A 233927-nucleotide genomic window follows, 5' to 3' on the forward strand; every position below is an offset into this window, starting at 1 on the left:
ACCCATCTTAAAAATAACCAATTTACATTGCTAGTTACTTAGTTACATTCAGCAGCTGCCCACAAGTTATCCGCAGCTGCTAATGAAGTAACTGTAAAATGCAGTTGTATAAAGTAACCTTTACTGTGGCAACACTGTTGGCCAGAGAGATATTGTTTATGTTAGGAGAATGAATGGAGAGGCAAAGAACACGTGGGAATATTACGCTGTGGCGATGCTTCAGTGCATCTGGAACTGGGAAGCTTGTAAAGGTGGTAGGGATCATGGAAGAAGGATATGTGAATATTTTGAAAGAAAACCTCAAGCAGTGAGCAGCAAAACTGGATCTGAGGCATCGCTTTGTCTTCCAACACAAGGACCCAAAGCATATGTCGCTCCTGGTGAAGAACAATGTCCCGAAGACCAAAGTGAACATCATTGACTGTCCTGCACAAAGCCCTGACTTGAATCCCATTGAAGGTCCATGCCAGAAAACCATAAAATCTGGAGAAGCTTGAGAGATTTGCTAAAAAAAGAATGGGCTAGGATTCCTCAGGAGACATGTGAGACTTGATGAAAACTAACAAATAACTGCAGGTTGTTACCCATCAAAAAGGACACACAACTGATTATTAACATCAAGGGGACTAACAATTTTGACCCTGATAGTTTTTGGTTTCTGTAAAATAACTGTGCAAAGTAAAATAACATCAGCATCCAAAATAAAACCAGGATGTTTAGAAATTCTGTGTTGAAAATTCCTTGATCTGTTAAAAAAAAGAACTTGGGAAATTTTTGATGCCCCGGGGAAGACCCAGGACACCCTGGAGGGACTACGTCTCGCAGCTGGCTTGGGAACGCCTCGGGGTTCCCCCGGAGGAGATGGGCGAGGTGTGTGTGGATCGGGAGGTCTGAGCAGCTTTGCTTGAGCTGCTGCCCCCGCGACCTGACCTCGGATGAAGCGGAAGAACATGGATGGATGTTAAATTTCTTAGAAGGGCAAATAATTTTGTCCTCATTTGTCCTCACCACCCCACCCCGTCTGCCCAAAGTAGCAAAAGAATTAACATTGCGTGACAGAGTCTTCTGTCCAAGAATTTTGTGGCCTCCTGTTCCTTTGTGACAGCTAGAAATACCCAAGGTTGACCTCACATGACTTGAACTTAAGGCAGTGAATAATAATGGAGTCCTACTCAATGCATTTCATGAGCATGTAACAGAGAGGTACAAGTACATGTTTTACTTTTAGCTGATGGGTCAAAACATCCCAAAACAGGTGCAACTGGAGCAGCTTTTGTAGTCCAAGGATGGAATATTGAGTCATGCAAGAGAACATTAGATTTCCTGAATGTCTTCACAGTGGACTTATTTGCTATTCTAATTGAAGTCCAGTGGACAGCAGAGACATATGCTGAAGTGTTGCTGTGCAGTGACTCTGTATCAGCTAACAATAGTATTGGGAGAGGTTCATCCAGGCGTCAGCAAGACCTCATTTATGACATTGTTTTGGCAGTTAGGGATGTGGCAAGGAAAGGGGTTGAGATAACATTAATGTGGGTTCCAGTGCATATAGGTATCCCAACAACTGAGAAGGTGGATAGGTTGGACAAAAAAGCTGTGACAAATGAAAAATTATGCAAATTATTGTTTGGATTAATAGGGTTCTAAAAAGGAATAGTTTGCACATCTGTCATGCTTAGTTATCATGTTACAGGGTAACATACAGTGAGGAAAATACGTATTTGAACACCCTGCGATTTTGCAGGTTCTCCCACTTAGAAATTATGGAGGGGTCTGAAATTTTCATCTTAGGTGCATGTCCACTGTGAGAGACATAATCTAAAAAACAAATCTGGAAATCACAATGTATGATTTTTTTAATAATTTGTTTTCATGTTGCTGCTGCAAATAAGTATTTGAACACCTGTGAAAATCAATGTTAATATTTGGTACAGTAGCCTTTGTTTGCAATTACAGAGGTCAAACGTTTCCTGTAGTTTTTCACCAGGTTTGCACACACTGCAGCAGGGATTTTGGTCCACTCCTCCATACAGCTCTTGTCTAGATCTTTCAGGTTTGGAGTTTCAGCTCCCTCCAAAGATTTTCTATTGAGTTCAGGTCTGGAGACTGGCCAGACCACTCCAGGACCTTGAAATGCTTCTTACGGAGCCCCTCCTTAGTTGCCCTGGCTGTGTGTTTGGGGTCATTGTCATGCTGGAAGACCCAGCCATGACACATCTTCAATGCTCTTACTGAGCGAAGGAGGTTGCCAAAATCCCACAATACATGACCCCATCCATCCTCCCTTCAATACGGTGCAGTCGTCCTGTCCCCTTTGCAGAAGAGCACCCCCAGAGTATGATGTTTCCACCCCATACTTCACGGTTGGGATGGTTTTCTTGGGGTTGTTCTCATCCTCTAAACATGGTAAGTGGAGTTGATTCCAAAAAGCTCTATTCTGATCTCATCTGACCACATGACCCTCTCCCATGCCTCCTCTGGATCATCCAGATGGTCACTGGTGAACTTCAAACGGACCTGGACATGTGCTGGCTTGAGCAGGGGGACCTTGCTGCCCTGCAGGAGTTGAAAGCATGACAGCATCATGTGTTACTTGTTGTGTGGCCGCTGAAGAGGAGGTACTGCTGGCCCACCACCAGAGGGCGCCCTGCCTGAAGTGCGGGCTTCAGGCACGAGAGGGCGCATCCGCCCCACGGGAGCAACTGGGAGTAACAGCTGTCACTCATCATCAACGCCAGCTGTCACTCATCAACCACCACCACCATAAAAGCCGGGCAGCATCTCCACCTCGCTGCCGAGATATCGTCTACCAAATAGGTAATACTCTCAGCCATAGTTGTGCCTACACACGTACTGTGCATCTCTCATTTGTGTTCTGTTTGCAGGTGATTCAGCTCGCTACTTCCAGCTGTGGCTGGGGTTCGTGGATGGTTGAGTTGTGAACGGATTTCACTCCAAACTACGTTAAGTAGGAGATTGTATCCGCACTAACTGTGAACTGGGTTTAAAGGTGGAGGTGTTTTTCCCACCCGACTACAGAGAGAATGCTTTTTGCTGACTGTTTACTGAGTGTGTATACACACACCCACCATTAACTGTTTCTGCTACCTGCCAGCAGTACCAGGTCTGACAGCTGGAGACGGTGGCCACCTGGGGACTCGGGACTTGGCGGCTCCGGTGTGCTTCAGACCCGTTGGCAGTGGAAATCGTGTGGGGCCCGGCTCTTCTCTGGACAGACGTCTTCTAACCTCGAGCCTGCCCACACGTCACCTTTGTATATTGACTGCATGCAAATTCTGTGATTGTCTGTATTTCGTTGTGCACATTCACAACAGTAAATTGTTGTTTTTGGCTCATCCATTGTCCATTCATTTACGCCCCCTGTTGTGGGTCCGTGTCACTACACTTTCCCAACAGGATATCTCGGCCAGCGTCATGGATTCCGAGGGGCGTCAACCATCTGTTGAACAACCAATGGAAGAGCAGGGTGCACAGACGCCAGCGGGAGGCGTGGTAGGTGAGTTGCAGCAAATCCTCACCGCCTTGCCTGCTCGGTTGGATTTAATGACCAAGCAGAACGTCATTCTCAATCGCAGGATGGAGGCTCTCACCGCACAGATGGAAGCGCATGCACAGGGCGCTGCTGCAGCTCCTCCTCCTGCTGTCCTGGTGCCAAATATAGACGTTCCAATGGTCATTCAACGACCCCCCCTCCCACCATCCCCTGAAGCATACATAAGTCCCCCGGAGCCGTACGGAGGCTGTGTGGAGACGTGCGCAGACTTCTTGATGCAGTGTTCGCTCGTCTTTGCACAGCATCCCGTGATGTACGCGTCAGACTCCAGTCGGGTGGCCAGGCCTCATTGCCCCTGGTCCCACATCGGCCTGGACTTCGTCACGGGCCTCCCGCCGTCCCAGGGTATGACCACCGTCCTCATGATAGTGGACCGGTTCTCCAAGGCGGCCCACTTCGTGGCCCTCCCGAAGCTCCTGACAGCCCAGGAGACAGCAGACCTCCTGGTCCACCATGTCGTACGTCTGCATGGGATTCCATCTGACGTTGTCACCAACCGTGGTCCCCAGTTCTCCTTGCAAGTCTGGAGGAGTTTCTGTAGAGAACTTGGGGCCACTGCAAGCCTCTCATCCGGGTACCATCCCCAGACGAACGGACAGGCAGAGCGGACAAACCAGGATTTGGAGAAGGCTCTCCGCTGCGTGGCCTCCGCACACCCGATGGCCTGGAGCACCCATCTGGCCTGGATCGAGTACGCTCACAATAGCCAAATTTCATCTGCCACCGGCCTCTCCCCGTTTGAGGTATGTTTGGGGTACCAGCCCCCATTGTTTCCGCTCGTGGAGGGAGAGGTTGGGGTGCCCTCGGTCCAGGCCCACCTCAGGAGGTGCCGTCGGGTGTGGCGTACTGCCTGCTCTGCCCTGCTGAAAGCCTGGACGAGGGCCAAGGCCCATGCAGACCGCCGGCGTTCCCCGGCCCCGGCATACCAGCCTGGGCAGGAGGTTTGGCTATCCACCAAGGACATCCTCCTGCAAGTGGAATCCCAAAAGCTCAAGGACAGATTCATCGGACCTTTCACCATCCTCAAAGTCCTCAGTCCGGCCGCAGTGAAGCTGAAGCTACCAGCTTCACTGCGGATTCACCCTGTCTTCCACGTGTCCCTTATCAAGCCCTGCTATACCTCACCTCTCTGCACCCCCGGACCGGCGCCGCCTCCTGCCCGGATCATCGACGGAGAGCCAGCATGGACAGTACGCAGGCTCTTGGACGTCCATTGACAGGGCCGGGGGTTCCAGTATTTGGTGGACTTGGAGGGATATGGACCCGAAGAGCGTTCCTGGGTGAAGAGGAGCTTCATCCTGGACCCGGCCCTCCTGGCCGACTTCTACGACCATCACCCCGACAAGCCGGGTTGTGCGCCAGGAGGCGCCCGTTGAGGGGGGGTCCTGTTGTGTGGGCCGCTGAAGAGGAGGTACTGCTGGCCCACCACCAGAGGGCGCCCTGCCTGAAGTGCGGGCTTCAGGCACGAAAGGGCGCATCCGCTCCACGGGAGCAACTGGGAGTGACAGCTGTCACTCATCATCAACGCCAGCTGTCACTCATCAACCACCACCACCATAAAAGCCGGGCAGCATCTCCACCTCGCTGCCGAGATATCGTCTACCAAATAGGTAATACTCTCAGTCGTAGTTGTGCCTACACACGTACTGTGCATCTCTCGTTTGTGTTCTGTTTGCAGGTGATTCAGCTCGCTACTTCCAGCTGTGGCTGGGGTTCGTGGATGGTTGAGTTGTGAACGGATTTCACTCCTCACTCCGAACTACGTTAAGTAGGAGATTGTATCCGCACTAACTGTGAACTGGGTTTAAAGGTGGAGGTGTTTTTCCCACCCGACTACAGAAAGAACGCTTTTTGCTGACTGTTTACTGGGTGTGTACACACACACCCACCATTAACTGTTTCTGCTTCCTGCCAGCAGTACCAGGTCTGACAGCTGGAGACGGTGGCCACCTGGGGACTCGGGCGGCTCCGATGTGCTTCAGACCCGTTGGCAGTGGAAATCGTGTGGGGCTCGGCTCTTCTCTGGACAGACGTCTTCTATCCTCGAGCCTGCCCACACGTCACCTTTGTATATTGACTGCATGCAAATTCTGTGATTGTCTGTATACTGTCTGTATTGTCTGTTACTAATGTAATCTTTGTGGCTGTGGTCCCAGCTGTCTTCAGGTCATTGACCAGGTCCCCCTTACCAAAAAACAGTACTTATAAGTATATAAAAAGTAAACTAGAAGTATACTTAAAACATACTTGCATATACTACTTTTTGGTAAGGGCCTCCTGTGTAGTTCTGAGCTTTCTCAGAATCATCCTTACCCTACAAAGTGAGATCTTGCATGGAATCCCAGACCGAGGGAGATTGACAATCATCTTGTGTTTCTTCCACTTTCTAATAAAAATCATAACAGTTGTTGTCTTCTACCAAGCTGCTTGCCTGTTGTCCTGTAGTCCATCCCAGCCTTGTGCAGGTCTGCAGTTTTGTCCCTGGTGTCCTTAGACAGCTCTTTGGTCTTGGCTATGGTGGACAGATTGGAGTGTGATTGATTTTGTGAACAGGTGTCTTTTATACAGGTAACAAGTTCAAACAGGTGCAATTAATACAGGTAAAGAGTGCAGAATAAGAGGGCTTCTTAAAGAAAAATTAACATGTCTGTGTGAGCCAGAATTCTTACTGACTGGCAGGTGTTCAAATACTTATTTGCAGCAGTAACATACAAATAAATTATTTAAAAATCATACATTGTGATTTCTAGATTTTTTTGTGTGTGTGTAATTCGTCATCGACCCCTAGCTGGCTACAGCTGCCACCCTGGAATGGTTATCATACATTTTAGTGTGGTCCATGGTACACTGAGGCTGGATTCTAAGTGTCGTTTCATCAAGGATTAGGTCAACATTGATGGCTGGCTCATAGACTAAATAGCAAAAATGCGAGCAGGAGACTAGGGGTAGGCAATTTATTTTCAATAGCTAGTAGATTGATAGATTCATTAAATAATTGTAGAAGAAGATGGTGGAAAAGAAAGGATGAAGTCACTATTGCTAGACTGAGAACTGGTCATCCTTTCTTGAACAGTACTCTGTTCCTCCTAGGAAAGCATCAGGATGTACTATATTTGAAATGTCCACAACCAGAGATAGTGTAGCATGTTCTCATATATTGTAATAAATAATCCAGAGAAAGGTACGAGCTTCTCTCAAAATTTAGAAGAATAGGCGTGAAAGAAATTTCTGTAAGAAGTATTTTAGAGATAAGGTTGAGGGGGAGGGGGAAATGTGTTCGTTTTTTTTTGTTTTTTTTTTACCCGAGTCCAAGGGTTAGGGTTAGGGTTAGTGCTTCTTAAAATGCAAAGCCACTGAACTGCTTAGAGTGGACATTGTTTGTGTGACTTTATCTGTCAGTTAAACTATTGTTCAAGTGAACGTGACTCAAGTCGGAACAGAAAAAAGACCCAAAACACGAAATGCGTCAAAATGCGTCACGTTTTTTTTATACCGGAAACAGTGTAAACAGTCCATCTTGTGAAAGGCCCCTAAAATGAGTCACACAACACATTTTATACCTTGGATGTGGTTTAGTCTGTTACTGGCTCTCACCAACAAGGGGAGATCTCCCTATGTCTGAAACTTGGACAGATGATAGAGTAAAACTTAACATACGAGGGAAGGCTGAAAAGTTCTAAGGCTGACTATATTGCAGTTGTCGAACTGAACAAATTCAGCGTTATTTTTCTACATAGTCTCCCTGTAACTCCACACACCTCTTCCAGCGGTGCTTCAGTGCTTTGATTCCCTTGGCATAGAAGCTTTCATCTTGAGAGTCAAAATAGTCCTCAACGGCAGCCATCACCTCATCATTGCTCCAATAGTGCTTCCCAGCCAAGTTTTTTTTCAGGTTTGGGAACAAATGAAAGTCCAAGGGTGCCAAGTCAGGGGAGTATGGTGGGTGATCTACCAGTTCGAATCCACACTTGTGAATAGTGGCCATGGCCACTGTTGACTTGTGAGCTGGGGCATTGTCTTGATGGAACAGCACCCCTTTCGTCAGCTTTCCTGGTCGCTTCTTTTTGATAGCCTCACGTAACTGTCTCAGTAGGTTAGAATAGTACTGTTCATTTATGGTTTGCCCCTTTTCAAGACAGTCCACGAACACAATGCCCTTGGCATCCCAGAAAACTGAAACCATGACCTTCCCCGCAGACGAAACGACCTTGGCCTTCTTTGGAGGTGGTGACCTTGGGTGTTTCCACTGCATTGATTGTTTTTTTTGTCTCTGGTTCAAAGTGGTGAACCCAACACTCATCCTGAGTAAGAAAGCATTCCATGTAATTGGCTGGATCCTCTTCAAATTGCGCCAAGTTTGCCTTCGACACGACTAGCCTGGTGCATTTCTGATAAGGCGTCAGAAGACGTGGCACCCACCGAGCTGACACCTTTGACATTCCAAGTTCTTCATGCAGAATGTGTTCAGTTCTCTCACAGGATATTCCCACAGCATCTGCTAGCTGATAAATCGTTGATCGTCTGTCGTCCATCACCATTTCATGAACAAGGTCAATGTTTTTCTGGGTTGTGGCTGTTGCAGGCCACCCAGACCTTGGGTCGTCTTCAAGGCTGTCTCTGCCCCTCTTAAATTCAGCTGCCCACTTCTGCACTGTAGATATGGAGGGAGCTTCATCCCCTAATGTAGCAACCATATCCGCATGAATGTCCTTGGGCTTTAACCCCTTCTTATGCAGGTACTTAATCACACCACGATGCCAGAATTTGTCCATTTTTGTCGTTTCCTCTACCACAAACTTTCAAACTTGGCTATGAACCACAAACTACCTCACAACCTGGAAGAAAATAACACAGTCATCAGAAGAGTTGAACTTAATGCATGCCAAGTTTTATTGAAATGGCATTTTTCCTTCTTGGTGAGCCTTAGAACTTTTCAGCCTACCCTTGTATTTCTCAGAACTTCCAAACAAATAACACAAATACTTAACAGCTAACATAAAACAAAGAATTAGCACAGATATTATCTAACAGTGTTATCATTTTACCGATGAGAAATTCTATGCAGACTGTGGAACGCGTCTCTACCACTGCTATGCGCGCTCCCGACACTGGGGAAACAGATTCGTTCAGGGAAACTGGATTTTGTACAACACCAGGACTGTCCCACACGATGCGGGATGGTTGGCAGCTCTGTAAAATGTTGAAAATGCACTTCCAATAGACTAAAACGCATTGCCTTGTGAGTTTTTTTTTTAAAATAATTTCACCATCAGTCATAAAAAAACAAAGCGTGCAGGAACAGAACTATTCATTAAAACTGTTTTTAGCAATCTGGAGGCCATCTTTAAACAAAACGTTGCCACATCTCTTCAGAAGATCAATTATTTTCTATATACTATATTTATGCTACATGGATTCCAAATTTCATGATTTCTTCATAATCTGAACAATGCGTCACACCCTAACAGTTGGTGGCAGTAATGCACCCTGTCAGTTTGTAAACCGCCAAAAACTTGATAGAAGAAGAAGAAGGCGAAGAAGAAGAAGAAAGCACAGAAAATTCCTGAACGCTGTTAGGCGCGTGCCGCATGCTGCTCAACTTCATGGAAAAAGAACACAGAAGAACATCGTCAGCTCACTAAACCTGACTGCAGCTCATTTCTGTTTTGACACTCGTATTCATTATTGCGCTCACTTTTCATTCCTGCACTCTTTAACTGTTAGTCAAGATGTCAGTGGTCGGGTTTGACGTCGGCTTCCTGAACTGCTATGTAGCGGTAGCCAGAGCCGGGGGCATTGAAACTGTGGCCAATGAGTACAGCGATCGATGTACACCGTAAGTAGGATTTAGTTGGCTGATTTTGTACGACTTGTTTCATTTTGTGAGTGTGAATGGATTCACTTGAAGTTAGTATTCGCTGAATCTAAGATGCTAACTGATTTCACAACAGGAAGCGGAATGTGAGTCATTTAATGCTAATGCTAGCCAAAGCCAGCCTTTGTGACTTTAACCTCGTACCGCCTCGCACGATTATATGCGTGTTTCCCACAAGCTCCTATAACAGCAGCCTCTTTGACGTGCCGATACCTGACCTGCCAGACAGGGATGTTGTGTATTTTTATTTTTTTCATTGTATGAAGGAGTGAATGATAGGGGAAGGCCGGTACCACACTACATTTCGTGACCATCACCTGACGTCTGAACCGGTGTCACATACAATTCTCTCCGCCTCACTGAGAAAACAGCGCGGAATGTTACGCATGCGTAGATCTATTTATTCGTTGTCTGTATCTCTGTCAACTGGCACCGGGACAGAAGTAAACTCGATCTATTTTAGTCGTTAACACTGGTTAATCATGGATTCAACGAAAATGCAAGTGTTTAGTGAGCAGATGACTGCCCTCGCGAATATTTGCAGACAAATACCCACAGGGTATTTCAGAGTCATCCAGACACACACGATTAAATAACTGACAATAGCTGTAAATGAAGAAATTCATCAAAATATCGACATAAATTGCGAAGGTGTTTTGCTTCTTTCATCATCCATCCACCTCAAGTTCCAAGCGCTGTTTTCTAAGCGAGGCAGAAATTGTATGGCAGAAAGAATTGTACGTGACACCGGTGCCCACTGCACTTGTTCTACAAACTTAACACATTCCCAAATCTGCTTGCAAAAAATATTTTAAACGTACATGACTAAAGTGAGAACCATATTGATTGTCAAGTTTTGATTGTTTATTTGATTTGAAGGCTGGATAATAAAAATTCAGAAAAAAAAATGTAATTATAGAGGGTTTTCATGTGACGTATCGGTCACATCATTTTGTGCCCCGTGGCCATTCTGGATTATCACGCGGTGGCCGCTGTGATATGTGCATTTGGCGAACAATTGCAGAAGCTTCAACAATGGTCAACTTTTGTGCTGTCGGCGGTTGTTCAATCAAAGGTGATTAAAAACGAGGCAGGTTGCTCATTTTACAGGCTACCAGCAGTTATTGTGCATCAAGTAGTGGAGTGTTCCGAACTTTCTAAGCGACACAGAGACCTGGCTCAGCAGATCTGTTGGAAGCTTTAATATGGCCAGAACCAAGCAGATCGCCTGTAAATCCAAAGCCGCCTGGAAGAGCGGTCCGGCTACCGTCGGTGTGAAGAAGCCTCACTGTTACAGGCCTGGCACCATGGCGCTGGCAGAGATCTGCCGCTACCAGAAATCCACAGAGTTGTTGATCCACAAGCTGCCCTTCCAGCGCCTGGTGAGAGAAATCGCTCAGGACTTCAAGACGGACCTCCGCTTTCAGAGCTAAGCTATGATGCTCTGCAGGAGGCCGGCGAGGCCGACCTGGTGGGCAGCTTGCAGATCAGCAGCTCGGTGGATTTCTGGTAGCAGTGGATCTCTCTCAGCGCCATGGTGCCGCACCTGTAACGGTGAGGCTTCTTCACACCGTCGGTAGCCAGAGTGCTCTTCCGGGCGGCTTTGGTAGCAAGCTGCTTCCTCTGAGCTTTTTCTCTGGTGGATTTATGGGCAGTCTGCTTGATTCTGGCCATATTAAGCTTACACTGCGAAATTGCCAGCCACTTCATTAAATCGTCATTAAATTCACGATCAGGTACAAGATACAGATCCACTGAACCAACTGCTACACATCGATCACAATAAACAGCTTTATCTCGAGGGTTTAAAGCCTCGTAATAAGCTTTCATTCTCTCTATTTTCTTTCATGCGCCAGCAGCATAGCATTCCACGATAGAGAAGGGAGCAAAATCGGTCATGTGATTGAAAACCCTCTATAATACATTCTTTAATTAGGCTGCAAGATGCCGCTTTTTGCCACAAGATGAAATGCAAAATGAATAGTAGTATTTTTTTTAATTACTTTAAAATTGCATGTAAAAAGTATTTGACTTATGAAATAGAATATAACCTACTTATTTCATTGTTAAAATTTAAGTTATGCATAGAGGAAAGAAAGTACTAAAAAGTGTTATTTTCACCCAAGGAGCAATTTGTTTTGCAGTAAATAGCATCTACACAGAATGTGCATACATTGTGAAATCACCCAAAATCTGTGTAAAATTGTGAACAGGTACTACAAAAGGTAAATAAGTAAATCTCAATTCAACACAAATGAAAAAGTAGCTGGCCTAGAAATGGCTTGATGCAATTTGGTATTGGTCCGTCACCTTCCTACCTTTGTTTTTGTACACCACAGCCAGAAGATCTTCTGAACGCAATTGCTGCGGTGTACAGAAGATCCTCTGTTCAAATCCCTGTCAGACCTGAAAATCGTTAAAGACCCTTGGACAAAGTCCTTCATCGCCAAGAGGCGGTCGGTCGGTCAAATCCACAATACAAATGTCACTCATTTACCAGAATTCAAGGGGTTTAACAAAAATGTCACACAAATCATTCAGCCATTTGTATACACAATTCCTGCTTTTTCAGAGCCATAAGTAATTGGACTAACATTATTACCTCCGTCGTCGAGGTTATGTTTTCACCCCTGTTTGTTTGTCTGATTGTGAACAGCTTGAAACCCACAATTTTTCAAATACTATTATGAAATTTTTACAGAGGATTCCAGAGGTGGGACAAAGTCATTGTCAAGTCATTCCCAAGTCATCAATCTGCAAGTCTCAAGTCAGCTTGCAAACAATTGATGGCCATTATGACTTGGGACTTGACTTGAGACTTGCAGATTCATCAATCAATCAATCAATTTTTTTTTTATATAGCGCCAAATCACAACAAACAGTTGCCCCAAGGCGCTTTATATTGTAAGGCAAGGCCATACAATAATGATGTAAAACCCCAACGGTCAAAACGACCCCCTGTGAGCAAGCACTTGGCTACAGTGGGAAGGAAAAACTCCCTTTTAACAGGAAGAAACCTCCAGCAGAACCAGGCTCAGGGAGGGGCAGTCTTCTGCTGGGACTGGTTGGGGCTGAGGGAGAGAACCAGGAAAAAGACATGCTGTGGAGGGGAGCAGAGATCGATCACTAATGATTAAATGCAGAGTGGTGCATACAGAGCAAAAAGAGAAAGAAACAGTGCATCATGGGAACCCCCCAGCAGTCTACGTCTATAGCAGCATAACTAAGGGATGGTTCAGGGTCACCTGATCCAGCCCTAACTATAAGCTTTAGCAAAAAGGAAAGTTTTAAGCCTAATCTTAAAAGTAGAGAGGGTGTCTGTCTCCCTGATCTGAATTGGGAGCTGGTTCCACAGGAGAGGAGCCTGAAAGCTGAAGGCTCTGCCTCCCATTCTACTCTTACAAACCCTAGGAACTACAAGTAAGCCTGCAGTCTGAGAGCGAAGCGCTCTATTGGGGTGATATGGTACTACGAGGTCCCTAAGATAAGATGGGACCTGATTATTCAAAACCTTATAAGTAAGAAGAAGAATTTTAAATTCTATTCTAGAATTAACAGGAAGCCAATGAAGAGAGGCCAATATGGGTGAGATATGCTCTCTCCTTCTAGTCCCCGTCAGCACTCTAGCTGCAGCATTTTGAATTAACTGAAGGCTTTTTAGGGAACTTTTAGGACAACCTGATAATAATGAATTACAATAGTCCAGCCTAGAGGAAATAAATGCATGAATTAGTTTTTCAGCATCACTCTGAGACAAGACCTTTCTGATTTTAGAGATATTGCGTAAATGCAAAAAAGCAGTCCTACATATTTGTTTAATATGCGCTTTGAATGACATATCCTGATCAAAAATGACTCCAAGATTTCTCACAGTATTACTAGAGGTCAGGGTAATGCCATCCAGAGTAAGGATCTGGTTAGACACCATGTTTCTAAGATTTGTGGGGCCAAGTACAATAACTTCAGTTTTATCTGAGTTTAAAAGCAGGAAATTAGAGGTCATCCATGTCTTTATGTCTGTAAGACAATCCTGCAGTTTAGCTAATTGGTGTGTGTCGTCTGGCTTCATGGATAGATAAAGCTGGGTATCATCTGCGTAACAATGAAAATTTAAGCAATACCGTCTAATAATACTGCCTAAGGGAAGCATATGACTCATATGATTCATGACTTGAGTCACTTACTGGTGACTTCCTCCCACCTCTGGAGGATTCATATCCTGATAGGCAAGAACTGATTCAGTCTTCGAGGTCAAAGGCTAGGAAAAAAATCTTGGAAAATTGGAAACATCCCCATCTTATAACATTTAATTTTCAAAAATGTATAATTCTGTCAAGATGTAATGTCTTTCATATTTGATAGCGTTATGTAGGATGGTATACAAATAATGAATGTTTGACTTCAATGGTACGAATATTACATGAGGTGATATTTGTTACATTGAAGGAATGTAAGAACACTAATTATTTGTTTTATATAACGGCTAAAATAGATCCTTGTCATTTGATATTTTATTAATTTATAAACAACAGAAAAGGGACTTACATTTTGGTGTTTGGTGTTCTGTTCACTGTAACATGTTGTCCAGTGATGCTGTGCACTGACTTCGGACTTCCATAAAAAAAAGACTTTGTGTAGTTCCTCAGTCCAGTCAAAAATCACGTCAGCGTTTCATGTGAACAGGTCTTCATGCACCCAGATGGCTGACAGCGGAGTGTGTGTGTGTGTGTGTGTGTGAGAGAGAGAGAGTGACAGTGAATTACCGGCGTCAGTTAGCGCAATCAAATTATGTCTCAGGAGAGTCGTCCCCGCGCGCACACACGGAACCTGGTTGGCGCTTGTGCGTGCGTGTACTACCAAAAAAAAAGACTGTCATGTCCTCTTCAGCATAAGGCAACATGACCTCTTCAAGTATTTTGACATGTCCAAACTGATCCATGATACCTGGTATGCGATATATAGGCCCAACACCATAGTAGGAGAAACACGCCCATATCATGATGCTTGCACCACCATGCTTCACTGTGAACTGTGGCTTGAATTCAGAGTTTGGGGGTTGTCTCACAAACTGTCTGCGGCCCTTGGACCCAAAAAGAACAGTTTTACTCTCATCAGTCCACAAAATATTCCTCCATTTCTCTTTAGGCCAGTTGATGTGTTCTTTGGCAAATTGTAACCTCTTCTGCACGTCTTTTATTTAACAGAGGGACTTTGTGGGGGATTCTTGCAAATAAATTAGCTTCACACAGTCGTCTTCTAACTGTCACAGCACTTACAGGTAACTCCAGACTGTCTTTGATCATCCTGGAGCTGATCAATGAGTGAGCCTTTGCCATTCTGGTTATTCTTCTATCCATTTTGATGGTTTTTCATTTTCTTCCATGCGTCTCTGGTTTTTTTGTCCATTTTAAAGCACTGGAGATCATTGTAGATGAACTGCCTATAATTTTTTGCACCTGCGTATACGTTTTTCCCTCTCCAATCAACTTTTTAATCAAACTACGCTGTTCTTCTGAACAATGTCTTGAACGTCCCATTTTCCTCAGGCTTTCAAAGAGAAAAGCATGTTCAACAGGTGCTGGCTTCATCCTTAAATAGGGGACACCTGATTCACACCTGTTTGTTCCACAAAATTGATGAACTCACTGACTGAATGCCACACTACTATTACTATGAACACCCCATTTTCTACTTTTTTTTTTTTTTTTACTAATAGCCCAATTTCATAGCCTTAAGAGTGTGCATATCATGAATGCTTGGTCTTGTTGGATTTGTGAGAATCTACTGAATCTACTGGTACCTTGTTTCCTATGTAACAATAAGAAATATTCTCAAAACTTGGATTAATGTTTTTAGTCACATAGCACTACTACTATTCTGAACACTACTGTACGTGCGTTGTGTGTGTGTGTGTGTGTGTGTGTGTGCGTGCGCGCGCATATGTGGAGCGCACAGTCGCGTTTGCACGCACTTGTGTGCGTGCGCGATCACGTGTGCACATGCAGGGTGCAGTGGTATCAAATGTATGGAACAAAATTTGCACTGTAAATGCAATGCAACACAAATGGGATCAATTTATCCATGTCATGTGACATACAAAGCACCAATCAAATGACAACGATCCACTCAGCCGTTATATAATATCCTTTATTGAGTGACAAAGTTTTATCTGGATTACAGATTTTGAGGCCATTTAAATGATCATTCAGGGCTGTGAAAACTCCGCAGATCTGCAGGATTCCGCGGATTTCATCATGGGGAGGGGGTGGGTGGGGTGTTAGTGATGTACTGTTTAATCGTGAACATCACTGAGTTTTTAAAATGTTTATTGCATAGCGTTCTCTTTTTTTCCGACATCATGTAAGTTTTATAAGTCCGCGGACACTTATCTGTGTGTTACAGATACAAATTAGCTTCCTCGGATCCGATTTGTTCTTCAAGGAGATGCTGAAAAAGTATCATTAGATAAAAATTTAATTCTGGGGCCCCGCAGGGCCCTAGACCCCGGCTCCTGGGGAGCTGTACCCCCCCCCCCCCCCGCGCAAATTTTCCTCGGATTTCACAATTTTCATTTCACAGCCCTGATCATTGAAAGCCCCATTTAATGAACGTGTATATATTTAGATTATATCTTAATCACAAGTGTCCCAATCACTCTCACATTTGAAAGTGAAGTGCAGACTGGCACTGTCACCTGACAAAGTTTGATCTGGATCTGATCTGCATTGTGGATTTTTTTTTAGACATTTGAATTTAATATTGAAATGCCCACTTGTATATTTTGTTGTTCTGTTATGGATTTACCTGCACCACTAAAATTGGATGAAGGTTCCAATTTTATGCCTGTTTGTCTGTGTTCCAGTTATCAGTCAGAAACCAAGTTCCAAAAAGCAATGACAAATTGTGCATAGCAAAGATAACCAATGTTCTGTGAAAAATATCTGAAAAAGAATTCAGAAACTGACAAAGTTGGGGGGGAAAACCCCAACCTGATAACACCACAAAAAACTTTGATTTAAGTGCATGAATTAAATGCATACTCCTGGCATTGATCACATTTAATTTAGGTTATGCAAAGTCACTTCTAACAGTGCTTTGACCTTGAAATTTTTTTCCAAGGTAAAAATTTGTGGAATTGGAAACTAGTGTTGGCGGAGGTTTGCACTCTACGAGTGAGGTGCTGTAGTTCTGAATGTAGTGCATCTGGAAAGTATTAATTGCTTTACTTTTCCACATTTTGTTATGCTACAGCCTTATTCCAAAATGGAGGAAATTCTTTTTTTCTCTCAGAATTCTACACACAATACCCCATAATGACAATGAAAAAAATGTTTTTGTTTTTTGCTTATATAAATAATATGAAGGAATCACATGTACATAAGTATTCACAGCCTTTGCCATGAAGCTCAAAATTGAGCTCAGGTATATCCTGTTTCCACTGATCATCCTTGAGATGTTTCTACAGCTTAATTGGAGTCCACCTGCAGTAAATTCAGTTGATTGGGCATGATTTGGAAAGACACACACCTCTCCCTGAGTATAACCTCAGATACCTGATGGAGGAATCTAATTTCTGAAACATCCTAATCTTAGGCTGTGTATTCTATAATATAACAAATTTCATATGTATATTTCTGCAAAATGTTTTATTTTTTAAACCAATGATCAAGCTTCGAAGGACTGCAGTAGGATTACATAAATAATGAGCACATCACTTAACTGTTAATTTTAGCTGTTGCATTTCTGAATGCCTCACATTTTTCTATGCAATGCACCTCACAATTTAAGCCCCCAGCATGAATGCATTTCTTTGTTTCTGCAGCTTTCTCACTCTGTCAGTGTAGTAATTGAGGTCTGTCCCCCTTTGTTCTGTTCTTTCTTTAAAGGGCCTGTGTTTCTTTTGGTCCAAGAAACCGATCAATTGGTGCAGCTGCAAAAAGCCAGGTATGTTTTGGGAGGTGCTGGACATGGTGTATGTTATTTCAAAGTTAACAATATGCTATTTTCACACTGTTATATGCATCTACTATACAGTGCAAGATTGTTCAATCAACATTAAATGTCACAAAATTTCACACATCCACATTTAGGAAAGTTTGTTTTGTTTTTGAAACAGGTTGTCACAAACTGCAAGAACACAGTTCAGTTGTTCAAGCGATTTCATGGCAGAGTATTCTCAGATCCATATGTGCAGCGTCTCAAATCCAGCTTGGTTTACGATATTGCGCAGATGCCTACAGGGACAACTGGCATCAAGGTAAGAAATGCAGAAATGGCATTCACAGCAAAATCAAGGAATTTTAAATGTACGGTCATTTTCCATTGTCGTAGTTGCAGCCCAGCCTACACACGTTTGACATAAATGTCCTTGTGAAATTGAATCTTTTCTGTCACTCTGATCTATAATAATGATTTTTGCAGTAAGATTTGATGATGACCTGTACTTGTAATCACAGCCTACACATGTAGCTTTGATGGATGTTGGTACATAGAGAAGTCTGGATTTGCTAATGAGTAAATTGTGATTATTAAATGTAAATGTAGTCCTCCTAATAGGCTGTCTAAATGAATCCATTGGGACTGTATCTTGTCAAACATTTTGTTACTCAGCCAGATACATGGTTGCACTGCGAAATTAGCATTAATGTATGCAAATTGACTTCTTTTATTATTTTTATTCTCAAGTCTATTAATTTTGACTAGTTAAAGGGGAGGTGATGGTCTAGTGGTTAAGGTGTTGGGCTTGAGTCCAGAAGATCATGGGTTCAAATCTCCGCCTGACTGGAAAATCACTAAGGGCCCTTGGGCAAGGCCTTTAATCCCCTATTGCTCCCGGTGTGTAATGAGCGCCTTGTATGGCAGCACCCTGACATCGGGGTGAATGTGAGGCATAATTGTAAATTGCTTTGAGCGTCTGATACAGATGGAAAAGCACTATATAAATGCAGTCCATTTACCATTTAAAAAAAAAAAAAGAAAAAAAAAAAGCCAAACTTTCCAAAACTTTAACTTCTAGTTATAACTCTTAGTTATAACTCTGAAATGCTGCAGAACATTCTTTGTTCACAAAAATTCACACAAACTTGTTCATTGTAATGCAATCCAGCCAAACCATTGGGTAATAAATGATAAAGGACTCTTGATTTGTCATTTTAGACACTGTAGTGCAGTGGTCTCCAACCCTGTTTCTGGAGAGCACCTGTCCTGCGTGTTTTCTAACTCTCCCTGTTCCACTCCCAGGTCATTAACTCTATTAGGTGTTCTCAGCCAGTGAAAAGCTGGAAAACAACAATATAAGAAAAAAATCAGGTGTGACTTGAGCAGGTAGCTGTGGAAAACATGCAGGGCAGGTGCTCTCCAGGAGCAGATTTGGAGACCCCTGCTGTAGTGAGTGTTGAATAGTTATTGAACAGTTGTTTTTTTTTTTTTTCTTTTTCTGGGAATTCTTGGTTTGTCCTTTGACCCCAATGAAATGACCTGATGGTGTATTTCACTAGGAGATGAGCCACTCAGTATTTTTCCATGTATAATGGCTAAACATAAGTAAATGTATAATCACAGCTATAGCCATTTTGAAAATGATGGTAATATAAAATGGTTAGACCCATAGCAGGAGGGTCACCAAGACTTAAACCATTCAGAGAAACTGATAATGTGCCATGTGACCTGCTTCGGTGTGAATAGACATAGTAGAGCACATGTAAGCCAGTGTGCGATATTGTTGCTGAAGGTTATGTACATGGAGGAGGAGAAGGTGTTCAGCATTGAGCAGGTCACTGCTATGCTCCTGACCAAGCTGAAGGAAACAGCGGAGAATGCCTTGAAGAAGCCTGTGGCTGACTGTGTCGTGTCTGTAAGTTTTATATGTTTACCTTTGATCCTTCGTGATCATTCAGTTTAATAGGTGTCATGTAAAAGCTCAACTAACAAAGATGAGTTGATGCCAAGTGCTGTTCCTCTGTTACCAGGTCCCCTGCTACTACACCGATGCTGAGAGGAGGTCTGTAGTAGATGCAGCACAGATTGCTGGGCTAAACTGCCTGAGGCTTATGAATGAGACAACTGCAGGTATGATTAGCCAAGTTTGAACATGGTTCAGGCAAGGAAAAACCTGTTGTTGTTATTATTATTATTATTATTGTTGTTGTTGTAGTAATAACCATTGCTAGTCAGTAGATGGAATGGGTTTAGTCTTAAAATTCAAAAACCTTTTCACTGATTTCAGTGCTTGTAAGCTTTATTAATACTTTACAGTTTTTCCTTGCAGTGGCACTTGCATATGGGATCTATAAACAGGATCTTCCACCTCCTGAGGAAAAGGCCAGGAATGTGGTCTTTGTGGACATGGGCCATTCTGGATATCAGACATCAGTGTGTGCCTTTAATAAGGGCAAACTCAAGGTGTGTAACCAGTGGAGACATTTTAACTCTCAATTCTTCATCTTAGTTATATGCTGAGCAGCATTTCCCAAACCATCCCTTTCTTCTGTCAAACTCTCAGGTGCTCGCTACAGCGTGTGACCCAGAGATTGGAGGAAAGAACTTTGATGATGTTCTGGTCAATTATTTCTGTGAGGAATTTGGCAAGAAATACAAGCTTGATGTCAAGTCTAAGCCCAGGGCTCTTGTCAGGCTCTACCAGGAGTGCGAAAAACTGAAAAAGCTGTTGAGTGCCAACTCATCTGACCTGCCTCTTAACATTGACTGCTTCATGAATGACATTGATGTCACTGGAAAAATGAACAGGTAATACGACAGGTAGTCATTTTTGTATTTGTGTTGTGGCTGTGTAACATGTCGCATTTAGATGTTTCATTTCAAAGCTGAAGCGTGGTCCGTTTTTACTTTTACACACAGGGGGAAGTTTGAAGAGATGTGCGCTGACATTTTGGCCAGAGTGGAACCTCCACTGCAGCGCCTGTTGGAACATACCAGTGAGTTTAATTTAGCTGTTCATTATACTTTTAATTTACTTGGCTGTTTCTCCTCTTTAGTTCATATAAACAGTATGCGGCCTGAAGGTTAATTAACTTGGTTGCCACTGTGAAACTGTTTCTGTGCTTTCAAGAACTAAAGAAGGATGATATCTATGCAGTCGAGATAGTGGGTGGAGCCTCCAGGATCCCAGCAGTCAAAGAGAGAATTAGCAAATTCTTTGGCAAAGAGCTAAATACCACCCTGAATGCTGATGAGGCTGTGGCAAGAGGGTGTGCCCTCCAGGTATAACCTACCTTAATTTTAATGTCTCCTTGGAACGTATAATGTACTCAGGTTTTTATGTCCATGCATGAATTACACACCTACTTAATTAAAACTTAATGCCATAAAATGCAGTGAGTGAATAATATGAGTGCATTCCCACCAGTTTAACATAACTCAAAAACGGTAAATGCTACCATCTTGTAAGTCTCCACATGTAATAAAGATAAACTAAATAGACGTTTTAAACCCCAGTTTTGTCTTTTTTCCATGAGTGTGACTCTGAGCCCAGTGTGGCACTTCAGAGAAAGACGAGGTGAGAACTGGACAGCACTCAAGAAAATCTATTTCATGGCTCAGTTGTGTTCCAGCCATAAGAAGTCCAGTGAATGGTGTTAATTGTCCAGTGATGTCATTTTTCTGCAGATTTAGTTGTCGCTGCCTGCGTGAATGACATAGAAATGCATGCATATGTACACGAGCTAAATCCAAATTCACTAATGTCTGGGGGTATCTTTAAGATTTTTTTTTTTTAAGTACAATACCCATGTGTTGTATATCAAAATGTTCAGAAAAAATCTCAGCTTTCATAATGTCACATAATTGCCTTAGAATTCTGTACAAAAAAATAATATGAATTTATTCACACCACAACAGTAGTAAAGGAATTGAGTCGAGTACACTAATGCTTAACAGTCCAAGAAATGGTCATGCAGGTCTGGATTAGGATGTGGCTTTGTAGTAATGGATAGACTTGAGGTGAGTAACGTTAATGAAGTTGCCCTGTTCTAAGGGAGTGCTATAAATGTGTAATAATTTTAATTCCAACTACACTTCAGTTTCATGATTGTGGCATTCACCTTAAAATACTGCTTGTTTACTCAGTGTGCAATACTGTCACCTGCCTTCAAAGTGCGCGAGTTCTCCATCACAGACGTTGTTCCATATCCCATCTCTTTGAAGTGGCATTCCGCTGCAGAGGAAGGTCTCAGGTAAAGAACTTCACATGATTTATTTATCTTCTGCTCTTTATAATTGGTGGTGGTAATACATATTGATTATTCTTTTGTTGTAGTGATTGTGAGGTATTTCCGAAGAACCATGCAGCGCCTTTCTCCAAAGTGTTGACCTTCTACAGAAAAGAACCTTTCTCACTGGAGGCCTACTACAATTGCCCTAATGAGCTGCCCTACCCTGATCCCACTATTGGTAAGAAACCTGGCACAACTACAACTGATTTTTGACCTTTAGGAGGTGAAAAGATTTAAAGGGCATGTATTATACACTTCATACCAAGCTACTACAGGTCACCAGTTGTTGTCACCTTCCCTTTCAGATGGAAATGTGTCTGAGGGACAAATCCAGTGTGTGTGTAGTCTATCTGAAAGGAACAGTGTGAGTCATGTAGCCCATAATGACAATTCTCTCTGCCTGTGTCAGAGCTGGTTCTGTTCCTTGTAGAATTTTGCTTGAAACAGTTACATGGCCTGGATTTTGATAGCAGGATGTCATTGGGTTGTAGTTCTGTTTTGCACTCGTGCACATACAACCCCTGGCAATAATTATGGAATCACCGGCCTCGGAGGATGTTCATTCAGTTGTTTAATTTTGTAGAAAAAAAGCAGATCACAGACATGACACAAAACTAAAGTCATTTCAAATGGAAACTTTCTGGCTTTAAGAAACACTATAAGAAATCAAGAAAAAAAAATTGTGGCAGTCAGTAACGGTTACTTTTTTAGACAAAGCAGAGAGGGAAAAAAATATGGACTCACTCAATTCTGAGGAATAAATTATGGAATCACCCCGTAAATTTTCATCCCCAAAACTAACACCTGCATCAAATCAGATCTGCTCGTTAGTCTGCATCTAACAAGGAGTGATCACACCTTGGAGAGCTGTTGCACCAAGTGGACTGACATGAATCATGGCTCCAACACGAGAGATGTCAGTTGAAACAAAGGAGAGGATTATCAAACTTAAGAGGGTAAATCATCACGCAATGTTGCAGAAGATGTTGGTTGTTCACAGTCAGCTGTCTCTAAACTCTGGACCAAATACAAACAACATGGGAAGGTTGTTAAAGGCAAACATACTGGTAGACCAAGGAAGACATCAAAGCGTCAAGACAGAAAACTTAAAGCAATATGTCTCAAAAATCAAAAATGCCCAACAAAACAAATGAGGAACGAATGGGAGGAAACTGGAGTCAACGTCTGTGACCGAACTGTAAGAAACCGCCTAAAGGAAATGGGATTTACATACAGAAAAGCTAAACGAAAGCCATCATTAACACCTAAACAGAAAAAACAAGGTTACAATGGGCTAAGGAAAAGCAATCGTGGACTGTGGATGACTGGATGAAAGTCATATTCAGTGATGAATCTCGAATCTGCATTGGGCAAGGTGATGATGCTGGAACTTTTGTTTGGTGCCGTTCCAATGAGATTTATAAAGATGACTGCCTGAAGAGAACATGTAAATTTCCACAGTCATTGATGATATGGGGCTGCATGTCAGGTAAAGGCACTGGGGAGATGGCTGTCATTACATCATCAATAAATGCACAAGTTTACGTTGATATTTTGGACACTTTTCTTATCCCATCAATTGAAAGGATGTTTGGGGATGATGAAGCCATTTTTCAAGATGATAATGCATCTTGCCATAGAGCAAAAACTGTGAAAACATTCCTTGCAAAAAGACACATAGAGTCAATGTCATGGCCTGCAAATAGTCCGGATCTTAATCCAATTGAAAATCTTTGGTGGAAGTTGAAGAAAATGGTCCATGACAAGGCTCCAACCTGCAAAGCTGATCTGGCAACAGCAATCAGAGAAAGTTGGAGCCAGATTGATCAAGAGTACTTTTTGTCATTCATTAAGTCCATGCCTCAGAGACTGCAAGCTGTAATAAAAGCCAGAAGTGGTGCAACAAAATACTAGTGATGTGTTGGAGCGTTCTTTTGTTTTTCATGATTCCATAATTTTTTCCTCAGAATTGAGTGATTCCATATTTTTTTTCCCTCTGCTTGGTTTAAAAAAGTAACCGTTACTGACTGCCAATTTTTTTTCTTGATTTCTTATAGTGTTTCTTAAAGCCAGAAAGTTGCCATTTGAAATGACTTTAGTTTTGTGTCATGTCTGTGATCTGCTTTTTTTTCTACAAAATTAAACAACTGAATGAACATCCTCCGAGGCTGGTGATTCCATAATTTTTGCCAGGGGTTGTAGTTATGTTGGGATACAGTTAGGGCTGAAATTATTGAGTAACTCGTATAATTCGATGACACAAAATGTTCGAGGCTAATTCTTTGCCTCGAGGCTTCATTTAATGCTGTAGTACATACGCCAGGCCTGTATGTGGCGGTGTAACATTCCCACAAAATAAAGAGAAGACCATAGTGCATGCGCATAACTAATGTAGGAGCTAATCATGTAGCAAGTGACACTACAAGTTTACAAAGCCACACACTGAGTAAAATAAAGCCTTTTAAGAGAAAAGGTCTGAAACAGACTTATTGTGCATTAAAATGAAGCAGTGAGTTTGTATATTTTAAAAAACAGTTTGGTCCACTGGCTGCTCTCCAACTCCGCAGATGAAGCGAAAGGATGTGCACTTTGAGTGAATCATGTTTAACTAGTCAAAAAAAAAAAAGGCAAGCCTTTATTCAGATTTGATGAGTTTTTAATCAACAGGCTGTACAGTTAATTTATCAGTGCAGCTTTTGTGGAAACGCTGAACTCCACAGCCATTTTTTAAAGGTGGTTATTCACCAAGTATTCACAGAAAACAAGGAATTTGACAAACTGTTCCAGAGGAATTGAGGTTTTGAAGTCTGTAAGAATAGGTCTAGTAAGATCATATTTCTCACATCTCCAGTCCTGTATTCTACCACTTGGCAACAGACTTTCACCCTTGTTATGCAAGACCAAAATGACAGCAAATATTAAAATAAAAAAGCAGTGCTTGGACCTGAGATGGTCCTAAACACACAGGATCCAGTAGACCCCTTTCCATTCTGGGCGTGGTTACCTATGAGTCTTAGTGCGCCTCCATATTGTAGGGCAGTCAACCTAAACATGGACCAAGCACCGTTGAGCCGTGAAGCACCGTTATTGGTAAAGAGAGACTATGGATAAATCATGCGCGTTGTTTGAGTGTACAAACTGTGGAAATGCAGGCAAGAGATCCCTAAGATTTTTGGCATTCCGACAGTCATTACACATCAAGGATGAAAGGAGGAGCAGCTTTCATGCTAGTGACGCTGGTTGTGGTTAGCTTGGATCAGAGGAGCTAATTTCAACCCTGACCCAAGCAAATGGTATTACAAAGTGTGTTCTAATCATTTTATCTCAGGTGTGTTTTTGGTGGATAATTCTGGAATGTAGTAATAAAGTAATATAAGATGCAATAATATGCATTTGCAAGTTCTGAATATGGTGAAATTTGACCATTTGTCCCTGCATTTAACATTACACTTTGTGAACCATGAATTTTTTTTTCACCTATTTGTGATAATCAGAAACGTTTGTGCAAATAATTTAGTGTGTTTTGGGTTTTTGATTATTTTAATTTTTTTCCCTTAAAATGTGCGAAGGCTAAAGTCTTTCTAGAATATGATGCTGCATTAGAAAATGCCAGCAATGGTTAGTGAGTGAAATATAATCTTGTTCAGCAGGAGAAAAATTTGCTATTTTCTTAGCTGTCTCCACCTTGTTTTACGTACAACACTAGGATGTGACCGCAAAAGGTTTCTATAAAATGGTAGCTGGTGAACAGCTTATGATTTAGTTTGGAAAAAACTTTCAGATTTTTTTTTTCTTTAATCCCTTATAATTCAACATTCTCTACAAAATTAATCTATTTCAAAATGTTAAATATTTTTGTCATGACAAAAATATTTAACATTTCATAACAAACTCTGGTCACAAGCTTCTACATCGTAAGAATCGATGACATCAATCGCCTTTAGCTTCGTGTAGTGAGCAAATGTTGCCTCATCTAAAGAATCGATGTAGCATGAGTGGGCCATCGAAACGGAATTCCAGCATTTTCAAAAGACATCACAGTTCCATGGAAACAAAATGGAGGTCACATCTTAAGTTGTCATGACTCTGTATGTAGACACTAACAGCACAGACTGTCTCGGTGAACGTCTCACAGAAGTACCAGGAATGCAGAACATTAGCCTCAATAATATGTCACAACTAAAATGTACCATTTCTGGGCTAATGATTTGTTTATGGCATGTGAGTTTCAACATGCACACAGAAATGTCATTCTTGAGGATACTGAGTATGAAACTCTGTTTAACTTCTAAAAAGGTGGATATGTATGTAGCAAGATTACACAGTGTGACCACCTTCAGATGAATGCAACTGCTTATCAAGTGGTCGTGACACATGCTATCACAGTTGTCTGTGGCTGCCTGACAAATGCTTTTCCAATATGTACACCTTATTTAGGATGAGGAGGAACGTCATTTATCCTCATCAGTTACTTCTTTGTCATCGAGGCAAACTTTTAAGGTACAAGTGTTGTATCTGCCGTTGAAAAAGAACAAGAATACTAGTGTTAATTTCGTCAGACGAAACAAGACAAAATATGTTCGTCAACAACCCTTTTTCCCATGACTAAGACGAGATGATGACGAGGCGGCACCAATGTTCTAAAAACAGCCTAAAACTGTGTAAATGTGCTTTATTGTTGATGAATAAAAACGAGACGAAAATGTTTTGCAAGACTAAAAAAAATAAACAAAAACTTCCTCCTTGTTTTCGTCTACTACACAAGAAGAAATGCAACATCCAGTCCAGCTGTCATGTTTGTGCTACTGTACTGTCGGCTACGGTACGTATCCTCTCGCTGCGCCCACTGATAGTTTTAGTTTAATATATTATGGACCCGCGGGTTCTGATTAGAAGCATCGTGTCCACAATTAAAGATGTCAGTCGTGACTTACCTTTTCTGCTGATTAAAGCCTCTACATGGGACTTTTTTCTGCGAGAATCGTCCACTGCTTCACATGAACTGTTTTTATTCATTCCGCATCAGTAACTTCAAAGCGAATTTACATTTTATATCAAATGACACCTCTTTCCAAACGTAAAACAGACAGCATACTACAACCGACAAAAGTTGTTTTTCCCAAAATGAGATGTCCTCCGTTCTGTCGGGGAGAACTTATCCCGGAGTCAAAGTCTCAGCGCTCCAGGCGTGAGTATTGTAGGGGAGATCGGGGTCAAAGTAACATTTTACATTTATGTCCCTCTGAATCTCTTCGGCTGTAAGAGGCATATTATTTAACACCAGTTTTTATTTTATTTTGTTGGTGTTTCTAATAAAACGTCAGAACAAGTGCATCATTTGTAAATGTGTATTGAATCAACAAACAAGACACTTTTAGCAAAGTTGCATTGAAGATTGATTGATTGATTCATTCAAGATGTTTGTTATTCCAGACATTTAATCAGTATTTCAGCTGTGGAGCACAAGTCAACTGGAATGAATAAACAAAAATGATCTCTGAAATAAATAGACTAAAATGCTTTGACTAAAATTCAACTAAAATGTTGAGACTTTTAGTCAACTAAAACATGACTAACAAAAAAAAGATATGTGAATGACTAAATGTGACTAAGAATGAACTTTGACACAAGACTAAACTGAAAAATGGTCGACAAAATTAACAATACTAAAACAAAGATCAGCTAAATAGAACATCAATTAACCAAATGGTTAAAATAGACAAGCAGAATGCTAAACAGCAGTCTGATATATTTGTCTGGGAGGATAATGAAAGTAATCTGTGACATTAAAGTGCAAAATCGTATTACTATGCAATATGGACCGATAGAAAACAACTTGTGGATGTTCATGTCTTTGGGTCTTCTGCCTCCAGGCCAGTTTCTGATCCAGAAGGTTGTCCCACAGGCATCTGGGGAGAGCTCCAAGGTGAAAGTCAAGGTTAGAGTGAACATCCACGGAATCTTCAGTGTATCCAGTGCTTCCCTGGTCGAAGTGCAAAAGCCTGACGAGACGGAGGAACCCATGGAAACGGAACAAACTAATGAAAAAAATGGAGAGGTACATCAGAAAAAAGTGTGTGAGCCACCAAATCCCCTTTTGTTTCAGATTGCTCTGCAGTCAGCACACAATCCTGTTTTTGTAAAATACAGGGCTGACTCACCGTGCTGAGTGTGCATCGCTGAGTGGTTATGGTTCCTCTTCAAATGCTCTTACATACGTATTATTTGTGCTTTGTACTGTCTTGGACCAGTTCAGATGTGTATATTTTTTGTAATCCTGAGTATTTGTGATATTGCAGTCTGTATTTTAGCCTCACTGTTTATATTGTGACGTTTTGTGATTGCGAAATATTGTGTTGCATTGGCTATTTGCACCTCTTGGTATGACTGGATTAATACAGTATGTGTTCTTTTCTCTGTTTGCTAAACCTTTGCAGAACAAAATGCAAACTGATCAGGAAGAACAGCAGTCACAGGGAGATGGTCAGAAAGAAACCGAAGAGAAGCCAGCACATGAGAATGAAGACATGGAGGTTGGACACGCTATGTCTATCTTCTTGACGTTGGAGCCATATTTTTCAGCATGCAGTATAGTTTGTCAGCATAAGAACCCAAAGTCAGAATTCTTTTAACAAAAGCTGAAACTGATCTCTCAGAATATGATTTATTAGAGGTTCCTATCATTTGAAGTGTTTAATAGCAGGTGTCTCCATGTTATGTTTCTGTGCTTTGGTCTTGTTTTGCATCTAATGCCCATTTTCTTACTATAGACCACACCAGAGGAAAACAAAAGTGAGAAGAAGTCTGACCAGCCCCCACAAGCAAAAAAGCCAAAAGTCAAAACAAAAGTGCTGGAGCTCCCAATTGAGAACAGCCCACAATGGCAGCTAGCAGATGACATGCTTAATCTTTTTGTAGAAAATGAGGTATTAAAACAGTTCTTTGACAAATACATCCCGAAATCCACCTCTGTCAACTTTATTTGGCTTTTTTTTTTTTTTTTTTTTTTTTTGAAGTGGTCAACATTTATGTCTTCTGTTGAATTGTTTTCAGGGTAAGATGATCATGCAGGACAAGTTGGAGAAGGAGAGAAATGATGCCAAGAACAGTGTAGAAGAATATGTGTATGACATGAGGGACAAACTACACGGACTGCTGGAAAAGTTTGTCAGTGAACCTGTGAGTAAACTGACACAAATTAGTATTAAATGTAAATTAATTCAATTTATTTTATTTGTGTGGTGGCAAATCACGACAATGCTGCCTCAAGGCACTTCAAATGAGTAAGATCTCCCTTAACACCCACCCCCGATCAAACACACAGGCAACAGTGGTGGAGGGGGGAACTTCCTCCGATATTGAGGCAGAAACCTCAAGCAGACCAGACTGAGGGGTGACCTACTCCTTAGGCCATTCCAACAGTTACAAGGTTTTTACAAAGTTTTACAGAGCTGAAGAAACGAAAAACAGGAATGTAAAACATCTCCTGCATCAGCTTCAAGCAGTTTCAGCCTTTTCCACATTTTTTTGTTATAGCCTTTTTCCAAAATGGATGAAAGTCATTTTTCCCCCCCTCAAAATTCTGCACGCAATGCCATGAAGCTCAAAATTGAGCTCAGGTGCATCCTATTTCCACTGATCATCCTTAAAATGTTTTTACAGCACAACTGGAGTTCACCTGGGGTAAATTTAGTCGACTGGACATGATTTGGAAAGGCACACACCTGTCTACATATAAGGTTTTTACAGATTTTACAAGAATTGCGTAACAAATAGAAAAACAGAAAAGCAACAAAATGGAGTCCTTAATTGAACTAAAAAAATTAAAAACAAAAAACATCAACAATTCTGTTTGCATTTTCCTTGTATGAAAGTAATGTTGTATTTTTTAGGACCGAGAGGCTTTGTCACAAAAACTGGATGACACTGAAAACTGGCTGTATGAAGATGGAGAGGACCAACCCAAACAGGTGTACATTGATAAACTGGCAGAGTTAAAGGTAATTATTGCTCGGCTGATTGTGTTTGTTTTGTTAAACCCCTCCCTCCATTCTCTTCGATAGACTATTTTCTCATTTCTGGACAATGTCTGGTGAAGAGGTCCGGCCAGTGTCCAGAGTTGCCCTTTCACACATGAAGCACATGTCGGACACTTTCTTGCCCACTGGAAATACTGTAGCTTACAGAATTTTTAGTAGAAACTCACTCTGTGGATCCTTGGAAGATCTACATTATATTCACACACAGGCTTAACCAGACATTCCATGAACTTTGTACTAGAGCGCTGACAGGTTGAAGTGTGTGTCTGTCTGGTTCAGCTAACTCGGAAAATGTTCTTGCATGTCGATCCTTACGGTTAGTGTTGTAATCACTTCAGGGTTATAGTACATGTGTAAAACAGGCTTTATTTAGTCGATAGTTCAATATCATCATTTTAACTTGTGTGAATGTATGTACTTTCCAGAAACTAGGCCAGCCCATCCTGGAGAGGTTTGTAGAGGCAGAAGAGAGACCTAAAGCATTTGAAGATTTGGGAAAACAAATACAGCAGTACATGAAATTTATTGAAGCATGCAGAATGAAGGTAGCATATATTTTTTTTTTTTTTTTTTTTTTTCATCTGAAATGTTGCTCTTCTTCCTGCCTTCGCTGACGTGCATGAACACACTGCATTATCTTTGTTTTCCAGGAGGAACAGTATGACCATTTGGATGAGGCTGATGTCACCAAAGTGGACAAACTAGCCAGTGATGCAATGATGTGGATGAATAGTGCCATGAACCAGCAAAGCAAACAGAGTTTGACAGTGGATCCATCTGTCAAAGTAAAAGAGATTGAAGCAAAAACTAGGGTAAGGGATCTACATAAGAGAGGCTCATGTTACCAAAGCACTGAGGCAACTTACTGCATTTGCAGGAAGCTAAAGAATGTCGTACATACAAAAAAATGACAGCTACTTTCTCCAAGATATTTCAATGAAAATAAATCTTCCCAGATCATCGAGGTTAAAGCTCTAACCACAAGGCAACGAGCAGCCGAGCGTCCCTCGACTGGGAGAAACCAAGGCATTCGTGTATAACTCACTCGTAATACAGAAAAAGACAGACTCACGCACGCACAGATAGAGTGCAGTGCTATATGGGACAAAATTGTATAAGGTGGAGAAACCCAGAATAAATCAAAGTTTATAGATGGGCCAGTAATGAGATAATGGACAGAGTCCACAGTGTTTGAAGTGGCTCTGTATTAAAAGTCCTGAGTGATGGACGGTCAAACACTCATAGGGCATGGGTTAAAGTTCTCCGTCACCACGATGGATTTCCGTCATTTGGAAAATTTAACCACACATATGCATGCACATGTGGTGTAATGCGTGTTTTGGGGCCGAAATATACACTGACTGTCAAAGCAACATCCCATTCTACCCTAATCAAAGCAGCAGCAATATCAGCGTGGACTGCAGAGGAAGGGAATGTGTGAATTTTTTGACCAGGGGTCATCTACAGAGGAACAGATTCATATTTGTATTGCCCGCTTGATAAATGCTGTTTTTTTTTATATGGTGTGTAGGTTTATTTCATTTTAAATACGTCCGTCTCCTGGCTCATATCGGGCAGATTCTCACAGCTTTCACAGGACAGTGATCGTAGCTTAGTGGTAAAGTTTCTGACTGGCAATCAGAGCTTTTGGAAGGTGCGGGTTCGAGTCCGTGGGTGGCATGTCATTTTTATTTTTTATTTATTTTATTTTTTCTTCACAGCAGCTGCACGATGTGTAACCACATTGTGCAGCTGCTGGCAGTGTGTTCCTGCATGCACGACCTGTCGCACCGGCATCGTGCACGCCTGCCCGTCGGCGCAATGTTTTGTGGTTCGATCATTCGAGCTGTTTTGCCATGAGTCACCCTGGTTGTACTTTATTCGCACCTTGTGTGAAGGGGCCCTAACTTGTAGTGTTGAAAGAAAACTCTGACCTCTCCCTCACTGTTCAGTATTGGCCATAAAGCAGTACTGCACATGTATTTAAACATTATTTTTAAATTGGTGTAGTGTACAAAACAAAAACTGGGATCTTCAAGTTGCAGTATTTTGGGGTCAAAATTAAGACTTTTTTTTTTTTTACGTTTCAGACTTAAAATAGCATCACGTATCTTCAAGGGTTATTTATATACACATTTATAGTAAGTTAACATCTGTTGATACAGCTTTTACCTCTATACTTCACACGATATTCATACAATTTACAGGTAGAGATGAAGATTGTTGTATGGAACAGTGGTCAAAAACCAGTAGGCTTAATCATGTTCATACAGGTTTGATTTAATTTAATGAAATGCAGTACCAACAAAACCGCTTGTCCTCTTGGTGTAATTTTGCAGGAGCTGTTTTCTGCATGTAACCCCATTGTGACCAAGCCCAAGCCAAAAGTGGAGCTTCCAAAGGAGGACACGCCTGCAGAGCAGAACGGGCCTGTCGACGGACAAGAGAAACCCCAGGAAGACGCTGCAGACAAAGGAACGGCTGAGAACACAGGCAACCCCACCTCAGAAAGCACAGAAAACAAACCTGACATGGACCTTGATTAAAGCCGCCTCATGCTTCCTGAGCAGAGCTGAACAGGAGCTGATTTTTCAGATTGAGATGCCACTGGGTGAATATCAGAGCAGGTGGCATTTCAGAACCTACTCTCCAATCACTGTCAGGCGGAGTGAGCGTGCATAGCTCCTGCTGTCATCTTTGTCCGACATAGCATGCGCTCTCTTTCTGAATGACATAAATCAAAAGCCAGCTGCAATAAGCCTGTTTGAGCACTGTTCACATGATGGTATTTATTTCTGTTGTGTGCTCTGTAAGTGTTCAGTCTGTGTTACAGTATGGTTTAAATAAAGCTACTGAAAATCACCTCCATTGGCTTTATTTGTTAAGACCAAGCAAGTCATCTGAGAGATTAATTTCCCCTCTGTAGCCAGGTTAAACTAATACCTTTAATTTGAGTCATATCTGTTAAAATAAAATGCAATATTGTGTCTCCAATAGAGGCTGCCCAAGTGATGTGTGCTGCCACCTAGTGGGTAGTATGTGTGTAGTCCCAAAACTTTGCAAGTGGCAGTGCTGGGGTAGGGAGTTGCTCTTCAAGGGATGCATCCTTGCTAGAAATTAAATCCCTTTAAATTTATGGACAGGTCAGGTTTCAACATACATACAGACAATATTTGGCTCTGTGACCTTCAAGGCTAGTAGTGCAGCAGATAACTGAAAAGTGGTGATAGAAGCAGCAAATTCGGGACAAATACTCCTTAGATGTTACTCTTGACAAAACCGATTGGCCATTTGAATTTTCAACAGAAAACCAGGCAGGGGTCAATTGAAGAATTACACGGGTCAAAATTAAAAGATGCTCCAATCATAATGAAAACTGATAGCAAAAAGGTAGCGTTTATGGATTATCTGTGACTGAATGTTATAGGGTAAAAACAGCAAAAATGGTGACAAAGGTCAATTTCTGTTTGTATAGGGGTCGAAAGTTAATTTTGGTAAAACATGGTACAAATTACTGGTTGCGCTAATAGGATTAATAAATGGAATAGTTTAGACAATGTTGAATGTTTAGTCTGCAAAGTAAAGGTCAAACTGTCGACGACCATTGGATTCTATGAGGTGACATGTTAATCCATAACATGACAACTAATCCTGACCCATGGTGCAAACTGTTACTTTTTAAAACCCTAATAACTCGACCAATAATTTGCATCACTTTTTACCTAAATTAGAGCAACTTTAACTTTTGACTCCTGTACAAACTGAAATTGACCTTTGTCACCATTCTTGTTTTTTTGTTTTGTTGTGTTTTTTCTCATAACTCATAAGATTCAGTAACAGATGGTCCAAACTATACCTTTTAGGAATCTTTGTGATCAGACAAATGATACATTTTCGATATGATTGGAGCGTCTTTTAATTTTGACCCCTGTGTAATTCAATTGACCCCTACCTGGCTGCCTGCTGAAAATTCAAATGGCCAATCGTTATTTTCAAAAGAATAATGCCAAATGTGTATTTGTGCTGAATTTGGTGCTTCTGTCACCATTTGCACGACTCCTCTAAATATTCTGTTATCTGCTGCACTATAGGTGAAGGCCATTCATAATGAAAGATGACAGCATTCAAGAGATGTATGGTAAATGGACTGCATTTATATAGTGCTTTTTCCATCTGCATCAGATGCTCAAAGCACTTTACAAATAATGCCTCACATTCACCCTGATGTGAGGGTGCTGCTGTACATACATGGTACTCACTGCACATCGGGAGCAACTAGGGGATTAAGGAGCTTGTCCAAGGGTCCTTAGTGATTTTCTGGTCAGGCTGGGATTTGAACCAAGCCCAACGCTTTAACCACTAGACCATCACCTCCACTATGCAGAATATCATTTGTCATTGCAATAATACAACAAAATTTAAAATGTGATATTTGGTGCATAAGAAGAGTGAAATGTATGCTAAATATCAAACATACTGAACTGTAAAAGAAAAAACAAGATGGACCCACACAGATGGACATCTACATTAATCAGTTATTACACAGTCCCTTGAGGACTGCCCATGGCATGTGTACATTTAAACTTGCTCCTAATTTGGTAAATGTGTTCAAAATGTTCATGGGAATACAGTGTTGTGGATATTTTTGGCCCTATGGCCTTCAAAATTAGGTTAAAGTCATCACTGAACTTGGTCTAGACCTTGAAGCATTTTTGCTGCAAATTTGGTAAACCTGTCTCAAATCGAGAAGTTAAAGGGAGTACAGAGTTATGGACAGACAGCTTTTCTATGTTCTGGCAACAGGGGGCAATTACCTCATTTTGTGGAACATGTAGCAAACATTGAGGGTTTAACATCTGATGATAAAGTTGCTTTGAAATGGCCCATAAAACCTTAAAATTATGGGCATATTAAGATGTAAGCAGGTGGATGTACAGATTGGTGACAGGAAAAACCGGAATAAACTGGGTGGAGAAATGACATGCAGTCTTTTGCACAGGCATGATGAAGAAATTAACATCCCATTGTGCTCTGTGGCATGTATAAACATGCAGTTTTCTGATCGGAAACTAATTGCAAGGAGATTTGGACTGGCTGCCTGACGGCACTCTCCAACATTATCACCAAAATGCCAAATGAAGGGCATTGTTCCAGGTTTGACTTTCTTACTATGAAAGGTTTTCCTTTAGTTTGTCACACATCTTCTTCTAAAGGAATTGAGGAAATGTTCTTTTAAACTTTAAAGCATTACAGTATGCAAGACTGGCTTTTGTCTGCTTGCAGATGGTAAAATATCAGTGTCCATGTGTTATTTTTGTATACAAACAAGAAATATAAAAAAATGTGTATAACATGAGCCTTATGATAATATGATCCATCTGCAAATTTATTAAAATCCTCTAGTTTTTCTTTATAATAAAACCTACAGGGTTTTCATAGAAATGTTGAATCTGCAGTCCGCAGTCATCAAATATCTCCCAAAATGTTTACTTATTAGGAAATTGTTTTTCAGCAAAATGGTTCAACAAACCTGACAAATGGTTGAGGCTTTTATGGTTTATTTCGGGGAATGTTGGATTTTGCAATATATCCACAGGTTTAATGTTGGAATATATGTATAAATGCCCTTTTTAATGAATTTTGGTTTTCAAGTAGGAATGTACAGGACGCCCTGAAATGCTCACATCGCCCGCTAGATGGTGACGAAAACCACTTACATGTGCAGCCAGGTCTTGACTTTTGAGAAGTTAGCTGTTGTTGAAAATAAGATGACTAACAGTCAAACATCATGTCCCTTGCCCTCATAGGCAATTTACGTGTGTTTAAAATGTAATCATGTAGACTAATAATATAGTTGTACAATGAAATAGTTTTGATAATTGGCACAAACATAAGTTTAAAGCCTTTATTTTGAGTTATGATTACCTGACAAAAACATAAAAAAAAAATTAAGCCAATTTTATTTAAGATATTTTCATAGTGCTTCAAAAACCTTTATACTGCTTTGTGTTAGTAATCCTTTATAATAATCCAGGTGTAATCTACTTTCTCTCTGGATGATTCCAGGACCATAACACGCTGCGTCCACTAGAGGCGCTGTTTCAGATCCAAAAATCACATGACTCCTCCTCATCCTGTGGTTTCCGACTATAAACTGGTCGGACTTCTGTTTGCTTACCTGTAATATTCTATCTCTAATCGGGAAGTTAAGACAGTGCAAGTTTTTTGTCACACTGCTTAATATTAAGAGCCTTTTTTTTTTTAATAGGAGGACGTTGTGACAGTTTTGGTGTCATAACAGCGACCTTGTTGTCTTAGCTGGTTTGAATTGATGAGTCTAAAGTCTGGTTTAGGTGTGTTTGATCGTCCTGAGCTGGTTCGAGGCTGAGCTCCGTCACAAACAGAAACAGCTCTTTTTCCACCTTTTTTTTTACTTTTACTCCCTCCACAACCATGAAGCTGATTATCCTCAATGATTACGACCAGGCGAGTGAGTGGGCTGCCAAATACATTCGAAACAGGATTTTACTCTTCAGACCTGGACCGGGCAGATATTTCACCCTGGGACTCCCCACAGGTAATATTTGTGGGCCATAGTGTATTTTTACCCCCTACAACAAATGGAAAAAAAACTCAAATCCTTTATTCAAAAAGTAGTTAAGCAGTTAAAAGAAGTGTGGCAGTTTCATATCAAATTTTGGTATCATTCTGCACAATGTAAAGTTGGGCCTATTTTAACAAGCTTTACAGGGGCGTAGTCAGAATTTTCTGGAGGGGGGTGCGTTCTGACAAATCATCCTTCTTGAAACATCCGACATTACAATGAATTTGTTGACACATCTGTTAAGTGGCTTACAGTGCATCTGGAAAGTATTCACAGTGCATCACTTTTTCCACATTTTGTTATGTTGCCACCCTTTTCCAAAATATTAAGGTTTCAAATCCCGCAAACACTGAGTTTTAATCAGCGATAAGTGCAGTGCATTGAGAAATGCATTGAAACGCTCTCTTAAGGCTGCAATTTAACTGCTGCACATGGACAACAGCGTTAACATCGCAACATAACTCTCTGTATACGAGGTCTGTCCATAAAGTATAGGTCCTTTTTATTTTTTCAAAAACTATATGGATTTCATTCATATGTTTTTACGTCAGACATGCTTGAACCCTCGTGCGCATGCGTGAGTTTTTCCACGCCTGTCGGTGACGTCATTCGCCTGTGAGCACTCCTTGTGGGAGGAGTCATCCAGCCCCTCGTCGGAATTCCTTTGTCTGAGAAGTTGCTGAGAGACTGGCGCTTTGTTTGATCAAAATTTTTTCTAAACCTGTGAGACACATCGAAGTGGACATGGTTCGAAAAATTAAGCTGGTTTTCAGTGAAAATTTTAACGGCTGATGAGAGATTTTGAGGTGATTCTGTCGCTTTAAGGACTTCCCACGGTGCGAGACGTCGCGCAGCGCTCTCAGGCGGCGTCATCAGCCTGTTTCAAGCTTAAAACCTCCACATTTCAGGCTCTATTGATCCAGGACGTCGTGAGAGAACAGAGAAGTTTCAGAAGAAGTCGGTTTCAGCATTTTATCCGGATATTCCACTGTTAAAGGAGATTTTTTTTAATGAAAGACGTGCGGACGGGTCCGCGCGTCGGCTCACAGCCGCCGCGACGCTCCACCACAGGAAAAACACCTCTGTTGGAAGCCTTGAGGACAAGTTGGAACATGTCCAGCTGTTAAACAATTTTCTCATATACTCACTCCACTGAAAGCCATCAAAAGCCGCCTGGATTTTACAAATGGTTATCAACACGGAGGTGTTTTTCCTGTGCCGCCGCACCGCATCGGCTGCGTCCCGACACGCGGACCCGTCCGCACGTCTTTCATTAAAAAAATCTCCTTTAACAGTGGAATATCCGGATAAAATGCTGAAACCGACTTCTTCTGAAACTTCTCTGTTCTCTCACGACGTCCTGGATCAATAGAGCCTGAAATGTGGAGGTTTTCAGCTTGAACAGGCTGATGACGCCGCCTGAGAGCGCTGCGCGACGTCTCGCACTGTGGGAAGTCATTAAAGCGACAGTATCACCTCAAAATCTCTCATCAGCCGTTAAAATTTTCACTGAAAACCAGCTTAATTTTTCGAACCGTGTCCACTTCGATGTGTCTCACAGGTTTAGAAAAAATTTTGATCAAACAAAGCGCCAGTCTCTCAGCAACTTCTCAGACAAAGGAATTCCGACGAGGGGCTGGACGACTCCTCCCACAAGGAGTGCTCACAGGCGAATGACGTCACCGACAGGTGTGGAAAAACTCACGCATGCGCACGAGGGTTCATGCATGTCTGACGTAAAAACATATGAATGAAATCCATATAGTTTTTGAAAAAATTTAAAAGGACCTATACTTTATGGACAGCCCTCGTATTCTGCCTAAACCTCTTGTGAATATATTATCTGGGGTTATAGACATTGTCATTGTGTTTGTTTTATGTGAACATGTGAGAAGCTCAGGTTGTTTCTCAGTTATTTTCAATGGGAATTGCTGTGAGCTGTGATCGCTTCCTGCTCATGTCATTTTGGGGGGAAAGTGAAGTTTGCTCTTTAATTCCCTGCTTATTGTCCTTTACAACACTGTTTGTCCTGTTTTGTTCCATAGTAATGTATACAAGATGTCTGAAATTCGGTTTGCGTTTATCAAGATCTACGCAGGTTAAACGTAGCACACACGGAATATTTGTTTTAGCAAGTTTTCAGGGTCTCATGCATGCAGTCTCGTATTAATGTGATGAAAAGCATAAAAAAATTTGGTAGTACAATGTTCATTTGCAATTGTTATGTGGATTCTCTATATTGTTTAGACTGCAACAACTCTCTGGCACGCAAGGGATTATGGGATATCTCAATAGGGCGAATGGAGTAAATTAATTTTTTCCTCCTCAAAATTCTGCTCGCAACACCCCATAATGACAACATGAAAAGTTTTTTTTTTTTTTTTTTTTTTTTTGCTAACTTATTAAAAAAAAAGCAGCCAACTCTATGAAAAGTCCTGGTAAGTAAATGAACTGCATTTATATAGCGCTTTTCCATCGGCATTAGGCACTCAAAGCACTTTACAAATAATGCCTCACATTCACCCCGATGTCAGGGTGCTGCTATACAAGGTAGTCACTACACACCGGGAGCAACTAGGGGATTAAGGACCTTGCGTTGATTTGAACCGAGAATCCTCTGGTCTCAAGCCCAACACTTTAACCATAAGACCATCACAACTTAATAGAACCGAACTTCTATGCTCATTGGGACCTTCGAAGCAGCAAAAATGTTTCTGTACCCTTCATTAGATTTGTTCCTCCAGACAGTCCTGTTTCATAGGTCCACAGACAATTCCTTTGACTTCATGCTTGGTTTGTGCTCTGACATGCACTGTCAACTGTGGGACCTTATATGTAGGCAGGTGTGTGTCTCTCCAAATCATGTTCAGTCAACTGAATTTACCGCAGATGGACTCCAATTAAGCAGTAGAAACATCTCAAGGATGATCAGTGGAAACAGGATGCACCTGAGCTTAATTTTGAGCTTCATGGCAAATATACTTATGTACATGTGACTTAATTTTTTTAATAAATTTGCAAAAATCTAAAAAGAATCTAGTGAAAAAATTAATCAATTTTGGAATAAGACTGCAACATAAAAAATGTGCAAATGTAGAATATTATCTGGGCAGATATCTCAAGATGATTAACTTTTGGACAGGATTGCAAAAAGGTGATGGTCAACAAAACCGCGGTGTATAAAACATATTTTATGCTATATCTCTACAACCAGTATAGCTGGTGAGATGATCTCAAGTTTGTATTTGTCAGCAAAATATTTGTGATTGATTGATAACATGAACTATTGAACATGGATATGTCCCAGTGAGCAGGGTTTACATCAGCACTGTCATGCCTTTCATATTTATTTTTAAGATTCATGGTAACCAGTATTAGTTTGATTTAAAAAAAAACACCAAAAAAAAACGTGGCTAATATGACTTAAAGGCTCATGCCTCGGAGCTTTGGAGGTATTATTAAAGGAGATGGGATTTTTGTCAAAACTATATAGTAATAGATTAGCAGGTGAATTTTTTTTTTTTTATAAAGTATAACTTGTTTCAGTACAAGAAATATAGGTTGCTGTTATTTTCCACTTCTGTCCTTTGCTTTTTTTTTTCAGTCTTTTATTTTGCCTGTTTTCAGGCAGCACCCCTTTAGGATGTTATAAGAAATTGATTGAGTACAACAAGACAGGAGAACTCTCATTTGAGTACGTGAAGACATTCAACATGGATGAATACGTAGGTAAGTCTTAAAATGTCTTTCTGTCCACAAAAAATGATTAACTGCTGTGATTTTACTGAAAGAAGTTGTCATAAAATCCCACATAGGACTTCCCAGAGATCACCCAGAGAGCTACCACTCCTTCATGTGGAATAACTTCTTCAAGCACATAGATATAAGAGCGGAGAATACCCACATCCTCGACGGTAATGCTCCCGACCTGCAAGTAGAATGCAATGCCTTTGAGGACAAGATCAAAGCTGCTGGGGGAATCGAGCTGTTTGTTGGAGGTCAGGAGGTTATGGGGTATTTGCAAAATATACCACATTATGTACCTCAGATCATGCTCAGTCCTACTCCATGTGTCCTCTGTCAGGTATTGGGCCTGATGGTCACATTGCCTTCAATGAACCTGGTTCAAGTCTAGTTTCCAGGACCAGAGTGAAGACCCTGGCGAGGGACACGATTCTGGCAAATGCCAGATTCTTTGATGGGGATCTCTCTAAGGTGCCAACCATGGCTCTGACAGTCGGTGTGGGTACTGTCATGGATTCAAAGGAGGTCAGAACACAAACTGCTTTATTTGTACGTTAGAATCAATTTTCCATGTGTTGTTTCTGTGAAGGCTCTCAGTTGTCCAGGTGGTTTCCATAGTAGAGAAGCTCGAATCTTCGACTGGACTGGGTTGCTTGATGCGAGGACGTTTCGCTTCTAATCGCAGAAGCTTCTTCAGCTAAATTTCTTGCTCTGATAGTCTGACTTCTGTCTTGACTCTTGTAGAGAAGAACAAACAAGCCAGCAAAAGCTGGAGTTTTAAACTTAACAAGACCCCTCCTACTGAGAGGCAGACTGCTATTGGCAGTGACTAACAATTGCTCAAATTAGCATCTATTGTACTCTAGTTAGTACCCTCCTAATGACAGGGCAGCTGTCCCTCCTAACAATGGGACTGACACCTCTCCTGACGACTCTCCTGGCGATGTGAATGACTCATTACCATAAACAAAAGAGTGAAACTGCTTTGACCTGAGTACCCCATTGTAAACAGGGGACAAAGCGTGTCTCAGACCCCCTCCCCGGTTAAAGCCCCTTTCACATTGGCGTATTCATAGAGCTGCTCATTGCAGCGTATCGTCTACGCTGCAATGAGCAGCTCTCCGCCCACTTTACGTGGAGTTTTTTTTCTCAATACGCAGCAGTATGTTGAGGGCTACGGGCGTAGGACGGAAGAAATTAAACATGTTTAATTTTCTTCGGCGTTCAGCACAGCATGGAGCCTTCGCGCGAGTACAAGCAGCGCCGTGCTACTGTCTGCTACTGTGAGCCCACCCGCACTGCAACACCGTACTGTACGCCATTTCACACCTCCCGCCGGGCTCCATTGTTCTTCTGGAGCTATAAATACTGCAAGATCATTGCTTCACTTTATCATACTGGACTCATTATATGAGGACTGTTCACCGTGTCGCAAAGCTAACTGTTGTTGTTTCATAAAAGTGCTCTCTCGCGTGCGCGTGCTCTCTCTCTGTGTGTGTGTCTGATCATACCTGACTTGAAAATAAAAGTTCTCTCTCTCTCTCTGTGTGTGTCTGATCAGACTTGACTTTAAAATAAAAGTGCTCGCTGTGTGTGTGTGTCTGATCAGACCTGTGACTCTTTAAAATAAAAGCGCACTCGCTGCATGTCGGTGCGATCATCAGACGACCTGATCGATCAGGTCTGATCAAATCAGCAGACCTGATTGGAGCAGTCGGAGGTTTAAAAGTTTAACAAGTCACAGCGTTTCGTTCAGGGCAGCCTTTACCACAGCCAGACTCAGCAGCATCTGGACACAAAGAAAGAGATCCACCAAGACAAAAAAAAATAATAATAATAATGTTAAATGACTCTGTTTTTGAGCCGCACCACACCTTCAGTAGAGAATAGAGCGCACTTCCACAGAGGCAGAAAATAGCACTGAACTGGTTTAATAGCGGCAAGGTACACGCGACTGTGTGAGCGAACACATGCAGTTGCAAGTATGAAACGAACACTGAAAAAGGCTGAGTATGCACGTATTTCGGGCGTATTTAAATGAAACAACGCCGCAATGAGCAGCTCTACGAATATGCCAATGTGAAAGGGGGCTTCAACTGTTTCAACTAGAGTACAGTAGGTGCTAATTAGAGTATGACAGTGCGAGAACGACAGTGATTGTCTGCAGTCTGTTGTCGTGCCAAGAGTTTGAATGGCCACACATTTTCTAAGTCCCATGCGAGCGGTGTTAGATGTTCGTGCGTGTCAGCTGGAATTTGGCCGACACCTGCCGCAACAGGGATCGATGGGTTTGCACAGTGCACACTCTGTTTTTCAGCCGGTGGTGTGCGCAGATAGTTGTAGCAACAGGTGTACAAGGCGTTGGAAGCAGCTACGAAATTACACGGTTTGCATATGATTCCTGCTTCATGCACACTTAATGCACAATTCGACCATATTCGCACTATGTGTGAAGGGGCCCTTAATGTTAGCAGCTACATTCTATTCAAGCACGTGCTGGGACACTTCCTCAAAATGTCAATGCTGTCTGAAACACTTGGAAAAATGAGTACTCTGGAGTACTCCATTTCCGGCAGTCTCCCTAACTGATTGTTGCGAATGCCATATACTTTGAGACTGGTTACGGAAGTGCACAAAGTAATCCCGGTGTATCATCGTATGGTCACGAACAGCCTAAATCTAAGTTATGATTTCTGTGCAACATGTCCTTTAACAAACCTGCCTCAGCAGTCATTTAGGTGAGTGCTGTCGCTTACATCTCTGAGTCCAAAGTTTTTTTTTTTTTTTGTTATCATTTCTTCAGGTCATGATTCTTATCACTGGAGCACACAAGGCTTTTGCTCTGTACAAAGCTATAGAAGAAGGTGTGAATCACATGTGGACCGTGTCTGCATTCCAGCAGCACCCTCAGACAATCTTTGTGTGTGACGAGGACGCCACCTTAGAACTGAGGGTCAAAACTATTAAGTACTTCCAAGGTGAGATGGTGTAATACACTGACATATGCAGTCACACTTAATTCTTCTTTGACCTAAAAATATATATTTCTCATTCACTTTAGGGATGATGCACGTGCATAACAAGCTGGTGGAGACGCTTTGCCCCGATGTGAAGAAAAACTGAGTTTTCGTCTTAAATGTTTACATCTGTGAGGCATTTTGGTTGGAAAAAATAACTTCAATGATTCATTTACACTCCATTTGAGATGCACTGTTTCAGAAGTGCTTGAATTAGTGTTTGTAGAAATCACGTGTTGCAGTGCAAATTTTAAGGTAATTTTGTTTTCCCACAGCTTTGCTTTGTGTTGCTTCTTTTCAATAAAGTTTGTTTAATTTGTATATCAGTGTGTGTGTTTGTATTGAGAGTGCGCTCAGATATCCTGTCACGTGACTACATACAGTAACGCATAAACCATGTTGTGTTTAAGGACTGCTCGTAGCACTTAATTTGCCACGTTTCTGTTAGATCAGTCAGCAATGACAACATGGTCACAAAACAGATTTTACTTGAATTTTAAAATTTTATCTGCAGCTTTTTCCACAGTGTGCCAAATACATGTGTATGTGCAAATTTTTTTTTAATCTAATGCAGAAATGTGAAATAACAAATCACACCTAAGTGCAATTTAAAACAATTTGAGAACCTTTTTTAAAATTGATGCAGCGAAAATGATGTGGGCTAATTTCCATTTTGAGTTGTACTTTGATATAGTTTTATATTAAATTATGATATACAAGCTACACAGAAGTATTACAGTATATACGTTTTTAAGGTATTCGCAATCTATTCAAGAAACATTCTAGCATTTGGCAGTAGTGCAACAAGATAGTCATTAAAGTGCAGAAAGTTGGGGAGTGAGTGTTAAGGTGAGTGTTGACAGGTGAGAACAACGAGTGTATATGTGTGGAGTTCAGGGAGGCTCGGCTTGAATCGAGACTGAGGGTCTGCAAGTGTGTAGGTGAGTTCAGCAGGTAACCAGGCTGAGAAACTAACTGCTTGGGAGAGGAAGCCTTCTAAGCCCACTAGTACAGGCTCGACAGCACATCCCCTTGGCTGGATGGGATTTCTGCTTATGCTGAGACCTCTGTGCAGGAACTGTTCAACAGGAATCCTAACAGGGGCTCTGGTGAACTAGGTCCTCAAAGATGGATCAGGAGGAGGACGAGATGACTTTTCACCCAACAGCTGTGAAGGCAGATGAAGGCTGCAGCAGGTCTTCAGACCCAAGTCATCTGGGATTTCCCAATGATCGGATCAGACTAAGGATCTGTCAAAGTCCATGTGTTTGTCAGTGTGTATCAACATTTCCATGTTAAATAAACCCACACAGAGGCGTCTCTAGATGGATGTGACCAAGAGGTGGGGAGGTGATGGTATAGTAGTTTAGCTCAAGCGTCAGACCAGAGGATCCTTGGTTCAAAGTCCAGCCAGACTGGAAAATCACTGAGGGCCCTTGGGCAAGGTCCATAATCTAGTTGCTCCCAGTGTGTTGTGAGCGCCTTGAATGGCAGCACACTGTGAATGGGTGAATGTGAGGCATACTTGTAAAGTGCTTTGACCTTCTGATGCTGATGGAAAAGCACTATATAAATGCAGTCCATTTACCATTCCTCACCACCAAAGTATTTCCACGATTACATGGAAATAACATAATCTTGCTCCTGTAGGCTGTCTTATCATTGCAAATAATTCAGTCTACAACTGCAGTGATAATCCAAATTTCATTAAGTTTGAGTGGCAGCAGGCAGTTATGGGTAACAAGGAAATACAGGAAGGGGGCTCAGAACACAGCCTTGAGAGGCCACCAGTGCAGATTGAGGGTCAAACAAGCAGATGTAGATGTGGTTGCCAAATCTAACAGACCCAGGGGTCTGTTGGTCAGGAACTCTAAGGTCCAGAGAGGTTAATACCACAGAATCCTTTGTAAGAACTTCTTATATATGGTTCTATGGTTCATGCCAAGGGAGAGGACTTTGTGCTTTGCTTGTAGGGTATAATAGTGCTAAAGATAGGACTGTGCTCATTGGGCAGTATCTACATTGATGCTGTACCTGACTTTACTTAATTCTTGTAACGTAACAGTTTTCTCAGAAGTATTTTTGGTGTCAATATAGAAATATATCCGGTTATGTAAAATGAGAAGTCCACGTCGTTGCATTTTGAAGTCGGTACAATTTTCTGATTACACGTGAAGGCAGCATGGGGGGAGAGAGAGAGAGAGAGAGAGAGAGAGAGAGAGAGAGAGAGAGAGAGAGAGAGAGAGAGAAGATGGCCGACTAGGAAACTACGTTGTCTTTGCTGTTTTGTCGTTGAGAAACATTTTAAATAACACTCGTATTCACGGTTGAAGCGGGAAGAGGACGGATTAAAGATTTCGCTCCTCTTCCACAATGGCAGAGCAAAATAGCGGTGTCAGGTATCAAGAGGTAAGTATCGCGTAGCAAATGTAGCTAAGCTAACAAGCGAATGCTAAGTGAGTCAACATTAGCTTGTTATCGAGGACAAGAGGGAATCTTCGTATGGTGTTAAATGTCTAAACTGCGTTTGTTCTTAGAAATATTTAGATTTTTACCATGCCGATAATACCAATTATTCGCTAGTCATCCGAGTCGGCGTGATCACCTTTCCTTAGCAGTAGATAACTGGTTCAGCAGTGTTCACGTCCAGTTGCTGACACTAACATATTTTCACGTTTCAACTCAAAACTCTTAAGTGTCTTCAACTGCAGACAGCGTGATTGAACACTCACCTGAAATGTAATCTGTAGCAGATTACACATGTTTACTTGAGGTTAATCGGTCTGAATAGTTTATTAGATATTATAGTGTTATTAAATGTAGAAACGTCTTACTGGGAGGACTCATGCAGTTAACGGATCGGAAAAATATTTACTGTGACCACTTGTTGAACACTCTTGTAACCTAGTAAAAAAAATTGTATTTTAACTCGTACATTTATGTTAGTAACACTAGACATGGAAGTATGCTACTTGTTAAGTTTAATTTTTAAACTTTTGTGTTGTATTTTTATGAATAATTCTGCAGTTGGTGGATGAGGAGGAGTCACCGCAGCCGTCTGATGAGGCTTCTGCTCAGGATGCACCTCCACCCTACAGCAGCATTTCTGCAGCAAATCCAGGTTACGCTCATTTTAATTTCTTCTGTGTTTGATATGCAAAAATGTAATCTATATTATAATAGACAAGTGGCCTCTGTGTGTGTGCACATGCATGTATGTGTATGGCTTTGATTACACAAAAAGCAGGGAGAGCTGATGTTTGCCATTTGGCATGCTTAGAATGCCAAAATGAATTGCTGTAACCACTACTGGCCTCTACTGGTGGTTGGCTCTCACTGCGGTATTGTATCACTTCCTGTTCCGGAGCACAGCGGTGTTTTGCTGTATCTGTTAGCTGTTTAATCTGCGCAGTTAGATTGATCTAGTTATCTAGATTACGATTTGTTTCCCAGTGTAATCTTTACGTGCCTTAACTAAAGCACTCCTTCTGCTGAATCACCTCTAAATTATTTACACATTATTCACTTTGTGTGTTTTTAGGAATCCGCTAGCTTAGCGTAGCTACTAGCTCTTAGCCGATTTAGCATGGCAGCTTCTCCTGTCTCTCCCGCACTTTTCTGCTCTGGGTGTGAAATGTTTAGTTATTCCTCGGCCTCCTTTAGCAGTAACGGTACTTGTAATAAGTGTAGCTTATTCGTAGCTTTGGAGGCCAGGCTGGGCGAATTGGAGACTCGGCTCCGCACCGTGGAAAATTCTACAGCTAGCCAGGCCCCTGTAGTCGGTGCGGACCAAGGTAGCTTAGCCGCCGTTAGTTACCCCCTGGCAGATCCCGAGCAGCCGGGAAAGCAGGCCGACTGGGTGACTGTGAGGAGGAAGCGTAGTTCTAAACAGAAGCCCCGTGTACACCGCCAACCCGTTCACATCTCTAACCGTTTTTCCCCACTCGATGACACACCCGCCGAGGATCAAACTCTGGTTATTGGCGACTCTGTTTTGCGAAATGTGAAGTTAGCGACACCAGCAACCATAGTCAATTGTCTTCCGGGGGCCAGAGCAGGCGACATTGAAGGAAATTTGAAACTGCTGGCTAAGGCTAAGCGTAAATTTGGTAAGATTGTAATTCACGTCGGCAGTAATGACACCCGGTTACGCCAATCGGAGGTCACTAAAATTAACATTAAATCGGTGTGTAACTTTGCAAAAACAATGTCGGACTCTGTAGTTTTCTCTGGGCCCCTCCCCAATCAGACCGGGAGTGACATGTTTAGCCGCATGTTCTCCTTGAATTGCTGGCTGTCTGAGTGGTGTCCAAAAAATGAGGTGGGCTTCATAGATAATTGGCAAAGCTTCTGGGGAAAACCTGGTCTTGTTAGGAGAGACGGCATCCATCCCACTTTGGATGGAGCAGCTCTCATTTCTAGAAATCTGGCCAATTTTTTAAATCCTCCAAACCGTGACTATCCAGGAAGCAGAGTTGTAGTCTTACACACCTCTCTGCAGCTTCTCTCCCCCTGCCATCCCCTCATTACCCCATCCCCGTAGAGACGGTGCCTGCTCCCAGACTACCAATAACCAGCAAAAATCTATTTAAGCATAAAAATTCAAAAAGAAAAAATAATATAGCACCTTCAACTGCACCACAGACTAAAACAGTTAAATGTGGTCTATTAAACATTAGGTCTCTCTCTTCTAAGTCCCTGTTGGTAAATGATATAATAATTGATCAACATATTGATTTATTCTTCCTTACAGAAACCTGGTTACAGCAGGATGAATATGTTAGTTTAAATGAGTCAACACCCCCGAGTCACACTAACTGTCAGAATGCTCGTAGCACGGGCCGGGGCGGAGGATTAGCAGCAATCTTCCATTCCAGCTTATTAATTAATCAAAAACCCAGACAGAGCTTTAATTCATTTGAAAGCTTGACTCTTAGTCTTGTCCATCCAAATTGGAAGTCCCAAAAACCAGTTTTATTTGTTATTATCTATCGTCCACCTGGTCGTTACTGTGAGTTTCTCTGTGAATTTTCAGACCTTTTGTCTGACTTAGTGCTTAGCTCAGATAAGATAATTATAGTGGGCGATTTTAACATCCACACAGATGCTGAGAATGACAGCCTCAACACTGCATTTAATCTATTATTAGACTCTATTGGCTTTGCTCAAAAAGTAAATGAGTCCACCCACCACTTTAATCATATCTTAGATCTTGTTCTGACTTATGGTATGGAAATAGAAGACTTAACAGTATTCCCTGAAAACTCCCTTCTGTCTGATCATTTCTTAATAACATTTACATTTACTCTGATGGACTACCCAGCAGTGGGGAATAAGTTTCATTACACTAGAAGTCTTTCAGAAAGCGCTGTAACTAGGTTTAAGGATATGATTCCTTCTTTATGTTCTCTAATGCCATATACCAACACAGTGCAGAGTAGCTACCAAAACTCTGTAAGTGAGATAGAGTATCTCGTCAATAGTTTTACATCCTCATTGAAGACAACTTTGGATGCTGTAGCTCCTCTAAAAAAGAGAGCTTTAAATCAGAAGTGCCTGACTCCGTGGTATAACTCACAAACTCGTAGCTTAAAGCAGATAACCCGTAAGTTGGAGAGGAAATGGCGTCTCACTAACTTAGAAGATCTTCACTTAGCCTGGAAAAAGAGTCTGTTGCTCTATAAAAAAGCCCTCCGTAAAGCTAGGACATCTTTCTACTCATCACTAATTGAAGAAAATAAGAACAACCCCAGGTTTCTTTTCAGCACTGTAGCCAGGCTGACAAAGAGTCAGAGCTCTATTGAGCTGAGTATTCCATTAACTTTAACTAGTAATGACTTCATGACTTTCTTTGCTAACAAAATTTTAACTATTAGAGAAAAAATTACTCATAACCATCCCAAAGACGTATCGTTATCTTTGGCTGCTTTCAGTGATGCCGGTATTTGGTTAGACTCTTTCTCTCCGATTGTTCTGTCTGAGTTATTTTCATTAGTTACTTCATCCAAACCATCAACATGTTTATTAGACCCCATTCCTACCAGGCTGCTCAAGGAAGCCCTACCATTATTTAATGCTTCGATCTTAAATATGATCAATCTATCTTTGTTAGTTGGCTATGTACCACAGGCTTTTAAGGTGGCAGTAATTAAACCATTACTTAAAAAGCCATCACTTGACCCAGCTATCTTAGCTAATTATAGGCCAATCTCCAACCTTCCTTTTCTCTCAAAAATTCTTGAAAGGGTAGTTGTAAAACAGCTAACTGATCATCTGCAGAGGAATGGTCTATTTGAAGAGTTTCAGTCAGGTTTTAGAATTCATCATAGTACAGAAACAGCATTAGTGAAGGTTACAAATGATCTTCTTATGGCCTCGGACAGTGGACTCATCTCTGTGCTTGTTCTGTTAGACCTCAGTGCTGCTTTTGATACTGTTGACCATAAAATTTTATTACAGAGATTAGAGCATGCCATAGGTATTAAAGGCACTGCGCTGCGGTGGTTTGAATCATATTTGTCTAATAGATTACAATTTGTTCATGTAAATGGGGAATCTTCTTCACAGACTAAAGTTAATTATGGAGTTCCACAAGGTTCTGTGCTAGGACCAATTTTATTCACTTTATACATGCTTCCCTTAGGCAGTATTATTAGACGGTATTGCTTAAATTTTCATTGTTACGCAGATGATACCCAGCTTTATCTATCCATGAAGCCAGAGGACACACACCAATTAGCTAAACTGCAGGATTGTCTTACAGACATAAAGACATGGATGACCTCTAATTTCCTGCTTTTAAACTCAGATAAAACTGAAGTTATTGTACTTGGCCCCACAAATCTTAGAAACATGGTGTCTAACCAGATCCTTACTGTGGATGGCATTACCCTGACCTCTAGTAATACTGTGAGAAATCTTGGAGTCATTTTTGATCAGGATATGTCATTCAAAGCGCATATTAAACAAATATGTAGGACTGCTTTTTTGCATTTACGTAATATCTCTAAAATCAGAAAGGTCTTGTCTCAGAGTGATGCTGAAAAACTAATTCATGCATTTATTTCCTCTAGGCTGGACTATTGTAATTCATTATTATCAGGTTGTCCTAAAAGTTCCCTAAAAAGCCTTCAGTTAATTCAAAATGCTGCAGCTAGAGTACTGACAGGGACTAGAAGGAGAGAGCATATCTCACCCATATTGGCCTCTCTTCATTGGCTTCCTGTTAATTCTAGAATAGAATTTAAAATTCTTCTTCTTACTTATAAGGTTTTGAATAATCAGGTCCCCCCTTACCAAAAAGTAGTATATGCAAGTATGTTTCAAGTATAGTTCTAGTTTACTTTTTATATACTTATCAGTACTATTTTTTGGTAAGGGCCATCTTATCTTAGGGACCTCGTAGTACCATATCACCCCAATAGAGCGCTTCGCTCTCAGACTGCAGGCTTACTTGTAGTTCCTAGGGTTTGTAAGAGTAGAATGGGAGGCAGAGCCTTCAGCTTTCAGGCTCCTCTCCTGTGGAACCAGCTCCCAATTCAGATCAGGGAGACAGACACCCTCTCTACTTTTAAGATTAGGCTTAAAACTTTCCTTTTTGCTAAAGCTTATAGTTAGGGCTGGATCAGGTGACCCTGAACCATCCCTTAGTTATGCTGCTATAGACGTAGACTGCTGGGGGGTTCCCATGATGCACTGTTTCTTTCTCTTTTTGCTCTGTATGCACCACTCTGCATTTAATCATTAGTGATCGATCACTGCTCCCCTCCACAGCATGTCTTTTTCCTGGTTCTCTCCCTCAGCCCCAACCAGTCCCAGCAGAAGACTGCCCCTCCCTGAGCCTGGTTCTGCTGGAGGTTTCTTCCTGTTAAAAGGGAGTTTTTCCTTCCCACTGTAGCCAAGTGCTTGCTCACAGGGGGTCGTTTTGACCGTTGGGGTTTTACATAATTATTGTATGGCCTTGCCTTACAATATAAAGCGCCTTGGGGCAACTGTTTGTTGTGATTTGGCGCTATATAAAAAAATTGATTGATTGATTAATCTAAAGTGAAATCTGGATGTCTTTGGTACTAGGTTTGTCTCGTGCAGGGTAGGCACAGAGGGCCAAGACGGTGCAGTAGTTTCTACAACCTGTAGGTTGAGGGGAAGAGCTCATCAGTAAAGCCACCTGCTGAGGAAATCGATTGCAAGGAAATCCTGTCCCATCTTACTCACAGCCTGTTCTAGGGCATCCATGGTTACTAATGGAATGATATTGTGTCAAGTGAATGTTTATTGGGGAGACATATGAGGAAAAGTGTCAATGGGACACTCGCATGTCACCAGGTTGAGGCAAATACATGGCTGTTCTCCCAGACCTGACCTGACTCCTATGTTTAAAAAAAAATGAAAAATTGTGACATTAGCATTACTGTCTTGACTGATACATTAGGAAGAGCATAGCAGCACTAAAAGTTGAGAAGTGGTGTATTTGTGAGAAGATATTTGTCTGTGCTCAGACTAATATTCGGTGTACTCTGCCCCACAGCTTTCTTCCAGTATAAGGACGATGGAGGAAGACTTCCTAATCCTCCGTCCTACAATGTTGCCACCACATTGCCGTCCTATGATGAAGCAGAGCGAACCAAAGCCGAAGCTGCTATCCCACTGGTCACTGGAAGAGTTACGGTACCTCACCTTCATTCTCAGTCAACACTTTAAATTATTATATGGTATGGGATTTTGCCAACTTCTGAATGGCCCATTCGCCACTTTCTGAGCTGTACCACATACCGAGTTGACCGCTGGTGGAGCCGAGTAGACTGCGCGTGCGAAACCAGTACGCCTCGCGTGCAGCGTAGCGCTAGCTAATCGAGTGATGCCTTCTATCGATAGCGACCGATCAGATAACGCGATACAACGCCTACTTTGGCTGTCAGTTTGTTGACAAGATGGCAGTAGACAGGTTTGCGTCTGTTAGCGACGCTGACTTAAAACGAATTTTACACAAAAAAGATGCGAAGAACACCCGCAGAAATACTCAGCAGCCAACCTGTTTCGCAAGTACGTCACTGAAAAGGGACATGCGCCCAACTTTGAAACTTAGGACAGACGGATGCTTGACGGAGTACTCGGTCGATTTTACGCAGAAGCTAGACAGGCGAATGGCGAACTTTATAAGAAAACAAGCCTGATAACTCTTCGTCAAGGACTTAACTGGCATCTCCAGTCGATTGATGGGATGTCAGTTGGTGCAGTATGACAGTAATAATAGTTGAAACTTGAGATTGATTTTTCAGTTTTAGTATGTTTGACAAACTCCCAATTTTCTTGTTTACCATATAATAAAGCAGTTATAGACTTTGATTTCAGTGTACCCGTGATTATGCGGAGATAGTCAGGATGGGGTTCACCTCGGCCTTGTATAATGTGAACTGCTAAAGATCGTAGACTGTACAAATATTTTTTAATATAAGACATGTGGCTTTTTAGTTGAATATTAAACATCTGCATGTTTGGCTGCTTTTGTTTTGTGCTGCTGTTGCAGGAGGAAGACTTTGTGGCCAGGGATGACTTTGAAGATGCTGACCAGCTGCGAATCGGAAATGACGGCATCTTCATGCTGACGTTCTTCAGTAAGAGCTCTTTAAATGTTTTCAAAGCTGACTCATAGATGGTGTTTTCTCAAAGTAAACAGTGAGACGTTTCCATATCACACACACAAAGCTTCCAGTCTGACAGTCACTGTTTGTTCTGGAAACAGAGGAGGTCTCTCCCTTATTTAGTTCCTTTCGTTGATTTTGTGGGCTTCTATGTCCTACTGCCTATATCAAATTTGAGAATTTTTGAAAACCTGTAAAGTATTAGTTTACACGTAGAGTTAAAGCAAGAAAGCTAACTTGTAAATTCTGGAACAACAACAGTGGAGGCTCTGGCTGTGTTAGACAGGAAGATGATTTAAATGTGACTCGAGTTGTTTGGACGACAGCAACAAACTTGCAGCGACACATAATGCAACTGCCAGGTCCTATCAGGAGGCTGTGGTGTAGAAGAGTGTAAATTATGACTTTAAAAAATGAAAAACCATTAACTTCACATGAACTGTCTTTTGTCAGTGGCATTCCTCTTCAACTGGATTGGCTTCTTCTTGTCCTTCTGCTTGACCACATCAGCTGCTGGCAGATATGGGGCCATCTCTGGCTTTGGCCTGTCCCTGATTAAATGGGTTCTCATTGTCAGAGTAAGAGTGAATTGTTGAATATATGCAAAGGTTTAAGTGCTGTTAACTGATTATTTTTATGAATGCTGTTGTCTTCTGTTTCCTGCAGTTTTCTACCTACTTCCCAGGTTACTTTGACGGACAGTACTGGCTGTGGTGGGTGTTCTTGGCCCTCGGTAAGATGCACTGTAGGATTTTAAAAATGGCTTTTTTTAATTTATACACACACATATATCAAATTTATTTTTTGTGGTAATATTACTACTTTAAGCCAAACAAATGGCTGTGATTGACTGAGTTTGTGTGTTTTCCGTCTTTGTTTTGGTCTCCAGGTTTTATGTTGTTTATCAGAGGCTTTGTGAACTACTCCAGAGTGCGGAAACTGGCTGATCCTGCCTATGCCACCCTTCCCAGAACAAGAGTGCTGTTCATCTATTAGAGGTAATGCTAAATATGGGTTCTCATCTGAGGCATTTACGTGCACGCTGCCAGTTCATGTAAATGATGAAAAACTAAAGTCAGTTTATGCTTTACTTCGACTACATGACTTGCGTGCATTGTTTACCTGAAAAATTAAGAATTAAGAAGCCCCCTGGTACCAGAAAGTTGGGGGGGGGGGGGGGGGGGTCACACCAATTATTGTGACAAACATTCATCTCCTGTGCAGCAGCACAGAGACTACTAGAGCACCACGCTCGTAGAGTTCAAACTGCCACCAACACCAGTTTACAATTCTACAAATTTTTCCCTTGGAAAAAAAATTTCAAGGTCAAAGTCCTGTTAGAAGTCACTTTCATTAAGGTAAAATATAATACAAAATATAGTCAAAAGGGCTTTTCAGTGTTAAAATCAAATCTGCCAAATCCACAATACAGATCGGATGTGGATCAAACTTATCTTTTCATTGAGAGTGTCAGTTTGCACCTCATTGTCACAAATGAGAGTGATGGACGCACTTTTGATTGAGATATAATGCAACATGTGCACCATATGGGCTTTTCAATATTAAATACAAATGTCCAGAAAATCCACAATCTGCATCAGATCCTGATCACACTTTGTCAGGCAATAGTGAGTGCCAGGCTGCACCTCACTTTCAAATATGACAGTGATTAGGGCACATTTGATTAAATAAAATGTTAAATATACATTAAATGAGGTTTTCAATGTTAAATTTAAATGGTCACAAAATGTGTAATCTGGATCAGATCTGGATAACACTTTGTCAGTGGATAAAGGATACCATCCTACATAATGCTGTCAAATATGAAAGACATTCTATATTTATTGACAGTTATGAATTTTTTAGATTTTTCCTGACTTTGACCTATGACTTTGAAAAGTTAATCTGTTCTTGCCTATCAGGAAATGAATCTTATGTAAAAATAAAATAAAAAAATCATAACGATATATTGAAAATTGTGGGTTACAGGCTGTTCACAATCAGACAAACAAGGTCCAAATAAAAAGATTAACTTTGTGAGCACCTCTCTGAAGCGAAACTGTGTAGAAGAATGTTTCAGGAAAGGTCTTCAGTGCTTTCATGTTCTTGTTAGATTACTGTAACTCTTTAACAGTGTTAGTCAAAAGTTACTCTCACTGCTTAGTTCAAAACTCAAAGGCTTACTTTATTTTAAAGGGCACCGCACGCTGACACGAAGTTCCTCATGAGGGTTCTTTGCTTGCTGTTCTCTCCAGATTAGTGTACTGAGTATATGATGCCACTGCTCTTTTTTATATTACCCCTTGCTTGTATTGCTGATATATATATGTAATGCTTTTTATTCATTTATACTTTAATGTACAATCTGGTCTATAGGTATCTAGGCAGTGATACAATGTTTGTATGTTTGCCTGTTCACACGACCACACTGAAGTTGAAGTGTTCTTGTGTGTCGATTGTTAGGTTTAAATCAATGGTTTTAACAAAAATATTACTTTAACCATTTAGGAATTGTGGCCACTTTTATTCCTGTTCCCTCAATTTTAAGAGACCATAAGTAATTACACAGTATATAAGGATTATTTTTAATGCAAATCACTTTTACGGCATGTTTTCTTTAGACCAGTCCAGATGAATACATGAACATTTCCAAATCACTGGAATATGTTTTTGACTTCATCTGCATCAATCATTAAGCAATACAAACAGTATGGTGCTACATAGTAAGTCTTTCTGGAGTAGAAAGTTCTGAAGATAGATTGTAGTGAAGGAAGCCAACAAGACACCCACGTCAATGGCAAATTATTTTATAGGCTTCTGCAGCTGTGGTTGGAGAAACTGTGTGTACTTTAGCTTTTGTTGTTGCATCATCAGTCACCGTTTCATGGTGGAGTGGCACAGAGAAGGATTTTAATATAGGGTCACATATAGGCCCAGATCTCCTGCGTGTCTTCTGGCTAAGCCTCAGCTGATTTTGTGAAGAAAATGGAAATGTGCATGTATCAATCTTCTGACTTTTCTCAATAAAACTGGCTATAAAAGACATGATTTAGCCAATTACCCATGGCTTCTGAAAATGGAGGAACTCTGGACACAAATGGCCAAAATTCCTAAATGGTTCATGAAATACTTTAGAATTAAACACCCTGCATTAAATTAACAGTCTACTTAAAAAAAAAAAAAAAAAAAAAGTCACTGTCCAAATACTTGTGGCCCTAACTGTCTTGTTAGCAGAGCTGGGGAAGTTAACACATTGTTAATTAACCTGGTAATGTATCCATTAATTGGTAATGTTCACATTCATTTTATATGCATTAACACATGAATCTACACTGACTGACACATATAATACATTATTTAAGATGTACAATATAAAGCATTTCAAAGCTGCAGTCTGGCTGTAAATGTGATTTTTTTTTTTTTTTTGTCTTACATTCAAGATGTCGGATGGAAGAACCGGCTTTAAGCAACATATCTATGAAGAATTTCAAATTAAAGACATGACGCCAAGCAGAAACCAGCCAGACGAGTCACAGAAGAAGAAAACGATCATTGAAATATTCAGGAATTGTATCATTAGTTTTATTTTGTTTATTAATGGTAAGAGTAACAGTCCTTCAATGTAGTCATTAGTGGCAAATGTAAAGTGCTTTTTACATCTGTCTGTAATGTATAAGTAATGCCTTATACTGTATCATTTCATGGTAGCAAACAAACATGCATGTGCCCTTAAGGTTAAAAAAAAATATATATATATATATATATATATTACTGGCATGGACAAAATGATGTTTTAATACAGCACTTTGACTTCTTGTAAGCATGAAACTCATTCTGCACTAATATCACATCATGGTACTATCGTGACGATTACTATAACGTACACCGGAAATGCAAACTATCAACCTGTAAATGGCTATGCTATTGTTGGCATTAGTATATGATCCTGTCACCTGTTAACCGCTAGCAGTTCTGCTCCTACTCTCTCCAGGAGGGGGCACTGTTTCTCCTGCTTTTGTCTTTAGAAGTTGTTTATTCAGGGCATTGTAATAATAAATCTTTTAATGCCTGTGAATTCTCACCTTTTTATTTGGTGCAGTGCCACTCGAGAACGTGTGTGTCTGACGTTATGGCTTCACCTGATCGTGATTTGTTTCCGTTAAACTGGGTGACACAGCCTCCTGTGGGATCAATTTACAGACTGCAGTTCACACGTGGAGCTTCACTTAAGGCTTTTGATTGGATGCTGACTTGACAAGACTTTAATATTATTCCTGTTGTTTAAATCATGAAGTTAACTGTGTTGTCTGTCTCCTCGGTATCAAGTATTTAGCAGGTATCACAGGTGTTTATTCAACATACTCCATTTACACATTAGCTTTTTAAGAGAGCTGTGAAAGTTACCATAAATTACCACGTGTTTTTCACAAGAGGATTGGAACTATGACGTGTGTAGCAAATACACTCGAGGACAGTTTTCTCAGGTTATTTTTGTTTTAGCTGTTATTCATCTGAGGAATTGTTTCGTAAGACCTGAGCAAAACGAGCAGAAAAATCTAGGCCTGTAAAGTATATTTTACTAGCGCAGCGCAGTCTGACTTTTGTCTCCATCTGAATCTGAACCAAAACTTATTAATGCTTTTTCTGATCAGTCACTTCATTTAGCTCTGAAATATTAATATCAGGTGGAACATTTGGACAAAACTCTCCATCAAGGATACGGCATCCATAAAAAATTGGGCTGCTTCTTTCCGGCACATCGTTGAACAGTCTGTCGTCTTCTTACTTTGTAGTGATCGTGTTGTTTTAAAGCGAATACAAGTTTTAAATTGTGTAGCTGAGGTCTCCCAGCGTGTGAACGTGACTTTCACTCTCCAGTGTCGTCCGACCGTCGAGGGAGAAAAAAGACGGCCTTCTGTCCAATGTGGGTTCTTGGTCCCAGTTTTGGGTTTCCATTCTTCTTGAGTGCTACGTACCAGTTGCTGTCCTTGTATTTCTGAGGCTGGTAAGTGTTGTAGTGGTTTTCTTCCAACGTCTCCATGAAGTAACACTCATCAGTTACTGCGGGCTGACACACAAACAATAACCATGACCATCACATTTGAACAGAGATTTCAAATGCAGCAAATCAGACTTTAGACATTGGACAGTCTCTCGTATCGATCCCCTCTGATCACATAAGTACTCAAGATACTTACTGAACCGTACAATCGTCCCTCACTGCTCATGGCCAAATACAGCTCTGCTGCGCTTCCTTGGATGACCACAACACCTCGATCCACAGCTTTAAGCATTAAAATAGCTGCAACGACACAACAAATGAGACGTTTAGGCCATTAATGTGATCTCTTTTTACAAAGCAAGGCACACATTTTATAGGCGCATCTTCATTAGCAACATTCTAGACTGGCTGTATGTCAACAGATGGGGGGCATACAGTGCGGTGCCCTGGCCCCACCTGGGCTTCCTGACCATACTGCCATCATGCTGATTCCTGCCATTTGTCCTCTGCTGAAACAACACACTCACGCAGAAGAATGTCACTGTGTGGCCCGCCACAGCTGCTTGCATGCTACAGGACTGTTTTGAGTGAACCAATTGGCAGCTCTTTAGAGAGAAAGCGACTAGTGAACAGGGAGTGGACCTGGGGGACTATATGCCTCATCTGTTTGCAGCTACATTAGGAAATGTGATCTCAGTCACCGGGAAGGTCACGATCCTCCCAAATCAGAAACTGGCTGGAGAAGTATGGCGCCTCTGAGGGTGACGGATACTAGCCTTTAGATCAGGAGAGACACCAGCATTGAGAGGCAAGGAGAAATCGAGGCTGGCATTAAAAGAGCAAAAAAAAAGACTAAGCTCTCAAAATACAGGGTCATTCTGAGAGCAATGACTCATGACCCTCCAAGCACGTGGAAAGGTCTAAAATTTAAACTATCATTAATTCCAACAAGAAAGATGATAAAGGCCTCACAGAGCCTTTCCTGCTTGATGCTCTTAACACATTCTATGTCTGCTTTGCAGCCACCAAACCTTACTCCAGCTTCAGGTGAGCTGCCCCTCAGAGGATGTGGAGACCACAATGAAGTGCATCAACCCCCGAAAATCAACAGGCCCAGACAACGTTCCAGAAAGAGTTCTAAGAGATAGCGCTCACAAACTCACAGGAGTGTAGACAGCTGTTTTTCAACACCTCCCTCTCCCAGGCTGTGGTGTCAGTGTATCTTAAGACATCTAACATCATCCCCGTGCCCTAAAGTGCAGCAGTAAAACGCAGGAACGTTTATCGTCCAGTAGCTCTTACTCCGATAATCATGAAATGCTTTTAACGACTGATCATGACCCATATAAAAAACGCTGACATCAGCTTGGACCCGCATCAGTACGCGTGTAGGAAGAACCGCTGTGTCATCAGTCAGCCACTCTGCTCTCGCTCACCTTGAGAGTCAGGCTGCTCTTCCTGGACTTGCTTTCTGAGCCCCCTGCTGTACACAATGTTCATTTACGACTGAAGGGCAAAACATCCAGGCAACCATATTGTGAAATTTGCAGATGACACAGCAGTGATGGGACTAATGTTCCACAATGATGAGTCCTCATACTGGCAGGAAGTGGAAGACCTGGTGCACTGGTGTGGGGACAATAATCTCTCCATCAATGTGGGGAAGACAGAAGAGCTGGTTGTGGGTTTTAGGGGAGGAAGCCACACCCCCTCACTCCTGTTTGTCAATGGAACAGCAGTGGAAATGGTCCAAAGTCTGAAATATCTTGGAGTCTGTATGTTTTATATTTCTTTTTACAGGTGTGTGGTGGAGAGCACACTCACCTTGTCCATCACCACCTGGCACGGACACTGTTCTGCCTCTGACAGGAAGGTGCTGCAGAGGGCGGTGGTCGCCACCCAGAAGATCACTCACTGCAACCTCCCTTCCATTAAGGATATTTACATCAGCAGGTGCAGCAGCAGTGTAGCTCGCGTCATGGGGGATACCACCCATCCGGCCCACAAACTGTTTTAACTACTCCCTTCAGGCAACAGGCTGCAGAGCATCAAGGCAAGAACATCCAGGCTCAAACGCAGCTTCTATCCATAGCTTGTAAGACTGATCAACTCCAGGGGTCATTCCATAAAACAGGATTACCAAGTAAGACAGATTTATTTCGTTAGTCTGTTTTATTTCATTAGTCTGTCTTATGATTTATTTGGTAATCCTGTTTTATGGAACGAACCCCTGGACTTACAGTGCATTTGGAAAGTATTCACAACACTTCACTTTTTCCACATTTTATGTTACAGCCTTATTCCAAAATAAAGTCAATTCATTTTTTTTCCCCTCAAAATTGTACTCACAACACCTCATAATGACAACATGAAAAAAGTTATTGCAAATTTATGAATAAAAAAACTAAAAACATGTACATAAGTATTCACACTCTTTGCTCAATGCGTTGTTGATGCACCTGTGGCAGAAATTACAGCCTCAAATCTTCTTCAATATGATGCCACAAGCTTGGCGCACCCGTCTTTGGGCAGTTTTCCCCATTCCTCTTTGCAGCACCTCTCAAGCTCCATCAGGTCAGATGGGGAGTGTCGGTGCACAGCCATTTTCAGATCTCTCCAGAAATGTTCAATCGGATTCAGGTCTGGGCTCTGGCTGGGCGACTCAAGGACATTCACAGAGTTGTCCTGAAGCCACTCCTTTGATATCTTGGCTGTGTGCTTAGGGTCATTCTCCTGCTGAAAGATGACCTGTCACCCCAGTCTGAGGTCAAGAGCGCTCTGGAGGAGGTTTTCATCCAGGATGTCTTTGTGTATTGCTGCATTCATCTTTCCCTCAATTCTGACTAGTCTCCCAGTTCTCACTGCTGAAATACATCCCCACAGCATGATGTTGCCACCACCATGCTCCACTGTAGGGATGGTGCCTGGTTTCCTCTAAACATGATGCCTGGCATTCACACCAAAGGGTTCAATCTTTGTCTCATCAGACCAGAGAATTTTGTTTCTCATGGTCTGAGAGTCCTTCAGGTGCCTTTTGGCAAACTCCAGGTGGGCTGCCATGTGCCTTTTACTAAGGAGTGGCTTTTGTCTGGTGAATGGTGGATTACTGTTGAGATGGTTGTCGTTCTGGAAGGTTCTACTGTCTACACAGAGGAATGCTGGAGCTCTGACTGTGTGACCATCGGGTTCTGGTCATTTCCCTGACTAAGGCCCTTCTCCCTGGATTGCTCAGTTTAGATGGGCGGCCATCTCTAGGAAGAATCCTGGTGGATCTGAACCTCTTCTATCTATGGATGATGGAGCCCACTGTGCTCTTTGGGACCTTCAAAGCAGCAGAAATGTTTCTGTACCCTTCCCCAGATTTGTACCTTGAGACAGTCCTGTCTTTGGGGTCTGCAGACAATTCCTTTGACTTCATGCTTGGTTTGTGCTCTGACATGCACTGTCAACTGTGGGACCTTATATGTAGTCAGGTGTATGCCTTTCCAAATCCTGTCCAATCAACTGAATTTACCCCAGGTCCAGGTGGACTCCAGTTAAGCTGTAGAAACATCTCAAGGATGATCAGTGTGATTTCTTAGTTTTCTTATTTTTAATAAATTTGCAAAAATCTCAGAAAAAAAAAAAAAAAAAACTTTATTGGGAGCAGGTCTGTGGGTTGACTATGACTGTTCGCTCGATCCTTTGCTTCAGCTTATCTGAAATTTTTCTTGGTCTGCCACTTCGCGCCATAACTAGTACTGTGCCTGTGGTCTTCCATTTCCTCACTATGTTCCTCACAGTGGAAACTGACAGCTGAAACCTCTGAGATAGCTTTTTGTATCCTTCCCCTAAACCATGATGTTGAACGGTCTTTGTTTTCAGGTCATTTGAGAGTTGTTTAGAGGCTCCCATGTTGCCACTCATTAGAAGAGATGCAAAGAGGGGAAACAATTGCAAATGGCCACCTTACCCTTTCTCATTATTGGATTCACCTGTGTAAGGAGGTCAAGGGTCAGTGAGCTTTTCAAACCAATTTTGTGTTCCAATAATTAGTGCTAAATGTATTCAAATCAATAAAATGACAAGGGTGCCCAAATTTATGCACCTGCCTAATTTTGTTGAAATGATTAGCGCACACTTTCAGTAAATACTAGAAACTTCATTTCACTTCTCAAATATTATTGTGTTTGTCTGCTATATGATATATTTAACTGAAATTTCTGATCCAAACAACCAAGGATTTATAAAGGAAAATCATGAAAATTATTGGGGGATGCCCAAACTTTTACATACAGCTGTAAAATGTAGAAAAAGTGAAGTGTTGTGAATACTTTCCAGGTCTGCACTTTACATTGCTTTGCCACTGTGGGGCCTTCTTATGACTTGCTGCTTGTTGGATTGCTGTGCAAGAGTGGATTGTATATTTGTAATTTTCTTATGGATTTTGTTTTAATCATTCGTATTTTTAGTCCAGGAATGATTGATTTTAGTACTATCTATCTATTTAGGACACAATGCCGCTGGCCCTGAGAACAAATTTAATTTACTGTGAAAACATGTAAATGATAAAGGAACCTTGTACAGCCCATGAATATAAATTTGAACAATCCTCTTATCCTCCTGCCTACATTACACACTCCCACCAGTGCCATCTTTATGCTACTTGCTACTTCCAAGTGAGTGAAACTATGCAAACAAACCCCATATGTGAGTAAAATGTCTCCTCATTGGTCAGAAGTACTATGTTTACACCAGTGCCAACTGCAGGAACATGTTAAAGTGAGGCCCTAATGAAAGTGCTATTGTTAGCCTTAACAGTTAAGGCTAACAATAGCAGTATATGGCTAACATTAGCAACAATAGATTTTCACAGTGTCACATAAAAAAAACTGTCAGCAAGTGCTGACAGTTTATTTTGATGTGACACTGTGAAAATCCCTTTTCTGAATATGTTTTACTGACAAACATTTGTGCTCTCCATCGACCTACGACTTAGGAAAACAGTCACACATGAGGGTCCGATATTTGTTTGTTGTGTGGTGTGTTTTCAACACCAGAGTGGCGGTCCACTTCAGGGGGAAACATGAATGACCAATGGTCAAGGTTTCTTCTTCAAAAACTACTGGAGGGAGTATTTTCCCTAACCAATGTCACCTACGTGCGTGCTCGGTCGGGGGTTTGGTGAGGTTAGAAATTACCCTTGAAGGTCAAACAAGATGTCAAACTTCCCTTTCATTTTCTTTAGGCTGCTCCCATTTGGTGTTGCCACAGTAGATCAATAGTTTCCATCTCACCCTGTCCTCTGCATCTTCCCCTGTCACATTAACCAGCTGCATGTCCTCCCTCAGCACATCCATAAACCTCCTCTTTGGCCTCCCTTTTCTCCTCTCGCCTGGTGGCTCCATCCTCAGCGTCCTTCTCCCTATATACCCTGGGTCCCTCCTCTGCACATGTCCAAACCATCTCAATCTCACCTCTCTGACTTTGTCTCCAAACTGTCCCACCTGAGCTGCCCCTCTGCTATGTTCATTCCTAAACCTATCCATTCTCATTGCTCCCATTGAGAATCATAACATCTTCAGCTGGACTAGGGACAGTTGACCTCAAGTATTTAAACTCATCTAGTTTCACCACCTCTACTCCTTGTAACCGCACTATTCCACTGGGCTCCCTTCCATTCACACACATGTACTCAGTCTTACTCCTACTGACTTTCATTCCCCTTCTCTCCAGGGCATATTTCCACCTTTCTAGGCTCGACTCAACCTGTTCTCTACTCTCACTACAGATCGCAAAGTCATCTGCAAACATCATAGTCCATGGAGACACCTGTCTGAGCTCATCTATCAACCTGTCCTACACCATTACGAACAAGAAACGACTCAATTGCTCCCGGTGTGTAGTGAGTACCTTGTATGGCAGCACCCTCACATCGGGGTGAATGCGAAGCATTATTGTAAAGTCCTTTGAGCATCTGATCCAGATGGAAAAGCGCTATATAAATGCAGTTCATTTACCATTTGCTCAGAGCTGATCATAGGTGTAATCCCACCTCAACCTTCAGTGAGTCTGTCATTCCTACTGCTCATCTCACTGCTGTCCCACTGTCCTTGTACATGTCCTGCACTACCCTCACATGCTTCTCTGCCACTCCAGAGTTCCTCATGCAATGCCACAACTCTTCTCTTGGCACCCTGTCATAAGCTTTCTCTAAATCCACAAATACACAGTGTTACTCCTTGTAGCCTTCTCTAAGCTTCTCCACAACTCAAAGGAAACATTGCATCTGTAGTGCTCTTTCTCGGCATGAAACAGATCTTAACTTGTTTTCTAAGCCTAGCTTCTACAACTCTTTCCCATACCTTCATGTTGTGGCTGATCAGTTTAATGCCTCCATAGTTACTGCAGCTCTGCAAATCACCCTTGTTCTTAAAAATAGGCACCGGCACACTTTTTCTTCACCCCTCAGGCATCCTCTCACTTTCCAAGATTTTATTAAACAATACGATTAGAAACTCCACTGCCATCTTTCTGAGACATTTCCATGTCTCCACTGGAATGTCATCTAGACCAACTGCCTTTCCAATTTTCAATTTCAATTTATTTTCATTTATATAGTGTCAAATCACAACAGAGTTGCCTCAAGGCACTTCACACAAGTAAGGTCTAACCTTACTAACCCCCAGAGCAGCAGTGGTAAGGAAAAACTCCCTCTGAGGAAGAAACCTCAAGCAGACCAGACTCAAAAGGGTGACCCTCTGTTTGGGCCTTGCTACAGACATAAATTACAGAACAATTCACAAAACGTCCTGGTTTACTCTCTGCACATCATCCGGCCTTTTCTCTCTACCATTTTCTTCATTCATCAGCTCCTCAAAATAATATTCACTACTTTTAAGTAAAACAGAAAAGCATCTGACTTGGAGCCTTCAATAACAGGTAATGCTTATTTTTAAGTTTATTCTGCAGTTCAGTGTTTTCTGATTTACTGGCATGTTTTTACTTTATTCTGCTTCATGTTATTTGTTTGTTTTCTAGAGGTCATGTTTTGCACTTCAGGGCCACCATACTTTCTGTAGAATTCTACACATAATCAGTTGAACCGCTTTATAAATCCTTCTTTCACCATCACCTGAGACCGTAGGTATTTTTAAGCCACATTTTTCTTTAAATAGTCAAATGTCTACTCCTCTTGCTCCTCCAGACAGACGAGTGTCCCCAGAAGGTCGTGTGTCTTACTGTGAACGTCCGTGTCGTCCCTCTGGCCCTGCACCGTCCCGTCGGGGAGTATCTGGAGGTGATAGCCACCGTTCATGCAGTACAGCCGCGTGAGCCGCCTGCCGCTCCACGGGGCCGCCTCTCCATCCATCACGGCGCTGCGCCAGGCTCTCCAGCTCTCCCGGGGAGCCCGATTTGCTGTCAATCAGTCAGCGGCGGCAGTCAGGTGTTGCTGCGCGTGGACGTGCACAGAGGCAGCCGCAGTACGCGCGCGCGCGTCGCCGTTTGAGGGCACGTGGGAAGATGCTCGCGGACACGCTATGAGCCGAATGTGAAAAATAACTATTTATATGAAGTAAAACAACTTCAATGAGCTGATACTGTTCTAAATAAAGAATTGTGAAAATATTGATGTATTGCAGTTTTATTTTTGGTGCCATGAAGTCATAAACATGGAGAATTTAGCCTGATTTTACCTGCCTCTGATAAACACAGAAACGTGAAGCTCACATAAAAGTGTACTTTGACGAGTTATCTGGCAACTAGTGGAATCATGCATAATCCCAATAATTGTGTATGCAGGAGAGTCAGTGGTAACAACAAAAAAGGAGGGGAAAATGAGGAACCAAATCTTGGACAATATATTAAAACGGCTCCTAATACTACCAACAACAACACCGAGAGAAATCATGTATGCAGAAACAGGGCTCTGGGATATAGACAATATAATACAAAAAAAAAAAAAACAAGGTCAACTTCCAAAAAAGTATAAATACAGTAGGATCAGACCTAATGAAAAGAATAATCAACAACAATAGTAAACCATGGAAAAGGGAAGTCAACAGGATTAAGGAAAAACTGCAGATAACGGATCAAACAAGCAAAGGAGATATAAAAAGGAAAATAGGCAAACAGCTAAAGAAGAATATCAAAGAACAAGGAGAGATCAAATCAAAGGTAAAACATTACATTGAAAATGTAAAAACGTTGGAAGTAGGAAAAAGGAAACCCTACCTGGACAAACTAAACAGGATGGAAGCACATAGCATCATGATGGCAAGAACAAGAATGCTGGCAGTAAAATGCAACTATAGGAATAAATATGCCAGTGTATCCTGTAGCTTCTGCAATGCTGAGGAGGAAACCCAAAAACATATACTAGAGGAATGCCAGCAAGTCAATAGGCAAGAATGCCCGAAAGTAACAACGGAGGATATCTTTGAAGAAGATACAATCAAATTAAGAGAAACTGCAAAAGCTCTTACATGGATCGAGGAAAAGCTAAAACACTAATGTGCTGCCTGCTCCCCCCTCGGAATGGTAGGGGAGTCCCCAGCAAACCTGGGAACGCACACACGAGAAGAAGAAGACCTCTTCAACTCAAGTCCTCCTGCAACTTTTAGATGTGTCTCTGTTTCAGCACACCTGAGTCAATTAATGAGGTTACTGGCAGCATTCTGGAGAACCTGACTGCAAACCGAGGAGGTAATTCAGCCATTTGATTCAGGTGTGTTGGACTAGGGACACATCTAACAGTTGCAGCGGAGGCGATGGTCTAGTGGGTTAAAGCGTTGGGCTTCAGACCAGAGGATCCTCAGTTCAAACCCCAGCCTGACCAGAAAAGCACTAAGGGCACTTGGGCAAGGTCCTTAATCCCCAAGTTGCTCCTGATGTGTAGTGAGCACCACCTGACATCGGTGTGAATGTGAGGCATAATTGTGTCCATTTACAGGACACCGGCCCTTCGGGGGCCTCCATTGAAATAAATGTGGAAAAACTTTTTTTTTTTTTTTAAACAGTGAACTCAGTGTTTGTTTTTGTGTACTTTGCCAGTGAATATGTCAAAATGGTTAAATGCATGTTTTGCAAGGATGCAGTAACATGACTAGTGTTACTTATGAGGTGGACAGATTTTCCAAAGACAATATTTTGAGGAGGAAAGCAAGTTTTTTTTTTTTTTTTTTTTTTTTTTTTTGAGTCCCTCTGGGATGGAGTGCAAAGTGAAGCCCAGCACAGTGTGAGAATGGTCAGGAGAACTCTTTAACAAATCATGTTTCCTCTCCTGAAAGCGTGGAACCGGCCATGTTTGTGGTTTGCACTGCCGTGTCGCACCATGCTAAGCTAAACTGCTACGTGCGGGATACAGGTGAGTCTCGCTGACGACCACGCTTCTGTGATCACGGAGTTGGATAGACGTGACTCCCGGTAACAAGAGAGCCGCGACGTGGACCCACTTCCAGCCCTAAAGTGAATTAAACCAATGGCTAAACTAAGCTACCGGGAGTCCGAGTAAGTCTGAGGAAGGCTGGCAGAGGGACAGTGTTTTTCTGTGGACAAAAGACACGCGCCACACAGTGGAACAATAATTCTACATGACTGTGTGAACACAGTTGGAGTGAAATCAGACTTCACGGTATGCAATCATAATTATTCAGTCTTACTGAGACGTATGCCATGTTTGTGTTTTTTTCTGAATACACAGCGGGTTACAAAGAGGTACGCCATGTTTGTGTTTTTTTTTTTTTTTTTTTCTTTCTTTCAGAATACGCCGTGGATTACAAAGAGGCAGAGATGGCCATATGTTAATCACAAAATACTTAATATTTGATTTTAAATCCAAATTAAATCCATATTATATTTGCAGTAAGTCATAAAGTGGACACAGGTGGAGTGACCTTGAGACAGCGCCTGAGGTGTTATGGCTAAAAATAGCTCTGAATCTGTGCATTTGTCAGATGCTGCATAGCTTCTTCTTCTTTCGGCTGTTCCTGTTAGGGGGCGCCACAGCAGATCAGTTGTTTCCATCTCACCCTACCCTCTGTTGCTTCCTCTGTCACACAAACCACCTGTATCTTCTCTCAGCACATCCATAAACCTCCTCTTTGGCCTTCCTCTTCTCCTGCTTGGTGGCTCCATCCTCAGCATCCTTCTCCCTATATACCCAGGCTGGGTACCTCCTCTGCACACATCCAAACCATCTCAATCTCGCCTCTCTTTGTCTCCAAACCGTCCCACCTGAGCTGTCCCTCTGATATGTTCATTCCTAATCCTTTTTATCCTCATCACTCCCAAAGAGCTGTATGGCTAATTTTATCAGCTACATCAGGACTTGCACTCGCAACAGTTGGAAATAATGATTCACAATCTAGTATATCATTTTTAAAAGATAGTGTTGATTGGAGTGAGGTATGTCCTTGAAGACATAAATCATTCAATATTTTAGTAGTTTAAAAGTTGAATCAAAATCAAATATGTAACATACAAAACTACACAGTAAAACTCACATATAATGGATTCAGGTGGACAAGTGAATTTTGTCTGTTATAATTGAAATAGTTTTCTCTGGGCCCCTCCCCAATCGGACCGGGAGTGACATGTTTAGCCGCATGTTCTCCTTGAATTGCTGGCTGTCTGAGTGGTGTCCAAAAAATGAGGTGGGCTTCATAGATAATTGGCAAAGCTTCTGGGGAAAACCTGGTCTTGTTAGGAGAGACGGCATCCATCCCACTTTGGATGGAGCAGCTCTCATTTCTAGAAATCTGGCCAATTTTCTTAAATCCTCCAAACCGTGACTATCCAGGGTTGGGACCAGGAAGCAGAGTTGTAGTCTTACACACCTCTCTGCAGCTTCTCTCCCCCTGCCATCCCCTCATTACCCCATCCCCGTAGAGACGGTGCCTGCTCCCAGACTACCAATAACCAGCAAAAATCTACTTAAGCATAAAAATTCAAAAAGAAAAAATAATATAGCACCTTCAACTGCACCACAGACTAAAACAGTTAAATGTGGTCTATTAAACATTAGGTCTCTCTCTTCTAAGTCCCTGTTGGTAAATGATATAATAATTGATCAACATATTGATTTATTCTGCCTAACAGAAACCTGGTTACAGCAGGATGAATATGTTAGTTTAAATGAGTCAACACCCCTGAGTCACACTAACTGTCAGAATGCTCGTAGCACGGGCCGGGGCGGAGGATTAGCAGCAATCTTCCATTCCAGCTTATTAATTAATCAAAAACCCAGACAGAGCTTTAATTCATTTGAAAGCTTGTCTCTTAGTCTTGTCCATCCAAATTGGAAGTCCCAAAAACCAGTTTTATTTGTTATTATCTATCGTCCACCTGGTCGTTACTGTGAGTTTCTCTGTGAATTTTCAGACCTTTTGTCTGACTTAGTGCTTAGCTCAGATAAGATAATTATAGTGGGCGATTTTAACATCCACACATGCTGAGAATGACAGCCTCAACACTGCATTTAATCTATTATTAGACTCTATTGGCTTTGCTCAAAAAGTAAATGAGTCCACCCACCACTTTAATCATATCTTAGATCTTGTTCTGACTTATGGTATGGAAATAGAAGACTTAACAGTATTCCCTGAAAACTCCCTTCTGTCTGATCATTTCTTAATAACATTTACATTTACTCTGATGGGCTACCCAGCAGTGGGGAATAAGTTTCATTACACTAGAAGTCTTTCAGAAAGCGCTGTAACTAGGTTTAAGGATATGATTCCTTCTTTATGTTCTCTAATGCCATATACCAACACAGTGCAGAGTAGCTACCTAAACTCTGTAAGGGAGATAGAGTATCTCGTCAATAGTTTTACATCCTCATTGAAGACAACTTTGGATGCTGTAGCTCCTCTGAAAAAGAGAGCTTTAAATCAGAAGTGTCTGACTCCGTGGTATAACTCACAAACTCGTAGCTTAAAGCAGATAACCCGTAAGTTGGAGAGGAAATGGCGTCTCACTAATTTAGAAGATCTTCACTTAGCCTGGAAAAAGAGTCTGTTGCTCTATAAAAAAAGCCCTCCGTAAAGCTAGGACATCTTTCTACTCATCACTAATTGAAGAAAATAAGAACAACCCCAGGTTTCTTTTCAGCACTGTAGCCAGGCTGACAAAGAGTCAGAGCTCTATTGAGCTGAGTATTCCATTAACTTTAACTAGTAATGACTTCATGACTTTCTTTGCTAACAAAATTTTAACTATTAGAGAAAAAATTACTCATAACCATCCCAAAGACGTATCCTTATCTTTGGCTGCTTTCAGTGATGCCGGTATTTGGTTAGACTCTTTCTCTCCGATTGTTCTGTCTGAGTTATTTTCATTAGTTACTTCATCCAAACCATCAACATGTTTATTAGACCCCATTCCTACCAGGCTGCTCAAGGAAGCCCTACCATTATTTAATGCTTCGATCTTAAATATGATCAATCTATCTTTGTTAGTTGGCTATGTACCACAGGCTTTTAAGGTGGCAGTAATTAAACCATTACTTAAAAAGCCATCACTTGACCCAGCTATCTTAGCTAATTATAGGCCAATCTCCAACCTTCCTTTTCTCTCAAAAATTCTTGAAAGGGTAGTTGTAAAACAGCTAACTGATCATCTGCAGAGGAATGGTCTATTTGAAGAGTTTCAGTCAGGTTTTAGAATTCATCATAGTACAGAAACAGCATTAGTGAAGGTTACAAATGATCTTCTTATGGCCTCGGACAGTGGACTCATCTCTGTGCTTGTTCTGTTAGACCTCAGTGCTGCTTTTGATACTGTTGACCATAAAATTTTATTACAGAGATTAGAGCATGCCATAGGTATTAAAGGCACTGCGCTGCGGTGGTTTGAATCATATTTGTCTAATAGATTACAATTTGTTCATGTAAATGGGGAATCTTCTTCACAGACTAAAGTTAATTATGGAGTTCCACAAGGTTCTGTGCTAGGACCAATTTTATTCACTTTATACATGCTTCCCTTAGGCAGTATTATTAGACGGTATTGCTTAAATTTTCATTGTTACGCAGATGATACCCAGCTTTATCTATCCATGAAGCCAGAGGACACACACCAATTAGCTAAACTGCAGGATTGTCTTACAGACATAAAGACATGGATGACCTCTAATTTCCTGCTTTTAAACTCAGATAAAACTGAAGTTGTTGTACTTGGCCCCACAAATCTTAGAAACATGGTGTCTAACCAGATCCTTACTCTGGATGGCATTACCCTGACCTCTAGTAATACTGTGAGAAATCTTGGAGTCATTTTTGATCAGGATATGTCATTCAAAGCACATATTAAACAAATATGTAGGACTGCTTTTTTGCATTTACGCAATATCTCTAAAATCAGAAAGGTCTTGTCTCAGAGTGATGCTGAAAAACTAATTCATGCATTTATTTCCTCTAGGCTGGACTATTGTAATTCATTATTATCAGGTTGTCCTAAAAGTTCCCTAAAAAGCCTTCAGTTAATTCAAAATGCTGCAACTAGAGTACTGACGGGGACTAGAAGGAGAGAGCATATCTCACCCATATTGGCCTCTCTTCATTGGCTTCCTGTTAATTCTAGAATAGAATTTAAAATTCTTCTTCTTACTTATAAGGTTTTGAATAATCAGGTCCCATCTTATCTTAGGGACCTCGTAGTACCATATCACCCCAATAGAGCACTTCGCTCTCAGACTGCAGGCTTACTTGTAGTTCCTAGGGTTTGTAAGAGTAGAATGGGAGGCAGAGCCTTCAGCTTTCAGGCTCCTCTCCTGTGGAACCAGCTCCCAATTCAGATCAGGGAGACAGACACCCTCTCTACTTTTAAGATTAGGCTTAAAACTTTCCTTTTTGCTAAAGCTTATAGTTAGGGCTGGATCAGGTGACCCTGAACCATCCCTTAGTTATGCTGCTATAGACGTAGACTGCTGGGGGGTTCCCATGATGCACTGTTTCTTTCTCTTTTTGCTCTGTATGCACCACTCTGCATTTAATCATTAGTGATCGATCTCTGCTCCCCTCCACAGCATGTCTTTTTCCTGGTTCTCTCCCTCAGCCCCAACCAGTCCCAGCAGAAGACTGCCCCTCCCTGAGCCTGGTTCTGCTGGAGGTTTCTTCCTGTTAAAAGGGAGTTTTTCCTTCCCACTGTAGCCAAGTGCTTGCTCACAGGGGGTCGTTTTGACCGTTGGGGTTTTACATAATTAATGTATGGCCTTGCCTTACAATATAAAGCGCCTTGTTTGTTGTGATTTGGCGCTATATAAAAAAATTGATTGATTGATTGATTGAAATCTGCCATATGCATAAAATGGAAAAAATCCGCTATATGTACACTCAACAAAAATATAAACGCAACACTTTTGGTTTTGCTCCCATTTTGTATGAGATGAACTCAAAGATCTAAAACTTTTTCCACATACACAATATCACCATTTCCCTCAAATATTGTTCACAAACCAGTCTAAATCTGTGATAGTGAGCACTTCTTTGCTGAGATAATCCATCCCACCTCACAGGTGTGCCATATCAAGATGCTGATTAGACACCATGATTAGTGCACAGGTGTGCCTTAGACTGTCCACAATAAAAGGCCACTCTGAAAGGTGCAGTTTTGTTTTATTGGGGGGGGGGATACCAGTCAGTACCTGGTGTGACCACCATTTGCCTCATGCAGTGCAACACATCTCCTTCGCATAGAGTTGATCAGGTTGTCAATTGTGGCCTGTGGAATGTTGGTCCACTCCTCTTCAATGGGTGTGCAAAGTTGCTGGATATTGGCAGGAACTGGTACACGCTGTCGTATACGCCGGTCCAGAGCATCCCAAACATGCTCAATGGGTGACATGTCCGGTGAGTATGCCGGCCATGCAAGAACTGGGACATTTTCAGCTTCCAAGAATTGTGTACAGATCTTTGCAACATGGGGCCGTGCATTATCCTGCTGCAACATGAGGTGATGTTCTTGGATGTATGGCACAACAATGGGCCTCAGGATCTCGTCACGGTATCTCTGTGCATTCAAAATGCCATCAATAAAATGCACCTGTGTTCTTCATCCATAACAGACGCCTGCCCATACCATAACCCCACCACCACCATGGGCCACTCGATCCACAACACTGACATCAGAAAACCGCTCACCCACACGACGCCGTCAGCCATCTGCCCTGGACAGTGTGAACCGGGATTCATCCGTGAAGAGAACACCTCTCCAACGTGCCAAACGCCAGCAAATGTGAGCATTTGTCCACTCAAGTCGGTTACAAAGACGAACTGGAGTCAGGTCGAGACCCCGATGAGGACGACGAGCATGCAGATGAGCTTCCCTGAGACGGTTTCTGACAGTTTGTGCAGAAATTCTTTGGTTATGCAAACCGATTGTTTCAGCAGCTGTCCGAGTGGCTGGTCTCAGACGATCTTGGAGGTGAACATGCTGGATGTGGAGGTCCTGGGCTGGTGTGGTTACACGTGGTCTGCGGTTGTGAGGCTGGTTGGATGTACTGCCAAATTCTCTGAAACGCCTTTGGAGACGGCTTATGGTAGCAAAATGAACATTCAATACACGAGCAACACCTCTGGTTGACATTCCTGCTGTCAGCATGCCAATTGCACGCTCCCTCAAATCTTGCAACATCTGTGGCATTGTGCTGTGTGATAAAACTGCACCTTTCAGAGTGGCCTTTTATTGTGGGCAGTCTAAGGCACACCTGTGCACTAATCATGGTGTCTAATCAGCATCTTGATATGGCACACCTGTGAGGTGGGATGGATTATCTCAGCAAAGAAGTGCTCACTATCACAGATTTAGACTGGTTTGTGAACAATATTTGAGGGAAATGGTGATATTGTGTATGTGGAAAAAGTTTTATATCTTTGAGTTCATCTCATACAGAATGGGAGCAAAACCAAAAGTGTTGCATTTATATTTTTGTTGAGTGTATGTAATGGATTAGTTACAGTTGGCGCTGAACGATCTACAGGGAATCCGCAGCACCATTGACATATTTCCTTGATTTAACGCCTGACCTTGACTAGGGGCCTGCCTCATTTCAAAAATTCATCTGAAATAATAAATGTTTGTTTATTGTACATGTTCATTGTATGATTGTCAGAAAATAATTAGAGATTAGCTTCAGACAATCCTTTTTCACCAAGAACTGTTTTCTGCAGATATAATATGGTACAAATGTAATTTAGGTTTGATTTTGCTTGTTTTAAACAGGAATTTTTGATTCTTTGAGATCTTATTGACATTTTTTTCAGTCAGGGTAATTTCTGCTTTCGTTCCCTCCCTCAGAGGATCTGTTAGAGATTTTGGGATTTGACAAGTCTTACCCTGGATGCCCTTCCTGAAGCCATCCCAGTTGTACCTGTAGAAATGCGTGGATCCTGGCGTTCCGAAGCAGTCTCCCATCCAAGTCATCTTAAGATCTGATGGGATCAGGTCACTGAGCAGAATGGCTCAGTCTGTTCTTGGACAAGACACTTAATCTGCATCCTCTCATCTATTTGGCCCCGCCCATCCGGCAGCATCGCAACCACTCTCTCTTGTCCCTGTAAAAGACTCACTGATTGAAAATTAATGGCAGGTGGTTTCTTTGCCTCTTGTTCCTCATGTCAACAAGGGTGATGGGGTGACTGTAAACAATGCCATCAGAGCGCTCTCTGTTGGAAAGCCTATGTAATAACATCATTCCCAACAGCCAGTGTTTTCAATGCATTCTTTATGCACAAAAACGTTTTCATGTTGGCAAAAATAAAGCCGATACTGATATATTCCTGAAAAGCCCCATATGGGCCAATATCATCGGCCAACCGTTATAGCGGTCAGTCTCTACTTAAGCAAAGACGGTACCGACCTGCATCCTTGTGCTGAACCTCAAACTTATACAAGGTGTAATCTACAGTATCAAATTCCAACAAGATCCATGAAGACCTTGTGGTTATCATGTTTACTCCATTTCAGAGATCCTGCCCTCTGGTGACCACAAGTAGAATACAAATGCACTCATGAAATGAAGCGCATGTCTCAGTGAAATGACCTTGTCTCCCAAGTTTCACCTTGACAGTGTTTGTCAAGCTATCATGTAAAAGTCAACCACACAGAAACAGAGGCTGCACCCTTCGGCCACAAACCTCATAAGTGGTGCAACTAAGCCGGGTTCAAAGGCTCCTTGGAATGCAGCCTTTTTTCCCCAAAAAAATGAAAGATGAAACTGGTGTATACTTTTTGGCCCAACAATCCTAAGCATTCTACAATAATTTTTTACCAAAACAAAATGGTTGGTTTAAAATAAAATTCTATCAGGCTCCATATGTAAAACTATAAATACGTAAGTAATTTTATAAGTAAAGCAGAAATAAATATTTAAAAATTAAATAACATGTAGCTGTCAAAGTTGCCAGGCAACAGGGAGTGGGGGCTGGAAAAGCTAATGACCCAACAGCACAATGCTCTGTGGGCTAGACTGCCTCATTTCAGAAGTTTGTTTTGGTCTCCGCTGTCTCTGAAGGACGACTTTGGAAGTTTGCAGCCCCTGAGCTGGGACTTGGATAGAGTCAAGGAATGCCTAGGATTGTTCTGTCTATTATAAAGCAGGCAAAAGTAAGCTCTCAGTCAGTATAGTACCTAACCAGACACTAAAAATGTGTTCTCTCCTAAATACAATAATCGGCTGCACTGAAATCCAGTAACAACTCAAATGGAGACTCTGCATCCATGGCCAGCAACAAATCATCACTTCAGTGAGTGCAGTTTGTGTGGACTTATGTTCTAAACACCAAAATCTTTTATATACTTTCATGATTTCACACCACTGCAGCAAGCAAAGTCAAAACTTTCAGTATGGCCCAATATGTCAAGAGCTGCAGTGAGAATTCAATTTCTTAAATATTTTGGGCATTCACTTTTCAACCACCAGATTCTTCAAACATGCACTGAGATTTCAGAATTGGACTGCAGATTTTAAGTTTCAAAAAGCCAAACCGAGTGCCAGACTGGAAAAAGCCTGTTTATTTGATGAACAAGTGCTTGCTACAAACATGAACAGTGGCTTACAACAAGGTTTCGGTTGAGAATCAAACTCATGTTTATGGCAAACAATTCACTGTGCTGTAGCACACAGAGTTGTACAGGGGAAAAAATACGCTACAGAGGAGAAATAAAAGCTAGTGCAGAAAATTATCTGGAGACAAATACACATTTCTATACAGGGGGATTGTATGTACATATTTAATATTTTTTTGTTTATGCAACAGAAAGCTTTAGAGAATGTACAGCCCAGTGAAACATGATCTGCCCTTAATAATTCTCAAAAGTTAATGAATGCATGTTTTATACAAAATAGATTTCCAAATAAAGGCTGGTAGTGCAATATATTTTTTTTTTTTAGATTCAAGCTGGTTTGATTACTTTCACAAACAGTTTGTGTGAAACAACCGATTCCTATTCACAGTTTATGCATTTAGACCAAAGTCATCATAATGTTGGGATTTTTAAAAAGTACGCGCCTTCTGGGCTTCCCCAGATATCTGTTGAATTTGTAAATGCTTTGGTCACTTTGCATTCAAACATCAAATAGGCTATTTTCTTTTTTTTGTGCAGTCTGGGTGAACTGATGAGGTTCACACCATCTTTCCTGAAAATCTGGCCTGTAGAGGTCATGTGATTCTCCCATATGCAAGTAGCTTATATCTGACGAACAGAAAATCTTTTCAAACGGTGGTGAAAGGAAATCTGTCTGTTTCTATTGCATAATCCATTCTCAAAAACATACCAGAAACTGAGTGCATTTTTGAGGCAAAGTTATTTTATACACATCTGTTTAAATGGAGCAGCAGCAGAGTTTTGAGTGCACTGAATGTGAAAGTAACCCTTATGAAAATGGCTGTCAGAATGATTCTGAGGAACCAGAAAGGGGGGGGTGAAGCTGCATTTTTTTCACACGCTGGAGGACGTGGATGAAGCAGAGAAACCCAAACCTCGACACACACGATCTGTCAAGTTCTCTGACATAAATAGAACAAAAAGCACAAGATTTTGTGAATTCAAACTGAAGGTTTTTGGTTCTTAACGTGTGACTACAGACACGGATAAACACACAGATGATGACCTGAGTGCAGGAGCTCTTCAAACCTTATGCGTTATTTCTTATCTGTGGTTACACTGACAGGCGAGCAATCAAGCGTCACTTTCTCCACATTCAAATACACCACTCAGCACTTTCACATAATGATCCGATTACTTATCACTGATCTTTAACATGGACTCACATCAAATACTTGGAGGAGGCTGGAAGATTTACAGTGGAGATGAAAATTTTCCAGCAATTAGCAGGATGTGGAGTGTACTGCTGTTTATACCAGAGATGGTTACCTTGACATGGCTGTTTGACCGCTGAGCAACTGCATTAAAGGCAACATTAAGCACAATTAAGGCTAGCGTGCGTGGCCATGCATTAGTGGTTAGAATGTGCGGTTGTGTCTGAGCAGTTAGGATATGAGGTCATGCTAACTGCAGTGGACTCAAAATGCATCCCTAATGCTTAGCACCAGCCACGTTTAGTCGTCTTTCACATGGTGATGGTAGAAAATCAGTCGTACTGGTTTTTACAACAGAATTACTGGAGCAGGATACATGGTGACTTTGCAGGGTTTATTAGAGGAAGAATGACTGACTGGTAAGGGCACTGGAGGTGAGAGACCAGAAGATCCTTTTTGTTGAATTCTCCATTACATGGGGGGAGGAGAGATCAAATCAATAAGATGCTCGAGTAATGTCTTGAATTCCCAAGTTGCTGCTCCCAGTGTGCATTTGAGCAACTTCAATCAATCAATCAATCAACTTTTTTCTTGTATAGCGCCAAATCACAACAAACAGTTGCCCCAAGGCGCTCCACATTGCAAGGCAAGGCCATACAATAATTATGAAACACAGTCTACGTCTAAAGCAACATAACCAAGGGATGGTCCAGGGTCACCCGATCCAGCCCTAACTATAAGCCTTAGCGAAAAGGAAAGTTTTAAGCCTAATCTTAAAAGTAGAGAGGGTATCTGTCTCCCTGATCTGAATTGGGAGCTGGTTCCACAGGAGAGGAGCCTGAAAGCTGAAGGCTCTGCCTCCCATTCTACTCTTACAAACCCTAGGAACTACAAGTAAGCCCGCAGTCTGAGAGCGAAGCGCTCTAATGGGGTAATATGGTACTACGAGGTCCCTAAGATAAGATGGGACCTGATTATTCAAAACCTTATAAGTAAGAAGAAGAATTTTAAATTCTATTCTAGCATTAACAGGAAGCCAATGAAGGGAGGCCAACACGGGTGAGATATGCTCTCTCCTGCTAGTCCCCGTCAGTACTCTAGCTGCAGCATTCTGAACCAACTGAAGGCTTTTTAGGGAACTTTTAGGACAACCTGATAATAATGAATTACAATAGTCCAGCCTAGAGGAAATAAATGCATGAATTAGTTTTTCAGCATCACTCTGAGACAAGACCTTTCTGATTTTAGAGATATTGCGTAAATGCAAAAAGGCAGTCCTACATATTTGTTTAATATGCGCTTTGAATGACATATCCTGATCAAAAATAACTCCAAGATTTCTCACAGTATTACCAGAGATCAGGGAAATGCCATCCAGAGTAACGATCTGGTTAGACACCATGCTTCTAAGATTTGTGGGTCCAAGTACAATAACTTCAGTTTTATCTGAGTTTAAAAGCAGGAAATTAGAGGTCATCCATGTCTTTATGTCTGTAAGACAATCCTGCAGTTTAGCTAATTGGTGCGTATCCTCTGGCTTCATGGATAGATAAAGCTGGGTATCATCTGCGTAACAATGAAAATTTAAGCAATACCGTCTAATAATACTGCCCAAGGGAAGCATGTATAAAGTGAATAAAATTGGTCCTAGCACAGAACCTTGTGGAACTCCATAATTAACTTTAGTCTGTGAAGAAGATTCCCCATTTACATGAACAAACTGTAATCTATTAGACAAATATGATTCAAACCACCGCAGCGCAATGCCTTTAATACCTATGACATGCTCTAATCTCTGTAATAAAATTTTATGGTCAACAGTATCAAAAGCAGCACTGAGGTCCAACAGAACAAGCACAGAGATAAGTCCACTGTCCGAAGCCATAAGAAGATCATTTGTAACCTTCACTAATGCTGTTTCTGTACTATGATGAATTCTAAAACCTGACTGAAACTCTTCAAATAGACCATTCCTCTGCAGGTGATCAGTTAGCTGTTTTACAACTACCCTCTCAAGAATCTTTGAGAGAAAAGGAAGGTTGGAGATTGGCCTATAATTAGCTAAGATAGCTGGGTCAAGTGATGGCTTGTTAAGTAATGGTTTAATTACTGCCACCTTAAAGGCCTGTGGTACATAACCAACTAACAAAGATAGATTGATCATATTTAAGATTGAAGCATTAAATAATGGTAGGACTTCCTTGAGCAGCCTGGCAGGAATGGGGTCTAATAAGCATGTTGATGGTTTGGATGAAGTAACTAATGAAAATAACTCAGACAGAACAATCGGAGAGAAAGAGTCTAACCAAATACCGGCATCACTGAAAGCAGCCAAAGATAACGATACATCTTTGGGATGGTTTATGAGTAATTTTTTCTCTAATAGTCAAAATTTTGTTAGCAAAGAAAGTCATGAAGTCATTACTAGTTAAAGTTAATGGAATACTCAGCTCAATAGAGCTCTGACTCTTTGTCAGCCTGGCTACAGTGCTGAAAAGAAACCTGGGGTTGTTCTTATTTTCTTCAATTAGTGATGAGTAGAAAGATGTCCTAGCTTCACGAAGGGCTTTCTTATAGAGCAACAAACTCTTTTTCCAGGCTAAGTGAAGATCTTCTAAATTAGTGAGACGCCATTTCCTCTCCAACTTACGGGTTATCTGCTTTAAGCTACGAGTTTGTGAGTTATACCACGGAGTCAGCACACACACTTGCAGACAGTGTGTGTGCCAATGTGAGGCATCATTATAAAGCAGTTTGAACAACTGCATCACATGGCAAGGATGCTGCAGAAACACAGTCCATTATACTGTATTGTTCTGAAAGTGAAAGGTTTTTGTTTTTCCTGGGAATACACTTGGAAGGGGGTGGGGTTAGCCCTATATTCAGACTTCATACAGTTACATGTCACCATACAGATACCTGTGAATTTAATGTGCCCCACAGGACTGAAGTGACTCGACCTGGCCCTCTTTCTATGGAAGCAGTTGGATGGGGTCGAAATGTAGCTGGTTGGTGTTTTTTTTTTATCACCACACACTTACTGTTAGGTGTTTATTGGTGTCACAGAAGAAACTACATGGTTTGTTCATATATATGATAAATATATTGTTTAATGAAGACACTTAGTGCTTCACAGTGCTTTTCTGCCTGGAAGCAAATGTAATATTAACATGGGGCCTGTGCAAACTGAGGAGTAATGATGTATGTTTTAAGTTAATGGTGGTTAATGGAGCAATCATCAAACAGCTCTCAAGCAGCCATGAAATAATTGTGTGACGGAGTGTAATGTTTGAAGATGGTGTGCACAAAAAGACCATCTACCAAAGGCTAAGGCAGAAAATTTTTCTGTGGTTCTAAAAGTGGGCACTTACAAGAAATTGACAAGTTCATTCCCAGTGACACAAACCATCACTGTGTGCAGAGTTTTTGTCCTCTTACTGAAACCAAAGGAACATTAAATGTCGAGCACCAAACATTACATATGGTTTAGACAGCCTGTATCCTCAGTGCAACAATGTCAGATATAAACAGCGGTACATGCCACATCTAGAAATCTGCTAATTCCTGAAAAACCTTCATTTCTGGATTCACATTTTTTTTTAAACCTGTATCATTTAATTCCTGGCAGAAACAAGGAAGTTGGGATACATGTTATCAATGACAAATGGTCAAACATATTAAATTCCCACATACATAATAACACACATTGACTGTTTTGTTTCTGAGTGTCCCATTTTAAATAAAGCTCAGGTATCAATCGTTAACATTCGTAACTCCATTTAATGGACTGAGTACTAGATAACCATCATATTCTCTATTATTAAATAAATTCATTAAATTTATAAGATTATATATCAATATTTATTTACTCTGATATATATATCAGTAAATATACACACATTGTATTTATTTAGTCATTTTTTCTTTTTAAACACCACCCAGTTATCAGACGAGTGTTTGGCACTGAAACTTTTCCCAGAGAATCAAGAATACGCTTTGCCCATCTCCCGGCAGCGGCACTTCAACTGCACGAGCTGACTGATCTTTAGTGCTTTTGAATGTCGGGGGCTCGAACGCACAAACAAACATTAAGACAGCTGGTGCCTAAAGAAACAGTGGGTTTGGGGAAAACTAGCGGGAGGTTTTACGGTTATGAATCAGTGATCCAAAGCGCAGCACAGACACGAGCTGTCCATCGATTTGTTCATTTTTAACAAACGCAGCAAAGGAACGATGCATAGGCCTGTAAGAATAAATTATCCCAGTAGATGCATAAGTGCATGGATATACGCTTAAAGAAGGACCACCACCAGCAGCATGTTAAGATCTGTCAGTTTTACAAAATAGAAGTTTAAAAGGAAAACAAAAAACAATGGTTTGAGCCTCAAGAGAGGAACAGAAATCAGTTTTCATGATGATTAAATATTAAAATGATCTTACAACAATAAAATACTTTTTTTTTTTGTTTACTGATTGGTAGACGCATGGATCTGTCACATTTCATTTTTACACTACTCGCTCTAAAAAGATGGAAGCGGGCCGTTTACAGGCAGAAAACCAAGGCTCCTCAAGCAGCCCAGACCATCTCTCTTTACATTCGTGTAAAGCCTTTACCGCAGTACAAAGTGCTGGAGCTGCACTCAAGGAGTTAAGTGTGCGGACGTTGACATGAGAAAAAAACAAAAAAAACAAAAACTGACTTTAATAATCTTCCTCAACAATAGGAATCATTTGTATGCCGCGGACGACCGAGCTGCCACTTCTAAAGATAAACGCTGCCACTAAAAAAGGAAACCTGCAACTGCATGTTGTAGAAGAGTACAATCAACATACGACACGGGCTGACCACGATGGAGTAAGAGGAGCCCTGATCATGTGGCTAAGATGACGGAAATTAAAAGGCACATTTTGTTTCCCTTTTTGTCGAACAGGCATGTAAACCTGGAAGAGGTCCGCTTGTGGGAGAAATCATCCTTTGAATGATGTACATGGGCAAAAAATGATTCCTACCATCAAAATGGAGCAATGAAAGAGTGATCTCTAGATGTATTTGGAAAGCGATTAAAAACTTAAAGATTACATCTAAAAGCTTTTTTAAGAGCGTGTTATATTTTAGCTTTATTAGCTTCCCAGGCAACAACAACCTGGATATTTGTAAAAACGTTTACAATCTGAAAAGGTAGAAAATACTATCAGAAGCTGTACATAGATATTTATTTACTCTATTTTTATAATGTGTATATGAGGGTAAGAAACCTGAGACAACATGAATGTTAGGATATATCTCTTTGTGATTATCTTATTCCTTACGAACAGTTTCCTATTTGTTACACACTAAATCTTAGGATAAATCAGAACAAAAACGAAACCTCTGTGCTCGCTGTTGGCTTCCATGCAAACGTCTGCAGTCTCTCTGCTCGCTCCCTTCAGACCCATCAGCCATGACAAAGTAGCATATTTTCTCCCAAAATCATCCTCCACTCCTCGTTGGGAACGAGGTCTCCTTCAGGGTGGCTCTCGGGGGTGGGGTGGATGGTGAAGTGATGGGGTGGGATTTTAAGGCATTGCGTCTGCTCAGGGGCACAGTTATCTCTGGTGGAACAGGAGTGCTTTGACACTCCCGGCTTTGACTTTTGGTAACTGGTTGCTGATGATCTCCACGAGCATCTCAGGAAACTCCACGCTCAACGATTTATTCACAAAGGTGTAGAAGCAGAAACTGAGCAGCCCACGGACCATCTGAAGACACAACGAGGGCACACAGTCAAACATTCACAGGACTTTCCCATAAATACTTGTATATTGTAGCATTTGAAAGCTTTTGCATTGGGCCGCAACATGTACCAGGTACTCAACACATGTACCGACATTCAAGTTACACTGGATTACTGAATCAATGCATTTATTTTTAATGTAAAATTCAAAGTAACTAGCAAAAGGAATCTGACACATCCCAGAAAGATGAGCACTGAGGATTCCTGGTGTAAGCTGCAGACTGCAGAGAATGAATGTCTGTACCTCATGCATGGAGTCCAGCAGCTTGGTGAGTTGGTAGAACCTCTGCCAGTTCTGGCTGGAGTTCTCCTCCCGCTTCACAATGGCCTTGCCCAGCTCCTTGATATACGACATGCGGATTTCATCAAACACCGCCTGGCTCTTCAGGCCATCCTTTGGCACTGCAGGAGAGGAGACAAACTGTTTGCACAGAGAACCGACTGATGCAGAATGTTTTGGCACAGTCTGCAAAAAACCTGCACATCTGAAAGAGCTCTGTAGACTCTGCGGGTCTATTTTAAGAAGAAAAATTTGGCTCTACGTTTCAAAATCAGTGCTGGAAACACGCATATGGCAGCCAGATCGTGTTGCTCGTGTGTGCATTTACATCCCACAGCATTTCAGATGTGTTTGTGGTGAGTCACTGTTCAATCTGTCCACATCATTTGTGTTTGATAATGACTTTTGTTGCACACTCTTCTGTTTTCTGTGACCATTTTACAATGCATGTCGTTGTTTGTTACTGGCTCAGCAGATCCACCAGACAGCACCTCTCTGAAAGCACACGTGTCACATGTTTTATAATCTATCAACAGGTAGATAAGTACATATGGACTCATCATCAACTTTGTCCTTTCAGCGATTGGGTCATTCCATCTCAAGTCACCCAGAGGCTCCCAGGTCACCCCTGAGTTCTGTTATGTCAGTTTGATATGTTATGCTCATTACAAAGTTATGGTGAAATGCCAAATATTAGGTCTGTATCTTGCAAACATTTGAAGTTACAGCCTTTGGAAATTTTTGTGAATTTTTTACTATTGTGAAAACGGTGTTTTCTACCAACTTTGCATCTTAATAATGAGCTCCCCGTATGACTCACAGCTTTGAAACTGCTCATGCCAAGCTAACCTTTGGTGTAGAGTTGGGAAATATTGGCAGTTTTGGTGTGTCTAGTGTGATCTGCCTTCCACAAAAGCTTCAAAATGGTAGAAAACCCAAAATTTTACATGTCATTTGTATCTTTGAGTAGTTCAAAAATCAAAGAAATATACCAGCTATGGCTATAGAACATTTTGTATGATGGTTTGTGATATAATTGAACATATTTACACATTTAAATACACAAGGTTGTTTTAACAAAATTTACTGTTGTTGAAAAAAATTATCATTTTGAAAAAAGTGTCAAAATATGCCAATTTTCATCACCCCAGGTGCCAATGTGAGTTGACTATCATATTCAGTAAAAGGTGTTAATTATCAAGGATGTGATTCAGTAATAGAGAAATCCGAGGAAAAGAAGGGTTCTAGATGCTCTGAAATACATTTTCCTACATTGTATAGCAATAAATTGAAGAAATTTTCATTAAACTTTCATAAGAAGACTTGAGGAAATTTTGTGAAACACAGAGTATTTCTTAGCAAACTAACATGATGTTGTGACAATCCATTAATTAATATTCATCTCCCCCCATATATCCAACATCCATCTTATAATTATAAGCTATGAAACAACGTCATCACAAGTTGGTTATTCTGAGACATTGTACCAATAATAAAGATACCCAAAACAAAAAAAAATTATTTTCAGTAACAAATAACAAGTCCATCATCTACCATAATAAATCATTAATTTTAAGTAGATGACCAGTATGAACACAAAGAAGTCTGTGCAAAAGCGGTCATCTTTGGATTTTTTTGTATGACTACACACATACCACGAGAGTGTTATTCAGCGCTCATCACTAAGGTTGCTCGTCTTTATCTGCTCTCATGGAGAAATGGATTTCCTAACAGCTGCAGTCCACAGTAAGCAGGTGGACATGGCAGTTCAGCCGTTGTCCGGTAAGAGTCTGACCTGTGCTGAGCAGCAGAAGGACCTTCATGCACAAATACTCCTCATGGGAAACTTGCAGTCTGACAAACTCGCTGGAAATCTTCAGCATTTGCTCACACTGCTCGGCCATGTAGGGCAGCTTCATCCGGTCCCTGATGGAATCAGCCAGACAGAAAACTGTTAAACATCGTGTCTGTTTAGGTCATGCCTGATTTATAGGGCTGTTTGTGCGATCTCATCTGGGGATGCAATGATCCACATTTTTCATTTCCAAACACAGATCACAAATTCCCTCATCAATGGCAATTAGACATCACAGTAATTAAAATAAATTTGAAAGTTATATCCTTCACTGAGTGGGAACTGAGTCGGATAATTACCATACATTAAAAACAAGTATACTGCTGCAACTATAGATAACTTCGAAAAAAAAAAAAAAGGTGACATCCTACACAATCTGTGAGAGAAACGTGCAATATATATATTTTAATGGAATGAATGAGCTCATTTCTAACAACGGAAAGAATAGATAAGTTTAATAAAATAACCTTGAAGTCACCTGAAACATTTAGGATCCTAGGAAATAAGATGTGAGATGATCATAGACTGTATATTATATATATTGGATAAACCCCTCAGTGATGTCACTCTCAGGTTTTTTCAAAGAGAGGCTTTGAAGCATGAATAAGACGGCTCCAAATGTTGCCATCTTGGCAGGGCGTAACAGCTACCAAACAAGCAAAGTAAAGGTAACTTTGGTTTGGGTATTTGACTGACACATGGACTGGCTGGTGAATGGGTGGCGGGAATTAAAAAGTGCACCATCAGTGGCTTTAATGTCACCAAGCTATCTGCTAATTAGTGCTAACATCAATAGTATGAAATTTTCACTCAGTGGAAATACTGGAGCACAGACTTATTTGATGGCCCCTTAGTACAATTAATCACATAGCATTCCATATTATGACCTCCGATGTGCACTGGGCAGAATTGAGGCCAAGTGTGAAGAGACTAGAAAGAGTATCAGCACCTCCAAATCTGAGGCCGTTGTCTTCAGTCAGAAAAGGGTTGATTGTCCCCTCTGGGCCAGGGGAGAGTTATTGCTTCAAATGGAGGAGTTCACGTTTCATGGGGTCTTGTTCACTAGTGGGGGTAAGTTGGAGCACGAGATCGACAGATGAATTGGGGCGGCATCTGAGGTCCTGCAGACACTGTACTGGACCGCTGTGGTGAAGAAATCAGTTGATTTTTTGGTAATAACTGAAAGAAGAAGGGTGAATGGTACAAAAACCCAAGAGAGACTTGCAGAGCCACTGTTTCTTCACATCGAAAGGAGTCCACTGAGGTGGTTTGGGCATCTGGTGAGGATGTCCCCTGGTCATCTCGGTAGTGAGGTATGTCCAACTGGGAGGAGGTCCTGGGCACGCTGGAGAGATTATATTTTCTCTGCTGGCTTGGGAACATCTCAGGATTTCCCCAGGAAGAGGTAGAGGACTTGGCCGAGGATAAGCTGCATGGTCTTCTGCCACTGTCCCTGACACACCAGCTGAGTTGAGTCCACAGCAGTGAGCAGGCACTGCTAGCGTGGCCCTGACTCTGGCACACAGCTGTCAAAACAACCACATCCCTAATTGTGATTTCATGGCTTATCCTCCTGACTACCAGGAAGGTATTCAGGAGGTTAAAGTAACTTAAACTGTTGAGGTTTTTTTTTTATATAAAAATTGTACTCAATGGGGAAACTAGCTACAGAGACCAAAACTGTTTTTCCCCCTGGGCTGTAAAAAAAAGAAAGAAAGAAAAACACACACAGCAATACTGACAAGGTTCTGATGAACAAAAACAAATATAAATGCAGAGACCAAAGTAGCAGCACAAAAACTTACATCTAAATGCAAAATAAAAAAAAAAAAAAAAAATTTAATATTCAATGGTTATTAGTTAGTTGACAGACTGGCAGTACATACTCATTAATGACGAGATCTGGTGCAAAGCAGAGCATGCTGCCGTTGCACTGTTGGTAAGACCTCCAGCCAAGGCCGAAGGACATGAGGAAAAGCCAAGAGCACTGCAGTAGAGTCATCTGATCATCCAAGTGCAGGTTCCTGAAACCTGATTGGAGGGGAGTAGATGGCCACAAATTAAACTGTAATCCAGTAACACAAACAGTAAACAAACAGTATTACACAACTAAGATTAGTAGGAAAACAAAAACATTAATAATTTCAGGCATGCACCAAATTAGTTAATCCTGCTTAAAGCTAAAATTCCATTTTAATTTTTCAATTGTACTTGGTTCTCATTTCACATTTTTCTTGGAAAATATAACAGGATGCTCTCTGTTAAATGGCATAACTGTAGACAAAATGACTGCACACAGTGGTTACATTTTAGTTTTGGCATGCAGTCATACAGTGATCCACAAAACAAACTGGGACAGCATCAAATTTCATAAGCTGGACTGGAACTCAGAACATACTTTGATTTGACAACAAGACTACAAGGCTTTTTTTTGATAGTAGTTTAAGCCACCGAGACAAGAAAAGTTGGAATGTCAACATGATCTGACCAACAGTTCATTTAAAAACTGCAGCTCAACCTAAAGGTGCCACGTTCTTGAAGTGAAAACTGCTTTGATTATATACAGTAAAGTGTATCCAACTGCAAGAGTCACATTTTCAGCCCTGGTCCCAACCTGGCAGAGCCTTGGCCCACTTGACAGCAGAGATGACCTGTCTGCCTCCCAGTTTGTTGAGGGTGGTCATGAGGCGGGTGGAGGTGTCAGGCAGGGTGCTGTCATATCCAGCGTAGATGGTTTCTGGTTCGATGGCCTTCAGCAGGGACAGCATTGTGGGCACAAGCTGAGGCATGCACTTAGGCACGAGGGAGCAAGTCTTCACTGGAAGAGGAGGCATCACCTCTGGTGGGTTTCTCTGCTGGATACCCTTTAAGCGGTCCATCTTCTTGGTTTTGCGTGCTTCACAACAACAAACAGGGAAGAACAAGAATGACACACAAAGAAACGAGAGAGAGCACACACAAGCTCACTAAATGTGTACGATGCTGCGTATGTTGTGAATTATAGACCTTCCAGGTTCATGCCGGCCATCAAGCATTTGCGGAACCGGCAGGCTGGACAGTTCTTCCTCCTGATTTTGTCAATGATACAGTCATTCCTCCCGGCACACAAATAGTTATGCTGACCTGAGCAGGACATAAGAGCAAGATACACCTGTTTTACACCTTCACTGTTTAGACTACTGAGTTGTTAGTGTTATAAAAAAAAGCAGCAAACATGACAACAGGCCCATTTCAGGGAATGCAATGAATAAAAAATAAATAAATAAATATAATGCAATGTTGAAATACCCTCGGCCGTATGAGCATGTACCTTTTAACCCTCTGGGGTCGACGCCGTCGTATACGACAGTAAGACCAAGCTTTACCAAATTACAAATAACTTTTGAATGATATGAGATAGAAACTTACTTTTTTTTTTTTGCTGAAAAGTTAACTCCGCGGACTTTCGAGCCAGCCATCGGCCATCTTTGTACTCCTCATAGAAGCTGTGTGATGACGTGAGCAATGTGAGTGTCCAATCAGAATTGGTTCACCGTCACATGGTTTTCCAAAATCCAATCGTAGGGCAGATTTACCTCACGTGAAAAGCCAAAGATCGTTTTCAGGAGTGATATGTTATTAGTTGGCCCATTTGAATAGCCCCCTGGGTGCTCCAATGAGTACATACTATTAGTACATACTCAGTGTGCCCTGCGCCATTACGCACAGCGATCAGTGAAAGCAGGCGCAGACAGAGAGCCTCTGATGACAATCTCACGTGCTCAAACAAAGAGTGTGTAACTATCAGGATTGCTCCACTAGTTTGCATGTGAATGTTACTGGATAACTCTGTTGCTTTCTCTGCGTAAAGCACGGTTTACCATATCAATGGACAACAAAACGCATAGACCATTTTGTATATATTGTTCAAAATGTGCAATTGTGTTTATTGTTTGAACCTTTTTGTTGTTCAGTCTTTCACACAAGACCTCAAATTACCTTTATAAAGTGTCAAAACAGTTGTTTATTATAGTTTGCTGTGTGTTTTGAATAAATGTGTGGAAAATTATTTTTCACTTTATTTTTTCCTTGCCTATTTTTGATTGTAAACCTTTATTACACTTATAAAACACAACAAAAACATATATATTTTGAAAGTACAGGTTGTCCTGAAAAAAAAAAAAAGACACATAAAATGTGATTGTGGGATGCAGGGAGAGCTGTTAACAGCAATAATAAAACATTTATGCCAGGCGAGTGAACTGTCCAAAAAATGCCCTCGGACCCCGGAGGGTTAACGGCGTCTGCTGGAGGGCGTGTGTGCGCACATACATGAGCTTTTGAAAATACCAGAAGTTACCTCTGACTGTGTGATGTGCATGCTGACGCTGTAGAAAAACAGCGTTTTCAGTTTTAGAAGTGTTTATTGCTCGCTAGCTTTTACATAATATATGAGAAATATGAGATTTACACAAACGCAGTGGTTTTGGAGCAGATTCTGCCATGTTGAATTACAAACCAGAGAGAGGCCAGCCAGTAATGTCACGGTACCGCTCTACTCTGGTTGGCTGTCAACAACCCCCAAAAAAAGCAAAATTGCTTCACTCATAGCATAAAAACAGGAAACAGAATGTGACCTTCTGAACTCTTATAATAGGTCAAGGTTAGTCATCTTTGAACTTGTCCAAGGTCTGTGTCCCAAAAATGTCCCCAGTGAATTTGAAGACCCTGGCAGTAATAGGACTGGACTTATTTTGAGCACAGACAGACGGATGCAAAGCCTTAGCAATACCCAAAGACCACATTTTGATGGCCTTGGGTAAAAATTCAGTGCTGCATACCTTCCACTGCTCTCTTGAAAAAGACCTTGCAGCTCCCACAGGTGAGCACGCCGTAATGGCAGCCTGAAGCCTCATCAGAGCACACCAGACAGATCTTATGAGTGGTCTCGCTGCTCTTTCCCTGGGTCGAGCTTGAAACAGTGCGCCCTTCCTGTCGGGAGGTAGAACTAGAACAAGAAGAAGTGAAGGTACGTCAGGCAACGCTCAGGGACATTCCTTCTTGCTTAACTATACAAGCTCATAGTTTCATACATAGATATAAAGAAGACAGCAACCTTGATTCTGCTGAAAGCTCTTGCTTTTAATTTTCTATACCTATTGATTCAAATTGAATGTAATGGTGGTGGGGGTGGAGTAGATCACAGCAGTCACTGGGCGAGAGGCAGGGTACACCCTGGACACCATTTTTTGAGATTTTATGGACCAAGCAACTAATCAATAAAATAACCGATCGATTAATCAATTGTGAAAATAATCGTTAGTTGCAGCCTTACATTTGACAGCTATTAGACAACCATTATATTTATTACACATACGCACTAAATATAATTCCTCAGCTGAGATGCAATGATTAGTCAAATCAGCTAATCAAAATAAATAAATACATAATTTTTTATAAGGCTCCATGGTGGTGCATGCCGTTAGGACGCTTGCCTCCCAACAAGAAGGTCCCCAGTTCAAGGCCACATGTGCCCCATTTTCCTTGCACATCTGGAACTGTGTCAGGAAGGAAATCTGTCATAAAACTTGTGTGGATCTTTACCGGTCCTGTTTGTGGTAAAACTTGGAAAAACACATGTTCTTTGTCAAGGATAACATAACTGATTTTAAACAGTTTTAAAATCTGGTATCAGACATTTTATACTTATTTTCTAAATATTTCTAAACCATACCCAAGCTAGTTAAATCTGTACGTAGATTAATTAAGAGCATTTAGAAATATTGGTTCTGACTACAGGGCTGGCATTGAGGCAATATGGCTAAACCTGAAAGTAATTTGTCGAGGAGTTTGGGGGCCGCCTAGGTCCCCAATGGAGTCCAGGGGCAAAGCCCCAGGCTGGGGGCTGCGATTTTAGGCCTTTTCAAACCTGTTTGGAAAGCTCTCAGGAACACCCAATGTTAAAGATTTTAAACAATCATTACCAAATTTGAGGTCAAGTGGTTTGTGTTTTACAATGCAGTTTTCCAAAGCAAAAATAAAATAACCACAAACAAAAATTGGGCATAGGTTCTCCTAACATCTGCAGGTTTTGTCTACATACGACCACCACTGAACACTGTTGCTGCTGGGCTCATATTTTTGGGGCAATTATTTTATAGTTTATTCAACAGACCAGTCTAAGCAAACATCAGTGTGGAAAGAAAAGCAAGGCAGAAAATGAAAAGGGTTGGGTTCGCATCCACTCCGAGTTTCAAATATGTGAAAAATAACTATTATTTCAATAAACGAATGGTTATTAACTTACAACATGAGCTAAGCATTAGAGGTGCACCGATCAGGATTTTTTAGGCCGATCACCGATCACTGAAATTTTGATCGGCCGATACCGATCAAGGCCGATACCAATCAAGTACATATTTGGATCATGCCCAAAATAAGAATATAGGTCTAATGTATAGGACTATTTTTGCATTAAAACTTAATGATGAAAACATAAAACATGCATTCAAATAAAGACACTAGAATAAACTGCCAACTTTTGTTTTACACTGACTTTGTTCTACCAGCAAGCTTTTCTTTTCCATGTTTCATGTTGCTCAGGTTACAGCCTACAGAACGTTGAGAATGTAAAATACAGCCCTCATTCTATGGGGTTAAAATTGTCTCATTAATATTTGTAAATGCACACAGGGTGATCTACAAATAATCATTGATTTGCAAATGTGCAAATTTCATATTTGTAACTTGTAAATTGGTCTTTGCAAATAATGTTGTATTTGCAAATATAAAACTTAATTTGTAAAAAAAAAAAAAAAAAAAAAAAAAAAAAATACACTTGTAAAACTGGAAATTGTATTTGTGAATTGAGTTTCAGCATTTGTGGATCACCAATTACACGCATTCATCGCTTTCCTCTGTGACGTAATTTTGAGACATTCTTTTCGCGAAATCCACAGATCCACAAACAAATGCCTACGGATTCACAAATACACACTCACGCACACTGGATATCCACTAGATGGCAGTGTGGTTCCATTCATTACACAGCAGTCTATTTAGATCTCTCAGAGCCATTTGACTCATTTTGATTTCTGATATGAGCTGGACGGACATGGACTACATTAGATGATGGCGACTGCTATCCTTGTCCGTCCAGCTCATATCAGAAGTCAAAATGAGTTTACGTCACAGAGGAAAGCAAAAACAAAAATAAACAAAACGGTGTTTCACTTTGAAGTTATTAATTCCGACTGGACTCTATCATTCTAACTTGACTCATCAGAGAGCCGCGCAGTGTTTGGAGCTGTGTGAACAGAACGGAGGACGATTCTCGTTTCTTTCTCGCAACAAGACAGGAGTCCCAGTTAGTAACTTTAATCCGCACAAACGTGACTCACGATTGACATATTCAGGGATGAAAGTGGTGAAAAACAAAAAAAGCTGAAACCCAAAATTACCCCCCAACACCACCCGCACGAAAATGTTTCAATTCTAGAAGCTCTGAAATGCAATCTGGGACTATTCCAGACAATAAACTGGAGTGAGTGCAGCATCCATTTAGGTGATAAAAAACAAAACAAGTTTCCTTATTAAAATTAATTCCAGTAGTATTCTGCTCTTACTAGGATGCAGCAGTTTTCTAGTTTGGCAGATAGTTCTGGAGAAAATCACTGAAGAAATTAACATATTGAAAATATGGTTTGACCGAAACAAACTGTCATTAAACTTAAATAAGACAGGGATGAAATGGAGGTGTAAGAGACACTAGGTGTTCACAGGAAACATTTATTTCTGTATGTATGTATTTATTTATTTATGTATGTTCATTGTTAGTTGCTATTATATATTTTCTGTTGTGTTTCTATTCAGGTTCTTTTTGTCTCTTTCTCTAAAATTGTATATAATAAGCATTAGATTATTAATATATAAACAAAAATAAATTTAAGAAATATTACAATTTGAAAACAAATGCACCTGAACATGATGACAGCTGCAAATGCGTAATGGTAAATTTTAATATTGAAAATGCCATAGACATGCTAACGTGTTAGCATCGCTCCCGTTTTTAGGTTATAAAATATATCTATCAACTGTTTCAGAAGACCATAACAGCTCAGTTTAACATAGAAAAGGTAAATAATACTCAGACGTATGCTCTTTAAGGTTTTAGCGAGGGAAAATTAAGCAAAAGAAAGTATAAACGAAGCATTGCTTCGATCTGCGAACCACTGCTTCGATTGGTTCAAGGTTCAGAGCAAAGCCGCGCTGCAGAAAAGTTGATCAGGATATGTCATTCAATGCGCATATTAAACAAATATGTAGGACTGCTTTTTTCCATTTGCGCAATATCTCTTGTCTCAGAGTGATGCTAAAAAACTAATTCATGCATTTATTTCCTCTAGGCTGGACTATTGTAATTCATTATTATCAGGTTGTCCTAAAAGTTCCCTGAAAAGCCTTCAGTTAATTCAAAATGCTGCAGCTAGAGTACTGACAGGGACTAGAAGGAGAGAGCATATCTCACCCATATTGGCCTCTCTTCATTGGCTTCCTGTTAATTCTAGAATAGAATTTAAAATTCTTCTTCTTACTTATAAGGTTTTGAATAATCAGGTCCCATCTTATCTTAGGGACCTCATAGTACCATATCACCCCAATAGAGCGCTTCGCTCTCAGAGTGCAGGCTTACTTGTAGTTCCTAGGGTTTGTAAGAGTAGAATGGGAGGCAGAGCCTTCAGCTTTCAGGCTCCTCTCCTGTGGAACCAGCTCCCAATTCAGATCAGGGAGACAGACACCCTCTCTACTTTTAAGATTAGGCTTAAAACTTTCCTTTTTGCTAAAGCTTACAGTTAGGGCTGGATCAGGTGACCCTGAACCATCCCTTAGTTATGCTGCTATAGACTTAGACTGCTGGGGGGTTCCAATGATGCACTGAGTGTTTCTTTCTCTTTTTGCTCTGTATGCACCACTCTGCATTTAATCATTAGTGATTGATCTCTGCTCCCCTCCACAGCATGTCTTTTTCCTGGTTCTCTCCCTCAGCCCCAACCAGTCCCAGCAGAAGACTGCTCCTCCCTGAGCCTGGTTCTGCTGGAGGTTTCTTCCGGTTAAAAGGGAGTTTTTCCTTCCCACTGTCGCCAAGTGCTTGCTCACAGGGTCGTTTTGACCGTTGGGGTTTTTCCGTAATTATTGTATGGCCTTGCCTTACAATATAAAGCGCCTTGGGGCAACTGTTTGTTGTGATTTGGCGCTATATAAATAAAATTGATTTCATTTGATCACAGACCGCTGCAGGGTCTGTAATCAATGTAGAGAAATGATCATTTTCCTGACAAACACCCCCCAAGACAACTGTGCACTGTTGTGATCGGTCCTTTTGATCGGCGCATTTTGCCGATCACCGATCAAACCGATCAAGGCGTGATCGGCCGATAATGATTGGTGGTCGATCGATCGGTGCACCTCTTCTAAGCATATTGTTTCCGAAATGCCAAAATTCGTAAGCAATTTGAATTTGAATTTTTGCTTTGTCTAACAGGCGTCTGCAAAATGCTAAGAAAAGATTCTTGTTCTGATAGAGATCGAGCCACATTAAAACACATTCTATGATTGGTTATCACATTGAGCTAGACCAATGAAAAATCATGTCATTAAACAAAGAACCGGTATATTTCCCGGTGCTAAACGTCATTTGCGAATCATCCCCTCAAACTCTGTCATAATTGTGTTTTAAACCAGTCACCATTTGTTTTATTATACATCTGTGTAATTAATAAAATTATCTTCACGGACGATTTGTTCGCTCGCGCACACACGTGAACAAAAAACACTGGCTGCTGCTGCACTTCCTCACTTTCTCCCCTCAAACTCTGTCATAATTGTGTTATAAACCAGTCACCATTTGTTTTATTATACATCTGTGTAATTAATAAAATTACCTTCACAGATGATTCATTCGCGTGCGCAAACAAAAAAAAGAAAAAGAAAAAAAAAAAACAGCTGCTGCTGCATTTCCTCGCTTTCTCCCCCTCAAACTAGGTCATAATTCTGTTAAATATAAGACAATAGAGACATAAGTCCTGCTCACAGGCTGATCGCCAGAGACAGGACATGCCCACGTTAAGTATAAACTCCAGACAGATATCTCCACGTCACTACATACCCACAACGCGTCCTTCCATAGGGATTACATGGCAACCTGTTGCCTCTGCTGCATATATCCGGATCCAAAAGCCAGAAATCCGGCTCAGGCCGGAAAAATACCAGGCCTGTGACTATGCGTTTAGAAACTGGGCATCTTTGGGTCTTGGGCTGTTTGGCAAAAGAAGTAAATTGATGTGGACCCTGACTGATATATTGGTTGGCCTATAATGTTGGCCAATATGAGCCTTTCACAATCATAATATCAGCATTATTTTTGCAGATATGAAAACATCTATTTTACAAACTAAACGGTGCAGAAAAACAGTTCGGGGTGTAGGGGGTCACTACGCTGTGATTTTGATCACCTATGCTGTGATTTGAGGCCCTATACTGTGATTCAACCAGCATAGGGGGGCGTTTTTTTGCAGTCCCTGTTGGTGAAGCGTCATGTGTTTCAGGAAAAAAAGAGCAAAAATTAAAGCGAAATACTCGGCCTGCGAGTCATAACCGCAAGATTAATGAGCAAAAAAGCATGACAAGTAAATGACTTTACCCTGCTGAGTGGAGTTTCTTTTTAGTGACCATTTGTCAGTGAAGCTGGACGAAGCTGAGCTGAATGGACTCGCCCAGCGTCCTGACGAGATGATCTACCCATCGAGAGGATCTCCACCTCACAACTGTGCATGTGCACGCATGCACAGTTCTCTCTACCCCGGAATTTAACACCTACCCCCGTCTAGATCAACTCAACGGAGCAGCTCATCTGGACAAAACAGAGAGAAAGAGAGCAGCCGGTGTGACCATGGCTCACTCAGACACACTCAGTGCGAATTTCTTCACTTTTGGACATATACACACCTAGTTTGAGCAACGGAGCTCCTGCAAATTTTTCCTGAGGTGAGTGAATAATTTAAAAATAAAACATGTTACTGCACTGCTGAAGTTTATCAGTTAGCCTAACATTACCATTTAGCTTTAAGCTGCAGGATGCTGAATCACTCACTCAGTCGAGCTGAGTGACTGTTTCAGGGTTATCCCAGACAATAGAGCGGGGCTTCACTCATTTTCAGTTAATGGTTTTTATTGAAACTGTTTACAAACAATCCCATGATAATTTTTGTTTCCTAAAAAGCAGCTAAGCTACTTAATCATAAATGACTTCACCTCACAGCCTCAGTGGGAAAAACTTCACAGCCTCAGTGAAACAGGAAAGTGTAAAAAACTGATTCAGAACATTTTCATCATCTTTAGGAGCCAGTTTTTATAAGAGTCAGGCAGGTTTCTATTAGAGGATGATTCATGACCCCCTTCAGATTTTTCCCCAAAATTTTTAATGGGTAGATATAAGTTAGAAAGGAACAGAAATCAAATTTTGCATCCTTGATAAGGTCCGTTTGTTTTGTTTTTTTTTAGGGGGTCCTGGAAATTTAGGGATAAAATGAGCCAAAATCACAAAATTTAGGTTTTCAAATGTTCATATTTCTGTGTGCCCTGAGTGAGCCAAATTTATTTCCATTAGTGTTAGTCTATCAAGTATGAAAAAACTTGAAAAGTTTGGCGGCTGACTCAGTGCACAGCCCACTCTCAGTGCTGCAAATCACTATTTATTGTAATTGTGCCCTTAGTCAGCCAAGGTCTTTTATGCATTTAATAATAGATTAGGACCTCTTACTTTGATTTCAATGAAAATTTTGTCGGCAGACTTTGGGCGCACAAGTATAGGGAGCGCTTTTTGTCGCCAAAATGCAAAATTACCACTTTTTCGCAATGTGATTTCTCCATGCGCCCTTAGTCAAAAGTGATGAAATATGGCTTATTGTCACTCAGCATCTCTAGTTTCAGTGGTAAAGAGTTTTGTGGCTGGTTTTGGTATTGACCTTTTTGCACTGTTTTTGTTGGACAACTTCACAAAGAGGCCAAATATGGTAAATTGGCTTGTAAAATGCTTTGAGCTTCTGATGCACATGGAATCGTGCAATATAAATGCAGTCTATTTTCCATTTACTCTTCTGTGTTTTGGCCTGATGCTTTAATTCCTTTGGCTATTCCGTGCCAGGTTCTCCCCTATGCTGTGAAAAACTCCTGGTGAGAACCCTGCCTTTGTCACATTAGCTACAAGAAAGAGGTACAGCAATCAGCTGCCATTTATTTTCAATTAGAGTGGTTGTTTCACAGTGGCAAGAAACAAGTGGCAATTTATTCAAATACTGAACGCTTGTACACAGGGATTGCCAAGAGTGAAGACGTGATGACAGAATGACACAGATTGGTTGGTTGCTCAAACAAAATAATCCCAAAATGGTAGAATACGCTCCCAGACAGCTGTATTTCTGTATAAATGTAATATGTGTAGCACTTATTTTCTAATATTTTGTAAAAGCTAGGGAGAAACAAAGTTATATAGTGGCATCTACATTGCAATTGCAAATTTTTTGCTCCCCAATATCTGTATCTTATAGCTCCCAAAAAGCTCCATAGGGGTCGTGCTCCAAATTGAAGAGAAATCCAAGTTGTGAGAAAATGTGACATACTTTATTACCATGTCAGACAGCTTATCAACGGAAGTATCTTTTTTTTTTTTTTTTTTTTTTAAATCAGAGTTCTAATTTTTCCTCTCAACACAGCCTGAGTTTCTACATCATAAATGAAGAAGTGTCTCATTGTGACCTTTTCTTATAAAGAATCACATCCTAAAGTCATCAGCCATCATAAAACTGCATTTTCTTTTGACTGAACCCAAATATGTCCAGATACAGTAAACTATAGACAGGTGTACTTCATAAAAACAGCCACTAGAGGACGCCTGCGATTGTGGCATCTACATATCAAATGTCCACACCCCCTTGCCAGCCCACTGGTCACAGCAACAACAACGCCCACCCAGAGGATCCTGAAAGGTGCAACAGCTGTGGGTCCACGCATCCAGCTGTCTGCCAGAACAATGAAAACAAACAGCTCTGATTTGAGAAGACCTGATCTGAAATGGCACTCCCCTCCATGCACCAGCACGTTAAGAATATATGTGCATGACAACATAGTCTACTGTTAATCTTACAAGTAGTTATTAGCAGTAAAGCAGACCAGGTTGGTGGGCATAGCTGGATGGGAAAACTTGAGCAAAAACATCAAAATATGAAGTCCACCAGTAGACAGAAAAACAAAACCTGCTCTTATTGTTTCTGAGCTTTCATTTCCTGAGTGTGTGTGTGAGTGCACGCTGACTCATATTCTGCAAGTTACACAGAGGAAGACTCCACGAGTGTGTGTTTACAGACAAGTCGATTCCAAGTGAACTCTGGAGCAGATTAATCTGAGAATTCCAGTGCCGCACTCAGTAATAAGAAAACAAATCATCACGTTTATATACTACAGGGCTGTGAAAACTCCGCGGATCCGCGGGATTCCGCGGATTTCATCATGGGGAGAGGGGGGTGGGGTGTTAGTGATGTACTCTTTAATCATGAACATCACTGAGTTTTTACCGTAAAATGCTTATCGCAAAGCGTTCTCTTTTTTTACGAGGTCGTGTAAGTTTTATAAGTCTGCGGACACTGATCTGTGTGTTACAGATACAAATCAGTTTCCTCGGATCCGCGGAGTTTCGCGGAGGAAAAATGCCACTCAAAGCGTAGCTGTTACGACAGTTGACGTAAAGCAGGACTGGCTGGTTGCTGCGGCGACGCTGTGTGGCTCCTGCAAGACGCTGAAGCTACACTTAGCATGTGGATATCCCATTTTTTTTTAGAGCTTTCAAGTTTTTAAAAGAAGATTTGTGCAGCATGTCTGTGTCACGGACCGACGTCACACAGAGAGAAGATGGTGAGAAAGACGGTTTGAAAAAGTCTTATAAGGACAAGAATCCGCGGAATTGTCGCTGGCTTCATCAACACACCTGAAAGATAAACGGGAAAAGTGAACTGCGTTCTCTCAGTAAACAGGGTAAGAACTTTTCTCTCCCTGGAAAATAAACATTCTGCTGTTCAAACAGGATTTTAGACAAGATTATGTGACTTTTTTTTTTTTACTAATCTAGAATTTCTTTCATTGTAAAAAAGACATTGTGGCTTTGAATGGATTTAGGCTGCATGAATTTACACAAGAATTTAAGTGACTTTTTACTGTAAGCATTGTTAATGATATTTTAGCATGATTTTCCAAATATTCTACAAGCTTTAGCTGTGGTTTTTGAAATGCTGCAACAGTCTTTTCAGTCTTCATAAATTTCATGTAGTTTAATTGTTCTGAGTTAATGCATAATTTGGTTTACAATTAAAAGGAAAATCATTCCAGGTCCTACTTCCATGTCATATTCTGTTACTTCAACATCATCATTGACAGGTCAAATAAAAGGTTGAATATAGGATCATTTAAATATCCACTAATTTTGAGATTTGTTCTTCCAGGAGATGCTGAAAAAAGTATCACTGGATAAAAATTTAATTCTGGGGCCCCACAGGGCCCTAGACCCCGGCTCCTGGGGAGCTGTACCCCCCCCCCCCCCCGACCCCTGCAAATTTTCCTCGGATTTCACAACTTTAATTTCACAGCCCTGATACTACTGACTGCCTGATTACTGGATCACATTCTCCAAAAGTAGGGTTTCAACAATTAGTCAACATTATCAACAAAAACAGCAAATACAAATAAATCAATAAATATTTATGTAATCAAGTAGTGGGAGATAATTTAAAGTTACACAATGCTGCGACAGTGCAGAGCAGGAGTGAGCAACAGTGTGCCATAAAGGGCCAAAATGGTGCATGTTCTTGCAGCTCATCATCTCAACAGGTGGTTTTACTGATGAGCTCCTCCACTCAAATTAAAGTCTTGATCATCTGTGAAAGTTCCTGCTAAGCTGAACGGTAGCAAGGGAAACCTGTGCCATCTTGGCCCTTCATGCCATCTCTGGCATGGAGAAGTTAGAAGCTAACGCAAGGAGAAACAATGCAGATATAAAAGCAAAGCTTGGAAATTTTATTTATTTATTTTCAAAGTTACCAAATAAAATACTGCCAAATGCAATATGTGCAAGGCACAGCATACCACAGGAATACAACTTGCTTACTGCAACAAAAAGAAGACACCCTGGCATGGCAGAGATGCTGGTCTGCAGCAAAAGGTAAGTATGCTTCAGACAGATGAAGCCAGCTGAAGTGACGATGGCTAGTATACATACATATACACACACACTATATATATATTAGGGGTGTCACAATAGATGTATTTGTACTGAACCATACGATACACATGCAACGGTTGGGTTCACAGAACTGCATGTGGAATACACAGTACAACTCTGCACAGTATGATTATAGACACATTCTTATTCATTTCCCTAAGTCACTGACATTTCATCTCATTTCCACAGACTGTGTTGTCACTCTAGTTCTGTGCTCTGTGCAGGAGGCATAGCCAGACCTTAAGTGCAAGAGGTGTGAGCACACCCCTGAGTCTGCTGTCTGTTTCTGGGGTGAAAAGAGGAAACAGTAAACCAGGCAGTTAGCGAGTAAACGGATTATTCCAGTCAGAAACTGGAATAATAAGGTAAATTGACCATTTATGGTCAATTTACCTTATTCCTCCCACCCCCAAAACATGAACCTGAAAATGAAAGTGTACGATATGCCAGATGAGATCAGTGCATATTCAAATTTAGACATAAAACGGCATCAACTTATAAATTAACGTAGTATCAACAAAATGCATCTTGCCTGCTTTGTAATTTATAAGTTTCACACATATCCCTGGGTGTGGCGAACCGCTGTGGAGTACCGCTTTGTTCTTGACATGCAGAGTCTAGATAGACGTTATCAATATCTTATAATCAGCTTACTTTGCCTTATTATAATAGTTTAGACCAGTGGTCTTCAAACTGTGAGGCGCAACCCCCCTGGGAGCGACCGAGTTCTTCAGGGGAGCATGAGGGATGATGAACCAGTTCTTTTCGAAAATCATTGAGAAATGATTCGATCCACCGACATTAATAGCCTTTTTGCTTATCGGTCCTTCAGAGTGGCCATTGTTTTTTTTAGGGTGTTTTATTGGGAAAATGATCATTTATTTATGTTGATTAAAGACCCTGCTGCGGGTCTATAATCAACCACTTCTGTAATGGCTCCACTTTGAAGCATGAAACAACGAAGCAGTGCTCCAACCCACTGCTTCGTTGGCTCATTGCTTTGCTGCTTTTCAGAAGCGACAAGTCCATTTCTTAACCCCTCTCAAAGGCACTTAAAAATGTCAATCATGAGTTACTTTTGTGTGGATTAAGGTTACTAACTGGGACTCTTGTCTTGTTGCAGTCAAGAAACAAGAATTGTCCTAAATTCCATTGGCACAGCTCCAAACACTGCGCCGCTCTCTGCCGAGACATATTAGAGTCTGGTCAGAATGAATAACTTCAAAGCGAATCACCATTTAAATCAAATGACACCTCTTTCCAAACATTGTAACACAGACAACAAACAAACCTTTTTTTTCCTCCCAAAATGAGATGTCCTGCGTTCTTTATGAATTACATTGATGTTGACTTGCAGCACAGCCAGCTGTAAGAGCTCAGCTCAGAGGTATGGCGTTAGATTTGTGCCACTAATATCTGAAAGGAAAAGCTTTTGAGAAAAACTACAGATTTTGTTTATTTTTATTTATATCCAGAGATCGAGGATCCAGTGACCAATTTCATATTTATTTACTTTATGACTCAATAAAATGTTATTGACAAAGAAAACCTATAAAGCCTAGTTTTAGTACACAGAAAATTCACAGGCGGTATTGATAAGGGAATCGATAAGGAATCAGATCGATGAGCAGAATCGATAATGGCAATGATAGATAAAATCTTATCAGTACCCATCGCTTATTATTTATGTTAAAATGTGTTAGTTGTGCCAAAGACATTTAAAAACATACAGAGATGTTTAAAAAAATGTTTAAAATATGACAAATGATAAAAATAGAATAGAAAGTTTTTATAAAAACACATTTAAAATGTTTGAAAAGGGTGTAAAATGTGTGAAAGAACAGAAAGTTCTTTAAAAACATGTTTAAAATGTTTACAAAGGCTGTCAAATGTGCAAATGCATAGACAGCTCCTTAAAACACACAAATACTTTGAAAATGTGTTTAAGATGTACAACCCCAATTCCAATGAAGTTGTGACGTTGTGTAAAATGTCAATAAAAACAGAATACAGTGGTCCCTCGCCATAACGTGGTTCACCTTCGCGGCCTTGCAGTTTCGCGGATTTTTTTAGTCCAATTTTGCATGCTTTTTTTTTTTACAGCGCATTGTGTTCTGCATCCTCATCAAGCACGCCGGTCGCGGCACTGCGAAGGGAGAGTATGCGCATTGTGTTCTGCGTGACTGTTTATAAGAATCTTCTCGCCCAGAAGAAAAAAGAGCGCCAACAACTACCCATAACTGTGTTCTTCACTTGGAAAAAGACACCTGCACTGAGGTATGACTCGGTGGAAAAAGGCGCGGCACCAGGATGAAGAGGCGCGATCAGAGGAACTGTGAAATACTGGTCAGTCACCATTAGTAATTTCTTATGTGTCCAACCTTGTAGGTTGATCGTTAAAATTAAATTCGTTAGTTCTAAAAGCCATCATAATTATTTGTAGGAAAACGTTCTATTTTTATTTCTCAAAAAAATATTTGGGCCTGAAAACAGGTTGGTTTTATTTTTCTACTAAGGTTTGAACTTTGAGAGTGTTTACATACGAGAGAAAAGTGAGAAACTGTTAATACCTGTTTGAGAAAAGTGTATAAAGTGTGTAGTGAGGGGTTTTACAGCCTTAAAACGTCGATAATAATTGTAAAAAATAACGCTGACTACTTCGCGGATTTCGCTTATTGCGGGCTATTTTTAGAACGTAACTCCCGCGATAAACGAGGGACCACTGTACAATGATTTGCAAATCCTCTTCAACATACGAGGTCTGTTAGAAAACTATCCGACCTTTTTATTTTTTGCAAAAACTATTTGGATTTGAATCATATGCGCTTGCATCAGCCAAGCTTGAACCTTCGTGCGCATGTGAGTTTTTTCATGCCTGTCGGTTGCGTCATTCGCCTGTGAGCACGCTTTGAGTGAGCAGTGGCCCTCTCCCCTCGTCGGATTTTCATTGCGAGGAAAATGTCTGAATGATTTGGAGTTTTGCTGAATCAAATTTTTCCAGAAACTGTGAGAGACAGCCAGGTGGAAAACATTCGGAAGATTCAGAAGGCTTTCAGGGACGATTCTATGGGGATCACACAGATTAAGGAGTGTTACAACCGGTTTAAAGACGGCGCACAATGGCGGAGGGCGCGCCGCGCTCGGAGCGGCGACCGACAGGCTGAAACGACCAGATCATTTCCAAAGTGAACGCTTTGTTGATCCGGGACGTGTCTGACTACTACAGAAATGGCAGAAGATGTGGACATAGCACTTTTTCGGCACATTCCACTGTTACAGGAGTTTTTGTCATGGAAAGAGGAGCGGAGGAATTCGCCACGGAGCCGCTAATGGCGCGGGACAAAAGCACCTCCGTGTTGGTCTCACAGGACATGTTGTAACATGCCCAGCTCTTGCACCATTCGGAAGATTCAGACAGCTTTCGGTGGCTTTTCAGTTGTGTGATTATCCAAGAAATTGTGGACGAGCTGGACATGCCACAACATTTCCTGTGAGGCTTCATCACGGCGTTGCGTTTTGTTATCCGCGGGCCCATCCCGACGCGCGAATTCCTCCGCACGTCTTTTCATGACAAAAACAGTGGAATGTGCCAAAAAAGTGCTATGTCCACATCTTCTGCCATTTCTGTAGTAGTCAGATGACGTCCCGGATCAACAAAGCGTTCACTTTGGAAATGATCTGGTCGTTTCAGCCTGTCGATCGCCGCTCGGAGCGCGCCGCACCCTCAGCCATTGTGCACCGTCTTTAAACCGGTTGTAACACTCCTTAATCTGTGTGATCCCCATAGAATCGTCCCTGAAAGCCGTCTGAATCTTCCGAATAGTTTCCACCTGGCTGTCTCTCACGGTTTCTGGAAAAATTTGATGCAGCAAAGCTCCAAATCGTTCAGACATTTTCCTCACAATGAAAATCCGACAAGGGGGGTGGACCACTGCTCACTCAAAGCGTGCTCACAGGCGAATGACGCAACTGACAGGCGTGAAAAAACTCACGCATGCGCACAAAGGTTCAAGCTTGGCTGATGCAAGTGCACATGATTCAAATCCATATAGTTTTTGCAAAAAATAAAAAGCTCGGATAGTTTTCTAACAGACCTCGTATATTCAATTGACACACAAAGAGAAGATATGTAATGTTCAAACTGATAAACTTTATTTTTGTGCAAATATTTGCAACACATTTCGAAAATGTTCTATCCATTATATGTACTGTCTATTGTTTCAGTCCAACATCTTTCACAGTAACATACATTTATTGCTAGTTAGCACGCTAATATCGTTATAAGATCTCTTGTAACTTTCTTCAGAGGTATTAGCTGATTAAAAAGAGCTTTTTTTAGATTTAGAAGTCTTTATTTCTCACTAACATTTATAAAATGAGAAAAAAAATCCCAATCATATTAGATTTATATGGAAATACAGCTGTTTTGGAGGGTATTCTGCCATCTTGGATTATTTTGTTCGAGCGAGCAAGCAACCACCTGACATCACACTGCCTTCACTGAGAATCACACTGCATTAAAATAATGGACTTTTTTTCTCTATTCTTGGCCCACCTAGCTGGTAGCATAGCAACCACTTTCCCCCTTGTCGCTGTAAAACATAAACTATGATTAAAAATGAATGGCAGCTTGTTGCTTTTCTTGTGTCACTTGTAGCTCATTTGACTGTAGGGTTAGAGTCTAATGGCCTCTCATGGCCAACTGGCCAAAGGATTATGTTTTTCCAAAGAAAAACTGCACAATCCATCAAGAAACAAATACTCAATCCTGAGCATACCAGTTAATGGCATTGAGATCCTTTCCCTCCCCTAATCATCTTTTTTTTTTTTTTTTTTTTTTTTTTTTTAAAGAAATTCAACATTTTAAAGCTATAAATTAGTAAGAGCCAGCCAATACAAGTATGTTTAAAAGAATTAAATTTTTTCTTCTTGACTGTTGAAACATGCTTAATACTGTTGTAAGGCTACAAGAGCTGAATATTCACTTAAAAGCAGCTGATTAATTACTGCATTAACTGTCTGATTAGTCAATTAACAATCATGATATCAGTCAACTGTCAAATTAGGCAGGTGCATAAATTTTGGAACCGCAATAGAAAAATGCATCAATATTTAATAGATCCTCCTTTTGCAGAAATAATAGCCTCTAAATGCTTCCTATAGCTTCCAATGAGAGTCTGGATTCTGGTTGAAGGTATTTTGTACCAGTCTTCTTTACAAAACATCTCAGGTTTGTTGATTTTGAGCATGGACAGCCCACTTAAAATCACACCACAATATTCAGGTCTGGGGACTGAGATGGCCATTCCAGAATGTCGTACTTGTTGCTTTGCATGAATGGTTTAGTAGATTCTGAACAGTGTTTAGGGTCACTGTCTTGCTGAAAGATCCGGCCCCGGTGCAACTTCAACTTTGTCACTGATTCATGAACATTGTTTTCAAGAATCTGCTGATATTGACTGGAATCCATGTGACCCTCAACTTTAACAAGATTCCCAGTACCTGCACTGGCCACACACCCACACAGCATGACGGAACACCTCCAAATTTTACTGTAGGTAGCAAGTGTTTTTCTTGGAATGCTGTGTTCTTTTTCAGCCATGCATACCGCTCTGTGTTATGTCCAAACAACTCAGTTAGTTTTAGTTTCATCAGTCCACAGCACCTTATTCCACAATGAAGCTGGCTTGTCTAAATGTGCTTTAGCATACCTCAAGAGACTATTTGTGGTGTGTATGCAGAAAAGGCTTCCACTGCATTACAGCATCATACAGCATCTCCTTGTGCAAAGTGTGCTATATAGCTGAACAATGCACAGAGACACTATCTGCAGCAAGATGACGTTGTAGGTCTTTGGAGCAGGTCTATGGGTCGACTATGACTGTTCTCACCATCCTTCACTTGGGCTTATCTGAGATTTTTCTTGGCCTGCCACTTCGGGCCTTAGGAGAGGTGCAAAGAGGGGAAACATTTACAAATGGCCACCTTAAATACCCTTTCTCATGACTGGATTCACCTGTGTAAGGAGGTCAAGGGTCAATGAGCTTACCAAACCAATTTTGTGTTCCAAAAATTAGTGCTAAATGTATTCAAATCAATAAAATGACAAGGGTGCCCAAATTTATGCACCTGCCTAATTTTGTTGAAATGATTATTGCACACTTTCTGTAAATACTGGAAACTTCATTTCACTTCTCAAATATTAGTGTGTTTGTCTGCTATATGATATATTTAACTTAAATTTCTGATCCAGACAATCAATGATTTATAAAGGAAAATCATGAAAATTATCAGGGGTGCCCAAACAGCTGTATCTTGCCAAAAGGTGAACAAGAGAGACTACCACGAGGTATGGTCACCATGAAGAGGGACTGATGGGCAAGGCCATTCACAATATTCATGCCACATTTGAAGGCCAAAAAAAAAAGCACACATTGTAACCAGCAAAGGGTTTTTTCTGATTTAGTGTTTGACCTTCCTGTAACCTTGACCATGGCTCTTGTGTGCTGAAATGTATCTCTATAGGACTGCTATATGTGAACTTAAGAGTCTGCAAATGATTTGCACTTTTCACACCCTTAAAAAAAAAACCATCTAAATTTTTGCAGATTTCATCATGACATCAGCAAATGATGTCATAACGTTTTATATATTCTGGATTCTCTCATCAAGCCCTTGAATTTGGCATATGACACGACATGTTTTACTCAAATATGAAATTTAACCTAATTGTAGGTCATCTTTGACCTCAAGGCAAAACCTCAAGGTCAAAGTCAATCGCTTATCCCAGGTAATGGCTTATGGGCAAGGTATTGGTGATTTTAGTGTTTGACCTTCCTGTGACCTTGACCCTTTTGTGTGCTGAAAGGTATCTCAATAGGACTGCTACATGTGAACTTGCAAGAGTCTGCAATGTAAACTGTGCTCCGGAGTGACCTAAATGTGAAAAATGCAATGATTACAAAAACAAAACAAAACATACATATAGACACACTGACTAACAAATCTTGCAAAACATTGTTTTGGCAAGATAATAATTATTAATTGCAAACCTACTCCAAAGACACATTTCAGAGTATTTGGGGGATTAAAATATGCTGATAATGTCTTATGCTAAACAGAGCTGCTGTTATAGTGTTACAGTCAAACAGATTAGCCTTCCAAGTCTTCCAAATCAAGTCTACTTCAGGGACTCAAACTCAAAAACAGCTTGCTTTATGTCGTGTACACACACACACACACACACACACACACACACACACACACACACACACACACACACACACACACACACACACACATCCGGCATAGAAGGTGAAGTGAATTTACACTTCAGTGTTTTGTTCCAGCTGGGAATTAGGAGAAGATGTCCAAACCCTCCTGGTTCAACAGCAGCACACCTCCATATTTATTGTACTACAAGAAAACACTGCTCTAACAAAGTACTCGAGAAACCTGTAATATATTCACAGCGTTTCACTATATTCCTGTCATATTGGGTAGGTGGGTCGCCAGGCCAATGAGAACCCCCATCAGGCCAGATAATTATTAGGGCCCAAGTAGGACAAAGTCCTACGAGGACCCTATCGTCTCTTAACGTCATGGTGAAATGTCGACAGGAAGTCGGCCATTTTGATTTTAAGTTTAGATTTTGAGGTTATTTTTGCCATTTTTGGCCATTTCCACTACTTACATTGAATGTACTCGTCCTAGGGATTTCAAGTAATCATCTTCAAATTTGGTCAACATCATCATGACCCCATGCTGATCAAAAGTTATCAAAAGAATTTCTGTAGGTCAAAAGGCTTGGTTGCTAGTGTTCGTCAAATATTGCCGAGCGTTTTCGAGCACGACGTTTCACTTCGAACAGCTGTCACGTCCACATATTGCATCGTAGATCCTTCAAACTGGCTGGACATGATGAGGACTCCGCCCTGAACATCCCCATATATTAACTTCCCACCTCACTCATAGCGCCCCCCGGTGGTAACAGGAAATGTCCTATTTATACTTTAATAGGTTCTGATGTCACATAGTTAACTCCATCAACTTCATTCCACTTCTAAAACATGCAGAACAAGTTGGTGAACACACAGGATAATCACCATGAAGCTACGAGTAATGGCGTGTGGGGGCATGCCGAATATCGGTCCTTCACCATGAAATTACGTTCTTCCTTTTGATGGCTTTAATTTTGTCATATCATGAAAATTGAAACACAGGTCAAGCATGACAACCTCATACAGGTGATAGGGACCTCAGCCATGGGTGGGGCAAAATGCCTCTACAGCACCCCCTTGAAACTTTAAAAAAAAAACCTCCCCATAGGGTTTTTTTTGCAGTAGGGAGATGAAAATTGGTACACGTGTGACTGGCATAGACGTACAAAAACGTCTCTTGCACCATTGGTCTACTCCAAACAGGAAGTCTGCCATTTTGAATTTTCTTGTCATTTTGGCAGGGAGGAGGGTTTCCGGTTTGGTGGGAATCGGTGCAGCAGGGGCGGTATTTCATTCAACTACCATACTGTTGTGACGAAAAGGGAGCTGAGCCAAAAGGCAAAGCTCTCGATCTACTGTCAATCTTCGTTCCTACTCTATGGTCATGACGGTTGGGTCATGACCGAAAGAACTAGATCGCGGGTACAAGCGGCTGAAATGGGTTTCCTCAGGAGGGTGGCTGGTGTCTCCCATAATGACAGGGTGAGAAGTTTCTGCATCCGTGGGGAGCTCGGAGTAGAGTCGCTGCTCCTTTGCGTTGAAAGGAGCCAGCTGAGGTGGTTCAGGCATCTGGTAAGGATGCCTCCTGGGTGTCACCCTAGGGAGGAGTTCCAGGCACGTCCATCTGGGAGGAGACCTCGGGGAAGACCCAGGACTAGATGAAGAGATTATATCTCCACAATGGCCTGAGAATGCATCAAGAGCCCCCAGTCAGAGGTGGTCAATGTGGCATGGGAAAGGAAAGTCTGGGGTCCAAAAAGAAGCAAAACAATGTGTTTTGGTGGACTCAGAGGCACAACAATCAAGGTTTCACAGAAGTGTGGTGAGACCAAATATCCGCTTTTTGAAACCATCTGTGCAGCGCTTGGTGTCTACAGGAAGTACTTGCATTCCCTCAGAGTTTACTGTCGGTCAACACCCAGCTACAACACAACAGGCACAGACACCCCGGATCAGGTCTTGTCTCCAGTGAAAACAGGGTTTTGCACCTCTATATGTGATTAAAGTCTGATACCAAAAGTTTATAAGCTTTTGCTAACGCTCACAGCCTGGAGTCCAGTGATAGCAACACATAATCCTCCTTTAAACATAAGCGTCACTCGCAGCAGTTTTCTGCAGAGACATTCATACCACATATTAAGACAGTGGTGTCCAAAGACACCACTGTCAGATTAACTCATCCCCTCTGCTCAAAGTGATGTTAATCAGTGAAATCACCTGCCGGAGTCAGTGGCTGCAAAGAAAACCTGCACCCTCTTGGCCATTTCTGGAATGTCTTTGGACACCACTGTGTTAAGCCTTCACTGCAACTGCTTCAAAGCAATTACACACGCACACACAAAAAAGTGAAAGCAAATAAGCCCAATGTGAGATTCTGTCTGAGTAATTGTGTGCTTAAGATCTGTTAATCTTAGCACCAAGAAGCATCAACACTACACAAACCAGTTCACCGCCTCCAATTTTTACCATCACTATGCAAGTATGAGCAAAGCAGCAGAAGAAGGAAGTACTCCCTCCCACGAGGTAAGAGTTACCAAAATAGAAAATGGGAAACTGGTCTGTGCACTCTGACTCATTCTTGCATGCAGACCTCCACTGCTTTTATCTGGGAGTAGACAAGCTGGCTTGCTCAGCATAACACTGAGCTAGATTCTTCTAAAATACTTTATCTTCTGCTGTGTCTTTTAACAAAAACAGAACTTGTCTTCTTCACATAATCCTGGTCAGAATTACTGGAATCCCTCAATTTTAAGTATAGAAATACACAGAAATAAATGCAAAAGTCTCACTACGCACAGTTTGTACAATAACAGCCACAAAACCGATAACTCCTGCTAAGCTGTCATGGGTATCTTGGTGGCTTCCCTCACTCATCTCCTCCTTCCACAGTCACTGTTTTTGAGAAGTGCCTGCTCCAGACATGCTTAGCATACAGTACAATACTGCTTTTATTTCTTGATGTAATTCAAGTTCAGGACATATTCAGTGACGGAAATGATTATGTATCCATCCTCTGATTTGTCTCAAAAAATGGCTACAACAGTGATTTAGCATAAGATTATCAAAGTGAGCTATTATCTATATCACTCATATTTTACTTTTTTTTTTTTTATTTCACTATATGATGTTCAACACTTCCTTGACTACACTGGTTGGTAAAAAAAGCTATTTGACCCATTTGTTCAGTGCCTAAGTATATCACTATCAGAATACAAAGCACAAATCTGTCCTTCTCTGAACAGGTTTTATAACACTTTTAAAGAAATAATATTTCCAGCTTTTTATTTAAATTTTATTTTATTTACAGAACTAAAAAAAAAACTGAATGTTTGTAGGCTGATGTTGTGGGTTTCAAAGCAGTTACATATACAAAAAAAAGCCACTGACCATTCAGCATTTTTAATGTTCATGATGCTCAAAGCAAGAGAGAGTAAGTCCAATACAGGTCCTGACACCCATCAGACTGGAGGTATGAGGGGGATGAGAGTCTACAACTTTCCCTAGATGAGATGCCAGTAGGCAGGGGCTGGCATGAGATTTGGACTGTATGATAACCGTGGGCAAAAATACAGCAGTTTCACAGTATTATGTATATCTTTAAAATGTCCTTTAACATTATGGCTATTTGCATATGAAGCGCGCATGATTCAGACGCACTAATTGACGCGATGTCTACCGCTACGAGCACTATACCACTGATAACTTTAGAGAAAATATCAAAATGATCATCTCTCTTTTAGACAAGTAGCATCTGCCCCGTGGGAAACATGACTTACTTACTTAGGGAGAAACGTTGCTGGAATGAGGTCCAGAACTCCGGATGCTCAATAGTTGGCCCAGCTTCACCAGCAAAGTGCTTGGAATACATGTATTTGTCCTTCTTGACATGTTTGTGGGAGAAATTTGGTTGACCACAAGCACGACTCGAGTCCACCGCTTGTACTTCTCAGTGGTTTCAAACATGGGATAAAGTTTATGCCTTCCACGTAATCCTTTGCGGGTATCTTGAATCGCTCTGCGTCCAACACAGGCCATAGCTACAGTGCTTTGTTGCCACTGTTTTTGGCTTGAAGGGTTATTCCGCAGAAAATAAAACAAAAAAATCCAACTTGGTCCTTTTAGACGGAGGGAAAAGTTCAGTGCAGGCTTTGCCTCCTTCAGCTATGATGCAGAGGTAGCTAACGTTAGCTGCCTGTTTGTAAACAGACAGAGGTGCGCGCCAGGGGGAAGGGTGGCAGCGGCTGGCTCCGCTCTGCCTGTCATGAATTCACATAACCCGCTCATACTGTAGGGTCGGTGTAACGGAAAATTTTAGTGGTTTTGACACCGTGGCTTTTTCATACCGCGCTATACCATGAAACTGGTTATCGGCCCATGTCTAGATGCCAGTCAGCGCAGGTTACTATCCACTCAAGGCTGATACCCACTGGGTGTAGAGCTAAAGCTATTGATTATTTTTGTAATCCAGTATTCTATCGATTATTCTGGCGATTAATCGAGTAATCGGATAAAAAGTACTTTTGCGTTTTTAAACAACATCAATAGTCCAGGGCTCTCCCTAAGCAATGGCACAATGTCCCTGTGCCAAAGTCTTGACATTTTGCTGAAATGGCGATGGGATGTGGCTTTCTGTTCTGTTTTTTTTTTTTCCCCTCCCAATTTGTAAAATGTAACCATTTTGAGTTTTTTTTTTTTTTTTTTTTTTTTTTTAAGGTTGGTGAACTGGATCCCTTTGTGATTTTTTAAATTTTTTTTATCCCTGTTTCTCTGTGATTTAGCAGATGCAGGTTGAACATGCAAGCCTCGCAGTTATTTATTTTTTTTTTTTTTAAGTTACCGTGTTTGTGAAGCATTGTGTGTTGCCCAGAAAAAGTGAAACACTTAGTGCGAGTCTGAAAAGCAGGCGGCGTCGACTGTGGGTACCCGGCCGTCGGGTCAATAGTCACTCACCACGTTGAGCAGACCGTGTTTTTTAATAATAGACAAACATATTTAACAATTTAACACATTTTAACAATAGACAAACACATTTAAATGCGCAGTAAGTCTATTTCAGATGATCAGTGTGAACCCTCTTTCTCTTAAAAGGCTTTATTTTACTGTGTCACATTGGAAAGCGGTAGCTTTAAGGGCTAAATTATTAGCCGTTACACGGCCTGAGCGCATGCTCCAAGTCTTCTTCTGTTGTTTTTCTGGGGACATTACAGCACCACACACAGGCCTGGCATATATACTGCAACGTTTGAACGAAGCTTCGAGGCACAGAATTTGCCTCAATCATTTTTTGTAATCAAATTATTCGAGTTGTTCGAGTAATCGTTTCAGCCCTAACTGGGTGTACTCGCACCATGCAGATGAAGTGTCTTGTCCAAGGACACAGGTAGCCTCAAGTGCACACATGGAATCGAATTGCAATCTATTGGATAGGAATTCAAATACTATGCCACACAGCCATCTGCTCTGCAAAGTCAAAGTACAATGCCACAAACTCCTATTAAGGTTGGTGCTATTAATAAATAACCTTAAACGTAGGATTTTTAGAACAGCAGAGCTGTGCTTGTGAGTGGTCGCTGAATACAAGTGCATCACTGAGAAAATATAATGTGGTCATTCCTTTTTTAATCTTTTGCATTATGTATTTTAACCAACAGGCATTTCTGCTATTAAGCACATTTTGGTTGCTTTATTTCAAATCCATCCTGATGCTGTACACACACACACACGCACCTTTTATTGCCCCTTCACCTTGGGCAGTGGTGTCTAAGGACATTCTTGAAATGGCCAAGAGGGTGCAGATTTTCTTTGCAAACCTCTTCTTTCTGCTCAAAGTGATGTTAATTAGTGAAATCAGCGGCTCAAGTCAACCTGTGCCCTCTTGGCCCTTTCTGGAATGTCTTTGGACACTGCACAAAGGAATTCAGAAACCTTGTTCAATGTCAAGATTACAACTACCACAAAAGAGTTGTTTAAGGGAAATACAGCAGTAATACAAAGGTGATCAGAAAGTGCCATTTGATCTGGTGCATTTAATCTCGCGCCAGCTGTGGCGAGGTGGAAGGGAAAGTAGGTCAGGAGGAGTGAATGCTTCATGGCAGCGCTCAGTGGTCTTCCTGCCCGCCTGCCACAGCACTCAGGACACAAACACATGCACACACCTACATGCTCATATATAATGTGCAATGCCAACAGGCACACAGCAAATGGATGTAGACCCACAGGAGCAAAATTATGAAAAGGTGATTTATAGCAGCTGAAAGCTTCTGCTGACAGTCAAAGTCTCTGCCCTTGGTCATAGGAACCAAGTGAGGAAGAGAGCGGGGACAGTGTGCCGCAGTAGCTGATTTTCCATTACAGATTTGTGCAGTGATATTTTCAGAATGTCGGCTAAATACTATAGCGAAACAACAGCATTTCCATTGAGCTAGGGCTGGGCAGTATATCGACATGGATTATAAAGATATATTTTACGAGGAGATATGTAGCTGGGACAATACCATAATACTAGGGATGGAGCCGATCCGATATCGGTAATGGGTTCTGATCCAGGAGCCACATCTGTGTGTTTTCGACTGAGATATCTCCATAAGTGCTGCTGGCTGGCTGCGGATTGTGTGTGTGTGTGTGTGTGTGTGTGTGTGTGTGTGTGTGTGGGGGTGGGGGGGGGGGGGGGGGGGGCGAATAGAGGGATGTCTCAATGAGACGTGGAGTAATGAGACACGCCTCCGTTCAGGAAATCCCTTCCGTAGTTTGCAGCCAGCTAGCAGGCGAACATTGAGGAGTATTGCTGCTGACCAACTTTTCATCACAACATGAAATATTTTATATTAGAAACACTGGAAAGCAAGACAGCAACATTTGATGTTTGCAAAACCATTGTACCGAGAGGTGAAAGCTCCATTGAGACCTGCAATACAGCAAATTTAATCAACCATTTGAAGAAGCACCACAAGGATTTTTTAGCTGGGGAAAGAAATAAATACCTCCAGAAGACCAAAGTGAACATTACTGACTAAGCTATTAACACCTCTGAAGTGATTTACAAAGAATCTCACGGATGTCAGCATACACAATACATGCGCGCGCATAGGGTTGGGTATCGAGAACCCGTTCCTTTTGGGTATCGTTAAGAAATGATTCGATCCTCCGACATCAATAGCCTTTTTGCTTAATGATTCCCTTATCGGTCCTTCAGAGTGGCCATTGTTTTTGGGGCATTTGTCAGGAAAATTATCATTTCACTACATTGATTACAGACCCTGCAGCGCGTCTGTAATCAACTTTTCTGCAGCGCGGTTTTGCTTTGAACCTTAAACCAATCGAAGCAGACCTTCGCAGACCGAAGCAGTGCTTCGATTTGTTCCTTCGTTGATTCATTGGTTGACTTCACTTTCTTAATTTTTCCCCACTAAAGTCCTAAAGAGCATATGTCTGTGAGTAATATTTACTTTTTTATGTTAAACTGACCTGTTGTGGGCTTCTGAAACAGTTGATAGATGTATTTTATAACTTAAAAACGGGACGGATGCTAATGCATTAGCATGTCTATGGCATTTTCAATGTTAAAGTTAGCATTAAGCTGTTCGCATGTTTGTGTGCATGTTTTCTGTATAATAATTAATGGCTCAGCGTTCGTTGTCATAAAAGAGTCAAATTGTATTTTTTTGTTTTATTCATATATTACTAATAATAGCAACAATACTAGTAATAATAATTCATAATAACTAATAATGCTACAATACAATTTTAGAGAAAGAGACAAAAAGAACCTGATGAAAAAAACACAACAGAAAAGATAAAACCATCTAACAATGAAAACAAATAAATACATCAGTTAAACCATATTTTCAATTTGTTAATTTCTTCAGAACTATCTGCCAAGCTAGTAAACTGCTGCATCCTAGTAAGAGCAGAATACTACTGGAATGAATTTGAATAAGGAAAGTTGGGTTTTTCCTCACCAAAATGGATGCTGCACTCACTGCAGTTTATTGTCTGGAATAGTCCCAGATTGCATTTCAGAGCTTCTAGAATTCAAACCAAACATTTTCGTGCATTTGGTGTTGGGTAATTTTGGGTTACAGCTTTTTTGTTTTTCACCACTTTCATCCCTGAATATGTCAATCGTGAGTCATTTTGTGTGGCTTAAAGTCACTAACTGGGACTCCTGTCTTGTTGTGAGAAAGAAACAAGAAACGTCCTCTGTTCTGTTCACAGAGCTCCAAACGCTGCGTGGCTCTCTACCGAGTCAAGTTAGAACGATAGAGTCCAGTCGGAATTAATAACTTCAAAGCAAAATGCCGTTTCAGTTGATTGCCGTTTCAATCAACTGATGCATTTATGCACAAATACGATGCGCTTTGTTTTACCAAAGTGAAGCGACAATTTGTTAGAATCAAACCATTCCTTGAACTTCTGTAGTTCCATTGTGTTCTGTAGCTCCATCGTGTCCAGAACCTAGGGCAGTCACAATTATTACAATATTCGCCAATCGCAATTATTTTTCATATTCGCGATTACCGTGAATTATTTATTTTATCCACAAAGCATAAAACGACTTAGAATCTGACGTCATTGTGCTGCAGCCTCGCTCACTCTGTTTCGCTCTTGTCTTAAGGCAGGACAACAACATGGAGGCTGAGGAGCGATCCATCCTGGCGTTTGGATAAGACGGCCGATTAAAACAGTGGCCATCTTCTTCAAAGCTCTCTAAAATGTGGAGTTTACCGAAGGAGCTGTCGGTGTGTGTGTGTCTGTGTGTGTGTGTGCGCGCGGAGTCAACAGGCTGCGAGGGAGGGGATGGGTGAGGGAGATTCCTGAATGGAGGCGCGACACGCTGCTGAGAACCATCAGTGCACACAAGACAGCGAACGTGGAGCAGAGAGAGGATTTTAACCCGAGTGAACATGTTAAAAAAACAAAACCAAAACGTGGAGCAGCCTTTTCTTCTCTCTGAACTTTCTCCCAGTGTGATTCTGCCGTTACCACCCTGTTCACACCATGTGCGCGTCGTATACTGAATTTATGAGATCATGAGATGAAATAAACGGTCAAATATCTTTAAAAACATATTTAAAAAATGAGAATATATGAATGAACGTGGAGAAGCTGTGGTGATGTTCAGATGGACAGATCACAAAAAGCAGGTGAGAACTCTGAACTTTAACAGCTGTTATTTTCCAGAGGTCTTTATTTGTTCAATCTTGAGCTTAATGTAGTGTTTAAGCACAAAACATGACTGATGAGGAGAAACAATTTCAGAAATGCAACAGAAACAACCACAAATCAGAAAAAGTTGGGACTGTATGTAAAATGAAGATGAAAATAAAAATGTTGCACTATTCCCAGTTTCGTCACTCACAGAAGCCAAACGTTCTTCCAGAGTTGTGTAATTATACTACGATAGTAGTATATAAAGAAGGGAAAAAAAGGAAAAAAAAGACAATATATTCATCAATCGCAATTATCTGTCTGACAAGTAATCGTCTCCAGAAATTCCTAATCGTGACAACCCTACCAGAACCTGCCACAAATGATCCCCATTACAAAACACAGTCGTATCATTAGCAAATAAAATACAACTCACTGACTTGGAAACCAAGCATATTTCATTAATATATCAAAGAAACAGCAAAGGACCAAGGACTGAGCCCTGGGCACCCCGCAAGTGCACCTCAAAAATTCTGAATTTATCCCACCCAAGTGAACACACCTATTGTACAAGTAGTTGACTATCCAATGTGCTACTCCTCTGATGCCATGCTTCCATATTTTATCCAGTAATACGCTATGATCAATAGTATTAAAGGCTTTCTGTAAGTCGAAAAAAACAAACAAAAAAAAAACTGTTTGTTTTCAATTGCATTTGTGATATGTTCCACAAAATCAATTACCGCCAGTGAAGTGGTATGAATTTTCCACTGGACTGTCACTGGATTTGAACAGCGGTACCACTTTAGCTATTTTCATTATAGAAGGAAATCTGCCAGTCAATGGTGACAAGTTACATATATAAGTTAAAGGTTTAATGACACAAACAATTATATTTTGTTTCAAAGACATATCAAAATTATTGTGATCATCTGATTTTTTTCCCTTTTAGTTTATGTACTACGTTAATTATGTCATATTCATCAGTTTCTCTGATAAATATTGAATATGAAAGGATGGTCCTTATTGTCCTGTTATCCCAAGAGCTCATATTGGAAGGTACAATTGTACTTGCTAATTTTTTTCCTCCACATTGGCAAAATAATCATTAAAATGATATACTATAACTTTCTTTTCTGTAACCACTGTATCAGTATTTGAGTAAAAATATGTTGGATAGTCTTGGACAACTTTTTGTTTTTATGATTTCATTTAAGAAGAGGATTATTATTATTATTGGGGAGGTGATGGTCTAGTGGTTAAGGTGTTGGGCTTGAGTCCAGAAGATCATGGGTTCAAATCCCCGCCTGACTGGAAAATCACTAAGGGCCCTTGGGCAAGGCCTTTAATCCCCTATTGCTCCCGGTGTGTAGTGAGCGCCTTGTATGGCAGCACCCTGACATTGGGGTGAATGTGAGGCATAACTGTAAAGCGCTTTGAGCATCTGATGCAGATGGAAAAGTGCTATATAAATGCAGTCCAACTGCAGTCCATTTAAGAGCTTCGATGTGCCTTTGATGTTTGATTTATTTTTTCCAACAAATGACTGTAATTTGCACGATTGCATAATATCGGTCAACTTGTTTTTATATCTCTTGTACTTACGCTCAGCCTCAATTATTCTATGCTTTAAAAATTGCTTGTATAAAAAAATTCTTTTTTTTTGCATGCGTTCAACAGTCCCTTAGTGATCCAGGGTTTGTCAGTATTTTGCTTGTGTGCAACATTTGACATCACTGGACAATGTTTATCATACGACTTGGAGATAATGGAGATAAATGATACATATGATTGGTCAATGCAACGCCAGTCTTGGTGCGATAAATCCATTCTAAGATTGGCCATAGATTCCTTATTTTTCTTTTGAAATTTGGAGTGTCAATATGATCAACTTTATCAACTAAAGAAATGTAAACAACAAAAACTGGCAGGTTATCCCTGACGTCATTAACAAGTAATCCACCTATTAAATTCCAAACAATAACGTTTGTCAATATCTTGTCAATGAGAGTCAATGTGTTCATAGTAATCCTTGTTGGGTGTGTTATTGCTGGATATAATCCCATACAGAACACAATCGAGGAATTCCGCTATATGCATGTGGCCATGAGGATTTAGAAAAACTATGTTAAAGTCTCCACAAACAAATAAAAGCTCATTGTTTTTAACTGAGCTGTACATCTCAGTCAATTTCTCCACAAAAATGTTTGTATTCGACCCGGGAACTCTGTAAATACAACTTATAATTATATTTAACTTGTAATTATGATTTATTGATTTTTCACAAATAATCTCCACACTAACAAATTCCATAACACCATCCAAAGAAAATGACATATTCGGTACAATTTCAAAGTAATGATTAGATGTGACATAAAGAACCACACCACCACCTCATTTGCTTTCCCAATTTCTGGCAAAAAAAAAAAAAAAAAAAATCATAACCCTCAAGCTGGACGGAATCAACATATGCTTCTTTTAACCACGTTTCAGTAACTGCAATAACTGAAAAATGTTTATTATCAATTTTCAAACAGTCCTGGATTTTAGAAAAATTCATAGGAAGGCTTCTGCTGATAAAATGCATAATAGAGAATGCAACATTTGTGAGGGAATATTGCTTAAATTGTTCCTCAGTAAAATAATTACAGTGATGATTTCTATTTTTAAGGAAGAAACAGTCCGGATCAATATTATCTTCAATGTTATGAAATCTGTGTTGGGTGTCATCAAAATTTTTTAAATTGAGCTCCTGTACAGGAGTAGATTTTGAAAATTCAGTTGCCATCCCAAAGAAATGTAATCCACAATCCAAAAATGCAGTTAAGTAAAGTCTAACTTCACAATGTGAACCTAAACATGGTGCAGAATTTTTCAAGATTTGTCCCTTAAAGGGTGAACATCCTTCAATTTTCAATTTCAATTTATTTTCATTTACACAGCGCCAAATCACAATAGAGCTGCCTCAAAGCACTTCACACAGGTAAGGTCTAACCTTACCAACCCCTAGAGCAACAGTGGTAAGGAAAAACTCCCTCTGAGGAAGAAACCTCAAGCAGATCAGACTCAAAGGGGTGACCCTCTGCTTGGGCCATGCTACAAAACATAAATTACAGAACCTTTCACGGACGAATATACAAGAAATGCTATTGTCGCACAGGACAGGAGGATCGCCAACACGAACACAACTCCCATCTCTGGATGGAGCTGCACCTTAAACAGAGAGAAAAAACAGAATCAGGCATCAGAAAGACAAGAAATACTGTATAATTTGTCAGCATTAAACAACAAGAAAAACAGAAATACTAAGGGTGATCGCCGGCCACTAGCCCTAAACTTCACTAAAAGACCCAGAATTTAGGTAAAGTTGAGGCCGCGGCCCGCTCCAATTACTAATAAAATGAATTAAGAGTAAAAAGCGTAAAACAAAACTGTACCAGTATGCTAGCCATATGAAAGGGAAAATAAGAGCATCTTAAGTCTGGACTTGAAAGTCTCCACAGAATCTATTTTATTGACGCAGGGAGATCATTCAACAGAACAGGGGCACGATAAGAGAAAGCTCTGTGACCCGCAGACTTCTTATTCACCTTAGGGACACAAAGTAGTCCTGCACCCTGAGAATGTAAAACCCGGGCCAGTATGTAAGGTTTAATTAGGTCAGCTAGGTAGGAGGGTGCCAGTCCATGAATAATTTTATAGGTTAGTAGCAGAACCTTAAAATCTGATCTCACTGGGACAGGAAGCCAGTGAAGGGATGCCAAAATGGGTGTAATGTGGTCGAACTTTCTGCTTCATGTCAAAAGTCTGGCTGCAGCATTCTGAACCAATTGGAGACCCCTAATGCTAGACTGCGGTAAACCAGAAAATAGAACATTGCAGTAGTCCAATCTAGAAGAGATAAATGCATGGATCAGGGTCTCAGCATCAGCCATAGACAGGATGGGACGAATCTTCGCTATATTTCGCAGGTGGAAGAAAGCAGTCCTAGTAATATTTCTAATGTGGAGGCCAAAGGACAACGAAGGATCAAAAATTACCCCAAGGTTCCTCACTTTGTCAGTGTGATGTATGACACACGAGCCAAGGCTGAGCGTTAACTGGTCAAATTGATGCCGATGTCTCACTGGACCAAGAACCATCATTTCAGTCTTATCAGAGTTTAAAAGTAGGAAGTTTCTAGACATCCAACTTCTCACTGCTGCAAGGCAATCTTCTAAGGATTTTATGTGAACAAGATTACCAGCAGTTATTGGCATGTATAACTGAGTAACATCTGCATAGCAGTGAAAGGTAATCCCAAAACGCCGCAATATGTGCCCAAGGGGTGCTATATAAATGGAGAAAAGCAGGGGGCCTAAGACAGACCCCTGTGGAACCCCAAATTTCATGTCACTAAGGTTAGAGGTAGTGTTATTGTACAAAACAGAGTGAGAACGACTGGTCAAGTATGACATCAGCCATGCAAGAGCACTCCCAGTAATCCCAAAATGATTTTCCAGCCTATCAAGTAGAATATGATGATCCACTGTATCAAATGCAGCACTGAGATCTAACAGCAACAGAACTGTAGTGGTGTCCGAATCCATTGTAAGCAGATCATTCACCACTTTAGTGAGAGCCGTCTCTGTGGAATGATATTTTCTAAAAGCAGACTGCAGTGGCTCAAAGAGATTATTCTCAGTAAGATCGTCTATGAGCTGCCGTGACACCACTTTCTCCAGAATTTTAGAGAAAAATTATAGATTTGATATCGGCCGATAGTTTGTCAATACACTAGGGTCAAGATTAGGTTTCTTAAGTAATGGTTTAATTACTGCAGATTTGAAACATTTATGAACAGATCCAGAAGTTAAAGAAAGATTAATTCAAAGCGTTCTAACTGGCTCATATTCCTTAGTTCAATTTAATCTTCCAAACTTTCTGGATGGAATAATGTAGTCACTTTGATTAACCATCTGGCTCGTTGTGCATGAGCAAGTCACAGATAGCAGGAGAGAAGAGGGACAGAACGACTAAAGCCACTTTCAGACTGGGCCTGCATAGAGTTGCATTGTGCTGCGTATCTAGTACACAGGAATGGCTGTGCAAGTTGCACACAGGGGGGAAAAAAGCTGTGTGCAGGGTGGAGCTTGGCAGGAACGCACGCAGGGGATTGAAGCTTCGCTCTATGACGCTGTTTTTACAGACTGCCTGGATACGCAGACGGATTTGATTATATATATATAAATCACTAAAATTCAATTTTTGCACATTTTTCCAAATTGAGTGCTGTGTAGTATAACCACCAGGACCCCACTGATGTGTGCAGAAATTTTGTGTTACTACACTATACACTGAAGAAATTAAACATATTTAATTTTATGCGTCCATTTCACAGACCCTTTTGCATCCCTCAGCATATTGCCACATAGGGCTGCATAAGCTCAGCGTAGTTGGTACGCTGCACTACGCAACTCTACATTGGCCCAATGTGAAAGGGGCTTAACTGAAATGTTGGTGACTTAATGGAAACAAATGCTCATGTAAATGGTGACATAGAGGCCAGCAAAATGATCATGTTGATCTTCATAAATCGAAGGATAAGTCGATACAGTAATTATCAAGACAGTCCACTGACTCTTTCCTTTTCTCTCCAGAGCATATCCACCTCTCCAGGCTCACCTCAACCCGTTCTCTACTTTCACTATCACAATGTCATCTGCAAACTTCATAGTTCATGGAGACGCCTTTCTGATCTCATCCTTCAATTTATTCATTACCTTTGCAAACAAAAAAGGGCTTAGAGCCGAGCACTGATACAACCCCACCACCACTTAGAATGCATCTGTCACTCCAACTGTGCAGCTCACTGCTAGGGCCGTATAACATTTCTCAAAACTTACAATACGATATGTATCACTGGATATCCAATACTTGATACATATCACAATATTGATACAGTTATATGCTTAATACTGCTTATAGAAATGTGAGCTAAATGCATGCATAAATTGCAGTGTATGGTGTTGGTATGTAACCCATCTTTTTAATACTTTACAGGGCTCGACAGTAACGCTTGCCTACTTGACACTGGGGAGCAGTGATGCCGGTAATGCGTTACTCTAATCTAACCACTTTTTTTTAGTAACGAGTAATCTAACGCGTTAATCTTTCCAAATCAGTAATCAGATTAAAGTTACTTCTCCAAGTCACTGTGCGTTACTATTATTTTTACATTGTGGGTCGATAGCAGCACTAAACTTGGTCCGTGACTGAACTGCCCTCTTTAAGCGAGCTGTGAGCTTTTCATCCACGGTTTTGTACAGCAGCTCGACTCGTCCAGACCTCTTAAAGCGCAGTGACAACAGCACACCTGCACTGAGCTTTACAAAGACATTTTTATGCTTTTTTTTCTCCTTTATTTAGAATTCTGAGCTGAGCCACTCCGTATCTGTTCGTTAAAAACAGCTGATCATCCGCGACGCGTCAACAACTAACACCATTTTCCACTCAAATGCACCTAAACTCTCTTTCTGAGGACCACATGATGTGAAAACCCATAAAACTTTCTTACCTGTAAATCTGGTCATATTTTCTGCATAAATAAATGTTATCCATTCTTTGTGCTGAAACGCCAAAGCAGGGGCGAATCCAGATGGAATGGGGGCAGGGATGTGCCCCCCCTCCACAACACCCCTAGATTAATGGTCCAGTTTTGAAGCCATTTTTTTTTACTACAACTACTAATACTACTTATAATAATAATAATTTCGACAAGTAAAATGTTTAGAGAGAATTTAAATGTTAGAAAAATGTTAGAAAAAATTTAATAGTTACATTTATAAACAATGTAGGTTAGAAATTGCAAGTTTTACTGTTACAGTGCTGTCAACAGTTAAATATGAGGTCAAGAAAGAGGTCTTTATTTTACTTTTTATAAAAGAAGTATTTATTTTCATTGAAGTAAAAAAAAGGTGACTATAAAGTGAGTTTTGGCAAAACAGCTATCACTGTCATGTTGAGGTGGCAGAGGGTTGTTGTCGGCAGCTGGGGAAAGTAACTAAAAAAGTAACTAGTAATCTAACTTAGTTACTTTTCCAACTGAGTAATCAGTAAAGTAACTAAGTTACTTTTTCAAGGAGTAATCAGTAATTGGATTACTTTTTCAAAGTAACTGTGCCAACACTGCTGGTGAGTGAACGGCACAATCGTTCTTCATATCATGCTTCATGCCCCTTGTTCATTATCATCTGCACATAGAATGAAATCTGGTCAAAACCCCACATATTTCAGTGACATTCCTGGGGTAGGAGAAGCGGATTCCTGATTGATTCAGGGCTCGCATTTACACCGTGTTGATGTGAAATCTGCAAGGCTGGACAGAGCATATATGATATGCACCACGTACCCCAGACCGCACAGCTCAGAGTTGGAAAAACAGTTTGCATCGTCTCTCTCTGTCTCACAGCGCAGTGATGATGTGAGTTTTACAAACATATTTTTGCTTTGTTTCTCTTTTAATCTCTGTGCATGTCCTCTGGCTGTTAGCAAGGCTAAAAACAGCAACAGACCCCACCAAGTAAAAAAAAAAAAAAAAAAGTAACAAGTGCTCTAACAGCACAATATTCCCGCTGCTAAATGCTGCATTGGTACAAGTGCTTGCTACATTCTCAGGGTTCTCGCCAGCGCAGTTGAGCATGCATGGATGGATGCATCTATGCATCCATCCATGCATGCATCCATATCTATCTATGCATGCATGGATGGATGATGAATGCATGGATACACAGATAGATAGATACTTTATTCACCATAAAAAAAAATCAATATAAAATCAAGGGGTGTATTGACATGTAACTCCCCCTACCTCATAAATTTAACTTTCTTAAAGCATTCTTAAATGAAATGACATTATTATAATTCACAATATTTGTCTAATGAGTTCCAGATTTTTACAATCCTATTAGCCCAAAAATGTTTTTATGAATATCAGTTCTACTATAAAATTGGAACAAATTGTGTTCATGACCTCTGCTACTTCTGTAAGGTTTTATACAATTGTTGCTGTTTAGTGTAATGAGACCATTCAGCACCTTAAAATACAATAACAGGTCTGCTTTAGTGCGTCTGCATTGCAAGGATTCCAACTTCAAAAGTCTAAGTCTATCTGGGTAAGAAAACCCTGTACAAACATTTAATCTACGAGTGAAATACCGCTGGACTGCTTCAATGTTGTCTACATTTGTTTTCAGCCTAGGTGACCATACACAATTAGAAGTTTCCAGGATAGGCCGAACATAACTTTTAGGGATGTGAATCAATCAATCAATCAATCAATTTTTTTATATAGCGCCAAATCACAACAAACAGTTGCCCCAAGGCGCTTTATATTGTAAGGCAAGGCCATACAATAATTATGTAAAACCCCAACGGTCAAAACGACCCCCTGTGAGCAAGCACTTGGCTACAGTGGGAAGGAAAAACTCCCTTTTAACAGGAAGAAACCTCCAGCAGAACCAGGCTCAGGGAGGGGCAGTCTTCTGCTGGGACTGGTTGGGGCTGAGGGAGAGAACCAGGAAAAAGACATGCTGTGGAGGGGAGCAGAGATCGATCACTAATGATTAAATGCAGAGTGGTGCATACAGAGCAAAAAGAGAAAGAAACAGTGCATCATGGGAACCCCCCAGCAGTCTACGTCTATAGCAGCATAACTAAGGGATGGTTCAGGGTCACCTGATCCAGCCCTAACTATAAGCTTTAGCAAAAAGGAAAGTTTTAAGCCTAATCTTAAAAGTAGAGAGGGTGTCTGTCTCCCTGATCTGAATTGGGAGCTGGTTCCACAGGAGAGGAGCCTGAAAGCTGAAGGCTCTGCCTCCTATTCTACTCTTACAAACCCTAGGAACTACAAGTAAGCCTGCAGTCTGAGAGCGAAGCGCTCTATTGGGGTGATATGGTACTACGAGGTCCCTTAAGATAAGATGGGACCTGATTATTCAAAACCTTATAAGTAAGAAGAAGAATTTTAAATTCTATTCTAGAATTAACAGGAAGCCAATGAAGAGAGGCCAATATGGGTGAGATATGCTCTCTCCTTCTAGTCCCCGTCAGTACTCTAGCTGCAGCATTTTGAATTAACTGAAGGCTTTTTAGGGAACTTTTAGGACAACCTGATAATAATGAATTACAATAGTCCAGCCTAGAGGAAATAAATGCATGAATTAGTTTTTCAGCATCACTCTGAGACAAGACCTTTCTGATTTTAGAGATATTGCGTAAATGCAAAAAAGCAGTCCTACATATTTGTTTAATATGCGCTTTGAATGACATATCCTGATCAAAAATGACTCCAAGATTTCTCACAGTATTACTAGAGGTCAGGGTAATGCCATCCAGAGTAAGGATCTGGTTAGACACCATGTTTCTAAGATTTGTGGGGCCAAGTACAATAACTTCAGTTTTATCTGAGTTTAAAAGCAGGAAATTAGAGGTCATCCATGTCTTTATGTCTGTAAGACAATCCTGCAGTTTAGCTAATTGGTGTGTGTCCTCTGGCTTCATGGATAGATAAAGCTGGGTATCATCTGCGTAACAATGAAAATTTAAGCAATACCGTCTAATAATACTGCCTAAGGGAAGCATGTATAAAGTAAATAAAATTGGTCCTAGCACAGAACCTTGTGGAACTCCATAATTAACTTTAGTCTGTGAAGAAGATTCCCCATTTACATGAACAAATTGTAATCTATTAGACAAATATGATTCAAACCACCGCAGCGCAGTGCCTTTAATACCTATGGCATGCTCTAATCTCTGTAATAAAATTTTATGGTCAACAGTATCAAAAGCAGCACTGAGGTCTAACAGAACAAGCACAGAGATGAGTCCACTGTCCGAGGCCATAAGAAGATCATTTGTAACCTTCACTAATGCTGTTTCTGTACTATGATGAATTCTAAAACCTGACTGAAACTCTTCAAATAGACCATTCCTCTGCAGATGATCAGTTAGCTGTTTTACAACTACCCTTTCAAGAATTTTTGAGAGAAAAGGAAGGTTGGAGATTGGCCTATAATTAGCTAAGATAGCTGGGTCAAGTGATGGCTTTTTAAGTAATGGTTTAATTACTGCCACCTTAAAAGCCTGTGGTACATAGCCAACTAACAAAGATAGATTGATCATATTTAAGATCGAAGCATTAAATAATGGTAGGGCTTCCTTGAGCAGCCTGGTAGGAATGGGGTCTAATAAACATGTTGATGGTTTGGATGAAGTAACTAATGAGAATAACTCAGACAGAACAATCGGAGAGAAAGAGTCTAACCAAATACCGGCATCACTGAAAGCAGCCAAAGATAACGATACGTCTTTGGGATGGTTATGAGTAATTTTTTCTCTAATAGTTAAAATTTTGTTAGCAAAGAAAGTCATGAAGTCATTACTAGTTAAAGTTAATGGAATACTCAGCTCAATAGAGCTCTGACTCTTTGTCAGCCTGGCTACAGTGCTGAAAAGAAACCTGGGGTTGTTCTTATTTTCTTCAATTAGTGATGAGTAGAAAGATGTCCTAGCTTTACGGAGGGCTTTTTTATAGAGCAACAGACTCTTTTTCCAGGCTAAGTGAAGATCTTCTAAATTAGTGAGACGCCATTTCCTCTCCAACTTACGGGTTATCTGCTTTAAGCTACGAGTTTGTGAGTTATACCACGGAGTCAGACACTTCTGATTTAAAGCTCTCTTTTTCAGAGGAGCTACAGCATCCAAAGTTGTCTTCAATGAGGATGTAAAACTATTGACGAGATACTCTATCTCCCTTACAGAGTTTAGGTAGCTACTCTGCACTGTGTTGGTATATGGCATTAGAGAACATAAAGAAGGAATCATATCCTTAAACCTAGTTACAGCGCTTTCTGAAAGACTTCTAGTGTAATGAAACTTATTCCCCACTGCTGGGTAGTCCATCAGAGTAAATGTAAATGTTATTAAGAAATGATCAGACAGAAGGGAGTTTTCAGGGAATACTGTTAAGTCTTCTATTTCCATACCATAAGTCAGAACAAGATCTAAGATATGATTAAAGTGGTGGGTGGACTCATTTACTTTTTGAGCAAAGCCAATAGAGTCTAATAATAGATTAAATGCAGTGTTGAGGCTGTCATTCTCAGCATCTGTGTGGATGTTAAAATCGCCCACTATAATTATCTTATCTGAGCTAAGCACTAAGTCAGACAAAAGGTCTGAAAATTCACAGAGAAACTCACAGTAACGACCAGGTGGACGATAGATAATAACAAATAAAACTGGTTTTTGGGACTTCCAATTTGGATGGACAAGACTAAGAGACAAGCTTTCAAATGAATTAAAGCTCTGTCTGGGTTTTGGATTAATTAATAAGCTGGAATGGAAGATTGCTGCTAATCCTCCACCCCGGCCCGTGCTACGAGCATTCTGACAGTTAGTGTGACTCGGGGGTGTTGACTCATTTAAACTAACATATTCATCCTGCTGTAACCAGGTTTCTGTTAGGCAGAATAAATCAATATGTTGATCAATTATTATATCATTTACCAACAGGGACTTAGAAGAGAGAGACCTAATGTTTAATAGACCACATTTAACTGTTTTAGTCTGTGGTGCAGTTGAAGGTGCTATATTATTTTTTCTTTTTGAATTTTTATGCTTAAATAGATTTTTGCTGGTTATTGGTAGTCTGGGAGCAGGCACCGTCTCTACGGGGATGGGGTAATGAGGGGATGGCAGTGGGAGAGAAGCTGCAGAGAGGTGTGTAAGACTACAACTCTGCTTCCTGGTCCCAACCCTGGATAGTCACGGTTTGGAGGATTTAAGAAAATTGGCCAGATTTCTAGAAATGAGAGCTGCTCCATCCAAAGTGGGATGGATGCCGTCTCTCCTAACAAGACCAGGTTTTCCCCAGAAGCTTTGCCAATTATCTATGAAGCCCACCTCATTTTTTGGACACCACTCAGACAGCCAGCAATTCAAGGAGAACATGCGGCTAAACATGTCACTCCCGGTCCGATTGGGGAGGGGCCCAGAGAAAACTACAGAGTCCGACATTGTTTTTGCAAAGTTACACACCGATTTAATGTTAATTTTAGTGACCTCCGATTGGCGTAACCGGGTGTCATTACTGCCGACGTGAATTACAATCTTACCAAATTTACGCTTAGCCTTAGCCAGCAGTTTCAAATTTCCTTCAATGTCGCCTGCTCTGGCCCCCGGAAGACAATTGACTATGGTTGCTGGTGTCGCTAACTTCACATTTCTCAAAACAGAGTCGCCAATAACCAGAGTTTGATCCTCGGCGGGTGTGTCGTCGAGTGGGAAAAAACGATTAGAAATGTGAACGGGTTGGCGGTGTACACGGGGCTTCTGTTTAGGGCTACGCTTCCTCCTCACAGTCACCCAGTCGGCCTGCTTTCCCGGCTGCTCGGGATCTGCCAGGGGGGAACTAACGGCGGCTAAGCTACCTTGGTCCGCACCGACTACAGGGGCCTTGCTAGCTGTAGAATTTTCCACGGTGCGGAGCCGAGTCTCCAATTCGCCCAGCCTGGCCTCCAAAGCTACGAATAAGCTACACTTATTACAAGTACCATTACTGCTAAAGGAGGCCGAGGAATAACTAAACATTTCACACCCAGAGCAGAAAAGTGCGGGAGAGACAGGAGAAGCCACCATGCTAAATCGGCTAAGAGCTAGTAGCTACGCTAAGCTAGCGGATTCCTAAAAACACGCAAAGTGAATAATGTGTAAATAATTTAGAGGTGATTCAGCAGAAGGAGTGCTTTAGTTAAGGCACGTAAAGATTACACTGGGAAACAAATCGTAATCTAGATAACTAGATCAATCTAACTGCGCAGATTAAACAGCTAACAGATACAGAAAAACACCGCTGTGCTCCGGAACAGGAAGTGATACAATACCGCAGTGAGAGCCAACCACCAGTAGAGGCAAGCAAGAGATTTGCATGAATTGGAGTCAGGCACATACATCACAGGTGTGATGTATCATACAACAACTCATGATTCAATTCGATTCCGATTCTTGGGGTGACGATTCGATTCAGAATCGATTTTCGATTCAAAGAGCTCTGAGAAATAATTATATTACTTAAAAAATGTTTATGTTTAAGAAAATGCAGCTTTACAAGGTTGATCAAGTGATTGTAGATGTAAATGTACTTATCTGCTTTGCTCGTTCGGAGTTGGCTGGCAGTTTAGCGAAGCGCTGGTCAGTAGTCGGCAGAGACCGCTGCTCTGCTCCGTTTAGCTCCGGGTGATGGCATAGCATGTGGGCTTGCGGATTTCCAGTGTTTCCGAAGTACTTGACTTTCATTTTGCAGATTTTGCACACTGCATAAGTCATGTCAAGCTCCTTCTTATGCAGCAAATAATAAAATCCAAAATGCGCCCAAACATTTGCCTTCAGCAAAGATGGTTCTGGCTGAATTAGCTCTTCGTCCGCCATGCTAAGCTTCAGCCACTGAACTCTGCAGCTCACAAGTGTTTGAAGCACGCCGGACCGCTGTAGTACGGAAGCCGTTGCCTGACAAACAGTACACGCAGCGAGTAAGCAAGAAAATGTTTTAAAAAATGGTTTTTAAAAATCGATTCTTGGACATTTTTGATCTATTCAGAATCGTAATAAATACGAATCACAATTCGGATGTGAATCGATTTTTTCCAACACCCCTAATAACTTTTGTACAAAGATACATAAAACATATAACTGTGCCGCTTGAATGTGTTAAAAATATTTCTAATTACAAAATGAGCTTTTTGAATAATAGAATAATAGCATAATGGGTCCCTAAGCTGTCATTTTTGATCCCCTATGCTATGATTTAAGCACATATGCTATTTAACAACACAGGGGGCTTTGTTTTAAAGGACATGTCGCACATTATTTAACGTCACAGTTAGCAACACAAAGTGGCCATCAAAATGCAGGAAATAGTGTTTTAAAGGGTTATAAATTTCAATATTTTCTTAGGGGGAGGCCCCCAACCCTTCTGCAATACTCATGCCTGCAACGCTCATCGTGCGGCTATGCCACTCTAAGTTCCCCACTATGCTGTGAAAAAATCCTGGTGAGAACCCTGATTCTGATAATATTTCAAGGTATGTGATAGCTGATTTCAGAATGCAGACACCAACTCATGAAACTGGCAGCATCTAGGTTTGTTAATCAAGGGCCGTAAGTTTGCCAAAATGTGTCAATCTTGTACAATATTACAGTATGATTATTACCAACCTATAACAAGGACTTGTACCAAGTTTCATGAAATTCCTCCTAAAAGTGTGAGAGGAGTTGATTTCAGAATGCAGGCATCCACTCATGAAACTGACAAAGTCAAGATTTGTAAATCAAGGGCCATAATTCTGGTACAATGGGTCCAACTGGAATGATATGATAATAAGCGTATTACCAACTGATAACAAGGACTTGTACCAAGTTTCACAAAATTCCTCCTAAAAGTGTGAGAGGAGTTGATTTCAGAACGCTTATGCTCTTTTTGGGACAGACAGACAGATCACCGCGACATAATCCCCCATTCAGGCCTTTGGGGGATAAAAACCACACACTTTGCTTTTTTCCCCCCATATACACCCAAAGTCTGTTTCTGCAGATGGCATGAGATACACACACAGATAAAACCTTCCTACCGGTCAATCAGGGAGCACATTCCACATAAGTCAAGAATTTTATCTGTGTGTGGGTTTTCTTCCTGCTCACAGACTGACTACCTGTGACATGGGTGTAGACAGCACAATGAGGTGTGGAATAGCCCTCCAAATCCCTCAGAGAGTAAAGGTACACTTCTGAAGAGATTTTGCACATACTACTACTACTACAACAAATATTTTTTAACAACTAAAACATTCAAACAGTATTACACCAAGTGTCCTAGTTTTACTCCAACACGTCTGTGCAAAGTGGAATTGAGAAACAATACATACAGCATTGAGTTGCATTTTTTAAAGGTGATTCCTCCCTAAAGTATGGCAACGCTGTTAACTTGTGAAGTATGCACATTTGATTGATTGTTAATGTGTGTGTGATATGTTTCTGTGCAAGTGCAATATCTAAGAAAATATAAGCATCAGATTGACAGGGTTCTCAGCAGGATTTTTTTTCTCAGTGCAATGGGATGGAAAAATCACCTTAAGAAGCCGGGGGTTCTGGGATTGCTTAGGCTTTGACCCCGCTCAAAATTTGGCTTTATGAGCTTATAAAGGGCCTTCTTTGGCATTTTTTTTTTAAAACTTCAAAATGTAGAGTAATCAGAAATTAATCTTGACATAAAAAAAAAAAAAAAATTGTAAGGATTTTCTATAGTAAAGTGCCATGTATAAATTAGCTCCTGTGCAGTAACACACATTTCTACATTCTTTCATGTTTTGGTCTGATGCCTCTTTCTTTTGGCTTTAAAGTAAGTTTGTCACAAAGATAAAAAACAAAAACGATGGCTTTACTTAAAATTTGGCCCTCAAAAATGCAGGCAACAGTGTTTCAGAGGGATATAAATGTAAAATGTTACTTTGGTCCTGGCCTCCCCTATAATACTCGTGCCTGGAGTGCTGCTGTGCTCATACTGGAGCACTGAGACACCAGGATAAGTTCTTCCTGACGGAACGGATTTTGGGGGAAAACGGCTTTTTTCAGATGAGGTTGTAGTTTGTCTGTTTTACAACATTTGGAAAGAAGCGTCATTTGATTTAAAACGGCGATTTGCTGTGAAGTTACTGATTGCGGAATGATCCGTCTTTCCACCTCAGCAGAGAGCCACAGCAAATCCCGCAACGTACACAGACACGGAGTCGAGGATATTATCATAATTATTGTTATTTTCACAAGGGACTCTAACTTTAGTTTAGGAACCAGAGAAGTGGGAGATGTTAATGTTCCAGTCCATGACAGAGAACCGCGTCGTTAGCTGCTCCACAAAAAAGACACGTTAATGACGAACGAATAAAAACTGTCCATGTGAAGCAGGGGACGATTCTTGCAGAAAGAGAGTCCCATTTAGAGACTTTAATCAGCAGAAGAGACAGAAAAGGCTTTGGTACAGGCTGATGAATAAATTGTGGATGCACTGCTTCTACATCAGAACCAGCAGCTCCACAATCAACAGAGAAATGATTATTTTCCCGTTACACATCCTCAAAAACAATGCAACGGCCCAAATGCAGTGTCATTTTTTATTATAACAGTGTAACAGACCGTCATGCTGTAATAATGCTGGTGAGAACCTCGGGGGATGACCCCAGACCCTACTACAATGCTCATGCCTGCAACGCTTGTCATGCGTCTATGCTCCACTAAGTTATCACCTATGCTGTGATAAAATCCTGGTGAGAATCCTGGTTGTCATTCCAATCTTTCTGGCGGAACCTCTGGACTGGCATGAGCAGGAAGAATGGTAAGGTGAAAACACTAAGTGATTGACAGCTAAGATAGATAGCGATACAGACTTTATTTGCCATTTGTACTCTCACGCAAGGTGTGGGTACATCGGAATTTTTTTTCAGAACTCACAACTAAATAAATATAAAAGTATAACGGTATAACAGTATAAAAAGGATGATTTCTTACCCAGTGCACCTTTAAAAAAAAAAAAAAACAATTATATACATCTTACAAAGTACCAGGTTAATGGAGATTGTGAACAGCAATCTCCATTAACCTGGCAGTGTCAATGGCGGTGGTCAATTCAATTTCCATTTATTTAGTTTATATAGCACCAAATCACAACAAAGCTGCCTCAAAGCGCTTTACACAAGTCTAACCTCACCAACCCCTAGAGCAAGCACACAGGTGACAGTGGTAAGGAAAAACTCCCTCTGATGAATTGAGGAAGAAACCTCAAGCAGACCATACCCACTGTTTAGTCAATTGATGGAAGTTCTGTCCTGATAATTTTTTCAGCTGTTTTAACGACTCTCTGAAGAGTCTTCCACTCTGCCTGAGTTGCGGTATCATACCACACAGAGATGTCAGTGGTGTGAATAATCTCCACCAGGCATTTGTAGGCTTGTGTGAGGGGATGGCAGCTCAGCCCAGCCCAGCCCCCCCCCCCCCCCCCCCCCAAAAAAAAAAATTGATCCACCATGTCTTCATTGCGCAAGCGTCATTTGGGACCACAGCAGCTCATCTGAGGCTGATTCTCTTCACCCAAAGCGGTCAAAGGGAATAATGTGATTATTAACCATCAGATGATAAAGTAAAACCTCTTAAAGCATTCTAAAGTCAGTTTTAAGCAGAAACAAGGCTGTTTTAAGCAGAAACGAGGTGACAATCGGCAAGTCGTTACTGACGCTCTGAAATGACGTAGGCGCCACAGCACGTCAGACTCAGACGTGCTGCTGTGCGCTCTGATCGCTCCCCCATCTTTTATTCTGAAATAATGCTGAATTTATGTGGAAATGATTGTTGTACAAAAGCTTCGGATATCTGTCGCTGAGAAAGATGATGACTGGGGTGCAGTTTTAAGCAGACACGAGGTGACGCCCAGAAATGATGCTGCTGACCTCTGAAATGACGCATGCACAGTGAAGGCACGGCAGACTGATTTTGTATTTTTGTGATGCACGAAATGTCAGGCTGCCGCTCCGTCCGCTCGCACACCCGCATTTGCTCCCGACAGCAGACACTTTCCTCTACCATATCCATGTTCTCACGGCTCACAGGAACACCTAAAATGTCAACCCCAAATAATATGTCCACAATAATCTTGAAATGGTCAGGAACTTGTAAAAATATCAGTGCAATACGTAGTAAACATGGCAGTGGTTTTTTCTGTTGTTTTTGGCGATCTTTTTCAAAACTTTTGCCGTTTATTTCCTATTCTTTCATGAAAATAACGTAACTAAACTGAGATGAATGCAATGCCAGGCACTCGAAAACGGCAAAAACCCGAAGGTAATGACGGTGGTCCGTAAGTAGTAGCTACACTATTGCGGCTCCAGAAAAATAACAAAGGCAGTAAACAGACGCTAGAATTGAAAATGTTATAATTATAGTGTTATAAACAGCAGCAACAAAAATCAAAGCCTCCCTTACCATTCCATATTCTGCAGCCTTTCAAAATCCATCAGAATTGGCACGTCTCTTGCCTCTGCTTCGGCTCTGCCATAAACACCGTTGGCATTATTTTCGCTGCCAGAATGCTCCTGGTTTGAATGTTCGTCTGAAAGATACGGCTCGAATCTGTAGGATCTAATCAGTGCTGCAACATCCTCAGGATCCGAGTCAGTCTCGATTTCCTCACAGAAATAATCCACACTTGAAGAGAAGTCAGAAAAGTTCTCGATCTCGTCACTGTCCATGCTGAGGTCTATCTGTTCCTGTTGTCAATCTAACAGACAAAGATGGGACTCTACACGTTGTGACGTCACGGCATCACGTGACCGCCGATGGAACGCTGCCAGCACGCTTTCCAAGAAACACACTCCAGCTCCAGCTTGAAGCCTTTTTCAAATACCAATGGAAGGCATTTCCTGCAACTTCATCTTTACATCTTATCTAAAATTCCAAACTAAGGCATTGTTCACACAGAAACAGGTGCAATCTTTTTCTTGTTCAAAAAGTGTTCCATAAACAGTGAACCGTTTTAACAAACATCCACTGAAAATGCGGTAGGATCTCGTATGCCAGGCCTGTATATGGCAATGTAACGCTTATACAAAAAAACAGAAGACGTGACGCATGTGTATAACTGGTGGAAGGAGCTAATCAATGTAGCAGTAGAGGCAGGAACTTTACAAAGGGGCACAGTGAGTAAAATAAAGCCTTTTAAGAGAAAGAGCTGCCTGTTGTTATTGACTCCGGCTATCAAACAGCGAGACAGACACTAACGAGACTTCTTGCGTGTTTAAAGCAACACAGTGTGATCGTGTATGTTGAAAAACACACTGCACTGTGGGTTGGTCCACTGGCTGCTCTCCACCTCGCAGATGAAGTGAAAGGATGCACACTTTAAGTGAATCAAGTTAAACTGTTCAAAATTGCAATATCAGTAAAGGAAATTGCTAAATTTGCAGTTTGCCAAACTGTAATTTTTTCCGACATGAAATTACTTTGTAAGGATTTAAGCATCTGTGAGATTTCAGGTATCTCCTCTCCTGATTTATAATGTCAAGCCTGATTGCTTCTGAGATGTCTGCCAGTTACTAATTGGTGTCATTGTGCAGAAATGAGCAAAATTCTGTCTCCCATCAACCATGCTGCAGTGTTACTGGCGGAGGGCAGAAGGAGCCAGCGGTAGCCAGAGGACACAAGTGCTGTGCACCAAGACTGTAGACTGCATGCTGAAAGGCTATAAAATCAATTTACTGTACAGCTTCTTTCCGTCTGCAGTTAGACTTGTAAATAATGACAGAGACCCCCACTTACCCTGCCGACCCCCCCATGCCCACTCCCACAAAGTACAGATTGATCATCCCTGCACTGAAAGGCACAGTACACCTGTATGCCTTGCACAGCCTCTTTCCACTGTTATATTTGACAGTAAACATAGTTTGCCCATTTTGTCTATTTGACTCCTTAACTTCAAACACAAGTATTTTTCCTTTTATTTTTATTGCTGTTTATGCACCAATGACACCAGATCAAATTCCTTGGATGTGAGAACTTACTTAGCAATAGATTAAACTCTGATTCTGATTTTAAAGTGTGACAGATCCTCCACGGTAAATAAATAAGCTCTGCTTTGTGCACATATGTAACACTCAGCTGCACTCTCTGCAAAACTGACTTGGTAGTGAGAATGACACTCATCTAAGATGGATTTTATACCAGCACAAATGCCCTGGTGGTCTGCAATATTGTTTGTCTGAGGCTGGCGTGCCCAACCAGTTAATCGATCGCGGGCTGAGTTCCAGTTGATCTCATGAAAAATAAAATAAAAAAAAATAAAAAAAATCCTTGAGAGGATTTAGTGCTGCTATAACAGACTAATGCAGCAAGTGGTAGCAATGCATCAACAAGGATGCCGGCTGCAGTTAAACGTGAGAGAAGAAGAAGAGCTCTTCTTCCATGGTGGATAATAAAGGAAAAATTAAAATTTTCATTCTGGATTATTTTTTCATTTATTCGAATGGCAAATCCATCTGTCTTATCTGCAATGTAAATGTGGCTTTACTGAAGAAAGGGAATTTGGAACGGCATTTCAGACAATTCACAAGAAATACAATGCTAACTTCTAATGCTAACCTGGCTAAATCTACTCTGCTTGCCCAAAAAGCTCAGGAATTGAAAACTCGGCAAGCATGAAGAGTGATGAATGTGGCGAACAAGATTGCAGTGTTCTGTTCGGGCCAGGAGTATGAGAACACATTTATTCTGTTCGCAGTTGGAGGAGACACACAGCTGTTGCACAAAGCCATTAGGTGGCTCAACACAGGTAAATTTCTGGAACGTTCAAACCATGTTCAACCTCCAAAATATGCACAGCTTTTGGATTTGAAAGCAACTTTAAAAGAAAATTACATGTGCTATCAAGCAGGTTGCAAAAGTGCGACTTGCAGAGCTTTCCACACTTGGACACAGAACTTAAGCAGCAGGACACAGACTGGGCGGAGCCTGAGAGTGCACGTTATGATGATCATGTGCAGAGCATCTTGACAGAATTTGACAGGCACTTTACTGACTTTGCATCTAAAGAGCCTGTTGTCAGTTTTTTGTTTTCCATTTAGGGTAAATGTAGATGTGGACTGTATATCGTCCAAAGTGGCATCACTCACTTCAACCTGAATCATCACACTGAAAAATGACATTGAGCTCAAATCCAGAGTAACACCTGACAAAAATGTCCAAATCTGGAATCTAATGCAGACAGAGAGTGCATGAGTGCCTGCTTACAGCGGCACTCAGCACCTCCTGTTTGGCCTATGAGAGACCCGCTTCCTCCTCTTGGCGTGAGAAGTCCCACTAAGGTAGTGAACAACTTTTTCAACTTGAGGCCAGTCCTTGGCCTACGTGGGTTTATTCTTTTCCACGATGCACATTTACTTCAATGATGCATTATTATTGTTAAAACCTGCCAAAAAAATTCTATTTCATTTTATTTTCATTTATACAGCGCCAATCACAACAAAGTTGCCTCATGGTGCTTTACACAATTAAGGTCTAACCTTACCAATCCCCAGAGCAAGCACACAGGCGACAGTGGTAAGGAAAAACTCCCTCTGAGGAAGAAACCTCAAGCAAACCAGACTCAAAGTAGTGACCCTCTGCTTGGGCCATGCTACTGACACAAATTATAAGAGTTCATAATACAAAATCCTGGAAATGTTGCTGGTGCACAGGACATCAGGTTTTCCAAGCAGACATCACAACAAAAACTGTTATTATATTGGTGCACTTGTATATTGTGGCTACGCTATGGTGTTTGATATGGCTTGGTAGATCTCGATACACTGTCAACTTTAAAAGTAGATCTTGGTTCAAAAAAGGTTGGGCACCTCTGGTCTGAGGTCACAGGCCCCTGCAGATTTAAAATCTTCAGACAGAGGAATCTCATAGCTGTAAAATCAATATAGTTAACTAACAGCAATGTTCTGCTTTAAAAAATCAGGAGTAACATTACTTTTGGACTTACTAACATCAGATCATTGTCCACCAAATTACCTGCAACTGCACTGAACTATAAATTCCAACAATCATCTTTGCAATGAATGTGTAATTACTGCTAAATATTCTCATATTCTCTATTTTTAATATGTTTCCATTAAATGCATTTTCAATTTGCATTCATGTTGTAGCACACACAACAACAAAAGCTTATTCATGTCTGAAAGTGAGAGCAGTGTGTCAGCCACTGATCATTAAGAATTTTTTCCTCTACAGCCCCTTTCAATTCAGGCCTGTGTAGAGTTGCATTGTGCTGCGCATGCTGCGCACAGGGAAGCTTGACCCGCCTCTTCTTCTTGTGTGGTTTTGAAGCTTCACTGCCAGCAAGTTCAGCAGAGTCCAGCGGGATAAATAAACTCTAGCAATGCAGGTATGTACTTATTAAAAAAACCTAAAAGGATTTTTCACCAGACTGGCATAGGGTAGCATACAGTTGCGGAGGCATGGTGTACAGTAGCACAGTGTTGCGTAGACTTACATACAGTAGCGGAGTGTTGCATAGACTTGCGCAGAACACTGTGTCCAGTGCTCTACACCAAATGTCCAGGAAAAGATTAAACATCTTTCATTTTTTCCCGCCCATTTCGTGGAAGTGGTTGCCACATAGGGTTGCATAATCTCGGTGTTGGGCTGCATAAGCTTGGCATAGTCGGTACACCTCATTACGCAACTCTACATTGGCCCGATGTGAAAGGGGTTTAAGTCTTAAATATTATCGCAAATTTCCTTGAAATATCATATTTTGAGGCTACATCGCTGATCTGACAAAACCTAATTAACACATTCAGGTGTCTTAACACTTGATTGACTGAGTACACCCCAAACAAGCTATTGAGCTTGTGGCATGGGGGTGAAATGTAAAATGTGTAGATTGAGAACTACTGGCTTAGTCTTACCTGGGAAAGCTGGTAGGATAAGGCGGAGAGCTGCAAAATGTGCCACTGGCCCTCTGCATTCCTCCATTTTCACCGACACACTGGCCTCTACTCCAGATGGTGCCAATGGTTGTTATTGGAGAATACAGGCTGGACACTGGCTTCTGATCCTTCTGCTGCTGAGCTTCATTGTTGCTGCTGGTGCTGACTCCAAAGTGGTAGCTTTGTCCTCCTGAAGTACTGACTCCACAGATGGAGATGGGACTAGGGCTGGGTCTGTCTGAGGAAGGAGTACTGTTCATTTGGCAATAATTCTGACCTGCAGATGTCTTCTCCTGTTTTATCACCCCAGGGGTACAGAGTTGAAGGTATCCAGCATCCTTTTCTTTCTTCACCAATACAGGCAAAGAGGTGGATATGTTAGAGCTGGACTGATCTGGACTTGGCATAATGCTGCCATTGAGAGCACCAGAGACAATGCCACTGTCATTACTGTTCACAACCACAGTGGGCTTTGTGTCCCTCTCTGAGCAAACATCTCCGAGTAGAGAATCCTCTGCCAGAGTTGACAGGAAGGCATCATCACCTACATAAAAGTCTGATGGGGATCCACAGAGCTCAAAGTCTTGGAGCAGGTCAAGTGTGCTGTCTCCAAACAATTTCTGGTTGACATCAACATCTTTACCAATATGCTCGAATGCATGATCCAAGTCAATAGGTTCCTGGTCTCCTTTGTCCATGGAAAACACCTCTGCTTTCATAGAGAAAAGGTTGGGGTCTGATCCCCCAATAAGCGTATCCATGGAGGACCGGGCACTGTCTGCCATATTGACCTCCATTTGGAGCAAACTTCCCCCCATGGTCTGGCGTCCAAACATGGTAGGTGTCTGAGAGTGTAGAAATAACGGTTGCGGCTGTTGAGCCTTCTGATCTTTGGTCAGGCTCCTTGGCTCATTATCTTCCAGCAACAGACCAGTGGTGGCAGAGAAGTTGAGCTCCTCAAGAAGAGGACTGTTGCTGAGACCATTAGGTATGTCACCTGGCTGCATTAATGGGCTGGATGGAAGAACATTAGAGGTGGAAGAGGTGATGGACATGGCACTGCGAGGAGCTACGTTCAATGGAGCTACCTCCTCCGGGCTGTCAGTGTAGACCAATTTACCTAAATGGTCATCTCTTCTGTAGGTTATCTTCTTTACGCCACCTTTATCCATCTTCTAATGTATTGGAAGACAGACAGAGGACAGGGTTAGCGCACAAAATAATATTTCCATGATCGGAGAGAGCTGCTACAAATGTCAAACGTGCCCCTGCCCGCCCTTGGTTAGCTACAGCTAAGGAGACAGCTTTTTTTTTTTTTTTATAAGCACATATACGCACACTCTCATTACCTATACAGCATACCGAAGTATACAACAAACACAATATAATTCTAGTTAGGTCAACTAGTTAGCAGTGAGTCGACAGGAGTTAAGTACGTGCTTACATTTGAATCACACTGTGCTAGCCGCTAAGGTAACGGTGCATTTCTAGGTAAAAGCTTGAATTTACCCTTGAAATGGCTTATTGCTGAGCTGTGTCCAAGAAACATCTGTCAACATTTCTGTCTCTGTGTCTGAAAGTGACAACACCGCCAAACCTACGTTTGCGTCTTAACCTAGCTCCCCGCTACATGGCGAGCTAAAACGATACACAACACGCCAGGCTGCAAGCACTTCAACGGGGTTCCGTCTCCGCCATCGATCCGGTTGTAATAACTCCCGCGAAGTGCATTAAAGTAGCTAAACAAAATTATAAATTAATACATTGGAATTTTTGAATTTAAACTGCGGCGATTCCGCAGCTAGCCATTAGGAACGCATTCGCTAACCTCCAAGAAAAACAGACAAAATGGAGCATAGACAAAGTCAGCCCCATGGCGAACTTGTTTACAACGCGCAGCGTCCCCTGTTGGCTGAAGTGGCGAACTTCAGTTTGTTTTGCCAGTACGTATCTCGATTTACAATATAAATTTATCAGGGACTCAGTAAACAACAAAGGTTACAATAACCAAACACAATGTGCTTCTTTGGGTACACAAAAAGAAAAAGAAGTCATTTTAGTCCAGTAGAGTAGTAGCCAATAGGGTATAAAGTGCAAGTACTATTTAAAAAAAAAACTGATTATTTTTTTGGCCGGTTAAGAATTATCAGTAAACCATTGCTATTGGCCAGCATTGCAGTTTGAGCACACACGCACGCGCGCGCGCACACACACACACACACACACACACACGCACACACACACACACACTAGTAGCCAATAGGGTATAAAGTGCAAGTAGTAGGGGAAACCGGGGCACAGTGAATCAATAGCTATGTCTGCAAAACTACATATATATTTGCAGCAGTTATGCCATATTTTTATGCATAAAGGCACCCCCTTATAAATTAGTGTATTGTTTTTGGATACATTAAGGGTAAAAAGTGGTAAGTGAAGTCAGTTTTTTCCTATCAAAAGTAAATTTTGTGGATGTCAGTGTCTTTGTATTTATTTCTCACAACAGAGGAAAGGTGGCCCAAAAAATTGTTATTAGTTAGAGGACTACCCCGTCCACCTGATGAGCATGTATGTCTTCTCCAGACTATCAGCTATTTGATAACATGACTCATGTGTGTCACATGCACCCAGGGCACAGTGAATCCGTCTAGAAAGTGATTTACTAAGCCCCAGTATCAAGTGGATGACAAATATTACTTGTTGAAGTGTATGCATTTATTTTTTCCATGAAATATTTATTATTTGTGTATATAAACAACTGTTTTCACATTTGAACAGAAATTATGACAGTTGTATTTATCATAGTTTTTAAAGGACTTATATCACTATATAAGACACTCATACATTACGTAGCTGGTTTGCTGGATTATAGTTTGTATATGCATCAGCATATATTTAATAATTTTGAAGAAATCTTTATAATCATGTGTTTTTTCATTATATTCTAAGTCGATTCGCTGTGCCCTGAACACTGATTCACGGGGCACAGTGAATAAAAAAATTTAAAATCGATTTTCAACACCTATAAATTACACTTGGGGAGAAATAAATAACACATGCTTATAAACAATAACTTGCTGTATTAAATCCACAATAGAATGACCTAAACCTATGCATAATGTGTTTATGCTGCCACAAAACAACATTTCTGATCCACTGTGCCTCGGCTTCCCCTAGTATTTTAAAAACATTGATTATGATTTGGCTGGTTAAGAATTACCAGTAAACCATTACTACTGGCTAGCATACACAGTCCTTGGGCTATGGCCCCAAACCCATCTGGATGGAATGCAGGTTTACACTCACCGGCCACTTCATTAGGTACATCTGTTCAATTGCTCAATCTACCATGAAGAGGAACCGTGGATCTTTTTGAGATGGATCCTAAGGAGGATCTGGACTTGTGGAGGTCCACAGTTGTTCTCAAGCAGTCTTGCCTTAATTCTTTAGATTTTCTTCCCTGCTGTAGAGCAGATAGAGTGGATAAGGAGCTGGCCTGCCAATATGTAGACCAGGGTTTAAATCCTGCTCGTGCTGCCTGCCTATGTCCTTACAAAAGATACTTCTAAATGGGTACTAGCTTTGGCTGCGGAGTTGTAGACTCCCATCTGCTTGATGCTAAGAAATCTGGAGATGAACACCGGTACATCAGGGCCTGTTGTAGGACTTAATTCTTCTTCAAGCAAAGGAGGCACTGGTTCTTCAGTTGGGTAGTTAGGCCTTTTGATACAGATGAATGTTTCATCAGATCCTCCCTCCCACCTATACAGGACCTAGACCTGGCACACTGCCTTAACAGGGCCACAGAGATAGTGAGAGATCCCATCTACCCAATTCATGGACTCTTCAATCATCTGTCCTCCAGCAGACGTGGTGCAAGACTGCCAGACTCGGAAAGAGCTTATTCCAATAGGCCATCAGATTCCTCAACTTCCTCGAACAAACATACAATTTTTCTGTCGAAATGGAGTTGTTGAACTCCTGAACAAACACAAACACACACACACGCACACACACACACACACACACACACACCACACACACACACACACACACACACACACACACACACACACACACACACACACACACACACACACACACAAATGCAGAACTTCACAAATGCAGAACTTTTTTGTGCACTAATGCAATGTTACTCATCACTTGATTACCCCATTACTTTATCACCATCCAGCTGTCAAGTTTACATTTCTTGCCACTGTGCAGTAAATGCAACTACTGTGGAAGCAGCATGCAATATTTTTTTTTATTGTTACTTGTCTTCAGGCCCATAGGTATGTGATCCTTTTATTTATTTTTTCCCTGTTTTTACTTAATGTTGTCTATGTTGCAAGTGAGGTCAGATAAACACAATTTCTTTCAGCTGTACACTTCCAACTGAGGGTCTGAATGACAATAAAGTTCACTTTGACTTTGACTTTTGTCCAAGGTGTATGTAAATGCATGTCCAAAACTGTGCACAGAGAATTATAACCAGTTGTAGAATTTTTGGCAATCAAGAATCTTGACATTGGAAATCCAATTTCTAGTCAATGCTATAATGTGGAGGATCCTTGGGTACCATTGGGATGCCTTTTCTGTCGAATGAAAGGTTTCTGATACTCAGACGACGAGTATCACTTGCACTGTGGGGGATGTAGATGTAGTCAAGAGGACATGTTGAAAATCAAACCTACCTCATGAATTTGTCGTCCAGGAGTATTAGGTTTTCACCCTAAATAAATTTATAACAAGCTGAAATTTTCAGGGAAGTCTCAGAAGACCTTCCCTATTAACATATCAAAAGTCCCCAAGAATCCCCTGCGAGGGTTTTGACAAATTCTAGATGGTGTCCAAGATGGCTGCCGATTTTAGATTTTGTCATATTTCAATCCCCAGTCATGACAGACATACAAATAATGTGTCAAAATATATGTTTATTGGGGTGGGGAGTTCAATGCTTATGGTATTTTAAAGATTAAAAATGATTTTATGGCCTTATTAGCTATAGAAAGAGCAAATGGTGTATTTTTGCTAACCCGAACAAATGCAACATTGGATATTAAAAGCTTGTCACAATGGTGACAACAGGCAAGACTTAGCTGCTACCTTAATTGTAAGTTGAAATGCTTAGCTTGTAATCTTAACCCTAAAATTTTAAGTTTTTCACCAATAAATCAATAAATCAATTGCAGTGATGATCCTCATGCATCATCTTCATTGCCAGTTTCGGGACTGTCAGTGTCTTCTTCATCTTCAAGGAAGGATGACATTGGTGCTACATTGTTGCAAGTTTGACCACTGCACTTAATACACAAGGCAGACCAGTGCACTCCCATCTTCCTGCAGCCACATGATGCTCCACAGCCATCTGCTTTGCAACCACAGGAGATCATGTTAAGCAGAGTATCTGGAGCAATGGTACGGTCAGTTTCAAATGGAGTCAGGATGCCATCCAGTTTCCATCCCCAGGCTGTTGGCTGCAAGGGCCTTCCCATCCATTCTTGAACAGTGAGATATGTTATGAATGAATGCTGCTTGGCTGCTGCTCTTGTTGGAGGCAAACTTGTGAGTTGGAAGGAAGAGGACAGTGATGTTCTGCTGAATGCCATTTTGTAGGCAATGTAGCGGAACTCATCCAGTGATGCACAGTCAGGTGCACGTTTAATATCTCTCTGTGTGGAATGCAATCATCCGAATGTCATCCAGGTACATCACATTCCAACATTAAAGTGCAATTTGCAGCGGTTTCCCTAATGTATTGAAGTTATTGAATGCACACATATTGCTATAAAGGCACCGTCACATGATGAATTTGTTTTTGTTAATAGGAAACAATTTTATTCCATCAATGTACAAATCATATGTGATGCAAAATGCATTGGGTTGGGTGGGGAACAGGCTAGGGACTGACACAGTGTGCGATGGTGGCTGCTTAGTGTGTGCATAGTTTATTTGTGTAATTGTTCTGAACAAAACCAGCACGGGCACATTTGGGCATGTGCGCATTCAAATATGTTTTTTGTTATTGTTATTAATGTTTTTGTTTTTTGCTTGATGATAGAGAGGGGAATCCCCAGGTTCCAGGGCCTATTTAAATTATATTTAAATAGGGGCATGGACAGGGAGGAGTTTGGTACGTGTGCATGTATGCTGTTGGGATGTTGATTGGGATGTACAAATGGAACATGCTTGTATCCATGCATATGCACACTTTGATACAATTTCACTTTATTTAGTTTAGATAGCACTAAATAACAACAAAGCTACCGTAAGGCGCTTCACACAAGTAAGGTCTAACCTTACCAACCCCTAGAGCAAGCACACAGGTGACAGTGGTAAGGAAAAACTCCCTCTGATGATAATGAGGAAGATATCTCAAGCAGACCAGACTCAAAGGGGTGACCCACCGCTTTAGCCATTCTAACAGTTACAAGATTTTGTAAAGTTTTATAAGACAAAAAATAACAACAAAAGAAGAATTTGATGAGAAGTCCAGGCAGGTGTCCAGTCACAGGCAGGGGTCATCCATCATGCCATTCAGTGGGCCTGTTCCCGTGGCAGAGTCAGTTCCACGTCCATTTCAGAATTTATGCAGTCGTCAAATCCAGCACATGACATCATGATGTCATCCGCACCTTGGACAGAGAGAAAAAAAGCAGAAACAGTCGGACAGAAAAACTACACCTAAGGTAAAATTCATTAGCATTAAGCTACAGGAAAGCAGAGAAAATACAAGGTGATCGCCGGCCGCGAGCCCAAAGCTTCACTAACAGACCCAGAATTTAGATAAAGTTGAGGCCGTGGCCCGCTCCGTTTACTAATGAAATGAATTTAAAAGGGTAGGAAGCGTAGTACCATGCTATGCCAGTATGCTAGCCATACGAAATGGAAAATAAATGCGGAAGTCTGGAGTTGAATGTCTCTGCAGAATCTGTTTTATTGATGGATGGAGATCATTCCACAAAACAGGGGCACAATAAGAGAAAGCTCTGTGGCCCGCAGAGTTTTTATTCACCTGAGGAACACAAAGTTGTCCCGCATCCTGCGAACGCAGAGCCCGGGCCGGTATGTAGGGTTTCACCAAATTGGCCAGGTAGCAGGGCACCAATCCATGAACAATTTTGTAGGTCAGCAGCAAAACCTTACAGTCCGCTCTCACAGAGACAAGAAGCCAATGAAGAGATGCCAGAATCGGGGTAACATGGTCAAACCTTCTGCTTAGTGTTAAATGTCTGGCAGCAGCATTCTGGACCAGCTGGAGACCCCTAATGCTGGACTGCGGTAACCCTGAAAAATAGGACATTACAATAATTCAATCTGGAAGAAACAAATGCACAAATGAGGGTCTCAGCATCAGCCATAGACAGGATGGGGTGAATCGTTGCTATATTTCACAGGTGGAAGAAAGCAGTCCTTGTATTATTGCTCATGTGGAGGTCAAAGGACAACGTAGGATCAAAAATCACCCCAAGGTTCCTCACTTTGTCAGTGTGCTGTATGACATGCAAGCCTATGCTAAGCATTAACTGGTCAAATTGATACATCTGCATTTTTTCTACTTACTCCAGTTTCTGGGTTTTAGCGTATGCCATGTTTCAGTAGGAAATCCACACAAGTCTTTCTACATGAGGCCCCTGGTCTTCAGGATTGTGTTGCTTCCAGTCTAACTGACTGGTTGTGAGACTTGGATTCTAGTCAGTCAACTGAAGCATTGAGGGGATGTCTTTGGAACTACAGTGGGTCCATCCATCCATCCATCCATCCATCCATCCATTGATTTTTTTATACTCACTTGTTCTAGTTAGTGGTAATGGGGGAAAATAGTAGGTCTCTACCAGGACATCCTTGGATGCCACCGGAGTGGCTTTTGGGTCAAGTGAGCATTTAAGGAGGTGTAGATGCAGCATATTACTTACATTATAATGACTATGAAAGCACTTCATAAATGTGGTCCATTTACCATTTGATTTACATTATGAGAATATTTAGATTTAGGACTTCCCTGAATATAATCCAGCCCACTCATGTCTCAATGCTGAGGACCCCAGCAACTTGAAAAGACTAAGGTGAGGTCCATATATCACCAACTGTTGCAGATACATGGGTTGCTTCAGGACATATGGATGGACCAGTTGTCTGTCTGGGTGGCTGCCAATCAAGACCCAGGGGCACAAGTCTGGTGGATGTGTCAAGCTACAAAACCAGTGCAGGCTCCAAGACCCGAGCTATGCTGGATAAGGCCTAAAAGACAGTGGACACAAGTTAGAAACAGAAAAATAACATACAATGTTCCAGTTAAAGTATATCTGCACCAGGTAACTCACTTTTTTGATGTTGCTACAAGTTAAGTGCGGGTGGGCGGCGTGCTGTATTGCCACTGTACATGTGGGGGGCGCTATTGCACAAGGTACAGTGTACCCAGAAAGTATTCACAATGCTTCACTTTCCACATTTTATGTTACAGCGTTATTCCAAAATGGATGAAATTTATTTTTTCATCAAACTTCTACACACAATACCCCATAATGACAATGTGAAACAACTTTTTTGTTTGTTTGTTTTTAGATTTTTGCAAATTTATTAACAATTAAAAGCAAACAATTAAAAGAAATCACATGTACATAAGAATTTACAGCCTTTGCCATGAAGCTCAGAATTGAGCTCAGGTGGGTCCTGTTTCCACTGATCATCCTTGAGATGTTTCTACAGCTTAACTGAAGTCCACCTGGGGTAAATTCAGTTGATTGGACATGATTTGGAAAGGCACACACCTGTCTACATATATAAGGTCCCGCAGTTGACAGTGCATGCCAGAGCACAAACCGAACATGAAGTCAAAGGAATTGTCTGTAGACCTTCAAGACAGGATTGTCTCAAGGCACAAATCTGGGGAAGGGTACAGAAACATTTCTGCTGCTTTGAAGGTCCCAATGAGCACAGTGGCCTCCATCATCCATAAATTGAAGAAGTTCAGACCCACCAGGACTTTTCCTAGAGCTGGCAGCCCTTCTTAACTGAGCGATTAGTGTAGAAGGGTCTTAGTCAGGGAGGTGACCAAGAACCTGGAACAGGTCACTCTGTCAGAGCTCCTGTATTCCTCTATGGAGAGAGGAGAACCTCCCAGTTGGACAGCCATCTTTGCAGCAATCCACCAATCAGGCCTGTATGGTAGAGTGGCCAGACAGAAGCCACTCCTTAGTAAAAGGCACATGGCAGCCCACCTGGAGTTTGCCAAAAGGCACCTGAAGGACTCTCAGACCATGAGCAACAAAATTCTCTGGTCTGATGAGACAAAGATTGAACTCTTGCCGTGAATGCCAGGTGTCATGTTTGGAGGAAACCAGGCACCATCCCTACAGTGACTCGTGGTGGTGGCAGCATCATGCTGTGGAGCAGCGGCAGGAACTGTGAGATTAGTCAGGATTGAGGGAAAGATGAATGCAGCAATGTACAGAGACATCCTGGATGAAATCCTGCTCCAAAGTGCTCTTGACCTCAGAGTAGGACAATGACCCTAAGCACACATCCAAGATATCAAAGGATTGGCTTTACGACAACTTGTCTTTGAGTGGCCCAGCCAGAGCCCAGACCTGAATATGATTGATCACCTCTGGAAGTACCTGAAAATGGCTGTGCACCGACGCTCCCCATCCAACCTGATGGAACTTAAGAGGTGATGCAAAGAGAAAAAACTTAAAAAAAAAAAACTTTTATGTTGTCATTATGGGGTATTGTGAATAAAATTTTGAGGTTAAAAAAATAATTTACTCCATTTTGGAATAAGGCTGTAACATAACAAAATGTGGAAAAAGTGAAGCAATGATGTAAATAAAGCTGCTCAGTTTAATTAATACTTTTTATTAAGTACTTGTGTTGGTCATTTGTACATTGTAGATTAATGACCTTTGAATGTGAGCCCTTTCTATTCCTGGAACTGTTTGTATTACGCCATCATTATACAACACATCACATCATTGCCAATTCCAAATCTGGACACCAGTCACAGGACTATGATACAGGCCTACCAGAGTTTTATGCAATTACTTAATGCAAAGGTGCATCTGTCAGAATAATTTTACCTGATATAGCATCCAGTTATACAGTTTTTCATATATCATAGCTATTTATTTATTCATTCATTTTTTTTACATACTCGTATAGTAACTCTCTCTCTCTCTCTCTCTCTCTCTCTCTCTCTCTCTTCAGGCATAATCTTACAATGTAAACCACAAGTAAGAACGAAAAATATAAGTACTCTTTCAAGCAAGTTATAGTTACATTCAGTACTGTTGCATTCAAACACTTTATGGCTGAGGTACCTTGCTTTTGGTGCCTTTTATTTTATCTTCATCTTTTACCTGCAAAAGAATTATTATTTATTAATTAAAATACTAATAGCTAATCATGCAGTGACTTAAATAAGTGGTCTGAGATTACTGACACATTTTAGTTTGTTGCTGCCCTCTAGAGCACAAATGGAGTTCTAGTTATTGACATATTACTGCATCCAAAAACAATGAAGAATCAGTGACAGAGACAGTGGAAATACTTCTACCAAGGTTCAGTAGTTCTCTGTTACTGTTTGTCTTTAACAGAGCTGATGTGCAGGTGAGGACGCTGTAATCAAAGGCAGAATTTAAAAATAATGTTAAAGATGATCTTGGTTGTGCCTCAAACTCTAATCAACGCTGATTTTGCATACAAAATCAATCAGAACTTTCTGTTTGTGTGTGTGTGTGTGTGTGTGTGTGTGTGTTATCGAGAAAACTGTGAAAATAATTTTGGTGAAATTAAATGACTTTAACTCATAGCTGACCACTTATAAAAGTGTGTGATATCAGTTAACTGATTGGTCTGTCATCCTGTGATTTGCCTGCAGGGCGCGTGTCTGTTGATTGATAATGGAAACATATTGTGTGAACAGCTTCTTTGACACAAAATCACCTCCAAATTCAAAAATATACAGCGAGTATGTCAAAAAGCACATCATGCATTTAGTGCCTGCACATGCTGGTTTACAGTTTGCCTTCATCAGAGCATCAGTGGCTGAAAGTGGTCTTAAGATTATAATAATATAACCCAATGCTAAAATACCTTCGGGCATATGAGCATTGTCTTAAAGTAGACCTGCATTGAAATAAATGCAGTCAGATCTTTGGACCAAAAAATGACTTATATTTACACAAGATCCTTCTGAATGTAGTAAAGTAAATCTGCAAGCCCAGATCTGTCATTCAACGGAGAAATCTTTGTTTAAAAATGACAAATTTACAGCTACAATTTAGCCCTCCGCAAAACTGTCATCACATCCGGGACGCTACCGAGACATCACAGAGAAGACCCTCTCCCAGCATGCATTGTGCGCGCCAACTGTAATTTGTGGATTTACGTCAGTTTGCATCTTTTTCTTGTCTTATACGGAAGGATCTACTTTTTTTAAAACTTCATATTGTCTTGCGGTACGTTTGGTGAGTACACATTTCTTTTATTTGTGCTTGAAAATTATTTTGGGGGACTTTTTCATATGCCTGTTTGATTGAGTGGTGTTGCATTGAAAATCTACTGTCTTTCGCCTCCGGTGTTACCGTCGCGGGGTATGGAGGCAGGACCCGCAAAGAATTCAAGTCATTAAAAATGTATAAACCTCTCTCAGCGGCCATGGAGCTCTGCGGCTTCGATTACTGAGACGTGCAGCGCTGCGGATTTTGCCGCAAGAAATGTGTCCTTGCGAGCAACATGTGTCACCGGCCGCTTCACATTAAAACAGCGAGCGTAGTCTCTGGACTTTTGCCAAGTTGGCTGCACCTCCATTCAGTAGACAGGGAGGTGGTGCACAGCAGACAGGGGGGGCGATGTGAGTGGCCCGCTGCGGCGTTTACCGAGCCTGCAGACTCAGTAAGTGCGTCGGATGCAGAGAGCGAGGCGTCGGGGAAGAACGTCACCCGCTCTCGATGTCGCCGCTGATCTGAGCATGCAGAGCTGTATCTCACATTCATTGCTGCTTACTTTTGGATGTTGAAACCAGGATGTGTATAACAGTAACATTACTAACAGATAAAATCAATTTCAATGCGGGATCGGACTGAAGGCGGGAGCGCTCCGTCTTGTGCCGGATGTCACTGCAATGTCCCGGATGTACAAACAGTTTTCGCTGAGGGCCAAATTTTAGCTGCAAATTTGTCATTTTTAAATGAAGATTTCTCTGCTGAATTACAAATTTGGGCTTGCAGATTTACTTTACTACATTCATAAGCGTCTTATAAATACATATCAGCTATTTCTTTCTGAGATCTGACCACATTTATTTCAATGCAGGTCTACTTTAATAAAACTAAATGTGGAAAAAGTGAAGCTATATATATATAGTTGTTTATATTGATTATTAAGATCCTGTTGTCTTATTTACAATTTCTACAAGTTCATTTTCAATCAAGCCCCTCTTTTTTGTCACGTGATAATTTGAGGACCACAATGAAAATAAGCGTTTATGCTTTATTGTGTTATCCGTGTATCATTGACACATTCACCTCTGTGTTTTTATTGTTGTTGCAGAATAAACTTAATCAATCATAAACAATACTTTACTTTTTAACGGCGTCTGCAGGAGGTCGTCTGTCTGCGTATACATGAGCTTTTGAAAAGAGCAGAAGTTACTTTTGACCACATGTGATACGTGTGCACACTGACGTCTGCAAGATGTCTTGTAAATCACTCCAGAGGTGTCATCAGTTTTAAAAAAACAACGTTTTCAGTTATTGGAAGTGTTTATTTCTCATTATCTTTTACATAATATATGAGAAATATTCGATTTACACAGAAATGCAGTGAAATTACCAACCAGAGAGACCAGCCAGTGATGTCACCACTCTGACATCTGTGAGATGTGTTGTGTGGGCCGCTGAAGAGGAGGTACTGCTGGCCCACCACCACCAGATGGCGCCCTGCTTGAAGTGCAGGCTTCAAGCAGGAGAGGGCATCATAGCAACCTGGAGTGACAGCTGTCACTCGTCATCAGCACCAGCTGTCACTCAATCACATCACCACCACCATAAAGGCCGGACTGCAACTCCACCTCCCCGCCAAGAAATCAGCTACCTTGGAGGTAATATTCTCTGCTGAATTTAAACTGAGTCATAGTCTGATCTCTTTTGCAGCCATTTTCCTGTGGTGTTTCCTTATCTGCTGGATTGGCATTTGGTGTGATTAGCGACGGCTTCGCCTCACACCCCAACCAGATAAGTGGTTAAACAGGAGCTGCATGAGTGTGTGATTGGAGGTGGAGGTGCTCCCTCCCAAAAGAACACAGACTGTGGGATTACTGAGTGTGCATACTCACACATTCACCTGTGCTGTTTTTGTTCTCTGCCAGCAGTGCCAGGTCTGACAGCTGGAGATGGTGGCCACCTGGGGACTCAGGACTTGGCGGCTCCGGTGTTCTTCAGATCCGTTGGCGGTGAGGGCCGTGTGGGATCCGGCTCGGTTCTGGACGGGCGTCTCCTATCCTCGAGCCTGCCCACACGTCACCCAATGTGTAATTGACTGTAGTTCCAAACTTGTTATTGTCTGTATTCCGTTGTGCACAATTTACAACATTAAATTGTTACTGTTTGGCTTATCCATTGCCCGTTCATTTACACCCCCTGTTGTGGGTCCGTGTTCCTACACTTTCACAACAAGATGTCTGGTAAATCACTCCAGAGGTGTTATCAGGTTACAAAAATAGCATCTTCAGTTTTAGAAGTGTTTATTTGTCGCTTTTACATAATATATGAGAAAAATGTTAGATTTACACAGAAATGCAGCTGTCAGCCAGTGACGTTGTGGTGCCCCCCCCCCCCCCCCCCCACCACCACCAAGATTTGCATGATTCATAACATAAAAATAGAAAATATGTGACCTTTTGACCTCTTAAAATAGGTCAATGTTAGCCATCTCTGAATTTGAAGACCCTGGCAGTAATAAGACTGGACTTATGCTGAGCACAGACAGAAGGATGGATGGACGGACGCAAAGCCCTTCACAATACCCGATGGCTTCGGGTAAAAACCAACAGATTTTCATTTGTGTGTATCGGAGCAATAATGCTCTGGTGAAATGTGATCCTGTGGCATTTTTAAATCATAACAATAATTTTAAAAACAATGCACTGTGCTATTTTCTATAGAAAGCAAGTTCACTTATTTACTATAAAATTGTGCAAAAGGTTTTGAGATCAGAGCCATGAATTTGACTTCCCAATTGTGTGTGTGCACGCATGCATGTGTTTGACCAAGGGGTGACGTTTTCAGCAGTGTTTGTTTGTTTGACTGTCAGCAGGATAACTAAAAAAATAAAGAATGGATTTCAAGACATCTGGTGAGCAGATAGACGGTGTTCTGAGAAATGAGTCAATTTTGGACGTGATCTGGATTAAATTCTAAAACTGAAACCCAGATGAATGTTTGGCACACAGAAACATTTAACCCAAAAAGAATGTGACAGGATTTTGATGAAATTTGGTGAACAGATGGATAATGTCATAGAAAATGATGGATTTTATTTGGAATTTGCTCTGGAACATATATCCAGAAAGTTTAAATAATATGGTGGAGGTATCCACTCTCTGGGTGCTTTCTAGCTGTTGATGTTTGTTTGTTTTAGAGTTTGGAAACATGCTTTTATCTGAAGCACAATTGTTATCTTTTGACACACGTGTACTGTACATACTAAATAACCTCCTTCCTGCATTAAATGATCGTGTTATTTTCTCACATATTTGGTGAGCTGCACTCTGGATTATACAGGAAGACCTTGCAAAACTGCCAATTATTAGTTTAATATTACAGCACATACAGACTTTATAACTTCATGCTCAGCTTTTATATCATATTACACCATTCACGCTGAAGCTGCATGAAATTTGATCCCTTCCAAAAACCAGAATGTAACCTGGGAGTATCACACAAGCAGAAAATATAGTTAATGCAGGAGGAAGGGAACTCAGATCTAATGTGACACACAGTGTGATGAATAAGAAACATGGTTTGGTGCATATTTGGGGAGAAATTCCTTCTCAGAGAGGGGAAACAGACAACCTACCAGCCATGTATGAGTCTAAATATTTTCACAGGAATACAATGGGCAAACACAATTAATTACTTCCACTGACCAATATACAGTAGTGTTCAGAATAATAGTAGTGCTATGTGACTAAAAAGATTAATCCAGGTTTTGAGTATATTTCTTATTGTTACATGGGAAACAAGGTACCAGTAGATTCAGCAGAGTCTCACAAATCCAACAAGACCAATCATTCATGATATGCACACTCTTAAGGCTATGAAATTGGGCTATTAGTAAAAAAAGTAGAAAAGGGGGTGTTCACAATAAATAGTAGTGTGGCATACAGTCAGTGAGTTCGTCAATTTTGTGGAACAAACAGGTGTGAATCAGGTGTCCTCTATTTAAGGATGAAGCCAGCACCTGTTGAACATGCTTTTCTCTTTGAAAGCCTGATGAAAATGGGACGTTCAAGACATTGTTCAGAAGAACAGCGTAGTTTGATTAAAAAGTTGATTGGAGAGGGGAAAACTTATACGCAGGTGCAAAAAATTATAGGCTGTTCATCTACAATGATCTCCAATGCTTTAAAATGGACAAAAAAAAAAAAAACAGAAACGTGTGGAAGAAAACGGAAAACAACCATCAAAATGGATAGAGGAATAACCAGAGTGGCAAAGGCTCACCCATTGATCAGCTCCAGGATGATCAAAGACAGTCTGGAGTTACCTGTAAGTGCTGTGACAGTTAGAAGACGCCTGTGTGAAGCTAATTTATTTGCAAGAATCCCCCGCAAAGTCCCTCTGTTAAATAAAAGACATGTGAAGAAGAGGTTACAATTTGCCAAAGAACACATCAAATGGCCTAAAGAGAAATGGAAGAATATTTTGTGGACTGATGAGAGTAAAATTTTTCTTTTTGGGTCCAAGGGCCGCAGACAGTTGGTGAGACGACCCCCAAACTCTGAATTCAAGCCACAGTTCACAGTGAAGACAGTGAAGCATGGTGGTGCAAGCATTATGATATGGGCATGTTTCTCCTACTATGGTGTTGGGCCTATATATCACATACCAGGTATCATGGATCAGTTTGGATATGTCAAAATACTTGAAGAGGTCATGTTGCCTTATGCTGAAGAGGACATGCCCTTGAAATGGGTGTTTCAACAAGACAATGACCCCAAGCACACTAGTAACCGAGCAAAATCTTGGTTCCAAACCAAACAAAATTAATGCCTTGCAGATGTGAAGAAATCATGAAAAACTGTGGTTATACAACTAAATACTAGTTTAGGGATTCACAGGATTGCTAAAAAAGCAGTTTGAACATAATAGTTTTGAGACCTTTTGTCTGACTTAGTGCTTAGCTCAGATAAGATAATTATAGTGGGCGATTTTAACATCCACACAGATGCTGAGAATGACAGCCTCAACACTGCATTTAATGCATTTAATCTATTATTAGACTCAATTGGCTTTGCTCAAAATGTAAATGAGTCCACCCACCACTTTAATCATATCTTAGATCTTGTTCTGACTTATGGTATGGAAATTGAAGACTTAACAGTATTCCCTGAAAACTCCCTTCTGTCTGATCATTTCTTAATAACATTTACCTTTACTCTGATGGACTACCCAGCAGTGGGGAATAAGTTTCATTACACTAGAAGTCTTTCAGAAAGCGCTGTAACTAGGTTTAAGGATATGATTCCTTCTTTATGTTCTCTAATGCCATATACCAACACAGTGCAGAGTAGCTACCTAAACTCTGTAAGTGAGATAGAGTATCTCGTCAATAGTTTTACATCCTCATTGAAGACAACTTTGGATGCTGTAGCTCCTCTGAAAAAGAGAGCTTTAAATCAGAAGTGCCTGACTCCGTGGTATAACTCACAAACTCACAGCTAAAAGCAGATAACCCGTAAGTTGGAGAGGAAATGGCATCTCACTAATTTAGAAGATCTTCACTTAGCCTGGAAAAAGAGTCTGTTGCTCTATAAAAAAGCCCTCCATAAAGCTAGGACATCTTACTACTCATCACTAATTGAAGAAAATAAGAACAACCCCAGGTTTCTTTTCAGCACTGTAGCCAGGCTGACAAAGAGTCAGAGCTCTATTGAGCTGAGTATTCCTTTAACTTTAACTAGTAATGACTTCATGACTTTCTTTGCTAATAAAATTTTAACTATTAGAGAAAAAATTACTCATAACCATCCCAAAGACGTATCGTTATCTTTGGCTGCTTTCAGTGATGCCGGTATTTGGTTAGACTCTTTCTCTCAGATTGTTCTGTCTGAGTTATTTTCATTAGTTACTTCATCCAAACTATCAACATGTCTATTAGACCCCATTCCTACCAGGCTGCTCAAGGAAGCCCTACCATTATTTAATGCTTCGATCTTAAATATGATCAATCTATCTTTATTAGTTGGCTATGTACCACAGGCTTTTAAGGTGGCAGTAATTAAACCATTACTTAAAAAGCCATCACTTGACCCAGCTATCTTAGCTAATTATAGGCCAATCTCCAACCTTCCTTTTCTCTCAAAAATTCTTGAAAGGGTAGTTGTAAAACAGCTAACTGATCATCTGCAGAGGAATGGTCTATTTGAAGAGTTTCAGTCAGGTTTTAGAATTCATCATAGTACAGAAACAGCATTAGTGAAGGTTACAAATGATCTTCTTATGGCCTCGGACAGTGGACTCATCTCTGTGCTTGTTCTGTTAGACCTCAGTGCTGCTTTTGATACTGTTGACCATAAAATTTTATTACAGAGATTAGAGCATGCCATAGGTTTTAAAGGCACTGCGTTGCGGTGGTTTGAATCATATTTATCTAATAGATTACAATTTGTTCATGTAAATGGGGAATCTTCTTCACAGACTAAGGTTAATTATGGAGTTCCACAAGGTTCTGTGCTAGGACCAATTTTATTCACTTGTCAAGAAAGATGACTTTAAGCTTGCTTTCAGCTTGTTTTCATCTTGGAATATAATACGTGCCATTGGATTAATACACACGTTGGAATAAACTGAACAGTGTTTGGTACTTTCCTGGAGTAAGTGAGGTCATACCGGACTTTTCCATTGCAGATGGGGAGGCCCATGGAATGAACTCAGTGGTGAAGACGATGGAATATGTCTAAGATGATTCTAAAATGACAAAGTATGATCAAATGAAGTATTAATGTGTTAAAAGTAATATCTAAGAATGATTCCAACATAAGTATGATTAAATGAACTATTAATGTAATAACAGTAAGAGTTGATTAGAAAATGTATGTTACAAATAAGTAAAATTAATGATTATATGAGTTGTTTTTCATAAAGGGTGCAGTTACAGAGAAAGAGGAACTAAAGTTGTTTTTCATGGCAGTCAGAAGAAAGAGGAACTGAAAGAAGTTGTTTTTAGTGCAGAGTCAGAGAAAGAGGAAGTTAGTGATGTCGCAAGCGAGGCCAGAAGAGCTGATGATAAAAACAACTGAAAATGATTAAGATGTGATAAGATATTAAATGAATAATAAGGAATGAAAAATGTTGTATATGATCATATGAATTGTTTTTATGTGAAAAAGAGTTGTAATGAAATGACTGAATATGATTGAGGTGATTCTAAAAGACATGATTTAAAAAGGAATGAATTCTCAGAAAAGCTGACGTGTTAACAGAAAAGAGGAACTGGAGCTAGTTACTGGCAGCCGAGACATAAGTTCCGAGAAGTAAGTTCCGCAGATGGCTTCCAGTAAGGGAAGGAGTAGGGGGGAGGTTTTGAGTCACCATCATCCCCATGGTAACCAAGATCAACTCAACAACAACAAGAGTTTTCGTATAAAAACTGTACAACAACAGGAAACGGGGTTATTCTTCCAGGGAGAGGTGCTGTTGTCACTTCTCCGCTGCGACAAGGAGATCACAAGACTTGACCATCTTGTGAGCTGCAAATTGGAATCGAGGAGCGAGAGGATTGGAGACATAAGAGATTATTTGAGAGAGTTTTCAACTCCTACTCAGGCCGTCCAGTCACGGAGTAGCAGAGCATTGGAGAATAATCACTGGCCTTAAGTCTGAGTGGGGAAGTTTCAAAGTTTTCTCTCTCAAGGATCATCACATCATACCAGAATGGATTAGATCAACTTTTGGTTGATTGAAGAAGGGATAAACTCTTATGTGGATTTATTTCCTGAGGGAACTCTTATGTGGATTTATTTCCTGAAGGATTACAACATCACACAAGGATCGTGGTCAGCTAACAACTAATAGCTGATGAAGAGGAAATCAAGTTCATCGAACTGGGGATTTTAACATCAAAAAACCTCCTTCCCTCACTCCTAGAAAAACAAAAATCTCTGCCAATTATTATTCTGATTATATTTGAATTACTGTTGTGAAATTATCATCATATAACCGATTTTGATTATGTTGTCAGCACTTGCAAAACCTGCAATAAATTTCCAAGCATGCAGTTAAAGTGTTAAGGCTCGGACATTGGATTTATTGATTCTTCTTAAGGTGTAAAAGTTAAAGTTTTTTGGGTGTATAACATCAAAAAGTGCTCTAAAAGGTTAGTCTGGTTTTTAATGAAATTAACGCATCCTGGGGACTCGCTGTACGAGTCACTAAATTTAAAATCTAGCAACATTCCAAGAGCCCTGATCCATAAGAGGAGAGCTGCCGTTAACGGGCGAGGCCGGCTCGTATCCTGGTTCCAGAGGAGGCTATTCGACCGGGGTGCGAGATCAGCGTCAGCGGGGTGGACGTCCGGATGGAGGCAGTGAGCGGCTAGACAAATCTCCTCGCCACCAGCTTGAACAGCCTTTGTGCAGCCCTGCCGGGTAATACCCGCGGAGACACGAAGGTCGGACCCCAGAGACGGAGAGCTGGTTTTATATAACGTGATCTGACACGTGGCGCCCGAACAGGGACCTGACGAAGTGTAGTCGGGTCCGAGGAAGAATCCTGGCCAAAGGAGAGTCTTTTGCCATTGGATAGGTGGAAAGCCCCTGAGTGGGTCACCAAGGGAGACAGTGTTGTTGAGAGTGTCGGCTGATGACTTGTATAGGTCCAGTAACGGCTTGAAACACATCTGTTTTCCAGAGAGGTGAAAATTTGGAGGCGACCACCAGAAGGACGACGTAAAGACAACAGGAGTAAGCATCCCAGGGAGCTGGGATCAAGGACGAGAAGCAGACGTGTCACTGCTGGATCGTCTAAACTGGGACGAGAAGCAGACGTGTCACTGCTGGATCGTCTGAACTGGGACGAGAAGCAGACGTGTCACTGCTGAATCGTCTGAACTGGGACAAGAAGCAGACGTGTCACTGCTGGATCGTCTGAACTGGGACGAGAAGCAGGCGGAGATAGCCTGCTGGATCGTCACGAAACGACGAGGAAGGGAAGCAGACGAGGGAGCCTGCTGGATCGGATCGTCAAAGAGAGCAGGTATGAGAGTATACCGTGCAAAATGGTGATCTACAAGAGAGAATAGGATCATCAACCCGTGAGGTTCCTGAGGGGAGAAGTGGGAAAAGGAGCAGCTGATTTGGAGTTAACCTCTGGAATTAGCGCTGAATAGCCAAGTAGTCTGTCACTCATCTCTGACTCAAGGCGCCAAGAGAGGCTTTGAGAGGCAGACGACTCGAGACGACAAGGACCATAGCTGAAGTCAAGGAGACGACAGTGGTGGAATCGACAATCTCAGCAACCGAGAGAATAAAGGGAGGATAATCATTGCGAAAAGTAAGGTCAGTGTTAAAAACAAGCAGTAAAAATATGGCTGAAGAAGAGTCAGGACCTGTAGCAACCCCTGAATCCGAACATGACGAGGAAAAAGGAGTGAATATTCGGCCACACAGAGTAGTATTGTATGGACGAGGATATGATTTTTGGGCAGAAACAGTTCAAAAATATGTCAGAGATCAAAGTGTAGAAACTGATGAAGAAAGTTTCAAAGAAGCTATGGCAGAAACAATACACAAATTAGGGGTATATTATCCAGGTCAGCATAAAGAGGGGCAGATCCTGCCGTTTTGGAAAGCCCACCAGTCCCAAAAGACAAGACGGGGACCAGAGAGTGGCTTGAGTGGTGGTGCAAAATTCTCGAAGAAGGGTGGAAAAGAGGACAAATCACCACCTTAATAAGTCCTGAGAAAAGTTATGACCCCGTAGTAAAAATGACAGCTGGGTTGTTGGGAGTAGAGACGGTCCTAGTTGATGTCAAAGCAAAATCAGCGTCCGTGTATGATGAGTTTAAGTCTGTGGCAGAACGGCTAAAAGGGGTAGGAAGAATGCTTAAGGAACAATATCCTATAATGGAAGACAGGAATGGAAGTCAGATCTTCAACACTGAAGACGAGAGCAAGATAGATGCCCAGGCCAACTCCGAACAAAGTGATGAGGAAAACAAGCCAGAGGAAAGTGAAGATGAATTGATATCCCCAGGAGGTCCTAATTCTGGGGTAAATGGTCAAGAATATAAAAGCCCGGACCAGCTCTATACAAGCTTTGACCCGGTGTGGCAAAAATTGCCCTTAGGAAGTGTGAGAGAAACAACCTCAACAGTTAAAAAACACACAGAACGCTTAGTTCCCTTAGGCAGTATTATTAGACGGCAATGCTTAAATTTTCATTGTTACCCAGATGATACCCAGCTTTATCTATCCATGAAGCCAGAGGACACACACCAATTAGCTAAACTGCAGGATTGTCTTACAGACATAAAGACATGGATGACCTCTAATTTTCTGCTTTTAAACTCAGATAAAACTGAAGTTATTGTACTTGGCCCCACAAATCTTAGAAACATGGTGTCTAACCAGATCCTTACTCTGGATGGCATTACCCTGACCTCTAGTAATACTGTGAGAAATCTTGGAGTCATTTTTGATCAGGATATGTCATTCAAAGCGCATATTAAACAAATATGTAGGACTGCTTTTTTGCATTTACACAATATCTCTAAAATTGAGAAAGGTCTTGTCTCAGAGTGATGCTGAAAAACTAATTCATGCATTTATTTCCTCTAGGCTGGACTATTGTAATTCATTATCAGGTTGTCCTAAAAGTTCCCTGAAAAGCCTTCAGTTAATTCAAAATGCTGCAGCTAGAGTACTAACGGGGACTAGAAGGAGAGAGCATATCTCACCCATATTGGCCTCTCTTCATTGGCTTCCTGTTAATTCTAGAATAGAATTTAAAATTCTTCTTCTTACTTATAAGGTTTTGAATAATCAGGTCCCATCTTATCTTAGGGACCTCATAGTACCATATCACCCCAATAGAGCACTTCGCTCTCAGACTGCAGGTTTACTTGTAGTTCCTAGGGTTTGTAAGAGTAGAATAGGAGGCAGAGCCTTCAGCTTTCAGGCTCCTCTCCTGTGGAACCAGCTCCCAATTCAGATCAGGGAGACAGACACCCTCTCTACTTTTAAGATTAGGCTTAAAACTTTCCTTTTTGCTAAAGCTTATAGTTAGGGCTGGATCAGGTGACCCTGAACCATCCCTTAATTATGCTGCTATAGACTTAGACTGCTGGGGGGTTCCCACGATGCACTGAGTGTTTCTTTCTCTTTTTGCTCTGTATGCACCACTCTGCATTTAATCATTAGTGACTGATCTCTGCTCCCCTCCACAGCATGTCTTTTTCCTGGTTCTCTCCCTCAGCCCCAACCAGTCCCAGCAGAAGACTGCCCCTCGCTGAGCCTGGTTCTGCTGGAGGTTTCTTCCTGTTAAAAGGGAGTTTTTCCTTCCCACTGTCATCAAGTGCTTGCTCACAGGGGGTCATTTTGACCGTTGGGGTTTTTACGTAATTATTGTATGGCCTTGCCTTACAATATAAAGCTCCTTGGGGCAACTGTTTGTTGTGATTTGGCGCTATATAAATAAAATTAATTGAATTGAATTAATTGAATTGAATTGTGAACACCTCCTTTTCTACTTTTTTTTTACTAATAGCCCAATTTCATAGCCTTAGGAGTGTGCATATCATGAATGCTTGGTCTTGTTGGATTTGTGAGACTCTACTGAATCTACTGGTACCTTGTTTCCCATGAGAAAAGTACGCCAAAAAGCACTATTTCCCAGGGCCTGGGTTGTCAGCTGAGCGCTATCACTCCTCGGGATTTCGACCCATTAAGCTCAGTATCCCTCATGATAGTGGGTCCGCAACAGCTGTTTCCTGTTGCGCCCAGGCCCTTAAAATCCAGGTGCTACCTTCTTCTGCTCTTTCTCCCATTTCCTTCACCACCATACGACATCCATCAACACCAGCTGCCCTCAGGAATGGACCCACCGATGCTGCGGGGAAACCCCGGCATCCCACCTCAAAAGGAATGACCTCCACCTTCCAGCCTCGCTCCCCTATCTCCACCCTCAAATCTTCATAGCGGTTGAGCTTCCTCTGTCGTGCTCCATCAATACCCTCCTCCCACGGGACTGTCAGCTCTCCAAGTATTACCCTTCTTTCCTCCCTGTCAATCAGCGTAACATCAGGCCGCAAATCAGACACCACCACCTCTACTGGCAAAGTCTTGTCTTCTAACACGGTCCACTTTCTTTTTGGACCAGTGCCTGTCTTCTTCTGCTTTTGACCTCTCACCTGTTCACAGGCTCTCACAAACTTAACTGATTGGCTCTTCTTCACTGGGACAAACGCTCGTTTACTGCCTTCACACCCACCTTCAGAACTAAGTTGTGCCTAAATGTATACCATCCTCTACTCAGAGCAACATGACACGCTGACAAGATATGGTGAGGAGTAGCATACTTTCCACACAGATGACAGTTCACGCTCTTGCCAGTACCCCATCTTCTCAGGTTCGCTGGTGATGGAAACACATCATACGTCATCTGGAGTAGCCGCTTCAGACTCCCAAAACTTCTTCCCCAATTGTCCTTCCAAGTCACCTTTCTCTCCTCTACATCCCACGTCATCCATCGACCTTGCTGACCCTGCTGTGCTACTCTCGACATCCTTTCAGCCTCTACCAAATGACGAGTCTCCTGCTCCCTGATCTTTCTTCGTTCCCCAACTCCGGCCTCCGACCAAAATCGTTGCCTTCTTACTACACCAAGGCAAGCTCCCTTTTCACGCACCACTCCAACAAATTCATGTTGACGTGCTACGGCCTCAACTTCTTTCACCATACCACCAACATTCCACTTCCATCCAACTTGCAGGGCCGGTGGATTTTTACTTATCACTTGGTCATTGGAATCATTTAGCATTGACTGTAGTCTAACCTTCACAACTTTATATTCTTCCACCACTGATGATAAGGGAAACTGGAGCTTCGTTGACCGACTGTAGAATGCTACATTCGTCAGCATCTTAGGAACTCCTAGCCACTTTCGTACCATCTTGCTGATCTTCCCTTCAATACTCTCAACTCTTGTCAGCGCCACTTCATAAACTGTCAACGGCCACATCAACCTTAGTAGTAGCCCAAACTGAACCATCCAGACCTTAAACTTCCCAGGTAGCTTCATCGTTGCAATTGCTCTCAGTCCATCTTCAGCTTGCTGCTGGACTTCAACTCCTCAATGTCGGTCTGTGATTGGAAAGGAGTACCAATGACCTAGGCTCCTCACGCCCTTTTCTTTCACTGATGGAATTCGTTCAACTTCAGCCATGAAAACTTCCTCAACAACTTTCCCAGCCCGTAGCGTAAGATACCTACTCTTCTTAGCTTTAAACACCATGCCTGACCATGTCACCAACTCTTGTAACCGCTCCACCAACTTCTTGGCTCTCCATTCCTCCGCTTCTAGAACTGTCAGGTCATCCATAAAGGCCTTTAGCTGGTACTCACCACCACCACAGCTTCTTATAATCACCTCCATCACCAAAATGAACAAGACAGGTGATATCGCACATCCCATTGCGATACCTTTCTCCAGTCGCATGAGCTTAGTCGTGAACTCCTCCGTCGTAAACCGGAACTTGAATTTCCAGAAGTACTTCTCAACGGCCTGCTGCAATTTCCCTGGGATGTGGAAGAAATCCAAAGTGAACCGAATCATTCTATGTGGGACAGAACCATAGGCGTTGGCCAAGTCCAACCATATCACATGGAGCTCCTTCTTAGCATTCTTTCCTTGCATTATCCTATTCCAGATCATAGACATGTGCTCAAGGCAACCTGGGAAAGCAGGAATACCCGCTTTCTGGATGCTGGTATTGATGAGGCTATTAGCCAGCAGAAATTGGATTAGTCTCTTTGCAAGCACCGTGAAGAAGATCTTGCCCTCAACATTTAACAAAGATATTGGTCTAAACTGACCAAGAGACACAGCGTCCTTCTCCTTTGGTATGTAGATTCCCTCAGCAATGCACCAGCTGTCGGGTATCTCACCAGACTCCCAGACACTCGCAAGCAATTTCCAGAGACACTTTGTCAGCTCCGGACAGTTCTTGTACACTGCATACGTGATCCCATTTGGACCTCCGGCTGCCTTTGCTCTAGCTTTCCTAACGACCACCTGTACCTCACATAGCCCTATCCTACACAGGTCGAAAGGCACTTCAGGTTCTTGTGGTCTGTTAAGGCCATCTATACTTTCTACTTGGATATTCCTGTTTGGATCAGCATAGGTCATCATCAAGGCTTCTTCAAGCTGCTCTCTTGGTATCTTCAGAGTCCCACTTGTCTTCTTTGCAAAAACCTTCTTTGTAAACTTGAAGGGGTCCTCTGTGAAGTCCTTTCGGGCCTTCCTCGATTCTCTACGCCTCACTGCTTTCCTCTCTGCCTTCACCAACTTGCTGATACCATTTCTTGTCAGCTTTACCAACTCATTGATTGCTGCCACCTCTTCCCCACTCGCCTCTCTCTTCGTCCTCCGTAACCGCTGTACTTCTTTCCTTAACTCTTTGATTTTCCTCCTTCGCCTATTGATCTGATCCTTTTCTTCCATCTTCTTCTGCACCTTCTGCTCAATTACACCGAATCTTGATCTTCCATACTCGCACACCATCTTGGAGAAATTCTCCATTCTTCTCACAGGCTTTCCTCTAAGCATGCCAATGGCTGGGACTAGGTCCTCCTCCATGCTTCTCCAATCTGCCTTGTTCTGCGAACTCGGCCACTTAATTTTCATATTTTCCCTTGCTTCATCCACTACAGGTTCTGTAAGGGCACTGTGGTTGAACTCCAGGCCCTCAATAACTGCCAACTTATCAGTTTGCAGTGAGCATTGAATGTCTGTCACAGTGCGACTGCATTTCATCTTTGTCTGGTGGATCTTCCGCCCTTTTTCAGATTTAAACACATGTCCACAACCTTGGCATTGTCGCTGGTTACTAGATTGTCCACTTGAAACATTTCCAGTATCGTTATCATGAAATTCCAATGTGACAATAAGAAATATAGTCAGAACCTGGATTAATCTTTTTAGTCACACAGCACTACTACTATTCTGAACACTACTGTACTAACTAGAATATAAAAACAAATAATTTGATATTTCTTAAAAATTAAAAAAAAACTTTTGTGAACTACATCACACACATATAAAACATCACAGTATTTGTATCATGCAAGCAACATAACACATCAAAGCTCACTGCAGCTCTAATTCCCCACAGTTTGAATCCCACTCAGTCCCCTGTGGGCGCTTAGCAACCCCTCTCCAGCACAATATACTCCGAATTAACATGGTAAAGCATGACCGCTGCCTCCTCAGAGCCACCAGTCAAAGGTGCACTCCTAACATCAGGGCACTCTCTCAGCTCGGCAGAAGAAACCCCCCCAAAAAGCAAATAAAAAATACAGAACAATGTGATGCCACACTGTGACAGACTCTGAGGCTCATTAGATGTGAGCAGTGGCTGTACAGAACCTCACGCTTCAAATGTTCAACACTCAGAATCATACAGGTAAAACTAGAAATTGAGGAATGCATGAGACAGTCTGAACTCTGCAGGTTTTTAAGGGTGCATCACCAGTTTCTATGTGGTACTCTGAGCTGCATACCTTAACATGTTTGAAAACATCTGGAAAAACTATGTAATATGACTCCTTTAAAGAAAATAATTATGAAGGCTAAGTGTCTTATATTGCACTTATTGTAAATTGGATTTTTCCGTGCAGCACATAGGCTCCAGATGGCCCCATGGCAAATTCACCGAGGAGGCCTTGTTACAATATCCAACCTATAAACATCTGTCCTCCTGCAAACATAATCCACAAGAAAATGTTGCAATAACAAGATTCATCTTCACTACTTTTATTTTGCACATAAAATAAAAAACATTTACTTTTAAGGTGTTGTTCTCCCAAAGGTTATGAGTGAGTTATACACACTGTACAATCTGTTATTACTACATCAGTTCATCTATCAGCACAGCCTCCAGACCACAAACAGCTGTGAGAATGAGGATGCTGGGAATTGTCCATGGTGCTGAAATGACAAGTCACTCAGAAAGCAACATTTTTTTTTTTTCCAAATTTCTTTTGTTTAGTTGTTGAATTATGAGCCACTATTTTCTGCAACCACACTGTAACAAATTGCTGGAGCGTGTGCAGCAAACAAAATCTGCAGTAACGTCTTGCTCTGTCACTTAAAAAAGAAATAAAGTAACTATTTATGTGGTTAGGTGATGTCCAGAGGTTAGACACGTGGGGTTGAAACCAGAGGGTCTTTGCTTCAATTTCCCCATCAGACATGAAAGTCACTCTGGTCTCTTGGGCTCCTTAATCTCTAAGATGCTCACTTGATCACCTTGTATGGCAGCACCTTGCGTTTGCATTTGCTCATATACTACAATGCATACAATGCATCATGGGTCTGAAATAATTACAGAAAATAGAAGCATTTTATCAACAGTAATTTACTGTAAAACTACAAACAAGTTGTGTTCAGAGTGTCCCCTTCAACTGCTCCCTTGTTTTCACTCAGGGTTGCCACAGCAGATCCAAAGTGGCTCTGTATGTTGATTTGGCACTTATAATACATGCATACGTTGAACATAAATATCAAAAATGTGATCCAGCTTGTTACACTGAAAAAACTGAAACTTGGACCCACCTTAAAAACATTACTGTCATTTGTTACACCTAAATATATGTGTTTTCTCAACGAATACTTATGATACCTTAAATTACAAATATACTTTGAGAGAAACTTAATTTAAGTGTCACAAATTATAGTAATTTCTAAAAAACAATTGGTCCATCTTTCACTTTTTTCAGTGTAGTTATTGTAGCCCAAGTTAACCATGTATCAGCCTGGTTTGTTAATGTAACTTTTGTCTGAATAGAGCTTTAAGTCAGGCTCTATTGTTCAGGGAAAGAAATCACATGAGGTTCTGAAGATTATTGTCAAAACTGCACTAAGTTTCAATAAAAGTATTGTGTTGAATCTTTGACACTAGTTTTATTTAACAGTTGGAGAGAATCTAATGCAAGAAGCTCATTGGATTGATTCCCACCTGTGACCTTTCTGTGTGGAGTTTGCATGTTCTTCCTGTGTTTATGTTTTAGTTGAAATTCCAATATATATGACATATTGTTATGTCTATGATTCAGCAGTAGTTTAAAGAAGACAGTTTCTAAACTCTTAAACCAAGGCAATTTTCTTTCTCTACCTGCCATCTCTACAATCCTGCCTTCTTTTTTTTTTTCTCAACTGATAACTTACAACCCGAGTACAACCAAAAAGTATAGGTTTCGAATAGTCAACACACTGAATTACTCTCAGTTTAAATTTATAAAATGTATTCAGTCGAGTTGAAAATCCAAAAATTTTCAGAGCTCTCTGAGTCAAAGACAAGTAAGTGGACACGACTAAATGGAGCTGTAATGTTTTACAGTGTAATAGCAATTTTACTGGACTTTAATTGTGCAGATTACCATCTGAGCAAGTCAGTAGACCTTCACCAGTTTCTCCAGGATCAACGCGCCACCTGAAAGCACTAAATGTGAACGCAAAAAACCCCATGAGATAAACTCTGAGGGATTAAAATGCTCACCGCGGGAGGACACAGCTGCACTCCTCTCCTCCAGCATCACCACATCCTCCGGCTGCATCCAAATGTCAAGAAAACAAGCGCTTGATCCGTCCACTGTTACGTCCATCATTTGGAAGTGGTCATTTTCCTTTAAGATGATGTAAGACAAGACTTCACTGGAGATCTCTCTCTCTCTCTCTCTCTCTCTCTCTCTCTCTCTCTCTCTCTCTCTCTCTCTCTCTCTCTCTCTCTCTCTCTCTCGCTCTCTCTCTCTCTCTCTCTCAGAGCTTCGGCATTATGTTAAAGCTCCTGCCGCGCTCCCGCTGTCACACTCAGCAGTTTGAGGGGAGTGATGCGCACAGGAGTGCCACTTCCATCCTCCTTTGTCTCTCGCGCACGTTCCAGCATCCAAGTGGACCAGAGCTACGTTTATGTGCTGGGGCGCGACGGGAACAGGACGCGCAAAGAGTGAGAACAATAACTTTTACAAATGCGATTCAACTTTTTTATGTGCGTAATTTTTGTTCATTTTGCACGATTAAATAGAGGATAAGTTCTCCACGAAGTCGCAGTAGGATTCCCAGTGCTTTTGTAAGATGATGCGCATGCCGGTTATGATCGTCGCTAATGTTGGCGAAGGATGCTGCGTGGGTAGGCACTTTTACGCGCGGGGTTAAAGGGTGCACAGTGCGGGCGCACCTCGTTTGTCATGAGAGACTACATGCCAGGACTGCGCCTTGAATCCAGACAATGCAACGACATGCAGCTACGACCCACACCTTGAACTTCTGAGGCGTTTACGCTCCGAGATCAAGACTTTTCGTGCAAGAGGAAAATTTTTTTAAAAATGGCTCTGAGCGAAAGCTGCAAAGCGCAACCTGCTAAAGAGCAAGGCACCGTGCAAAACGCCCCGTCGGATGTTATTGAGCTGAACGTGGGAGGACAGGTGTATTACACGCGCCAATCCACCCTGACGAGCTTCCCAAATTCTTTACTTGGGAGGCTGTTCTCGAACAAGAAGGGGTCTTCCAATGATTTGTCCCGGGACCTGAGAGGACGCTACTTTCTTGACAGAGACGGTTTTCTGTTTCGGTATGTGCTAGATTACCTCAGAGACAAGCAGGTTGTCCTCCCCGATCACTTCCCCGAGCGAGGACGGTTGAAAAGAGAGGCGGAATATTTCCAGTTGCCCGAACTGACCAAACTTTTGTCACACGAGGAATCCAAATTACTGACAGATGACGTGTATTACAGTGATTTTGATGACGCGTCTCAGGGCAGCGACCAGAGGTTTTACTCCTCTTACTCTCTCGACAAGAGATATGGCTACATTACGGTCGCGTTCAAAAGCGTGTGCGCGCCGGGAGGTAGAGAGAGCGATGCCAGGGCCAAAAAGTTATCGAGGATTTTCATCAGCAGCAGGATCGGTTTGGCCAAAGAGGTGTTTGGAGACGCACTGAGTGAGAGCAGGGACTCGGACAGGCCCCCGGACCGCTACAGCAGCAGGTTTTACCTCAAGTTCAGACATCTGGAACGAGCATTTGACATGCTGTCAGAGTGTGGATTTCACATCGTGGCCTGCAATTCGTCCCTGACTGCGTCCTCTATCGGTCATTACACGGATGACAGAGTCTGGTCCAATTACGCACAGTACATCTTCTACCGTGAGTCAACGTTCTTTCTTTTTTTTTTTTTTTAAATCATGTGACTCCTCTCTCGCCCAAATAAATAAATAAGCAAATGCAGATCACTAACAGGGATGGGATTGTTTTTATGTTTGGCTCATTTGGCCATTGAGTTTTTGTGCAGCAAAAGGCTACAGTCAGAAAAATCAGACAAACTAGAGGGGCACTCAGGGTAAAGTTCATACCTCTGCCAAGATCTAACAAGGCTGTCGAACATATTTCCCCAATTTATAACAAAATTTTAACCTCTAATCCCATAAAGTGAGGCAAAATCATCAGCATTGATTCAATTCCTGAGTTTATAGAATTCTCAGTGTTTGGAGTTATAAGTGTTCCCTTCAATGGCAGACCCTGCCATAGATTGGTGTCCTGCTGTGATATACTCCAGCTCCCCCCCCCCCTTCCCCCTCCATGACCCTGAACTGGAGTAAGTGGGTACACAGAAAATGAATGAATGAATAAATTAATGAATTAATTAATGAATTTCCTGATACTAACAGTATTACTTCATGATAAATTTGGTGTATTTTCAACACTGGACACAATAAATTTGCAAGGGAGAGCAGACTCTGCAGTGGCACATAGTCCCACTCCAAATCATATTAAACAGACAAACTCTACTGAAGTAGAGCTGCTTGATTTAACACAACCTTCGGGTTCAAATCTGCGTCAGAATGGAAAATCACAAAGGACCCTTGGACGAGGTCCTTAATCCCCAAGTTACTCCGGGTGTGCAGCTGAGTGCCTTGCATGGCAGCATGGTGACATCGATGTGTGTGTGTGTATGTGAATGGGTCACTGTAAATCACTTTGAGATTCTGATTCAGATGGAAAAATGCAAGATAAATGTATTAATCTAACACATTTTGGAGTGAGACCACATGCAATCATTGTAGCATCTATTTTATTCTGCAGAATTTAGTACTTTAAAACTGCTTTCATTGAAAAGTGAATTTTTTGGCATTGTTTACAGGAATACCATGGACAAAGGAAAGGACTTTGGCTATGTTTGAATCTACAACGTTCTACCCATCATAATATTACAAGTGAAAATTTACAGAACTTTTTTTTGGTGTCACTGAACTCATAGGCAGAGATATAGTTACACCTTCCCAGAGTTAAATTGAAGATAGTTTAATCAACACAGACATGATTGACTTGGAATAGTAACTCCAATAATGTGCAAGATTTAAAGCAGATAACATCTTAATGGCATATCACATGTCAATCAACACTCTCTTTTAAAAAATTATATATGCCAGATTATGAATCATTACTTCCAACTTTTGCAAGTGCGAGTCTTGATGTAGCTGATAAAAATAAAATTAGCCATTAAATTATTGCGATGGCATGGCACAAACCACAAACACAGCTGGTTCCATGCTTCTGGGAGAGGAAACATGCTTTGTTAGAGTTCACAAAGGGAAAGGATAAAATCTGTGGTTGGATCCATTTTTGAAGACCATTCTCACACTGGTCGACATCACTTCTGCTCTGTCCCAGAGGGACTCCTTAAAAAACAGTCTCACTTTCCTCCTCAAAATATTATCTTTGAAAAATCTGTCCACCTAATAAGCAACAATAGTGGTGTGACTCCATCTTTGCAAAACGCACATTTTACCCATTTGGACATATTCACCCCCAAAGTCCACAAAACAACACTGATTTCACCTACCATAGCTCACGGGATGTCGTGATTCAGCACCACGAAATATACATTAATCTATTGGTTCATGATATTGTCATGAAAAGTGCAAAATTTTCATAATGGGAGCATGAATTTATGCTAATGCATGAAATTAAAAGTAATGGGGGTGGGGGGGTTATGGTTAGGGTTAGGAGAAGGAGTAGGGTTTGGATATGGTTAGGGTTAGGGTTAGGGGGAGGGGTAGGGTTAGTAATAGCAGGTTTAAAAAAAACCTGTCACGAAAATTTGCATCATTTTGTGACGGGAGCACGAAAAAAACTTGTGAGATTTCACACTGTAACAATACATTTTTATCATTATTTATTTATTTATTTATTTATTTATTTATTTGAATAATTAGCTCATTTGACAATTTATTTTCTAGTGATATGCACATTAAGTTAAAATCAACACTGAGATATTTGGCTCTGTGATTGTAACAGTTTTATTGTGCTTATTGTGTGTTATTATACATTTTTTACTGGTTCCACACTGTTATCCACAGCTGCATCAAACTGCTCAAAGACATTACATTCTACTAATGTACAAAGTAAATTTAGCAGTGTTAGTTCCCGCTGCAGCAAGGACATATGGCACCATTGAAAAGTCTTAAATCAGCTCCAGTACAGTATTAAATAAACTCTCTGAACATTGATTTAACACTATTTTGAATAGGATTGTGTGCACTTGTTGCAGTGTGTTAATTTAACACTGCAAAATGTTCCATATATGGATTTTTTTCTGTTCAATTTTCTTTACATATCTTAAATTCAATAAATGTGTCAGTGGCCTTTACAGCACGTAACACTCTGTTATCCTAGAAAAATTCCCCTAGAAAGATACCTTCATTGACAAACAAGTAATGCTGCACTTATCTTGAACCACAATACCAATAAAAGAAATACAGCATAAAATGTGATCAAAAAGACATATTCGTCATGCCATAGCATGATTGATTGAGTTCACTACTTAACTCGTTTCATGAGAAATTAATGAATATGATGGAGAAATGATCAATCTACATGCTAGAGCATGTGTAGACCCTTTAAATATGAAATCCACATTTTGATATGGATGTACATTCCTAAACCACCCAGCAGGTGTCAGCATTCAGCAGATAACGGATATGTTCATGGTATTTTACATTTGTGGTTGGAAATGTAATGAGGCCCCATTCAATACTGCATGTGATGTCTTCTTTCTGATGCAAATTCCAGAAAAATGGTCAGAAACTTGAGAAGTTGTGAGGCGGTTTGCCATTATGAATTTGCAGTACCATTTTCAAGTTTTAGTATAATTCCCAGCCATACATTTTATTGACTGTTTAATTCTGATTTTACTTTCCTGTTATATTTTGTTTGGCCACATAGCAGGTATCATTTTTCTCTTCGTGGTTACAAGCTTAACTTGTGAGCCAACGCTTATGCCTTGGTGGGAGCCAGTGGGTGGAGCACAGCTGTTGGCACATGGCTTCTCCAGTGTTCAGCAGATTACAGCCAAACTCCATATAAGTTCAGTTACAAGTGGTGCTATTTTTCTGTCATCCGTCTAGCATTAACTGAGTAATCACTTGAGTAATCAACCAACCAAGCAACATGAGTAAAAACATAATGATCCTCAAATACTGTGATCAAAATATATTTTGCATTAGAGGGGTTTGTGTTATACATGACAAATAATATCCAATTGTCGTATAGATTCATACTTACTATCCTGCAGCAGAGTAATTACTTGTGTCTGTCTGTTTGAGTGTACAAAGTCATTCAGAAATGGGTGACAAAACTTTCACCACATTTGGTAGGAATACTCCTTTGGTGACTGCATCAAGATGACTTTTGGAGCAAATTGGCCAAAGGTTGTCAAATATATAGTCTGAAAATATGTGTAAACAACAGGGCTAGAGAGGTGATCCAAAGCTTATGTCGACCAGAAAATCATTTGAAATTATAAGGTGTGCGTTTCATCATGACATCATCAGCAAAACATCACGGAATGCCATCGTCTGAAAACCACATTTCATGGATATCTACACCCAGTGGGGCTTTTGGTCTGGCTACTAGCACTCCTCCTGTATCTTCAAATGACTATCATGCTCTTACAGTGCAGCATTATGTGCACGCACATGGTATCAGCCTCTTATGTCTGTCATTTTACATGAAGATGTAGTAGCATCATTTACATACTTCAAGTAAAAACAAGAAATAAAATAAATGCATATAACAGATGGTAAAAGTGAGTAAATTTTTACTCACTTTTACCAGTAATATAGATAAAGTGCCATGGTACATAACATTCATTAGCTATCATTAACAAAAACTGTTTTAACAGGTAACTCGGTGGGAAATCAAGAGGCGGACAGTTTCAGAATATGTACTATTCTGAAATCTGCTTGTCCTTATCTTCATATCTGAAATTCTCTTGTGAGATGGGAGACATTTAAAAAGGCCGCTTCCTGGGTGGGAGGGTTCTCTTAAAATATTAAGGCTTTATTCTTTGTTCAGTTGTCTCTCATCCTCTGAAGATATGTTTCCAAAACAGACAGCCATGGCAAAGGTAAGGATGCTGTCCACTGCTGCTCCATAGAAAATGTGCAGTACATATTCAATATGAATATTTGCATTAAATAATGAATAAATTGTATGTTATGTAGCTTTCCTTGACTAATCCATGATAAAACATCCCACCCACCTGTTTGCATAATGGTCTAAATTTAGAGGTCGTGGAGAGAAGCATGGTGTTGTGGCATAAGTGTTTACAATTCTTCATGCATAAACACCTTCTCATAGGTTCTGAAAAATATTGCACCATAAAAAAGCAAAGCTACTGCAAAATCTGCATTGCTATTTGAATACAAGCTTGGTCATCAGCAAATGCCTTAATTAGATGTGGACATGGTTCAATCCAATTTGAAGGGGGAGGAATTGGACCATATGGCCAATTAAAAAGTACTTTGTTGATTATTCTAAGCAGATCCCTTTGAGGGATGCATGAGGAAAATCCCAGTTGGAGGGTGAAAGCTGATGGTGCAGACAGGTGGACAGAGAATCGCAGGGCATATGGTTCCGTAATCATTTGCCCAAAGTCCCATAAAAGTGGGCGAAATATCACTGAGGGTTCTGCCTTGACTTTCAGTTGGGATTTTACTGAATCATTCAGCTTTCTAGGGCCGGACGTACACTATGGCAAAGGCATTTCCGCTATGAGGAGATTAATGCTGCTTAACAAACATGTTTGACAGCCCGAAAAGACATGTTTATTTTATTCCTTTTTACAACCTTAGTCATATTAAAACATCCTACACAGCCTCTGAGTGTTCTATTCATTTTTGATAATGTTTGAGAAAAATCCTGTTTTTTACAAGTTGCTGAATAGGGAATGCGTGCATATCAAGGGGGCAGCAGTAGCAGTTGTGATATGCATGAACTCAAACACTTAGGTCCCTAATCTTAAACCTGAACAGTGTAGTTGTTAACATGATCTTCAACTGAATAATTGCTTAAAACATATACTGTATTCATCAGCAAGGAAAGGTTAACTGACCTTGACTTTGTGCACAATGGTGTGCTGATTGTATCAATGGATACGCTGACTGCTGCATGGGAGAAGCTGAGTGAGAAATCAGACTGTGAAGACTAAGATCCAGGATTTAAGTGACTTCCTGGACTCAGCCATCAGAAGAATGTCTGTATGTAGTGAAGGTGTTGAACTTGGAGAGACATTCATGTCTCTGGGTCCTCGGCCTTTAAGACAGAGAGATGCCTGGCTAGAGCTCATGGAGTCATGAGGTCATTGGACAGAGAGGTTTGGCGATGATAATATCTTTGCAGCAGAACAAAGGTCCAAATTTTTATGGTTCTGGTTCTTCCTGGATGGTTGTGAGACTTGGATACTAACCAGTGACTGAAAGCGATGACTGAATGTCTTTGGGATTAAGTTTCTTAGGAGGATCCTTGGTAATGCTGGAGTGATTTGTATCAAAAGAACGGTCACTTAGGGAGACTGAGATGAGGTGTATCACTTGCATTGTGAGGGAAAGTCATCTACAACATTTTGGCCATGGGACATGTTTCTGTAGGCAAGAACCAGCACACAGGTGCCTCAAGTTGAGGACACCAGCAACTGCAAAAGAGTCACCCATGTTTCAACTGGCTGTAGCAAATAGATGGTTACTTTCAAGAGGCGAGTGTAGACCAGTTGTCTGACTGGGTGGTTGCTTTCCATGATGCAATGGGATTTTGTAGTTTGGTGGATGTGGTGACTCACTATACTGTCACATGTTCACAGGCCTAACCTTACAACATGCAAGATGATATTATTAAATTTCTCCAGGGATTTATCCACAGTATTCAACATCCACCATTGTCGTTAATTATTACATCTGCCATCATCGGCGTTTATTTGCGTGCCTGTCTGTCTGTCTGTCTGTTAGCAGGATTATGTCACAACTACTGCATGGATTTTGATGACCCCCTAAAAATCGGTCTGCCCTGCCTTTATTGCGCATGCGCCGTTTCGGAGAATCAGCAGCAATTCAACAATTATCGCTCCATTACTACTTAAAATTACCTTGTTTCTGCGTAAAACTGACTTTAGAATGATTTAAAAGGTTTTACTTTGTCATCTGATGGTTAATAATCACATTATTCCCTGTGATCACTTTGGGTGTAGAGAGTCAGACTCAGACGAGCTGCTGTCGCTCTCTGATTGCCCCTGTCTTTTATTCTGAAATAATGCTGAATTTATGTGGAAATGGTTGTTGTGCAAAAGCTGCAGATATCTGTCGCTGAGAAAGATGATGACTGGAGTGCAGTTTTAAGCAGAAATAAGTTGATAATCGGTGAATTGCTGCTGACGCCCTGAAATGACGCATGCGCAGTGAAGGGGAGGGGATTTTTAGGGGGACCGTTCTGTCGGCAACACCGGATTTTGGATCAAGATTTCACTTTATATAGACTTTGAAGGTTTACTTCAACACTACTTCATGGATTATCACCAAATTTGCACCACAGATAGATATTAGGGCATGGAAGACTTGTTTATTTTATTTTAATCCTTTATTATTTGTTTATTTTTATTGTTTTTATGCTGTATGTTTAATATGTAGCAACTGGGACAGTGTGGCATCATCTGAAATCAATATTCCATTAAAGGAATCCTGTCATGTGGAGTAATCAAGCCAATCAGTGGTTGTTTTGAGCATAACAGCCCATCTAGTGTTTTAATGTGAGTAAAGCGACTGCAAGAAGCACTGCAGTGGAGGTGGGCGATATCGGGAATTTTGGTATTTATCCGATACCAAGTACATACAGGCCCAGTATTGCAGATATCAATACCGATGCTTTTTCATATTTAAATGTCATAGATCCAAAGGATCCAAAAGACCTAGGACAGAATTTTGCCAAACATTGTATGTGACAACATAATACTTTATTATTACAATCAACATTTTTGTTTAAAAAAATATCACTCAACACAACTGAAAATCTCCTGAGGTAGAGGGCTGACAAACCACAATACAAGGGTGCGCTGCTCCGTGTTGTGTGACACAGTGTAGCGCTGCTCTTACAGACAGAGAGGAGACTTTGATGAATCTGCGTGCGCAGCAGTCAGTGCGTGCGGGAGAGAAAAAAAAGCTTGAGTATTGATCTTTTTACACGAGGATCGTTCAATATCAATACCAGTGTTGGTATTGATATTATCGATATTAGGATCGATCCGCCCACCTCTACACTGCAGTACAGTAGAAGTTCGATGCAAGAGGAAACTGGAAAGTAGAATAAAGTAGAATAGAACAACCACAACAACAAAAAAAGGAATCTGAGAAGGCGATTTCAAAGGGAAACAAGCAGATTGAGGGAAAGGATGAGTGAGCATGGATGAGGGAGTAAAAGTTGCATGAGACCTGGCTACTGGGAGAAAGAAGTGAGGCAGAAAAAAGAGAAAGCAAAATTAGATCAGCCAGGAAAGCTTTGGGTCCGAAGGAGTGAGACAAAAACTTCAGCGGGGAGACAGCAGTGGGAGGAAGTGGGTTTTCATTAAGACACAGCAGACAAGGAGAGGGTGAAAGGAAACTCAGAGAGAGAGCACTGAGAGAACAGAGGCCTCATCAGAATGATGGATGGACACATCAAAGGCAGACAGGCGTGAGGGCTCCTGCTTCTTAGCGGCGCTGTGGCTGCATCCACTTTCTACACTAATATGATACTGAATGTGGGACAGTGGATGGCCCGGGGCATGTGCTCCTAAACTATGAATGAATGTAGACAAGTGTACTGTTGGGGGTGCTCAAAACAGATGTTTGTTGTTTTCGGCGTAGCTGTTCAGTGCTGCCGGTGATTGCACCCCCCTCCAAACCAATAACTGGTTAACATGGAGTGAAGTTGTTTGTGAAATCCAGGTTTGCTGCAGGTGGAAAAAAAAAAGGGCAATCCAGAGCCGTAAACAAAGTGAGAAGGATTTTCGCTGTCGGCTCTTTAACGTCATCCGTTTTCATGCGCTGAACTGTCCAGATGAGATGTTCATCATGTTACTGTGTGAGATTTTAGAACATGGTAGTAAATTGTCTGTTCCAGTCATGGGAATTCTTTGCTTATAAAGGTAAGAAGCTGTATGATCCGTTATGGTCTCACACCCGGTAGGATGTGTGCCGTTCCTCCTCCTTCTCACAGGAAAACAAATGATACCAACAGAAAAAGGGCACACACGTTACAAGGCTGCATTTGTTATCAAGAACAAGTGAGTTTGCACCTGATGGCGGTGATGAATAATTAATATTTAAGTGGTTATAATGTGCTCACCCTTGAAATAACCATCAGACTGATTGCCAGCATGAGGGTGATCATGGCCGATGTGATTTAACAAAAGAATCTGTCATCTCACTGCAGCATGTTGCACGGCATTACCTTAATGACAAACAGGAACGGTAAATGGACTGCAGTCCTGCAGTGATTTTCCATCTGATGCAGATGTACATCGAGCTTTACAATGATGCCTCATATTCACCCAATCACACACACACACACACACACACACACACACACACACACACACACACACACCCACACACACACACACACACACACACACACACACACACACACACACACACAGATGAATATATTGCCATGTAGGGCACTGAACTGCACACTGGAAGTAAACTGTGGATGAAGGAACTTGTCCAAGAGACCTTAGTGAATTTCCTATCTGACAAGGAATCAAACTCCTCCCTACACCTTATCCTCGAGACCATCACCTCTCCACCTCACGTGTGATGGATACAAAACAACTGGGGATCCATTAGCAAGACATGACACAGTCAATATGTAAAACAGTCTCTGTAAAACAGAGGAGAAACAAGCAATGGTCCAGATACACAGAAGAGGATGTGGATGTCCGTGGGGCAACATTGTCCACGAGGAAACAGTTACAAAGACTATCTATGAAAACAGGCAAATGGTTAGAGCACCAGAGATCACCATAACAGGCAGTAGTCCAAAAGCTGCAGGGAAAATGTGAAGAACAGAAGAGGCAGCAAAATGGTCAGCAACAGGAAACAAACAAGCAAACAACATGAGACGAGCAGTGTGGGAGCAAGATGGTCTCACACGTGAACAGTAAGCCAACGTGCACATGAATTGAAAGTCACAGAAATTAACAAAGAAGAAAAATATCAAAATAAACGCAGAAGTGCACAGAATGTGACACTGACAGTGTTTTACTTTAATACCCCCTTTAACTTAAATGGTTTGATACATTAAATCAGTAATGAAGCTCAAGGTGGAATAAGGATTTGGCTAGGTTGATAAACAATTCTAATCAGGAAGGAGACATAAATGTAATGTAATTTGTAACCTTTTAATGTGTGACAAGAGTTTATGTAGCACAGTTAAGAGTAGAATTATGGGGAAAACTGTATTTTTAGCATTTTCTTCAAATTTAACCTTGACATAGGGGAAAGTAAGTGGCAAAGGAGATATTACTGGGGCATTATTTTCCTTTTTTCAGTCTTACAACTGAAGTAGGTGCAAGGATTTACAACCCCAATTCCAATGAAGTTGGGATGTTGGGTAAAATGTAAATAAAAACAGAATACGATTTGCAAATCCTCTTCAAACTATATTCCTTTGAATACACCACAAAGACAAGATATTTAATGTTCAAACTGATAAACTTTTTTGTTTTTGTGCAAATATTTGCTCACTTTGAAATGGATGCCTGCAACACATTTCAAAAAAGCTGGGACAGTGGTATGTTTACCACTGTGTTACATCACCTTTCCTTCTAACAACACTCAATAAGTGTTTGGGAACTGAGGACACTAATTGTTGAAGCTTTGTAGGTGGAATTCTTTCCCATTCTTGCTTGATGTAGGACTTAAGTTGTTCAACAGTCCAAGGTCTCCGTTGTCATATTTTGTGCTTCATAATGCGCCACACATTTTCAATGGGCGACAGGTCTGGACTGCAGGCAGGCCAGTCTAGTACCTGCACTCTTTTACTACGAAGCCACGCTGTTGTAACACATGCAGAATGTGGTTTGGCATTGTCTTGCTGAAATAAGCAGGCAGCCAAATCACAATCAAGGGGTACCAGTGGGGTACACTAAGGGTAGAAATTTGATGTACCTATATTAAATTATTTACAATCAGAAAAAATTATTAAAGGTGTTGTCTAATAAATGCCAAAATATTTTTTATTAACTTCACTTCCTGAAAAGCTAGAGCTGATTTCGAAATGCATGTTTTTTGTGCCAAAGTGTGGTGTACAGACACTACAATTTCATCATTTGTTAAATGATAAGGTGCTGTTATTTAAATATGATGCATATATCAACCCAGAACCAACCTGAAATGATCATTAGTGGGTGTGTGTGTGTTGGGGGTGTGAAGGGTGGGGGGCAGCATATAATTATGTAGTGTTTCTTTATTAGGGAAAATATAACATGTTTTCTCATACATACTTGAATGTTACATACATTACAGCATGGAAATGAGCTTTGCATTATTTATTGTAACTCTAATACAACCGGTTTCTATGTTTGTAGACCAGACTTGCAGCACAAAATATCTGGGTGTACGGACACTACATTTTACAAACCTGAATTCCAAATCAGCCTTGCTGATTTACACGAAATATCAGTTGTTGCATGTAAATATAATTTTAGTTGTTACTAAAGAAATTTGAACTTTTCAATGAAATAATATTGCTAAACTAGATCGATCTAAACCATTTAAATAGTGGTGTACGGACACTGATTTTTGTGAAATATTAAGGGTCATATTTCTCGAGACATAAATCCAGAATTTATCGAGACAGCGATCACTAAATCTATTTCGATCAAAGTGTCATTGTGTATCAAATAACAGTGTTATGGTCACTCAGAAATATGCATATTTACTTTAAAACAGAACATTTTCTGTCAATGATGTGAAAAAGATTGATTTCATAATGGCAAACATGAATGCAACAATCGGCCATATCAGCGTTGCTTGTCAGCAATAAGTAAAATACAAATCACACGTTACCATTCCAACAACCACATTTAACTTGCAGAAATATTAAACATTGTTTGCCAAAGGTTGTCTGCATATAAGATACGTTCTTCGTAATACTTTGATGAAATCAGTACCACAATAACATCAAAACAGTGGTTTCTAGTTGTTTAATAATACACAATAATTTTAAAAAGAACATTGCAAATTTCAACAAACTGTGCACTGTGGTTCATTTCAGTACCATGAAACTAACAAACACATGCAAATCATTCACTGGCAAGACATTAAATTGTAAATCACATATGACAAAGATTTGGGACCTGTATCCCTTGATTGTGATCTGGCTGAGGGACGTCCCTGAAAAAGATGATGCTTGGATGGCAGCATGTGTTGCTCCAAAACCTGGATGTACCTTTCAGAATTGTTGGTGCCATCACAGATGTGTAAGTTGCTCATGCCATGGGCACTAACACACCCCCATACCATCACAGATGCTGGCTTTTGAACTTTGCACTGGTAACATGGTAACATGGATGGTCATTTTCCTCTTCTGTCCAGAGGACACAACGTCCATGATTTCCAAAAACAATTTGAAATGTGGACTCATCAGACCACAGCAAACTTTTCCACTTTGCATCTGTTCATTTCAAATGAGCTCCAGCCCAGAGAAGGAGGTGGTGTTTCTGGATGTTGTTGATGTATGGCTTTTGCTTTGCATGGCAGAGTTTTAACTTGCACTTGTAGATGTAGCAACGAACTGTGTTAACTGACAATGGTTTTCTGAAGTGTTCCTGAGCCCCGCGGTAAGATCCTTTACACAATGATGTCAGTTTTTAATGCAGTGCTGCCTGAGGGATCGAAGGTCACAGGCATTCAATGTTGGTTTTCGGCCTTGCTGCTTACGTGTAGAAGGTTCTCCAGATTCTCTGAATCCTCTGATTATATTAGGGACTGTAGATGATGGAATCCATAAATTCTTTGCAATTGAACGTTGAGAAACGTTGTTCGTAAACTGTTGGGCTATTTTTTCATGCAGTTGTTCACAAAGTGGTGATCCTCGCCCCATCTTTGCTTGTGAATGGCTCAGCCTTTTGGGGATGCTGCTTTTATACCCAATCATGACACTCACCTGTTTCCAATTAGGTGTTCTTTGAGCATTCATCAACTTTCCCAGTCTTTTGTTGCCCCTTCCCAACTTTTTTGAGTCAAGGTGTGAGCTTCAGGTTACCTGTCTTTGTCCTTGGATAAGATTCTTTGTCAGCAGTGTCTCAGTCCATGGATACCAGTTTTACCTGAAGAAGTAACCGGTGATGGACTGGAGTCCCATCCAGGGAAAGTCAGGCTCTCAGCTGCTTCTTGCTGCAGATTCCAGGGAGAAATACCAGCCAGGGCCTCAGGGCCTCTATAGGACTTCTTCTTCTTTCCACCTACAGCAGATGAGTAATTGGTGTTCTGTACTGTCTTTGTCAATACATAATGGCAACATAAATGCCATGGTGATAAGCAGCGCTAATCTCCTAGTTTGCGTCCTCATTTCAAAAGCACTCTGGGGAGCAGGAGGGTGTTGTCTAATTAAAAAGCTGTCTGGGACCTCAAAATATTTCCTTGTATTCAGTCATTCACTGAAATTACAAATTCGGATGCACTCCAACCAATTTTAAATGCAATAGAAGAGAAGACTATTTGAAATTAATTAGGACACCCCCCCCCCCCCCCCCCCTTTGGTGCATGTCTTTTTAAAAATGAGTTATGCTTTAAAAAAATCAATTCATATATGAAAATTAAATGAAAACTCTGAAAAAATAACCTCATAACCTGGTGTGACATCACTATGTGCAATGTGAAAGACAGCTTCATCCCTCAGAGATGTAGATGGGAGGTGCGTCTCTTCAAAAGGGGAGACGCATACAATACGTACAGATACAGAATGATTATCCTGGCTCTGTTAATAAAACTGTGCAGCCTTCATTTGGGCTGTGAATGTCGTAATGGGTCCTGAACAAAGGCCACAAAAGTGACACACAGAGAGAGACAGAGAGAGGAAGGGAAGTTATCAATTGAGTAGGTGTAATGGAGGCAGAGATTGCGCTGTCCTGCAGCTCAGAGAGAGGCCACACGGAGTCAGGATGGATTGGTAATACTAGAGATGGATGGTGCACCCACGAATAATTCATATAAATCTGAACAAGAAGCTGCACGGGCAGAAAAATGGATGGAGGTGAGGTACGGCTGTGTGTGCTTGTGCCATTATTGTTACAATAGTTGCAGTACTTTGTGCACTAAATCATTTGAAATCAATTTTAGTTTTGTGAAATCCTGCAGATACAAAAAGAAAATATATTTCTGGAATTTTATAAGGTACCTTGCTAATGGTAAGTGTATACAATAGATAATATATGTCACCTTTGTGCTGATTTCATTCTGAGACTTACAATTAGAATTTATACTGACTATGTCTGCATCCATATGTTGGTTTGCTTTCATTTCACTAAAGTATAACTAAGTCAACATGCAGAAGCATAAAAGGCATATTTCACTCCAATCAACATTATCTTTTAAAAAATTGTATCCAACTCTTTAACTCGTCTGAAAAATGCACACAGATTCAGTGCTATTTTTAGCCATAAAAGTGACGTAACCTCAGGTGCTGAGCATTATCTGTCTGAAGGTTACTCCACCTTTTCAGCTACAGTCAACTTCTTCACTTACACCAGGGCCCAGTTTCATAAAGCAGTCTAATCTTTTATTCTTCTAAACTTACTTAGTTACAAAGGTTTGTCGCCCAACATTAGCTGTCTAATATCCGTTTCACATTGATGGCTAAACTTGATTAGCCGTCTAATGTAAGTCGACGATTTTCATGGGCATAGCGGCCTCGCAAGTGCCATTGCCAATACACGTAAAGAGTGCTGAATAGGAGGGATTCTTAAAGAAAAAACTAACAGGTCTGTGAGAGCCAGAATTCTTGCTGGTTGGTAAGGGATGAAATACTTATTTCATCCAATAAAATGCAAATTCATTATTTAAAAATCATACAATGTGATTTTCTGAATTTTCTTTTTAGATTTTGTCTCATATTTGAAATGAACCTATGATAAAAATTCCAGACCTCTCCATTCTTTGTAGGTGGGAAAACTTGCAAAATCGACAGTGGATCAAATACTTATTTGGCTCACTGTATATAAATAAATGCTGCAATAACTACATACACAATTACATAACAAATAACTAAAATAACACACAGAATCATCACAGAACATCACAGAACACAGAAACAGAGTGACACTTTGTTCTGTGGGCTGAAAGAACAAGTGGGCGTGGCCGCAGACAGCAGCAGCTGTTGAGATCTCTGGGCCCGCGATTCACAGCTGGAGTTCTGCTACTAACCTATAAAACTATTCATGGCTGGCACCATCCCTACCTAGCTGACCTAATTAAACCTTACGTACTGGCCCGGGCTTTACATTCTCAGGGTGCAGGACTACTTTGTGGTCCCTAAGGTGAATAAGAAGTCTGCGGGTCACAGAACTTTCTTTTTATCGTGCCCCTGTTCTGTGGAATGATCTCCCTGCGTCAATAAAACAGTCAGATTCTGTGGAGAATTTTCAAGTCCAGACTTAAGACACACTTATTTTCCCTTTCATATGGCTAGCATACTGGTACAGTTTTTGGTGTTACGCTTTTTACCTCTTTTAATTCATTTATTAGTAATTGGAGCGGGCTGCGGCCTCAAACTTACCTAAATTCTGGGTCTTTAGTGAAGGTTAGGGCTAGTGGCCGGCGATCAACCTTAGTACTTCTCTGTTTTTCTTGTTTAATGCTGGCAAATTATACAGTATTTTTTGTCTTTCTGATGCCCGATTCTGTGTTTTCTCTCTGTTTAAGGTGCAGCTCCATCCAGAGATGGGAGTTGTATTCGTGTTGGCGATGCTCCTGTCCTGTGCGCCAATAGCATTTCTTGTATATTCGTCCGTGAATTGTTCTGTAATTTATGTTTGTAGCATGGCCCAAGCAGAGGGTCACCCCTTTGAGTCTGGTCTGCTTGAGGTTTCTTCCTCAGAGGGAGTTTTTCCTTACCACTGTTGCTCTGGGGGTTGGTAAGGTTAGACCTTACCTGTGTGAAGCGCTTTTTGATGGCAACTCTGTTGTGATGTGGCGCTATATAAATGAAAATAAATTGAAATTGAGAACACGTACTGTGTTTTGAAGGACATGACCTTACAACTCTACACTGTGAGGCACATGCATGTGCTTGCTGTCCTCACATGGAAATACATAAAAACATATCGCCTTTGCCATGGACTGGAGCGGCCGCTCACTGGACACGAGCGCCGTTCGCTGGACACATGCATCTCTCGCTGGCAGGCTGGGCCAGCAGATGTGGACATGATAAGCGCGCACTGATTCATTCATGTCATTTCATAACTGTACATCTATCAATATGGGTCATCTACAAAGGAACAGAAGGATTACACTTGTATTGTTCGCTCAATAAGAAGGATTAAATATTAGAAATTGCAGGGTTTTTTGTATGGTGGGTGGTTTTTATGCTTTTCCTCCACAGTGGCGGTGCGATGTGGTGCAACACGTTCCAGCTGCTTGCACTATGTTCATGCATACACATGAGTGTGCACAAAACCATCGCCGCTGTATCATGCATGCCTGTCCGACCGTGTGTCCCTCCCGACAGCAGGTGGAATGTTTCACGGCTCCCCATTTTTTCTTTTGTTTGTGGATTTTCTTCCGGTTTCTGCTTCTTTCGTCCAACATCGTGTTACATATGTGTGAAGGGGCCCATAGTATTGAACAGTGCAGGTGCCAGAACACATCCCTGAGGAACACCAGAAATCACTGGGAAGAAGTCAGAGATTCTGCATCTGAACCACATTGTCCTCATATAGGCTGAATATGATGTCAAGCATCTTAATCCTGGTTGTCTTCTTTTTCTTCTTCCAGCTAATCTTAAACTTAATCTTAAACTCCTGTGCTATACCATATCATGGCATCATATCATGATGATCCCTGGAGAGGCACCTACAGTTATTTAGATCGTGCAGCTATTTAGATTGTGACATGCAGGCAGTGGTGGGCACAGATAACCAAAAAATTAACTTTGATTACAGATAATCAGATAACTGAAAAGTTATTTTTGATAATGATAAAACAATAAACCACCCAAAAATGTATCGGAAGTTACAGATAACCGATAAATTCCAGTATTGTCTCTGGTACATTTGCAACTACTAATAAACTGAATTTGATCGCTTCTGGTAGCATCAAAAGCGACAACAGACCCAAACAATGAGCCCACACTTCTGTCTTTGAACATCTTATCCCCCTGCTGGAAGCTCTTGTTTACTACATGGCTTCCAGCACAGACACAAGCTGAGAGCAGCCACAAAGCCCAGCTCTCTACCCAATCACAATGCTCCGGTCAGGCCGAGGTCTTGAAAAATAAAGCAGTGCTGACTTATAGAATAGAATAGATAGATAGAATAACTCCATTAATGTCAATTCTGCCATTTGTACAAAGTTAAAATATAACATATATCTTTTAATGTTGAATAATGCACTAATTCTGAGGTTTTGCAACAAACAGACAGATCACAAAGGATTCTGGGTAAAATGTGCCTCTGCTAAACACTGATTGGTTCAGTAATTCATTATGTAAACCAACACGTTAATGTGACGTGTGTCGTGTGTTGGGGTTTACAGATAAATGTGCTTTTGTAAAATATTCCAATTTTTTCTTTGTAAAAACAGGCATTTTTACAGAGCCCTGGAAGTGTCATCGCAAAATGTTTTGCATGTGGAGAGAATGTGCGCTCATTTTATTATATTGTGCACACGTTTTATGATGCTATGCACGTTTTATGATATTGTGCGCACGTTTTATTATATTGTAAAACGTGCACTCAGTATTGTCTTGACACATAAATGTTGGCTCACCGCGCTGCGAGATCTCAGTAACATTGAGAACTGCATTGAGACGCTCTGATCAGTCTGCACACAGACAACACCATTAACATCGCAACATAAAACTATTTTTATATTGTGCCTAAAACTCTTGTGAATATATTCTCTGGGTTTATAGACATTGTTATTGTGTTTATTTTATGTAAACATGTGAGAATCACAGGCTGTCTCTCCGTTATTTTCAATGGGAGCTGCTGTGAGCTACAATCGCTTCCTGATCATGTTGTTCTGGGGGAAAGTGAAGTTTGCTCTTTAACGTCTTGATTATTGTTCTTTACAACACTGTTTGTCCTCTTTGTTTGAGACAAGTATATATAATATGTCTGAAATTCGGTTTGCGTTTATTAAATTCCATGCAGATTAAACGTAGCAGACATGAATTATTTGTTATAATTGTTTTAGCAAGTTTTCAGGGTATCATGCAGCAGTCTCTTATTAACGTGAGGAAAAGCATAAAAAATACATTTTGTAGTATAATATTAATTTACAACTGTCATCTTGTTGATTCTCTATATGTTGTTTGACTGCAGCGACTCTGGCACGCAAGAGGTTATGGGATACATCAATAGGGCGAATGAACACTACTGGCCAGTAGATAGCAGTAGAGACCTTGAAAACTTGCCAAAACAAAATTTCAGATAATCCGTGTCTGCTACATTTAAGATGTGTGGAATTTAATAAACGCAGACACAATAACAATGTCTACAAACCCAGAGAATATATTCACGAGAGTTTTAGGCACTAGAGTTTAATGCTGTTGTCTGTAGAGCCTGATCAGAGTGTTTCAAATACATTTCTCATGTCGTGAACGTACTGAGATTACCCTATCCTACCCATAATGCACTGCTGGGCACAGCATATATCCACACTAAAACCTTAAAAATTAGCGCATTACTTTGGTTAAAAGTTGAACCATAAGTTAAAAATGTATGCCTCTGGATGACTTGGGTGATATTGCCCGCGTATCAGTATGGGGTTAAAAGAAATTAGGTTTTTTTTGGGGGGGGGGGGGGGACCAGTTCTCCTTTGACTGCAGAGAATAGAGCGGTTTCTTCTTAAAGCAGCTCTTCTCTGTTTTGCAGAGGGTAGAACTACACATCAGCTACAAAACATTTAACAGGTAGGTGCTCAACTGATTTTAAGTTTTATAAATATTTGTAGCTGTTCAGCTTTATTTACTACATTGTCGGTCTAAAAGTTATTGGACAAAAATTTATCACAAGATAATTAGTCCAATAATGGATTTTTAAAGTTATCTAAAAAGATAATCCGATAATGAAAACATTACCTTCGATAATTATCGGTTATCGGATTATCAGAACTGTGCCCACCACTGCATGCAGGAGAGCAGAGCTGAGAGTTTCTTTGTTTTTGTTTTTGTTTTTTTTCTCCTGTGAAAAAATGATTCAGGAGCAAAGTTTGCACTGCAAGTTCTTTGTTGTGTTACGTACATTCTTTTTTTTTTTAAGGCTGATGCTTGGAATTATTAAATATACTTTCCTCAGGTGTTTGCCTCTTTTTGAATATCTCATCTTGGCATTTTGACAGGGTGAGAGATAAGAACTTTGTATCTTTTTCCCTTCATCCTCTTGTGGCATCACTAATGTGATGACACGAGCTCCCCGAATGCTCAGGACACTTCCTTGCTTCCTCACTGCCTCGTCTCACTTGGTGAAAGAGGACACGGAAGTTGGGTAAGGGAAATGGTCTTCAGGAGTAAGCTAATGTGAAGATTTTTTTGTTCATCTTTCTGTCAGCGAGACACAGTGGCAGCCACCCTCTGACTCACAGAGGAGAAAACACTGAGTCGACTCGTCTTTAACAAACACTGAGAGGAGTTGCCACTTCACTCATGGAAAACAAATAACAGGCCAGGAAAGTGTGTGAACTGCTCTATATCTTTGGTTTAGATCATGCAAAATTCATTGTTCTTCCAGATAATTCCTCACAAACAGATGCTTCAGCAGTTCATGCTGTCTACATGGTAGCAATTAAGACTGACAAATTCTACAAACATGTATTGTGACTATTTGGCAGAAGGAGCCATGCAGCAATACATTAGTTCGGGTGTACACAGAGTGCTGAAGTAATATTTTTGCAGCAAATATGGAAATGGATTTCCCACTCTGTATGGACAGCTTTTGCAAGTTAAGCCTTTTTTGTGCTGCAAGGACGCGTTGGCCTAATTTATGAACTAACAAGCATGTAAACTACACTGGTCCTGAGGCAGTGGCACAGTAAAAGTTATTTGGGTAATGGGATATTGCAGCTGGAAAACATAGAACTGTGACTAACATCAAAGTGTCCCCTCTAATATGAGCAAGAGCTCCTGCCTAACTGCAAAAAACCTGACAGAAGCAATTACTCCAGCATCCACAACTTATATAATAAAAAAATGTAATTTCAGAAGAATCTGTGTAATCTATCTATCTATCTATCTATCTATACAACCTCACAGCAGTTTGTGTGACTGGGTTATGGAAAGTACGTTAATCTGTGGGTTCACGACAGGGGTACAAAAATGGGGCATTTTTTTGGAACAGAGGCATGAATTAATTCTGTGACAGGAGGCACAAAATGTGGGGTGAAGGGGGGCTGGGGGATTATGGTTAACGTTTGGGGAGGGTACACACTTACACTATGGTTATGGTTAGAGTTAGGAGAAGGAGAAGATTATAAATAGCAAAATAAAAAAACTGTGTCACGAAAAGCGGGGGCATGGAAAAAAAAAAAAACGTGAGAATGATATATATATAATTTCCATACTGGATTGGTTGAGGCCCGGGTTAGCAATGACAGCCACCGGTGCTGTTGCTCAAAAGGGTGCCGGCAGAAATTGGGCTACTGTTGAGCGACGAAGAAGAAGAGGAGGAAAACATGTTCAGAGATGGTAGGAGAGGAGGAAAACTAGAAGGGTGGAAGTGAGAGTTGGGACTTTGAATGCTGGCAGTATGACTGATAAAGTGAGAGACCTAGCTGATATGATGGAGAGGAGAAAGGAAGATAGATTGTGAGTACAAGAGACAAAGTGGAAGGGAAGTAAGACCAGGAGCATAGGTGGTAGGTTCAAGTTGTTATATCATGGTGAGGATAGGAAGAGAAATGGTGTTGGGGTCATTTTAAAGGAATAGTATATTAAGAGTGTGTTGGAGGTTAAGTGAGTGTCTGACAGGGTGATGAGTGTGAAGTTGGAAATTGAAGGGCTGATGATGAATATCATCAGTGCATATGCCCCACAGGTAGGTTGCAAGATGAAGGAGAAAGAAGATTCTGGACCGAGTTAGATGAGGTGGTGGAGAGTGTGCCCAAGCATGAAAGCGTGATGATAGGAGTGGACTTTAGTGGGCATGTTGGTGAAGGGAACAGAGGTGATGAAGAAGTAATGGGTAGATATGGTATCAAGGACAGCAATGGGGAATGGCAGATGATGTTGATTTGCAAAAAGGATGGAAATGGATGTGGTGAACACCTACTTTAAGAAAAGGGAGGAGCACAGGGTGACATAAGAGTGGAGGAAGGTGCACACTTGGACTACATTCTAGGAGATGCAAGATAAAAGAAATTACAGACTGCAAGATGGTGGCAGGAGAGAGTGTAGCTAGACAGCATAGGATTGTGGTTCATAGGATGACTTTACAGGTGAAGAAGAACAAGAGAGTGAGAGCCCAAGACTGTTGTGTGAAATTCAGTGAGCAGGTGAGACAGGCACTGGATGGAGGGGAAGCAATTTTTGACAACTGGAAAAGTACTGCAGATGTGTTGAGGGAGACAGCTAGGAAGGTACAGGACGTGACATCCGGACAGAGGAAGGAAGACTTGGTGGTGGAACAAAGATGTCCAGGAAAGCATAAGGAGAAAGAGGATAGCAAAAATGAATTGGGCTCATCGGAGAGATAAAGAAAGTAGACAGGAGTACAAAGAGATGTGGCGTAAGGCGAAAAGAGAAGTGGCAAAAGCTAAGGAAAAGGCATTTAGTGAGCTGTACAAGAAATTGAGTAGTAAGGGAGGAGAAAAGGACTTGTACCAATTGGCCAAACAAAGGGACAGAGCTGGAAAGGATGTGCAGCTTCTCAGCTTTCAACGTGTAAGTTTGTGGACATGACTGCACCCAGGACTGCTGTGCTGTGAAAACAGTCATCATCAGAAACCCAGATGAGTCAGTGCAGAAAATAAAACAAACATACACACTAACATCAGGCAAGAAACCCACTGGCATTTGCAGTTGTGTTTCTCAGCATCCTCAAACTTCAGTCCGCATTATGTACAATTTCCCTGTCATTAAAATAAGTTGTATTAGTGGCACTGTGTCATTTAATTCCAGGCAGTTGCGTTTCTATAAAAGTGTAACCTCACTCAGGCACCGGGCACACATCACTGGCTTCATGAAGTCTAAGGATACCTCGTCTGACACGCCGTCCACGGTGCAGAACTTGGCTCCGTCTCTCTGTGTTACTGTGTTATTTATGAGTTGTGCAGACGCTGCCTGCATGGTGTGAGGACAGGCCTTGCTTTTTTTTTTTTTTTTTTTTTTTTTTTTTTTTTTTTTTTTTATGTGGCTGCAATATGAGCTGCTGGGCAGGTTTTATAGAGCTAAAACAAACAATGCAATCAGTGTCTTCTCTGAAAAGATACCAAAGTGTTTGATACACTTTTGCTTGTTTACAGTGGATCCGGAAAGTATTCACAGCCCTTCAGTTTTTCTACATTTTGTTATGTTACAGCCTTATTCCAAAATGGATGAAATACATTTTTTCCACAACAATTCTACACACAATACCCCCATAATGACAATGTGAAAAAAGTTTTTTTTTAAGATTTTTGCAAATTTATTTAAACAAACAAACAAACAAACAAAACTAAGAAATCATACATGTACATAAGTATTCACAGCTTTTGCCATGAAGCTCATAATTGAGGTCAGGTGCATCCTTGAGATGTTTGTACAGCTTAACTTGAGTCCACCTGGGCTAAATTCAGCTGATTTGAAAAGACACACACCTGTCTATATATAAGGTCCCACAGTTGACAGTGCATGTCAGAGGACAAACCAAGCATGAAGTCAAAGGAATTATCTGTAGCCCTCTGAGACAGGATTGTCTCGAGGAAGAAATCTGGGAAGGGTACAGAAATATTTCTGCTGCGTTGAAGGTCCCAATGAGCACAGTGGCCTCCATCATCCATAAATGGAAGAAGTTCAGATCCACCAGGACTCTTCCTAGAGTTGGCCGCCCGTCTAAACTCAACAATCGGGGGAGAAGGGCCTTAGTCAGGGAGGTGACCAAGAACTCGGTCACTCTGTCAGAGCTCCAGCGTTCCTCTGTGGAGAGAGAAGAACCTTCCAGAAGGACAACCATCTCTGCAGCAATCCACCAATCAGGCCTGGCAGCCTACCTGGAGTTTGCTAAAAGGCACCTGAAGGACTCTCAGACCATGAGAAATAAAATTATCTGGTCTGATGAGACAAAGATTGAACTCTTTGGTGTGAATGCCAGGCATCATGTTTGGAGGAAACCAGGCACCATCCCTATTGAAGCATGGTAGTGGCACCATCATGCTGTGAGAATGTTTTTCAGCAGCAGGAACTGTCAGGATTGAGGGTAAAGATGAATGCAGCAATGTACAGAGACATCCTGGATGAAAACCTGCTACAGAGCACTCTTGACCTTAGCCTGGGGCGACGGTTCATCTTTCAGAATGACCCTGAGCAGCACACAGCCAAGATATCAAAGGAGTGGCTTCAGGACAACTCCATGAATGTCTCATGTTCAAATGCCTGAATGAATCAGGAGAGTCTGCACCAAGTGACCTGCAGGTCCTATTACGGTAAGAAAAAACTGTTCATTCTTATTCAAAGCAAAAATACTTTTATTGTAATGATTTAGTCAAGGACACCAATGCAGAAAACCACAATGTAGGTCAGTTTGAACAAGTTTTATTGTCTAGCAAATAGTTAGGTGAACTACAAAAGCAATAAAGGAAGGAAGAATACACTGGGTTGGTTCAGGTACAAAAAATATCAGTCCACAATAGCCTCAGTTTCTTGGGGGGAGGGGAGGGGGACAGGAGATTAATCCAGAGTCAGGTGAAGATCATTAATAGCAATAGTCTTTCCAGGGAACAAGAGGCAGAATTGCCCAAAACAAGGAATTCTCATACCAGAGTCCAAACAGCAGGCAAAAGACAGGAATACAGATTGGCAATGAGAGTCAATAATGTGAGATCAAAAACACTATAACCAGAGCAAAAACATGAGGCAAAAACAGATTTCTGGAACAACAGCAAAAGTCATGTAATGTGAAGTCACGCTAGAGATCAGGGCAGGACATAATATAATCTGGCAACTCAGAGACCCTCTCACAGCATTTAGAAAGAACGTGAAGCAATTAAACCCAGAAATGTGTGAACACGCACACACAGAGGTCAACAACCTGGAAATCAAAATAAACACAGGAGAAACATCAGAAAGCACACGACAGGTGAACACGACTAACTAACATGGAGGGAAAATTATCAGAAACAACCCAGAGTAGCCAGAACAGAAAAACAGGACTGGAACCAAAATGTGAATGATGACATATACCAGGTATACACAGGTGGGACGCGTTTTGATTTGGTCATGTAGTCAATGAGTTCATAGTTTTCTATTCATGTTTGAATGTGTGATTAGAGCTTGCAATGTGTTTGTGTATTAAAGCACAGGCTGTTATGCAAATAAACTGCATACATACTGCACAAACCTTCCATGACATCAACCTTAGGTTTTCTGAAGAGTAGGATTGATACTCAAATAGATGCCCAGATGGCGCTACATGTCACCATCCAGGCAGTGCCTTACTCAGGCTTGCTCCCGGAAAACTCATAAAAGGGTCAAGGGGTGGCATGTGGGCAAGACCAGCAGGTATTTTTATGAGGGAGGAATCAAGCATATATAGCTTGTTATATCACGATTGAGCGGATCCTTGTCATGTGATTGGTGGCTTGTGACATGACATGGATTATTCGTACCATTTGCCGTTGTGTTTTATTGACCGTGCAATTGTTCCACTGCGCTGTCTGGAGGCTGTTAGCAGGAAGTTAGAATGTAAAGCTGGACTAATTTCTAACATGATTTTTTACTCTTTTTTTTTTTGCTTCCCTGGGGATGTGCACAGTCTTTTTTATTTATTTTTTTTGGTAGTACACGTGTGCACAAGTGCCGACCTGGTTGCACGTGTGAGCAGGGGACAACGACTCTACCAAGACGACGATGTGATTGAGCTAACTGACGCTTCTAATTCTTGTAACACACATACATACACAAAATCCACTCCGCTGTATGCCATCTGGATGCATGAAGAACTGTTCAGATGAAAAGCTGAAAAGCTGTCATGATTTTTGGCTGGACTGAGGAACTACACAAAGTCTCTTTTTTTTTTTTATGGAAGTCCGAAGTCAGTGCACAGCATCATCGGACTGGAAGAGAGGAGGTGATGGTCTAGTGGCTAAGGTGTTGAGTCCAGAAGATCATGGGTTCAAATCCCCACCTGACTGGAAAGTCACTAAGGGCCCTTGGGCAAGGCCTTTAATCCCCTATTGCTCCCGGTGTGTAGCAAGCGCCTTGTATGGCAGCACCCTGACATTGGGGTGAATGTGAGGCATAATTGTAAAGCACGTTGAGCGTCTGATTCAGATGGAAAAGCGCTATATAAATACAGTCCATTTGGAAGAGTGTTCCATGATGCATAACACAAAATGGCTGACACACAAATGTCCTTGTAAAACTTTGAAGTCCGTTTCCTGTCCAATTCTTTTTGGAGGTCTCACTGTGATAAAAGAACCTAACAGGACTACACGTCACAATTTGGTCTTTAGCAGCAGTGGTACACCAAAATGTAAGTCACTTTTCTGTTGTTTATAAATTAATAAAATATCAAATGAAAAGGATCTATTTAAGCTGTTATATAAAACAAACAAATAATGAATGTTTTTATATTCTTTCAATGGAATGAATATTTAATTCGGTGAAAGCTGAAACAAACCATTCAACTTTGCCTCGTTGAATCGTTTGTTCCAGCTTTCACCTCATGAAATATTCATACAACCCCTGGCAAAAATTATGGAATCACTGGCCTCGGAGGTTGTTTAATTTTGTAGAAAAAAGCAGATCACAGACATGACACAAAACTAAAGTCATTTCAAATGGCAACTTTCTGGCTTTAAGAAACACTATAAGAAATGAAGAAAAAAAGATTGTGGCAGTCAGTAACGGTTACTTTTTTAGACCAAGCAGAGGAAAAAAATATGGAATCACTCAATTCTGAGGAAAAAATTATGGAATCACCCTGTAAATTTTCATCCCCAAAACTAACACCTGCATCATATCAGATCTGCTCGTTAGTCTGCATCTAAAAAGGAGTGAACACACCTTGGAGAGCTGTTGCACCAAGTGGACTGACATGAATCATGGCTCCAACACGAGAGATATCAATTGAAACAAAGGAGAGGATTATCAAACTCTTAAAAGAGAGTAAATCATCACGCAATGTTGCAAAAAATGTTGGTTGTTCACAGTCAGCTGTGTCTAAACTCTGGACCAAATACAAACAACATGGGAAGGTTGTTAAAGGCAAACATACTGGTAGACCAAGGAAGACATCAAAGCGTCAAGACAGAAAACTTAAAGCAATATGTCTCAAAAATCGAAAAATGTACAACAAAACAAATGAGGAACGAATGGGAGGAAACTGGAGTCAACGTCTGTGACCAAACTGTAAGAAACAGCCTAAAGGAAATGGGATTTACATACAGAAAAGCTAAACGAAAGGCATCATTAACACCTAAACAGAAAAAAACAAGGTTACAATGGGCTAAGGAAAAGCAATTGTGGACTGTGGATGACTGGATGAAAGTCATATTCAGTGATGAATCTCGAATCTGCATTGGGCAAGGTGATGATGCTGGAACTTTTGTTTGGTGCCTTTCCAATGAGATTTATAAAGATGACTGCCTGAAGAGAACATGTACATTTCCACAGTCATTGATGATATGGGGCTGCATGTCAGGTAAAGGCACTGGGGAGATGGCTGTCATTACATCATCAATAAATGCACAAGTTTATGTTGATATTTTGCACAATTGAAAGGATGTTTGGGGATGATGAAATCATTTTTCAAGATGATAATGCATCTTGCCATAGAGCAAAAACTGCAAAAACATTCCTTGCAACAAGACACATAGGGTCAATGTCATGGCATAGGGTTAATGTCAATGAGCAAATCTGATTTGATGCAGGTGTTAATTTGGGGGATGAAAATTTACAGGGTGATTCCATAATTTTTTCCTCAGAATTGAGTGATTCCATATTTTTTTCCTCTGCTTGGTCTAAAAAAGTAACCGTTACTGACTGCCACAATCTTTTTTTCTTGATTTTTTATAGTGTTTCTTAAAGCCAGAAAGTTGCCATTTGAAATGACTTTAGTTTTGTGTCATGTCTGTGATCTGCTTTTTTTCTACAAATTAAAACAAACTGAATGAACATCCTCTGAGGCCGGTGATTCCATAATTTTTGCAGGGGTGTACCATGAACTCATAAACATAATAATCTATATTATCTCTTGAGAAGATGATAAAATGTCCTATATGGGATTGTTCAATGAAATGAAAATTTAAAAAATTCTTGGAGCTGCACCCTTTATCAGATCTACTTCAGAAGTTAATAGTTTAGTTTCTTGGCTCCACCATTTCCCCAAGTTAAAAAAAAAAAAAAAAACTCAGTTGAGTTGTTTTTGCATTATCTTGCTCACATTTATTCCAAAGTTACAGATATATATGTGCAGCGTGGGTGGAGGTATGTGCTCTCTGAGCACTCTCTAGTTACCCAAGGCCAAAATATGGCCATCAGGTATTGCAAAGGCCTTGCATCTGTCCGTCCATCTGTCCGTCTGTCTGTGCTCAGCATAAGTCCACTCATATTACTGCCAGTCTTCAAATTCACAGGGAACATTCTTGGGAAACAGAACTTGGACAAGTTCAAAGATGGCTAACCTTGATCTATTTTAAGAGGTCAAAAGGCCGCATTCTGTTTACTATTTTTATGCTCATACGGCCGAGGGTGTTTTAGCATTACGTTATATTTTTGTCATATCGGCACCATTGCTGGATCAAGCAAGATGCAGCATGTCAGTGGCTCATTCCTCTGCATGACTTCGAGATTTTAGGATGCTATTCGTGGGTGTTGGTTTCATGGGTGTTGGCTGGTTTTTGTAAACGGGTTGCCCCTGCAGACAGCCGTGTCCATCCTTTTAAAAACGCTCACCCCCCCACCCCCCACCCCCCCTCCTCCTACCCTCCCACAGCACCTCCTCAATAAAGTGCTTGTGTCCATTTGCCTGATGCTGCTCGTCTGCCAGATTCAGCTGGATTCATTTTCTGTGGGGGGAATTGGTGCGCTGATTGGCCTCTTTACTCATGGATTAGCTATTAAAAAGCTGTTAGCGAGCCGCTCACTATCAGCTCAGTGCAATCATTACACCAGAGATAAAGGTCATTATTACAGTGAGGGCAGAGATGTTAAAACCCCCCTTGAACTCTGTACAGTATAAATTGGTGCACTGCACTGGGAGGAGGTAATGGACAAATTATTGCTCCCTCTGAGATATCGTATCTGCTGAATCTGTTTCATCACATTGGAAAAAGCCATTAAGAGGTTTTCGGAGTCTGTGCATCAGTCTGTTTGATCCTTTGCTGTTGATTTTATTACAAACAGCAGGAACAGTTCTTCCTGTTCGTGCACTTCAGTGAGACTTGGTTCATGGTTATTTCTGGAATGAAAGATGACTGTAGTGTTGACTTTCTTCAGTGACTTGGAACATTTGACAGTATTTGTAAGAAGCAAGATGAGACGAGCATCAAAGATGAGTAAGGTTTTTTGTAGCAGGAGGTCAGAACACCTCCAGGGTCTCTATTCCATCCACTCCACCCTGACCCTGTTCTGTTAGCAGCCCTGATAAATTATGCTTCATGTTTACTTCTGTCGCCTCCCTTAAGATGGCACTCACCTTCATGAGTGAAAAATCTGGCAGAGAATCATAGACCAGCCTTTAATACAGCCAGGCTATTGTTCTGATAAACTGTCAAGGGAAAACAGTTGCTTTTGACTGGGGCAAAATCTTTGCTTTAAATGATGGGAAAACAGTTTCATACCAGATTCAAAGCAATCAATCTGTTTCCGTTGTTATTTTTGCTTTTGATTGATCTGATCTGCATCAAAGTGCTACCCATTTTAATCAGTTTGTCCTCATTACATGTCCTTTTAATGTGGTAACTTGTAAGATGATAGCATTAATTGTTGTTAAGTTATTGTGATCACAATGTGGAGGGGATGGAGTCATCTATCTATCTATTGACCAACTAACTGACTGAACTACCTACCTACCTTCCTACCTATTGTCCAGCTGACCTACCTACCTGCTTGCCTGCCTACCAACCTATCTACCGATCCATTAACCAACCAACTTACCTTACTAACTAACTAACTATTGAACTGTGCATTTGACCAGGTACATGCCTAGGCTTTTCAAAAGCCTATGGCACTAAAATGCATCATTTTTGAGAAAATCTATGCAAATAGACTCTGCCAAAGTGGCAATGATGCATTCCAAAATGCACTTCGTGGATCTGGATCAGCCCTGGGTCCTACATGAGTTGTGTCCATGTGAATTTGACTCCAAATCTGTGATCTGAAAGGGTTAAGTAGACATGTGTCACACCCACAGATCATGGTTGAAAGGCTTTTTAGGGAGCAGCAAACATGTACAGTGCATCACCTCTGTGCAACTCTGCAATGAAATGCCAAAGAAATAACCTGCAGGTTACGTTTTTTACGAGTTTTCCTGTTGATCACCGCCACAGTCAGCTGAACATGAGTTGACGTTTCTTCTCTGCATGAAGTGAATTCTTGCTACAACACAACATGTACTGCAGGCAGACAAACCAGCTCATAAGCATCTGCTTGTGTGTTTTATGTGTGTGTCTTTGCAGGCGGGCCGTCAAGGTGGTCATCTTCCCACTGTGACTGCTGTTGCAAGAGCCACAAAAGTGAGCGTGAGGGAGAGAGCGGCACCTCCTTCAACGAGCTCTCCACCTCCTGTTCTGAAACCCAGTCAGAAGCCAGTTCCCCGCAAGGAACCGTGATCTGCGGCCCGGTGACGCGCGTGTCCAAGATCCAGACATTGGACAGGCCTGTGACAAAAGGACCGGTTCACATGCTGCAGCAGGCAGAGATGCGCCGTAAAACTGACATGCTCCGTGTGCGAACCTTTGGGGTGCGTGACCGAGATGCAGCAAAGAGGAAAGTGAACAAGGAGAAGATGACTCCAGAGCAGGAGCTGGAGAAATGCATCCAGGACTTCCGGCAGATTAGAATTCCAGATCATTTTCCGGAGAGGAAATACATGTGGCAGTCAGAGCTCCTGAGAAAGTATTGCCTCTAAATATGGGTTTGCAAAGAGACAGAAAGGGAGAGGTGGTAGTATCATATCACTGTCTATGAAGGGTGAATAGAGTATATACACTGCACGCATGAGACACTTACTGGAAAGAAACAAAACAAAAAAACAAGAGAAGCACACACAGTAAGGCCATATGAGGCACTGATTTGTAAAGTATGCACAGTACTGTGTACGTTATGCACGTGTGTACATCAGGTTTCTCCTGCAGGAGGTTGCATCATGAACACCGCTCACACCTCAGAGACCTGCAGATGGAGGCCAAGTGTACGGAAAACTACGTCACTAAATCAAGCAACAAATCAACCTCAGGGGCCACATTATTTCAAAGTGTTAATCAGTAAATCACATACTGTACGTGCACTTGTCCACAATATCTGTTTGATTTTTTAATAATTTCCCAAGAGTTAGCAACAAAATATCACTATAACTCCACAGGTAACACATATAGCTGGCGTTGACAACAACACTGCATGTCATTTCACCTTTAGCATATGCAATATCAAACTTTCAAGCCACTCTTTTGTGAGATGAGTTAGTAAGTTGTGTTTTAACTGAGACTAACCAGTTAAGAAAGCACTGCCTAGATCGATTTACTGTTGTAACATTTTTATTTTTTTTTTGTCTAATGGTGTCATTGTGTGTTTGATAGATCATGTTGTGCAGATAGAGTCTCAAATGGATATTTAATCCTTGATTGTAAATGTGGAAAAAAGATAATAAATAGGGTATAATTGTATCTATTTTCATTTACTCTTCAGAAAGTTTCTCGCATGTGTGAGGCTATTGTTTTCTTCCTGTGTGTGTTTTGTATGTGAGAGTAACATTATTCAAAGAGTTTCAATATGGGTTGGACTAAACTTGCTGGAATGACTGCAGGTCAGCAATCACAAAGTGATTTGATATAGAGAAAAATGACAAAAAAAAAAACAACCAATAAATAAATAAAACCAAGGTCACCATTGATTAATACATGTGATAATACTGCAATACCATTACAGTGAGCATGCATGCATTACATATAGAAAACATAAAAACAGCAATCTAACCATTTTTGTCAGACAAACAAAAGTTGCCTTCTTTACAGTGCATCTAAAAAGTATTCACTTCACATTTTCCACATTTTGTTATGTTACAGCCTCATTCCAAAATGGAGTAAATTCATTTTTTCTCCTTAAAATTCTACTCACAACACCCCATAATGACAACATGAAAAAGTTTTTTTTTCAATTTCTGCAAATTTATTAAAATGTACAAAAAACTAAGAAATCACATGTACATAAGTATTCACAGCCTTTGCTCAATACATTCTTGATGCACCTTTGGAAGCAATTGCAGCCTCAAGTCTTCTTAAAAACTATGGTTCAGGGTCACCTGATCCAGCCCTAACTATAAGCTTTAGCAAAAAGGAAAGTTTTAAGCCTAATCTTAAAAGTAGAGAGGGTGTCTGTCTCCCTGATCTGAATTGGGAGCTGGTTCCACAGGAGAGGAGCCTGACAGCTGAAGGCTTTGCCTCCCATTCTACTCTTACAAACCCTAGGAACTACAAGTAAGCCTGCAGTCTGAGAGCGAAGTGCTCTATTGGGGTGATATGGTACTACGAGGTCCCTAAGATAAGATGGGACCTGATTATTCAAAACCTTATAAGTAAGAAGAAGAATTTTAAATTCTATTCTAGAATTAACAGGAAGCCAATGAAGAGAGGCCAATATGGGTGAGATATGCTCTCTCCTTCTAGTCCCCGTCAGTACTCTAGCTGCAGCATTTTGAATTAACTGAAGGCTTTTTAGGGAACTTTTAGGACAACCTGATAATAATGAATTACAATAGTCCAGCCTAGAGGAAATAAATGCATGAATTAGTTTTTCAGCATCACTCTGAGACAAGACCTTTCTGATTTTAGAGATATTGCGTAAATGCAAAAAAGCAGTCCTACATATTTGTTTAATATGCGCTTTGAATGACATATCCTGATCAAAAATGACTCCAAGATTTCTCACAGTATTACTAGAGGTCAGGGTAATGCCATCCAGAGTAAGGATCTGGTTAGACACCATGTTTCTAAGATTTGTGGGGCCAAGTACAATAACTTCAGTTTTATCTGAGTTTAAAAGCAGGAAATTAGAGGTCATCCATGTCTTTATGTCTGTAAGACAATCCTGCAGTTTAGCTAATTGGTGTGTGTCCTCTGGCTTCATGGATAGATAAAGCTGGGTATCATCTGCGTAACAATGAAAATTTAAGCAATACCGTCTAATAATACTGCCTAAGGGAAGCATGTCTAAAGTGAATAAAATTGGTCCTAGCACAGAACCTTGTGGAACTCCATAATTAACTTTAGTCTGTGAAGAAGATTCCCCATTTACATGAACAAATTGTAATCTATTAGACAAATATGATTCAAACCACCGCAGCGCAGTGCCTTTAATACCTATGGCATGCTCTAATCTCTGTAATAAAATTTTATGGTCAACAGTATCAAAAGCAGCACTGAGGTCTAACAGAACAAGCACAGAGATGAGTCCACTGTCCGAGGCCATAAGAAGATCATTTGTAACCTTCACTAATGCTGTTTCTGTACTATGATGAATTCTAAAACCTGACTGAAACTCTTCAAATAGACCATTCCTCTGCATATGATCAGTTAGCTGTTTTACAACTACCCTTTCAAGAATTTTTGAGAGAAAAGGAAGGTTGGAGATTGGCCTATAATTAGCTAAGATAGCTGGGTCAAGTGATGGCTTTTTAAGTAATGGTTTAATTACTGCCACCTTAAAAGCCTGTGGTACATAGCCAACTAACAAAGATAGATTGATCATATTTAAGATTGAAGCATTAAATAATGGTAGGGCTTCCTTGAGCAGCCTGGTAGGAATGGGGTCTAATAAACATGTTGATGGTTTGGATGAAGTAACTAATGAAAATAACTCAGACAGAACAATCGGAGAGAAAGAGTCTAACCAAATACCGGCATCACTGAAAGCAGCCAAAGATAACGATACGTCTTTGGGATGGTTATGAGTAATTTTTTCTCTAATAGTTGAAATTTTGTTAGCGAAGAATGTCATGAAGTCATTACTAGTTAAAGTTAATGGAATACTCAGCTCAATAGAGCTCTGACTCTTTGTCAGCCTGGCTACAGTGCTGAAAAGAAACCTGGGGTTGTTCTTATTTTCTTCAATTAGTGATGAGTAGAAAGATGTCCTAGCTTTACGGAGGGCTTTTTTATAGAGCAACAGACTCTTTTTCCAGGCTAAGTGAAGATCTTCTAAATTAGTGAGACGCCATTTCCTCTCCAACTTACGGGTTATCTGCTTTAAGCTACGGGTTTGTGAGTTATACCACGGAGTCAGGCACTTCTGATTTAAAGCTCTCTTTTTTAGAGGAGCTACAGCATCCAAAGTTGTGTTCAGTGAGGATGTAAAACTATTGACGAGATACTCTATCTCACTTACAGAGTTTAGGTAGCTACTCTGCACTGTGTTGGTATATGGCATTAGAGAACATAAAGAAGGAATCATATCCTTAAACCTAGTTACAGCGCTTTCTGAAAGACTTCTAGTGTAATGAAACTTATTCCCCACTGCTGGGTAGTCCATCAGAGTAAATGTAAATGTTATTAAGAAATGATCAGACAGAAGGGAGTTTTCAGGGAATACTGTTAAGTCTTCTATTTCCATACCATAAGTCAGAACAAGATCTAAGATATGATTTAAGTGGTGGGTGGACTCATTTACATTTTGAGCAAAGCCAATAGAGTCTAATAATAGATTAAATGCAGTGTTGAGGCTGTCATTCTCAGCATCTGTGTGGATGTTAAAATCGCCCACTATAATTATCTTATCTGAGCTAAGCACTAAGTCAGACAAAAGGTCTGAAAATTCACAGAGAAACTCACAGTAACGACCAGGTGGACGATAGATAATAACAAATAAAACTGGTTTTTGGGACTTCCAATTTGGATGGACAAGACTAAGAGTCAAGCTTTCAAATGAATTAAAGCTCTGTCTGGGTTTTTGATTAATTAATAAGCTGGAATGGAAGATTGCTGCTAATCCTCCGCCCCGGCCCGTGCTACGAGCATTCTGACAGTTAGTGTGACTCGGGGGTGTTGACTCATTTAAACTAACATATTCATCCTGCTGTAACCAGGTTTCTGTAAGGCAGAATAAATCAATATGTTGATCAATTATTATATCATTTACCAACAGGGACTTAGAAGAGAGAGACCTAATGTTTAATAGACCACATTTAACTGTTTTAGTCTGTGGTGCAGTTAAAGGTGCTATATTATTTTTTCTTTTTGAATTTTTATGCTTAAATAGATTTTTGCTGGTTATTGGTGGTCTGGGAGCAGGCACCGTCTCTACGGGGATGGGGTAATGAGGGGATGGCAGGGGGAGAGAAGCTGCAGAGAGGTGTGTAAGACTACAACTCTGCTTCCTGGTCCCAACCCTGGATAGTCACGGTTTGGAGGATTTAAGAAAATTGGTCAGATTTCTAGAAATGAGAGCTGCTCCATCCAAAGTGGGATGGATGCCGTCTCTCCTAACAAGACCAGGTTTTCCCCAGAATCTTTGCCAATTATCTATGAAGCCCACCTCATTTTCTGGACACCACTCAGACAGCCAGCAATTCAAGGAGAACATGCGGCTAAACATGTCACTCCCGGTCTGATTGGGGAGGGGCCCAGAGAAAACTACAGAGTCCGACATTGTTTTTGCAAAGTTACATACCGATTTAATGTTAATTTTAGTGACCTCCGACTGGCGTAACCGGGTGTCATTACTGCCGACGTAAATTACAATCTTACCAAATTTACTCTTAGCCTTAGCCAGCAGTTTCAAATTTCCTTCAATGTCGCCTGCTCTGGCCCCCGGAAGACAATTGACTATGGTTGCTGGTGTCGCTAACTTCACATTTCGCAGAGTCGCCAATAACCAGAGTTTGATCCTCGGCGGGTGTGTCATCGAGTGGGGAAAAACGGTTAGAGATGTGAACGGGTTGGCGGTGTACACGGGGCTTCTGTTTAGAACTACGCTTCCTCCTCACAGTCACCCAGTCGGCCTGCTTTCCCGGCTGCTCGGGATCTGCCAGGGGGTAACTAACGGCGGCTAAGCTACCTTGGTCCGCACTGACTACAGGGGCCTGGCTAGCTGTAGAATTTTCCACGGTGCGGAGCCGAGTCTCCAATTCGCCCAGCCTGGCCTCCAAAGCTACGAATAAGCTACAGTTATTACAAGTACCGTTACTGCTAAAGGAGGCCGAGGAATAACTAAACATTTCACACCCAGAGCAGAAAAGTGCGGGAGAGACAGGAGAAGCTGCCATGCTAAACCGGCTAAGAGCTAGTAGCTACGCTAAGCTAGCGGATTCCTAAAAACACGCAAAGTGAATAATGTGTAAATAATTTAGAGGTGATTCAGCAGAAGGAGTGCTTTAGTTAAGGCATGTAAAGATTACACTGGGAAACAAATCGTAATCTAGATAACTAGATCAATCTAACTGCGCAGATTAAACAGCTAACAGATACAGAAAAACACCGCTGTGCTCCGGAACAGGAAGTGATACAATACTTGAATATCTGTGGGCAGTTTTGTCCATTCCTCTTTGGAGCACCTCTCAAGCTCCATCAGGTTGGATGGTGAGTGTCGGCACACAGCCATTTTCAGATCTCTCAGGATGTTCAATCGGATTCAGGTCTGGGCTGGACCACTCAAGGACATTCACAGAGTTGTCCTGAAGCTACTCCACTGATATCTTGGTTGTGTGTTTAGGATCATTGTCCTGCTGATAGATGAACCGTCACCCCAGTCTGAGGTCAAGAGTGCTCTGGAGCAGGTTTTTATCCAGGATGTCTCTGTAAATTGCTGCATTCATCTTTCCCTCAATCCCGACGAGTCTCCCAGTTCCTGGTGCTGAAAAACATCCCCACAGCTTGATGCTGCCACCACCATGCTTCACTGTAGTGATGGTGCCTGGTTCCTCCACGCCTGGCATCCATGCCGAGGAGTTCAATGTTTGTCTCATCAGACCAGAGAATTTTGTTTCTCATGGTCTGAGAGTCCTTCAGGTGCCTTTTGGCAAACTCCAGGTGGGCTGCCATGTGCCTTTTACTAAGGAGTGGCTTCCATCTAGCCACTCTACCATACAGGCCTGACTCGTGTATTGCTGCAAAGATGGTTGTCCTTCTGGAAGGTTCTCCTCTCTCCATAGAGGAATGCTGGAGCTCTGACAGAGTGACCATTGGGTTTTGGTCACCTCCCTGACTCAGGACCTTCTCTCCCAGTCGCTCAGTTTAGACGGGCGGCCAACTCTAGGAAGAGTCCTGGTGGATCTGAACTTCTTCCATTTATGGATGATGGAGGCCACTGTGCTCATTGGGACCTTCAATGCAGCAGAAATGTTTTTGTACCCTTCCCCAGATTTGTGCCTTGAGCCAATCCTGTCTCTGAGGTCTACAAACAATTCCTTTTACTTGGGGGTGGGGAGGTGATGGTCTAGTGGCTAAAGCGTTGGGCTTGAGACCATAGGATCCTCGGTTCAAAACCCAGCCTGACTGGAAAATCACTACGGGCCCTTGCGCAAGGTCCTTAATCCCCTAGTTGCTCCCGGTGTGTAGTGGGCGCCTTGCACAGTAGTCTGACATCGGGGTGAATTTGATGCATTGATGTGTAAAATGCTTTGAGTGTCTGATGCAGATGGAAAAGCGCTCTATAAATGTAGTCCATTTACTTCATACTTGGTTTGTGCTCAGACATGCACTGTCAACTGTGGGACCTTATATGTAGACAGGTGTGTGCCTTTCCAAATCATGTTCAATCAAATGATCATCTCAAGGATCATCAGTGGAAACAGGACGCACCTGCACTCAATTCTGAGCTTCATGACAAATGCTGTGAATAATTCCCTAAATGTAATTTCTTAGTTTTTAATTAATTTTCAAAAATCTAGAAAAAAATGACAACCTTTTCACCTTGTCATTATGGGGTATTGTATGTAGAATCTTGAGGGACAAAAAAAAAAAAAAAAAAAAAAGAATTTCAACCATTTTGGAACAAGGCTGTAACATAAAAAATGGAAAAAGTGAAGTGCTATCAGTACTTTCCAGATGCACTGTATCTTGCACCAATAACCATGAGCTCACTGTGCTCAAAATTACTTCATTATTATCTTCATTCAACATGCAAAACTGATCCTTTGTTGTTGATATTTTAATGTGTGCATCATCCTCTTGAGGTGATCTCAAGGAAATAGGAAGAGAACAGTAGGTGTGTAGCACAAGCAGCGTTTGCATAAAGCACTATTTTTAGTGAACACATTCTGCAGTGTCGCCACATCGCATCCACATGGAGAGAAGCTTGGGGACTGCTACGCACCTCCGCCTCATCACCCCCACCTTCAGGAAAAAAAACCAACAGGCAGTGAGATGATAGATGAAGAACTGCATCTCTCTTGAGACAACCAGTGTCCTCCAACGCAGGGTGAAGGTGGGGGGGGGACTTTGTTAGGACATCAAGAGAAACAAGTTTGGGCTGTAAAAAATGACTGCACACAGGTGTCACTATTTAATCTAAATTTGATCTAATTTACTTACTCTATTTAAAGCTACAGTGTGTAGGGGTGGTGACCAAGTGGTTAATGCACTTGGTTTCAGTTCAGAAGGCTCCGGGTTCAAATCCCACCCCTGCCACATTTCGCCATGTAATGTGGAGTTGCGTCAGGAAGGGCATCCGGCATAAAACCTGTGCCAATTCAACATGCAGATCCACCTTGGATTTGCTGTGGCGACCCCAAGTGCAAACAAGGGAGCAGCCGAAGGGACTTACTATTTAAAGCTACAGTGTGTAGGGTTTAGTGTCATCTAGTGGTGAGGTTGGACATTGCATTACACTTTTATGTTTCACTTCTTTGGCAACAGGGGTTGAGGCTTCACGATGTCACACGGTTGCCAGCACTCACCAGGGTGTGGGAACGTTTTGGCCATGTTCAAAACACTCACCACTCAACTGTACTTGTTACATGGTCTCCCCTAAAACGGCATTATCTATCCATGCACACGCTACCCACAAGCCACTCACATGCCATGCACACTCCGTCTGTGTGCATGCTGAAAAGCACCGCATTGTTCAGAATCTCCAAATCCATGATAAAAAGGGAGAAAACAGAGACAGTGACACTGAACACCGTGAACGCGCAACAGTTACATGTGCAACAGTCACACATTGTGCACACGGTGATGGTGAGTGCAGCAGATATCACACACCAGTGGTGTACACTAACATGCCATGCACACGCCTTCTCCCAACCCAGTCTCACAGCAGTTTGTGGGACTGGGTAAAGAAAAGTACATTAATCTATGGGTCCTGACGCAGGTACGAAAATGGGGCATTTTTCGTAATGGGCCTCTAATTCATTTTGTTATGGGGGCACAACATGTGGGGTGAAAGGGAGAGTCTTGGGGGGGGGGGGGGTCATGCACAATACATTTTGCAGAGTAAAATGTACTCTGCTGGGATAATTGTATTCACTTTATACATGCTTCCCTTAGGCACTCAGATAAAACTGAAGTTATTGTACTTGGCCCCACAAATCTTAGAAACATGGTGTCTAACCAGATCCTTACTCTGGATGGCATTACCCTGACCTCTAGTAATACTGTGAGAAATCTTGGAGTCATTTTTGATCAGGATATGTCATTCAAAGTGCATATTAAACAAATATGTAGGACTGCTTTTTTGCATTTACGTAATATCTCTAAAATCAGAAAGGTCTTGTCTCAGAGTGATGCTGAAAAACTAATTCATGCATTTATTTCCTCTAGGCTGGACTATTGTAATTCATTATTATCAGGTTGTCCTAAAAGTTCCCTAAAAAGCCTTCAGTTAATTCAAAATGCTGCAGCTAGAGTACTGACGGGGACTAGAAGGAGAGAGCATATCTCACCCATATTGGCCTCTCTTCATTGGCTTCCTGTTAATTCTAGAATAGAATTTAAAATTCTTCTTCTTACTTATAAGGTTTTGAATAATCAGGTCCCATCTTATCTTAGGGACCTCGTAGTACCATATCACCCCAATAGAGCGCTTCGCTCTCAGACTGCAGGCTTACTTGTAGTTCCTAGGGTTTGTAAGAGTAGAATGGGAGGCAGAGCCTTCAGCTTTCAGGCTCCTCTCCTGTGGAACCAGCTCCCAATTCAGATCAGGGAGACAGACACCCTCTCTACTTTTAAGATTAGGCTTAAAACTTTCCTTTTTGCTAAAGCTTATAGTTAGGGCTGGATCAGGTGACCCTGAACCATCCCTAAGTTATGCTGCTATAGACGTAGACTGCTGGGGGGTTCCCATGATGCACTGTTTCTTTCTCTTTTTGCTCTGTATGCACCACTCTGCATTTAATCATTAGTGATCGATCTCTGCTCCCCTCCACAGCATGTCTTTTTCCTGGTTCTCTCCCTCAGCCCCAACCAGTCCCAGCAGAAGACTGCCCCTCCCTGAGCCTGGTTCTGCTGGAGGTTTCTTCCTGTTAAAAGGGAGTTTTTCCTTCCCACTGTAGCCAAGTGCTTGCTCACAGGGGGTCGTTTTGACTGTTGGGGTTTTACATAATTATTGTATGGCCTTGCCTTACAATATAAAGCGCCTTGGGGCAACTGTTTGTTGTGATTTGGCGCTATATAAAAAAATTGATTGATTGATTGATTGATAACATTTGGTCCCAGTCCAAATAGAGTTAAATATATTCTATCACAGTGCTAAATCAACTCTATCACAGTGTAAAATTAACTCTTATTGGAGGAGAAACACTTGATTTGACAAGACGGTAGAGCTGATTTCACTCCATAATAGTGTATTTTACTCTATTTAGACTGAGACCAAATGTTATCCTAGCAGATTAAATTTTACTCAGTGAAATTTACTGTGTGGTTAATGTTTCGGGAGGGTACACACTTATGCTATAGTTAGAGTTCGGAGAAGGAGAAGATTATAAATAGCAAAATAAAAAAAAAAGTGTCACAAAAAGCGGGGGCACGAAGAAAAAAAAAAACACGAGACTGGGCTGCTTCTCCAGTATGTCCATTTTGAGCTACTGTATTTGAGTACTGTCTTTATTAGTCTCCTCTGGGAGAAATGTTTCTTGGGCAGAGGTGTCTGCTGCACAAATAACACATCTACACATACCACACATGCATCAAAAACAATTACATAATAGATCAAAGTTAAAATACACATACATAATCAACAAAACCATACCAGCATCTTCATGCAAATTCAGCAACACATGACCTTATATACTATCTTTTCTGTCCACCCTGAGCCATCTGCTCATTTCAGAGCTTCACTGACAATGGGATAAACAAGTGTTCGTATTGGTTATATTTACAGTGAGGAACTCTGTACCTCCTTCCTGAGTTAAGTAAAATCTATTCAGAGTGCAGTATGTGAGACGCAGCTGATAAAATATTGTCTGCAAGTCTGTGGATTGCTTGTTCAAACAAATCTTGGAGGAGTTCCAGGTACAACCATAACAATGATTTTGCCAGCTATTTTTGTCAGATTTAGTATTTGAGTTTTTGATTTAACTGTTAAATTGCCAAACCAGCTGGTAATACCGTACCGCAACACAGACTCACTAGTTGCTCTTTAGAAAATTAACATAATATTCCAACATTCCTCCTGGGGGAGGTGATGGTCTAGTTGTTAAGCGTTGGGTTTGAGACCAGAGGATCCTCGGTTCAAATCCTAGCCTGACTGGAAAATCACTAAGGGCCCTTGGGCAAGGTCCTTAATCCCCTAGTTGCTTGTGTACAGTGTGTAGTGAGCACCTTGTATGGCAGCACCCTGACATCGGGGTGAATGTGAGGCATTATTGTAAAGCACTTTGAGCATCTGATGCAGATGGAAAAGTGCTATATAAATGCAGTCCATTTACCATTTACATACACCAAACGATCGGAGATGATGGAGAAAATGCATGCGCTGGTTGAGTCGGGCACAAACGCTTGCCACTTGCGTGCGTCAGCTTAAGTTGTTATCAGTATAAACCCCAGGTTTACATTGATAACATGTCAGTGCTACATGGTGGCCTCCATGAGGGGGCCCACTCCCATGGAGTAATGAAGTACTCATTCTGAGCTTATGAAAACATATTTATTTCTTGTTGAAGATAATTATGCATGAATGAACACATGCTGTACTCCAGGATAAACACCCTTAAATCCTATACACTGTAGCTTAAAAAAAAAATAAATAAATAAAAAAATCACAAATATAAAATATAACAGATGAGTGCACACAGGTGCCACTCTTTGTAAAGGATCTTCTTTTGTTTAAACAGTATCATGCATGACTTGTAGCCCAGTAAGTAAGTAAAAATTTTCTTTGACCTTATGCGAACATATTCATATGACAAACTCCAACATGCACCTGTACAGTATGCCATTAAAAGAAAAGAAATCTTCCATCTTAACAAGCTCTAAGCTAGTAAGATTACAATTATTATAGCTCTGAATGAAATTACAGAAAGGTATTCAAAACAAGAAGCACTTTAGGTGCATAAAGTCATGTCAAAAGTGTTTGAATTAATAATAATAAAAAAATGCATGGAAATACCACAGCAGCTGTCTTGTTGCAAAAAAAACAGGTCACTTGCGATACAGTTCAAATATGTTAATGCCACAGTATATATATATATACACTCAACAAAAATATAAACGCAACACTTTTGGTTTTGCTCCCATTTTGTATGCGATGAACTCAAAGATCTAAAACTTTTTCCACATACACAATATCACCATTTCCCTCAAATATTGTTCACAAACCAGTCTAAATCTGTGATAGTGAGCACTTCTCCTTCGCTGAGATAATCCATCCCACCTCACAGGTGTGCCATATCAAGATGCTGATTAGACACCATGATTAGTGCACAGGTGTGCCTTAGACTGCCCACAATAAAAGGCCACTCTGAAAGGTGCGGTTTTATCACACAGCACAATGCCACAGATGTCGCAAGATTTGAGGGAGCGTGCAATTGGCATGCTGACAGCAGGAATGTCAACCAGAGCTGTTGCTCGTGTATTGAATGTTCATGTCTCTACCATAAGCCGTCTCCAAAGGCGTTTCAGAGAATTTGGCAGTACATCCAACCAGCCTCACAACTGCAGAGCATGTGTAACCACACCAGCCCAGGACCTCCACATCCAGCATGTTCACCTCCAAGATCGTCTGAGACAAGCCACTCGGACAGCTGCTGAAACAATCGGTTTGCATAACCAAAGAATTTCTGCACAAACTGTCAGAAACCGTCTCAGGGAAGCTCATCTGCATGCTCGTCGTCCTCATTGGGGTCTCGACCTGACTCCAGTTCGTCGTCGTAACCGACTTGAGTGGGCAAATGCTCACATTCACTGGCGTTTGGCACGTTGGAGAGGTGTTCTCTTCACGGATGAATCCCGGTTCACACTGTTCAGGGCAGATGGCAGACAGCATGTGTGGCGTCATGTGGGTGAGCGGTTTTCTGATGTCAATGTTGTGGATCGAGTGGCCCATGGTGGCGGTGGGGTTATGGTATGGGCAGGTGTCTGTTATGGACGAAGAACACAGGTGCATTTTATTGATGGCATTTTGAATGCACAGAGATACCGTGATGAGATCCTGAGGCCCATTGTTGTGCCATCCAAGAACATCACCTCATGTTGCAGCAGGATAATGCACGGCCCCATGTTGCAAGGATCTGTACACAATTCTTGGAAGCTGAAAATGTCCCAGTTCTTGCATGGCCGGCATACTCACCGGACATGTCACCCATTGAGCATGTTTGGGATGCTCTGGACCGGCGTATACGACAGCGTGTACCAGTTCCTGCCAATATCCAGAAACTTCGCACAGCCATTGAAGAGGAGTGGACCAACATTCCACAGGCCACAATTGACAACCTGATCAACTCTATGCGAAGGAGATGTGTTGCACTGCATGAGGCAAATGGTGGTCACACCAGATACTGACTGGTATCCCCCCCAATAAAACAAAACTGCACCTTTCAGAGTGGCCTTTTATTGTGGGCAGTCTAAGGCACACCTGTGCACTAATCATGGTGTCTAATCAGCATCTTGGTATGGCACACCTGTGAGGTGGGATGGATTATCTCAGCAAAGGAGAAGTGCTCACTATCACAGATTTAGACTGGTTTGTGAACAATATTTGAGGGAAATGGTGATATTGTGTATGTGGAAAAAGTTTTAGATCTTTGAGTTCATCTCATACAAAATGGGAGCAAAACCAAAAGTGTTGCATTTATATTTTTGTTGAGTGTATATATATATATATATATATATATATATATATATATTCATTCAAGTTTTTTCGGCATTTTGCAATAAAATAAAACAAAACTGATTTCTCAGCCAGTCAACCCATGCAACCGAAAGGGTGTAGGTAGAAGCAAAGCTTATATACACCTACTGTCAGGGCTCGTGATGGATTGACACTGGAAGCAGTAGGAGACCAATGCAGACTCTTAGATATGGCTGGTTGTGATGAATAAAAGGCTTTATCTTGTGACCAGGTAGTAGATTCGGTACACAGGTAGTCAGATAACGAGGCAGAGGTATCAGACGGGTACAGGCTGGAACATGGTCAATAATACAAGCTGAGGTCATACCAATGGCGTTAAGGAGTATCACAGGCAAAAACAGAGGCAGAGTCAAAATACAAGCTGAGTTGTATTTTGAGGTCGTCGCAAACAAGCAAGGTCAAAACACTAAGATGCAAACAAGATATGAACTAAAGGCAAGAGAGTGAACTAAGTCAACAATCAGGCAGTGAGCTGTGGAACTGTGAGTGTTTTAATAAAGAGCAAACTAATCAGGTTGATGTGAAGCAGTTGTGTGGAAGGTTCTGGAAAGTGGTGTGGTTTAGTGAACCAAAGAAGCGGGAAGAAAGGCAAGAGAGTGCGGGAGGGCAAAATAAACTGTGCAAAACAAGAGAACTGAGTGACAGAAAAACAAACTGTGAGAAACATGATGTGCTCAAATAATGAATGTGACCAAAAACCTGTGACTAAGCATTATACAACAAATGTGCTAAACGTAACTGAACTAAGACTAACTTAAAACACCCAAAGTGAACAAATACAAACCACACAATAAACGATAAGCAAAGAATGAACCAGTGACGAAAGTGTAACACAAGGAAAAGCAACGAATAACTGAATGACTGCAAACTAAATGATGAGGTGCTGAATGAAACCAGTGACTAAATAATAATAACAAAGCAAAACAATAAACAGAACCAAACTGAAACTAACATGATAAAAGTATGAACTAATGAAAAGTAAAACAGAAAATCACAAAGGAAACACGCCAAGGGCTAAGACCTAAACCCCGAGCCGGGGCCAAGCATGACTACCCCTTTTAGTTTTAGTTTAACAAACTGTTTCCAGTTTTGTAAGTAATTTTTAATCCAGTTCAAAGCCACCTCTCTGATCCCATACAGTTCCATCTTTTGAAATATGTTGTGATCTATTGTATCAAAAGCTTTTCTCAGATCAATAAATAAATCTATTGCTATTTCCATTTGGTCCGTCCATATGACTACTGCTCTCTTCTACTGAATCGAGCAGAGCCAGTGCAGTGGACCTACCTGCTCTAAAACCATATTGACTTTCATCCAGCAAGTTATGTCGTTCTATAAATTTGTCCAATCTGCTATTGTAAAGCTTTTCCGATATCTTACAAAATTGTGACAATAGAGACACAGGTCTGTAATTTGTAAAAAGATGTTTACTACTGTATTACTGTTTGGAACAATTCCAGTTTGATATCATTTATTAAAAATATATGCTAATGGTTTTGCAATTTCAGTAATTATTTGCTTTACTAAACACATATGTACATCATTATGATCCCTTGACTTTTTGCTCTTAATAATTTCCCTTTCATCTACTGGACCTATATATACACTCAACAAAAATATAAACGCAACACTTTTGGTTTTGCTCCCATTTTGTATGAGATGAACTCAAAGATCAAAATCAAATCAAATCAAATCAATTTTATTTATATAGCACCAAATCACAACAAACAGTTGCCCCAAGGCGCTTTATATTGTAAGGCAAAGCCATACAATAATTACGGAAAAACCCCAACGGTCAAAACGACCCCCTGTGAGCAAGCACTTGGTGACAGTGGGAAGGAAAAACTCCCTTTTAACAGGAAGAAACCTCCAGCAGAACCAGACTCAGGGAGGGGCAGTCTTCTGCTGGGACTGGTTGGGGCTGAGGGAGAGAACCAGGAAAAAGACATGCTGTGGAGGGGAGCAGAGATCAATCACTAATGATTAAATGCAGAGTGGTGCATACAGAGCAAAAAGAGAAAGAAACACTCAGTGCATCATGGGAACCCCCCAGCAGTCTATAGCAGCATAACTAAGGGATGGTTCAGGGTCACCTGATCCAGCCCTAACTATAAGCTTTAGCAAAAAGGAAAGTTTTAAGCCTAATCTTAAAAGTAGAGAGGGTGTCTGTCTCCCGGATCCGAATTGGGAGCTGGTTCCAGAGGAGAAGAGCCTGAAAGCTGAAGGCTCTGCCTCCCATTCTACTCTTACAAACCCTAGGAACTACAAGTAAGCCTGCAGTCTGAGAGCGAAGCGCTCTATTGGGGTGATATGGTACTATGAGGTACCTAAGATAAGAAGGGACCTGATTATTCAAAACCTTATAAGTAAGAAGAAGAATTTTAAATTCTATTCTAGAATTAACAGGAAGCCAATGAAGAGAGGCCAATATGGGTGAGATATGCTCTCTCCTTCTAGTCCCTGTCAGTACTCTAGCTGCAGCATTTTGAATTAACTGAAGGCTTCTCAGGGAACTTTTAGGACAACCTGATAATAATGAATCACAATAGTCCAGCCTAGAGGAAATAAATGCATGAATTAGTTTTTCAGCATCACTCTGAGACAAGACCTTTCTAATTTTAGAGATATTGCGCAAATGCAAAAAAGCAGTCCTACATATTTGTTTAATTTGCGCATTGAATGACATATCCTGATCAAAAATGACTCCAAGATTTCTCACAGTATTACTAGAGGTCAGGGTAATGCCATCCAGAGTAAGGATCTGGTTAGACACCATGTTTCTAAGATTTGTGTGGCCAAGTACAATAACTTCAGTTTTATGAGTTTAAAAGCAGGAAATTAGAGGTCATCCATGTCTTTATGTCTATAAGACAATCCTGCAGTTTAGCTAATTGGTGTGTGTCCTCTGGCTTCATGGATAGATAAAGCTGGGTATCATCTGCGTAACAATGAAAATTTAAGCAATGCTGTCTAATAATACTGCCTAAGGGAAGCATGTATAAGTGAATAAAATTGGTCCTAGCACAGAACCTTGTGGAACTCCATAATTAACCTTAGTCTGTGAAGAAGATTCCCCATTTACATGAACAAATTGTAATCTATTAGATAAATATGATTCAAACCACCGCAGCGCAGTGCCTTTAATACCTATGGTATGCTCTAATCTCTGTAATAAAATTTTATGGTCAACAGTATCAAAAGCAGCACTGAGGTCTAACAGAACAAGCACAGAGATGAGTCCACTGTCTGAGGCCATAAGAAGATCATTTGTAACCTTCACTAATGCTGTTTCTGTACTATGATGAATTCTAAACCCTGACTGAAACTCTTCAAATAGACCATTCCTCTGCAGATGATCAGTTAGCTGTTTTACAACTACCCTTTCAAGAATTGTTGAGAGAAAAGGAAGGTTGGATATTGGCCTATAATTAGCTAAGATAGCTGGGTCAAGTGATGGCTTTTTAAGTAATGGTTTAATTACTGCCACCTTAAAAGCCTGTGGTACATAGCCAACTAATAAAGATAGATTGATCATATTTAAGATTGAAGCATTAATTAATGGTAGGGCTTCCTTGAGCAGCCTGGTAGGAATGGGGTCTAATAGACATGTTGATGGTTTGGAGGAAGTAACTAATGAAAATAACTCAGACAGAACAATCGGAGAGAAAGAGTCTAACCAAATACCGGCATCACTGAAAACAGCCAAAGAGAACGATATGTCTTTGGGATGGTTGTGAGTAATTTTTTCTCTAATAGTTAAAATTTTATTAGCAAAGAAAGTCATGAAGTCATTACTAGTTAAAGTTAAAGGAATACTCGGCTCAATAGAGCTCTGACTCTTTGTCAGCCTGGCTACAGTGCTGAAAAGAAACCTGGGGTTGTTCTTATTTTCTTCAATTAGTGATGAGTAGTAAGATGTCCTAGCTTTACGGAGGGCTTTTTTTAAAGAGCAACAGACTCTTTTTCCAGGCTAAATGAAGATCTTCTAAATTAGTGAGACGCCATTTCCTCTCCAACTTACAGGTTGTCTGCTTTAAGCTGCGAGTTTGTGAGTTATACCACGGAGTCAGGCACTTCTGATTTAAGGCTCTCTTTTTCAGAGGAGCTACAGCATCCAAAGTTGTCCTCAATGAGGATGTAAAACTATTGACGAGATAATCTATCTCACTCACAGAGTTTAGGTAGCTACTCTGCCCTGTGTTGGTATATGGCATTGGAGAACATAAAGAAGGAATCATATCCTTAAACCTAGTTACAGCGCTTTCTGAAAGACTTCTACTGTAATGAAACTTATTCCCCACTGCTGGGTAGTCCATCAGAGTAAATGTAAATGTTATTAAGAAATGATCAGACAGAAGGGGGTTTTCAGGGAATACTGTTAAGTCTTCAATTTCCATACCATAAGTCAGAACAAGATCTAAGGTATGATTAAAGTGGTGGGTGGACTCATTTACATTTTGAGCAAAGCCAATCGAGTCTAACAATAGATTAAATGCAGTGTTGAGGCTGTCATTCTCAGCATCTGTGTGGATGTTAAAATCGCCCACTATAATTATCTTATCTGAGCTAAGCACTAAGTCAGACAAAAGGTCTGAAAATTCACAGAGAAACTCACAGTAACGACCAGGTGGACGATAGATAACAACAAATAAAACTGGTTTTTGGGACTTCCAATTTGGATGGACAAGACTAAGAGTCAAGCTTTCAAATGAATTAAAGCTCTGTCTGGGTTTTTGATTAATTAATAAGCTGGAGTGGAAGATTGCTGCTAATCCTCCGCCTCGGCCCATGCTATGAGCTTGTGTATGTGCTTTTTCCACATACACAATATCACCATTTCCCTCAAATATTGTTCACAAACCAGTCTAAATCTGTGATAGTGAGCACTTCTCCTTTGCTGAGATAATCAATCCCACCTAACAGGTGTGCCATATCAAGATGCTGATTAGACACCATGATTAGTGCACAGGTGTGCCTTAGACTGCCCACAATAAAAGGCCAGTCAGTAAAAATAAGAACACTACTGAATATAGTCTTTACACTCTACATCAAAAATTTAAGAACACAGAACAATAAGTTTATTCCTACAGTAAATACATTTACAACACACTAAGCAGTGTAGATACTGCAAGCAATACAATAAAGAATGTCTGGATACAACACTTGCATATAGTACACTAGTGTATAAACACAGTACTGCAAAAGGCCAAATGACAAACAACATTGGAATGAAAAGCACATTACAGTCAGTTCTATATGTAACTGCAAAATCAAACTCAGTTCTCAATCAACAAGACCCCTAGTCAGTCTGAACCCAGCTCTATCAATAAAAATACATTTGTGTGGTCTTTCCATGGAATCCAATTCAACCATTCTCTGTGAAAACAGTAAAGCTTTGTACAGAAAGACAGAACTATGCTGTAGCGTGTATATACTCCTGATTTACAAACATTACAATTAAGTGCAGCTTAACAGTAGTACAGTATGTAGTATACTGTAGTATTGTAATACTGTGTAAACAATCAGTACTGAATGTGTCATTTTGAGTGTACACTTACTTGCACATTGTGAAATCTTGATCTTTGACCCTTTCTGAGTTGCGCTCCAAGGGCACCCTGCAGAGGTGGGATGAAGTCACCATCAAGTCACTCTCAAGTCATTTTTTCAATTTCAATTTATTTTCCTTTATATAGCGCCAAATCACAACAGAGTTGCCTCAAGGTGCTTCACACAGGTAAGGTCTAACCTTACCAACCCCCAGAGCAACAGTGGTAAGGAAAAACTCCCTCTGAGGAAGAAATCTAAAGTAGACCAGACTCAAAGAGGTGACCCTCTGCTTGGGCCATGCTACAAACATAAATTACAGAAATAATTCACAGAACAATTCATGGACAAATATACAAGAATTGCTGTTGGTGCACAGGACAGGAGGGTCGCCAACACAAACACAACTCCCATTTCTGGATGGAGTTGCACCTTAAACAGAGAAAAAACAGAATCAGGCATCAGAAAGACAAAAAGTACTGTATAATTTGCCAGCATTAATCAACAAGAAAAACAGAAGAAATACTAAGGTGGCCGCTGGCCGCTAGCCCTAAGCTTCACTAAAAGATCCAGAATTTAGGTGAAGTTGAGGCCGCAGCCAGCTCCAATTACTAATAACATGAATTAAAAGAGTAAAAAGCATAAAACAAAACTGTACCAGTATGCTAGCCATATGAAAGGGAAAATAAGTGCGTCTTAAGTCTGGACTTGAAAGTCTCCACAGAATCTGATTGTTTTATTGACGCAGGGAGATCATTCCACAGAACAGGGGCACGATAAGAGAAAGCTCTGTAACCCACAGACTTCTTATTCACCCTAGGGACACAAAGTAGTCCTGCACCCTGAGAACGTAAATCCCGGGCCGGTACGTAAGGTTTAATTAGGTCAGCTAGGTAGGGAGGTGCCAGTCCATGAATAATTTTATAGGTTAGTAGCAGAACCTTAAAATCTGATCTCACTGGGACAGGAAGCCAGTGAAGAGACACCAAAATGGGTGTAATATGGTCGAACTTTCTGCTTCGTGTCAAAAGTCTGGCTGCAGCATTTTGAACCAATTGGAGAGCCCTAATGCTAGACTGCGGTAAACCAGAAAATAGAACATTGTAGTAGTCCAATCTAGAAGAGATAAACGCATGGATCAGGGTCTCAGCATCAGCCATAGACAGGATGGGACGAATCTTCCCTATATTTCGCAGGTGGAAGAAAGCAGTCCTAGTAATATTTCTAATATGGAGGCCAAAGGACAATGAAGGATCAAAAATTACCCCAAGGTTCCTCACTTTGTCAGTGTGATGTATGACACACGAGCCTAGGCTGAGTGTTAACTGGTCAAATTGATGCCGATGTCTCACTGGACCAAGAACCATCATTTCAGTCTTTTCAGAGTTTAAAAGTAGGAAGTTTCTAGACATCCAACTTCTCACTGCTGTAAGGCAATCTTCTAAGGATTTTATGTGAACGAGATTACCAGCAGTTATCGGCATATATAACTGAGTATCATCTGCATAGCAGTGAAAGGTAATCCCAAAATGCCGCAATATGTGCCCAAGGGCTGCTATATAAAGGGAGAAAAGCAGTGGGCCTAAGACAGACCCTTGAGGAACCCCAAATTTCATGTCACTAAGGTTAGAGGTAGTGTTACTGTGCAAAACACAGTGAGAATGACTGGTCAAGTATGACGTCCACCATGCAAGGGCACTCCCAGTAATCCCAAAGTGGTTTTCCAGCCTATCAAGTAGAATATGATGATCCACAGTATCAAATGCAACACTGAGATCTAACAGCACCAGAACCATAGTGGTGTCCGAAACCACTGCAAGCAGAAGGTCATTCACCACGTTAGTGAGAGCTGTCTCTGTGGAATGATATTTTTGAAAAGCAGACTGCAGTGACTGAAAGAGATTATTCTTGGTAGGATAGAATTTTAGAGCAAAATGAGAGATTTTATATCGGCCGATAGTGTTCAGTTGGCCGTGCCAATATTATTATCTTTCAATCAGAGAGGACAACGCGTGTATACAGTTGGTACTGGTGCACCCTTTATTAATGCACTCCCCCTTCCAGTCCCCCAGGTTACTATACAAAGGTTCCCCCTTAGTATACCTAACTCTACACCCCCCTTTCTGACTAGGAGATGCTGTTCATGAGAAGACAGAATAAACATGAAGCTCTTACTGATGTTAAGATTCTCAACAAAAAGTTATTCACTTCCTCTGACTGTTTTACCTTAAATCATTACTCAAACATAACCCATTTAAATTGCATTAACTTCCATCTATCTCATTTAAGTAACCCTTTTACTGAAAATATCCTTAACCTGCTCAATCAATCAATCAACTTTTTTCTTGTATAGCGCCAAATCACAACAAACAGTTGCCCCAAGGCGCTCCACATTGCAAGGCAAGGCCATACAATAATTATGAAACACAGTCTACGTCTAAAGCAACATAACCAAGGGATGGTCCAGGGTCACCCGATCCAGCCCTAACTATAAGCCTTAGCGAAAGGAAAGTTTTAAGCCTAATCTTAAAAGTAGAGAGGGTATCTGTCTCCCTGATCTGAATTGGGAGCTGGTTCCACAGGAGAGGAGCCTGAAAGCTGAAGGCTCTGCCTCCCATTCTACTCTTACAAACCCTAGGAACTACAAGTAAGCCCGCAGTCTGAGAGCGAAGCGCTCTAATGGGGTAATATGGTACTATGAGGTCCCTAAGATAAGATGGGACCTGATTATTCAAAACCTTATAAGTAAGAAGAAGAATTTTAAATTCTATTCTAGCATTAACAGGAAGCCAATGAAGGGAGGCCAACACGGGTGAGATATGCTCTCTCCTGCTAGTCCCCGTCAGTACTCTAGCTGCAGCATTCTGAACCAACTGAAGGCTTTTTAGGGAACTTTTAGGACAACCTGATAATAATGAATTACAATAGTCCAGCCTAGAGGAAACAAATGCATGAATTAGTTTTTCAGCATCACTCTGAGACAAGACCTTTCTGATTTTAGAGATATTGCGTAAATGCAAAAAGGCAGTCCTACATATTTGTTTAATATGCGCTTTGAATGACATATCCTGATCAAAAATAACTCCAAGATTTCTCACAGTATTACTAGAGATCAGGGAAATGCCATCCAGAGTAACGATCTGGTTAGACACCATGCTTCTAAGATTTGTGGGGCCAAGTACAATAACTTCAGTTTTATCTGAGTTTAAAAGCAGGAAATTAGAGGTCATCCATGTCTTTATGTCTGTAAGACAATCCTGCAGTTTAGCTAATTGGTGCGTATCCTCTGGCTTCATGGATAGATAAAGCTGGGTATCATCTGCGTAACAATGAAAATTTAAGCAATACCGTCTAATAATACTGCCCAAGGGAAGCATGTATAAAGTGAATAAAATTGGTCCTAGCACAGAACCTTGTGGAACTCCATAATTAACTTTAGTCTGTGAAGAAGATTCCCCATTTACATGAACAAACTGTAATCTATTAGACAAATATGATTCAAACCACCGCAGCGCAATGCCTTTAATACCTATGACATGCTCTAATCTCTGTAATAAAATTTTATGGTCAACAGTATCAAAAGCAGCACTGAGGTCCAACAGAACAAGCACAGAGATAAGTCCACTGTCCGAAGCCATAAGAAGATCATTTGTAACCTTCACTAATGCTGTTTCTGTACTATGATGAATTCTAAAACCTGACTGAAACTCTTCAAATAGACCATTCCTCTGCAGGTGATCAGTTAGCTGTTTTACAACTACCCTCTCAAGAATCTTTGAGAGAAAAGGAAGGTTGGAGATTGGCCTATAATTAGCTAAGATAGCTGGGTCAAGTGATGGCTTTTAAGTAATGGTTTAATTACTGCCACCTTAAAGGCCTGTGGTACATAACCAACTAACAAAGATAGATTGATCATATTTAAGATTGAAGCATTAAATAATGGTAGGACTTCCTTGAGCAGCCTGGCAGGAATGGGGTCTAATAAGCATGTTGATGGTTTGGATGAAGTAACTAATGAAATAACTCAGACAGAACAATCGGAGAGAAAGAGTCTAACCAAATACCGGCATCACTGAAAGCAGCCAAAGATAACGATACATCTTTGGGATGGTTATGAGTATTTTTTTCTCTAATAGTCAAAATTTTGTTAGCAAAGAAAGTCATGAAGTCATTACTAGTTAAAGTTAATGGAATACTCAGCTCAATAGAGCTCTGACTCTTTGTCAGCCTGGCTACAGTGCTGAAAGAAACCTGGGGTTGTTCTTATTTTCTTCAATTAGTGATGAGTAGAAAGATGTCCTAGCTTCACGAAGGGCTTTCTTATAGAGCAACAAACTCTTTTTCCAGGCTAAGTGAAGATCTTCTAAATTAGTGAGACGCCATTTCCTCTCCAACTTACGGGTTATCTGCTTTAAGCTACGAGTTTGTGAGTTATACCACGGAGTCAGACACTTCTGATTTAAAGCTCTCTTTTTCAGAGGAGCTACAGCATCCAAAGTTGTCTTCAATGAGGATGTAAAACTATTGACAAGATACTCTAACTCCCTTACAGAGTTTAGGTAGCTACTCTGCTCTGTGTTGGTATATGACATTAGAGAACATAAAGAAGGAATCATATCCTTAAACCTAGTTACAGCGCTTTCTGAAAGACTTCTAGTGTAATGAAACTTATTCCCCACTGCAGGGTAGTCCATCAGGGTAAATGTAAATGTTATTAAAAATGATCAGACAAAAGGGAGTTTTCAGGGAATACTGTTAAGTCTTCTATTTCCATACCATAAGTCAGAACAAGATCTAAAATATGATTAAAGTGGTGGGTGGACTCATTTACTTTTTGAGCAAAGCCGATAGAGTCTAATAATAGATTAAATGAAGTGTTGAGGCTGTCATTCTCAGCATCTGTGTGGATGTTAAAATCGCCCACTATAATGTTATTGTGTTATGTTATTGTTATTGTTACAATACTGTTATTAACAGTATTGTAACATCTATTTCAAATGTCAAAAATGGTCCTCACCATAACAGTAAACATTCTTTAACTCTTTTTGTAACCATATAAATCTGAAATAAACCTTAATGGGTTAACAGTAAACCCATTCGACATTAACAAGTGGTTACATAAACACTTTTTTTTCCAGATCTTTTTCTTTTTTTTTCATTTTCTTTTTTTTTTTTTTTTTCAAACCCCCAGTCTATTTGCAAACATAGTCCTTCAGGTACACTGGAGGTACCCTCCCTCTGGTGGCGACACGTCTCCCTGTAGGAAGCGTCTGCTGACCAGAATCACTCCCGGATGCTGGTGCGGCAGGTGTGTGCACGCCTGCTGGTGTGTCTTCTCCCTGTGTGTCTGGCTGTAGAATGGAGGGAGATGGTGGTGCTGTAAGGGTGGGAGACAGATGGTACCAGTTCCGTCGCAGAATGCCCCTTGGTGTCTCAATCATGTAGGACCTTGGCGTGCCCGCGTGAGACACCACAGTGCCCCTCTCCAGGATGTCTTTGACCCAGACGTGGTCACCTTCCTGCAGGGGTGGCATGTTGTGTGCTCTGTGGCGGTGATCGTAGTTCTCTTTTTGTTTCATTTTGTATCTGAGTTCGGTTCTCCTCAGATTGTCCATGTCAGTCCAGCCTGGTTTAAGCTGGGATTACTATTCTACAGCCATAGAGTAGCAGACCGTCGTGAACTGTCAGCTCACCTGAGAAGGGTAGATATGGCTGGAATGTTGGTTGGATGAAGAATTTATCCGGCCAGCCCTCCTTGCAGTATGTTTTCAGTGTGTGGAGAAGAGTGTCTTTGTCCTGATGTGTCTGTATTTCTTTCAGTCTCTTTTCTGTTGCAGGCAGGTCTGCAATGACAGAGTTCACATACAAATTCACCTGTTCCTCCTGCAGTCCATCAGCTGTGCTACGGACTGGTGCTCTTGAGAGCACATCAGCAGGTGGCGATGCTCTTGCCTGGCACATGTGAGATGGTGTAAGAGAATCTCATGAGCCGCATACATAGGCGCTGTATGCGAGGTGGTAGTTCATCCAGACTCTTTGAGCCTAGCAAGGGAACCAAGGGCTTGTGGTCAGTCTCTACATGGAACTCTTTCCCAATCAGGAACTCAGCAAACCTCTCGCAGGCCCACGTTGTAGCCAAGGCTTCCTTTTCAATTTGAGCTTACAGCTGTTCGGTGTTGCTCAGCGCTCTTGAAGCGTACGCTACCGGCTTCCAGTCTGTTCCACTTTTCCGCTGTAGAAGTACGGCCCCCATGCCATAAGACGAAGAATCTGCTGAGACGACCGTCTCAGCATTTGGGTCATATAGGGCAAGACCCGGTGGTGTTGTCAGCTCTTCTTTGATTTTGTCGAAGGCTTGTTGCTGCTGGGGCCCCCAGGCCCACATGTTGGATTTCCTCAACAAGTCTCGGAGGGGACGCGTCTTCTCAGCTAGGTGAGGCAGGAATTTACCCAGGTGGTTGGTCATCCCCAGAAGGCGCCTAACCTCACTGACGTTGCTGGGCTCTGCCATGGCTTTCACAGCGCTCACCTTGTTGGGGTCGGCACTGACTCCAGAGGCCTCAATGACTTGCCCCAGGAACTTTATCCTGTTCTTTGAGAACTCACACTTGTCATTGAGTGTCACTCCAGCCTCCTGCAGTCACGTCAATGCCTTTCTCAGCCTCTCGTCGTGCTCTGTCTGCGTCGCTCCCCATATGAGCACATCGTCCATCTGACACAGAACCGCTTCCAGTCCTTCCAGGATGCGAGACATGCGCTTTTGGAAGTGTTCTAAGGCAGATGAGATCCCAAAACACAGGCGATTGTAGCAATACCGCCCAAACGGTGTGATGAACATGGTGAGGAGAGAGGACTCTTTGGAAAGTGGAATCTGCCAGAATCCTCATTTGGCGTCGAGTTTTGAGAAAACCCTGGCGCCGGCCAGCTGTCCTAATGTGTGGTCGACGGACAGCAAAGGATGTTTCTCCCTCATCACTGACTTGTTCAGCTCTGTGAGGTCTGTGCAGATTCTGACCTTTCCTGTGCTCTTGGGCACCACGACCATGGGTGCACACCATGCTGTTGGCTCCTCCACCTTCGAAAAAACTCCTTGCTGCTCCATACGACTCAGCTACTCTTTGACCTTTGGCATGAGTGATATGCGACGTGGCGTGGAGAGGGAAAAAGGCTTTGCACCTGGCTTCAGTACGATGGTGTACTCCCCCTCCATTTTCCCTAGCCCAGAGAAAAGCTTTGGGAACTCACTTTTCACAGTCTCTGTGCTGTCTAGGCTGATGTTGTTCACTCTGGCGACCAGCTGAAGTGTCATGGCAGCTGCTCCACTGAGGAGTGGTGTGCGAAGTCCTTCCACGACATACACCTCCTCATGTGTGCTGTGCTTGCCGTTGCTGAAGGTGGCTGTGAATTTTCCTTTCAGCTTTAATGGTATCCCTCCTGGTCCATCGAGGATCTTTGTTGCTCTGGCCAGCTTGCTGAACTGGCCCTGGACGTACAATTGTTCTGGGACTGCTGTAACGTCGGCTCCAGTGTCTATTTTAAACACTGCTTTGTGGTTGTCCACTTTCACTTCAGTCATCCATGGGTTGGCCCCTGCATCCTCGGACACAGAGCCTAGAAACACAACTCCTCATCGCTATACTCATCGCAGTACTCTGCCACTGCTGCTACATTCACCGCTTGTCTCTTTTTTGTTTTGCACACTCGAGCGTAATGTCCTTTCTTTTTGCATTGGTTGCACACTGTGTCTCTCGCTGGACATTGCTGTGGATGATGCCCTCGAGAGTCTCCGCATCTCGTGCATTGTGCATTTTTATCCTGACCATGCCCGGTCTTCTGAAATGGCGGTTTGGACTTTTGTTGCTCCTTCCTGAAGCCGGTGGCGCTGGCACTGCGTGATTGCACACTGTCCACCTGCGTGTTGCATGCTTCTGCTTTAAAGTTCGTATTCAGCATTGTAAGCTGCTTTTTGACGCTTTCACTTTGCCGTGCCTTTTCAATTGCAGTGTCCATCGTTAATTTAGAGTCCATTTGCAATTGTTCTGACAATTTTTTGTCTCTCAGGCCCACGACAAGACAATCTCTCACCATTTCATCATGCAGGACGCCGTATCCGCAGTGTTCTGCGAAGCAATGCAGTGCGGTGTAAAAGCTGTTTACAGACTCGCCGACTTCTTGTATTCTCATATTGAATCTGGCCCTCTCAATTATTACATTCCTGCGAGCTACGAAGTGTCCGTCCAATTTGTCTACAACTGTGTCATATTTTGTTGATTGTGCAGGCGTTAAGTGCAGGGAAAGTAAGATGTCCTCTGTTTCTTCCCCCATCGAGTATATTAAAGCATTCACCTGATTCACCTCATCTTCTTCCCGTAGTCCAGAAGCGATGCGGAATCTTTCGAATCTTTTGATCCATTTCGTCCAGTCTTCGGGCTTGAACGAAAACTTCTCGGGAGGAGAAACTCGGTAGTTAGCCATGCTGCCGCCATGTCGGGTATGCTAACTTGTTTAGCATAGAGGGTTCACTTGACCTTGTTGGTGCAATCAACTCGCATCGAAAGTGCACTCCAAAACAGCACGCTCTACCTATCTAAACACTGGTACACTAAAACTTTTTAATCATAATAAACGTCCGACTAAACTTCTGACACCATGTTCAGTTGGCCGTGCCAATATTATTATCTTTCAATCAAAGAGGACAACGCGTGTATACAGTTGGTACTAGTGCACCCTTTATTAATGCACTCCCCCTTCCGGTCCCCCAGGTTACCATACAAAGGTTCCCCCTTAGTATACCTAACTCTACAGTTAGTTTTTTAATACACTAGGGTCAAGATTAGGTTTCTTAAATAATGGTTTAATCACTGCAGATTTGAAACATTTAGAAACAGATCCAGAAGTTAAAAAAAGATTAATAATTTCCAGCACAGTCGGCCCAAGAGTGGACCACGGGTCCTTAAACAGTTTTGTTGGTATAGGATCAAATAAACAGGTTGTGCGTTGACACTGGAGAAACTGCTGGACATTATGGACGATGCCAGTCACCCTCTGCACACTGTCATCAGCAACCAAAGGAGCCTCTTCAGCCACAGACTGCTCCTTCCCAAGTGCAGCACCAACAGACTGAAAAACTCCTTTGTCCCTCAGGCCATCAGACTGTACAACTCCTCACTCAGGGGGAGGAGGAGTAACAGGAAGACAGCGGATGGGAAGGAGAGGAACAGCAGTAGCCAGTAAGCCAGTAGCGAACAGTATTTCTCATCTTTATATTTGTATTTACATTTTGCAAATTGCTTTTTACTTTTACTTTTGATACTCTGTGTGATGTTACACAGTGCTGCTGGAACCTCATTTTCCCTGAGGGAGTCTTCCCAAAGGATTAATGAAGTTCTATCTAATCTAATCTAATCTATCACAGGACCACACACAGACAAACAAACACATTAACACCCACACATCTACGGACAATTTAAAGTTTCCAGTTCACTTAACCTGCATATTTTTGGATGTGGGAAGAAGTCAGAGTACCCAGCGGGAACCCACGCAAACACGGAGAGAAGATGCAAACAACACAAAGAAAGACCCCAGGTAGGAATCAATCCCACGACCTTTGTGCTGTAAGGCAACAGTGCTAACAACTAAGCCACCGTGCTGCCTCTTACAATTTTCCTCAGAAAATTAGGGGATGAAACATGAAAATTTCCAAATCCCTGACTAAGTCTTGAACTTCATTTTCATCAGTCAGTAATAAATAGAAACAGGATGGTATTGTACAGTAAATCTGTCTGCAGGGGTCAGCTCTCAAAACCTGTGATGATGTAAGAAGGGGAACAGTGAGGGAAGTGTAGAAGAATTTTTAGGTCCTTATTTGAACTATGATGAACTATCAAGTGTCCTGATCCGAACTGTATGTCCTCTGGTTGAACTAGCAGGTGTTCAACCCAAAAAAAGGGCTTTATTAGTCATTCAGTCTGTCAGGGGCTTTCCAAGGCCTTTTAGGTGCTTTCCCGCAGGCCACGTGCAGGGGCCTCAGGCCAGCTGCACGTGTGACTGAGGCCACGTGCGGGGGGGGGCCTCAGGCCAGCTGCACCTGTGGCTGAAGGGCTTTTAAAAAAAATCAGTTGTAAATCCTTCATGTTTTAATGGGAGCGTTTGTCACATTGAAATAATGGCCTAACACCTGCTTAGGGTTCACTAGAGGACGCTTCCAATAGAAAACCATGTCTTGGGAATGAAATAAATAAAAAAGTCGAAGGAGGAGCGATGCCCGCGGGTCTCCAATAAATAGACGAGCGCGGTTGTCATATTCAGTCTCTCTAGAGGACTCAGTTTGTCTAAGCTTTGTGTCGAAGGCTTAAATAAACTTAAAAACTCTGTGCATTTTATCTTGCTTAAGGCTGAATTATTCTAAAGTGTTGTGTCATTTTCTAGCATATCACTTGCAATTAGTTTGTGTTATCTAAAAGACGACATCCTGAGAAGACTAAAGACGAGCCGCGACAGAACTTGGCGAGCCAGCTTCAGGAGGGTCCAGGGGCATTCCGGCAGCCTGGGGCAGTCCAGCTCATCCCTCCAGACCGTAAATAACAGTGATCACGACTAAAAGGTAAGCAGAAACCTTTTATAACTTCTGCACGATCTGGAGGAGTGAGTCGGGATTTCCGCCCAAGTTGACAGGTGATATTTTTAATTGCCTCTTACCCAAAAGAACCTGGACTAAGAAAATTGATAAGAGACTAAAAAAAGATAAGATTGAAAATTATCAGGCCTTGTAGATAAAATGCTCAGAAGGTGTGTGTGTTCCCGGGAAAAAGAATGTCTATGTGAGTGAAAGGTCAGGAATGTTCATGAACTCTGGTGCGGAAAGAGTGCATGGAGAACTAACCTGGATGCTTGGGGAATAATTGGTGTTGAAATTCGTTACTAACGTGCCGGCTGATAGCATGCGCTGTAGGGGTTAATTTAGGGGAGTATACTGACAAATAGATACAAGGTAATACAAGGTTATTTAAAGAGTTTAACAGAGACTGAAGTGAAATAAGTGAGAAAAAAGAGTTTAACAAGAGAATACGTGCAGAGAAAGCACAAGATAAGCGCCTGAGGGGGCGCAGTAGAAATACCGTACATGATAAAGAGATTTAAAGAGGAAAGTGCAAAGTGGCACCGCTGACAGTAAGTAAAAGAGCTCAATAAAGGACGTCATTTTTTAAGAAAAGAGAAAAACTATAAAAAAAAAAAAATAAAAAAAATGAATGAAGAGTTAGTGCAGAATACATGAGAATTAATGAAGCAGAAAATAGTGCAGTAAGGCACCAAATACACGCTTGTGGGGCGTGGGAGAAGAATAAGTAATTAAGTACACAGTAATATGAGTTTTTTATAAGAAAAGAAAAAGAGAATATTTTCAGTGCAAAGGCACATTAAGCTCATGAGGAGCTCAGTAAGTGAAAAAAAAAAGGTAGAAGAAAGTGCAGAAAGGCACAGGATACGCACGCGAGGCGCGGTAAGGCGTAGAAATAAATGAAATATTGTATGCTCAGAAAGGAGCTTGTGAAAATAATATAGTAAGCACAGGATACGCACGCGAGGCGCGGTAAGGCGTAGAAATAAATGAAATATTGTATGCTCAGAAAGGAGCTGGTGAAAAATAATATATTAAGCACAGGATACGCACGCGAGGCGCGGTAAGGCGTAGAAGTAAATGAAATATTGTACGCTCAAAGAGGGCTTGTAAAAAAAGTAATATATGAAGTTGCTGACAGCGCCGGAGAAGCTGTCTAACGTGAAGAAGAGATACATGCTTAAACAGAACACATTGGTGTTAAGTGAATAAAAAGGTTGTTTAAAGCCGCGGAGTGAAAAGTGGCAGAAGTCTAGATAGAGATATATAGAAAGTTGTTTTTAATAATTTTTGTGTATAAAGCTGTTGAAAATTGTGTGTGGGAGAGTGGAGAGTAAGCGGGGAGGTGCAAGCAAAAAGCTGTGAGGGCTTGCAAGCTGGCTGACATACAAGATTAATGTGAAAGAGTACGAGGGGGAGGTATTTAGACCCAACAGGAGGACTTGGGAGGTGCATGACAGGCAGAGAGGAAAGTGTGAAACAGAGACAGTGAAGAAAAAGACAGGAGAAGAGTGCTATGTAAATACAGAGAAGGTAGATATTATTTCAAAGAGAGAAAACTAATAAACAAACATAGCAGAAAAAGACGAGAAGCAGAAAGTTAAAAAAAAAATTAGAAGGGAAATAGAAAGTCGGGAGCAAAGACATTAGGAGGTGTTAGGGTTGTAAGAGGATTAAATAAATAAAGTTGGTTATAAATCAAAAAGAGATAAAGCTTAGATTATAGTGAAAAAGCTGACAGACTGATCAATGCTTGGGACAGTCTTTGATGGGAGACTTAAGTGATGATGAAATAATACTCCCAGAACATTACTTGACTGACGGAGACATCGAAACCCAGAGAATCAGGACACATTTTTGGCTGGAAAGGACCTATTTTGACAGGGTAGGAGCAGAACATTGGCAGGACGAACAAGAGATCAATCAGAAATTATGGCAGATTACTAAGGTAATCAATCTGAAGCAAAAGAAAGAACAATTCCCTCTAATTAATTGGGAGCTGCAGATAAGATGTCTGTGGCATCAGGGTTTAACCCCGTGGCTGGAGCTGCTTTGTGCTGACCCTAATAAAGAACTTAGCATACCATTAAATCATTTAGTAACACTACCAACCGATCCAGGTGAAGAACTGTTTCCTAGGTTGACTCTGACTGTGGTCCCAAGGAAGGTTCGGTGGGAAACAGGTAAATTTTCATATTTAGTTAAAGAAAAAGAAGACGGGCATAGCAGTTGGAAATGTAATCCTTTTAAGGGTTTAAAATACAAAACAGGTGTTACAGCCAGCAAGTTATTGGTCTGGATCAGGACAGCCCCTGAGGGACTACCAGAACACCATAGAAACACCTCACATAGCGTTTGTCAGGGTTACATGGGTAACTCTCAAGGTCAAGGTCGGGAAAGTACCCCGCTAGACTTAGTACTAAGAAAATATCCAGGAAAACGCACTAAGGCCAACCAATGTATGAGAAAGTGGCACAAAAGGTCACATGGGGGCAGGCAATGGCCTTTGGAGGGATCATTTGATCCGGTGATGTGTGAAGCAGTTGCGGTAGAAATACAGAAAAAAGAAATTAAAGACCAGCAGAAGAACGTAAAAAACAACAAAAAACGCACTGTAGAAAAAGAAGTTTTGGCCTTGTTCAAGCAGGAAGCACAGAGGCTACAGCAGAAAAGAGAAAAAATGACAGAGGAAAGATCCAAAGAGACTAAAGCCAGTGCACCGAGCTGGGAAGCAGAGCCACCCCCATATAAACGTCATGATATGGGGAAGACAGCTGGACAATTTGTATTAGGAACTCGTGAAGAGGACCAAGGCATGGATGTGGAGGGCAAATTCACACTGACACTAAAAGCTCGAGAGCCACAAGGAGACAGGTCCTCAGTCTGTCAAATGGATCATACAAGGTCTCCAAGTCCGAAAGTAAGTGGTCGCACACCACGACCAGCAGGGGGGGCCACAAATAACAGTGACACGGAGGCAGACGAGGATAAAGAGAGAGACCTGAAGGCTCCGCCTGCACATCGAGGTCCACTGAAAACCGTCCCCTCCCACCATAAGTCAGCCGACTGGACCTTCACAGGCTATAGAGGCTCCGAAGAGTGGCACAAGAGCTTCTGTGACACACTGGATCTGGCCAGAAGAGATAATGAAGAACTAGCTGAGCAACTTCGGCTAGCGAAGGAAAGAATACAAAGACATAGGGACGCCGAGGAAAGAAGAATATTACAACAATCGACGCCCAATCAAGGGAATCACATTATAGAGCCACCCACCCAAAAAATTTCTGGTGAGATCATCATTGAGACTGCAAAAGAGGCCCGACTCAGGCAAAGACAACAATGTGTAGCCAAAGACATAGCGGCTTTAGAACAGAATATAACCGACTGGATGGACTGCCTGGAACCAGTCAGTTGCACTCGATCTGGAAGACAGTATGGAGCCCCCACAGAAGAAGAGGAGGACGAAGACCTCATATGCCCATTGGTGGTTAGAAATGGTCATCATGTGTATACCCCATGGAGCTGGACAGACATGGTGGGGGCTGGCCAACAGACTGCCAGACATCACCCAAGGAGCTGGGAGATGGATAACTGCCTTAGAAGAAGGCACTGCAGGGGTAACCTTGTCTTTAGGTGACATAAAAGCCTTGCTAATGCATGTCATGGGAAACATGACACTGAAGAATTAGCAGGAAAGGTTGACTAACACAAATGATGGGCACTAATCAACATGATGAAGTCCCCTTTAATCGCTATAGAAACTCCATGTGGGAAGGACTGAGAAGAAAGTACCCTGAGGTCTTGGATCCCTCTAAATTGGATGATGAGGAGTGGACACCTGAAGAGTGCCCAAAGAAGTTCCTGCACCGGTTCCAGAAAAGATGGGCGGAGGAAACAGGAAATGCATGGAACCATTCTCCAGCAACTGAAATCCTGTTTAAAATAACTGTAAAAAAGGCTCTACCAGATGAGGTTCAGAAAGCCCTAGATGGAGTTGTGGGACTATCGAAAATGAATTGGGCTTTATACTCTGAGCATATTTGTCACCATCTTGAAATCTACAAGAAAGAAAAACAAAAAGAAGAAGATGCAGCAAAATCCCTGACGAAAAAATTGGTGCAGATGCAGTTGGGAGAGCTAACCAAAGTCAAGAAAGAAAAAACAAAGACCCAGGCACCAATGATGACCCCTGTTCCTTCTGAGTCGGCAAGCACAGGCCCTACGGCAAACACTGCTGCCACCATACAGGCACCTGTGGTAACAGCCACACAGAGCCCCCAAGGAGCAGCAGGGAGCACTGCTGCAGGAGAAGTCTCAGCACCAGTGGAGCATCACTATCACTACCATAGCACTGGCACACCCGGAAATGGACCCACCTACAGTCATGGGTGGAGAGGAGAGTCACGGAACTTTCAAGGTCAAAGAGGAGGGTGGCGAAGAGGATCTCGCCAACCTTCATTTGGAAGCAGATTCCAAAACTCAGCTCCCAGGAACAGTCAAGTGGGACCGCCTATGGGACCAACACCCCCAATAGGGGATCAACCCTCTAATGAGTGTTGGAGCTGTGGACAACCTGGACATCGAATGAGAAATTGTCCGGCCCGACCTTGGGTTGGACCCTCGGCCTATTGGCAATAGGGAGGCCTAGAGAAGACAGAGGGGGAAACGGTGGCATTGGCTATTTCGATGATACCTAAGGAAGAGCCAACCGTCACCGTTAATATACAAAACAGAGATTTCCCGTTCATGGTGGATACAGGGGCAACATACTCTTGCATAGGGAAAATGGGCGCTCATCTCCCCCTCTCTGGGTCTGTAATTAAGACCATCGGCTTCTCTGGGAAGACTCAAATAATACCTTTTACACGCCCACTCCTGTAACGATTGCAGGAAAAACAATTGAAGCACCCCTGTTATACTCACAAAATACACCTGTGAATTTGCTGGGAAGAGACATTTTATGTAAGCTACAAACCCAGATAGTGTGTACCCACCAGGACTGCAAATACACTTTCC

At 41.3% G+C, this 233927-nt stretch overlaps 6 protein-coding genes and 2 long non-coding RNA genes across 11 annotated transcripts; 6 read left to right on the forward strand and 2 right to left on the reverse strand.

Annotated features, from left to right (window-relative positions):
- Positions 1-9114: 9114 nt before the first annotated feature.
- On the forward strand, positions 9115-32580 carry hspa4b (heat shock protein 4b). Of its 2 annotated transcripts, none has more exons than XM_034181256.1 (19): positions 9115-9410; positions 17336-17393; positions 17566-17706; positions 19180-19302; positions 19418-19517; positions 19717-19850; positions 19951-20195; positions 20307-20383; positions 20518-20669; positions 21534-21640; positions 21724-21857; positions 27553-27752; positions 28117-28212; positions 28450-28605; positions 28733-28858; positions 29572-29679; positions 30144-30263; positions 30369-30530; positions 32058-32580. In XM_034181256.1, the coding sequence occupies exons 1-19, from the start codon at positions 9304-9306 to the stop codon at positions 32262-32264; spliced, it is 2553 nt and encodes an 850-aa protein (XP_034037147.1). In that variant the 5' UTR covers positions 9115-9303; the 3' UTR covers positions 32265-32580. The 2 variants fall into 2 exon arrangements, with proteins under 2 accessions (XP_034037147.1, XP_034037148.1); XM_034181257.1 differs by having other exon boundaries at positions 27553-27737.
- Positions 32581-35841: 3261 nt separating this feature from the next.
- Positions 35842-43409, forward strand: gnpda1 (glucosamine-6-phosphate deaminase 1). Its single transcript, XM_034181847.1, has 6 exons — positions 35842-36295; positions 39950-40051; positions 40138-40320; positions 40407-40591; positions 42870-43044; positions 43128-43409. Exons 1-6 carry the CDS (start codon positions 36172-36174, stop codon positions 43187-43189), a joined length of 831 nt encoding a protein of 276 aa, XP_034037738.1. The 5' UTR covers positions 35842-36171; the 3' UTR covers positions 43190-43409.
- A 1879-nt stretch (positions 43410-45288) lies between these two features.
- Positions 45289-56796, forward strand: ndfip1 (Nedd4 family interacting protein 1). Of its 2 annotated transcripts, none has more exons than XM_034181262.1 (8): positions 45289-45492; positions 46111-46204; positions 51611-51750; positions 52610-52697; positions 53178-53302; positions 53391-53457; positions 53614-53722; positions 56165-56796. In XM_034181262.1, exons 1-7 carry the CDS (start codon positions 45457-45459, stop codon positions 53718-53720), a joined length of 657 nt encoding a protein of 218 aa, XP_034037153.1. In that variant the 5' UTR covers positions 45289-45456; the 3' UTR covers positions 53721-53722; positions 56165-56796. The 2 variants fall into 2 exon arrangements, with proteins under 2 accessions (XP_034037153.1, XP_034037152.1); XM_034181261.1 differs by having other exon boundaries at positions 53614-53720; positions 56162-56796.
- fgf1a (fibroblast growth factor 1a) lies at positions 56658-65189 on the reverse strand. The gene is made up of 3 exons (XM_034181263.1): positions 64948-65189; positions 57923-58026; positions 56658-57792 (listed from the first exon to the last, which is right to left on the reverse strand). The coding sequence occupies exons 1-3, from the start codon at positions 65075-65077 to the stop codon at positions 57592-57594; spliced, it is 435 nt and encodes a 144-aa protein (XP_034037154.1). The 5' UTR covers positions 65078-65189; the 3' UTR covers positions 56658-57591.
- Positions 65190-76476: 11287 nt separating this feature from the next.
- Positions 76477-95954, forward strand: LOC117519969. The gene is made up of 3 exons (XR_004563495.1): positions 76477-77185; positions 85836-85838; positions 95942-95954. It is a non-coding gene; the product is annotated as an uncharacterized LOC117519969 (long non-coding RNA).
- LOC117519967 lies at positions 81158-81525 on the forward strand. The gene is made up of 2 exons (XR_004563494.1): positions 81158-81313; positions 81356-81525. It is a non-coding gene; the product is annotated as an uncharacterized LOC117519967 (long non-coding RNA).
- nr3c1 (nuclear receptor subfamily 3, group C, member 1 (glucocorticoid receptor)) lies at positions 82055-146587 on the reverse strand. 2 transcript variants are annotated; one of them, XM_034181259.1, is made up of 10 exons: positions 146576-146587; positions 140604-140667; positions 139074-140269; positions 89694-89860; positions 87880-87996; positions 87488-87769; positions 86760-86904; positions 84814-84944; positions 82983-83140; positions 82055-82703 (listed from the first exon to the last, which is right to left on the reverse strand). In XM_034181259.1, the coding sequence occupies exons 3-10, from the start codon at positions 140264-140266 to the stop codon at positions 82551-82553; spliced, it is 2346 nt and encodes a 781-aa protein (XP_034037150.1). In that variant the 5' UTR covers positions 140267-140269; positions 140604-140667; positions 146576-146587; the 3' UTR covers positions 82055-82550. The 2 variants fall into 2 exon arrangements, with proteins under 2 accessions (XP_034037150.1, XP_034037149.1); XM_034181258.1 differs by lacking the exon at positions 146576-146587 and having other exon boundaries at positions 140604-140839.
- Positions 146588-168707: 22120 nt separating this feature from the next.
- LOC117520725 (BTB/POZ domain-containing protein KCTD16-like) lies at positions 168708-199509 on the forward strand. Its single transcript, XM_034182027.1, has 2 exons — positions 168708-169738; positions 198934-199509. Exons 1-2 carry the CDS (start codon positions 168922-168924, stop codon positions 199383-199385), a joined length of 1269 nt encoding a protein of 422 aa, XP_034037918.1. The 5' UTR covers positions 168708-168921; the 3' UTR covers positions 199386-199509.
- Positions 199510-233927: the final 34418 nt, after the last annotated feature.

The sequence above is a fragment of the Thalassophryne amazonica genome, chromosome 11 (assembly GCF_902500255.1).
Source record: "Thalassophryne amazonica chromosome 11, fThaAma1.1, whole genome shotgun sequence".
NCBI classification, from domain to species: domain Eukaryota; kingdom Metazoa; phylum Chordata; class Actinopteri; order Batrachoidiformes; family Batrachoididae; genus Thalassophryne; species Thalassophryne amazonica.

What these genes read in the sequence shown, in the direction of transcription:
- gnpda1 (XM_034181847.1), top strand. Translation starts at nt 36,172, where the DNA reads ATGAAGCTGATTATCCTCAATGATTACGACCAGGCGAGTGAGTGGGCT. An exon ending in CAACATGGATGAATACGTAG is followed by an intron (nt 40,052 to 40,137) that starts GTAAGTCTTAAA and finishes AATCCCACATAG; the next exon opens with GACTTCCCAGAGATCACCCA. An exon ending in CTGTCATGGATTCAAAGGAG is followed by an intron (nt 40,592 to 42,869) that starts GTCAGAACACAA and finishes TCATTTCTTCAG; the next exon opens with GTCATGATTCTTATCACTGG.
- fgf1a (XM_034181263.1), bottom strand. Translation starts at nt 65,077, where the DNA reads ATGGATGGAGAGGCGGCCCCGTGGAGCGGCAGGCGGCTCACGCGGCTG. An exon ending in GGACGACACGGACGTTCACA is followed by an intron (nt 58,027 to 64,947) that starts GTAAGACACACG and finishes GTGTCGTTGCAG; the next exon opens with CTATTTTAATGCTTAAAGCT. An exon ending in AGGGACGATTGTACGGTTCA is followed by an intron (nt 57,793 to 57,922) that starts GTAAGTATCTTG and finishes TTTGTGTGTCAG; the next exon opens with CCCGCAGTAACTGATGAGTG.
- nr3c1 (XM_034181259.1), bottom strand. Translation starts at nt 140,266, where the DNA reads ATGGATAAAGGTGGCGTAAAGAAGATAACCTACAGAAGAGATGACCAT. An exon ending in GGCCGGCATGAACCTGGAAG is followed by an intron (nt 87,770 to 87,879) that starts GTCTATAATTCA and finishes GTTGTTGTGAAG; the next exon opens with CACGCAAAACCAAGAAGATG. An exon ending in TGCTGGACTCCATGCATGAG is followed by an intron (nt 82,704 to 82,982) that starts GTACAGACATTC and finishes TTGTGTCTTCAG; the next exon opens with ATGGTCCGTGGGCTGCTCAG.
- LOC117520725 (XM_034182027.1), top strand. Translation starts at nt 168,922, where the DNA reads ATGGCTCTGAGCGAAAGCTGCAAAGCGCAACCTGCTAAAGAGCAAGGC. An exon ending in CGCACAGTACATCTTCTACC is followed by an intron (nt 169,739 to 198,933) that starts GTGAGTCAACGT and finishes GTGTCTTTGCAG; the next exon opens with GCGGGCCGTCAAGGTGGTCA.
- hspa4b (XM_034181256.1), top strand. Translation starts at nt 9,304, where the DNA reads ATGTCAGTGGTCGGGTTTGACGTCGGCTTCCTGAACTGCTATGTAGCG. An exon ending in GTCACTGGAAAAATGAACAG is followed by an intron (nt 20,196 to 20,306) that starts GTAATACGACAG and finishes TTTTACACACAG; the next exon opens with GGGGAAGTTTGAAGAGATGT. An exon ending in ATAAACTGGCAGAGTTAAAG is followed by an intron (nt 29,680 to 30,143) that starts GTAATTATTGCT and finishes TGTACTTTCCAG; the next exon opens with AAACTAGGCCAGCCCATCCT.
- ndfip1 (XM_034181262.1), top strand. Translation starts at nt 45,457, where the DNA reads ATGGCAGAGCAAAATAGCGGTGTCAGGTATCAAGAG. An exon ending in CTTCATGCTGACGTTCTTCA is followed by an intron (nt 52,698 to 53,177) that starts GTAAGAGCTCTT and finishes GTCTTTTGTCAG; the next exon opens with TGGCATTCCTCTTCAACTGG. An exon ending in GTGGGTGTTCTTGGCCCTCG is followed by an intron (nt 53,458 to 53,613) that starts GTAAGATGCACT and finishes TTTGGTCTCCAG; the next exon opens with GTTTTATGTTGTTTATCAGA.